The 222,817-nt window shown below is 41.8% G+C and overlaps 26 protein-coding genes across 67 annotated transcripts; 11 read left to right on the top strand and 15 right to left on the bottom strand.

Moving 5' to 3' along the window:
- Positions 1-7,594: 7,594 nt before the first annotated feature.
- LOC120805766 (transmembrane protein 150A-like) lies at positions 7,595-14,879 on the top strand. Of its 2 annotated transcripts, XM_040156309.1 has the most exons (8): positions 7,595-7,795; positions 7,956-8,003; positions 8,120-8,206; positions 8,733-8,800; positions 10,591-10,718; positions 10,840-11,070; positions 11,150-11,247; positions 11,888-11,957. In XM_040156309.1, exons 1-7 carry the CDS (start codon positions 7,731-7,733, stop codon positions 11,243-11,245), a joined length of 723 nt encoding a protein of 240 aa, XP_040012243.1. In that variant the 5' UTR covers positions 7,595-7,730; the 3' UTR covers positions 11,246-11,247; positions 11,888-11,957. The 2 variants fall into 2 exon arrangements, with proteins under 2 accessions (XP_040012243.1, XP_040012242.1); XM_040156308.1 differs by lacking the exon at positions 11,150-11,247 and having other exon boundaries at positions 7,603-7,795; positions 10,840-11,017; positions 11,888-14,879.
- Positions 14,880-15,740: 861 nt separating this feature from the next.
- rnf181 (ring finger protein 181) lies at positions 15,741-18,883 on the bottom strand. Of its 4 annotated transcripts, none has more exons than XM_040154424.1 (6): positions 18,780-18,883; positions 17,527-17,654; positions 17,299-17,435; positions 16,830-16,945; positions 16,634-16,708; positions 15,741-16,538 (listed from the first exon to the last, which is right to left on the bottom strand). In XM_040154424.1, the coding sequence occupies exons 2-6, from the start codon at positions 17,610-17,612 to the stop codon at positions 16,479-16,481; spliced, it is 474 nt and encodes a 157-aa protein (XP_040010358.1). In that variant the 5' UTR covers positions 17,613-17,654; positions 18,780-18,883; the 3' UTR covers positions 15,741-16,478. The 4 variants fall into 4 exon arrangements, with proteins under 4 accessions (XP_040010358.1, XP_040010359.1, XP_040010361.1 ...); XM_040154425.1 differs by lacking the exon at positions 18,780-18,883 and adding an exon at positions 18,744-18,767; XM_040154427.1 differs by lacking the exon at positions 18,780-18,883 and adding an exon at positions 18,631-18,726.
- Positions 18,884-19,963: 1,080 nt separating this feature from the next.
- Positions 19,964-39,112, bottom strand: LOC120805251 (paxillin-like). 4 transcript variants are annotated; one of them, XM_040155314.1, is made up of 12 exons: positions 27,810-27,921; positions 27,535-27,674; positions 27,275-27,458; positions 26,920-27,034; positions 25,507-26,787; positions 24,114-24,380; positions 23,580-23,984; positions 23,253-23,414; positions 22,967-23,140; positions 22,798-22,879; positions 22,523-22,671; positions 19,964-22,373 (listed from the first exon to the last, which is right to left on the bottom strand). In XM_040155314.1, exons 2-12 carry the CDS (start codon positions 27,629-27,631, stop codon positions 22,107-22,109), a joined length of 3,183 nt encoding a protein of 1,060 aa, XP_040011248.1. In that variant the 5' UTR covers positions 27,632-27,674; positions 27,810-27,921; the 3' UTR covers positions 19,964-22,106. The 4 variants fall into 4 exon arrangements, with proteins under 4 accessions (XP_040011248.1, XP_040011249.1, XP_040011250.1 ...); XM_040155315.1 differs by having other exon boundaries at positions 23,874-23,984; XM_040155316.1 differs by lacking the exon at positions 23,580-23,984.
- Positions 39,113-39,522: 410 nt separating this feature from the next.
- Positions 39,523-42,803, bottom strand: ctu1 (cytosolic thiouridylase subunit 1 homolog (S. pombe)). 2 transcript variants are annotated; one of them, XM_040154298.1, is made up of 3 exons: positions 42,741-42,803; positions 40,931-41,431; positions 39,523-40,777 (listed from the first exon to the last, which is right to left on the bottom strand). In XM_040154298.1, exons 2-3 carry the CDS (start codon positions 41,424-41,426, stop codon positions 40,242-40,244), a joined length of 1,032 nt encoding a protein of 343 aa, XP_040010232.1. In that variant the 5' UTR covers positions 41,427-41,431; positions 42,741-42,803; the 3' UTR covers positions 39,523-40,241. The 2 variants fall into 2 exon arrangements, with proteins under 2 accessions (XP_040010232.1, XP_040010231.1); XM_040154297.1 differs by lacking the exon at positions 42,741-42,803 and adding an exon at positions 42,579-42,734.
- Positions 42,804-43,147: 344 nt separating this feature from the next.
- On the bottom strand, positions 43,148-44,412 carry crybb2 (crystallin, beta B2). Its single transcript, XM_040155723.1, has 5 exons — positions 44,335-44,412; positions 44,020-44,138; positions 43,667-43,799; positions 43,424-43,566; positions 43,148-43,316 (listed from the first exon to the last, which is right to left on the bottom strand). The coding sequence occupies exons 1-5, from the start codon at positions 44,395-44,397 to the stop codon at positions 43,148-43,150; spliced, it is 627 nt and encodes a 208-aa protein (XP_040011657.1). The 5' UTR covers positions 44,398-44,412.
- Positions 44,413-48,643: 4,231 nt separating this feature from the next.
- On the bottom strand, positions 48,644-50,612 carry LOC120805469 (beta-crystallin B3-like). Of its 2 annotated transcripts, XM_040155716.1 has the most exons (6): positions 50,560-50,612; positions 50,066-50,163; positions 49,696-49,814; positions 49,408-49,540; positions 49,049-49,191; positions 48,644-48,917 (listed from the first exon to the last, which is right to left on the bottom strand). In XM_040155716.1, the coding sequence occupies exons 2-6, from the start codon at positions 50,138-50,140 to the stop codon at positions 48,644-48,646; spliced, it is 744 nt and encodes a 247-aa protein (XP_040011650.1). In that variant the 5' UTR covers positions 50,141-50,163; positions 50,560-50,612. The 2 variants fall into 2 exon arrangements, with proteins under 2 accessions (XP_040011650.1, XP_040011649.1); XM_040155715.1 differs by lacking the exon at positions 50,560-50,612 and having other exon boundaries at positions 50,066-50,172.
- Positions 50,613-52,036: 1,424 nt separating this feature from the next.
- On the bottom strand, positions 52,037-78,941 carry si:ch73-138n13.1 (calponin homology domain-containing protein DDB_G0272472). 8 transcript variants are annotated; one of them, XM_040155186.1, is made up of 14 exons: positions 78,626-78,941; positions 76,595-76,689; positions 75,060-75,123; positions 73,587-74,985; positions 73,388-73,478; positions 69,777-72,566; positions 68,894-69,019; positions 55,966-56,081; positions 54,546-54,717; positions 54,171-54,339; positions 53,798-53,931; positions 53,395-53,537; positions 53,201-53,283; positions 52,037-53,091 (listed from the first exon to the last, which is right to left on the bottom strand). In XM_040155186.1, the coding sequence occupies exons 4-13, from the start codon at positions 74,915-74,917 to the stop codon at positions 53,208-53,210; spliced, it is 5,148 nt and encodes a 1,715-aa protein (XP_040011120.1). In that variant the 5' UTR covers positions 74,918-74,985; positions 75,060-75,123; positions 76,595-76,689; positions 78,626-78,941; the 3' UTR covers positions 52,037-53,091; positions 53,201-53,207. The 8 variants fall into 8 exon arrangements, with proteins under 8 accessions (XP_040011120.1, XP_040011118.1, XP_040011119.1 ...); XM_040155184.1 differs by having other exon boundaries at positions 73,587-74,957; XM_040155185.1 differs by having other exon boundaries at positions 73,587-74,932.
- Positions 78,942-79,553: 612 nt separating this feature from the next.
- Positions 79,554-87,495, bottom strand: rnf10 (ring finger protein 10). Its single transcript, XM_040155950.1, has 17 exons — positions 86,921-87,495; positions 85,994-86,178; positions 85,618-85,823; positions 85,446-85,536; positions 85,146-85,330; positions 84,830-84,966; positions 84,395-84,549; positions 83,941-84,069; positions 83,557-83,785; positions 82,938-83,071; positions 82,590-82,707; positions 82,401-82,502; positions 82,155-82,292; positions 81,946-82,037; positions 81,748-81,805; positions 80,861-81,025; positions 79,554-80,739 (listed from the first exon to the last, which is right to left on the bottom strand). The coding sequence occupies exons 1-17, from the start codon at positions 87,081-87,083 to the stop codon at positions 80,666-80,668; spliced, it is 2,361 nt and encodes a 786-aa protein (XP_040011884.1). The 5' UTR covers positions 87,084-87,495; the 3' UTR covers positions 79,554-80,665.
- A 689-nt stretch (positions 87,496-88,184) lies between these two features.
- pop5 (POP5 homolog, ribonuclease P/MRP subunit) lies at positions 88,185-90,389 on the bottom strand. Its single transcript, XM_040154614.1, has 5 exons — positions 90,083-90,389; positions 89,857-89,999; positions 88,981-89,130; positions 88,804-88,887; positions 88,185-88,490 (listed from the first exon to the last, which is right to left on the bottom strand). The coding sequence occupies exons 1-5, from the start codon at positions 90,100-90,102 to the stop codon at positions 88,378-88,380; spliced, it is 510 nt and encodes a 169-aa protein (XP_040010548.1). The 5' UTR covers positions 90,103-90,389; the 3' UTR covers positions 88,185-88,377.
- Positions 90,390-90,502: 113 nt separating this feature from the next.
- On the top strand, positions 90,503-96,904 carry unc119.1 (unc-119 homolog 1). The gene is made up of 5 exons (XM_040154613.1): positions 90,503-90,856; positions 92,212-92,325; positions 93,066-93,174; positions 93,296-93,468; positions 93,575-96,904. The coding sequence occupies exons 1-5, from the start codon at positions 90,622-90,624 to the stop codon at positions 93,685-93,687; spliced, it is 744 nt and encodes a 247-aa protein (XP_040010547.1). The 5' UTR covers positions 90,503-90,621; the 3' UTR covers positions 93,688-96,904.
- Positions 96,905-96,995: 91 nt separating this feature from the next.
- On the top strand, positions 96,996-99,157 carry c19h12orf43 (chromosome 19 C12orf43 homolog). 2 transcript variants are annotated; one of them, XM_040154611.1, is made up of 6 exons: positions 96,996-97,280; positions 97,556-97,586; positions 97,877-97,975; positions 98,086-98,177; positions 98,264-98,351; positions 98,444-99,157. In XM_040154611.1, exons 1-6 carry the CDS (start codon positions 97,004-97,006, stop codon positions 98,802-98,804), a joined length of 948 nt encoding a protein of 315 aa, XP_040010545.1. In that variant the 5' UTR covers positions 96,996-97,003; the 3' UTR covers positions 98,805-99,157. The 2 variants fall into 2 exon arrangements, with proteins under 2 accessions (XP_040010545.1, XP_040010546.1); XM_040154612.1 differs by having other exon boundaries at positions 97,001-97,184.
- On the bottom strand, positions 99,107-105,413 carry hnf1a (HNF1 homeobox a). The gene is made up of 10 exons (XM_040154610.1): positions 104,913-105,413; positions 103,616-103,815; positions 103,168-103,348; positions 102,078-102,280; positions 101,777-101,919; positions 101,537-101,678; positions 101,259-101,447; positions 101,069-101,184; positions 100,862-100,946; positions 99,107-99,517 (listed from the first exon to the last, which is right to left on the bottom strand). Exons 1-10 carry the CDS (start codon positions 105,209-105,211, stop codon positions 99,387-99,389), a joined length of 1,689 nt encoding a protein of 562 aa, XP_040010544.1. The 5' UTR covers positions 105,212-105,413; the 3' UTR covers positions 99,107-99,386.
- A 5,539-nt stretch (positions 105,414-110,952) lies between these two features.
- Positions 110,953-132,145, top strand: msi1b (musashi RNA binding protein 1b). Its single transcript, XM_040154733.1, has 15 exons — positions 110,953-111,112; positions 111,431-111,471; positions 112,013-112,094; positions 112,247-112,342; positions 113,748-113,892; positions 121,715-121,807; positions 125,001-125,049; positions 125,524-125,606; positions 125,695-125,812; positions 127,203-127,283; positions 128,360-128,416; positions 128,807-128,869; positions 129,717-129,871; positions 130,714-130,759; positions 130,858-132,145. Exons 1-14 carry the CDS (start codon positions 111,054-111,056, stop codon positions 130,753-130,755), a joined length of 1,164 nt encoding a protein of 387 aa, XP_040010667.1. The 5' UTR covers positions 110,953-111,053; the 3' UTR covers positions 130,756-130,759; positions 130,858-132,145.
- Positions 132,146-133,441: 1,296 nt separating this feature from the next.
- LOC120804974 (transmembrane protein 233) lies at positions 133,442-134,887 on the top strand. Its single transcript, XM_040154731.1, has 2 exons — positions 133,442-133,600; positions 134,657-134,887. The coding sequence occupies exons 1-2, from the start codon at positions 133,442-133,444 to the stop codon at positions 134,885-134,887; spliced, it is 390 nt and encodes a 129-aa protein (XP_040010665.1).
- A 3,297-nt stretch (positions 134,888-138,184) lies between these two features.
- Positions 138,185-142,738, top strand: prkab1b (protein kinase, AMP-activated, beta 1 non-catalytic subunit, b). Of its 2 annotated transcripts, none has more exons than XM_040156143.1 (9): positions 138,185-138,267; positions 138,534-138,687; positions 138,913-139,076; positions 140,582-140,751; positions 140,847-140,940; positions 141,068-141,182; positions 141,295-141,428; positions 141,547-141,615; positions 142,019-142,738. In XM_040156143.1, the coding sequence occupies exons 3-9, from the start codon at positions 138,930-138,932 to the stop codon at positions 142,094-142,096; spliced, it is 807 nt and encodes a 268-aa protein (XP_040012077.1). In that variant the 5' UTR covers positions 138,185-138,267; positions 138,534-138,687; positions 138,913-138,929; the 3' UTR covers positions 142,097-142,738. The 2 variants fall into 2 exon arrangements, with proteins under 2 accessions (XP_040012077.1, XP_040012076.1); XM_040156142.1 differs by lacking the exon at positions 138,185-138,267 and adding an exon at positions 138,305-138,421.
- Positions 142,702-144,965, bottom strand: pla2g1b (phospholipase A2, group IB (pancreas)). 3 transcript variants are annotated; one of them, XM_040156145.1, is made up of 5 exons: positions 144,841-144,965; positions 144,187-144,228; positions 143,825-143,981; positions 143,597-143,724; positions 142,702-142,929 (listed from the first exon to the last, which is right to left on the bottom strand). In XM_040156145.1, the coding sequence occupies exons 2-5, from the start codon at positions 144,224-144,226 to the stop codon at positions 142,805-142,807; spliced, it is 450 nt and encodes a 149-aa protein (XP_040012079.1). In that variant the 5' UTR covers positions 144,227-144,228; positions 144,841-144,965; the 3' UTR covers positions 142,702-142,804. The 3 variants fall into 3 exon arrangements, with proteins under 3 accessions (XP_040012079.1, XP_040012078.1, XP_040012080.1); XM_040156144.1 differs by having other exon boundaries at positions 144,187-144,293; positions 144,841-144,964; XM_040156146.1 differs by lacking the exon at positions 144,187-144,228.
- A 2,182-nt stretch (positions 144,966-147,147) lies between these two features.
- On the bottom strand, positions 147,148-154,458 carry asgrl1 (asialoglycoprotein receptor-like 1). 5 transcript variants are annotated; one of them, XM_040156285.1, is made up of 10 exons: positions 150,692-150,827; positions 149,592-149,704; positions 149,218-149,287; positions 148,610-148,701; positions 148,440-148,523; positions 148,267-148,350; positions 148,121-148,171; positions 147,879-148,018; positions 147,595-147,710; positions 147,148-147,486 (listed from the first exon to the last, which is right to left on the bottom strand). In XM_040156285.1, exons 4-10 carry the CDS (start codon positions 148,686-148,688, stop codon positions 147,333-147,335), a joined length of 708 nt encoding a protein of 235 aa, XP_040012219.1. In that variant the 5' UTR covers positions 148,689-148,701; positions 149,218-149,287; positions 149,592-149,704; positions 150,692-150,827; the 3' UTR covers positions 147,148-147,332. The 5 variants fall into 5 exon arrangements, with proteins under 5 accessions (XP_040012219.1, XP_040012222.1, XP_040012220.1 ...); XM_040156288.1 differs by having other exon boundaries at positions 148,610-148,690; XM_040156286.1 differs by lacking the exon at positions 150,692-150,827 and adding an exon at positions 154,380-154,458 and having other exon boundaries at positions 148,610-149,287.
- On the top strand, positions 150,754-153,397 carry LOC120805752 (cytochrome c oxidase subunit 6A, mitochondrial). Its single transcript, XM_040156290.1, has 3 exons — positions 150,754-150,885; positions 152,848-152,990; positions 153,096-153,397. The coding sequence occupies exons 1-3, from the start codon at positions 150,783-150,785 to the stop codon at positions 153,183-153,185; spliced, it is 336 nt and encodes a 111-aa protein (XP_040012224.1). The 5' UTR covers positions 150,754-150,782; the 3' UTR covers positions 153,186-153,397.
- A 237-nt stretch (positions 154,459-154,695) lies between the features above and the next one.
- si:ch211-107p11.3 (GT1 domain-containing protein) lies at positions 154,696-157,040 on the top strand. Its single transcript, XM_040156283.1, has 7 exons — positions 154,696-154,817; positions 154,935-155,109; positions 155,246-155,316; positions 155,845-156,018; positions 156,099-156,196; positions 156,281-156,352; positions 156,440-157,040. Exons 1-7 carry the CDS (start codon positions 154,802-154,804, stop codon positions 156,581-156,583), a joined length of 750 nt encoding a protein of 249 aa, XP_040012217.1. The 5' UTR covers positions 154,696-154,801; the 3' UTR covers positions 156,584-157,040.
- Positions 157,041-159,053: 2,013 nt separating this feature from the next.
- On the top strand, positions 159,054-164,743 carry hps4 (HPS4 biogenesis of lysosomal organelles complex 3 subunit 2). Its single transcript, XM_040156445.1, has 12 exons — positions 159,054-159,313; positions 159,770-159,860; positions 160,034-160,177; positions 160,295-160,402; positions 160,500-160,616; positions 161,116-161,210; positions 161,306-161,378; positions 162,236-162,360; positions 162,498-163,158; positions 163,433-163,559; positions 163,865-163,976; positions 164,331-164,743. The coding sequence occupies exons 1-12, from the start codon at positions 159,294-159,296 to the stop codon at positions 164,500-164,502; spliced, it is 1,845 nt and encodes a 614-aa protein (XP_040012379.1). The 5' UTR covers positions 159,054-159,293; the 3' UTR covers positions 164,503-164,743.
- A 1,213-nt stretch (positions 164,744-165,956) lies between these two features.
- Positions 165,957-168,294, top strand: si:ch211-170d8.2 (uncharacterized protein LOC571755 homolog). Its single transcript, XM_040154730.1, has 3 exons — positions 165,957-166,335; positions 167,308-167,452; positions 167,619-168,294. Exons 1-3 carry the CDS (start codon positions 165,957-165,959, stop codon positions 167,962-167,964), a joined length of 870 nt encoding a protein of 289 aa, XP_040010664.1. The 3' UTR covers positions 167,965-168,294.
- Positions 168,295-171,740: 3,446 nt separating this feature from the next.
- On the bottom strand, positions 171,741-177,264 carry mlec (malectin). 2 transcript variants are annotated; one of them, XM_040155645.1, is made up of 6 exons: positions 177,071-177,264; positions 176,400-176,649; positions 175,801-175,979; positions 175,279-175,455; positions 173,064-173,121; positions 171,741-172,862 (listed from the first exon to the last, which is right to left on the bottom strand). In XM_040155645.1, the coding sequence occupies exons 2-6, from the start codon at positions 176,599-176,601 to the stop codon at positions 172,618-172,620; spliced, it is 861 nt and encodes a 286-aa protein (XP_040011579.1). In that variant the 5' UTR covers positions 176,602-176,649; positions 177,071-177,264; the 3' UTR covers positions 171,741-172,617. The 2 variants fall into 2 exon arrangements, with proteins under 2 accessions (XP_040011579.1, XP_040011580.1); XM_040155646.1 differs by having other exon boundaries at positions 176,400-176,620.
- Positions 177,265-179,368: 2,104 nt separating this feature from the next.
- Positions 179,369-187,696, bottom strand: cabp1a (calcium binding protein 1a). 9 transcript variants are annotated; one of them, XM_040156349.1, is made up of 8 exons: positions 186,792-187,696; positions 183,220-183,405; positions 181,763-181,793; positions 181,371-181,514; positions 181,162-181,271; positions 180,973-181,047; positions 180,806-180,878; positions 179,369-180,712 (listed from the first exon to the last, which is right to left on the bottom strand). In XM_040156349.1, exons 1-8 carry the CDS (start codon positions 187,521-187,523, stop codon positions 180,687-180,689), a joined length of 1,377 nt encoding a protein of 458 aa, XP_040012283.1. In that variant the 5' UTR covers positions 187,524-187,696; the 3' UTR covers positions 179,369-180,686. The 9 variants fall into 9 exon arrangements, with proteins under 9 accessions (XP_040012283.1, XP_040012286.1, XP_040012292.1 ...); XM_040156352.1 differs by lacking the exon at positions 186,792-187,696 and adding an exon at positions 184,413-184,655; XM_040156358.1 differs by lacking the exon at positions 186,792-187,696 and adding an exon at positions 182,755-182,875 and having other exon boundaries at positions 183,216-183,289.
- Positions 187,697-188,252: 556 nt separating this feature from the next.
- On the bottom strand, positions 188,253-196,462 carry asphd2 (aspartate beta-hydroxylase domain containing 2). 8 transcript variants are annotated; one of them, XM_040155164.1, is made up of 8 exons: positions 196,178-196,462; positions 195,758-195,895; positions 195,523-195,623; positions 193,810-195,021; positions 193,197-193,310; positions 192,764-192,890; positions 190,281-190,465; positions 188,893-188,965 (listed from the first exon to the last, which is right to left on the bottom strand). In XM_040155164.1, the coding sequence occupies exons 4-7, from the start codon at positions 194,672-194,674 to the stop codon at positions 190,318-190,320; spliced, it is 1,254 nt and encodes a 417-aa protein (XP_040011098.1). In that variant the 5' UTR covers positions 194,675-195,021; positions 195,523-195,623; positions 195,758-195,895; positions 196,178-196,462; the 3' UTR covers positions 188,893-188,965; positions 190,281-190,317. The 8 variants fall into 8 exon arrangements, with proteins under 8 accessions (XP_040011103.1, XP_040011098.1, XP_040011097.1 ...); XM_040155163.1 differs by lacking the exon at positions 188,893-188,965 and having other exon boundaries at positions 189,454-190,465; positions 196,178-196,252; positions 196,364-196,462; XM_040155165.1 differs by lacking the exon at positions 188,893-188,965 and having other exon boundaries at positions 189,454-190,465; positions 196,182-196,252; positions 196,364-196,462.
- ggt5a (gamma-glutamyltransferase 5a) lies at positions 196,165-206,029 on the top strand. Of its 2 annotated transcripts, none has more exons than XM_040155162.1 (12): positions 196,165-196,266; positions 199,255-199,382; positions 199,480-199,575; positions 200,817-201,003; positions 201,116-201,276; positions 201,514-201,660; positions 201,957-202,087; positions 203,027-203,211; positions 203,363-203,454; positions 204,645-204,751; positions 204,933-205,043; positions 205,131-206,029. In XM_040155162.1, the coding sequence occupies exons 1-12, from the start codon at positions 196,187-196,189 to the stop codon at positions 205,275-205,277; spliced, it is 1,572 nt and encodes a 523-aa protein (XP_040011096.1). In that variant the 5' UTR covers positions 196,165-196,186; the 3' UTR covers positions 205,278-206,029. The 2 variants fall into 2 exon arrangements, with proteins under 2 accessions (XP_040011096.1, XP_040011095.1); XM_040155161.1 differs by lacking the exon at positions 196,165-196,266 and adding an exon at positions 198,638-198,882.
- A 2,883-nt stretch (positions 206,030-208,912) lies between these two features.
- On the bottom strand, positions 208,913-220,269 carry lrrc75ba (leucine rich repeat containing 75Ba). The gene is made up of 4 exons (XM_040156007.1): positions 219,988-220,269; positions 216,928-217,056; positions 215,862-215,974; positions 208,913-209,519 (listed from the first exon to the last, which is right to left on the bottom strand). The coding sequence occupies exons 1-4, from the start codon at positions 220,267-220,269 to the stop codon at positions 208,913-208,915; spliced, it is 1,131 nt and encodes a 376-aa protein (XP_040011941.1).
- Positions 220,270-222,817: the final 2,548 nt, after the last annotated feature.

Raw genomic sequence — 222,817 nt, 5'->3', positions numbered from 1 at the left:
AATTCCTGTAATTGCTTCTTGTTGCCATTTAATATGGCATTCAATTCTGTCTGTGGCAGCAGGCGGCCTTGGCTTTCATGCCTCTTGCTGCTTTCCATGTACTACACAATGGCAGCCACCCCTGCACTTCAGTGGGCTCATATAAGTCTTACTTCAGTTCTTATTTGCAGGAGAAGGAGGAGAAAGAAGTCATTTACATTTTTAGTCAACATTTTTTTCCCCTTATAAATCCAGTAATAGCCCAGGAAGCAGTATTAGTAAAGCAAGCAGAAATATATATCGCCATACTTGCAATTCACTAGGATTAATATCATCTGCTGTCAAGGTCTACGGTTTCCTGTCAGCACTTATGGTCCGCAAGATCTACGGATCAAATTTGGTAGATTCCGTTCAAAGCTGCTTAGTAAAGCAAGAAAGAGGGTTTTAATCCCGCCTGCAGGTTTATAAAGCCTCCTGTCATATACATTCTCTATTATTTACAGCTAAAGATAGAATGTTCTGTAACAATAAATGCTTGCGTTTAACCTGAACTTTGCTGATGTGATTACACATATACAGGGTCTGCTCAAAATAAGGAGACACTGGGCATCCTTTTGTTTCGTTTTTTCAACTAAACTTATTTTCCGAAAAATCCTGTCAGCATCTTCAAAATTGCAAGTGCAAATGCCACAACAGTTTACACACCATAAAGACTCAAAATTGTGTCCCAATGTACACTTTTTTGACCACATACAGGTACGATGAGGTATAACAGGGAAGATCTGAATTTCGTGAATGCCAAGAAAAATTGTTGACACATTAGGCTTGCGATAGGAGTAATTTGCACCCTTGCAGTATTAATCTACCGGTACTGACTGTACAGGAGTTGCCTAGTTTGACAGCGTGTGCCATTGTGAATAAGATTCACCTTACAAGTACTGTCTGTATAAATATTTGATACTGTTACAGTGAGAGCGTTGAAGAGAAGCAGCAAGATTTGCTTATCTGAATATTGGGTTAACTGTTCACAGCTACATTTTCAGGTGTGGTAAACGTGGGTCATGACAGCGGTTTGTATGAAATCAGTGGAGTTATCTTTTGTAATGAACAAATGAATCCAGCAGATGGTGGTATCACAGTCAATCTAAACCTGTCACAATTAACAGTTTCTGTCTTTTTACTTTGGGACACTACAAAGATAGACAGATATTGTTTAGCCTGGATGAACAACTCATAAATGACTCAACTTTCTCCACACTAGAGCCTATTGGTTGTGAAATGTTAAAAATATGACTCAGGTGAGGCGGCGCTGAGTGTTTAATTCCAGTTTGCAGTAAGTCCCTATAGATTGTGCTATATGCCGTGTTTGCTATGCAGTCGGAGAAACTAAACCAACTGCTGAGCAAACAGTGAGTGATTTAAATAGAGTTAGGAGTGTTCTCAGCAAAATGGTTTAAAAGGCTTGTGATCTGAGATACAACTGTGGAAGCACAGGACTGGCTAGCAGTGATCAGCTACACCTGCTGATATACAGTGTTGTACTTATTTTAGCTTTTTCCGCCTAAGCCAAATAAATGTATCCTAATTCATGGCAGCTGGAGGCTCTATTGACAAAATACTTTCACGTGTTTATGCCAGCTGATATAAAAGCTAATGTTACTGTAAAAACTGTAAAACTTATTTTATAGAAAATTATTCATCGGGCCAGAACTAACCATTATTTTCATTGTAGATTAAGCTGTTGGTTATTTTCTCGATCAAATAATAGTTTTGTCCACACAATTTCAGAAAACAGTGAAAAAAGCCTTTTATAATTTCCCACAGCCCAATGTGTCAAAAACACAAATATATTCAGTTAACTGTGATATAAAACAGAGACAAATGCTCACATTTCTAATCCCATATTCGATTATCAAAATAGCGTATATGCAGATAAATTTTCTGTCAACTGACTAATCAATTAGTTGACTAATCGTTTCGGCTCTAACTCATATACACAAGTGTATGCTTTGAGTTTTACTATCAGACTTAAACTGTAATTGATAGGTTATCCACAGTGATTAAATGGTGACCTTCATTTATGGTTGAATGATAATACTGTTGTTATCCTTGCCTCAGAAACATTTTTTATCAACACACCATGTCTATTAGACTGCTACCTATTAGTGTTTGAGTAATAGACTGCTACCTATTAGTGTTTGAGTAACTAATCACTGATTATATTTGTTGTTACAAGGACAATTTCCTATTTGCATTGCTTCCTGCATAAGATTTCTGAAAAATAATGCAAAATATTTGATGCAAACTTGAAAGGAAACACTTCAACTTTCGTTAGGGGGCCAAATATTTTTATTGGAGGGCCCAAGGGCTGCCAGTTGCCCACCACTGGATTAGATTATCAGTGAAACTCAATTGGCCATAATCAAAATAAAAAATCTATTATTCTTGTTTGGCAACAATGGAGCCTGGAGAATGACACTGGAATAACAATGAATCAACCTTTACAGTGTATATTTTAAACTGGAAATACAAAACAAATTTTATAGGGGCTTTTAGAGTTTGCTTTTTGTTATTCCATTGAATTGCCTGTCATATTCCATCTCAGTTTTCATTTACTTTCTGTTAAATCACATGAAATGTAAGCCACAGAGTAGCAGCTTGCGCTCTGATTGGCCAGCTGTTATCCATTGGTTGGATTCCTGTGTATCAGAGCTAATTAATCTTATTCATTACACCAGTGCTTTTGCTGATATGACATGTGAACATTTTCTGCAATGAAAACTGCCTATGACAAATTAACAACCTTGCTTTGAAATCCACAGATGGATCTCTTTATTGTTTAGTTTAAAACCCCTGGAAATTCATGCAAATAAAAAAAATGTATTAATGAATTACTACTACTAAAATCTGTATTTTTTTTTTTTAAATGTAAAAAAATTCCTGACTGAATTCCATTTAGCTGCTTCACTTTCATGGTCCTGCTCACTGTCACGGTTTCATGGCTGACTGGTCAAAAGATGAAGACAATAATATTTCCAGGGTTAAATAAGGATTTGTACTGCTCCGCATTATAGATTATGTGTTGGGACAGTTTTTATAATGTCTGAGTTTGTCTGAGTTTGCCTGCCCACTCTGTAGTGGGGTTACTTATTTGCCTGGTTGTATCGGCAAGGTGTTTTCTGTACAGTGTCACCACACTTTATTAACCTTGGCCTTTTGTTTGGTACAGTAAAACGTTCCTAAATTTTGGAAACAAAACGCATGTATTCTTAAGAGTTTTTGTATAATTATACAGAGATGCATGTTCTATTAAAAAGTGTGTTACATTATTTTGAAATCCAGATTTGAAATTCCACATATTCAGTCCTACAAACATTTTGTGGACCATTATTTTTTTTAAACATTATTCTAAAATGGACAGTGTAATCGCATTCCTCTCATATATTTCAGGAGGCACATTACCGAACACATTTAAACTTCTCATTGTTCATCCTCACTAAGAGCCACGGACACAGAAGTGTTGCACAGCAGGGCCTGACAACAGTGGAAGCTGCGTCAAGTTAGTTACATAAAAATAAGACCAGAGAGTATGCGATGGTGCGAAAATAAAAGCGTCACATTTGTCTCCCTCTCAAATATGATAAGATCAAGCCAAGCCGCACTGAATGCGTAGTGAACCGGTTGAAAAAAAAAATTAAACTGACATGTGAGGTGATTTATTCTTACTAGCATCGATGGCAAAGGTATCTCTTTTATGGCCTGGGGGACTACCTCATGTGACTGGTATTCTGCCAAGGTATCTACTCTTTTGTTTTTGTGAACACGTTTTTATGAATGTTTTGCTAGCACCACAGAGTGTCGTCTATATTTATACACTTCTATTAAAAGAGTGCCATGAGAAGAATGAGTTTGTAGGAGCAAACCGAAATTTGTAATTTATAATTTCATAAAAGCCAGTCTTACAGTGACTCTCTCTTGATGTATTGCTTTGAAAAGCACAAGCGGAAGTTATTTATGCGGCTAGCCTCATCTGCTAAGAAAACGCTGTTTTTAAAGGGAAACCAAGGTTGTTGAGGTCTGTGGTGGGCATAGCGGGTTGAAGGTAGGTGTAGATTCACTGTCGTGTACTGACTGTCCCAGTAGTGTCGGTGTTGTTGTCCTCTATGTGCCTCTTGTTTAGTAGCTTTTCGCTTTGGTTAGCGGAAATCAAGATGCGGGCGAGTGTCAAGTCAAGACAACTGGTAAAGTGCAAGCTAACTAGCTAGCTGGGATGAAGCTAACAAGGCTAACGGTACCGTTACCCGGTTCACGAGAGGAGGCTGCCGAACGCAGTGATGCTGCTCCGTTTGTTTGGTTGCAGTAGTCGACTGTGGAGAAATAGATCAATATAACTGGGCGTTCAGTAAAATACATTGCCACAGTTGCATTGAGTCTTACAAGTGCAGTGGCGAATATTGCTTTTGAAAGGCTGCGGGGGTGGGGTGGAATGGCCCCCTGTACAGGTACACAAACACACTGACAATTTTGCTTTTGATTAACTCAGTGTCCTGCGTTTTACCTGCTCCTGAGAGCCTAGTTAAAGATGTTAAAAGAAATGTATAAGTATGTATTCTGTATATATCTTCCAGTCTTACAACTGCAGCCTGCTTGTGAACTTTCACTATGCATCACTTGACCTGCTGCTCTTTCTAAAGTCTTAACAAGTTTACATATTTTCTGCATGTGCGTGGTTGTCACTGTGAAGTTGAAGTTGAGATTCTTTCAAAAAAAACAATACACAAATTGTTTTCTGTGTCATGACACCTGGCCCGTTGCAGCAGGGTGTATTGGAACAGAATTTATAATTTAGAAAACCTAATAATCAGAAAATGATTATTTATTATGATACAATCTTGGAGGGACTATGTGTTGATTTGAAAAGTGTCTAGCAACCCTGAGCGGTAGCATCAAAACACCAATTCATGAGTCTTGTGCCTGCTGTGGGTCAACAATGTTATGTCATCCGCTGGTTTTCTTTAAATGTATGTCGTGCAGCTTGCATGTTGTTATAGTTTCCTTTTATGTCTTCTCCTCGGTGAGCTTTACTTGCTTCACGATCTGGTGAAAACACTGTAAAACAGCCACAACGTCCAGTGAATGTTTTGGCCTTTTCTCAAAGCTTTAAACGAAACACAATTTAACGCAATTTAAACGAAAATAATGAAATGGGAACAGAGCACAAAGAACAAAAGGCACCAGTAATATAACACTGTCGACTTGAGTTGCAGGTGATGGTTTATGGGGTAGAAGGGAGTGAACTTGGCCAAAAATGACAAATTTAGATTTGTTTTCTTATCTACTCTTATCTCATTCGTGAACCAAAAACAAAACAACAAATTCAAATTGAATAACCACTAAATGACAGAGAGTTTGTTTTTGTTTTTTTTATTTTTTATTAATGCAATAGTCAGATTTCTTCTTGGCTGAAGGTTTTATTTTGGAAAGCAAACAGTGTAACAAACAGAGCAACCTTGAAGACCCTATCAAACTTTACCTGTTTCAGAGAAAGTGGATGGAGAAGACTATAAAAGATTGAGAGATCAAATGTTAGGCCAGCAGGATACTTGCCTAACATGAATAACAAATGTTATTGAACTGCTCTCAAAAATGTGATGCTGAGAGCGAATGTCTGTATACTTACTGTGACTCAATGTCTGTTTGATTAATGATGTCCATGCAGATGGTGGAGCGTGCGTGGCAGATGGGGGGTAGTCTTTGGGGCGACTGAGTCATTGTCTTCTAGAGTATGGGCGTGTCAATAATAGGCATTCTATCACCACACCCTTCCCTTAAAAACCCATGTATACTGGGCCTAAGCTAAAGATATTCAGATTGCAACCATAGAAGACTAAGTAAACCAGAAAATACACATTTGAGAAGCTGGGAAAAGAGAATTTTGGCATTCTTTCTTAAAAAAAAGCCTCAAAATAATTAATAAATTATCAAAATAGTTGCCAATTAATATTCTGTCACAGTAGCTAGTTAACTGACTAATTGTTGCATCTCTAATACTGTAAAATCTAAATTTACTCCGGTACAGAGTTGAAAGGTAATGCATAAGAGAACATGTTGGAGTTTACCAGAACGCTCTTTTGATGGCTGGTTTTGCAGAAGAAAGAGGCTTCCCACTTTGTCTAGCCTTGGTTTTTCTGTGTCTGCACATTAATAGATACATATTTTTTTAAACCATGACATAAGATGTTTATGGCATCCGATAAGCTACCTGGTACCCTGTCACTAAGTGATTGATTTCCATTACTGTCTGAAAAACAGATTTTAAAATACCCTTTTCATAACAATATGGCATGCATTTAAAGCTGACACAATAAGAGTGGAAAAAGTTAAAAAAAAAAAAAAAAAAGCAGCAAAACACAGATCACAACACCACTAATTCAAATGAGAGCAAAGGTCAAATCCACGGCACAGTTAAAATTGTTGTGTCAAGGTTTCCTGCACTTCTACAATAATCATATTGGACCGATTGGGACAAATTTGTTTTAAAAAAAATCATTTCTAACATAGCCGTATTTGTGAGTTTGACCTTTCTTTGGGAACAGTAGCTGCTTCTTATTTGGATTTGTTTAAAAGAAGTTCATCTTTGTTCACTGTATATTCCCTCCGGGCAAAAGACACACTTGTACACTGTGTAAAATGATACAGCCTGTGTTGTCCCATGCTTCCCCCACCACTGAGCTGACCTTAGCTGAGTCCTCATTCTTACAAGGGTACACTTTGCCCTGAACATATCGTTTACAGCTTCATTTTGCCGTTCATTTCTCTTCAAGAGGTGCTTGTTTTTCTGTCTTATTGTACATGTGTATTCAGTGTTGGTGTCATTTCGGGAAAAGTCAACCTAATACATGGACATTGTTAATTGTCTTCCTGGGCCATTTCGATCTGAGGTCATTTTCAGATTTTTCTGCAGATATTTTCACAGTTAAGTTTGATGGCAAAATGTGTTTCAGTATTTACAGTAAACAGCAAGGGCTTCTCTCTACAAACACCATTTTACACTGATGTTCAACAATGATAGAGGGAGAAATTCATTCAAGAAGAGGCTAAGATTGCAGTTTGTCCACTAAGAGCAGTCGCACACTAGCCGTGACCTACAGTTTTTGTGTTGCGTCCACCACTGTTCGCTCTAGTTGGCTCCTGCCAGCGGCCCCAGGCCTCATTTAACATGTTGAACCTTGAACCAGCACCTGTTCAACAGTTTGCAGATTTTGTTACTTCAGACACATTGTCCGTTTGTATTCCAAGATTATGAGAAGACTGTTTGATCAGATTCACAGTAGTATGAAAACGTTTGATTACTTCTTTTTTTTTCATCTCTCTGCAATGTTATTAGGAGTACAACATAAAAAATCATTTAGTCATTACTTCCAGTCACACAGGGACACAATGTACATGCATGTCAGTATTTCAGCTGGCTGTCAACTGTAGTTTTGCGGTATTTTGTTTATACTGACAAAGCTTTTCCTTCTCTTCTTTCAGGTTGCTGCCGATTGCAGGGCCCTGTGGAGCAGAAGAGCTGTGCCATTCCCCCTTTTGTCCTCTCATGCCCCCCCCCCCCTCCTGTGTGTCCCCCTGTGTGTAAGTGACCCCACACCCCCTTCCGCCCCCCACCTGATCCCTCCTGTTGTGTCGCCACTCCATCCCAAAGCCCCCCTCTCACCCCATGCTTGGGACAAAGCCAGCTCACCGCCAGCCCAATGACTGCCTGGATCGTCCTGCCTGTCAGCCTGTCTGCCTTCTCCATCACAGGAATATGGATAGTGTGAGTTACATTAGAAAAAAAATCTTTCTGCTGAATGACCCTTTATCTTGAGACCAGTGTAATCTTGTTTCTTGATAATAGTTCTGTATCATCAGGGATCAGATGACTGTGACATTTGCCATTTCTTGCTTTAAATTATGTTGTGTTCTTTATCCTACAGGTATGCCATGGCTGTGATGAATCACCACGTTTGTCCTGTGGAGAACTGGTGAGTGATTTATTTCTGTTGTTCTGGCTTAAAACTCTTTATTGTTTCATACCTGGACAGTTGATTCCACAGCTATCAGAAGGGAAGGAACTGAACTCACTGTGTCCCTGCTACAGGTCTTACAATGTAACGTGCACAGAGGAGCTGCCCCGACCAGGCTTCCCCAAGACATGCTGCACCATCCAGGACATCCCCCTCATCAGGTCTCCTTTTCCACCTCTCCTCCTCTCTGCACATGAAGTCTTTGTTTCATCAGAATACAAAAGCGATTTTGTGTCAGGAAAGGCCCCGAGGCATGAATTAGCACCTTGTTATGTTGTGGCTCTATGATGGTGATTAACCCCACGCTTTGCATAAATTGAATTTGTTTGATCCGCAAATAAGCCTCTAACCACAGACTTGTAAAAAAGCACTTCTTGTAAAAAGGCATCATGGGACTCACAGGCGTTTTAGCAGTGTATGTAGAGGAAAGTCTTTTAAACCTCAGATTTACATCTAGATAATATCAGAGCAAAGTTGCTTCACCTTCTTTTACATTTTTGAATTAAGAAGTTTAGTTCACACATCTGTAGTCACAGACACTTTATTTGTTTCTGTACAATCTGACTGTGCATGGCTGTCTGTCTTGATAGAGAGCTGACACACAGTAACTGTGGCCTTGGATATAGTGACATATTTACATTTCCTCCCTCTAATACTGAGAGTTGTTCTTGTCTTCATGTCCTATAGTAAATGTGGCTCCTACCCTCCTGAGAGCTGCCTGTTCAGCCTGATTGGCAACGTTGGAGCTTTCATGGGTAAGGCCTCGTTCCAACTGAACTTAAAACCATACATGCACATTCATAGTCTGGTGGTTAAAAGACATTGTGTGAGCAAGAGTACTTCCTTAAAAGGAATAGTATGACATTTTGTGACATTTTTGGAAAATGCACTTATTTGCTTTCTTGCTGAGAGTTAGATGAGAAGATTGATACCTCTCTTATGTCTGTTCAGTAAATATGAAGCCATAACCAGGAGCTGGGTAGCTTAGCTTAGCATAAAGAATAGAAACAGGGGGAAAGGGCTAGTCTGGCTCAGTCCAAAGTTCGAAAATCTACCACCCTACCAGTACCTATAAAGCTCAGTAATAAATAATAGATGGTGTTAGGGTTCATGTGCTGGACTACTTCTTTGCTCATGGTCCTGACGTTTTCATGCCTCTACGAGGCTGCCAGGCAACCAGTGGATACTCCAGGAAGTGACTACATCCATAGAAGTGAAATAGTGTCAGCACACAACTCCCTGTAAAACCCAGAAAAGAAGCTACTGGTGTGTAAAAGGGGTATTAAAAGGTAGACAATTTCAATGTGTGTTGTTATTTAACTAATTAAACTAAACAGTATAATAATAAAATAAACAGTTTTCCACAAATATTTGGTGATGTACTGTGAAAATTCACTGTGAAATACTGATTATTCAATACGCAACAAAGTAAAATTTGGTTGAATCTTTAATTAGATCTGCGATTTACCCTTCAGTGAAAACAAGAGTGCTGCCTTCTGTTCTTTAATACAAACACAATTAAAGAGAATAGTCAAGGTGAGAATTGTTAAATGTCTGTCTCCTCTATCCATTCTGTGTGTTACATCAATCCTCTATGGTGCCCACGGACGTCAGCCACTCCCCTCAAAGAGATATGGAGGGTCTTGAAATAGCCTGTGCTCTCTAATCAATAATAAATGCGGCTTTCCTTCCACTTGCCCCCTCTGTCCTCTCCCCTGCACGAACCTTCTGTGGCCTGCCTCCATAACTCCTCCGCCTTCTATCTTGTTTTATTACCAGTCAGTTCTGGCCCAATTTCCCCCCTCTGCCCTTAATTGCATCTGTCTCCTGCTGTTTTCACTATCGCTTCATTATTCACATCTGCTTTCCTTCTCATATATATTTTATTTTATTTCCAGTCCACAGGATCTCCTTTTGTTTCCTTGCATTTTTCTTTCTTTCTGTCATTCTGTGTTTTTTCTCACCTCTCTGCTTTTCTCTCACTAGTGTATAAACTGTCTAGATGCTTCAATTCTGATCTTTGCCGTCCTTATTATTGGTAACTTGTAATGTAGTTGATCTGTGTTTTACTGCCTTGGTGGTATATACTGTGACAGACTGCAGGTTTATAGTTTTCAAACATTTCAAACTAAACCTGCCAAGAAAAGTGCCTCCTTATGCAACCAGAGATGTCAATAGTTGACGGGACACATCTGCTTTGAGACAGCAGTAAAACCAAATCGGATAGTCTAACATCAGCAGAGTGGGTCCAGTCACATGACCGCCCACCTCCTATAGATAATACTATAAGCAAGCAAGAGCATCATATTTAAACAAGCATTAATACGTATAAATTTCGAAGTTCAGCCTTCAGTATAAACAGAAAAAAATCAATTAATTTTCCATTTTTAATACCTTCAATAGTTGGACTAACTAAACCATGATTTGGTTTGAAGTTTCCAACGACCCACAGATTCAAATCCAAAGGCTTTTAGTGTGTAGTAGTATTAGATTTAACGTTATGGATGCAGTGTAAACGTGTGTCGTCTTCCATTGTGTCCTGCAGTGGTGATGGTGTGCCTTCTGCGCTACGCCCAGGTGGTCGAGCACAGCCACCGATGTTGGGTCAACACCAGCGCTCTGGTGTCCGGCTGCACCAACGCTGTGGGTCTGGTCATGGTGGGCAACTTTCAGGTGAACATCAACAGCCATGACATGAACACACTTAATTCAAATTTTGGTGACCTTTAGCTTCTCTTTTTGGATCTTAGATGAGCGCAAACTGTCACTGCGACTGCACGTTTCTGTTTGACAGGTTGATCATGCCAAATCTCTACACTATGTGGGTGCTGGTGTGGCGTTTCCGGCGGGGCTGCTGTTTGTGTGCCTGCAGTGTGTACTCACCTACAGGGTAGCTGTAACTGCCCTAGACTACTGGATGGCCCATTTCCGGGTGGCGCTGGCACTGGGAGCCATGGTCTCCCTGGTCCTCAGTATCCTTTACTTACTAGTGGAACGTCCCTCTTGCTGTTCACATATACGATATGTATGTTATATCTAAACACAGCTTTTGATACATGTGGTTTTAACTCCTCTAAGATACTTTTTTTTTTTTTAATGAAAAGAAGAACCGTCTCCCTTTTAGGTCACCCAGTTCAAGGGCCCTGATATTGTTCGTGCTCTCACACTGGAATTACTCTCTTGGAATGAGCCATCATTAAAGGTATTAGTTTCCCCTGTGCTTTTCCCTTTTATGTGCTCCAGACAAGTCAGAATGTTAGTCTTGAAAAAGGTGCTGTTAAGTTTATCAACTCAGCATTAGCCATTGATGTTCCTTAAAAAAATCTGCTAGTCAGTGATTCATATGGAAATATGAACTGTTGCTGTTTTTAATATCTGTTTGTCTCTTGGTCATGTGTTTAGTGATAGAACAGGCTTTTCTTTGTATCGGAAAGCATGTGGTGAAGATCACAGTGAAGGAATTGGTGTGCAACTGCTTGGTCTTTTTTGTATCGCTCTATTCATCCCGTCATGGCTCCACCTCGATTATCTGATAAATAATAGTAGTCTATCCTATGTGTATAAACTGCATTCACTGACTGGTATGTTATTTTTTAAACCTGTCTGGTTCACGGAGCTGCAAAGCCAATTGCAATTTAACTCTAATCATATTATGAATTCACATCTGGCACCCTGAGGCAAGGCTGCTTGTTATATCTCATCTCATTATATCATGGATGTGATTCAGGCTGTTGACATTTTTTCATTCTGTCCTTCCTGCGCCAACTGTAGAGTCAGTGAAATTTAATTTGCTCATGCATGTACCAGAGATGTCTGTCCTCCTTAACTCATCCTCCTCTCAGGCGGCATCTTCTTCATTCACGAGAGCTTCATCCTGCAGCATGCGGCAGCCATCTGCGAGTGGGTCTTCACCGTGGACATCCTGGTCTTCTACGGCACCTTCACCTACGAGTTCGGCACCGTCACCAGTGAGACCATGATGGCAGGCCTGCAGCGGAGTCACCACCACGGCTCAGGTGTTATCATGGGCCCCAGGGCCCGGGGCTCGACTTTAGGCGGGGCGACTAAGGGCCTCAAGTCCCCCGGGGGAAGCAGCACATCTACGCATCTCAACTGTACACCAGAGAGCATAGCCATGTTGTAGCTCTGCATCGCAGCCCAAAGGTGAGAAATGTCACTGCAGAGGCGCCTCATGGGCTCCCAGAGGAAGGCAAGATGACAGAGGCAGCGCGTGGAAAGAGAGAGGAAATTCTGATATCTTTAACCGTGGAACCCACACCAAGTTATCTGATCTGTAATACTATACTGTCCTTTTTCTGCTTTTTTTTTTTTTTTTTTCTTCCCCTCCCCCCAGCATTGTTGCAAGCCCCTGCAGTCAGATGTCCTGTCACATTTTTCTGTAGCAATGTTGAAAGGGGGGCCAAATGTGTGGAGCCAGTTTGAGTCCTGAAACCATGAATGTTTTCTAAAATGGTTGTTGATTTGGGCAGTTCTTCACTAGAGTATGTTGTCTTTCTGAAGGGGAGTTTCTTTTCTGTTTGTTTTGTTCGTTTGTTTTAAATAACTGAGTGTCTCTGGTATCATGATGGAAAAGTAAATGACCTACACCCACGGGGTTCTTCCTCCCTCCCCCAGACACTCCTTTATGAACTACCCAATGCTTTTGTGTGGCCCACCTGTTTTGGCCTTTTGCTTCTTATCTCTGTACGACACACTTTTTGAATGAGAGAATAAGAATTTTGCGTTTGCGTAGTAAGTAGAAGATACTGGATGTTTGACATGTGACTAGTTAACAGTTCCGTATGTTTTACAGGCTGTAAGCATATGGCCTTTTTAAATCAATCAAGCATAAATGATCCGTCAAATGATTTGGCAAAAATCATTCATTTCACCTGACAATTTGGTTTGATTGCACAGATGATTTGAATGCAAATTCTAATGGTATTTTTGAAATTATTTTACAAAGTATGTATATGTGTATCTTGACCCACTACCATTCTTGAGGTCATAATCCATTTCACTGACATGTGAGTGCAGGATGGCTGCTCTGCTGTAATGACTAGGACTGTGTGCATCTCATTCACTTTTAACTGAGAATCTGTGAAGTTTTCTCTCATGATGTCATTTCAGTATTGTCCCACAAGTTGCATGAGCTGATGATTTCTTTGTAACGTTTACTTTCATGCTACCTTTTATTTCACATACTGTTATGTCTGGTGCAATAATCACCATCAATCACCTGATAATTTACACTCCACTGGAGTGAATAATGCCTTTTTCAGTGTGTTGGAGTTGAACACAGGGCTCTTTTTGTTTATAAAAAAAAAAGAAAAAAAAGAAAAAAAAAGTGACACTAAGACATTTGAAGTGACCTACATCTTATAGTACAGTTATAATCCGACTAACACGTTGACAGAATAACATAGTTCTTGTCCACACACTGATTTGATTCCAGGCTGGACCTTTGGAAGCCTTATTTCAGTTTTGAGTATAGGTTTTCTGTTAATCATGAAATGTTTTGAAGCCTTCTCAGTCGCTACAGGGGAGGTTTTGTTAACTGAGAGGGGAATATGATGCTTGTAGACCTTGTGCCATAAACCTCATGGCATCACAATACAGTCTTACATCCAGATGATCCCATACAGGTTGTGGACTGAAGTGAAAGTTTGTCGTCATATTGAGGTTTTTGTATAATTTCCTGTTGCCAGTTCCTCTTAACTTAGATGTGTGAATTAGCTTTAACACCAGACTGCCACAAACAACCACTGCTCAAACTAAAGCTGGTGAATGCCACCAAGTTTAGGTTACACTCAGATTACCTTTATGTTTAAGTGAGGGAGCTATTTCTCCGTGAGCCGTTTGAGAAGTATGTTTCTTAACACAGAGATAAACACAGTATTCTGCCCTCTGCGTAGTGTTGATACATTTTAAACTGTCTAACCACTGGATGCCAGCAATACACATTTTTAAAAAGGTCACATCACCTACCTCTTACCTTTTGTGGGTTTGATGTTGTTTAAAGGGGGAAGCTACAGTTCCAACATGTTCTCTATCTCACAGATGTTTGAGGTTGAGAAAAGTGTTTCATATGATGGTGGCTCAGCAATCCACAAAGATCTGTCTTAACAAATGTTAGCGTTTGACAGGACAGTGGATCTGCTGGGACACAAGATGCGTAATCACGTGTCAGGGCAGTTTTCTTTACTTTTCGTGCAAATCATTGAACTTCCCATTCTTTCTGGAACTGCAGCAATCCTGTCTCGTTCTGCAATCTTGCCAAAAAAGACTGGAACACGCTGGAGTTTTGATCGGTTTTCTGTATGGCGGCAGTAGGTGTATGAATTGGTATGAGTGCACTGTTTTAGCCTTATCCCTCGTACTGTGCCAGGGGATCATGTTCAGATCTTATCTTGTGTTCAGCTGTAGCCTGTTTCACCTTACTGTAACCTAGTCACGAGGTGTGACTACAAATGGCAGCTTGTATGAGCCCTCACAGCAGGGTTGGATTTATTCTGTAATACCATCTTCCACAGGCCCAAATTTAAAGGTGGATTTACCAACCTTTTTTTTTCCCTGTCAAAATGTGCACTTCAGCAAGCTTTCATATGGTACGTTTGTTCCTGGGAGAATCCTGCATTACGAAAGGCTGCCTGACCTGTACATGTGTTGAACTCGGGCAACAGCAACACAGAAACTATAAAAATGTATTCGTCTCATTTCCTCAATTTGAAAACTATCTAAAAGAATGGTAATGGAGAAGTTGGATAAATCCCTCAAAAATTAGTATTTTTTTTTTTTTTTTATAAATTCTGTAAATATTTAATGATTTGTCTATCATTTAGGTATTTTCATTTGACAGAGATTTATATTCAAATAAGAAATAAAAATGATAAATTATTAGCAGTTGGTTTGCAGTGGTCTGTTCTTTAAACACCGAAAATTGCCTTTGTTTCTTTATAAACTGCAAAATTATCAAAAAGTTGCTTCTTAAAACACAGAGCAAAAATGACAGCGTTAGACAGTACTGTACATACTGCCGGTTTAAACTCACACTCAGGCTGAGCAGTGTCAGAGCAGGATTTCCGGTCCAGTATTGCATGCTAATACACATGCACCACCAGCAAACATGGGCTTTTTCCCCACATTTCGGGAAGTCCTGATGTAGAAGCATCGAAACCAATTCAGACCATATTGGTTTTCTGTGTGTTGGCCAGATGAGAGGCGATGCACCCTCAATCATCAAAAGAACATCATGGGACAAGTTAAAGAGGAACGCCACCAATTTTACACATGAAGTGCGGTTTACTTAGCATGTGAAGTACTACTCAGCTGGTGAAAACAGTTGTATCATGTCTTCTGTGGATCTAGAGGCACTTTGTCAATACTGAAAAAGTAATTCTCCACCTAGGCTTGTTTTTTGTTTTTTTTTAAAACAAGGCAGGGATGGTCTAACATAAAACACAAAATAAGTGTAGGATCGAGCATTTTAGGAGTTGGACCCATATGTTGGACTAATAGTCAGGATATCTCAACCTCTACTTCTTCGAGTTTGGCTTTTCTTCTTTTAATCTGTCTTTAATAAGGACCCAGAATTAACGGAAGTGCAGACTACTGATACTACATTGCTGGAGTGCAATTTATAATTAAAAATCCCTCAGATTTGGGCATTGTTTTTAGTGGAAAAACAAAAAGGAGTAACTGATGAATATATATAATTATTTAAATAGTTCATATTCATTAGACAAATACAGCAGAACAGGTTGTTTTTTTTGCATTTAAAGCTGATACATTTCTGTAAAAAAGGAACGAAGAGACTGAACTGAAACACTTCAGATTTCTTAATGTTGCTGTCAACAGCGTATTCGTCTCGATATTCATCCTAACTAATGAGGAAAGAGCATTTACCCAACTCAGAGAGAAGCATTTTCAACGACCTCATTGCTTATGCTGCAGTCACGCCATGTCTACTGAATGGAAAGAACAGGAAAACCCTCCGATACCCAAACGGGAGCGCTCTCACATTATTCCAACATGGCTACCCCCACTGCCAGCCTTATGGTCACAATGGATAAATGGAAATGTCTAAACTAGTTATTTTTATTGTGTTACATATTTGTAATATTGGATTTTGTTTAGGAGGAGCTGCCAGTGAAGTTGGCTCTGCAGCCATTTTGCCAACAAGTTCTTGATAGTACTTTTTGCCAACGGGGAGATATTGTCAAAGTCATTCGTTCCAGATATTTCTCATAATTACAAGAATCAGGCTGACATGGACGTTTTATCCCCCCCATTGCATTTTTATACTGACATTCTGTAACAAATGGCATAAATGCAGCATTATGTACTTCTTTTTTTTTTTTTCCATAATTCTCTGTAAAATGTCACTGTGCAACAGACTTGCATCACAGCACTCAGGGACGTGTACATGACGTGTCATGTGTACATGGATCCATGTAGGTCCTCCAGCCTGTGTTCCCTCTGTTTTCTTCTCTCCTACAGGACATTATAAAAAAACAGCAACTGTTCAGCCAGGGACTGATGCCATATTGAAAGCATGTTGGACCCCCCCAAGGCATATTTACACTCACCTTGTCTTTTTTAAACTCCTCATACTCTGGATTGTCAGTTGGTAACTCAAATCGGCAGAGCGGACAGGAGTTGGTCTACGATTTAAAACAAGAAACATCAAATCAGGACCAAAGAATTAGGGAATTTAACTAGCCACTCGCACATTTCCATTACCTATCTGGTGTAGAATCAGAATTATGAATTCACATGCTTTACCTTGCCCAGCCATGGCAGTATACATCCTGAGTGGAAAAGGTGTTTGCAAGGCATTTCTCGAACCGTTTCTTGTTCCTCGAACTCCAGCAAACAAACGGGACACTTGAGACCTTTGTCTGTGAGAAATAATCAAAGTTTGATTAAATCCATCTAATGTTTGAAAAAAATATGTTTGCTCTTTTCCTTCATCAGCATGTTTCATGCTCACACTAAGTCCCGTACTGCTGGCCAATGAGAGGTTTCACTGGAACAACTGAGGGGGAAAAAAAAATCTATTCACAGGTACTAACAATTTCAACAAATTAAGTCTGTCGTCCAACACCTTTCTCTCATCCTGCCTGTAAGCCTGATATCTCACTCTGCTATCACCAGTCTCTTCCGCTACGTACGCCGAGTTTCAGTGAAAAATGGCTAGTTGCAAATGTGAATGTAAAACACATTTTATTCTACTGGAGCAAATGTCTGTCACCTGCTTGCTCTGGAGAAATGATGACCACGGTGAGGGTCTGAACAGCCGTTTTGGCAGCCGGAGGCGGAAGACGTTGGTCCCAGTCCGACAAGTCAAACGTCCCTGAGTCAAGTAAGTCCAAGCCCTGCATTAAAGACCTATAAATAAAGACCATAAGTCAATCAGAGCACTGTACACTTTGCATCGATGTTGAGCATTACAGTGCATCTGAAATGTGTTTAGCCTCACCTGGCCAGTTCAAGTAGTGCATTCTGTCGATACTGTTCCTCAGGGTTGGTGGGCTCACAGTCGTGTTCATCAAAGTAGGAAGCCATTTTGGTCCAGCCAACGTTCGTATCTTCTTTGCATTAAGATACCTGGCAGACATAAGGATACTGAAGGTTTAGTAGTTTGTCAGAAAACATACAATCCGAGGCTGATATTTACAAGTACAGTTGAGGGTTTTTTGCAGAACCTTATAACTGAAGAGTGAATAACCATCATGAGGTTATTCATAGTAAATGGATTTACGGACATTTCAATCACAGTGCTGTACTTCCCAGCTGTACATAACAGCAATTCCAAGTGATTAATCTATTAACATGACCTGGGCACATGTATGAAACAGGCCTACAGGGCACAGGCCCAGGGGCCCGACGGGACACTTGTCTATTATGAGTCCATGAGATTCCTAACAACTGTGTCCCGACAGCGAAAAGTTAGAACCAATGTTACTGTGTGCAGCAGACAGGGAAAATATTCAAGACCCTTGTAAAGGAAATGTGAGACTTTTTAATACCTTCTGGGACATTTTTCTGAGGTAACTGAATTCATTGGGGTTTTGGGGGTTTTTTTAACAACTTTTCAAGCCCTGCAGACACCCTGTAAATTAAACAGTTAAAGCCCAGAGATCTCACGGTGCTGTAACGATCTGCTGTAGAATCTGTGTAAAAATCTACAGACACAAGGTGTGACCCCTCAACAATATCGACTTTAAATATTTATCAAGGGGCACCGCTATGCGGCTGAACACTTCAATTTTACCGCATAATTAATTCATCTAACACCAAATACAAGTGTTTATTACTATAAAGTTGCGATTGCTGCGCGTTATTGCCAAAAAATGTTTGTCTACCAAACTGCAAAGTTTAAGTAGCGAGCAACGGCGAGCCCAACCAGCCAATGTTACACTCAAAAAAAGTTCCCCAAATAAATTTACATTTCATAAACTTTAATAATGAACGTAGAATTGCAAACCCCTAAAAACAGGGGGGGGAAGCTAGGCTATTAGATCGTCCATTCTGTTGAACAAGGACACATTAATGTTAAGGTTATTTACTGAGTTTGGTATACTTGTAACAGAGGCCCCGCTGTGGCTCAACTGACGCTAGCAAAGCCTTACGAGTTTCTTCAACTTGTATACAAATAAACGTAACTTGCTGCAGAAAAGTAGAAATTGTTAATACATTCTTGGCCAGACTTTACTGAAGATCTCGACTTACCTTAAATTGTTAGTAACAATTAACATTTGTCATTCTTCCGGGTATGACGAGTTCACCCATGTGGTACTTTGTCCAATCACGGTAGGGACTCGCGCCCTCTTCCTTCTTCCTCTTCTTTTCCATGGCGGTTGGCAACCAACAATATCGCGCTACTGCCACCAATCGATACGAGGCGCGTACTGCTGTTAAAAATCCAGTGATTTTATGTAAAGCCTACTTTTCGACCAAACCATGTGGCTTACTATCGGAATGGCTTTACTGATGAACTTGAGTCTGAGTGAACAGTAACTCTCCGAGGTCTCTTGTCTTCAATCCACTGCCAGGTTAACATATAACTGTCACTGTTTCCCCGTTTAAAATGACATCGATTATTTTCCCAGTCTGAACGTTACTCGAACTACAAACGCAACATCAGCTTTCTTACTTGTATCTTTTGAAGTTTGAATGTTGTGGTAATGAATGTTGTACATGTTTCTTTTGATTATGCATTAAAAACAAACTCTTAATCTTCACTCCTCTTCTTTAATCTCTGTGTAGGAAGACAATGAAGGAGACATTGATGGATTACTGAACGGGCCACTGGACACAGGCCAAGGGACCCGGGTGATCAGGGGAACCATGGTCAAGAGCCTCTTTTTGTCGTGACTGTTAACATTTCCATGTTGTAAAGTCAATGGAATGACTACAAAGAGTCACAAAACAACAAAGACACACAAAACTACTTGTCAAACAGATGCAAAATAAATACAAAGACATGCAACAACAACAACAAAAAAAAACCCAGAGATGCAAAACAAGACACCATAAACGCCTTCAAAATGACTACAGACACAAATCGACAACAAATACATGCAGAACCACTGACAACTGACTAAAAAAAGAGATGGAAAATAACTGAAAACAGACACAAAACAACCGAAAAGTGGCGCAAAACAACCACAAATAACAAAGACACGCAAAGCACCTTCAGAATTACTAGTCACAAAACAACTACAAACAACACGGCCTTGTCGGCTTCCAGCCTGGGTATCTTGCTCCTATGTGGGAGGGGTGGGGGGGCCCTTTTACATGTCTAGTGTCTCAAAATCCGTCCATGGAAGCAGGTATTGTACCGTTGGACTAATATTTGTGTTTCAATCTTAAGTGCACCCGAGTGACAGTATATCACAAATGAAGCCTCTGGATAACATTTTGATACCAAAACAGAATTTATTTGCGTAATCAGACTAGAGGTGAGGAATCTCACTATTCATAACTATTGACATTCAAAGTGAAAAGAAAAGGAAAAAGTGAACAAACAAAAACAATTAAAAGAAGGTATGGCTTTGGTTAAATAACACTCTACTAAATTGATTTAAAAAGACAACTGTTACATGATCTTTTAAATAGAGTGAGAAAAGACTTAAGGCTCTAGAATTCCCTGAACAAGACAAAAGGCCCGATATATCTGCTGCATGTCCTGATTAACCATGTAAAGACCCAACCTGGTGGTCATACAGTAGATGCTACTCAGATGCTGAGGGAAAGGAGTCATCTTAGTCCTACGATTTATTCTAACAGACCAACAGGCTTTCATTTTGAAAGCCTACATTTTTCAGTGGACTCACAGACTAGTAACATGAAAACATAACTGTGGACTATTGACCTGTTATCAGTATTTTGCTGAATTTACCAGTGTTATTAGACATGGTACTGATACAATGGCACAGACAGACTGTAATGTAAGAAAGATGCTGAAATACAAAGCTGTTAATCCACAGTTGCATAGAGTTACTGGAGTATCACAGGCACATTTACATATTTTCTTGCATTATGTACTACTTATTTGAAAACAGTGAACATTCATCAGCTTCTCAATACAGTAATGACACCAAAAATATCAAAGTATCTTTTCTATGCCTTCTCACCAGCTCTCTCCTTCTTCGAATGAGTGGTTATTAAACACATGTACATGCTAAGCATCCCAGCGCTTTGCTTACAATGTAGCTGCATTGGATATTTACAAAAAAAAAAAAAAAAAAAACTTCTCATGATGTACTCAGAAACAGTAATGATAGTGTAAGAGTTGCACGATATTCTCCCAAGATCTTGTGAGGTTCCACTTCACTGTATGAGACAACTGCAAGAAATTGCAGTTGAACTGTTTTCTCTTTTCTTCAGTGAAAAAACAAGGAATGATTTGGCAGCGCAAAAAGGTGAGGTTTATTCAAACATGTAATTGAGGGTGAATTCTGCAGCTACTGGTGGATGGCTACATATTGCATATTTCTTTATTGACAATCACTGTAAAGTAGTCATCATGGTTTGATTTTGGCAAAAAAAAATAATAGGTGTGTTTGAGATTCTGATGTTAGAAACTTTAAAAGTGATTGATTCTCACCCCTTGATTCATTTATAATAAAAACTCAACATTGTAACACTCTGGTATCAACACTTAAAATCTTCATATAAGGGTGTTTTCATAGGCTGAATGAGTGAGTCTAAAGACACTACAATCAATTGCACACATACACAATTATTGTGAATGCTGACTCAGCCCATTTTTTTATCCATTTGCTCTGTCCGATTTTATGTTATGGGAAAAAAAAAAGTATCTAAAAGCTTTTTACCCTCATCAGTTGTATAAACAGGTTACATTGTAATGCTAAAAACAACAGGTCAGCCGTTCCCTGCTATAGTTTTCAGATTTTTACGTCTTTTTTTTATTGTTTCTAAATTGACACACTCAACCAGTGAGCAACAATGTCAAACACGCAGAGTATTTCTTGGATTTCTACAGTGTTCAGTATTATTTCACCACCTTCTATAAAGAAAAAAACTAAAAAGACTTGAAAACACATCAATGTGAGAGTTACAAAAAAAAGAAAAGAAAAAAAATGGCAGCCTGTGGAAAATGTCCAACACATCTAAGGAGACTGCGGGAAAAGTTTTCTGCACATCAGTGTTGATTTGAAAAAACTTTCTAATGCCACTTTTCAACGTCCTTTAAATATTGAGCATGTCTGCATCAAACCGAGCCCTATAGACCAACTCCAAACCCATAAAAGCTTCAAAAAAAAAAAAAAAAAAAAAATTGCTGTCGGTCTAAAAATGGGACGTTTTACCACATTTCTGAAGGACGTTAAAAGTATTTTAGTCTGGCAAAGAGAGTATGCTGCTTTAACCTCATGCACATACCCAATCCATAAACGCTTCGTACGTCATCATTAGAAAACACACAGCTTTCTTTGATACAAACACAATCCATTTTCACCCCTGCTGTGCTAAAGATGCTTTAGACACTTGTCTGAGCTCTGACCCATATGTCGTACTGTTAAAATTCTCTCCCTAACTGAACAGCTTGATGAAGCAGCCGTGGCAGTAGGGTTTGTCGTTTTGTTCTTTAAAGGTGCCTTTGTTGAGTTGTTTCAGGCAGAAGGCACAGACAAAGTGCTCCGGGTGGAACTTCTTTGACATGGCTGTGATGCAGCGGCCTGTGATGGGCTTCTGACAGCCGGAGCAGAGGGAGCCACGGCGCTCGTGGTAGTGCACTTCACAGTAGGGCTGACCATCGTGCTCAAAGAAGCTTCCATTCACAAACGGGGTGAAGCACTCCTGTAGACACAGACAGGGGAAGTTGCAGTTATTCTCATACTATTACTCTCATTACAATATGTAGTTGACTCACACAAGCTATTCAGTGTTAGGGAAACTCAGGTACATTAAATAAAAACAGCAGTTTGACAGAATTGTGTGATACATACCCTGCACACAAAACACTCAGGATGCCAAAGGCAGTTCAGTGCCGAGATGTAATTTTCCAGAATGGCCCTGGCACAGCCACCACATTTTGGTGCAAACATGTCAAAGTAATCGTTCCTGCAATAGGCTTTTCCATCCTTTTCATGAAAACCTTCACAGGAAAAACAGACAGACAGCAGATTTGATACAATCCATAATGTAAACAAGTTATAAATCAAATATGATAAGTACAATTTCCAGAATAATAAAGGTCATAGTAATTAAGAAATCACAGTACCCTCTGGGCCAAAGAAGGATCCACACTGAGCACAGAAGAAGTGTTCAGGATGCCATGTCCTATCCAGCGCCGTCACAACTTTCTGAACAGACATGACAACATTTATTGCTGGCTGACTGACTGTAAAATTCAATAGAGATGATCACACACGCAAACAGCAGTGACTCACATCCAGTATGGGCCCGTTGCAGTAGTAGCAGCGTGGGGAAAACAGGTTATGGTAATCTTTCTCACAGTAAGGCTGTCCTTCACGCTCAAAGAAGTTCCTGGAGCCGATCTCCTCTTGACAATGCGTGCACACAAAGTGTTCGGGGTGCCATGTGCGGCCCATGGCAGTCACCACCTAGACAAACAGAAAAGTGGCCTGTGTATCTAGTATGCAAACTCTAAAAGTGATTAGAAATAAAAATATGTATTTATATTCTAGATATATTACGTTAATAAAAGCATCTCACCTGTCCTACAATTGGCTTACAGCAGGCACCGCAAACTCCTTTAGCTACTGTCTGCACACCCAGTTTGTTGAGGTCAGACTGCAGGCTACCAAGCATATTGTCCAGCTTGTTGACCTGTGTTGGGGGCCCGCCAGGAACACCACCCTTACCTTGAGCCATAATCTGAAATGGTTCAATTATGAAAACAGTTATGTGTTGAAGATGAAGACAACAAAATGAGCTCAGTCTGCAAAATTCGAGTTTGAGGTTACTGAGATAAAAAAAATAATCACAGTATGCTTCTTATAAGAATGAAAAACAGAAGGGATAAGAGACAGGAGTTCATGCCTGCATTGGAGGGAAGATTGGGTCATACTCTGTTTGGCAGCCTACAGACACCAGGACTTTGGGTGCAACTGGTGTCACTGGCTCCACTGGTGGAGGATGTGTTGGGGTTTTAAGAACAGGAGGAGGAGGCTCTGGTTTAGGGGCAGGAGGTTCCTGAATTGGGGGTGGTGGTGGATGTGCAGCTTTTAAAATCTGCCGAAACGGGGTGGGAACTGGTTCATGGATGTGAGGAGGCTGTGGAGGGGGAGAGGGAGGTGGAGGAGGAGGTGGCGGTATAGGAAGGGGATACTGTACAGGAAGAGGTCGCTTAGTTTCTTCTACAGTAGGAGGGCGACGAGGGGCTGGGGGAGAGAGAGGTGGGGGCACCTTCCTCACAGGGACAGGCGACTCTGGGGGAATTATGATCTGAAGAAGAGGAGAGAAGAACAGAGAAAAGAAAGAAGACACATAGAGGAAAATGTGTAGAACACAGAAGGTGAATTAATTGGGGAAGAAAAAATATTTGGGAAAACTGTTGAGCACACTAAAGCCAACCTTGTCGACCTCACTGTCGGCACCATCAGGACGGAAACGCTGGGGTTTAGATGTGACGATGACACCCTCGGTCATCCAGTCATCAGACTGTTTACGGCGCCGCTCTGAGCGGCCGATCCCAAGCTTTCCCTGAAGCTCTTCAATGAGGCGATCCTGAGAACTGTTCTTGTTTACAATGACGGGTCCCATCTTCCTGCGCAGGTGACCATCTCGGTACATGGGATGTACGTTGGGAGTCTCCTTAGTGCGCCTAATCACTGATTTTATCTGAGGCGGAATGATGAGCAGTTTGTCATATGTCCACACCAATCATAAACCAGCTGAAGCAGTTAAAGCAGAGCTCTGTAGCAGCAGGTGAGTCACACAAATTATGATTTTCAAATCACTGACAGGCCGGGAAGCAGTGGTCAGTGGGCTTAGAGTCACACTTCGTGCACTTCTTGCATGCTTATGTCAGATGCTTTCAAAACTCTGCCACCCCCACCCAGGAACCCCCCCCTCCCAGCCTGCCCAGTCTTTTAAGCAACCACTCCAACTTGACAACACAGGTCAGAGGTCACATTCGGGTCCTTCACACAAAACTGGTGCCAACAGGCAAGGAGGACTGTGGTTTACATGTGCCAGAGGCTGAGTACTGATACTGCCATTCAGTGAGTTACTTGCAAGTGCAGTATCAAAACAAAAAATCCTAATTAGAAAGATCTACTCCGTTTTTAAGCAAGCTTCTATACCACACGCTTCTATCTGAAAATGTATTTTTTCAAAGAGGGTTTCTTTCATCTTTCTTTTTGCACATTTCAAACATAATTTTTTTTTTTTTTGGTCTAGTTTCTGCCCAGTTGAATGAATATCTAATACTGGGCTGGGCAGTAAAATGAGACCAACTTGTCACTCCTCGTGAGCCTTGAGAGCAAAGCTAGAGTTATATGATTGGCACATTCCCCCCCCCCAATCATCGTATTTTTTTTGGTAAATTGACCAAGTGACAGGGCGTCTAGTAGCCATTAGTGGCCTAGTGTTTAAGACAAATACCATATACCATGATTTCAACATCACTGATTTGATTCCGGCCATGGACCTTTGTTACATGTCATTCCCCCTCTCTGTCTCCTTGTTCCCAGTCACTTCACAACTGTCCACGAAATGCCCCAAAATACTCCTAAAACAAGACTAGCTTCTAAAATTGTACTAGTGAGTAAACTACTAAATTAATATTTTATATCACATTAACAGGTTTGCAAGAACACATGAAAGAAACCCTCTGAGCGGAGGCTGGCGGAGCAGACGCTAGAGCTTGTATATAAACATCGGTCTCACAAGCAAGAACAAAAAACAAAGGTAAATGTGAACAAAACAAGCCCTGCGTGTGTCGAGCAGGAGCGGCGATGCATACATGTCCAGATGCAGAGACTCTGTCTATACTAGGAGTCTGCAGCATTGGCAGGTCCAGGGCAACGTCAGGGGTCCCAGGGCACGTAGATGGGGTCATGGACTCATCCATCCAGCTGGCCTCTGTCAACGGGGTCATGCTGCCATCTGTGTATGGCCTCTCAGTGTAAGGTGTCATGGTTCCATCCAGTCCATCATGGAGGGACACAGAGAGCTCCTCATCAGCCCAGTCCAGATCTCCGTTTCCATCAGTGCCTCCGTCCACTGAGTCGTCTGTGATGGTGTTGGTGGCACTGGTGAAAGTGTCGGGCTGCACACTGTTTCTGTCCATGGGCAGGATTAGTTCCTCGAGCACCTCCCGCATTCCTGTGCCCAGACACTGCGCATCCATCTTCAGCTGTGCTTCCTCCACATGTGTTGTTGAGGGATTCTGTGCAAAACTCATTGCTAGCAGCTTGTCTAGTGCCTCATCCAGGGAAGGCTCCACCATGGGGGGTTGCTGCACAGCTGTTGATGCCAGCTCCAACGGCTGCCTACTGGGGCTGGTGAAGGCTGGTGGAGAGGGGACCGTCAATGGGGACACCAGTGATGGTGAGGATGTTTTTGAGGAAGCATGTGTGAAAGGTGGAGATATAGAGACAGCAACAGGGAGGGGTGAAGGAGTCTTCGGCACAGAGAGATAAGGGGTGAAGTTTATTGATGGAGGTGGAGTGGACAAATTCAAATCAAGTTCAGGAAAAGAAGCAGACCCCTTGCTCATGATCTCAGGAGCACAAGAGAATTTACCAATTGTATCTGAGGGTGAGGCCCTTTCTAGAGATGGACTGGGGCACTTGGAGGACTTGTGGTCCAGAACAGTGTTAACTGAAGTAAGTGAGGGGGTGGTGGTAGTATTGGAAGGACTTGGGCTATTTCCAATCAGGTTGGAGTTAGACGAAGCGGACTGAGAGAGGACTAGCAGAGACTTGGTTTGGGATGACAACATGGTGGCAGAAACATCTATGACAGAGTCCAGGTCTAGATCACTGGCTGCGGAAAGTGAGGATATAGGACTGTGGGGAGGGAGGCGGTTTGAATGGGGCATCGACATGCCTCGGTCTCCTCCGTCCTCATCTATGTGCAGCTCTAGACCAGCAGGCAAGGAGAAGAGGGGAGAGGCACAGGTGGACATGTGGGACAGACTAAGAAAAGGAGAAGCCACTGGGGTGACGGAAGAAGAGACTTGAGGATGAGGAGAGCTGGAAGATGCTCCTGCTGGGTCCAGCAGAGAGCCCAAAGAGCTGGGCTAGAGAACAGAGAAATGAGAGAGTAAGCAGAGGAAGAGGAGAGCGAAATCATGGGGAATAATGACGGATCTCCTAACTTGAGTTCGTTGATTAATTAAGCTCTTCCAGTATGTAATCGTAGTGCTTTTTACCTTGAAGTCAGACAAAGAGGCCATCAGCTCATCTAGCTCTCTTGTGGCACAGGAAGCAGACATTCTGGCTTGCTGTTGGGGGGGGGCGTCCAAATCGCTGTGACAAGCAGGGGGGCTGGAAAATACAAATTATAACATAATTTGCAATTACATGCATATTTTGTCATGCACGCGCACAAATTCACATTTTCTTTTGCTGATTTTCGGAGAACTCGGTCAAACTCTGCGATACGTTTTGGTGGACTGTATTGCAATGTATTATGACAGCAGACTTTATGCCCTCTACTGTGGTCGTTTTTCAGCTTAATAAGTGTCATAAGTTGGGGAGAAGTTGTAGGTTGTGGACTCTCTGTACCTGGGTGAAGGCACTGAGCCCTCCAGCTCGTCCAGCAGACTCTCAACGGTGGGTCGGGTTTCATCCACTCTCGTTCCATTCCTCTTGGGTTTCTCCTGAGACGGAGGGCTCACCATGATGTCAGGGCTGCCACCATTCTCGTAGTGGGTGATGCTACAGGAAGGTAAAGGTGGAGCTGCTTCCTCTGTGGACACATTAGCAGTACAACTTACTCTGCTCACCACAAACAAAACTGATAAAGCTGAGGGCTATGCGTCTACCTGTCGTGGGGAATGAAGGGGAGCTCTGTTGCACTGCATTAAGTTCCAGCAGCAGCCTGTCGAGCTCTGAGAGGTTACTGCCCAGGGCAGAGGTCATAGCTGCTGTTGATGAATCTGATGACTTCTGTTTGTTAGGAAAACTGAAGACGAGACATAAACAGATAACTTTCAATCACAACTCCTGGTAAAAAAAAAAAAACAACAAAAAAAAAAAACAATCACAGATGATAAACTCAAGGTCATACACGGAACATTTCAAGTGTGTGGCAGGCTACCTGTAGACGTGGTCCTCCTCAATGTGAGACAAGGGAGAGCTGCTACTGTCCCTGGACCATGATCTCTTCTTTGCGGAACCTAATGACTGCAGGGGATACTTCAGTCAGTTATACTGAAAAATCTGTTGAATTTTTTACTTGGCTTTCAATTTGATATTATCAGTTCAGATCACAAAAGACAATTCACATGCACAGATATACATGAGAAATGTGGCTTCAAATCTTATTTTAACCTTTTTTTTAAATATACATCTTTCATTAATTGACTACATCTAAAGTGCTATGTTGCTTTCCTGTAATTTCTCTTGCTTGGTTGACAAACAGTTGACAAATTAGTTTGTTGAAGGGCTTCATGGAAAATCATAGTTGAGTTTTGTACATGATCACACTACAGTGATCTAACATGACTTGCCTGCTGAGAGGAGTGGTGGGAATCTGGCTGATCTATCAGGGAACCATTCAGAGCCTCGGCGGAGGGTGGAGGAGGGACCGGAGGTGGAACTGACACATCTTGGTAGGAGTGTCCTCCCGTAGGGATGGAGTAGGGGGTCTCGTCAGGCAAGAATACAGGTCGCTTTGAGATGTGGGACGTAGTTGATTCCAGGTCCGCCAGCAATGCGTCTGAAAGATATGATGTTAAAATTCGATTGGTTTGGTTGTAAGTTGCATTAAAACCTGATAAGATTTCTTGTACCTACCAAAAGAAATCATACATAATGTACAAAACACAGTTGTGCTGTGTTTGCTTCTAGAGTTGATTAGCCTATGTCTTACTTTTATTTAAATACCAGTCTTAATCAACATAAGACATAATAATACATAAATTCCTGCATTGTTTTTACTTTGTGTTTCAACCTGCGGGCATGGTTGGGCTGGAGACCAGTAAATTCTTTACTGGGATTGTTGGGTGCTCTGAGGCAACAACTGACTGTGGTGTCAGGCTGTAAACAGACAAACAATGGTGGCCAGTCAGACCCAGTTTCTTATTCCAACATGTCACCAAAAAAAGATTTCTCCTCGGCATATATCATCCAGTAATAAGGTTAGGCCCAGTCACCATCACAGCATGGCAAAGTAAATCACTGAGCCCAACTGACATAACTAAACCCATTAAGCCTTTATAAAATATCCCTCTGAAATCCCCAACATACTTTTTCCATCAGTCCACACTATAAATACAACGCTACTGACAATGAGAGCTATCTATCAGTGAGTTTGATCTGTTATTTCAGTATGTTACCTCTGTGAGTAATCTATTCATGTCTTTGACTAGTCACTGTTTTATGAGAACAAGTGTAAACTTAACAAGACAGACTGATAGGAACAAAGAAGCAGATGGACAGAAAGTGTTCCTGTATCTTGTCCAGGGTGGAGGGGGCACAGTGTTACCCTGCTGAGTGTTCAGAGGAACGCAGGACCCTTACCCAAATAGACCCTTACATCACACAATCCATCCATCCTCAGCCTGTCCAGAATAGACCGCAATCACTGGCTGCATACTGTTACACTATAGAGGCTTGGACCCATAACAGTCTGTTTCAAGGAATCACTGCACATTTAAGATCGTAAAACCAAAAAAGCAAGTTGAGAAATTGTCCAAATAACCAAGAAGAAAAATATATAGGCAGGCTCCTGCCACTACTAAAATACAGTCTATGTAGTAGAAAGCGTGCCTTTAAATTTGGAATTTCATTATGGATGAAAACTTGTATTTCCTCTCCTACTTGGGAGTTATTTCAAGGAATAACATTAGTATACGAATGGAATAAAATATAACTATTTTTGCTTTGAAAAAAAGTCATACTAACTGTTTCTTTCGTCAACTAAATCTACTTCTCCAAATACTCCCCCACTGATTCAAACAAAGTTGCATCAAAGTCAATATTTAAACTTATAACTTAATCTAAAGTCTTAAGCTGATGTATACAGTACATACAAACTCACAAGGCCAACATACTGCTCAGTGAAAATGGCAGACACTGGCTCCACAAGAGTCACAATCAACTCACTATAAAAAGCAAATACACAAAATACCTGGAAAATAAGGTCAGGCCTGGAATAAGCTACATAGGTTTTCCTTTTGCCTGTGTCCACACTAAAAGATCAAACAACAAAGCCCTTACAATTTAACCTTATAATAAGATAATAATATACAATATATAATAATACTATATATACACACACACACACACACACACACACACACACACACACACACACAAAATATGATAGACAAAAAAGACATGTCAGAGTAATCCTGCCACAAAAATATTTAACTTTTAAATCATTAGAAAGTCCAGTGTCTGTACTCACATTATTTTTTTCCAACTGCTGTACCTCTAATATGCTCTAGCCTGGATAAAGTGTGTGTGTGTGTGTGTGTGTGTGTGTGCGCGCGCGTGTGTAAAGCAGTCAGCAGTACAGACGAAGATAGCATGAGCAACAAGTAGCGATAACATGGTGCCAGTCTACTGAGAGGAGAGGGGGAGTGGTTTGAGGGACAAAATTGGTTGACAGTATTCTGTCAACAACAGTGTCCCTTTAGTGTCCCTGTATCTAATAGCAAACACTGTAAATCTAAATCATTAGTGACTTCTTATCCACAAATTCCCATTTACAGAATGAATATGGCCAATAGGATTGTAACTTCACATGTGTCTGACTATTACATTAAATCTAAAGCAGATAACTTGGGACAAAAGTTTAAAATGTTTCACTCAGAAGAACTAGGATAAGTTTGAAGGTTAGGTGTTAGATGAACTGGAGTCTCAACCATCTCTACATTTTAAATTCCAATATATTCAGTCACGAGTCTTCATCATAGTCTTCCGTCCAAAGGGAGATCCTTCCCAGAAGGTAAATGTTTTAGTCGTGAAATTTGACATAAACCACATGGGAGCACATGCCTATTTAAAGCAGTAAGCTCAGTAAGTAGCCCATGTCTGTGCAAATGTGCTGAAATATCATGACCAGCTCAAAATAATCTGCACCTGGTGCTGACATGTTAAACAAGGTCTTACTGAAGTTGACTTTGACGCTCATAAAACAAAGGCTCCATATAGAAAAATACCACAACTGGTTTTGGGACAAAGGTGAGTCATCTAAAATGCAGTGTAGGATTTAGATTTAGATTCACATTTCTCTTGTAGCAGATCTTCAAAGCTGTCAATTTTTTACAAAATGCCCCAAAACTTACTAATTATTGTAATGTATTCCTAGAAAGTCCTTTGTGGCCTTGACAGAGAGGACAGCCGTACTGCCTTAAGTTTTTGAGACTCCTTCTATAAAAAGTGTCTTTGCACTCATTACCCCTCCGACCTGCTGATACTACACATCTGTGAGTAAGGCCCAGACCCATGAAGTCCAGAACAGATCTCCACAGGGGACGTCCATCACAGTTAGATTCTTGGTTAAAAGCAATTTATAATGGCTAATGCATTCAGCCTGTTTTCATTCCTTGGTGGGAAATACAGCTACAGTAGGTTTTAAAGCCCATTACAGTAGAATTTTTAATGTGACTATACCTAGTTTTCGTTTGTAGAAAAAAATATCAGTCCCATTGAAAACTGATAAAGTTTACATTTTACTTTCAGCCCTTCATTCTCAGTGTCCCTGTCCTACAAACAGCGGATTTAAAGAAGACACGGATTAGAGGTGAAACAATCAATTAATTAATTAGTCAATGGACAGAAAACTAATCAGCAACTATTTTAGTAATCAACTAATCGCCAAACATTCCCCAGTTCCTGCAGGAGGATTTGCTGATTTTCTTTATCTTATGTGATAGTGAACTGAAAATTTGAATAACAAAACAAATGATCTGAGGGTGTCATATTGGTCTTTAGGAAACTGAAAATTTGTGATTTTTCACTTTTTTTCACATGAAAATAGAAGAGAAAATAATCGATATTCAAAAAAAATTATCAGCTGCAACCCTAACATAGATGGCACTATAATCGCAGTGGGTGATACACCAGCATGGATTTTGCTATATCTATACCAGAATAAAGAAAGACTAAAACAGGCAGTAAGGAAAGATCTGTAACACAGTGGCACCTGTTTAAATTTAGCAGCAGAAAAGTATAATTACTAAATCCAAAATTTCCAGCTCACATCCTTTTTTAGCCTTTGAATAAGCAGCCTGCATTACACACACACCATTCTTGGCGACCACCAAATGCATCTCATCTGCATATCTATTACTGCAGATCATAAAAGGATAAAGACTGAAGATGCTACTGAAAATTTCTTGTTTCCCTCATTTCCCTGAGGAGGGCAGCATTGAATCTGGCATGAGGACAGACAACAGGCCCTCACCAGCCTCTGACAAGTTAGGTCCACCAAGAGTTAGAAGCATTAAGAATGCAAACATGCACTGTAAGCCAAGTAACAGGCTAATCTTTTCCATTCCAGACAGGGGGTAGCCACAGCGGACAAAGTCCAATTCTGCTCAAACAGCATCCTGACTCAATAGTCCATTGTGCAAGGTCTGGAGGAATAAAGTTGTGATCAACAAGGACATGACCGAGACTAATAATTCAAGATGAATTAATCAAATCTTAGTCAAACAACATACAGATTTCCTTTAACAGTAGCTCACTCTGTCATGGGATCCATCTGTGGTCACACTGTGGTAACTAATCTCCATTATGTTCAACAAACAACTCTGAAGTTATGTGGATACTGTACACATTCTTGTGGCAACGGGTACATGTACAGTCTTGCCTGTGCACACCCCCTCCGCAACCAAGCCCCTGCCACGATCCTGCAATGTTTATCAGATGGGAGCAAAGGTGCATGGGGAATTCCACACGTTCCTCTGTCCGCTTCGGGAATCAAAATGATGCTTTGTAATAAAATCTACTCAAGCAGAACACACATTCCTTCAATACCACAGGACTCTAGGTAGAGAGGCGTTGAGGAATGTGCTTGAATACAAAACACCATCTGTCAGTCCAGAAAATGAAAATAATGTGTTGACAATTACAGGACCCATTCCACTAACTACAGCATGCTTTGAATTCCAGGATAAGGGAGATGTCAATGTTTTCATTGCCCATTTCCCACAGACCATGGAGTACAGTGCAGACAGTCAGGCAAGGAAGGAACCGGGGCTGTCTAATCTTTTTCTATAAACATGTGGGCAACGGTGATGGGCCACTAGGGTCCACAGCTCACCTGTTTATAGCCAGGGAGTAAAAGAGCAGAACTGGCCACAGCCCCAAACCGAAACCCTACCCCATCAGGCCAACCCGACACGATATTTATATCAAACAAGACAGGCAGGGGCCAGGGAGAGGGGGTGTAGGGTGAGATGCCAGTAAGACAGGCAGGGAAGGCTGGATAGAAACTAGGGACAGAGAGACAGAGAATGTGAGCGAGAGAGAGAAAATGGACCAGCAGCAAACAGATTTAATGATGGACCAAGATAGAAATATTCAAATAAATGCCAGGCCTTACAGCTCACAAATGGCAAACTGCTTCTACAGTATAAGACACAGACCCATACAGACAAAGGCTGAATGAGTATAATAGTATACGATCAGAAAGACAGGAGCATCTTAGGGTGATTACTTCAAAATAAACATACCTAAATATACCCTGCCAAGCAGCCCCATATCCGAAAGATGACACCTCCCTGGAGAGAACGCTTGACCAAAATAAAGGCACTTCACCACAGAACAGTAAATCAGATGATAGGGGAAAGTATCAAGACTGATGTAACACCCAGTCACTGGGGACACATTCATAGCCATGTATGTGTGAGGACTGTATGTCAGTGAGTGGTCTTTTGTGCCGTAAGAGAGTGCAATTGGGTAGAATGAGGAAGACCCAAAAAGAAAGGCTGTCTTGTCTTTCTTGTACTAAAACGCTGACTGAAACACCCAGCCATGCTCCAGGCATGAAGACATCCTATAGAATAATAGCAAATTCATGATAGATATAGTTAGCCAAAAGTGATGTCTTAAAGCTGCTCATTTTCTTTGACTAACAGTTCAAAATACAAAGTGTCTTCTCATTTGAGAAACTGCAACAAGAAAATGTTTGGCATATTTTTTGTCACTATTTTTGCTTGAAAGGTGACTGAAATTATTAATCAAGTATCAAAATAGCAGCAGATTGTTTTTCTGTCGACTGACTAATTGTTTAAGATCTAATAAATTTTAAAATGGGAAAAATTATGGTTTAAATCAGAAACTGCCTGATCAAAGGTTCAGCAAAAAAATCTGAGCAAGCAGGCAATGCCAGCTTTTAGTACTTGACAGTTATTTTAGTGACATTGCCAAGTGTTACTAAAACGTAGGTATAAAACAAACTGTATGACAGCAGAGCTTTATTATTTAGAAAACAGAAGTGAGATTTCCTGCCCGGCTTAAAGACATGTCCTCGGGTATCCGCAACTTGGGTAATGTTAGAAAAATCCAGCAGTGACTCAGATTCCTACTACATTACCCAGACATGTCAGAATAATAATAAGCACTGTTCTCTGAGCCAAGTTACAAGGCCTGGAACAAGGAAGGTGTGGGAACAGCATGGCAAGAGGAAAAGAGTGAAGGCTGCTGTAACTGAAGCAACGATGGGGTAACACAGCATTTACTAGTGAAAATGCTGTTCTAGCAGCAGGATCACAGTTTGAAGGCCTACAGCTGCCCTTCTACCGGTGTTTGCTGGCCTCCAGCACTGACTCTGCTCATTGTTTTTCTCAGTTTTGTTTCCTCAGGATGTGGGGCAGGGTCTGTTGCCTAAGCGATGAGGTCAGCCATGTAGCTCTCTCTTCCCCAGACCCAGAACAGGATGGGTGTGTAGCTCGGGAACAAGAGTGATTTACAGTCTGGAGCTTCCCTCTAGCCTAGCAGGCGAGCCCACTGGCTAGGGGTGGTATGCACTAACCTTGCAGCTCTCATGGGGTGATGATAGCTAGTCTGGTAACACTAACTCTGTGCTGCCGACACACTGGGACACGGAAACCACTGAAGACCTTCTAAGATCTTTTGGTATGCTGTGCAAACGCTGTAAACATTCAAGACCATGCTGCTTCTACAACAGCCAACTCTCACTTCTGCCTGGAGAATATGCCCTTCCTCTACAAGGTGATCAACTGATACAGTTACAGTAAATCTAACAGGACTGTTGTGTGTTTACAAAAGGACTGTGCAGCAAGTGCTGCTGTTTCAGCCCACAAAGCCACCTCCTGTAGATACAAATGTGCCTCTATGTGGCTACAAAATAGAGCTGAGTGGCTCACACTGTTTTGAGGCCTGGCTGTGATACACAATACCTGTTCTCTGTGGTGTTTCTTCTTTTCCACATGATTGCATTGGCAGGTTACTGCAAAATACGTTGCCTTATTCTTTCTTTAATTCATTTCCTCTTCAACGTTTTACTTGCTGAGCCTCAACAGTGTATCAAATAATGCAATATTAGATTTTATTTGCTAAAGTACTGATTCGTTTTGTGTGTGTTGCTGCAATGCCAGTCTAAACAGATTACTTGAAATTTCTTGGTCACATTCTGAAAACAGACCTAAATAGACAGTGTTGATTTGATCTGGGCTGGATTAACGTGACTGATCCTGGGTTTGGTTAAAAAAAAACTTTAAATGCACAATTATTCAACAAAATGTACCATGTAAGTATAGTGGCAACTGAAATATTTAAGGGACTAAACCTTGATTTTGTAAGACAGAGCCTAAAGATTGGGCCTTTAGGTCATTAGAATTTCAGTTTATATTGTGATTTAATAGTGCATATTACTAAACAAATATGCAGTTAATCAAACTGCAACACAGTGAACCTGAGGCCCCCGGGGCAGTTGCCCACTTTTCCTGGTCAATAATGGATGGAATTTATAGATCAAAAGGAGTCTATCGTACTCAAGTGTTATTCTCCCTTTAGTCAAGACCCTCTAGCACAGTGTATGGCTGTAGTAAAGCATTTTTTTCAGTGTTAACCTGCAGACATGGAGTAGGGGGTCCTCAGCCCAGTGAGGTCAGTCTGCCTGAATCTCACACGATCCTGAGGAATTCACAGAGTTGTGTGGTAACTTCTTACCCCACAAACATCAAACACAAAAGCAGAACAGGCCAACGGACAGGACACTGTCATATGTGGTTATAGGGCCATACTGGATGAAGACCTGTCCACACTTGGCCACACTAGTAACGACAGTGAAGCCAGGTCTGGCTGCCACCTGGCCCGGACTGTAACTGATCGGAGAAAACCTCTAGAAAACTCTGACTCACGAGGTACAGACTGGAAGAGTGCTCACACTGTGCCGAGGGAATTCCCTTCCTCGAATGGTAACCAATGTGGGCAAATCAATATACACAGATTGAAAGAAGATGAAAAGAGCGTGAGAGAGTATGATTAGGTTTCCAAACAGCTCCATGTAGACCTGTCAGTCATCAGTGATCCTCAGGACAAGAACCTGTGGGGGCTTGTTAGCTGGGGCTTTACTGGAAGTGCAGTAAACCACAGTCATAAAGTATTTACAAATATTTAACATGGTTTGTATTTGCATATTTAGGGAGGACGTGGGAGGGGTTTGCTACATGATGTGTACAAAAATGTTTACATTTTCATAGCAAAGCAGTTGAAATCCATTTAAAATGATTGGTTGTGCAATTGTCAGGCTACCAGAACTGAAAGCTCAAAGAGCTTTTTAACAAACTCTTAAGTGTCTGCAATTACCAGGGGGAATTGTGTTTGAGGAAGAAAGACTGAAACTGACAGCCCTCCGTCTGTTGGCGCGGAGCTGAGAGTAGTGGTAGGAGGTGAGTCATGACCCAGAGAGTATCTGGCCTTGGACCCTGACACAGGGTGATGTTCGACATTCCTCAGCAGCCTCGCCCCCTATTTTAGCCTGCTGTTCAGCGAGACTGCTGGCTTCCTCTCAACCAACAATCAGCCCTTTCACTAGTCGCTAGAGCATCTAATGTGCCCTGGAGTTATTCTCACAGCAGGCCAAGCTCATTATGTGGCCCATCATCTCTCCACTTAAACAATTCACAAATCCATTTTACTGCCTGTCTACTTTGGGAGATCAGTACAATGGGAGAATTCCTACAGATACCTGCCAGGCAAAACAAGTGATTTATTCTGAATTAGCAAGGTAAATATAGCAAAATGACCAACTGGTGAGAACTATAACAACAAAATTAGAAGTTCAAAGGTACAGTGCCAAAGGTCAAGGGCCAATGAACCGAAGAGGTGACTGGTTAGAGAGGCACAAAAAAATAAAAAAATAGATGGAGCTGACAGACTGCATGGAATTACACAGTCAGGATACGGTATTGCTTGTAATAATGGTATTAGATATAGGGGTGATAAGACTATATTATAATAGAGCTGGCAGGATTAGTTAATTAATCAGTCAGTCGAGAAAAAAATAATGGTAACAATTTTGATTAATTTGATTATGACATTTTTTTCAAAAAATGCCAGACATCACTGCTTCAATGCGAGGATTTGCGGTTTTCCCCATTTTTTCTATCACTGATAATTGAATATCTTTGGGTGTTGGACTGTTGGTCATACAAATCACGTAGTTTGAAGATGTCACTCTGAGCTCCTACAACTTGTGAAGGGCATTTGCCACTATTTTATGACATTTTATCAACTATACAATTCATTGATAAATCCAAATATAATCAACATATTAGCTGATATCATAAGGTGCATTAGTATTAGTTAAGTAATAGGTCTTAATGAATGATAATTCTCCAAAATAGACACAGAAAACACAAGAAGTCTTACCAAATTGACTGACATCAATCAGCACAACACACATGTAAATGTAATGTAACTTTAACACTAAACTAACCATAAAAAACAGACACCATCAAAGAACTGGAAAAATTGTTTCTGGAGCCTAATAAGTTTATCTAATTTGACAGCGAATTTGGTAGATAACCAAACATGGTCAGAGGTCATGTTCTACTCACGAAATGTGACAATAATTAAAAATAAATAAATAAATAAAAATAAAAAAAATCAACTGGTAGTTGATCAAAAGGTAGTCTGTGTCTTGTAACCATAAGATATGAAGACACTTGTAACTAATTATTAATGTGAAATAATTAATCATTTAACCAAACAATTGTGCAGCATGAGGGGTTTGAATCCCCGGCAGCTCCACCTATTCAGGGTCGGTCATGCATTCCTGGCCAAAGACAGATACTGGCATGGCTACACCAATCTAATATATAAAACCTGTCCTGGAGAAGAAATCAACAGGATAACAGCACAAGGTCAGGAACCTACCACCTACTACTACTGTTTAAACCAGGGAGAAAGTGTTGTCAGCACCTTTGACAAAGTAGGATTCCGTGTTAGGTTTCTTTAGGGTATTTTTTTTTTCTCCTTTTGAATTTAACTAAGGCTCCCACATGTCTAATTACATACGGTATTTTACATGTCGTACAGTTTACAGTTTTTCTATTGTCCTAACCACACCTTTGTCTCCTGTATCAAGGCTTTCCATTGGAAAAAAGGGAGAAGAAAGTGGACTGTACGCTCAGTAATTAAGTATCATTAGCAATTAAGGCTGCTCCATCAGACTGGAGATACATTATGAGCCAGCCAAGCCAGGGCTGAGCTCACATTGTGCTGTACTGAGCAGTCTAAATGGGGAGGCCTGTCGACTCCACCACTTCAAAGCTGGAATGAATAGCCTGGGGGCAAAAGTTGAGGAGGTAATGTTAAAGCTCGATGTCAAAATGTCAGCCAAATATCTCCTCCCTCCGGCACACATACTGATCAGAACAGGGTGATTTAAAATGAGCAGGATACCGCGTTAATATCAGAAAACATTCACGCACTACAGAGGGGAGAGTTTAAAAGGAGAGGTGGTAAAGGCTAGCGATGTCCATCTGCTAAGTTACTACAATGCATATGTAAAGAACGAGGTGGGTAAAATGTAAAATGTGTCCAACATTCACCCAGCCACACTGTACTGTAACACGCTGATAGGAAATATCTAGCTTTTCCAGACCTATGTGACTACGCTGGGCCAGAAATGCTCTTTTCAACCTAAAATCTCGTCGTAACGTTAACTCCTCCACCCTGTTGTCCACTCCTCACTTAGTGCTGAGGGAAAACACGGAGCTTTTTAAAAGCGACTCCATAACTTACCTAAATCGTCCATAGTGGCTGCCTGGTTGTGTCCCGTGTCAGTTTGATTTTTGGTGAGCCCGTTGACTGTTTACGAAGTCTGATTTTTCCTCCCAGAACTTCACCGCTGCTGCCCCTGGAAGTTGGTCAGGGTAGCTCTCGGGAACGCGCTGCAATGTGTGCATGTGTACTTCGCCGGAGCGCGTGCTCGGACTGAGGCTCGGTGATGGGCGACATCTAGTGGCCACAGGCTGGAACTACGGTGAATATGTGTATACGCAGAAGACAGTGACCATTTTTACCGTCTGCTTAACGACGAATTTAAATTGAATGTGGTGACTATTAGTAGAGTGACAAACAGGGGTGGCTAGATTATTCTGCTACAGGTCCCCAGCAGCGATCGTATTTTCAAGGTAGGCCAAATTTGTGTTTATTATACAGTGGCACATTTACAATAGTAGCATGTGGCATTATACTGTACACTGAGCCTCTGCTGATACATCCTCAGCAGAATCAGGAAAAACAGGAGGAACAAGGAGACAACACTGAACATGTGGGACAATGCATTTATTAAACTACAGTTCATAAAACACCTTGGGATGTGACCATGAATGTCATCATATCCTCCCCAGAGGGTGGTACACGGGGACATATGACGTAGCATAAATTAAAGACATTAAAACATGCAGTCAGTGTGAGATTTCAGTGTAACAGAGCTATGCATAACCATCTCACTTTAAAAAAAAAAAAAAAAAAAAGTTCCAAGTCCATGTCTCTGCACCTCACATACCTATGGCAGGTGTACACTAGTTCGGTGGGTGTAAATATTTAGTCTTTGGAAATGATGCTGACTCCCAAAGCTTAATAACTCAACAATAAAACTGAAAACAGAATAATACACGCTGGGACAATACTGAATTCCATACCAAAACTTTCGAATAAACAGAAAATGTTCCACCTTTTCCCATCTCCGTGTGTGCTGTACAGATGGCCAAATAAACCCCCACCGGATACATGTACCATTCAGCTATTATTGAACAGCACCATAAGATTAAACACAAATTTGTGTCTACATAGTATTTCTGTAATCCAGGTTAGCAGCTGTAAAACAGCAGTGAATGGACCTTCTGTGCTGTGAAGATGCATCAGTGGTGTAAGAGGAATACAATAAATATTCAATTAATGATAATTGAAAGTAAATAAGATATTTGATTTCATAGACTAGTCTTTTTCCTCATATAAAATAAAACAAATGTGGTTTATTCTAAAATTTCAAATATATCTTTAGTCTAATAGTAAATAAAACAGGTGATGATAACTGTCAAAAGTTCACTGATTTCAGCTTCCTCTCCTCCTTCTCAGTAAGGGGCTGCTGGGAGAGGATCTTGTCATGTAGACGGTGGTGTTTGCCTATGCCCAGCTTCGGCAGGCCTCGGTTCAGCCCCTCCAGCAGCACACATGACTTGCACAGTGCCTGGCTGGAGATGTAGCCACAGCGGTTACACGTCCCCTGCACAGGCATCTTCACCCCCTCCCGCACAGACAAGTTCTCACCGGAGTGGATGATATCGATGATTGAGCTGGGCCTCACACTCTCCAGGTCCTTTAAAAAGGTTCTCGCATAGCCACGATAAGCATTGGGAGAGTAGATACATTCAGTGGAAAAGTAGTCTAACTTCTTAAAGTAAGCATACAGAACAATCTCTTTCTCATACGCATATTTGAGGGGCTTGCAGCGCGGCACGACTCCTTCGCCCTCGCTGGCTGTGGAGATGGCAGTGCAGCGACGCAGACGAGCTATGTCCCCTCGCAAGACGTTCATCAAAACCGTTTCAGCCACGTCGTCAGCATTGTGACCTGTACAAAAAAGAAAAGAAAAAAAATCCAGGTATTGAAACAAATTCTATCAAAATATGTATTCTTTGATATTAAGACTAAGGCTGCTATCACATTTCAAGGGCAAAAACCTTAAATTTATATTTTAATAATGTTATTTGGATCTGAAGTTACCAGTACATATCTTGTCCACTTTCAGCATGATGGCTCCTCTGTCTAGCGCCTGCCTTCTGAACACTCCACAGAAGGTGCAGTTATTTTTCAGTCCCACCTGCTTCACTATAGCGTCCATAGTCCAGCCATACAGCTCCTCATAAGACACAATCTTCAGTGGCAGCTCATACTGCTGCTGATTCCTCTTTACGGTCTCCAACGAGTCATCTCGGTAACCAGTGATTCCCTCATCCACTGATAGAAGCATAAGTTCAAGGCCATAGTTGTATCGCTCATTTAGGAGCTTCATTACATGTGCGAGCACTGTAGAGTCCTTCCCTCCTGAGGCAGCGATTCCTACTGTTTCCCCAGTTTTAAACAGCTTTGCTGCCACAATCGTCTGATGCACCTCCTCCTCAAAGGCCCAGAAGAAGCATTCCTTACACAACGAGTGACCTGTTTTTGGACGTTTCAGCACGGCTCGTTTCTCAGTACAGCTGCTGCACAGGACAGGCATCTTGACTGTTGGAGAAAGTTTGTTGAATTATCTTAAAAAATATCTTAACAAATGTTCCCAAATATTTTCATGTCAAAGTCCTATGAACAAATGAACACCAACCTACAAACCTCCATCTTTTTGTTACAGACGTTTTAGTACGGCTGACACACTGCGTTTACTGTAGATGGCTAGATCAGCGTGTCAAAGTCTTTGATGATCATTGACTGAGGTACTGAATCCCATCCTTTCACTATGCTCCCACTTAATATAAGTGATTTTGCAGTATTCATTTTCTAAAGTACCTCTGGAGTACCTTCATCTAGAACTCCAAAAATTCTCCATTGTTTAATAATACTGTCTGTGCTTTGGGAAAGCTCCTATCAGAAAAATCCATTATTTTTTCTAAAGAAAAGAGCATCACGCAAAACACTACACATCTGGCAATTGGACTACACGGTGATTCATTACAGGCAAACACTCCGATTCAGTACTACATAGTGATTCGACCAGGTTTCGGTTATACCGTATGATAAGCTGGAGAAGTGACAAAATTCGGTATATTCAATGCTCTTAAGTTACATACTGAATTAACTTGATTTTTTTAATATTCTGTTAACCGATGCTACTGTCCTACAATGCGCTGCACAACTAAAATGGAGGGCTATTTGCATCTGGACATTTCGGCTAACTCACCTACTACAACACACAGTCATCAAGAAGGAGGTAAGTAACCTATACAAAGCCACAGTAATATTAGCGTACAACTCTGTGTTTAAGGCACACCGAATTCAAGAGTTGAAAATGGCTCATAAAAAGTCTTTAATCGTTGCATAGCAGTAATGTACTTTGGATTATACGCACGGCTCTTTCAACTGCCAGTTTTGAAGGTGAAACTTAGCTAGTTAGGTTAGATGTTAGGATCTTTGTTCAAGAATCCAATAACAAAAACATGATATAAACGACAACTAAAACATTTCATAATACTGTTTGAAATGACTTAATATGAGTAAAGCACCAGGAATGGCAGTTAATTATCAGGTTTAGTCGCATGATAAAAAGTCCAATGGTGCCAAACTCAAAATCACCAGACGGTCAGCATTGAACGTGTTTCCAGGTCTCGCTAGCCAAGTTAAGCTAATAGTCAGATTTATGTTAGATAGCGTTTCATACCAAAGTTTCCGATGAACCGAGGTCTGAATTGAGAATGTGGGGAGGAAACACACCAGGAAATGTACTCGTAAAATATAACTTTTCCTACTTAAACAACGTAACTTTTACACGACTGAGTTATGTAGCATGTTTTTTCATCATGTGTTGTCAGCTCTACCTCACCGGAAAACAGAATGTGACGGCAGTCGTAAGGCTCTGCAGCACAACCTGTCGGTCGGAGTTGGACAATGCACATGAAACTGTACTACTCAGTCCTGAAATGCTTATATGGTACCTTCATAGACCATTTAAATAATTCAAGATTTCTGACATAACTTTAAATCCATTTGTGATGTCCCTTTAAGGTGTTGGTGAGAAGTCTGGCACAGATTTTAATCAGAGGTAAATCACACAACCAAGTCAAATGTGAGCAATAAGGATTTATTAATTTGCTTCAAAGAATGTCACTACTGCAACAGCTGCAATTGATATCAAAATGCTGTATGCTGTAAATGAAGGACAAAGGGGTTGCTGCTGGAGGGGAGTAAGGCAGCTGAGGTCAGGGTTCATGACAGGAAAGAGTCAGAAGCTTAGTTGACGGGGTGAAAAGCACCCCTCTGATGCCACTGCATGTCTCTGATGCGCCTCACTGACTGGATCTGAGGAATCTGGGCTCCGAACTCAGTGTTGTCCTTATACTCTCCCTTTTCAAACAGGTACTGATAGCCTCTGTAGCCAGGATACTGATAGCCCACCCAACTGGAGAACCAGGAGCACAGAGAGGGAAAACGGATAAGAGACAGTTAGAGGAGTGATAGGACAGTGATAAGAGTATCGTACAACATTTGCTTGCAAGATGGACTCACGTGCCACTCTGAACCCGGACAGAGGAGACCTTCTCCTGGTAGCCGTGTGCGTGAAAGCTTGGGACATCGTCATCTATGATTTCTATCTTCTTCCCTGCAAAGCTGGGGTTTTCGTAAAGCACAATCTTGTGCTCCTGGCTGTCCTGAAAAAGCAACAAAACAGTCCAATGGGTGATTTGTTAAGCCACTTATGGGATGACTAATGGGGGGTGGGGGGAATGATATCAAAGTCTAATGTCTTACCACTTTAATCGGGCGGAATGCAACAATGGTGTCACTACGCCTGCTGTTGGTCCAGGAATCCCAGCGAGGATACTCCCCCTTCTCAAACACATACTGTTCCCCCTTACAGTTGGCCTGCTCATATCCCACCCATCTGAGAGGACACAGGAGAAAGAAATGGAGAGTTGTGGTTGATGCAGGGGCAAATCAGGAGAAATTTCAGAGCTAGATAAATGTGTGTAGCACGCATCCATTTGTTTTTCTGTCCTTTTTTCTCCATGTCATCCCCCTACTTGTTCAAGAGCCAGTCCCTCTCTCTCCGACTGTTATAAAATCATTTTCTAGCTTTCTGTCTGTCTCTGAACCACACTCACGGTCCACACAGCACCAGTATGGAGCCCACTTTCTCCACGCCTGCTTCCTGGAGGTTGTTACAGGGGCCAGTCAGCTCATGGCAGCGTCCCTGGAAGTTTTCCTGCTCATAGATAACCAGCTGTGTACCAATGGGGGAAAAAAGAGCAGAATATGTGTTTTTAAAACACTGTGAGCGTTGTTGGGCTACTGGTCTCAAATTCAAGCAGTCTGCTAATCAGATGTTTGGAAGATACAAAGATCCAAATGGGAAGGAAGGAGGACGTTGTAAATTATGATTGAGTTGGTCTCTACTTGTCTGCTGAATTTCCTCTCACCTTAAATGCACTGGTGCCTGGCTGCTGCTGCTTGGATGCAGGGTTCTGGTGGTCTGTGGCCATAGTGAATGGATCGGCAAGGACGAAACTGAAAATAAACACAGTCAAAGTCATAATTTTATTGTTTCTGATAAATATCTATGGATTTCCACATGATTGAAAAAAATTTATATATTCAAATCTAAAACATGAGCAGGTCAAACTGCTGTTAATCTCTCTTTTATAGATTATGTTTTCTGTTATTTTTTAAAATTTCTAAGTCCCTATTCCTGTACTTCCACAATAAATTCACAGCCTTCTGAACATAGAATTACTGAAATGCAGCATGGGATACAGTTTTTAGACATTGAATCTAAAACCTAGAAAAGAGGATAACAAATACTGATTAAAAAAAAAGATAGACGTAAACTTAACAACATACAGCACAACGGCTGTAAACCTCTTACCAGTACCTGTCTGTGCCAGTGTGTTTGTGATGGCACGATGAGCTCAATATATATGGGACACCCAGGGGTGGAAACTCTGCCAACAGTACCCACAGTGTCCAAGCTGGCCTGCAGATCGGCCTGCCATAGGCCCAGCAGACTGAAATGAGGGGTCACCATGTAGCCCCCCCCCCCCTCTCCTCCACCCTGGGGTGTCACACACCCACAAAGTTATTTCATTAGTTGTCAGTTTTGTCCAGCCAGTCATTGTTCCATATCCACATGATTCAGCACAAACAGTGCCAAGAGTCCCACACCTACAATGAGAGGGGGAGAGAAAGAGAAGGATTGTAAGAGATAGGGTTTACTGTGCTGGAGAGATTCGGACTGAGCTGAATGACAGTCCAAATACTGCTGAATATTTCCACAAGTGTTGGTTTGTTTAGTATTTCATTTCTAGAAAAGAGTAGCATTGTTCAATGTGAAAATCCATTGCCACTGCTTTTTGCAAAGATAAAAGAAAGCAGCTCCTAAGGTTGGATTTAAGTTAAACCCATTGGCCACACATGCCAACTTTGTCATGTTAGCAGTAAAAAGGATCAGTGACAATCCAGTTTACTTAATGTAAGCAGTATGGTAGTCGCGTACAGTAAGTACGTTTACTGAAGCACTGTGCCAAAGTGCAATTCTGAGGTACTTTTTCCATTTCCATTTTTATGTCACTTCTTCTCCACTACAGTTCAGAGGGAAATGTTGTAGTTTTTACTCCAATATATTTATCTGAGTTCTACTAAAGAGTGAATTCCTCTCAGATGGTTTGAATTAAATAACTGTTTGAGGCCCAACAAGGTAAAATTATCCAATATTTGACAAAAATGCAAAGTCCCAAAAATCAATATAAAATTCTGTGCAGCAGTTTTTTCTTCTTTTTCTTCTTATCTACCACATGAATAACCTCACAGCCCTCATTTTTATCTTGTGACTGTATGTAAAGTAGATACAACTATCCTCACCTTTACTACAACAGTAAAGTGCAGCTAAAATGCACGGATGCATCATTATTAACATTCTAATAATGTCATATATAATATATCAGTCGCTTTGGCCATTTTTCTGGAGAACAAGTACTTTTACTTTTTATACTATTAGTAAATTTTGCTCATACTTCTGTACTGTTACTCAAGTCGGATTTTGAATGAATGCTTGTAATGGAGTATGTTTACATTGTTATATTGTATACTTTTATGTAAGTAAAGGATATAATTACTTCTTCCGCTACTAAAAAATTGTATATTTCCTCATTTAATTAGGGTTAATGACCTGGCATCTGCTTGCAACAGTCTCCCAAGGGGACAGAAGTGAAAATATATTTGCTTCTACTGAAGCAAAAATATATATTGTAAATACTGACAAAGGTCACTAAGATAAGTGTGAAGTTAGGCAGTTAACTAAAAAGTATAACTTAAATACAACTGGGTCAAAATGGCCATTTGTCACCTGTGAGGACAGATAAAATAAGGTGGAGGTTTTAGATCTGAGGTTCTGAGGCGTGGCAGGATGGTCTATTTCAATGGAAAGGCAGGGGTGTGACGAGAGAAACTGCTTTTACTGAACTATAATATTCTGGGCCATTTTTCTTTGCTCGTACTTTAAGTAGTTTGTACTTTTAAGTAGTTTTTGTGATACTTTAAATGTTTACTCCACTGCATTTAATAAGGTTCTTTTTACTTCATTACATTTATATAGTAGAGTCACTTGTTGCTTCAGATGTAAAACATCAGGTCATAAAATATGATGTGTATTATGGTGTAATTACAGCAGCTACAACACTAAAACACTGGTTAAACTACACTTTTCTCCTGCTCAGATGCAAGAGCATTAATAAACAGAGCATTTATATTGGTATAATGGTCTCTCTTGCAGAAGAGATCTTAATCTCAGTGACACTGCCTGATGAAATTTACTGTGAATACTTCTATGCATTTTGAATGCCACCCTGCCCACCACCTGTATAGCTCCAGGGGCGCAGACTGTTTCTAAAAAAATATTTTTTTTTAAAAACAAACAAAAAAATCCTACAGAAAAAAACACCAATATAGCTTTCTGAGGAGTCACATAATACAACTGTATGTTGTGTTATGTTATGTCATTTTATATGAAGTCTTGTTGTTGGGGACCTCAAAGACCTGACTGATAATATAACAGTATGTATGTATTGATAGAGTATAATGAACTGAACTGAATATAAGGAAAGCAGTGGAATGTGCTTTTATGAGACAGATGGTCAGTTTGAGGCACAATCATGATTTTTATGAATTTTTGTGATCAAACACACATGCTGCTGAAAATTGGTGGCAAATATTTTGTTTGGATATCTTGTGTTTTTTTCACTTCATTACACATCATTTCAGTTAAAGAGACACAGGAAAGACTGTTTAAAAGAGCGCTGGTTAATTATCTGTTTTTCCTGAGATTACGGACAAATTTGTGATCAGTATCTGGTTTTGCATTGCACTCCTCATTACAGAGGTAAGAGACCAGAGTAGAACTGAGCTGTTTGTGACAGTGCCATCGACATTTGCTGATTCAAAACACAGTCCTTTTGTCCACGTCTGAATAGGGGGTTAGAGCTCATGTCAAAAAGGCTTTATGCTACAGTGAAAACTGCAGACTGGGCTTTAGGGCTGAAAGGTACACTACAGCCCCAAAATAGTTCAAAAGACAACCTGAGCATTATTAGAATGTGTTAGAAATCCAAATAATCTTTATGTAGTGTGGACTAACTTGACCCCAAACTGAAAGCCTCTCAGAGCGCTTTCCCCTCTGGACTCAGTATGATAGATATTAGGATGCTACAGATGTGTTCTCTTAAGGCTCACAGCTGGCAGACTGTTTTTTTTTTTTTTTTTTGGCACATATTCATTACTGACGTGTTAGATAATCTAAAGCACAGGGGAGCACTGCAGGACACAGAGGGAGACATAGTTTTGTATATGTGTGTGTGTCACTCTATTCTCTGTTTTTCATGTATTTATGCTCTAAAGAGAAAAGTATAGACACATTCATGGCTCTTAATCATGTTATGAGGGTATTCATTTTCTATTTCTGAATATTACGTCAATATTACAACAAAATAATAACTTACACGTGCACTTTAATGTCATCATAAAAATTAATCATGTGTGCATGTGGAATCTATTTGGATTATGCAATGTTGTCAGAAGGCTACTATTAAATTTACAAATACTATACTAATAATTGAGAGATGATTTGACTATAATAATTAACATAGTTTGCTCCTAATGTTAATCTGGTGACCATTCATCCTGGGGATCATTAACTATCAAATGGACAATGATGACTGTGGAAGGGAATGCAGTGCACTCTGTTTTAATAGCAAGCATACATACTGTGTGACATCATTTCCTTTGCTTTTAAGCAGATGCGTGTCCACATATTCGCTGAATAAGTCATGTGCTCCTAATGAGCTGTCTGACTAAACTGGGGAAACACAGGCTGTAGAAGTGGTGCGCATGCCTCGGAAATAAATTCAGTTCAAAACACATCTGCAGTTTATCTTAAGGAAAAATATCTGCCAAATGTAGGCTACACTATTTCCACATTGATGTCATCCCTGATAATGTTTTTTCCAAATTTTTACTATCTCAGTTAAAACCATTTCCACCTTGACTTACAAATAGAAAATCACCAAAAAACAGGGCCGACTCCAGGTCAAACAACTTTTATTTGCCACTGAAACATACATGGCACTCCTCACTGGGCACAAGCAGCGTTTGCCATGGTTAGGTTAAGGCAGAGGGCAGGCACTGTTGGCAGCGTGGGGGAGGCTGTGAGAGGGTTTGGGAGGCAGATAAGAATCCTGCTCAGCTGGCTCCAGCTGTTGCAGGAGGGGCAGGAGGTGCTGGGGCAGGGTCGGGGTCGGGGCCGGGGGCGGGGGCGGGGGCGGGGGCAGGAGCGGGAGCGGGATCGGGGTCAGGGACGGTGAAACAGCCCCTCTTGTGCCACTGCATGTCCCGCACACGTCGGACAGACTGGATCTGGGGCGCAGGGGCCTCCCAGTCGTTCCAATGCTTGAAATCTCCTCGCTCAAAGATAAACTGGCGTCCTCTGTAGCCTGGGTACATGTAGCCAACCCATCTGGAGGAAGGAAAAACAAACTGTGATAGTTGCCACTGGAAATACTAGACTGTAATAACTTATAAGCTTGGAGTCTGATAGGTTAAACAGAAAAAAACAAACAAGAGAAAGGTACGTAGTGAGGATCTTACGTTCCATTAAGAGCCTTGACACTTGCTACACGATCCTGAAAACCGTGGCCCCACAAACTGGGCACATCATCATCAACAATCTCCATCTTTCTACCGGTAAATTCAGGATTCTCATACAGGTGTAGCTTGTGTTCAGCACTGTCCTATTGAGGAGAAAAAAGAAAGATGGATGCCTCCATGTTCTTCAAATGTCTCCAGGTGAATCAATGATGTATGTTGTGTAGGGAAGTCTAAATAAAGTGTGCGAAAGTGATGCGTGGGCAGCTCATATTGGAAACCCTGCATATGTTTGTGTGTGGAGAAATTTGTAAGGTCTTTAATGCTTCAGTGTCTTTTTTGTATTGAAAGTCGTCACCCACCACTTTGAGTGGCCTTAGAGACAAGAGGGTGTAGCTGCTCTGACTGTTGGTCCAGGTGTCCCAGCGTGGATACTCGCCCTTCTCCAGAATAAACTGCTCCCCTGTGAACCCATGTCGATCATAACCCACCCAGCTGAGAGGGGAGAGGAGAACAAAGATGGTAATGTGGGATAGTTAGTTTAACTGACACCAATTCAAACATGACAAGGTTAAAAACATATTTCCTCATGTATGAAGGAAGATCAGTATTTCACAAGCTACACTAACTGAAAGATGCACTTTACTTACGGTCCTGACTCAACTATGACAGATCCAACCTTCTCCAGTCCCTTCTCTGTCACATCTTTACACTCTGCAGAAAACTCCGCTTTGCAACCCTGGAAGTTCTCAAACTCAAACAGCACCACCTGCATCACAGAGAGAAACCTGCATGTTACCAGGCAGCATGGCTCCAACACAGGTTCACCTCATTTCCCACTGGGGAAGTTTGAGATTAAGACCTGAAGTGGAGATATATATATATATCTATTGTCCACTAACAATTCATATGGTAATGATATGGTACAGACAGGGTAAAAGAAGGAAAGTAAAAGAATAGAGAATGGAAAAATGAGGAATCCCTCCCTGATCTGACCAGCTTTTCATGTCTGGACAGTACCTTATACGTGGCTCCAGCTCCACCCTGGCTCTTCCCAGCAGCCAACTGCTCCGGGGCACTCTGCTGCTCCGACATCCTCCTGATCCACTGCTCCTCCACTTTTTGGCAGCAGCACACACACAGACAAAGCACCATCCATCATACATGTACACACGGGCACAGATACGCACACAGGAGGAAAGCTCAATGTCACAGTTGAGGTTTACAACTTACCCTTGAATAGGAGGATTGTATTCATTTTGGCCTAAAGTAAATTAGCAATCATTTGCATAGTATTCTGTTAACATTATATCAACTGAATATGAAACTAATACAAAAGATTACAGCCTAATTTGAAGTATACACTCATCAGTCCTGTATCAGGTTCAGTTACACTCCATATTATCAAAATCCTGCAAACTAGGCTCTTCACTGATGCAGCACCATCTAACTCCATTGCACTGGAATTAATACACCACTGCTATGGATTCCTGTGTCCAGAATGAGGCTTTTACCTGGGTATGCCTGTTAGGAAGTGGTAGTGTCCCTCTTTGTCAGTGCCACTTGGTGTTTGGTGGGGTTGAGCCATTAGAGGGCAGGGACGGGGGGGTATTTATGGTTTATTTCTGGCCACAACAGCAGAAAAGGGGGAGCTGTTGATGCAGCAAGTCTGTCGCTCACATTGTGTCCGTAACGCTGCCTCTCAATAGGCAGCTGTGTTGGCACACACTCCCCTGCCCCTCCGCCTGGCTGCCAGTGAGCACTGTGTGCGGGCACAGGGAGAGAGAGCCAAGAGGATTCAGCAAACAGCCCCGCTCAGCACAAACAGGCACACAAACACACACACACACATGCAGGTTTGTGCTTCTATCTCTGTGAGGACCCTCATTGACATAATGCATTCCCTAGCCCCTTAACCTAACCTTAACCATCACAACTAAACGTCTAACACCAACCCCGACCCTGACCCCGACCTAAACCTGATTCTAACGTGAGCCCTGAGCCCTAAAACCAAGGCTTAAACCCAGAAGAGCCCTTTAAAGGTGTGTCAGAAAGTGAGGACCGGTCAAAATGTCCCCACTCCAGTGGTTTAAAACTCAAACTGGTCCTCATCCTGTTTAGCCATACAAGTACTTACAGAGTACATATAAGTAAATAAACGCCAAGGACTACACGCAACATCAACTGCACCAGACTTCATCACACCTTTCTCGCAAATTTGGGTTGATATCATCAGCAAGATCAGATACTTCCATTCACAGGTTTGATAAATAAACCAGAGGGACGTCTATTTTGAGCAATGAGATGGTGATTCGATAGAAATTATTTTCAGTCACACAAACCTTGATTAAGTGTTTACAAGAAGTGCAAACAACACTCACTGATAACGGAAAAGGAAGACTAAACAGAGGCTTCAGCTAAAGTCAAGTAAATTTTATTAAGAATTTATTCGCTTCAGGACACTGGCCAGTACAACACAGTGCAATATACATCTTTACTTTCAAATAAAAAAGGACAAAGAAGGACATAAAAATACACCCTCACATTTTATGACAAAGTAAAACGTCCATGTACATAGAAACCAGGAACAATCACTCCACAGACTCAGTCAACACATTCACTTGCATTGCATGAGCACTCAGCAACAATAGAGGAGACAAAACATGGCCAACACGGGGGGGCAGAGGTCAGTGCTGTAGTGCATCAAGTGACAAAGTGCTTTACAGAAGCGCAGAGCGAGTGAGTGGGTGGCAAACATGAGGGGGAGGGTTACAGTTAAGCTATTAGGCAGGTGCAAATTGTCAAATTTGTTTGGAGTTATATAGCGGATCGAGTCATTTAAACAATGTAGTGAATCCCATCCCTCCACTGGAGTAGTGTAAGCCACCACCCTGACTCTGAGCCAGTCAGTTTGAGCAGAGCCGGATTTTTCAGTAAAGATTGTGCATGCACATTAATGGGGACAAAATAAGAGGGAAAATTGCACTTTCACTGGAAAAACATTGTCAAAACATGATCGAGTGTGCGCGGGCTACAAGGTCAATGTATGGCTTATAATGGATGCTGACAGCTACAATCATTCATTCTATTAAAGGAGGGAAGACAGGCTGATTAGAGTTTTCATAAAAGACCAAAAATTGTATTTGTGCTGTAAAGGAGTGTGCATGATTGACCGATGAAAAAATTACTTGGCCAAAAGTCCCCCATCAATCTTCCACAAAGACAAAAAGATGTTTAGACAAAAGATATACTGTACAGTATGCAGCAACTGTGACACTGTTAGGTTATGGGTTGTATCAAAGTAAAAGGCTGTGGAGCCTCTACTGTAGTGATGCATCTTAATGTTGTTCTCAAAACTAGTTCTCTGTCATTGTTAAACCATGATATTACAAATATAACATCTCCTGATTACACTTACTAATATATATAGATATACACTCCCAATGACAATCAAGTCAGAGATGACTTGTTCTGTATGTTCAAAATTCATTAGCGTCTGAAATGTTGTCCTATGGCAATGCTTGTGTGACTCCCACCAACAGCCTCCACAGATAACACATACACGGCCGACGCAGACAAAGCCAACTTGTACATATCAGTGAAGTAGGGAAACTAAATACAAACATCTCGCAGAGGATTGGTTGGATTGTCCTCCAGCATGTGATGAAGCACATCCAGGATAAAGAGGCGTCGTGGTCCCATAAGAACTGCCCCCCCCGCCTTTGGCCTGGTCCCTATTAAAGTGTTCATGTCCCTCCAGGTTCAGGAGAGCTTCCACAGGTTCAAACATGAAATGAATAAAGCAGAGCAGCCTGATGTTTTTTTTTTTTTTTTCTCCTTGCTTGTTTTTTCTTTTTCCATAAGACAGAGAGTCTCCATAAAAAAGGCACCATGCACATTTATCGACCCAGACGGGGAAAGAAAAAAAAAAGGAATGAAAAAAAAAAGAAAAAGGAAAAAAAGCAGCAGCTGTCGATTCACCTCTCCTGCTCTCTGGGTCAAACGTTAAGGCTTGTGTTTCATATAGATTCATCTGTTAAGGCAACCTTGAGGAGAGAATGAGATGACGACAGGTGTCAAAGGAGGAAATAATTATGAGCTTTTTCGATGTTTTTTTGAAAAGACACACACAGAACACTAGAAAAACTACCTCACCTCATTATTAGCACTCATTTTCATATTGACTCAAGCGCTTCTTGGACTTCAGCTCTTTCAACCACTGCGGTGAGCCCTCCTCGCTACAAAGATATGAAGAATACGGTATTATTAAGTGGAAAGTTAATGCGAAGAGCTGATAAGAAATCACTGTCTCCTGAGAACGTATCTTTTCTGCAAATGGTGTCTCTCACCCATTTTCCTTCCCACCAGGCGGGGGCAGTACACGCGCTGCCCGTGGAAGGAAGGGGGACTTAGGAGAGCGAGAAAGCTGGGAGGGAGAGGGAGTGGGTCCATCAGTTTGATTGTCAGAGTCACCCCTCTTCTTCAGCTGGGCCTGAGAACAGGAATGGGACATATTTCACAATTTTCAGGTGAGTTGAAAAACCCCCCAAAACATCAGTGCCAGTAGCAAATACATGTCAGGAGTGTGCAAAACAAAAAGGTATTCTTCAATATCACAACAGCTGTACATTAAGAAGTGATAAACAGAGTCAGTCTCCATTGGTTAGTACACATTTCATTTGGAGAATGCTCTCAGTGGATCAATTCTTCTACCCAGCTTTTTTCAACTCAAAAGCACAGGGAAAGGCTCACCTTTAAAGCTGAAGGGTCCATCCCAGGGAACAGGGCGATCCTCTGTGGCTGAGAGGCAACAGCAGGGGGGGCATCAGCTCCTCTGGCCTGCTCCTCAGAGTCCGAGTCATCGCCTTTATTCTCCACCTTTGCCTCTGTCATGGGGAAAACACAAATTGTGTGTACATGTCAGCATGTAGTTGTCAGGTAAAAAGGGATACGAGTTGGGTTGCAGTTAGTCACTCAAAAAAATTACATTTCTGAGTGCATCATTTTAACCATCTGTTTAGTGATCACCGAAGAGGGAGCTTATCTGATGGAATAGCATCTTATTGAGATTTTAGCCAGTTCTGTTTGGTGTAAAGACGAAAATAGTTGTGGCTGAAGTGCTAACCTGTGGAGTCTCTGTAAAGCCAGTCCTCAGTGGTTCCTCCCTCTCCCTCTGCCTCTGCCAGCGCAGCACTCTGACGGGCAGCTCTGGTGGGCCGTGTCCGCGGGGCTCGTTTCTTGCCCAGCTGGGCTCTGGAGCGGAGAGCGCTGGTGTCTAACAGAGTGGTGGGAGCCTGGACATCGAGACACAGAAAGAAAATACATGAGCCTCAATGTAAACGTAAAAATATAATCAAGGACACGAAAAGACCTAATTGCTGACATGAACACAAACATCTCACAGATAAAAACAAAACAACACCGTCAGACATTACAGACCAGTAAAGGCACATGTGGTGAGATCCAAAAAATTGAGCTGTGATTAACTCAGGTGACTTACATCAGGGAAAGAGAGTGGCTGGCTGTCAGAAGACGATGGGGGAAGGAGGCCGTCCAGAATGTCGATTTCAAACTGTGAGGCACCATCACCGGGCGTGTGTAGGGGAGTGGGCTTCCTCTCAGTTGGTGAAGGGCTGAGGTTGCTTTCTGAGCTTGGAGTGGCAGGAGTAAGGCTGAAATAGATTCAAAAAAGAAAAAAAAGTTGGGAGACACTTCTGAAATCAACTGTGTGGTTGCTACAGTTACAATCAAATAGAGTTTGAGTCATATCTTTCTTTTTGTTTCTGTGAAACACTGGAAGAAAAGATTTTAATGTTGTGATATTATTTTCTGGCCACAGGAGGTCAGTAATAGATTTCAATGTAATGCGATGTAACAAATGACAAAGAAGAGCAATCTGTCACACTCCAGCACTATCCTGTGTTACAGGGTGGTGCTGGAGTTATTTGAACTTTTTATCATAAGCAACAATCCCCCGAAAAGAGTAAAAACAAAAAGATGTATCAATTAATCCTGCTACAGCAATGGTTTTCTGCAGTGTAGAGCTACCAGCATCATCAGTTTGTGGCTACAAACAATGCTTGTTAGGAAGATTCAGGTTTGGATTTAGCCTTTTCAGGGGAATTGTTTTAAAAAGATAAAATAACATTGGTGTTATAATCTCAACAATTCCTGTGCACAAAGTTCTTTATCAGAGCATCCACAATAAAGGGAGATTGTCAGAATCTCAAACCTGATCCCTAATGATTTATGCTGCTCTGACATTTACTTTCAAACTAGGTTTTTCACTAATAAACAGTTTTACAATGAAGGCAGAAGCGCATCCACCCTCTTGGTTTCCTTTAAACTTAAATATCACACTTACACACGCACACACACACACACTTTTAATTTTTAAAAATGGTATGCTATATTTGGTAAATCTGTTGTGTTTTTGGGCATTTAGTGATCGTAAATTTAAAAAAAAAAAAAATCAAAATTGCATATAAGACCTAATAGTAGAGGTTGTTGCTAATGGCTTTGAACATTAAACATTTTATTCATTCTGCCTTATTAAGCAGACCGATTTCAGTGGAATCTAAATGGATTTTAGCCAATGCAATCTTTTCTGATGAGTATGAATCTGTCCCATGTTTAAATCTTTGTGTGCTCCAGTTCCTCTGAAGCTGCATGCCTTCAGCTACTGTATGTAGAGACAATAATCTGTACTGTGCTGGGTAAAAACCATCTTTCTTGTGCTGCTTTAACACTGGTGCTACTGGTGAGGCTGGTTAGGTAGTTGTGTGTGCATGCCTTTTTCCAACACAGTGGACAACTCTGATAGTTTGGGGACATTGACCTGTATTATATGCCTGTAAACACACTGAGCGCATATAAATCCCATCACAGCTCTGGATAGACGAAACAGAGTATGTGTTTACCTGTCAGTAGTGCGTAGTCCTGTCTCCCAGGTCCCATACTGACTGTCAGTCTCATGGACCGGAGTCTCTGAGTCATTCCCCTCCTCTTCACCACTGATACTTTGCTTTTGCTGCACCTGGAGGCAGAAGGGAGGGAGAGGAGAGACGGGGAGATTATCAATGAATGTGGAGGAAAGGCAGCTCTAAATTGACACTCAAAATCTGTAGGTGACAGCTAACAATCTGACCCCTAGGTAAAGTGGCAATCTGGAAGATTTCAGTACTGGTGAATTTGGCAACACCTGTAGTAAGTGGTGGTAACTGCAAATGTGGTTTAATATTACAGGTCACAGAATTCGGGGGGCAGCAAAAGAAACTATTGTCCTTCTAATGGAGAAGTATAGCAGCTGTGATCTGATTTTATGCTGCACGCAACACGAGTCGGCAATGAGATTGTCATTTGGCTGAGAAGTTTTAGGTTTGCAACCTGTCGCCTGCAGCCCTTCATCTAACAGCTCACTGTGGCTGCTCCTCCTTCTTCCATTACACCCTGGATTTTTAAAAATTGATCTGCTGTCCAAAAATGCCCAAAATAACCATAGTTTTGTTTTGTAGACACATTTTTTATGAACGATAGCGGTAAGTGCTAAGCTCACCCACAAACACAGTGCATTTCCTGTGACTACTTCATAATAAATGTCAACTCAAGTCTCGCCAGTTAAACGCCTGTTATGTGAAGCTGCAGTAGTAGAAAATGTTCGGTTTGCATTAGCAGTAAATTAATACAGCATTTTTTCCAGGAATGTCGCCAAAGACAACCAGTTCACCACAATGCAAATATATAAATATTGCATTACTTTCATCAGCGGGCCATAGGTTCAATCACCATTGTGTTACCTCATTCAGTGATAGACAGTGAATTAACAGACATTTATTTAAATGAAAAGCTTCAACGTTGCCACTTTAAGTTTGTTAAATATCCGCGAATAGTCCCTTTATTTTTTAATTGCTATGCCAAGCTGGAATGTCTCACCTGGTCAAAATTCTGTTTTTACTGATCAATAACACATTATTATGAATAATAAAGTGCAGTAGTTGGTTAATCTATGTCATCACTATTAACAGCAGTGTTTTTAATCGAGTTGCATCGTGTTGAGCTTCAGCAGCCAGGAGTGGTAAGATGCATAATGAAAGGTGAAGGGATGAGTTATTGGACACAGGACCAGAGCAGGGACAAAGATGGAGATGGGTGCCTGGGTGATGGAGTGTGTGTTTGCTGTCTACTGAACCGTGCCTCTTTTAATGAGGCCGGTACAGAGGACATACTGTCTCAAAACCACACAGAGCTCACAGAGGCACGCCTGCGCATGAACTGATAACCCTGGCCTATATAGAAAATAAACGAAAAAACAATGGAAAATCCCTCAGTCCTCAGATGTGGCCTGAGGGGTGGACAGAGAAATGTGATACACCTGGCGCTGTAATTGCCCAGGTTTCTAGACTACGCGAGCAGTTCACTTGCAATGTTTATATGACAGTGACTGAAGATCACAGCTCTCATCCTTAAAGCTTCATGAATGCTATCCTTGTTTTCTTTGTGCATGTGAGGGCAGAGATACAAGAGTACCGCAAAAAGACTACGAGAGAGACAATGAGATAGAAACAACACTTGAGGTGGAGTGTGACTGTGAAAAATTTCGATTAAGGAAGCAAAAAATAGCTAAAGAGAATGAGAAAAAAGAACAGCAGCGGAGGGTGGTCATTCATCAGCTAAGCCTTTCCTGACAGGAAAAAAGAAAACAGAGAACAGTGAGAATGGCATTCAGCCCTGATCATGCCATCTAAGAAAGCTCCTCTACTCAAGTTCATTCTTTTCTCAAGTATTTACAGCACTCACTTTTCGAGTTGACATCACAGGGTCACACCACTTAGCTTGAAATACACACACTTCTGAGTCCTGCTTCCACTGACAACAATGAACAAAACCCCTCGTTCAAATCAGACTGTAGGTTAAACATGTGGGAAAAGGAACCACATACTCAACTTGTCTACTGGTCTTGGGGTCCGTTAAACAGGGCAGCTAATTCAACCTGATCAGAAGGCCTCCCTCTAAGAATAGGCTACAAAGAGATGTAATGAACTATAGACACATTTCTAAGTGCCTAATTTACAGTGTGTTTCAAATAAAATGCGTATTAGATTGTCTAAGGGCAAGGTTTGCCTGAAAAGAACTAGTTTGTATGACATGTTGTCTGACTGCGTAGGAAGGCAAAAGTGTTCATAACGGTCCCAAATGGCCACATTCAAAGGTGGGGTAAAAAGCTGGTCCTTAAAGAGAGGAACTAGACACAATAATCAATAATATATGGATACGTGCCACCCTGACAACTTCCTTCCCGCTGCCCACTTAGCCAAGTGGATTAGCTTGGCGTATTGTTTGGTTTTTGTAATTTTCTTAGGCAGTCCAACAACCATGCCCATTTTACACCACAACCGGCCAGGTGTGTGGAGGTATGAAAAAGGGCAGGTTTTAACTTCTCTCTCAGGCCTTTTTTTTTTCGTCACACAGCTACTTCCGTCTTGATACTGTCCAAAGGTGTACGCTGTGTATGTTTCACACATCTTTATTTTATCATTATTTTTTTCATATTATTTTAATGGGACATTTTTGCTTAGACAGTACAGTCCAAGAGGCAGAGAGGATACAAGGGGAGAGAGATAGGGGCATGACAGGTCACAGGCTGAAATGGAACCGTAGATGTTGCAGTTATTTGGCATGTGAAGTAACTATGTGGCTAGTAGGGCGCTCCTCAGCTCCTCTTCATTACAGCAGGTTTTTTTGGCCTTGCTTCTAGTGAGGCCATTCAGAACAGTTATAAAGACTTTTGCCTTTAACACATTCAGACGACCCATAGTATAACCTAGTTTGCTTGGAGCATACTAAGACCATAAGTGTCTTTATAGGTGATATAAAGGAGATGTATGGGGCATCACTGTGAGCGTACCATTTAGTTGCGCCATCCTTGGTTCAGCTCTGGGTGGAGGCCTTGGTATTTTGTCATCCTTCTTTCTTCTACTTGTCTCTGTACGCTGCTATGACTGTTGCCAAAATGCCAAAAAAAATCTTAAACCTGCCCTAATAAAATTCCAGTGATAAATATTCCTTTCCTATGTGTGTTATGCAACCTCAACACTCCCAGAACACACCCTCACCTGATCAACATAGAGGAGGAACATTGCCTTTGCTGGAACATGTTGAAGAGAGGCGCCACTATACAGCAGCTCAAAGAAAAGACTGATGGCAGGCTGCTCGAAGCAGAATGAGCCTTTTAGAGGCTCATTCATAACCTCAGGCTATTTATTCAGTAAAACAAGAGCTTTTAAAAGCCTTGGTGCACAACTTCAACTTTCTGCTTTCTTTTTTGGTGCAGCCCTGTCTAACTGTTAGACAGGTTTATTGGCCAAACAATAAAAACAAAAAGCTTTTAAGCACTAAGATTGTTTAATTGCTCGGTTGAATGGACACTCGCGGGGTGTACGCTCTGCTATCAACCACAAATATGGAGAATATGGTTGATGACAGATGCCTTCTGAAAAACCAGGTCGAGTAGCGATGATTTATAGCTGTCAGAAGGAAGGCTGTTCCTTAATAACATTAGCAATAGTCAGCTTCCCCCAGACAGGAAGGGTGTGTCAGAGGAAACAACATAACAAAGAGCGGATGAATGGAAGGTTGAAGGAGAGAAGGGGCTGATCACTAAATAGGGTTAAACTGACAATCTTCTATACTTGATAATACACTGATCGCCACAAATAATCCACGACACACTCACATTGGACAGAGAACCAGTGGTTACGGATTGCTCCTACCTTACCAGTTAAATGGAAAGTGAGTGATTGCATTGCTGTTCCTTGAAAAGGGAATGGCTCGGCTGTAAAGCACCCAAACGATGCTTACCTCAGAGCGGAGAACAGAGAGCGAGCAGCTACTGTAGATATAATAAGTGTGTTTACATGAATACAGTATCCAGGACACAAGCTTACAACCCAGTTTATGGCACTGTAGAGGAATATGTGTGCATCTCAGGATCCCTAACAGTGCGGCAGTCTTTCAGGTCAAAATGGATAAGTGTTTTATCTCCGACCAGAGCTTGCAAACCATAAAAATCTCCATTACTTTAGCATTGCAGCTAAGACTGCGATAAGTGAGATGGATCATGATCAAGACATGAGCTTATCCAGGTTATTATAAATGGGATGTGACCACCTTGAATGCTGTGAAACAGCTAACAGCTATAAAAAAAACACCTTCAATCACAATATTAGGCCTGCAGTACGTCACCACTCTTCATTCTCTACTCATCTGGTCTAATCAATCTGGCTAGGGTGGATTGGGAAAATATGTTCTCTGTGCACACAGCAGTAATCAATATCAATATGCTACAGATATTCAAAAAAACTGCTCTCGTGAGCACTAATCTCATGTCGACAAATGGACATTCTAGCCGCATGTAAGAGGGCTTATATTAAGACAAACTCCGAAGGGCAAACTCAACAGTACTGTGTTATTCTTTCATTACATAAGTGGTATATACAGATAAGTGCACGATTCTGTACAAAGCATCTGGTAAGAACAGAGGGGAAGAATGTAAAAACCTGACTTGGCTTAGGAATTTAGCCCATAGAGAGCTGGACCTGACTTAAAGGATTATTCTCATTATTTTCAGTCTGGGGTTTGTTTTGCTGGTTTTTGCCTATATAACGACTGTATGAGATCAAATGTTTGTCACTTAACTGTACAGACTTTCTCCAATGTGTTGGAAGCGCTGTTGTTCAGTACACACTTACAGCACAAAACTAATAGCTGAACCCAAAGAAGCTATGCAGCTATACACTGCAGTTACATGTCTATACATAGTTATAATCGCATATACAGTTACCCCGACATTTTAGTTATAATATATCTGAAATTTTAATTTAGTTATAATATATCCGAAACTGGCGCTTCGCATATGTTTAATCCTTGTATTGTAATGTATCCACCACTCATGACAGTAGACAGGTGATTTCGAAGTCTGGTTGACGTGAACAGTTGGCAGTTTATATTTACACAACATCTGATATGACACAAATGCCATGACAGAATACTTAAATGGTAGAGATTTAGAAACCTGTCATCTTGGAAAGTCATCTGAGATTATGAATGACTACTGGCTAGCAGATGTCAATATCCAGCTTTATGTTCTAGTGCAGTCATTTGGGAAAATATCATGGAATGCCAATTCAACTATCCACAGTGAGATTCAGTAAGGCAACGATAAATTCCCAATTGAAAAAGCATTCACAATATTAAGAATTGAAAGTTCTCTGGTGGACTGGATATTGTCTGTTAGCATTACAGCTCTATCGGCTGAATCAATTTCAGCTGTCATACACACCTCAAGATTTCCATTTTCTGCTATAATGTCAGCCAAAGCTTTTTAAAGCAACCCCTTACCAGATACATGATTGTGTTCCCGCACATCAGTGCCAGAGGAAAGAGAGTTATGACAGAATAGAAAACTAAACCATCATCTGTAAATGTGGCAGACACGGTGCAGCCAGCAAGTCTCCATCTCTGGACTTTCAAACCTGTTTTAACAATTTTGGGCTCAGAAAGAAATGGATAGCCCCCCCCCCATTTACTGGCTGCCTGGCGGCTGTCCATTGCCCATCTCATTCAACCATTATTGACCTCTTACTTTCACTCATTCACTTACAACGGCCCAGTGGGGAAACAAGCCGCTCCCAAACACCACAATCACAGTTGGTGATGTCTAAGACTAACTAAGAAATGTCAACACAACTGACAGCCACACAGACGTCAAGAAAACACCTCTTATCTTTAGTTGTGACTCATGAGGTGTTGCACAGCACTTCAGCAAACAGGCGTAACCTAAAGATAGGAACAACTTCACTGCATTGTATCCATATCCTTACATGGATTTCTATATCTGTCCTTTACACAGAGCACAGAAAAAGGTTAGATGTCAGGGTGGAGGCAAGCGATAGGAAGCCAAGTAATCACAATGTTCCTCTCATCAAGAGTTTAGTCTTTGGGCAATACTAATATTAAATAGAAATTCCTAATAGGAATCAGACTTTCCTCTTTCAACCAGTCCTAGTGCCTTCTTTTATTACTTAAAAACACAAATGGTAGACGACTTAATGACCTGAAGAACCAGTATGACAACAGCTTTGCTAAACAAAGAGAGACAAACAAAGAAAGGTTTACACTGTACCAAGGACAATATAAGATGGAGAAGTGATAATAGCATAGACAAAGATATACGAGAAGCAGCGGGGGCTGTGCATAGCGAAGTAACTGGATAAGTTCTTGACGTGTTCGGCAAGAGACCAAATAGTTGATGAAGGTGCAGCTGTTAACGCAGTGACATTAAAAAACTGCATGGACATTGCTGCAATATGACTTGAATTCCACTTGTGCTTTATTTAACTCCAACTGCTGTTAAGGTGCTACTGCTGGTTACAGTAAAGACTGACTACTGGTCAGTCTATGTAATGAAGAACATTGGTGCTTGGCCAATACCTATGATTATTGTTTGTAACTGGGATCTGCAGTGGAAGCTGGAACCAATGTTTCCCTGCTGTGTGTTGTACTTTAAATGTGTGTGTTATCTTACAGCAGTGGGGGTGCTGGGTGCGGTGCGCCTGCGTAAGGACAGACGTTGCTGGCTCCGCAGTGAGAACCTGCGGATGGACTCCCTGCTGCGGGAGGCCAGGGAGCGCAGGGAGTTGGTTCTTTTGAAGTCCCCAGTCCCGTCCTCTCCCGTGCCTCCCCTCTCCACCGGGCTGGATAAAAAGCTGAGTGCCCCATGAAGGGAGCGACGGACATTTCCCACCCATCCAGACACCTGAGACTGAGCCACTGACAGCTTGTCCCCCAGATACTCCATCACATCCCACTACTGGCAAGACCTGGTGTGTTAGAACAGAGTCTCTGAACTGAGCTGTGACTCTTGTTATCACAGCGGCTACAAATCATTAGAATTTAGTTATGCTGGAGAGGTGGCAGTCCAGGGTCAATGTCCTAGGTATGCACGGATGTGTGTTGCGGGGTCAATACTGCAGCAGTGAGGAAGGCGACAGAGAGAACAACAACATAGCTCAGCTATTTTGATGTGATGATGTTGGTGGTGTCTGCTCCTTACAGCACTGCAGCACAGACGCCAGTCAGTCTCTGGCTGTTACAGGACAGCGCAGTCTAACTGGAGCCATCAGACCTCTGTTTCAACTCATTAACTTAAGGCTACAGGCTGTCGGTCTTAAGTTAATTGTGAAGCTTTCTAGTGTCAATTTCAAAGCACACACTACATGCTAGGTATAATATGTCTGGCACAACACCCAAGAGGGCATGCAAAGGTTATGTAAGGCCAGCACTCACTACTAGTTATGCAGGGCACTACTCTATGAGAGCCTAAAAAACTGCTACCCTCACTACGAGCAGGTTTTCTCAGCCATGTTTCTTTGGCTCGAAGTACACAAATTACAAACAACTATGAGCAATAATAACAGAATCACATCCTCAACATACCATTTATGTTTGGAACAGCATTCAGTTATCTATTACCATCATATGGGCAGACTGTGCTAATGATACTGAGTATGAGAATTGGATTTTTAACAACACTGAGTGACACCTCTGCCTCCAGGTGTGAGCTTCTCTGTCCTGATCCCAGCCTCAATCACTGCCTGCCTGACAGCTCTTCCAGATATGATGTTGAGGTCTTTCTTCCAAAATAAGGCCCAGGTTAAAAGTTGAGAAATCCATCCATCCAACAAGGCTACGTCCCCATGGTGCGTGGTACTGTGCTACCATCTGGCAAAAAGCTGTGAGGAGAAATGGTGCAGGACAGCTGTTGGCAAGACGAAAGCTGCTGTAGTCATTAGTATTCCACAAGGAAAGCCAAGGGGCAACCAACGCAGTGCCAAACAGAAGAAACAGGAGGGAGTACTGTGGTGGAGAAGTCCAATCCACAGGAGAAAAAAAGGAACAGAGAGATAATGTTTCTCTCCTCGCCTTTTTCTGCAGGTACAGGCAGGTAGGAGAAAATGCGTCAGCAGTGCTGCTCTCTGCACTCAGCGCTATAGGACTCACAGTCAAGGAGAAATTGGGTGGAGAGAGGCAACGGAGTCAGTGAGAGTGAGAGAGAGAATGGGAGGTCCCTGATTCAGAGCAGGAGGGAGAGGGAAGGGTGATATATGTTCTGCAGTACTCTGTCGTTCCAGCCTTACTCAGTTGCAGGGCAAGACAGAGAAGTGTCACGGCCAGAACAGAGAAGCAGTGTAAACAATTGTGGAAGGAAGGAAGAGAGATGCTGTTGCTGTTAAGTAGCCTTTTCATTCAAAACAGAAGGAGAAAGCTGGAGTGAAAGTGAGGATGATAAGTATGATATAATCAGATAGGAATGAGCAGAAGTGAGTGATCATGTTGAAGAGAAAACTTTAAATAGATTGATTGGACATGCATGAGAGAAAGATTGAAAAGACAGGTCTGACTCTACCAATGAAATGAGATTGTAATGTTGCTCATTAACCAGTTTGTCAGCAAATGTAGCCAAAAGCAAGAATCACAACAGTCAAGTGAATGTTGGTTTAAATTTCGCTCTGAGTCAGACTCATGCAAACAGCAATACATAATACCAACTTAATCAGGTCTCTGTTATACGGTGCCACTGAACTGGCACCCTAAATAAAGCCACAGTGGGCGGCTCAAGACACACCTCAGAGAGTTAACCTCAGAGAAAACTGGGACAGAGGGGCTCATAAAAGCTGGATCCCTTTACACATATGCCCCCTACAGGTAATTTGATTAACTCTTCTGTGAAATGCTGTGTTTAAGGCAAGTCTGCGGTGAGGTTATCAGTTTCTGACAGCACAGTAACAGACCTCTTTCACATACACCTCAGCCTGAAAATGGCTTCATCTTCCTGAGTAATCTGACCTTTAAAGACAAGCTAACTTTGCCTCAAAAAAGAGGAAACTATATTACTCATTTGATGAATATTTAACATCTGCTGGTTTGGGTGCTAAATCCGTTATAGGAATATTACTGTTTTCCTGTAACATGCGGTAGCTAAAAATCTAATATTATTTTATCAATTTTCCATCTCCTCTACTTAATTATCAAGTGATCAAAGACCTTAAAATTACTGCTGAAGCAATTAGTCGATTAATCGATTAGACAATCCATAAAAAAATTTTTATAATCAATTTAGTCATTTTAGAATCATTTAAGTCCTTTGTTCAGCTACATATTTGCTGGTTCTGGCTTCTCAAATGTGATGATTTGCTGCATTTCTCTATTTTATATCATTTTAAATTTAATACTTTTGAGTTTTGAACTGCTGCCAGGAGAAGACAAGCAATTAAAAAGATCACCGTGGCCCATTTGAAATAATAACATTTTATAGGAATCGACTTTTCCCAAAACAAACTGTCAGATTATTTAAAGAGGTACTGCACACTTACACGTATTTTGAGGTGTAAACTAAATGATATGACTGCACTATGGTGAAACACATCCATGCTGGTGTTGATATTGACCTTTCTAACCAAACTTATAAAATTTGGCATTTCATGGGTTGAAAACGGCTCATCCCACCATCTACTGTTTGAAATGTTGTTTTGTAGACGCATTTTTGATGAACAATAGCAGTATGTGCTAAGCTCACTGTCAAACACATTGCATTTCCCTTTGACAACTTCATAATAAAAGTCAATTTGTGTTTCGCCAGTTAAATGCTTGTAATGTGAAGCTGCAGCAGTAGAAATGTTCAGTTTGCATTAGCAGTAACTTAATACAGATTTTTTTTTTTTTTTTTTTTCAAATAATGTCGCCACAGACACCCAGTTCGTAAAACTGCAAATATATAAATATTGCAGTACTTTCATCAGTGGACCATAGAGTCAATCACCATTGTGTTACCTCATTGCTCATAGATAGTGACTTACCAGACATTTATTTAAATGAAACTCTTCGGGATTGCCACTTTAATTATGTAATTAATTGGTTAATTAGTTGCAGCCCTACTCAAAATAAATATTTTTTAAATCATCCAAATTTTATTTCCTACAAACATGTACACATTTATTTACACAATAATTTGTCCTAGATGAGAGCTGCCAAAAGAGTTAAATTTCCTTGGGTGGTAATATTCCCTCTATTTTAATAAAAGGTTTATAATTAGACTTTAACAGAAAGAAGAAAAGACAAAGCAAGAGGAAACATATTACTACTCCCTTATTTTCTTAATACCCCTCCTAATAAAACATCATCTACTGGAAGTGACTCATGGCTGCTCAACACTTCCCTTCTTCTTTAGACCTCATCCGGTTATGTGAAGCCCCAGCCACAAACCCGACCAGCATCCACGCATATGAGATGAAATAGGATGCAGCCTAAGTACATACAGTATACTGTACATGATAACTACCTACATTCAGTATAATGTAAGAGGATGTATACATCATACCGAGAAACATCTGTAATAAGAGAGTTGTGCTGTCACTTACCAAGAGGCAGTGTGGAGTCAGGCAGCATGACAACATGTACAACACAGCTCTCAGCCCAGTGCCCATCTCTGCTCTGCCCCACTCAGTAGCCTCAGACCCTCCGACTTAAACCAATGATGTCACCACACAACTATTACGTCATCTGAGTGAGTCTAAGGACGCACCCACCAGTAAATACAATGGTGGGAAATTAATCATATCTGATACCTTCCAGCACTGCCGTATTTTGATATTGAAAATAATATCTGTGATTACAGAAGCCAAATTCTCAACCAGATTTATAAGACAAACCCCCAGGATTTTGCTCATGGGTGCTTATTTACAATATCGACATCTAAAATAGCCATGTCACTGTTTTTTTTATTTGTGGTAGTGTTGTTCACGCTTTCTTAATACACTCACAACAATCTAATATTATCACATGAACCTAGGGGATATTTTGTCACCTGGTCCAAAATATCACATTTTGAGTACCTACTTCTAATAGACGTACCACTGTTGAGCTGAAAAAATGTATCTATTAGTAAATCAACAGAACATTAATCAGCAACTATTTTGATATTTGATTATTTGTTTAATTCATTGTTTTCTCAAAAAAAATATCATTAATCTGTTTCAGCTTTTCCCTTCTGAGAATTTGATGCCTTTGTCTTATGTGTCAATGAACTGAATATCTTTGGCTACCAGACCGTTAATGGTACAAAACAAGCATCTTGAAGATGGAATCTGAACTTCAAGAAATTATGACAAAATAATATGCATATTAATGGGTTATGGAAATTATGGTTAGTTGCATCTAACCCAATACCTTCTTTGATCTTAAATGAGAAAAAACATTTTTTTACACTGCAATTTATAGAGTTAGGTTAAAAAAAATCCATGTCGTGGTCAAATTCAGCAGTGACATGAGGGATGTATTTGAATTACAAATGTCTGTATCGGAAATAACTGTACTCACATTGTTCCTGCAGTCCAAGACGTGATCGCATACATGTAATTTAGAAGTAGGTAAAATGTGCTATTTACAGGGCCAAACGCAATTTTCAAACCAATGAGAATAAATGGTCATACAGTGTAATGCAAACTGTTCATTTTGTAAATTTGATGTTACAATGTTTAATTTCCCATTACATTATTTTATTGCTTCTTTAGTACTATTTTGCCACAATGCGAAAAACTCTCTAATCCAGTGGATCTTCTACCATGTGCAACGTTTTTGATTAAACTATTACAAGTAATTCCACAATTGCCAGCTTTTAAATCAGCACAGCAGTTTCAATGTCAGCCTGTAGGTGACTGTTACTCTGCTACTTTTTAAACCAAATAACACAAGCACTGTCAGCAGCAATGAGACAGTACCTGCAATGACACTAGGAAGAGTGACACGGACAAACTGAAACACAACCACTAGATGGTAGTAGTGACTTTAAACTCATGGTGACTTAATCTGAGCTCTGTATCACGGCACTGTGCAATTATGAGACATAATATACTGTACTTCTGGATTCACAGTGTAGGCCTTCAACCTTGGCCAACAATTTCAGTCTCAATGAGAACGAGCCAGCTCAACCCAACCCTGTGTAGCTGATAAACACTGATTTGATGTGCTTCAATGGAAATGATGTGTGTGTATGTGATGTCTATAGCTGCAAATATGCAGACTAATATTAGTTTACCAATTACAAAATATAATAAAGAGCAGACCTGAACTACAGGTTTACAAGCTAGGAATGACAGGTGTAACCAAGCAACACAGAGGAACACAGTCACAAAAATATTACGTGCCTGCTTGGCTGCAGGAGGCATGATCATTACGGGCCCATTTCGCTTCACAGGTTTCCCTGAGCCATGCTGAAAGGCTTCTGATAAATCAGCAGTGAGAACATCCACTCATTAACCATTTGTCTAATCCAATCCTGAATTACTGGCCTGAGAAGGTGTTTGGCTGCCACTTGCCTAGAACGTGACATGGGAGGGGTGGAGGTGAGTCTAGGAGGCCATGCCTTCGGCATTAGTCACTGACTCTTTACTACTTTAGCACAACAGAATTCACTTGTCAATGATCAGTCAACTAACTGCATTCCACTTCTACCTTCTGTCTGTCTTCAGTGCATGACACACACACAGACACACACATACATCCACACGCTCAAACACACACATCAAATTTCCCACACTCAAGTGCCCACAGACACTTCCCTCGCTGTCTCCACAGTGCCGTGGAAACAGTCCAAATGAAAAAAGTGACTAAGGGATCACAGCCAGTCATCAATCTAAAGGAACGATTTGAGCAGCAGTTTTAAATCTCACTGGGTTACAGCTTTCCTGGAACCCAGTATTAGTACTGCAGAGGCCGAGCTGCAGCCTAACTCACCCAGCTGTGGTGGTCCCGCTCTCTGTGGGCACTGCGACTCCTCATCCTGGAAAGGCTTCCCTCCACGGCACTGCTTGAAGGAGCTGATCTCCGTGACACACTGCGAGACCGCATCCTGTTCAACTCCTAACAACACAAAGGGATCAAAGTAAACTCCTCATCTGCTTCACCTAATATCATGCTATAGTGTAGTGTGAATCTGAGAGAGATATTTATATAACAAAGGATCATTTTGATTGACCCCACTCAGAACTACATTAAAGTTTTTTTTACTTTTTTTTCAGGTACTAGTTTGTTGCCGATGGGTTTATTTTCTCAACAATCTTGATACATAGTGTAACAGTAAGTTGGATGCCTAATTTTTAACTGGTGGAATATATATTACACATAATTATAGCAAAATAATCTGGAGCAACTGGAAGAGGTACAGTATGCGTGCACATGGTCACTCTTCTACTAGCTCTACAGACACACACACATATAGCACAGTCCTCAAAGGAACACCGGTACGGCTTAACTAACAATGAATAAGCATAGATTAATGGACTTTTCTTTTACAAAAATATTATGATTACTTACAACCTATTTGTATCAAACATGCTATGGCATATACAGTGCATAGCTTTTTATTACAGATATCTCTAGGCATTACTTAAGAGATATCTATAATAAATTGTTTGTGATATATTGTGTATCGTAAAGTAACCTGTAACTGTATGTCTGTATGTTGATTGTACTGTGTCATAATCTACCCTTTTGATTCCCCTCCCCTTTAAATTGTCAACTTGGTGGCTGATTTCTATTAAAAAAACAAACAAACTGATTTCAGCACACCATAACTCTTTAAAGTAGTATTAGTATTTCATGGATCACTCTGACTCACCTGGGATCCCTCTGATCTCCTGTGGCTCCAGACTTCAGCCCTGATGTCTTGAGGCTGTGGCTCTCTGGGGTACCAGACCTGCTCTGCAGGAGGGCTGCTGTAAACTCCACCAGGAGAGCTACTAGTTTTGGTGTCTGTGCCGGGAAAAGGGACCAAGTGAAGCGGCTCATCCAGCAGGGCAGACCAGTGCCTCTGTGGAGCCAGGAGTTGTTCCTCCTGCCTGAGGAGGAGTTGCTCTGGGTTGAGTTTGTTGGAATGTTTTCTGGATTCAGCCACAGGTTTGTCCACAGACATCTCAACAGGCTGCAGCTCCCATGGGTCCTGAGGAGACGTTGTCCATACTGGGCTTGAGAAGCCTACTAAAGTCTGTGGTGGCACCTTCCAGCTAACATCTCTCTCAGGTGTAGGCTGTAACCTAGACCCAAACCCGGCATCTACTCCCTGAATGCTAGAAACAGGAAAGAAGTCTTTACTGGGGGAGAGCTGGATTTGGGATGTGAAAGTGTCGATGTCAAGGATGGCAGGTTTGTAAGACTCTTCGGTTCTGGGAGATGGCTCCTTCCATCGTGTTGCAGGGTCACTGCGCTGAGAAGGAGCTTTGGAAAACGGGTCATTTCGGAGTACAGAGTCCAGATCCACCACTTTAGGCCTGAGAGGTGATGACTCTAACCTCGCCCTCTCCTGCTCCTCTTTCTTCAGCTTCTCTTTTAGTCGCTGCCTCTCTGCTTCCTGCTGTTTGGCTATCTGTCTCATTTTCTCTGCCTCCTCCCTTTCCATCTTCTCCCTAAGTCTGCGTTTCTCAAGCTCCAAAATTAGTTGTCTGTCCCTCTCTGCTTGCTTTTGCTTTTCAAACTCCAAGAGCAGTCTTCTCTCCATCTCTTTAAGTCTCTCTAACTCCTCCTTCCTCTGCCTTTCCTTCTCCAGTTCTCGTTGTCTCAGCCTCTGGTTTTCTAATTCCTGCCTCTCAATATCTAGTTGTCTCTGTCTCTCCAGCTCTCTCTGCTTTTCCCTCTCCATCTCTTTACGACGCTCCTTCTCCATCTCCTTTTGTCTTTCCCTTTCTTTATCAAGCTCTTTCAGTCTTAACATTTCCTGTTCTAGTGCCATCAGTTTTATTTTCTCTGCCTCCTCTCTCTCCATCTTCTCTCTAAGTCGCTGTTTCTCGAGTTCAATTACCTGCTGCCTCTCCTTTTCTTCCTGTTTCTGTTTTTGAAACTGTAAGAGCTGCTGTCTCTCCAACTCTTTAATTCTCTCCAACTCCTCCATTTTCCGTTTCTCCTTTTGGATTTCCAGCAGCTGTCTCTCCTTGTTCAGCTCTCTCTGCCTCTCTTCCTCCCTTTGTCTTTGCCTCTCCTGTTCACACTGTCTCTCCCTTTCCTGCTCTCGCAGTTTCTCCATTTCATTCTCTCTCTGTCTCTCCAATTCTCGTCGTTTTTCTTTCTCAAGTTGCCGTTGCCTTTCTCTTTCCATTTCTCTTTGTTTCTCTCTCTCCAATTCTTGCAGTTTCTGTTTTTCGAGTTCTATCTGTTTCTGCCTTTCCAGTGCACGCTGTTTCTTCTCAAACTCTTGTTTCTCCTTCTCAAAGGCTTTCTGTCTTTGCCTTTCAAATTCTCTTTGCAATTCTCTCTCCTTCATTCGTGCAAATTCTAAATGTGCTTGTTTCTGTATTTCAAGCTGTCTCTGTTTTTCTCTTTCAAAGTCTTTCATTTTTGCTTTGTGTTTTTCTGTCTCCTTTGTTAATTCTTTTTTCTTTTCAACCTCCATCATTTCCTCTGTTGTCTGTCCATCCGATGCTGATCTAATCTCCTTGTATGACATGTCTCTCCTCATCATCAGCTCCTCAACTTGATCTTGGGAGGTTTTTCCAAAAGCGTCGTCCAATGATGGATTCCTCCTAACTGGAAGAATCATCCCTTGAGAGCCCCCCAGTGCAGACCTCACAGAGAAATCAAAGGGCACAGCCATGTCCCCTATGTTTGCTCCTGCATCTACAGGAGAAACTGGCTCCTGTATTTGTCCGGTCAAAGCAAAGTAGGTTGCCCTGGCCCTCTGCTGTTCTTCTGGCTGCAGCATTTTCAAACGTTTAGGTGCTGCAGCCACTTCCTCCTGCTCTGCTACTCTAAGTCTGTCTTTATCCATGGCCACTTGTCCTTCCCTTTGCGATTCCTTCAACATCCCTTCCTCCATACCTGCGTCTTGGTTGAGGCCTGTGGTAGTCCACTTCTGCAAAGCTCCGACTCTCAGATATCGTGGCTGCTGTTCTGGTGTCCCTACCATAGCTGGCTCTGCTTGGGCTGAACCAGTCCTCTCTGCCACTGGCCTGCTCCCTTCTGAGTGCCTGGAGCGTAGTGTCATGGCCTTATCCTCCCACTGAGCTGATGGGACGTTCTCACTCACTGCCCTTTTCTCTTCGATTGCCTGCACTGTGTCAAAGGCATGCAACACTCGCAGAGGACTTGACGGAGATACAGGTTCTTTGTAGGTGGCAGTGACCAGAGTTCCCTCATCCTCACTGTTACCTCTCTTAAATGACGGGCTGCTGAGTGAATCCTTGGGCTTGTTTACAGGCTTGCCCTCGTCCACCATCAGCACACTGTGCCTCTCCACAACATTTTCAAACAAGGACGCTCGCACTGTCTGTACTTCGCTGCTGGGACCACTGGAAGTTGCACCAAATGTCTGTCCTGCCTCAGGCCCTTCAGGCGTGGGGGTGTTTTGGAGTTGCTCTTGTGAATCTTTTAAATCCACAAATGTCCTGTGGTCGCTGGGAGTGAGAGCTAACTCTTCATTCTGAGAAAATAAATATATATATATTGGGAATTGTTAAGTGATAACAACAAGCTTGTAACTTGTTGTCTATTTGGTCATTGAACAATTGTCTTTTTCTCTAAAACTTTTTCACCATTTAAACACTTTGTAACAATAAATATGGAGTCATCTGAAAGAAATAATAGCTTTAAAAACCAACTCTGAACTAGAACAGTTTTTACTACAAAACCAGACATCAGAGCAAATGTGACTTGACAACAAAACCGGATATAATACAGTACACAAGGGAGTTCAAGTGATTGAGGGAACAACTGACAGCGTAGAAACGATATCCCCTTGTTCTATGTTGGCCTCATAACATTGGGTGTGGTGCAGAGGTGGTAATCAAAGCCTCTCTGTGTTGACCTTTTCCCAGTGATCTCCTCTCCGTGTTTCATAACCTGCAGCCACAGGGGATGATTAATGTGCCGGCTCTCATAAGTTTCACAGCTTTGTACATGTGTGGCAGTGACAAATCTTTTTCCTGCAATGCCCCATTTCCTCTTAGGAAATTTTCCTCTCTATGCAGACAAGGATTCACAGCAAATGTAAACACTTTTTTTGCCAAAGGTGTATTTCAGAGTGCAAATACAGAGTTAAACTCATCCTATCAACTTCCCTCTAGTTCACACTGTATTGCTCAGATTTAAGACGCATGTAGCGATGCATTTTAATGCCTAGTGTGAACTGATGTACTTATAGCTGCCCACTTGTGATTGGATCACCCGAGACGCACATTAATGCCAGGCATGAACAGGGCCATAGAAGAAACCAGTTCCTAAAAAGCTTAGTCCCTCTCTTACCCTCATCTGAGGATCTTTGCTGATCTCATGGTGGTCTGTTGTCTCACTGAGGGAAACACTGCCAAGGTCAGGGGACCTCTTGGATGAAAACCTGATGAACATACATCACACAAGACAAAAGCCATGCATGACAATGGAACTCCTGGACAGAGACATGGGACAAAAGCAAACCGAGGAAGCATTAATAAACAGCTCCTACCTTTTAGTTAGGTCGAGTGGCAAGGGGCGGGGCTTCAGTGCCGGTTTCATGATGGGACTCTGAGTTGGTGTTGTATCCTCTGTCAGCTGCTTGATGAGCTGCTTAACACCCACCGGTGGTTCGTTTTGAGGGACCAGCTGCACTGGAGAGTTAAGATCTGACCCTTGGACTGTGGCACCTGTCCCAGGAGTGGAGGACAAATCTAGGAGGAGACTGATTCGTGACTTGATGCTAACCCTACGCTTATCCTCATCAATCTCTTTCACAGTCATTTCTTCTGTCTTTTGGTTGCTCTGTTCTGAGATGGCAGGCTTAGCTACGACATCAGTATTTTGTGGTGTGGTACTCTTAGGGGTTTTCTCTTGCTCTCTTTTCTGTGGCAGTGCTGTTTCCTCTGGTGTGTTCTCCTTAGTGTTTGCCTTAGGACTTTTACGGTGCAGTGACAGACCGATAGACTCAAACTTGGATGTGAGATCAGCTGAAAGCGGTCGTCTGCCAGCCCAGCGAGGGGCAGCAACTGGTGCCTCTGTCTTGGTTGGACTGTCAAGGAAAATGGCTGATAAAGGTCTGGGCCTAGAGCCTCTGGGCTTGGGTCTCAGTGGCACAGCTGGCTCAGGTTTAGCTTTTTCCTTTTCTTCTTCATCCTGCCCTACCTGAACTAGAAAACCCATGGACTTGGCTCTGGTAATGGAGACCTCACCTTCGTTGGCTGTCATGTTGTCCTTTTCGTCTTCATTTTTAGTGGTTCCAGACCACTCTGCAGCTGGGAGTTTTCTAAGGCTCTTGGAATAGCCCAAGCTTGATGCACCAGGCTTCTGCCTCTCCGCTAGCACAGGAGGACTGGATTTGCTGGGGTCTTCAGGTTCAAGAGGAGGGGCTGGTTTAAATGGCTGGACTACTGGCTTTGTTGTTTGTCCAGTGTTCAACATAGTAGATGTTTTAAAGGAGGTAGGAGCAGGACGGTTGGGATTGGTTGACACTGGCCTGGGTTTAACAGTGGCAACCGCTTGCTGTGGTTTTGGACTGCATAGAAGCTCTGGTTTGTATCCAGCAAGGCGAGTGGACTCTGGGCGGGGCTTGGTTTGGGGCTTTGGGGCAAGTATGGGCTTAATGGTGGGGTTTTTATCCACAGCAAAAGGTTTAGGAGTGAGCCGTGGCTTGGGTCCTGGGACAGGTTTGTTAGGTTCTGGAGTGATGATATGGGACTGGTTGATGGAAGGGATCTCAATGAGGCTCTTATTGCTGGAGTCAGTCAGGGGATTCAGGTGAAGTCGTCCTCCCGCCGCTGTCCTCCCTACCTCCCCAGTCTGAACCTCCACCTGGGCAGCCATCTTCTTCAAGGGCAGCTTGAAGTAAAAAGAAAAAGGTCTCCTATGAATAACAAAAAAAAAAAACAAAACTGATTTATGGTCATTTTTATTATTGTGGTACTAGACCACAAAACCAACTCATAATTAGCCTCGCAGCACTCACTCTATCTAGCCATTACTGTGGACTTTGTCTTGGGAGTGCCTTACCCTGCAGCAAAATTATACACCTGAGAGAGAAAGATATTTACACAAGGTTATTGATCACTCCAGCAGGTTAAAGCACACGTGTTGATAGCTAGGATGATACAATTATTCAATTACTCTTTTTTCATCACATTCACACTGATAGGCCTTTTTCATGGAAGACATTGTGATATGACATAGCAGGAAAAGCACATGTGTGAATAATAAATTTAATGATTAATAATAATTCAGTTTCAGGGTCCTGGTATTGTACATGCTGGCTCACTGTCATGGCTTGTCATCGTGGTCTGTACCGATTATGACGAGTTAATATATCTGCTGTGAAAAAGGCCTATTGTGTTTAAAAATGAAAACTGAAAATTTTTTTTGGGGTCACTGAAGCTGAGTTATCTTTCCCTAATTTGACCAAAATTCTGTGGATACAACACAGCATTCATTAAGCGTCCCCCAAAAGTCTTTTCTAATTGTTATCTTTCTTAATTAATGAAAAGAATTATAATTAGATATAAATAAGGTATTTTCTTCAGCAGACATTTTGACTCATCATAACAGACAAAGCACTTTCAGCAGTGCTGTTGGTGAACTCAAGTTACAATACATTTTTCACTGATCTGTTCAAATTTTATTTTTACATAAGCTATTTGTTTAACTACATATTTTGCGTACTCTTTTAGTAGATGTCTTAATGGCAGTTGCACTACAAGAAGAGGTGTTACAATATGGTGTTATAGCAAACCGACTATGCGGCTTCATTTTCAGAAAAAAATTTTCAGTATTTTTATAATGTGATATATATTTTAGCCTAATGAATATAATAAAAAATATTGCGGAAGCCCAGAGTCAGTACAATTATTGCCTCTGCTTGACTTACAATTTGGGGCATTGGAAAACAATTTATCTTAAAAATTATTAATTTTTAATTTGTTATAAATGATTTTAATCTATCAAATTACTGTGTGTAAAATGTGCACTACTAAGCTGAATTAATGGTGCATCAGTGATCAGGACTGTGTACCTTTAAGGTGGATCCTGAGACTCGGGAGGGGTTGGACAACTGTACAATGTACTTGTTTTCTTTTTCATGTTGTAACACAGGCAAATCAGGCTTTGACAGTGAATGGGGGATTCCACTGCAAAGTCACACCAGATTGCCATTAAAGATTCAGCTCCTCCCCTAAAGAACGTTCATATGTTTATCCTAAACTGACTCTTCAGTCTAAATGTGAGATAATCGGAGTTCATCTGTCTCAGTTCTTTTGACACACAATGATGATAATCAGATTGATCAAATGTTTCTATAATGAGAAAGAAGATAGTAAACATTACAACTCAAATACTTCCTTGTTAGCCCTTTAACAGGCTCCTTCTTCACATGTGATAATGCTTTCCACATGTTACTGTGTTGAGACACTTCGCAGTGCAGACCAGCAGCAATTCTTTTGGAAAAATGACATGCTGGAGGAAACTGCTGCAAATAATCCCAGCATATTTTACCTGACCAGATGTCAACCGTCTGCTGTACAGCTCAGGCTTTTGTTGAAACCAAGCAGCGATGTCATATCACAACAGGTGGAAGGAGTTGAAGGAGCCTAAGAGGAACACACTTTGTGTCAACAAAGCACACAAGCTTTTCACTCATCAAGACTGCTTTGCTTAAGGCTGTAGTAGACAAATCACTGCAGAGCTACTACGGGGCTGTCCTGGCGATTCTTCACTGCGGCGTTCTCACGCCACCGTACAGAAGCAAAGAGATGATAATGTTTACACTAACAGACTTGAGTAAACATAGTCACACCCATACATTGGAGCTGGTGGCATATGTCCAGACATAAAAATGCATGATGAAAATCATTAACTGAATGCTGCTATATGTTTATCTTTTGCTGTTGTTATATGTGTATTATGCTCTTGACCACTGCTTACCTGCCATCGCTCACATACTATGTGCCATATCTTCTGTAAATTCAATCTGAGAATATTGGAGCTATAAAAACTGTAAACACGGCGCTTTGCTGTCCTACTCTGTGTGAACCATGCTTTGACATTAGTACTCTTTTTCTGTGCATCTCATTATGTATATCAGCTGATGAGTTATACTGATAAATTCCAACTATTAAGCTGCGGATTCATGATTTTAATCCATAAATCTACAGTACAAATGTGGAAAATGGAAAGAAATGGAAACAGAATGATGCTGAGAAAACACAGGGACTTGTGCTCAGCTAACAGAGATTGAAAAGTTGAAAACTTGAACTTTAGATGTTGACAGGAAACGCCTTCGCCAAGATGGAATGCTAAACATTCGCTGTGATGGTGGGTCAAGCAGCACAGCAGGGATTTGGAAAGTGTCTGCCTTATCTAGCCTTAGTCATACGAGTATCCTACACAAAACTCATTACTGAGAGCCACAAATAACAACAGTGAAGAAGTATTTCTTCTAGCAGCATACATATATATGGTAAAGAGTCAAAACATTTGGTAGGAATCTCTAAGAAGTAAGTGTAGCAAAAGCCAGGCACATTTGATTTGATTTTTTAGCAGGAGGCACTTACAGAAGGAGAGTAGGGAATAGGGTAAGCCAGTTTGCTGTGTTTAGGCTCAGTGTCACTAGCAAAAGATATCAAGTCAGTAACCTGGTTCAGCCAGTTATACAAAGGAAACTTCCTAACATAGACAACAGACAACTTCACAACTGATATATGAACAACTGAAAGAAGTAGTATAGTTGTTTTCCTCAGGTGATTTTTCACATATCCTACCACAAACCTTTAAGTTACAATCCACAGTGTAACAGCACAATATCTAAAGCTACAACTTAGGTTGTCTGCTGTTATCCAAGAAGACTCTATGCAAAGCCTTGTTGAGTATCCTTAAACGTTATCAGTATTAATAAGAACATGATCGGATAGATTAAGGAAAGATTGGCTTTAAATGTGCCACAGTTAACCAGGAGGCTAGATTTAATGTGTACAAACGTATCCCCAAAAAGGAACATAAATACATTACGTGGACATAATCAGTTAAGGCATGTTAATACAGATCATTTGAAGTTATTCACCTAAATCTAAATAAGGTTACAACAGTGGCCAACTTTTATTAATTACCTACGCTTCATTAATTCGGTGATTTTCTAAAATAGCTATTCCCATTACATTAAGTCTGGTCCGATGTAGAATTGGCAACAAGTGTCATTTCTTCATCCTGTCCTGTCTGCTCACAACTACCTCGTATCGTGGACAGTACCCGGTCCAGTTTAGCGAAAGACAAGAGTTGGCCTGCTCAGAACGGGAGTGCATTTTGTGCACCAAAACTATGCAGAAGTATTGAATGAGAAAGATGCATTCAGAGCAAACGTATAGTGCAAGCTGTCTAACACCTGCGGAGACTTCAAATAAGATATGCGCATCAACAGCTTGCTGGCTAGCAAACGTAAGCTAACAACTCAAGAGGCTGAACTCGCAAAATGGAAACACTGGCTGAACCTGTCCTTTGGTGGCTGTTTGATCCGAACTGGAGACAACTTACCAAATGGGAAAGTCCGTTTTGCCTCCTCTCATGTAGAAACAACTTCGCACGCGAAATTTTTAGCCAACTTAGCAGAAGAATTACGAGTCGTGACAGTTGGTTCATACAAGGGCTAGCAGAGCGGCTAACTTAGCTGGTTTACTTAGCTAGCCAACTGGCTGGCTATCCCGTCTCAGGTTGCAGTGTTGTTGACAAGCTGGACTAGACAGCGCGGAACAAGCCGCCTGATGGGTTAGCCTGTACACCACCGTCAAGTGAGCCAGCACGACACGTTTATTCCGGTTAGTACTTTCAACATAAACTATAGCACAAACCTAAACTAAACTAATATCGGGGTCAAACTGCTATTTTGGAAAAGGGGCATACGTTGACGAAGGAGTCAGTTTTGACCTACTGGGCATTTCTTTGGAAAGCAGGCAACATAAGCCCTTGGTGCAGCTCATATATTTTATAGGCAAATCACCCTGACTTCCGGGCTGATGTCGGGCTGAATGTGTTGAGCTTGACACATCTTTAGCTTGATACTAGGCTGAAAATGGGATAAAGTGATTTATCCCATCCCATCTATATCGAATCAATTGGTCGTGTTCTAGGCGAAAATGAGAAAAAGACTCTGGCTAATGGCTGTCTGAATGAAGAGAGCTATTGCCATAACAAGGAAACCCACGTAATTCTTCTACATTCACAATTTTTATTCATTTAATTAACCAGGCAGTGAGTGGTTCAGTGGCTGAGATAACTTTATAATAAATGGATTGCACTATAGACCTCAATCTTATCACGACTGCCCTCATGTGGAAACAAGAAAATACTGCATCAATAATACAGCAACTGTCCTAATTTGATGACTTACAGAGTATGGTGTTACCAAACCTGATCCTTTAATGTCATTGGCATTAATTATTTGCAGAATAAATCAGTCACCTCCTTGATTGTGCATAATTGTTTATTCATTTCAACAGACTAGTTATGTTCACTAGCCCTATTAACTTGCCCAAACTTAAAGGTGAATATAGAACCCTCAAAACAAAACACATTTTCCATCCACTTTTCTTCAGGTCTCACAAGCATTCTTTAAATGCCAGCAAATCACTAACTCCACACATTTTCAACACTGAAATTAAACTTGGGGAGTGATGTTAAAAGTTATTAATTATTCTACAGAAGATGACAGAGGAGAAACTGAATGAGAAGAAAGTGTATTTATGGTTTAACCTGGCAGAATATACTGCAGATCTGTTCAAATAACAGATCTAATCTCTTTAATAATACAATACTGTGTTTTCACTTCCTCACAATGGTATTAAGATCATTATGTATTTGTGTTGTTGTTACAAAATAACAGGGCATAGATCTCAAAGCAGCAATCCTCAAAATGTATCCTCTTGAAGGCTGATGAAGTGCAGGCCCAAATTATTATGTGTGATACAAAACTGGGGGAAAAAATCTAAGTGTTTTTCTATTGTAAGGTGAAGGTCCAGATTTATAATGTCTGAGCACTGAGTATCCTGGAAAGATTCAAAGGTGCAACGTACCTGCAGCTGGCTGACTGCTACTGTAATATAAAGCACCCTAGAATTATCTTATCCATATTACTCGTGGGTCCCAGATGCAATGCTCAGGGTGATTTTCATGAAAGTTGTTCATACAGCAACTACTGTTATGCAAGTCAGGTGTCTGGAAGCCAAGAAAAGCCTGAAGCACACATAGTATGAGAGCCAGCAGCTTGTTATATTCCTTGCTTTGCTTAGCATCTGAACTAAATGTTACCCATATGGCTTTCAGTGTGGCAGGTTGTTACTGCAAAGCCCTGACCTAGTTGTACAACAAAAAAATTAATGCAAATCAAACTAATGGCATGACACCCGAACGGTGGATCAAGCCGATGTAACAATGACTAAAGCAGCATGAACTTTGGCAACATACTAAAACCTATTTCTATAGCTTATAGTTCCAAGAAAGATCTGCATGGAGGTAAAAACACAAGCAGTGGAAAGATCAACTCAAGAACCAATAAGATTAAATGAACTTCAGTGTTGTCTACTTTGTGTGAACCATGGATGTGCTGAACAAAAGTTTCTGCTTTTTCTTCTTCTTCTTTCCTCCTCTCTCATCTGAAAGAGAAGAAACGGATGAGTGCAAGTCCAAGAACACACACATTGACTTTAGACCCCCCCTGATAAAAAAAAAAAAAAAAAATTCAAACTTGATGCAGTTAATTTATAGATGCCAGACCTGGGTCAACCACAGGTTGTGGAGGAGAAGCTGGACCATTGTCCAGCTGCAGAAGTGCCTTCTCAAAGGCCTGGCTGAAGGAGTTCTGGAAGCTGGGCACGGGGACACGGTCCGACCCGTCACTCTCTCCATCACTGTCGGCTGCTGGGGGAGCTAGGTGCTTATCTACATGTCACAAGACACAATACTGACTTCAATAAGCCTTCAGGGAGTTACACTGGTTAACAGCCATAAAGAGAGATTTTACAGGAAATACACAATAATACACAAAGCTCCAATAATCTCCCCCACACACTTATCAGTAAATGCTACTTGTATCAACAGACACAAGTACACAAGCAATGCCAGTATATAGCGATCCATGAATATAGAAATGTTTGTAATAATAGCCGGTCTATGTAAGGTCTAGAAATGATAGTGACCTATTATTTGGCTCCTGGTTTAAGTAGTGTCAACCTGTTAAGCTGACACTGTTGCCGTTATTTTGATGGCTCCAGTGAATTTTCTTCTGACTGCTGCACCTATCAAAAGCCAGCCTCCAGTATTATGTATTAGTATGTATATTTCTACATTTTTTAAACTGTTTTTGTACATTAACCTAATTCATGCAGGTATTAGAATGTCAACATAAAATATCCACTCATTAGCTCTACAACTCCTTACTCTTTGACCCTTGACCTTTCGATTTTGAAATGAGGTGATGCTAGAATAAAATTTAAACTAACCATAAACATTTGTAATTACTGCGTATTTCCTAGTCCATACTAAATCTAGTCTTTTGCTGGGTGCATTATGATATCAAATTTCCAAGTTACTTTGTGAAAACCTCAAACTGTGTGATGCCTATCAGCACTTTACAAGCCACCACATTGGCAATCTTGCACTACCTTTCTTTGGAGTGATCCTGGGCCCAGCATCAACTCTGGCTTTCCCATCTCTTAGCATCTATACAGGACACAGTCAGGGTCACACCATGTCATGTATATTATGTGCTTACGACAGTAGCACTTCAATTATGTTAGGCATGACCTTTATGACAAGGGCAGTTTCAATCAATAATTAATGTGTGTGTTTGCCATACACACCTGTGCAAAGGACATGCAGTGGGAGTCGTCCTCCACACTACCCACAATGGGGGAAGGGCTTTGCCCATTGAGACTCGGGAATCTCATCCCATCTAAGACAGTGGAAGAAATGCTCAATTCATATCTCTCATCGTGAGCCATAAACAGCCGGCTTACGATGAGAGTGAAAATATGGCACAATAAATTGCGAAAGCAGCAGCTGCTCTTACCAGCGGAAGGACTGCTGCTGAGAGGTGAAGGAGGGGCAAAAGTGAAGTCAGGCTGGATCGGTGGACTGCTGTTGTGAGGTGGAGAGCCAAATGCTGGGAAATGCTGAAGGTTCTCTAGTCCGATATGCACCTCAGGATCTGAGGGGACACATAAGTGCAGGCATATTGTTAGGGAGAGGTGGATTTTTGTATATTTTTCTGAAAATCATTTTCAGCTGGTGTTGTGAACTGCTCAGTTGTACTTACATTTACCCTGCTTCTTGTTCTCCTCGATTTCAATTCGCCTCTCTCTGCGCTTCTCGTCCCTCGCTTTCTTCTGCCTCAGACGCTTTCTTTTCTCCAAGTCGTCTAAAAGTTTGGGGAAATATTTACTATAAAATCTCTCTTGCCGTAAAATGTAAATTCACATCCTGAAAACAGGAAAACTGTTCTAACCTGCAAATGTGTCCAGAGTTTCTTTGGAGAGGACTGGTGGCTGTAGGGCTAACTCACATATACTGAACTCACATGTGAGTGGCAGATGAGCCAGGTAGCGATGCCGACGACGGATCTCCTGCAACAAAAGCATACAGGAGAAATCTGTCAAAGAAATAATTGTGTGTTTGCTATTGTCGAAGAAGTTAAGTTTAGAATTTAGCAGTTTTGGAAATAAAAAATAACAACATAAAAAAGCTTAAGTTTAAACTACACTTATTAGTGTCAAAACCTATCAAGGTCTGTGCTATAATGGCTACACTAAAGCTGTCTTAACAGTATGTGATTTGTGTTTCCTTGTTTGCTGACCTCAGTGACTGTGTGTCCCACTATCTCCACTACTGTGGCAGTGATTGAGTCAGGACTGGCCTCCAAGCTGCCGTATTCACGCAACAGACAGCGTACATTCACAGGATGCAGGAACATCTGCTGGCAGTCGTCAGCTGGAGGGAGAAACATGAGGGATTTGAGTCAACACTGAAACATAAACGTGAGGGAAGAAGAAACAACAGCCCACAACAGCCAAGACAAACAGGCTTCCTGCACTTTGTAATGGTCAGACTCGAGGATGTCCTTCATTGTTTCTATGATGTGAACATATGTTCCAGCTGTGTTTAAAGTATGTTTATGTTACTCGATTCTAAGTAACATGAACATAAGAAAAGAAAAAAAAGGGGGAAAATAAGGGGGGAAAAAAGAAAAAAGAAAAAAAAAAAACCCCACACAAACAGGATCTGCCCCATGTCCTGTTTTAGTCAGATTCAACTACCAGTTGGTGCTTATGTAATAAGGAAGTTTGCAGTTTCGTCAAAGTAACATTTCCCTCACAGCAGCCAGGCTTGACCCAATTTGAAAATCAGCTTTAACAAGTTTTGCTGGGCATGGGAAACCTCACATGGATAAGGTCGGAGTGCAGAGAATTACCCACCTTGGTAGAAATAGTAGTAGGGTCCATGCACCACACTGGCTGAGGGACGGCCTGGCTGTACCTGCTCGGCTGGGCTCTCCTCCTCAAGCTGGGGCTCTTGGGCTGCATCCATTATAGCCTCAGGAGGCTCTTCCAGCACACTCTCCAGAATGCCTTCAGGGAACCCTGGCAGCTCTTCTGAGAGCTCCACCACCTCGTCATCAAATGCAGAGGAGTACTGCAGCACAGGCTAGGAAGGAAAAAAAAAAAGACAGGTATACCATATAAAAGTAAATGTTAGTATGGGGAAGAACAAGCAAGTAAAATAATTTGATCCCATCACCTATAGATACAATACAGACAAAAAAAAAAAGTGAGAAAAAAAAAGGTGCATTTTAGTCTCACCTTGGCACTGGTGACGTTAGTTACCACTTCCTCCACAGGAGGAGGAGGATCTTCAAGAGTCAGAGAGGACAAGTCAATGCTGTCTACTGCATTTGCCTTCTGCTGCTTCTGCAGCATTTCCTCTTGCTCCTAAAGCATACAGACACACAGTTAGACGGTTAAATGATCAGTCTACAGCAGTATATGGTTTTATTCTCTGTGATAAAGTGGGTTTCACTTGGAGACATGCAAGAAAAATACATTGATTTTACATTCATTGGCATTGCAAAAAGCCACTTGTCAGTGTTTCAGTACTTCTTTTCATGCACGCTTGATTTATGAATTTTGCATGTTCTCTTTTCATAGTGATTTTTTTTTGTTCACTATGCACTGCCTATTGCTTCACTTACTGTATGTCTACAGACATCATAATGTAATTATTAAGTGTCACAGACAGGCTTGTAGCTTTAGTTACCTGCAAAAGACAAAGAGCGCTCTGGATGAAACAGCCTTGGGCGTCCTCCTCCTGGCTAAGCTGAGCCTGCAGGACAGCCTTCTCTTCTGCCACCAGGCTCAGGACCTGCGCTGGGGAGGTCAGCAGCAGCTTGGAGTATGGGCTAAGAGACGCATCTAGAAAAAACACGTCAAACCATCCTGTCAACACATTTATTTGTCACTTGTTCAGTCCCTTGATACACACACGTATAACTCCTAAATAAGAGAAAGGGCCCTCTTCCTGTAATAAGGAGACGACAATGAAACTTTTTCTTACATAGACCAAATTGTTCTGGGATATAAAAAACACTGTGTAAAGATTGCTATTCAGTAGTATTGCTGTAAGCCATTCGTATGACAAAAACAATCGGAACAAATTAATCTCTTTCATAAACAAAGACACCCTGTTTCCCACCTTCAAAGCGAACAGGCTCCTCCACCTTCACCCACTGAGAGCTAGGCATTGCCACCAGAGCCCCTTTTTCCCTCCGCATCAGGCGCATGGTGATTATATCACCAACCGCATACTGCCTGGTCTCCATAGCAACCACACTGCAACGACATATAATTTGTTGGAAGCGTCAAGACAGCCCAGACCAAAATAAATATACCGAACTGCTTATGTGTGAAGGCTTCAGTGTTTTCCTCGTTTAGCCTTATTAAGAAATACTTCCTCCTCTCCTACTGCTGTCGTTTAATTCAGAGCTCATTTTTATTTATTTCTCATTTACCTCTTCAGGTCAGCGGTGTGCACAGCCTCATAGCAGATGGGGCACTTGGACCAGCTCTTGTCACTGAGAGAAAGGTAGTGCAGCATGCATGGCCAGCAGAAGATGTGTCCACACCGAGTGATGCGGGCTGCCAAAGGCGGGTAGAGGCAGATGGGGCAAGACGGCACCTCATGACTATAGATGCGCTGTGGACGTACACAAATATATTGTCATTATGAATATCAGTATGTAAATGAATGTGGGCTTTATTTCTTACACACTTATACTGGTAGCACAGCTCGACAGATGGCAATCACTCACCACTTGCTGTACGCAGTCCCAGTTGACCAAAGTGTCTGGATCAGTGAAGTGAGCCTTGTAGTCCTGATCATCAGTCACAACAAACTGGCAACTGAAACACACAAAGATGGGTTGACTCCCACATGTTCAGCCCCTCTATTTCATACTATTTACTGTCTGAGCAGCTGCTTACTTGGCCTGCAGAAAAAGCTCCTTGTTGAAGGGCTTGTGCTTGTGGCCCCACTTGTTTCGGCGGCCCCAGCAGGAGTGACCTCCATCTCCCACTCCACTGTTACCTCCGCGGGGTTCAAAGGTAAAGTTCAGCAGGTGGTTCAGGCTTATTTTTTTCGGTCCAGCAAACTGAGCCGGGCTAAACTCGGCCCGGCGCGTCTCTGCTACCTGGAGAGGCAGAGGTGGATAACAATCTGTAAAGTATGTTTTAACTTAAAGCTAACGCTGTGCTTCTTTTCAAAGTCTTTTGTAAACTTTAAGTTAAAAAAACTTAATTACTCACACTGATGAAATGTTTTAACAAATTAAATACAAGGCCACCCTTTAAAAATACCCACCTCCTCACGTCGTCCTCCACCTGTAACTCCATACTGTCGTCCTCCACCTCTCTGGGGGGGTCTCTTGTCAAAATTCTTGCTTTTCTGTGAATTGGTGCGGCGAGGGCCTGGGAAACTGTCGGTTTTTGGAAAGGAGGGTTCACGCTTGCGGCTGTAGCGCTTGGAGCCTCCATTATTTTTACCTTCTGAAATTGAAATAAAAATACACATTAAATAAATGAATACAAGTACTTTATATTTCAATCTAGCCTCCTGACTTTACTGATGTGTGATTTGGAGGTTGTTAACCAGAAACTGATGGAGGGCAAAAAGTAATATGAGTGACTCTGTAACCTGGGTTCCTGTAGGCATGTAAACATATCAGATCATTAGTGCTATGGGCAAAAATAAGCCGTTCTCTACAACTTCACTCCCGCTGGTGGAATGGATTTTCTTGTGAGCAAACAACATGGAAGTGGACTCCCATGTGAGAAGTAAGCTTACAGGGGACTTTTAAGATTACACATGAGGCTGAGAAATGAGATAAAATAAAACCTCGTGAGCAAATAAAGAGCTCGGTATGTAAATTAGATTGCTGTGTGAGATAGGCAGGTAAATTATACAACTTCATGGAGACAGAACTTTGTTTATGCAGAATTTGATTGTTGTGGTCTGTCACTGTGACTCTGCATCCATACATATGACAACTGTGGTGAGTAGCTGCAGGGCGAATGGCATTACAAATACTGCGTTGTGCGAGCATGTTAGCAACAGTTCTGACTGTTAGTGGGTCAAATGTTTTGACAGCAACGTCAGCCATACCAGATAAACAACCTCTGCGCTACTGCTAGGCCCCAGCAGGCCACGGCGCAATACGCGTGGTTAGCTGCAGACATGGTGTTTGACAACATCCAGTGACATTTATGTTGCTGACTGACAGCTTTTCACCTGTTTTGGGTTTAGATTCGCCCGGTGTTGGGCCTGTGGAGCTGGAACGGGGCGGAACCTTGGTGCTGGCGCTGCTGTTGGGGTTTTTCTCCATGTTTGTCTCCGTGCAGTGAGCGGTGCTGAGGACGAGCTCCGGGCAGAGAGCCGCCGAGCTCTCTAGCATCAAACAGAAAAACGGAGGAGGAAAGCGGGCTGCAGTGAGTGCGGGTCAGGCGGCGAAGGCCCTGAATCATTTCTGTCAAACGCGGAGACCCCATCACGGCGACATCTTGTCAATAAAACAAACCCGAGAAAAAAAAAGAGACACGATTTCGGCGTCTCAAGTTATGGAGGCTGTTGGAAGAGAGGACGAAAGCTCGCCACGCGGGGCCAAGACCCCCAAATTTTGGTTTTTTTTTTCGTTAAGGAAAACAATATGCCCTTTTCAAGGCGATAAATGTTTTCCAAAGGCTGGAAAACGTATAAATCGAAAGATTTTGATCAAAAAATATATCCGTTACAACGAGCTTGCACTAATGGCGACGGGTCGCCAGACAGGAACCTGAGAGACCCGGATGTTTCTTGTACTGCCTGCAAATCTGTTTAGTACTGACGGCCAGTTAAGCATTATGGGAAACGTAGTAACAGCTTTGTCAGCTATGTGGGTACAAACCAGGGTAAGTTTCAAGGTTCATGGTAATAAAATTGGTTTAGTAAAAATATTATTCTGTTAATTATTTGACTGTGGTGTTAAAGACATGTAATGGCACCATACAGACCCAATGCCAATATTGTTAAAGGTTATGCTGTATCAGCTGATATCAACAGAATGTAGATATTTGTGCATCTTCAATAAAATGTTTACCAAAAGTATACCAACAAATTTGTTAATGTTTGGATGGTCATCTTCGCATGAGTGTGTGCAGAAGTTAATTTTTTAGGGCACCACAGCAAAAAAGGATTTGAAAGTAGTGCTTTAATTTCAGCGCAAAATACAGATTAGCACAAAACACAGTATAAATACAAAATAAATTCATTAAAATATAAAAACTTTTTCTTCAGAATTAGACCATAGTCTTATTTTGCATTGTGATTGCAGTTTTATTTACGGTGAGCCTTATCCAAAACAACTAAGAGATGGTTATTCAGCATCAGCATTAGAAACAAATGTGGCCTTGCTGTGAAAGGACAATCACACTGACCATCAGGCCACCCTGCCAGCCCAAATGATTTATGTGACACAGTGTGACAAACAATGTAATGTGTCCCTCTGTGGAAGACAGGCTTACAGTCAGCCAGTTTTATTAAGCAACAAGTGCACTGAGCAGCAGCAGTAAACCATGTTTCCACACAGTTGGGTATGCATTTCTTCAAATTTCTTCACATCTTCCCTCCTATTAGTCCTGTTACAAACATAGTCAGAGCCAGACATCTAGGTAGAACAACGTGGCTGCCGCCTTTTACTGCTTATTGTGAAGTCACTCCTCTTCATCTTCTTCACTCTCTAATTCATCTTCATCTTCAAATGCTTCCTTTTTTCTTCCTGTTAGGCAGCAATTCAGAATTGCTTTGCGAACCTGTTGTTTTTCCTCTGTAAATGAAAAAAGAGAAGGAACCAGTCAAACTGTGTTTTTCTTTGTCATTCTTATATTTGGGGGTGTGTTGTGGTCTCCAGTAAACTAAAGGCTGCAATGAAAAATTCAAAATGGGTCTTAATTTAAGCTAAACGCATAAATCCGTCCTGTAAGAATCACATTCAAAACATTTAAAGTTAATATCAGGATTTTATCATTGAAGAGTATAAAAAAAACACAAGCAAAAAGATAAATAAATGGACCACTACTGAATGTAATTGCAGAGTCCAGTATAAATAATATTAGATAGGAGTCAATTAAATCCCTTACCTTCATTTTTACATTTCGGGAGCATTCGATGGAGCTGCTGAGTGTTGTATCGGATCAGAAACCTCTGACATGTTCTAATTGTTCCTGGAAAAAAAATAGTTAGTATTCAGTTAATATTTAGGATTGTTAAAAGGTATGTCTGATTCATTGTGAAACGTGTGTTGATGTTTTTCTTACCTCCCACGTGCAAACAGTTTAGAAAACATGGAATTTTCTGCCCACGAGTTTCAACACTAGTTATGAAAGGCAATGCAGACCAGAGGAGTCTGTAACACCTTCTGGGGAAGCGCAGAAATACTATTCCAGTATGAGCATTCAGATATTTCACTAAAAAGAAAGAAACAAGAAAGAAAGAAAAAAACAGATGACAAAGAGAGCTCAGTAAACACTGCAGTATCCTGAAAGTACAGTGTAATTAGTGGTTCATTTTTGGAGTCAAGACCAGTATCATCACCTAAAAGTTGAAGGGCTGGGGCAATCCTTAATATTCTCATGTTAGGGCCGACATCTAATGTGTTTGCAGGAAGCCTAGACAGAGTAATATTACTTCAGCACTAAAACTCTAGTAATTTCTCCTACAAGCAGCGGTGGACATTTACTGAAATAATGTACTTGTACACATATACTACCCCTACTTCACCAAATTTCACTAGCAAATATTACACATTTTAGTCAAATACATCTATTTCAAAGCTATTTTTGCTACATTTTCTTTACTTCGCTGATTAAAATTTTACATATAAAACATGATCAATATTAGTTTATAAATTATGTAAATTGTCGAGCGACAATTGACAACATACAAATGTCTTCGACACGTTAATGCAGCAGTGTCAATAATCCAATTCAGTAAAAAGTGAAAAACAATAGCACAGAGTTCAGGAGCATTCCGCTGCATGAGTAGTTTTGACAGTTTATGTACATTTTCTGATTATAAATGTGTACTTTCAATTTGAGTTCAGGATCTTTACATGGAAGGGGGTATTTTTTGGATTGTGATTTTTCTTTATTACCTTATAAAGGCATTTAAATACTCATTGCACCACTGCTTACCACAGAATCTGATGCTGCAGAGAGCTGCCCCATAGTCGCCGTGTGTGCGGGCCACAGCTGCCTTCACTGCCGCCGCAATAGCGCGGTCATCCAGCAGCAACAGACAGCTCCGGTCTGACACATTGATTTCGCACAGTAAATACCTGCCGAGAGAAGAGGTGCCATCAGAAGTTAGCCGTGACCACACAAAATGTGGGCAAATAGTACACGAGGAGCACATTTTTACCTGGACTTCACCCGCACCATCGCGGTCCCTCTCTTCTTCCGCTGGAACTTCCGCCAACAAAACTATCTGCTACCCGGAGAGTTGCAGTAGCGCCACACGCTGGACGTTAATAGCGACGCTTGATGCTTTGGACGCGATACACGAATTTGTAACGGTCTATTCTCCAACAGATCAAGACTGTTTTCTCAACGGCAAGCAAAAACACTGAAGGTTAATATCATCCCACAAACAGAAAGAATGGCTGATTAGAGAATGTAGAAAACGGTAAAATGGTCTGATTTGACGCACAGCATTCTTGTAACACATTGGAGGTAACACAATACGCCCAGTTGAAGAGGAAACGGGAAGGCCTGGGATTTAAACCATTCATACCCCTTCGGTAACTATGACAACGTCCATCGTTCTCAGCCAATCACAATCTTACTTTTCCGTCTCTCGTACACGTTTTACGCCATCTTGAAATTACACCCGCAGTTTGTCAAGTCGCTCCCGAATTGAAAAGCACAACAACTCTTTTCATTATTGCCACAGTGTCTGGTATGAACGGTTCTCGAAACAAACCGACACAGAAAGCCAACAGGGGACAGGTGGACGCAGACAGCCGCTCGGAGACGACCCACAGGGATCGAAAGACTGGTGGAGGAATGCTGAAGAAGCTGAAGTCGAGGCGCAGTCAAACGGATAAGTGGCCTGTGGTCACAGAGGATGAACTCCGGGCTCTGGGAAGAGATATTTCCCCGGACCATGTCCTGGGTCTCCGGGCTGTCACGGAGGGTAATTTATGTGAACGTTAACTTAGTTTTAATTTAACTCGGTAAAATCGCACCACTCAAAGGGCATCATTAATTTACCCAATGCTAATTATGGCTAAGCGTTTAGTTTTCAGACCCGTTGACCAATAAGTCCACTAGTTGTGGACCTACTGAGTAATGTTAAATTAGTGAACTACATAACGCTATATATCTGTGTTTTGAGTTGGGCATTCTCATTCTTTGGCGCTAACCAAAGAATAAGGATGTTCCCAGGGGCGCAGCTAGGAATTTGGGCCACCCAGAAGGAATATTGTTCAGGGCGTCCTGTCTTTAAAGCTGCATTAATTTGTCTTTGGCCATATGGGGGAAGCCAAGGAGTGGAAAACACAACACTGAAATATTATGATCTTATAAAGATCAGAAAGACAAAGACTTATTTGCAGATATTCTTATTTCCACCCGACGAATGTAGGGCTACTAACTAAACTTTTAGCCTTATTTTGGTCTCCAGCCTTTTGTGAAGGAAATATCTGGCTTCACCATGATCACCAACTAGTCCTGGTCTTTGTCTGTTTGCCGTTTGTTGCTGGCAGCGCTTATTCATCAAAACAGCTTCCTGCTGCTGCTGGAAACAAGGTTGATAAGAGCAGAGTTTTGGGCTGGATAACCAAAACAACAAGCTAAAAGATGCTAAAGCGCTCCGTGGAACTGAGGGAGACTGCAGAGGCGGATGATAATTCTTTGTGCATTTGTCGCTACTAGTGACTCCTTTTACGTTTCACACACAGTTGTTTGATCCATTGTTAATATAAAAAAAAAATGATTAGTGGAACTTGAAGTAGTCTAAAGGGGCATTTTTATACAACCTTTCTCTCAGGGCCCCTGAAATTCTCATCACCTTCCACCCCACTAGTAACTGCTCTACTTGAACCCTCTGACTCAAACCCCAGGGTCTGTCATCAGACACCCTGTCTACCACAGTTGCAGCTAATGCTTAATGCCTCCCATTGTTTTGGCTTTTTCACAGACCAGGCAACAATGCAATTGCTTTCCTTCTCTCTCACAACAATTTGTTGAAAAGCTGGAAGCCTGTGCTAAAGCATTACTCAACATTACGCAACTCGCAGGAGCCAGAAAACAGATACTGAAACCCTGATTGCTCATCAAGTGCTATCTCAGTTCTGTAAGTAAGGGTGAGCTCTGTGCTCCAAAGTATTTTGTGACTTGCCACAAAATTCATCATATAAGTACCAGTAGATCTAATTAAATATGAAAGACTAATTTTTAGTGAAGTTGGACTGTTTGCTGATGGGTGGTTGCTCACTTTCTACATATATTTTTCTTAACATGAACTCACACTTTTATTTCACATTCCAGACTATCTTTGCAAACCTGAAGACAATATCTACAACATTGACTTTACACGTTTCAAAATCAGAGATCTGGAGACAGGGACAGTCCTGTTTGAGATTGCCAAGCCTCCTAACAGTGGTAAGTGACGTATTAACGTTTGCCAATCCACCAAGCTCAGTATTCTTAAAATTTAGGATAGACAATGAAATGCACAAATTATGAGACAATTTATAGATGCAACTAATCATAAAGTTTACAGAGTTTTTCTCATGGAGATTTATTCCATGCGACATGCCACGTTTTCTTGTAAAGCCAACGTTCAGTAAAATAAGTAATTGTCAGCTTACACTTCACCTGTTGCTTCTGCCCTAGCCGGTTCTCCCACAGCAGCATGTTGGCTGCTGTCCTCCTCCTCCTCATCTCCTACATGTGTCTCTTCATTAGCTACAGCTATCCCTTTCTGACCCTCTCTTGTTGCTTCAGCTGCCACAGCAGCACTGGTCGAAGCCTGGAAATATTCAAAACAAATAAATATGTATGGGAAACACTGCATATGTATAACATATTCAGATTTTTTAAAAATTAGGAAACCTCAGTTTTTCCTCAACACCCAATTCATATGACATTGCTCCTTCTAACCATACTATGTCAATCAAATCAGTTTTATCACAGCCTTATGAAAATATCTGGTGAATGATAATTTGAATAATTCTTTGGAAAGAATTTTATGTTGAGCATTAACATGTAACAGATAATACGACATGTATCTTTCAAAAGATATAATTAACTATGTAGCTATCCATACTAACAATTATTATAATGTTTGCATATCCTGTCTATGTTGGATACCAGTTAGATGAACGTTTTTTCTGTATTAGGTCCTGTGGAGAGTGAAGAGGAGAGTGAAGATGTAGACACCAGCGCAGGGCGTTTTGTCAGATACCAGTTTACACCCGCCTTCCTAAAACTGCGCACTGTTGGTGCAACGTAAGTAAATGGACCATAACTTTCTGAATGAAAATAGCTAAGAGAATAATAATCAGTCCTTCTTCTTGTCAACCTCTTAACAGTCAATCATAAATTTTGTCTTTCTTGTTTCTGTTTACAGTGTGGAGTTCACAGTGGGTGACCGGCCAATTAACAGCTTTCGTATGATTGAGCGGCATTACTTCCAGGGGCGCCTTCTCAAGAATTTCGACTTCGACTTTGGCTTTTGCATTCCCAACAGCCGCAACACATGCGAACACATTTATGAGTTTCCACAGCTTCCAGACGACCTTAGTGAGTTCTTGTCTGTTTTGGTCAGCCATTAATGTTAATTCTATTGGGTCGATATTTTGCACATTAATCCATATATTAATGGTTGTTTGTCCTTCAACCCCTCTAGTTCGCCAAATGGTGGAGCACCCTTACGAGACCAGATCGGACAGTTTCTACTTTGTGGACAACAAACTCATCATGCACAACAAGGCAGACTATGCCTACAATGGCGGTCTGTAATACCTGAAGGAAAAAATGTGTGCAATACCTCCCAGGGGATTGATTTCTTGGATTGCAACCATCCAAAAGCTTCTTTTCGGTGGACAGAAGTATTCTCTCCTTTTTGGACATTCCAACGAACATGACATCATTCTTCAGAACCAACAGACCATATCTGCCTTGATATGAAATCATGGATCCATTCATCAATACCTCACAGAGCTCAGTTTCTGGGACTCCGAGGAATGTTCTCTTAAATATTTCTCAGTTAAATCTGACTGAAGCCTCTTTTTTTTTCCGTCTTTTGGTTTGTCACACAAGTATCATTTTACTGCTTGAACACTTTTGCCTTAAGTTTCTTGCCGTCTCTGCTGGAAAGGGACACTTTGAGTCACAGACCTCTCATGGCAAAGCCATGACTGTGTTGCTTATTACTTCATTTACCTAAATATATAGATGTAATCAGTTGAGGTTTATTTGAACTACCTTTTGCAAGTGACAGTTGTGTTCCCCGTAAGGAAAAGTGAGCATTACCTAGATGTTTTACAGTATTGTTAGTCCTAGATGATCGTGTAACACTAGTTGACATTGTTTGAGTTGTATTTTTCTTTAAATATCTACTAAAAGTTGTTAGTCATTGGAGCTGTTCACGACAGATATTTAAGCTCGGTGTCCATTTGATATGGTTGGTTGACTAATCTTTTCTTTAGTAGAACAACTTTTAATTCAACCACAGCAACAGCGCTCTTTCCATGACTTCAGGTTCTCATTTCATCTCTGACATTCATTATGACAAAAACCTTTACATCATTGGCTGTCAACTGGGAATCTAGTGTTTGTTCTACCAAACTCTGCGATGCACGGCTAGGAAAAGATAGCTGCAGAATCTAAGTTACTGGACTTGACACATCTTGCTTTATATCTTCGTCCATGTCTAAAACTGTTTGCTCTGCCCGTTTTACCCACTCCAGTGTATAATCACAGGGTCATTTATTCTCTTGAGGTCTGTTCTCGTGGTGTATTTGGCACAACAGCACTGTGAATCCCACTGTGTAGGAGCTGAGTTTGGTCAGTTGTGTGGTATACCCATTAAACTAGTTGCTGAGTGTATCTTCTGCTGTTCTGCACTCAGGTTCTCAGATTACCAATGAATTACCACCGTAGCAAACAGCATGACAGTACAGAGAGATGTAGCTTGGTAGTTGATTTAATGAGTTACTAGGATAAATACAGAAGTTGAGCTGTCTCTTTTTCTACTTTTGGAAGCTGTTTAAAGGACGCTACCGGTGATTTTTCACAATTTGTAGTAAATGGGCTTTGTTTACTACAAATTGTGTAATATTTTTATCATACACAAGTTTCCAGTCTCTTAGGTACACGTGTACAATCTAATGCAACTTTTCACTAGAGCCCTGCAATAGATCCAACCTTAGTTAATCCTATAATGCTCATGTTATTGACACTGTCAGAGAGGCGCTGATTAAAGTACGTGGTCATTCAGGAGGCAGTGATACTGTTAAATTATTTTGCATATACTGAAGGGTGTTCCTAAAGTCTGGAAACTGTGTGTAAAAGTTGCTGTTTGGCAGCAGAGTCTGAAGGTCAGATGTCGGATGTTCATATTCATTGAACGCACCAACAATGAGGAGTTTGAAAATAGTTCTTGCTTGCAACACCTTTTCCAGTCTAAATATCCACTGTGATTAGCTACTTCCATTTCACTGATTTTCATATTGTACAGAAATGAATGGAAATCAGCAGCTACCTGAAAGGTCAGAAATAATTCTAAAACCTTGTAAATGGTCAGAATTGCTGGATTAACGACATATGTAACTTGCAGTTAATCAGTTAGATCATGCATACCCCCCAGAACAGTCTGAAAAACTTTTTTTCCATACTCAAATGATCTGGGCTTCTCTTTCCTTTAATGAGTTATAATATCGATTCCATGTGCCTTGTGTCCAAGCGTTCAAAGTGTTATTTAATATCTGAGAACCTTGTGATTCATTCAGCTGTAAGGCAGACACTGCAGTTCGATGCTTCTCTCATCCAATAATCTGATGTGAAGAGAATTCTGCTCCTCACGTTACACTCTCTGATCAATATAATATTTTACAGCATCTCCCAGTACTGACATGTGTGAAACAGGGGATGTCGTACAGCCTGCGTTAAGACATTTCATATACTCATCATGTTTGTTCATATAAACCTTTACATTTTACAGTTGGAATAATCAGTGACAACTCATTGTGTAGCCCTTCAATAACACAGTCAAACAAGTGTGATATCAGGCACACACTTGGACAGCCGCAATCTTTGCTCAATGACCCCATACAAACCTCAACTGTTGGAGTCAATAGATGAATGTCAGTTGGACTGTTGGCTAGCAGCACTGTTGTTGTCGTAGCAGGGAACACTGTACATTGTTTTGCCATACAGTATGAGTCAGTGGTATTTTATTTTAAAATCTGATGATCTAAATCCCTTGAGAAGTGAGTGCGCTTTGTATATCTGCACAAAAACACTACATGACTGACCCAAAAAAGTAATAGATCCAATCTGTAACCCATTGCATGGATTCCTCTTTTTATATTGGCTGCTTTTACAAATGATACATTCTAGTCATATCAGATTTATTGTTAATAAAACTGGCCGACTGCAAAATGTGTTGATGTTGAAAACCTAGTGCTCTTTATAAATAAATTATCAGGGATTTTTGGGGACTTTTCTTTCTTCCAGCTGGCATCACAAATAGCATGTTAATTGAATGGTAAACAAAGCAGGTAATATGATAATTTGGCCTGTCAATAAAATTAAAACCTGGTTGTATGTACCGGTATGCATATTTACACTAAGTCAGCTATATTTGTAACTCACAAAAATGTAGCAAGTTCTGCAGCTAATATTTTTAAACCTGCCTGATTTTGGATAGTTGTTGAAAAAACTGAATATTCTCCCATTATTTTCTTTCCCCTTTTTATTATGACATTAATCAGGCACGTTGTTCATTTGTTTGTTTGTTTTTTTTTAATTCTGAACTCCACTGCTCTGTGTTGAAAATGTAAAATAACATAGATAGTTAGAGTCCAAGTCTTTTAGATTGGTTTTACTTTTCATGGAATGATGACATTTTTGCACAAACTCTTGTTTTTCAAGATCTTTGACTTCCTCTGTAATTACAATGAGGATTTTAATAAACATTCCCAGTCTTATTTTATTTTTACTCTGATTTGGTCTAGGCCAAATAATTTTTTTTTTCCAACTTGCATGAAGTCAGCGATGAATAAAAACACATATCTGATATAAAGGCCTATTTCTGTCTGTTCCCCTTTGACGAATGTACTGCATTACCCAGAATCCTCAGCTCAAAACAGACAACACCAACAGCACATGCTTTATCATGGCGGCCCCAGTTAAAAAGATGGTCGGTGTGTCTGACGACTCCAGTAGTAGTGACGACGAAGCACTGAAGAGATGTCAGGAAGCAGTTTGGGAGACACGAACTGACAAAGGGAAAGGTGAAAGTTGGTTCTTTTGGTTTTGTTTGTGGTGCGAGACGAAGTCAGCAGTGATGCACGGCAGACAGACCCCTGTAGAAATACGACATTACCCCGGTGAGGTCCACCCATAGTACTTCTGATTCATGCACAGTGGTGTTAGTTGTAATTAAACTTAAAGTTACATGCCTTTCAGAAATAGACATTTTCCTCGTGAGACTCAGGGCCCATTGCCTTCCTCTAACCTCTTGCAGTTTATGGGATTTAACTTCAAGCACCTAAGTTTTAGCGTAGCCCTGAGTATCATGCTAGTCTATGAAAACAGAGGTACAGTACTTCATTAAATACATGTTATCTCTGTGGATGACTGTTGCCATCTTTGTGTATTTTAGAAGGGGACAGCAATGTGAAACAGTCAAAACGGTATGTCTTTTCCTTAAAATAATCACTTATTGCACGGCCATTATGTAGAAAACAGTAGTGTAATGGAGGTTCTGTATCCCCACGTAGTATTTGTAGCCTGCATAATTAGCTTTTCAGTTACAGATACCACAGGAAGTGCGATAAACCTTGTTGTATGTATCCCTATCACAGCTATATTATAAAGAGATTTTTTTCATCTGCAGCTTGAAGCAGACCCAATGAAAATGAACTGTGAAATGGTTGAATAATTAAAAATGAATAAGCTTCAGTATTTTCTTACTGTGCACCAGTGTCATCGTTGCTGACCATGATCACGATGGCAACGAGCTCCAGGTCAGTCAAGGGTTTCGAACGCACGTTGCTAAAAAGTTGGGACATCTTCTTGACAGGTAATTTTTCTTTTTGCAGAGAAGTTTGGCGTGTCAAAGTGATTTTAATTTTGTAAGGGAAGAATGCACTCATTTTTACACCTCATCTATGCTATGTGTGTTACTGTAAGTTACATTACAGAAAAGCAGAACACAACTTCATCCTGTGTGGAATCAGCAAAATGTGGTGGTTGTGGTGACGATGATGATAATGATGATAAAGGTAACGTTTCTCTTTCTATTAACCCTTACTGCTTTTATGGGAATTTTGCTGCCTTCTCTTTAAGCATGGCTATCCACGTTTTTTAGGATTTCGTCTATTTTCTACATCGGTCCCGGGACAGACAGCTGAGGAGCCTCAAGCCCCTGTGAGGCGTCGGCCAGTTCCTAGCTCAAGGTTCTTATCCAGTACATTATTTTAAAACGTTGATTTTTTTTTTTTTTTTATACTTCTGAATGTAACATTATACATTTCTCTGTCTTTCATAGTGACAGCGACAGTGAGATGGAAACAAGGCTGAGAGAGGCAGCGGTGTCGGTCAAAGATCTCTTACCCTCTTCGTCACTGTCCTCTACACTCTCAATTCCCTCGACAGAGCCTCCCTGCTCAGGAAATATAAAGAAAAAGAAAAAAGTGGCAGAGGGAGAAGACAGCTATGTTTATAAGAAAAAGAAAAAGAGGAAACCGTATCAAGAGGAAAGTGCGCATGTGGACTGTGCAAGTTCTCCTCTTAAAGCTCAAAGTAACGGTGAGCCTGGGAACTCAGAAAAGGAACACATGCAAGTCAAAGTAAAACAGAAAAAGAAAAAGAAGCGAGAAGCAAACAAAGAGGAAGAAGCTTTGACCTGATCTTCTTATGGATCACCTTTTACTGTTCTAGTATGTTTGTCTATGTTCCACTCTGCCATATTCAGTCACAAGCTTGAAATGTTGAGATGGTGAGATATCATTCAAAGTATTTTGAGGATAGTTTTGGAAGCCATTTTTTCACTAAAAATTTTTTAATACCATTGCCATGGTTATTCTTGAAGTAGTTTTTACTTTGTCATGCAAGAGACTCATTAAAATGTGAAAAAAGCATTCTGAGGCAGTGAGTTAAAAAATAATGCCAGTAACATGCAGTGCACAAGTTTCAACTGAATTTACAATTTCTGAATATTAAAAAAAAACATTATTTTAATAAAAATGCATTTTGGTGTTGATTTTCAGTTGGTTCTCTGTTGCATGAAATCTTCTCCAATGTGGATCCTTATTCATATTCCAGTTGTATGGCATTTGAGTCATAGAGTCTTTGAAACATCAAAGCTGAATCGTCCCCGTGGCCCCTGACTCCAGGTCTCTCTGGAAACTTACACCGGGGGTAGCTGTCCATCACAAAACACTGTCAGAGTCCAGCTGATAATGAGGAGACACTACATTGCCAGAGTACTTCTACTGCGCAGTAGAAACCATTTGTGTAGGAATGTAGGAGCTGATGTCTGTTGTTGAGGGTGAGAGGAGGTGAGACTGATGGCTGTCTGTTGTCTGAGAGGCAGAATACAGCTCCAAGCTCTCAGAAGATGCTGTTGACAAAAAAATTAAAAATTAGCTTTGAATGTTTCTTTCCAGCACAGAGTTATAGGTGATACCTGGAGAATGCTAACAGCGCTATAATCATCTGCGTACTGTTCAGACTGCATAGCATAGGTTTGAGTGTTTTTTTTTTTTCTGAAGGGTTCCTGCCCTTTTAGGTCTGGAGGGCAATGAGGATGCCAAAATACTGGCCAAAAGGTCCCTAAAATCACAGCCAGTCGACATACTGGTCGCATTAAGTAAAGCTAAGGTCAAAAGTGTTATTAATTATCATATGAAAAGTTTAAAAGATTTGGCAAGAATACTGGGACTTCAATGCCACATTAAGACATCTGCAAAATATATTGTACAAGGGCTCAATCAAACACTTTTGGAAATGGGTAATCACCCAACTGGATTATGTACACACTCCGATCAACCAGAACTTGTTGAAAGTGTTTTTACTGAAATGTAAGCGATGATGTGGAGTAAAGAGAGCTTTTACCACCACTAAAGGAAGCAAAACATACTATTACATCAGAGAATCTAATGTTGTAGGGAAGGCATCGTGGAAAGTACATAGTCTTTTAACTAATTTAAAAGAAAAAGGTTTTGTAGAGACTTAGATAAGAAGAGCAATACTACTATGTAATTGGGGGAGCCAGTGACTGGTTAGCTTATATTAGCATCAAGACTTGAAACGGGGAAACTGATAACATCTGCCAACTACCAGCAGCTCTAAACCTCTGTAATTAACACGTTATATCTTCTTTGTTTAATCTGTACAAAAACCAGAATTTAAAAACGATGTTACGTGTCGGACTATTTCTTGACCAGAAGTAGTGATTTCCTGGAGTATTGCTGGGATTGCTGTCATCCCGGGGTTGCCAGGCAACAAGCGAAGCGATGCAAATCAGCTGCTGGCACCAGCTTCATATTGAATGAACAAATAGGAGAGTGGCACTAATCGTCTCATCTAATGTGTGGCAAGAAGACAAATGTATTTCCCAAAATGTTCCTTTAAAATCGTTGGGAGCACTTGGTGGAGTTTATGTGATAAAATGAATTAGTGAATGTCAATTCCAAAAACACATCAATCCAGAACGTTACAATTTCTCAAATTCATCTATCAGATTAATACCAGACAATTTTACCCACGCCACGGTTCACAGACTTTAGAGCAACATTTATGCATCCTGTACTGACTGTGTCATATTGAATGATAAACGTGGCTCTGAAATGGTCAAAGAAATATTCATAGGCAGGATATCAGCCATGAATTCAACCCAAAACTCTTTTAGTAGGATGTGGAGATGTAGATGTCCAGGAGTACACTTGTATGTACAGCTGTGTACCTGGCACAGGTGTGTGTGGCTGCAGGTGCAGAGAATCTTCCTGTAAAGGTTGGTCCGTCTGTTCCTCTGCATCTGCTGTTAGAATCTAAACCAAAAATAAAAAATCAAGGACATTTAACCAAATAATATAATGCCAAATATTGCTATGAAGCTTTTTTTTTTTTTTTCCTAAAATTCATAATAGACCAGCCCATCAGGTCCAGTTACCTGTCTGACAGCAGTGAGGCTGGTCAGAGTCCCCAGGCTGTTGCTGTCGGTGATGACCATGGCTTGTGACAACAGACTGGAGGAATGGCACTGGGGTGAATCCGACTTGTTGTACACTGAAATGAGGAACAGATGAATGAATCAATACCCAACATTTTAAACTCATTTCATTTTAATGCTGTAGCCTTACTGTGACATGGCAGCTGCGCCATGGTTGCCATGAACGGACTGGCACCCATGTGACTCTGAAGCTGCTGTGATATTGGCTGCTGCGGAGAGGCGTGAAGCTGCTGCTGGAATGAGAACGGCTGAAGCGTTGTGAAACCACCCCCTACATTGTTTATGACAGGTACGGACTGAGGCTGCGTGGAGGTTAAACCTGGGAATCAACAGGCAAAGACATGGTTCTCAGATTTTGCTTTTTTATTCTTACTTAGAAAAGAAAGGAAACTGGCAAGCAAATGTTACCAATGAGAAGTGAGGACTCCCCCAGGCTCATGACGCTGGGCAGTGAGGCCATGATGAGGCCCTGTGAGGAAGCAGGGGAGGCAGACAGACTGTGTAGGGAGGTCAGAGTGCTTACTGGGGGCAGTGGGCCACAGCTGGACACCTGAGACCAGAGAACAACATGATCATTATGGCAGCAGGAAATGCAGGTCGTCTACAATATACAGTAAACTAGTGAAGAACAATGACACATGTTCTTACCGGTTTGGGATTATGGGTCTCGAGGAGTGTGTGGCTCGGCTCCAGTTGAACAGGGCTGACCACAAGACGCCCCACTCTCTCTCCCCCGCTACCTCTGGCTGAGCTCAAAGTGTCACACAGGATTTGCTGGCTGTATTTCACATCTGGAAAACAACATCAGTCAGTCCCCAAAACGACAACATCTGGCCAAGGCAAGTCAAACTTTGTATTAACAGCACACTCACAGTGTTGAGTTCACTCTTATATTTCACTTGGTCTTTTTAACCTTTTCACGCTTGCCTGAAGGCAGTTAGAGTATTACCGTGCTCAGGACTCTGTGGAAGGTTTAGGTTAGAAGATGACGCAGATTGGTTGGTGAAAGGCGTGTCAAGGGCCAGTTTGTGACGGAAGGCCTCCTCTTTGCGGCGGTTGGCGAACCAGTTGTACACCCGAACCTCAGTAACCAGGTTGGACCCCAGTCCAGCAAGCTGAGAGGGGGACACTCCCCTCTGCAGACACTCTGCCCTGAGAGAGGAAGAGCATGCGGATACATGGCTTTACCTTTTAAAGGTATACGCTGTCTGCTTGAGGCTTCTGCTCATACGAATTTGACAAGATAGTATTAGAGATTTTCTCCAAACCTCTGTGAGTTTGACCAGTCGCCTACAGTCACTAAACATACTGTAGGTTTTAGCTTGTGCACCAGAAAAACCTACCAAGGCCACAAGTGTTTTTTCTACTATCATGTCTTCAGATATTGGGTAAATTAACCAGTGGTCCAGACTGTACAAAGTTTTTCTATAGAGGTACACTCTAAGACTTGTCACTCCAGTCAGTCTCCACATACTTAAAAGGTTCAGTAGTCTTGTGTAATATAATATTTAAATGCTAATTAAAATAGCTGACCGAAACAAGCCTAAAGGTCTAAAGCCAACTTAGTGGCTCTCTGAGACCTTACTTGGACACAGCAGTGCTTTGAGCTGAATGCTAGCACCAGCATGCTAACATGGCTTAGCAGGTAATATTTACCGGGTTCACCACCTTAGTTTAGCCTGTTAACATGCTAACATTTGTTAATTAGCGCTTAACACAAAATACAGCTGCAGTGGATCAGAATGTCATTAGTTTTGTAACAATTACGTCATAAACCAAAGAATTGGACACACTGAAATGTTGACTTGATGATGTTACTGGATGAAAAGTCACTAAATTCATTCAGCTTTCTGTAGAAACTTTCATGAGATATTTGCACAAAAATATAGTCATGAATATTTATGGTTATAGAGAAATGCATGGGTTCAGACACCAAGCTTTCAGGGGCTTTTTCAGTTCAGTTTCAGTTTTCAGCAAGGCTGTAAAAAATAGGTGGAAAAAAAACCCTGTTCCGTCTTGGTACTGTCACTATATCTCACCTGTTGCACTCCTCCACTAACCCCTCTCTCTCCTCTTTGCTGGGGTTCTTCTGTCGTTCGTAGGCATGGAAAAGGATCTGCAGGGATGCTGGACCCCACTTGAACCTGTTCCTCCGTCCTTTCCTTGTATCTTCTCCTTGCTCCTCCACTGATGTAAGGCCATGTTTGGCATTGGTAAATTCTGGAAGGAAGTGGTGGTGTGTTTTTCTCTTTTTTACATATTTCTGTAAGAACTTTCTGTGTCAGTCTCTTAGAGAACTGATATTTGAGGGGTGTGTGAAAATGTGTGCGTGTGTGTCTGTGTGCGTGTGTGTGTGCATGTGTGTGTGTGTGTGTGTGTGTGTGTGTGTGTGTGTGTGTGTGTGTGTGTGTGTGTGAGTGAAATGTGAACAGTGTGTGAAAGCAGAAACTCGGGTCTTTGCAGCTCCACGGCTACTTCAGTACTCACGCTGGCTGATCTCGCACTGCTTCTTGACGTACCAGCTGTACAGAGCAGCTCTCTTCTGGTTCTTCATGGGCGTGCCTTTGTTGAGGTGCTGGGAGAGGTGGGACTGGTTGAGTCCTGTGGACTCCACTACCTCTCTCTGAGGGAGGTTGTGCTGCTGCATGTAGCTTTTCACCATTTTTGCAACATGCCAGGGGTCCTCTCTATTAGAGAAAGACATCATTTTTGTGTGTATTTGCCCACTGCATCTTCTTGTGTATTTTTATGTTTCTCATGTTAATTTTTTGTGTATTATTTTTCTTTTCTGAGTATTTCTAGCTATTTCTAACAGCTGAACCCCCTCTAGAAAGGTGCTTAACAGGCACAGTTTGTTACAACATTGGACATAAGGCATGGCCACTGAGGGGGAAGTGGAGTGAGGCTTATTGACAGAGAGAGATAAGGGAAAGCACACTGGGGCAAAGTCCAACCCTTTCAAATCAATGGAGGGGAGAAACGTGTAAAAGGTTTATGAAGCCTAAGTTAACACTTTCTAACTGTCAAGCAGCAAAAAGACACAAAACTGCAAAAAATCCCTAACTTCAACAGATTCAAATTCACCCCACAAATAATTTTTAATAATAGTCTGTAATAAGATATTTTTGAACAGCTTGTCGAAGAGCATTTTAATTACTTTACTTTTTATTACTTAATGTATAATTTCATTACAAATTAAAATTTTACATCTCAATAGGTTGTTCAATAAATGCAGCGTGTATTCCAAATATGAAAAATCAGGTCTTCAAACTGAATGTAGAAATATCCCTCATGCGTTGTGTAAACATACCCTCACATGACCAGCCCTACTCCATTAATCTTCACCTATGCATGTAGCTTATTTATTAAGAAATGGCCAGAGAATAATGATGGGGGTGGGTAATTAGTAACTAGCAAAGGAGGAACCTCTTTAAATTCGCCTCAGAAGCCAGATTGCGGAGAGAGAGGGACACAGGCAGAGAAGCAGGAGAAGGAGGGAGGAATTGGTCAAGAGAGGGGAAGCAAGCTTAAGGAAAAGAGGGTTTAACAGGTAAACTGTTGTTTCAACTCTCAGGTGCTTAGATTTGAAGGTGCATGAGGTAAATGAGAGGAAGGGGTATCAAAAACAGCGCTGATGAAGTGGTAAAGGCATTTTCAAATTTTACTTGATCAAGTCCTATTGGGAGGCACAGACAAATTGTCGTTGAAAACAGCAGTTAGCGAGAGATTAAGGTGATTTTGCTGTTGCCATGGAGCTTCCCAAGAAGTGCTGGGACCTACTTACTGCAGTAGCTGGTCGACTGCATCCCTCAGTTTGGCCGCCTCCTCTGGGGTAAGCTTCTCAATCTCTCGGTATATAGGCGGTGGGAAATCCATTTCTCCCTCCTCGGAGCTCTCTCCATCCCCCCTCTCTCCCCTCTCGGCGCCAGCACTCGTCCTGTCCTGCTCCAGTTCCCCCATGGCTTGGACCAAGACGTCCCGGGACAATCCAGATCCCAGCAGGGCCCAGATCAGCTGCTCCTGAAGGGCAGTCAGACGGCTCGGCCTCGCCTTGGCCGCCCTGGCCGTCTCTTTTCCCTCCATTAGTCTGATGCCTTACCTCGCGACTGCCTCGCAAACAAACACTGCTCTCATGTGCACTACCACATTCAAATGACAGCCAGACAGCAGCATTGGGCCTTATTTCATTTGCAGTCCGTCTTCAGCTCCACAGAACGTAAACTTTCATTTTCCTCTGTGTTGAACTTCCTCCCGATGTGTCCTGAGCTGCCTGGTTTTAGCTCTCCACCTGCTGTTTTGCTTTCAAAGGTCAATTTTCTTTTTTTTTTAACCTTCCTCCTCTTCACCCCCTCCTCCTTACATGTGCCCTGTGAACTTTGTCCCCACTCCCTCAGTCCCCAACAGGGACCAAAGTGCAATTTAAAAACAATAAATAAAAGTAAGGGGATGTCACCGTTGCGAAAAAGAGCTGCAAAGGCAACCAGATCGCGTCTCAAAGCAGACATAGAAGACAAATTCAGATAACGTGACAGAAAAGTTGTGAGGTGCGTTTTTATGTACAGACATTTCTGATTTCACACTGAAACTGACTCAGGTAATCTCTTCTCACCCCTTTTTTTTGGAATTATGGACATTCTGAACCTTAATTTTGAAGCAATTATTTAAAATTGTCAATATTAGGCCCAGGTTTAACAGGATAAAGGCACAGACCAACATTAGATTAACCGAACAGAAACATGGCTTCACCTGTTCTATGTGCCACTTGAGAGTGCTGTTGCGTCATCTATACATCAGAACTGGCCAGTTTGCGGATGTATCTCTGTAAGTGACTTAATGTTGTGGGCTGTTATGTACACACAGTGTTTTCTCTGTTGAGTATTAGTTCCATCATTTAGTAGGAGACTAAGAGAGGAGTAAGAGGTGAGCATTGTGACAGCTTTTTAAAATCAGTCTCCTCTTTTAAAATCATTTCTGAAAATGTCTTTTTATCAAAAGATGTCCTCATAGCTATTTCATTTTGTTTTTTGTTTTTGTTTGTGTGTGTGTGTGTGTGTGTGTGTGTGTGTGTGTGTGTGTGTGTGTGTGTGTGTGTGTGTGTGTGTGTGTGTGTGTGTGTGTGTGTCTTTAAAGTATGCTTGTATGCATTTACATAAGCAAAGTACAGAAGTATTATCACAAAATGTATTTAAAGTATCAAAACTAAAACTGTGACTGGTATATTATTTTATATAATATTATTAGATTGTTAATACTGAAAATGAATGTTAAAATGACCTTGTATTCTTTCAGCTGGTTGAAGATGAGCTAATTTAGACTTCTTTATGTATAGTTGGGTACTTTAAAACAACATACCAACAAAGGGGTTTGGGGATCACAAATCTGTCTTCATTTTTTGGAGTATCTAAGACATTTTTACCTCTTTGGCCTCAAACAGTTATGAAAATGAAACCAGAGGGGAAATGTCCCTTTAGTGGAACTGCAAACAGCTCACACAACTAGACACTGATTCATTGTAAGGTCACACAAGCCACAATGGTTGGCAACACCTGGTTTGATATTTAATAATGTATTGTTTTTATAAGCTTATGTGTTTGCATGTAAAATCTTAATCTGAAAAATAAATGCTAACTATATCTGTCAAATAAATGTAGTGGAGTAAAAAGTACCGTATTTCTCTCTGAAATGTCGTGGAGTAGAGGTATTAAGTAGCATAAAATGGAAATACTGATTTTACTTTTAGTACAAGTACCTCAAAATTGCACGGTACTTGAGTAAATGTACCTAGCTACTTTCCACCCCTGGTAACATGTGATACATATGTATGACTTGATCTCAATTTTTATTGTTTACCACTCTCACTTTGTGTCTGAATATTACTTTGTATGTGTATTGTTACGTTTTATTTTCCCTGTAAGGCACTTGTAATGGCTGGTTTTGATAAGTCCTTCATGAATAACCTACGGTTGTAACCATTATGTTATTATTTGACGCTCCATTTGCTCGCCTGTCGATATTTTAACCATGTTCACCCCACTGTCTTATTTTTGTCTTCACTCATCGCAACAAAAACGTATCTTTCCTTTCGTGATTTCGAGTGAAGGGGCCGGTTGGCCTCAGTGTCACTGAATGCAAAAAGAATGTCCATTTTGTGGAATCGATTAAAAACTCGCTGACTTTTTTATATCAAAGAAAGCTGGCAGGAATGATAAGTTGGAAGCAGACTGGAAAGGAAAGAGGGCAAACTGAATGGGAGAAAATCTTTGAGAGTTAATGTAGTCCTTTATCTTTTCTCTCTCTCTTTCAGTGTAGAAGGCTCACTTTCTCTGCCTGGAACACCTTATACCATTCTCAGGTTCAGCCTATCAGCACCTTTTTTGTTTGGAGCTGGTGTTACCGCACCCCACCCTTGGGAAGATAGCATTCTACTGTATTTGGAAGGGTAACAGAGCTCCCTCTATCTCCCTGAGACATGCCACTGACCTGTAATTAAGTCCCATTGTACTATTCAGAGGAAACTCCTCACCAAACAGACAGAGGGCAGTGTGTGTGGATTTCCAACAGTTCAGATACCGCCGTGACTAATGCTCCACCACATAAGCTGGGTTTATCGAAAAGACCACATGCAGCACACATTGGAGCCTGCATTTTCCCTCTACAGAGAACTCAAAAGTTTTGTTGATTGGTAATGACATACAATCCACCGTCCATCTCTCATTAGTGAGCAATTGCTGGCGGCTTCTGTATGTGTTGTCCCCGCTAACTCTCTCTGCCTCAGCTTAGTGTGCCCCCCCCCCCCCAGCGATCCACCCGCCCATCCCCAACCCTGCCATTCCCAACCCCGCCATTCAACCCCATTGATCATGCATGCAGAAATTTAACACACCCCTTAATTCCTGTCCAAATAGCCCCTGTCCCACTTCCAGAGCTTCATCTGCTGGTCTGCAGAGGATAGAGTAGGCCTGTGTGCGGGCAGGACACTGGCTGCAGCACTCTATGAGGATAAACTGTGTTAGAGAGGACAATCACAAATCTAAATCTGTGCCCAGACATCCTGCGTTACACACTCTCAGTTTGTGGTGTTGCTCTGAGGTATAGATGCATTGTCCAGTCATAACCAGCAGTATTTATTTATTTATTTTTGGCTTGTTCTTATGCGTTTCAGTGTCAGCATGCACTCAAAACTACTAAACCCCCGACTTCACGCTCCAAACTTTGACACAAACTCTGAGCTGCGCGCAGGACACGATCCATTTTATCTTCGCAAGTCAAAGCCGCCATTGTCTTTTTTTGAATTGCTCAGGCTATTGATTGGCCTTAACATTGGTTACCAAGTCACATGTTGAGTCAGTGTTGAGAAGATTAGCCGGAGCTGGCTTTGGTTCTAATTAAATACTTAAACCCCAGCAATGAATGGGCACACAAACCTCCTTCTATACCACATTGCATAACCGCATTTGCATTATGGAAGGTGTATTAAGACAGACAATAACATGGCCAAAAGTGATATCTAGGGCTGCAAAGGGGAACACTGATACAAATCAACCCATCAAGTAATGAAAGTAGTCAGTAGATTAGTCACTATCACTGATACCTGTGTAGAGGATGGGAAATGTAACCGTATGTTGTTATTCAAGCCCCTCACGCACACTATTACAGGTATGTTAAAGGAGTAGTATGACATTATATTAGAGAAACATCTGCTCCATGTGTACTTAATATTATTTAAACAGGCTACTGGAGATGGGGACTGATAAGTAATTCCCTACGTCTGACTGTTGGCCAATAGCTGTGAAACGGATTCACTCTGCACTGTACGGACAACACAACATTTACAGAGCAGCCTGCCACACGGCCTACTGTGGCTGAAAGCTGTGTCTGTATTATTCCTTCGCAGATCAAATTAATGGCACATGATATTAATTTCCTGAAAAAAAAAACCAAAAAAAAAAAAAAAAAAACAATTTGTATTCACATGTATTCACATGTGGTGTGTCAGACTTTCACTGTAATGTTTCGCCCGCCACCGCCGATGCTCAAACACCTCGAAGAAATCCTTACAGATTAGTTACTGTAACCGTAAATTGTGCCTGTTGACACTTTATTTTAAACTAGAAAGTCGTCACGTTAGTCAAAACTAGCCAGAGCGTGACAGGAAGTTATGAGATTCCGCCTTCATAATAATAGCTTAATGTCTGTCACTTAGAAGAAGCAAATACAGAGGTTTAGTTGAAAACTAAAAGCTACGAGAATCAGTTTTGAATTACTTATGGTTTAGATTTTATGATGTTTTGTTCGCTTTTAAGATTTTCCTTGTTCTTTTTTTTTTTTTTTGCATAGTACGGTTGTTTTGCATGTATGAAGTTTCCTTTCAATTCAGTCAGGTCATGCTTTATACAATATGTTTTTGCTTTCACCTTTTAACATTATTAAAGTTAGCTTACTTTTTAAAATCATCATATTATAGTTAGAATATGTTGTTGATACGAAAAACATTGCACAATATATTTTAAAAATAATATACCTGTAAAAAGGTTGTGTGTTTTATGTTGTAAACTAAATTTATTGGATTTTTTTTTTTACCCTGAATATAAAATAATGGGACAACGCTTTGATTTTTCTTATTAATTTTTTATCATACGTGAAATCTCAGACAACAATGAATGACAAGGACTCTGAAAAAACGTAATCAATAAAACATGAGTGATGTTTTCTTGCATCTGATTCTGCAATTCACTTTAAGCTGCTCCTACCTCCCATTTTGACTTAAAATAATATGGAATTTGGTGCATTCCTTATTCTTTATGTCCACTCCAGTGGTTGTCAGACATTTTTATTCTTAAGGCACACAGCCAGAGTGCAGGACTCACAGTTTGTCCCTAGGAAAGACCCACAAGCCACAGGGCATTCAGAACATAAAATATAACACAAGTAAACAGTTACAAGTCTATTAATTAGAAATGTAGATCATAGAAATTGCAGTTTCTTTATATTTATTTACTGATTGACAGAGAGGGAATTGGCATTGTTTGGATACTTTATATTGTTTCATAACAGTTAGTTCATGTAAGCTAAATAATCAACAGTGAAATTTAAGGAAAAGCAATTCATAATGTAATTACGTTCAGATTATTTTGAAGTATTTTAGCAATAAAGAACAAAATTGCAAAATTCAGGACATTTTGGTACCACTTGTCCTGAAGTCCCCCTATTTAACATTTATAAGCAGCATATGAACGTTCAATAAATGGTTCATAACAAGCTCTAATTTAGATATAAGACGATTTAGGTGTTTATTAATGTATTTGTCAGTAACTATAATTCCTCCTGAGGATACCCATAACCGGAGGCTGATGTATAAACAGATCATTAATGACAATATACCAGAACACAGTTTTAATAACATAAAATTTGTTTTCATAGCGGAACGTATAACTACTGAAAAATACTGTATATTGATAAAAATGAATATAATGTCCTCATGTCCGCTTACAGCTATTCTATAACGTGTCAAAAGCCATTTATATGATGTTTATATATGCAAATACAGTTTATCCAGGGGGACTTTATATAAACTGTGACCGAAATTTTGAACTTGGCACATTGCTGCACGCATTTATGACATTCATGCCCATGCAGGCGCCATTAGGCCTTTATTTTGAAAGGCGGCAAAGGAAGCGGCGCGGTAGAGCACAGCAGCCTTGACGGCGGAGCCGCGTGCCCCGGTGGTGGGATGAGAGAGAGACAGCGGCGGGGACTGACTGGAGGAGGAGGTGGAGTCTGTCCCAGCCTGCATCTGGCCCGCTTCCCTCTCTGTCACCCCGGGCCAAACCCGCCCAGCTCCTCTCACTCACTCCCCGCCTGTTTTCCCGCACGGCTCGGCCCGGACACACACGGCACTCACTCACACACACAGCGAGGACACGGAATGGAGACGGAAGGGAGCCAGAGCAGCCTGTCCGCAGCGGACTCTCCACACGACCCCTGGTAACGAAAACTTTTTTTTTTTTTTTTTTTTTTTAATTCCCTCTTTAGTTCCTCTGCTCGTCCACCTCAGAAACAAACCTGGTATTCTGCGAGGGGACTCTGGTCCGCAACCAGACTCACACACCTCCACACTGGGAGCCTTCATGTAAAATCAGAGATGATAGACTCTTACACACACGTCTTTACCCCCAGGAGTACACTGTCAAAACCTCAATAACAACTTTGTCTTTGCTGTGTAACCCTATAAATATTAAACTCACGGAATGCTCCTTTAACGAATATGTAAATACAGATATTTTCTCTTTTTTTTTCCCACAGCAAAATGTTCATAGGTGGACTTAGCTGGCAAACAACACAAGGTAAATCTTTTTCCACCACTTGCTCTCATAAAATGCCACTTTGTCTTTAAAATCCTGGCATGGCTTAGATGGAACCAGTAGAAACGTATTTGAAAAGCTGTATTCTTTAATGTTTCTCTTTGCTTGCATTGAATTGGTTTATTTATTTTCTCTTTTTTTTTTTTTTTTTTTTTGAGTTTTACATATGAAACCTGCTCCAGAATAAATGAGCCCATTCAGAACTACCATAGAGTAAATTTCTGATTCTCTAAATCTCATTAAAAAGGTTGACATTAAATTATTTAGGTTTTAATGAGATGAGTAGTTTTTGGTCGGAATTATTGTGTAATTCAAAGTTTTCCGAGTCCTGATCATTTTGTGTTTGACACGTTTAATGGAAAAAATGTATGAACTTTGGTGAAGGAAATCTCAGCAGGGTGAAAAAGTTTGACCCTATAGGCCAAACTCCTTGTTAACTTTTTATTAAAAAGTTGTCATCCGTTCTTAACCTTTCCGATTCATCAATTTAAGTGTCCTCTTTCCACCGTGTTTTGTTTCCCAGAGGGTCTGAAGGAGTACTTCTGCAAGTACGGCGAGGTGAAGGAGTGTATGGTGATGCGAGATCCGGTTACTAAGCGCTCGAGGTGAGGGAGCCGTGAGCCCGGCTTCTCCGCCGGAGCTGAAAGTTTATCTGACCTCCGTGATTCCTCGCTGCTCATAACGTATCATTACATGTCAACATCGGTTTCTGTGTCATTAATACCCCCCTCCTCCCCTCCTCCCCTGATGTCTGCAGAGGGTTCGGATTCGTCACCTTTGTTGATCAGGCCGGCGTGGATAAAGTTTTGGCCCAAACCAGGCACGAGTTGGACTCCAAAACAGTGAGTTCTCTGTATTTACTTCCCACCACCAGCTAATCCCATTGCTCAGTGTTTGATTAGTGGATTTTCCAATAATCCGCTAGAGAGGTGTAACATTGCTCCATTTTAGTATGTTTACTAAGGTTCCACCATGCTGATGTTTTTCTCAAACCATGCTTGTGTCCGCTGCCAGACCTCAGATGTGAGCATGTTACATGATAAAGTCAGTAGTCGACGGTGGTGACACATGGGAGCCTGTGCTCTCCCTTTGCTCTTCAGCCAAACCGGCAAGAAAATGTCACCCAGTGTCAATTTCCATAAAAACAAGGGGGAACCGGGCAGGGTTGCATTCACTGCCAATCTCTGATTTGGTCCCTGGGAAGAGTGAACCAAAACTTTATTTCTGCTTTTTTTTTTTTTTTTTTTTGTCTGTCCCCAAGGGGTAGAATTGACCTCCAAAAAAGTTTCTCAATGGAACGAGTCAATGCAACCTGAAACCATCAAGGTGCCAAAAGCAGCAGCAAACAAACTCCTCACAGCTTCCTGTTGATCCTAATGATGATAAAGTCAACGTGACACATTCAGGCCCTTTCAGTTTTGTGAATTGTAACTTAAAATGTATTAATTGCCTGTGTTGCAGAGTGTGTGATTGTGTGTGTGTGTGTGTGTGTGTGTCTTTTTGTCAGTAATGAATGTGGGCCGGTCTGGGAACAATGTGGCCCGTTGGTCGCCATAGGGACCGATGCCCCCGCCTCTCTCCTTAGTGGGAGTGGTGATGGCTGCGGGTTAGTCACTGTATTGAAATGAGGGGAGTCTATATCTTCTTTTTTTCTTTTTGTGCTCTGAGCGATGCACCTTCTCCAGTCCTTGGAGGATAAGTGGAGCTGCTGAGGAAACAAATAGAGTAGGGAAAAAAAAAACGTCATTTGCTGTAGAAAGTTAGGAGGAAATGAGAAATTTTTGTTATTATGAATCTAATATTAGCAAGGTGGAAGTTGTTTGATAGAGAGGCCAAACTGAATTTAGTTTTTTTTATTATTTTTTTGGTTTCCCCCAATGCCCTCCGGCTATAATGTCACTCGCAGGCATGACAGCTATGACAAGTAGCGCTATCATGGTTGGACACCACTAACTCGCCATGGGGTTTGTTTCCATAGTGACCCCCCCCCCCTCCACAGTTGAAGAATGGCTCTGTCACAAAAGAGAAAAAGAGGACGATAACAATGCACATCATTTACAATCATTTCTTGGATACCAGAAATCAAGACAGCATAAACAGTTGCCGTCACAGGGAGAGGAGGTCATGATACTGACAGTTTATCCGCACGTCGCCTCTTTCGATAAGCAACTTTTTGAGTTTATTCATGGCAGGCTCCAGAGATGGCGATTCCCTCCTTTTAATTTGAGCTTTTCCCCCTCAACCTGTGTATGTGTTAGCTCCGCGCAGCCTCGTGGGCCGTGGCAGGGCCCCTTGTGGCTGGCAGTTGGGTGTGTCCGTGGTGTTTGGTGGGGGCCGTGGCAGCCTCAGAGAGCGTGTGTTTGGCGTGGAGAGGGCTCAGTGATCAGCCACAGGGGTTGGATGGTGAGTAGAGTAGGCCTTTTAGACTGCTCACCCTGCCCCCCTCTCCCCTCTCTCTCTCTCCCTCATGCAGACAGGTTATCCTGTTAGAGAGGGGAGAGAAAAGTTCTCCAGTGGCAACAGAAAGAATGTGCCATGCTGTGACCGACTGAACCGCTCCGGCACTGGAATTAACAGAGCTTTGCACAGCCGAGAGGCTAAAGAGCAAATACAGTGCTGCAGAGGAATTTATTGGTACTTATTGTGTTGAAGGACAGATGCGGCCCGGTTTTGACCAGTATAGTAGGGCAGGTTTTACTGTGATTTATGTAACTCCTGCTCTGTTAGTCGCCCCTCTGGGTGCCCCCCCAGTTTCCTGCTATCTGTAAAGTTAGTGACGGCCGATGCAAACTGTATCTTTGTGGGACAAAGTTTCCATTCAACTGCAGCTCTAAGGTGCCACAGTGGAGAGTTTTTCAACAAAGTCACACGGCTCTTTGCCAAGTTGCATCAGGCGCATTTGTGGCCCCCGTTAACCATTTCCATGCTGACCTGGGTGCCTTGTGTGTGTGTGTGTGTGTGTGTGTGTCTGTGGGGGGGGGGGGTAACCCCATCTGTGATTAGTAGGGCCCTCCTAACTAATAGGATTGGAGTCAACAAGCTGGAGTTGTTCCTCGGAGATGTTGAGCACTGCCCAATCGGCGCTCTGCGTTAAGTGTGTTCCCAGCTCAGGCTGTGACAGGCAGCTCGCTCAGCCAACTGTTGCATAGCTGGGATGTAGTTGGTCAAAGTGGATTGCCCTGATTTCATAAACCTCTCTTGGAATTACGTTCAGCTTCTTCCCTGTTCCCTTGCTGTGACAATGCCTCGAACACCTTAAAGTGACATTAAATAGGAGAAAGTGATGTTTGAAGTTCCTCTCCTTGGAACAACACTTTGTGTCGGCTACATCTTCTCCCTTGATGAAAAGCGCTGAATCTATGAGCATGCACCTGTGTTTTGTCTCAAAAGTTTAACTGCTGGACATAAAATGTCTCCGACTTCTATCTAAAAAAAAAAAAGAAGAAGCCCATTCCCAGTGTATGTGACCTGGAGGCTCCACATCACACTTGTGTAAGTAGCATATTGGATCACGATTGGCTGCCAAACCCGCTGTGATGTCACAAATCCTGCTTGTACGTCGTCTTACACTCAGATTCTAGTGAAGTGAAGTGTCAATAAGCAAAACAAATTTTGAAGCAGGGGGGGGGGGGCTCTACATACATCTTTGCTAGATCAACATTTTTTCCATGAAACAAACCGATTTCATTCATACAGCCACTTTATCTGTTTAATGTCCACAGTTTCCTCCCCACGAATGTTCCGTGTGCTGCCATGTGTTTGATTTTGTTTGTTTGTGTGTGTGTCTGTTTGTTTGTTTTTGAATGTGCACAGGAGTGTTGGACATCAGGAGGGTTGGTGACCGGAGGTGACTATCAGAGTAGTCTAGCCACCATAGAAACTAAACAGTAGACTCTGCATCTGATCCTCCAGTCTTAGCCTATAGTCTTCTCACTCTGCTCTCTAGAACAAAAGAAAAAGAAGAAAAAGGAAAAGAAAAAAAGAAAAAACTGGCGGTGATGTCGACTCTTATTAGAAAACAACACTGTTACCCTGACTCTGGTAAACGCATGTGGTTTACCATAGAGGCTCTAGCTCTCTACTGTAGTTCAACTCTACCCTCTCATGGTTACGGACTAATCTTAGCGCTGTACTGTCTCACCATCTGTTAGTGTAACAGCAGTACAGTGTGGAGTAGACTAGTTGTTCTCTAGCTCTATTAGACCAGCATAGACTAATATAGAGGTCTCAAATTCCAATTTTACAGCCTGTCTATGATTGCATTCTCATGGCATGGTGGGGTTCTCTCTCCAATCTCAACCTTGGTGACATTCAGCGGGCTCAATTCTGTTGTTTTTTTTGTAGTTGTAGTGCTAAGATTAATATCAAGAGAGTGATACTGCTAAAGAAAAGTTAAGCGTGTCCTTTCTCCTGGATGTAAGTGTAAGGGACTGCAGGGCACAGGACGATCCGGATCACCTGAAAGCGTACAGGATGATGATGAATGGTCCCTGTTGTTGTCATCACCTTCGTCCAAAGCTGAAGGGAGGCAAAAACAAACAAACACAAACAAACAAAATTGGGTGGATCTGCTGTCAGTGTGGTGTGATTGACAGCTCCCTCTCCTCCGTCCCGTCCTCCTCTCCCTCCGTGTCCCCCTCTCTCACTCTCTGTCTGACACACTTGTCCTCCCTCTCGGGCTCTCCTCGACGAAGTGAGGTGTGTTTGTGATTGTAGTGCCGGTGTGAGATTCCAGGAGATCACATGTCACATGGTAGTGAGGAGAGAGGCAGGGGTTCACTGGACATTCCCAGGCATTCCACCTGAGCACAACTGTGGGCACACACACGCACACACAACCACGCATAAGTACGTCAAAGGTACATGTGTGTACACCATTCACATATTGGAATATAAACACAAGCAAGCATACATACAAAAAACCTCACTCAAGAATGTAGAGCAGTAACTCACCCTAATTCAGTTTACACACCATTTTTCAACCAGTTTTCTCCTTGCTTTTATCCTAATTAGTGATAGAATGATTAGTTGATAAATTGATTGTTAAAATTAATTAACAAAAATTGGATAATGAATTAAATACCTAAGTATTTAATCCAATCCAATGTTTGGTGAACTGCCAAACATTCACCGGTTTCAGCTTCTCAAATATGAGAACATGCTGCTTCACAGTATATCATTATAAACTGACTGCTGGTCAAATAAAAGAAGCACTCAGACAGCGCTGGGAGCACTATGAAGGACCTCTTTTGCAGTTTTCTTACGTTTTATAGCCTCGCAATAAATTAGTTAATCGACAAATCATTTGAAAACATGAGAGATGATGAAGTGAGAGGAATTGATAATGAAGATGATGATTAGACGCAGCCATAAGTCTTTGTAATATAAGAGAAAAAAATAGAAATCTGTATAAGAATAAGATGTTTTACGGTAAAAGAAATTCTTTTTGTTGATCATTAGGACCACATATCATTTGAAATGTTCTGAGAACTGGATTTTGGCATTGATACCAAAATGGTCAATTTTTTTGGGAATATGTTACTGTGAGAAATATAATGTTCTCATACAAAAGCCCTTTTTCAAATGTTTAATTCTCGCTATACAGAAGCAACTGTACAAAAACTTTGCCTAAATAAAACACCATCTAAAATTGGCAAAATTATGGAATCGGGTCAGACATTGGACGCCAACTTTCGGTGCAACTTGTTATTCTGCTATGACCTCATTTCAGTCACTTCCAAAACAAACAAGGTTTGATCCCCAGCCCTAATGACAACCAACTACAGCAGACATCACCTGCTACTACATCACTGTAGGCGCAGGTTCATTCAAACTGACATTACTGAAAGGCACACTTATACGCACACACGTTGTGCGTAGTCGGCCTGCTGTCTGAAGCAGGTGGTAATGAGGAAACATCACCATCTTTTGATCTCAAAGTGCATTGATTTGAGAACATTCTGTACATTTGATGTCAACTTCATCTAGGTGGTGTCATTCTGTTTATTAGCACAGCGAATTGCGGGGACAATAAGCCTTAAAAAAACAGGTGTCTTTGACATCATTCCTTTGATTTAGGAGCGGTGAATACATTGTGCTAGGCCAAGAGGAGGATAACACGGATCTGTTACACCTTCATTGATGATTTATTAAGGTATGAAAGATGAAAGTGGAAGAAAGTGGAAGAAAGTGGAAGAAAGTGGAAGAAAGTGGAAGAAAGTGGAAGAAAGTGGAAGAAAGTGGAAGAAAGTGGAAGAAAGTGGAAGAAAGTGGAAGAAAGTGGAAGAAAGTGGAAGAAAGTGGAAGAAAGTGGAAGAAAGTGGAAGAAAGTGGAAGAAAGTGGAAGAAAGTGGAAGAAAGTGGAAGAAAGTGGAAGAAAGTGGAAGAAAGTGGAAGAAAGTGGAAGAAAGTGGAAGAAAGTGGAAGAAAGTGGAAGAAAGTGGAAGAAAGTGGAAGAAAGTGGAAGAAAGTGGAAGAAAGTGGAAGAAAGTGGAAGAAAGTGGAAGAAAGTGGAAGAAAGTGGAAGAAAGTGGAAGAAAGTGGAAGAAAGTGGAAGAAAGTGGAAGAAAGTGGAAGAAAGTGGAAGAAAGTGGAAGAAAGTGGAAGAAAGTGGAAGAAAGTGGAAGAAAGTGGAAGAAAGTGGAAGAAAGTGGAAGAAAGTGGAAGAAAGTGGAAGAAAGTGGAAGAAAGTGGAAGAAAGTGGAAGAAAGTGGAAGAAAGTGGAAGAAAGTGGAAGAAAGTGGAAGAAAGTGGAAGAAAGTGGAAGAAAGTGGAAGAAAGTGGAAGAAAGTGGAAGAAAGTGGAAGAAAGTGGAAGAAAGTGGAAGAAAGTGGAAGAAAGTGGAAGAAAGTGGAAGAAAGTGGAAGAAAGTGGAAGAAAGTGGAAGAAAGTGGAAGAAAGTGGAAGAAAGTGGAAGAAAGTGGAAGAAAGTGGAAGAAAGTGGAAGAAAGTGGAAGAAAGTGGAAGAAAGTGGAAGAAAGTGGAAGAAAGTGGAAGAAAGTGGAAGAAAGTGGAAGAAAGTGGAAGAAAGTGGAAGAAAGTGGAAGAAAGTGGAAGAAAGTGGAAGAAAGTGGAAGAAAGTGGAAGAAAGTGGAAGAAAGTGGAAGAAAGTGGAAGAAAGTGGAAGAAAGTGGAAGAAAGTGGAAGAAAGTGGAAGAAAGTGGAAGAAAGTGGAAGAAAGTGGAAGAAAGTGGAAGAAAGTGGAAGAAAGTGGAAGAAAGTGGAAGAAAGTGGAAGAAAGTGGAAGAAAGTGGAAGAAAGTGGAAGAAAGTGGAAGAAAGTGGAAGAAAGTGGAAGAAAGTGGAAGAAAGTGGAAGAAAGTGGAAGAAAGTGGAAGAAAGTGGAAGAAAGTGGAAGAAAGTGGAAGAAAGTGGAAGAAAGTGGAAGAAAGTGGAAGAAAGTGGAAGAAAGTGGAAGAAAGTGGAAGAAAGTGGAAGAAAGTGGAAGAAAGTGGAAGAAAGTGGAAGAAAGTGGAAGAAAGTGGAAGAAAGTGGAAGAAAGTGGAAGAAAGTGGAAGAAAGTGGAAGAAAGTGGAAGAAAGTGGAAGAAAGTGGAAGAAAGTGGAAGAAAGTGGAAGAAAGTGGAAGAAAGTGGAAGAAAGTGGAAGAAAGTGGAAGAAAGTGGAAGAAAGTGGAAGAAAGTGGAAGAAAGTGGAAGAAAGTGGAAGAAAGTGGAAGAAAGTGGAAGAAAGTGGAAGAAAGTGGAAGAAAGTGGAAGAAAGTGGAAGAAAGTGGAAGAAAGTGGAAGAAAGTGGAAGAAAGTGGAAGAAAGTGGAAGAAAGTGGAAGAAAGTGGAAGAAAGTGGAAGAAAGTGGAAGAAAGTGGAAGAAAGTGGAAGAAAGTGGAAGAAAGTGGAAGAAAGTGGAAGAAAGTGGAAGAAAGTGGAAGAAAGTGGAAGAAAGTGGAAGAAAGTGGAAGAAAGTGGAAGAAAGTGGAAGAAAGTGGAAGAAAGTGGAAGAAAGTGGAAGAAAGTGGAAGAAAGTGGAAGAAAGTGGAAGAAAGTGGAAGAAAGTGGAAGAAAGTGGAAGAAAGTGGAAGAAAGTGGAAGAAAGTGGAAGAAAGTGGAAGAAAGTGGAAGAAAGTGGAAGAAAGTGGAAGAAAGTGGAAGAAAGTGGAAGAAAGTGGAAGAAAGTGGAAGAAAGTGGAAGAAAGTGGAAGAAAGTGGAAGAAAGTGGAAGAAAGTGGAAGAAAGTGGAAGAAAGTGGAAGAAAGTGGAAGAAAGTGGAAGAAAGTGGAAGAAAGTGGAAGAAAGTGGAAGAAAGTGGAAGAAAGTGGAAGAAAGTGGAAGAAAGTGGAAGAAAGTGGAAGAAAGTGGAAGAAAGTGGAAGAAAGTGGAAGAAAGTGGAAGAAAGTGGAAGAAAGTGGAAGAAAGTGGAAGAAAGTGGAAGAAAGTGGAAGAAAGTGGAAGAAAGTGGAAGAAAGTGGAAGAAAGTGGAAGAAAGTGGAAGAAAGTGGAAGAAAGTGGAAGAAAGTGGAAGAAAGTGGAAGAAAGTGGAAGAAAGTGGAAGAAAGTGGAAGAAAGTGGAAGAAAGTGGAAGAAAGTGGAAGAAAGTGGAAGAAAGTGGAAGAAAGTGGAAGAAAGTGGAAGAAAGTGGAAGAAAGTGGAAGAAAGTGGAAGAAAGTGGAAGAAAGTGGAAGAAAGTGGAAGAAAGTGGAAGAAAGTGGAAGAAAGTGGAAGAAAGTGGAAGAAAGTGGAAGAAAGTGGAAGAAAGTGGAAGAAAGTGGAAGAAAGTGGAAGAAAGTGGAAGAAAGTGGAAGAAAGTGGAAGAAAGTGGAAGAAAGTGGAAGAAAGTGGAAGAAAGTGAAAGAAAGTGGAAGAAAGTGGAAGAAAGTGTCAGCTGCAGCCAGCGTTGGCTTTGTGTCCAGGAAATAGGGAATTGTTCAAAGATTTTGTGTACTTTAGGTCAGCAAACGTCACAGAAGAGATGCATGCGGGTAATATTAAGAAGAAAGGAGAGGTGCCATGTTTTGGCGCTGTCAGCCTGTTTGGGTCTCATAGGCTAGAGCCTGAACTGTGAACCCGACGTATGAAACAAAATTATATTAAAAATTATCATCTTGGTTATGTGCGTCTATATTCAACATAATTATGGTTTTTCACTAAAAGTTTTAATGTAATTCTTTTCATAGCCTGGCATGTTATCCTCTCCTAGGTTTTCCGTTTGCTCATCTGCTCAAAACAATACGTTGCTCATTGTATTTACCTATTTAAACACATACATTTTTAAATAATTGTTGAGAGCAGCAGTGCATGCAGACATCTGTTCTATGACTTTTCCTTTGCACCTCTCGAACAGATGGCCTCATCCCTCTGTACTAATGTTCAGAAAGTTGTGCATTTCTGTATCCCCTCCTGTGAATGACGAGACAGATATCTTTTGATCGTCCTTCTGCACAAAAGTGAAGTTTTCTGCTGTATTTCTTAGAGCTGCAGTGATCTGTAGATTAATCAATTAGTCCATCAATGCAGAATTTATCACCAACTATTCTGATAATCAACTGATCGTTTAAGTCATTTTAAGGTAAAAATTCTAAATTTTTTATGCTTCCAGGTTCTCAAACGTGAGGATTTGCTGCTTTTCTTGGTTTTAAAAGATAGTAAACTGAATATTTTGGGTTTTGGACTGTTGGTCGAGCAAAACATATAATGTTGAGACCTTTGCTCTAAGACATTGTGATAGACATTCTTCACTTTTTTCTGATGTTTTATAGACCAAACAATTTATTGATTAATGGAAAAAATAATCGGCAAAATAATCAATAATGAACATAATCATTAGTTGCAGCCCTAATATCTCATCTAAATTATTTTTTTAATCAGAGGTAATGACTATTTACTTGTGTTTTGGGGGGCAGTGTGAGAAGTTGTTTTGAACATGTAATTCTATTTATGTCATGATTTTTTTGGTTGGTTACTACCAGTTATAGCAACAGTAAAAAAGTAACTCTGATGTGTTACTGAATAACCTGCATGTGGCTACATTTGATACTAATAATACACTAGTTTTATTTCAAAGCACTGAAGTAGTACAGGGATAATAATTACAGGTGTTTGTAATTATTTAAACCTTTACAGCACCTTTCCGGACAAATATACACATTTTAAGTCAAGCACTGGTTAACTGATACCTAAACTGATATATTATTAAATAAAAACTGTACTTGAAGATAACAGAGAGAACAGTGGGTGTAAAAAAATGGTTCATCAGTCTTTCCTAATCTTACAGCTGGTGACTCGAACCAAGAAGATCTTTGTGGGAGGCCTGTCAGTGAACACAACTATCGAGGACGTCAAGCAGTACTTTGACCAGTTTGGGAAGGTGAGTGATTGTTAAGAGAGCGTTAAAGCTGTTGTGGTGTCAGATTGTGGTCAAAATGACATGACGAAAAAACAGCAAGGCGGGTCAGAGTCGAAATGAGGGTTACTTTGTCAGTTATAATGGGTTCCCATAAGTTTGTCTTGGTGGCATCAGCGCAGAAACGACCAAGCAGCTTAGAATAACGTGGTGCTGCATCCCACCAGCTCCGCCGAGTCTGATTCACAACAAATTCTCTGAGAAAAACTTCACTTGGCATCGAGCGGCTGCCTGGAAATGAAGGAGTTACTGCGCATTGGGGGGGGGGGGTTGGAGAGAAAAGGCTTGAAGAGGGTAGGAAGGGAAAAATAACGAGGCTGAGAGGCTCCGAGAGCAGCAGGCGAAGTTAGGGGGTCTAGAAGAGGGAGCGGAGAGAGAGAGGAGGAGGGAGAGGGAGGGGGGGAGAAAAGTTTTGTAGTGAGTGTGTGGTGATGGTGAGGAAGGAGGAGGGATTATCAGAATCTGAATTAATCTGATGTAACAGCTGCTCCTACCCACAACCCCCTCCTGGCCCGTTACCGTGGTGACCTGGCTTGCCCATTGTCCCCAAGTAATTCTGTGGGTAAGGGGGTTTTGTTCTGAAGGAGGAGGGATGAGGTGGTGTTCAGGGGTGTTAGCATGAGTGTGTGTGTTGGGTGGGGGTTAACTCAGGAGTTTAGTAACAATAAATACAAGTTGAGTAATGCTCAAAAACCTTAACTTTCACATCATGTCCTTCATGTGTTTGTGTCTTTTTAAATATGTTTCGACATAAGGTTTTGCCCAAGTTTCTTATATTCTGAGGTCTCGGGAAGGCATGTGGCAGAGAATAGATGATGGACTGACAAAAGCACCGACAAGGGAGGGGGGGGCCTGATTGAGAGAGGTTTGCAGAGGCATAAGAGAGGGAACTGGGGCAAAGATGGGGTGTGTGTGTGTGTGTGGGGGGGGGGGTTACGGGGCCATTATGCCTCTGTACAAAGCTAGACAAATATTTTGTTAGTTATCTGCATACTAGAAGTTTCTGGATTGTTCACACTCCTAAATGTGAAATCAACGATAAGTGTGGTTTAAGCGCCGTGTAACTTTTGATTCATCTTGCACAAAAACAAATTAGACCAAACAAAAAGGAAAAATTCATCCAAATTTTTTCAGCAAATTTCCGACTGACAGTGTGCGTTGCAGGCCCTTGAAACTTTTCAAAGTCAAACATGGGAAGATTCCGTTTTAGCAGTCGTGTTTCCGACTGCATGGCACTTAATTTTCAGTGCCAAAGGTTTGGCCTCAAGTTTCTCTGTGCTCCCTCCTCAATCATAACGTCTAGATGAATTTTTGCCGAGAGAGATATCGAGGGATGGACGGTGAAATGTAGGCTCCAGCCATCCATGGAAGTTCCTGATTAGACTGCCTCACTGGACCTTTTGTGTCCCGTCCTGGTGAGGACAAAGGAGCGCGGAGAGGGATGGGCAGGGGATAACAGGGAAGATGAGAGGTGGAAAAAAAAGGATAAGAGGGAATATTGTCCGGCGGTACGCCATTAAAATGCCCAGTGTTTGAAATATCGAGCAATGATGTGCAATCAACTCAGTCTGTGGTGTTTAACGGGAACCCTGGGCGTTGTTGTGATGTTTTGACAGCGTCCTCCAGGGCGACTGCGCAGTTTCAGTTCATGTTGGGATTGTAAAAATTTCTGTGTATTTGCCTGGTTAAATCTGTTTCTGTGGTGTCGGCTCAAATTTAGATCATAGCTCTCTAGCTTTAAAAAATGTGTCCTTGGTATCTTGACCTTACTCTTCATACAACTGACCGTTGCAAATTTTGGAAATCTGTGGACTTATCTACTTGGATAAAAGTGTCAGTTCAACGGCGAAAATCAAGACTGCTTTCGATCCAGAGATCCAGAGTTGAACACGTTGCGGACGTTGAGCAAATGTCAGGCTGGAAGGAACCAGTGACTTGAGAGGCATCAGAGAAACAGGTCCCCTTTCACGCTGACACTCCTCACTCACCTTTGACCTTTCTGTAGGCAAACTGCCCTTGGGGGTCCATGCACACACACACACTCACACACACACACACACACACGTTCACATAGTCTGTGCTAGTATGTGTGACTTTGTGACTATGACAAATTATTCAGTGGATCATATCCAGTAAACTTATTATAGAATGAGATCACAGATTAATTTACCAACTGTTTATTTGGACCTCTGTGTGCAGACTGGAGTATAAACATGTCAGAGAGGGAGAGAAAGAGTAGGTCAACTTTGACATAAGAAACTTGTGTGTGTGACTGTGTGTGTGTGTGTGTGTGTGTGTGTGTGTGTGTGTAGAATAGACACCTGTGTCTTTGCTCTATAAAGGGAGGCCGGGCTGGAGGGAGAGGTCAAAGGGAGAAGAGGAGGAGGAATTATGGCTGACTGTGCCAACAAACAAAGCCTCCAGGCCTCTTTGTTCTCCGTCTCCTTCTCCCTTTGTCTCTTCTTCCTCCTCCCTTTCCACTTTGACCCAATCCTTTTTTTCCCTCTCTCTCTTACAGGACTCTCTGTGCTCTCATTCACCATATCTCCACCTGTCGCTATTCCTCTCGCTATCAGCTCTCCCTTCTCATCGAGTCTCCACCTGCCCACAGGATTCACCTTTCTGCTTGTGACTGGCTAATTTCTTTTCTTGTGTGTGTGTGTTTGTGTGTGTGTGTGTTTGTCAGTGTTTCTCTCTTTGCGGGCCTCTTTGTCTCACTAGCACTCTCCCACAATTCATAAAGCATATTTGATGTTGGCTCGAGCTCTTTTATAAGGACTTTTTGTACAGTTGCCATGGGAATGTCAAACTTTGGAGGGGAGAAAGGGGGCGGATTATGTGTTCTCTGTGAGAAGGATTGTGACCGGGGCAGTTAAGCAGCAAACACAACTTCCAACTTTCCATGTCACCCATTATGTCTGTCTGCCGTGTGCAGTATTTCTTCATATTTTCCTGTCTTTGCTCCCTTGGTCTCCTCTTTGTAACCTGTCGCTTGTCTCCAGTCCCCTCCCTCCCTCTCGCCCTCTTCCCCCTCCTTTCTGTCCATCTGTTGCTGAGCCTCCCTGCAGAACTTGAGAAGGGCTGAGGTCAAGCAATATGCCGCGTGGCAAGAGAGAGAGCGCCGCGTTAAAAAACTGTGTTGTTTGTCTCCCCCCAGGTTGACGATGCCATGCTCATGTTTGACAAGACCACCAACAGACATAGAGGTGAGACGGACTGATTCTCTCTCTGTCCATTTATCCCCCTACATCTCTCCCTTTCCTCGCCTTCTCTTCCTCAGTTTATTACTATTCCTCCAGTCCTTCCTGGGTGTCTATTGATCCCCCCCCCCCATGGGCCTCCTTCCTGTGGGCTGAGCTGGAGGAGACGAACAGGGCTAGTCTAATTAGCCAGTCCGTTAATCGGGATCAGGATAAAGCCTCCTTAAGCACCTCCTCCCTACCCTAGGACTGATCGATTATGACAGCCTACCAGCTTTGCCCGGGCCTTCTGGCCAGGGGAGGGAAGAACGGATGAGTGCAGAATAGCAGCATGGGGGGGGGGCAAATGTGTTAAGCGGCTATTACAGCGCTGATTACTGGAGACAATTAGCTGTACTGCTGCACAGAGAGGCCTACCGTCTAAATCCACCACACTGTGTGAAATTTTTTCTGCTTACAAAATTGCCTTGTCCTCGCCAGGGTTTGGCTTTGTGACGTTTGAGAATGAGGATGTGGTGGAGAAAGTCTGCGAGATCCACTTCCACGAGATCAACAACAAAATGGTGGGCAGCTCTGTGTGTGACAGCACTCTGATATTGTAATTTTATTCAGGAACTAGAAAGTACTGATTTGTCGTTTGTCTGGAAACAGGTGGAGTGTAAGAAAGCTCAGCCCAAGGAGGTGATGTCCCCCACGGGCTCAGCCAGGGGGCGCTCTCGGGTGATGCCCTATGGGATGGACGCCTTCATGCTAGGCATTGGCATGCTTGGTAAGTTAGTATTGATCAGGACAGGAAGGATGTGGCTGTGCACCTGAGCCTGACAGTGACTATTCCTGTATTAAGGCCCCTGCTTCCTTAAAGGTCACATGGTGCGTCATGGGGAGAGAGCTGACCACTGAACTGGGCTGCCTACGTCAGCTTGTAACACTCCAGCATGCAGCCTCGTTAAATCTAGACCTTAGACTTTGGAAGTGACCAAAGAAATGGCAGTAATGAAAAAGAATTTACTGACTGAAAAACATTTCCAAACTGCCACCTAGCCGTATTCATTTCAGCTAAATATTAAAGATAATTGTGATAATGTTTGTTTCGCGCTTGTTTTATAATGTTCATATTTTATTAAAGTTTGAATTTTAAGGTTTGTAAAGTTTTAGTGTTGCACTTCCATGCAGTTATGAGACTCACAGGTGACAGATTAAAAATAGAGTGGTCAATATAGAAGCAACATAGGCAGACTGCATATACTGACATTAAGCCTTTTTGTCCAAGTTCCAAAAATGTCGGATCCTACATTTCCCACAATGCCGCCCATTAAAGTTCATACCTCCAGTTTGTACTGCAGGCTTTCTGTTAAAAGTTTCTTGATCTCATTTTAAAACTGTTCGCCTCAAGCTGCGTAGTACTCCTCACGACCAGTGAAATGTGTAAAATTATTGGAATGGCCCTTTAAAAGTTCCGCTATTCTCATTGCCTTGAGCATTGTTACTACATTACCACAATGGTGGGGCCAACGCATTGACAGAATTTCATTTTATTCACGATAGTTCAGGACCTGTTTGTGGGTCTGAAGCCAATGCCCATGCCACCACCTACTGCTCAGTCTGAGAATTGCACCTTTTTCTTCAGTATCTCTGTGCTTTCATTAGTACAGTGTAGATAAAGGGGTGTGCCCCCAAGTATTAAAAAAAATTTGAATAATAATAAGAAGAAATTAGTTGTGGTATCTTGTGGTAATAGAAAACATTATTTTTATCTCTCTGAATGTTGTCCTGAGGTCAGTTCTCCAGGTGGCAGGTTGTATACAAAGAAAATCACTGTGTAATGTTGACTGCTGAGAGTGAAACAGAAGACAAAGACAGTAAGCTCAGTCCTGTCCTAGTGAAGAAATCCAGACCGCAGGTGTAGAATATCACCCACCTGCATGTCACAGACATTACCAGGCTCCACTCCTAGGGGGCAGCACACAAACTCTCTCTCACACACACACACACACTCACACACACACACGTTACTCCATTTGTGTCAGGCATTTCCTTTAAATACAACACTGATACTGGTTTGCACTGTCTCTTAACCCTGCATATGGGCAGATATTTTTCTCATACTGCCGATGTTTTTTGGTGTAATCCAGATGTTGACAGTGATTCTGTTTCCACAGGTTATCCAGGCTTCCAGACAGCCACCTACACCAGCCGGAGCTACGCTGGCATCACTCCCGGATACACCTACCAGTTCCCTGGTAATCACAGCCCACTTTCTGCTCCTGATACACTCGGTCTGTCACATTAATTGAGAAATAAACACACAGCCATATTTAGTTAGTAAGTGCAAGTGTTCACCATTGTAGATGCATGGTTATGGGTGAGACATAAAAGGGAAACTTCTTAAGACTTTGGCTCCGTGGTTACTTCTAATGCAATTAAAGCACAGATATTAAACTCATCCTTAACCTCCCCTGTAGACTATACACACTTAAACATGAACCACATTTAGTGATTAAAGGGAATGAACAACATGGAAAGAAAGAAAATGGCAACTTGTGTTTAAAGGTACATCATTTTGAAGTCTTTTTAAACTCTTCGAGTTTTCTGCTGGGGAATTTGACACAAAGTATGGTGTTAAAATAACATATTCTTCTTTCCATAGGAAGTAATGTTGTGTGGTGAGCGACTGTACATCTAAAAATCCTTTCGCTCACTGAGCGGCAGATAAAAATGTGGTTGAATGGAGAGGAGTCCCGTATCGATGATTTATCAGGGAAAGAAGGATGACTGTATCTTATGCAAATACACAGTCAGTAGCTGGTGTAGTTTTATATTGAACTGACAGTAGACAAACTGTCACAAATACAAACATGTCTCCATAGAAGCATATGAAACACTGTGAGTGTAAATGGCTGCTTGTAAATATCAGGGAGTGGAATTTGCATTTACTTAGCTTGTGTGCGTGTGTGCGTGTGTGCGTGTGTGTGTTATTTCACTGGAGTGTGTATAGTTGATCTGATCTGAATTACAAAATTAGATGTACGCCAAAGAAAAATATAGTGAAATCAAAGTACTCTTGAATTGAAGTTACTGGTTTGTATGACACATATATTTTGTTCTATTTCACAATGAATACTGTGTATCATTTGTAACACCACTTTTTTTGCGCTTTGAAACATCCTTCCCTCCTTTAATTCCTGTTTGCATTCCTCAAACCCTGTGTGTGTATTTGCTCACCTCTGAGGGGTCTCCCCAGCCTGTATGCGTGTGTGTTCTCCTCGCCGGCGATGGTGGTGTGTGTCTCAACAGCACTCTGATGTTTCTGTTTTAGAGTTCCACTTAGAGAGGACTCCCCTTCTGACTTCACCCCACCCCCCTGAGCTCACAGGTCAGTCAGTCCCTCCTCTGGACTTTACAAGCAGCATGTTGTCAGTCTGCTACACGCCACGTTAGCATCAACACCCGATCACTCTTTGGTTTGCATGTTTGTGTTTGTCAGTCCTCCTCGGTCTCAAGCTGAAGGCAGGATTGCTGACAGTGAAGAGGAAGGTTTTGTTGTTTGCTTGAACGTCTTCCTCCACTGACCTCATAAAGCTGCCTGTTTCTGTATGATTAAATGATATACACTCATTGGCAATTTTTACTCCTGTTCCCTTGCACATCAGTACAGGACTCGGCTTTCTGAGGTCACCGGAGTGAGACTTGAAATGATGTGTTTTTAGTTATTGTTTAACATAAAAGGTTATTAACCTGGCTTTTATTTTTCTTCTCTTTTTAGCCATTCCTCTTACAGCGTACGGACCAATGGCAGCAGCAGCAGCAGCAGCAGCAGTAGTCAGAGGTGTGAAAAAGGAAAAAAAAAAAAGCCTTTCTGTTTTTCTTATGAGGGCCATAGTGAGCCCCAAGTCTAAATTTGACCGGATTTTTCATACACGTGAACATCTGAAATGATGGTGACGCATTTCACAATACACAGTCATCAGAAGTTTAATTCTTAATCAATAAATCTTTCAGCCAGTTTGCAGCTCCAAATCTTGCTTACTTTTCTTAACTGCTAATATAGTTATACATGTAGATGTTACTGCTACAGATTGTTTATAATTTAGTACCGCATTGGCACTCTTCACTATGCTGGTCCCCCCAAAAATAGTGAACCGATTCTGCTGTACTGTATACAGCAAGTAGCAAAGTAGGGCGCCAAACCTGTACTGCTTTGCCTTTGCCTTTAAGTGAAAGTAAAAAGAAGCTGAAGAAGAACTTTCTTAGAATAGTCTTTTAAAACAAGAGTAAGTGACGACAGCCATGCTAACAGCTCTGTGAGGCTGTACATGCTAACATGCTCGCAACAAAAATGCTAACATTCTCAAGTTCACCATCTTGATTTAGCGTGTCATCATGTTAGCTCTTGCGAATTACCACTAAACACTTAGTACAGCTGCGGTTGATGAGAATGTCATTAGTTTTCCGGGTGTTTGCTCATAAACCGAGCGCTGGACAGATTCATTCTATGACCAGATCATCGCGCTAGATGAAAAGTCAGGGGATCACTAGCGTTATTACAGTTCATCCTGAGGGGAACTTGATTGTCTGTACCAAATGTGATAGCAGTCCACACAATAGTTGTCAAGACATTTCACTCAGAACCACAAGTGTCCCAAAACTCACCTTGTTCTTATTTTTACTTTTAGGCTCTACCCCGTCTCGCTCAGCTGGATTTTTAGGCACGAGCAGCCCGGGGCCGATGGCAGACCTGTATGGAACGGCCAGCCAGGAGTCGGCTGTCAGCAGTTACCTCAGCGCTGCGAGCCCCGCCCCAAGCACTGGATTCAGCCATAGTTTGGGGGTGAGCTATCGTCGCTTCTGATTATGTATTTGAGTTCTGTATTTGAATAGTTTCTGTCCTTGCTCCTTAACATAACTAAAGCTGCCAGTCATGTGTCCGTTACATCCAGTCCAATGAAACTATAGGTCTATTTCCTTCTATAGTCCTTGTAAATTTTAAATTAATTTCAAAGCGAAGGCACATGATTAAGAAATCAAATCTCATATCTGGCCATTTAATGTAAGGCCAGTGCTGGCAGCCAGTTAGTCTAGCTTAGCAAAAAGACTGGCAACAGTTGGGAACAGCTGGCCCGGTTAAGTCCAAATGGAACAAAATCCGCTGTTTCCAGACTTTGTGCTAAACTAATCCAATGGTAGCTTCCTACTGAACGGACAGACGCAAGAGCTGTATCGATCTTCTCATCTAACTTTGGCAATAAAGCAAATTGGTGGATTCCTCAAAACTACTTCTTTAAAGCTGCTGGCATTGACACTGATGCTGTGAATAAAACAAGAAGAAGAAGAAGAAGCAGGTCCAGCACTGCCATCATTTATATGAAAAATTCTGTTTTCTTTTGCCAACATAACCAAAGGCAAAATCTTTTTTCTCATATTTTGCATTGTTTTTTTTTTTTTGTTGTTTTACGCTGTTGGTCAAGGTGCTAGATAGATGTTCAGTGTTTCTCAGCTGCGTGCCATCATGACTCTGGACATGTGCTTTTCATCCCAGTGAAACACAACAGCAGCTGAGTTCACTGATTAGCAATTTAAGCCTGAGGGGAAAAAAATCCAGACAGATTAAATCAAAGTCTGCATTTTGCTAACAAAGAAGTGAACTTAAAACTTGTATCCTTGCTCCCACAGGGCCCTTTGATCGCCACGGCCTTCACTAACGGATATCACTGAGAATGTGAGTCAGTCCTCTTCCCAGTCATCATCTTGTTAAAAGCCTAACATATAAAATCTTTTTGACCAACCTGTGAGTAATCCACATATTTTTTGTCTCAGTGCCGAGCTGTAGACTGAGAACTGGAAGGAGTTGAAGCTGCTTTGGAGCTGATCTGGCCTGTCTCTGTCCAGTCCACCTCTCCGGCTGGGGCGGCTGGACCCTCAATCCCCCCACCCCCTCAACCTGGTGTCAACCTGAACCCAGCCGACCCTACTGACACCTCACTAAACTCCACCTCCTGAGATAAAAAGAAGAAAAATTTCATAAAAGGAGTGAAAATGTTTATCACTACATGTAATAGCAACACATGCAGATGCTGAATTTTTAGTGTTTTTTTTTTTTTCTGTTGTTATGTTTCACTTTGCTGTTTTTTGTGATGGCTGCGTTGTTTCTTTTTCTGTTTTGGCTGTGTTTTATCGGGTTATTTGAACTTTGACCCTGATCTCTCTGAGATAAGAGGAGTTAAATCTCCTGGTGAAGCCTGTTTGAAGGTCAAGAGCTGTAATTTGTACTGGAAAACTGTATATTTGTCTAGCTGTCTATACTAGTTCATACTGAATTTTAACAAAACATTTGTGATTAATACTATTTCTTGAGATTGTGTCACAAAGTGTATATCTTGGTAGGTTTTTAACAAAGACTTGTTATACTAATAATGGTCAGATGACAAAGGTCAGTAGTCACAGTTACATAATATGTCTACATGAGCTGTACAATTTTGTAAAATATTGTAAATATGACTGGTTTCTGGTGGGCTTAGAGGGGGGGTCAGCTAATTTTGTGTCTGGGAGTTGGGAGGCTTTGGAGAAATGTGTTGGAAAGCTAGACTGTTACGTATGATAGTTTCCCATGGAGGTTAAGAACATTTCAGTTTGTCTGTCAACATAAGACCAGCCATCCACTGTACTTCTCTCCAGGCATTTATGAATGATGTGTCATTTGAGTCTGTTAGTGCATTCAGAAGCTGGGTCGGAGCTGAACCACTTTCAGCTTTGAGTCCAGCAGGAGAGAGGCTGAGTCTGGAACAACACTTTGCTTTTGGGGATATATGGGTGTGAAAACGCTCCTCTACCAGGAGAGGAAAAAAAAACACATGCTGTTTTCTTACTTTGTCATACTGTTGTTTTAACTGTGATTTTCAATATGTGATGAGTGTTTGTGGAGGAAAATGAAAGAACTAGTATGCAGGAGCAGTCATACACAGTTAACATGTTTATGACTGATTCACTGTGCAGGTTGTGTTGATGTTTGCGTGAGCATGTCAAATGGTTTTATACACATTGGTTTCCAATGTGCCATGTGCTGTTTTTTTTTTTTTTTGGGTGGGTGGTACCTCAGCAAATGTGAAATTTTAATCTGACTTTTTTATTATTACATTAACATCTATGTCAAAGTGTGGATGGTTAAACCTTTTAGAAAGTTGGCTTTTCCAACAGGAAAAGGACAGGTAAGGTCTTGTTTACCCGTCACCCCCCTCCCATCCATCACTGCGGATCCACTGGAGGTCACAGATTGTAGCAATGTGACTACTATACTTAGACCAAAACAATTATGTTCAGAGCTACTAGAATGTTGCACTGGCCGATCACGATAAATGTGTTTTCCTTCGAATGTTATCTTAAGAACAAAGCACTCTCGATCTACAAGATACCAGGTTTTACATTTTGATACACTTGCTCACACTGCTGCGGGCTACCATGGTAGTTCATGCTCTTTTCACTGAAAAATAACAATCTTGTCAACACTGTAACATTTTTTTGATTTTCTTCTCCTGTCATGTTTATTCCTTTGGAAAAAAAAAACTTTTTAAAATTCCTAATAAATTATTTTAAAACATTCCACTTTTGTGTCCTGTTTGACCTTTTTTTTTCTGTTTGTTTTTTGAATAAGAGATTAACAGAAATCCAAATGAAGTAAGAATATTTTTCACATTTGTGAAGCTATTTCTTTTCTCTCAAAGTTATGAGGGTTTATGATTTTTGGCATTATTCTTCATTGGCATCAGACGCTGCTGTTCAGTGGGGGCTTTCACACATTCTCGTGCTACATAGAAGAAACACAACAACATGAAGAAACCTCATTTAACAACTAATGAGGAAACCCTGTGATGGATTTTTGCTGTTTTCTGTAACTGTATAACCTTGTGTACACTGCAAAGAGAACAATAGCGGTGTTATTCAAATATATTCTCTAACTGTACTGAGATTTTACTAAATTACTACAAATTCTTTGCTAAATTACAAGTAAATTGAAATAAATTACTTTAAATTTTTTCTAAATGACTATAATAAATAACTATAAATGTGTAATAAATTACTATACATCAATTTGTAGTAAATGACTATGTATTCTCTTTCTGTCTTTCTTCTCTCCCTTCCATTTCCTGATATTGTTTCTAAGTAACAGCAGCATTCAGTCAGTGTGTCTGCTGGCCTGAGTCCTCAGTCTGCTCAGACCGGTCACCAGCCTGTCTCTGCGTCCGTCTCGTGTCTCTCTGCTGGCTGATTTCTCTCCTCTCTCATCATCACTGCTCTACTGCCCCCCCCCACCTCCACTTCCACTCTCCCAATTTCTCGGCGCTGTTGCCTCTTCGCTGTTGCTGCCTCTCTGCTTTATGTGTCTCGTGGGACGCTGCAGCCGGTCATGAACACCAAGCCCTCACTGCAAGGAAGGTCTGACCTTGTGAGGAACGGGGAGGCTCAGGAGATCCCCCCGCTGAGGAACTACCTCTGTCTCACTATGTTAACCTGTTTCTGCCCTGCATGGCCCATCAACATTGTGGCGCTGGTTTTTTCAGTGCTGGTGAGTTATGCAATACTGAAAGTTTGAGGCTCCTGCTTGCCTGCCTGGTTACTATTTATGAATAATTACAGTATAGGATACTTCAAGTGATGTTTGTATGAGGTTTGTATGAGTTACCTTCGGGCAGGGCATAGAGACCAGTCAACATGTGGCATGACATATGGATATGTAAATTAGGGGGGAGAGTGCTACTGTTGAGAAAAACACCAAAGACTGTGTGGGATGAAGGTTCATACATGTCAGATATGTCTGGATATAACATATTTAGTGAGTAATTTGTGTCTTTTTCATCAGCAAACATGTTTGTGTATAGTTACATATGTCAACCATAATGATCCAATTCAGATACAGAAATAGCCCCTTCACTTCTCTGAAAAACCTGGCTAAATATTAAACGAATGCCTCTGCTGATGTGTGCTAAGATAAAATGTACTCCCAGTTTATGGCCTATCTATGTGCCCAACCGTGTCCGTAACTGCTTGCATTCATTTTATCAGTGTTCAAAGCTGAAGAAGCCCAGCTTGTGGATATGGCTCTTCCTGTAGCTCTCTGGTTAACATTAATGTCCTGCCAGGATGAGCCAAAGTTTAAAGAAGTTGAAGCATTAGATAGGAGCAACACATTTAGATTTGCCTCAGGTCTTTGAGCTCCTTGAAGGGACAGAGTTGTTTTGTGTCGATGTGCCAACAGCAGCTGTTGCATCTTTGTAGCTGTGAGTAACAGGATGAGGCATTTAGGCAGAGCAGTCCTCTGTTTTTCATTGCTAATGAATTTATTTCAAATTTGAATTGGAGATAACAAGAAAGGCAAGTTCAAAGAGATAAATGTGGATCCAAAACAAGGCGGTGAATAATTTTTTTTTAAATGTTTGGAATAGATTTCCAGGAAAGACACATGCCTATGTCATGTGCAACTTGCTACTATGGGACTTGCTGTGTTATTGACAAGGAAGGTTGGACTCCAAAGCAACTTACACGAATGTACATCATCAGCACTGCTGCCTCCGTTGTGGTTAAATATCTTCAATTTGAATTTGACCTTTCACTCACCCCGTAGGCCCAAAACAGCTATGATGAACAGGACTATGATGGCTCCAAGCGGCTGGGTCGGAAAGCTCTCCATCTGGGAATCATTTCTTTTGTCATCGGTCTCATAATCATCACTGGATATATCATTGTGCACTTTACTATGGTACGGATAAACCACATATATGATGCAAAATTTAACAGAAGGATAGAAAGATTTCAAGTACCCTTTTCCTCCATAGCACGTGGTGTGATGTCTTGAGGAGGAAGAGGAGGTGGAAGTGGAGAAGAGGTGAACCTGTCATGGAGACATCAGCTCCATGGGATAAGGAGGAGCTGGTTCTTGGCTTCTATCATCAAGAGTTCCGCAGGTTTTTCAAGAGCTGAACACATCCCTGTCTCAGCTGCTGTGTGCATTATATTGCAATAAAACTTAGCAAGGTGACAGAAACGATGATACATAGGTCCCTATGAAAGAGGATCCTGCCAGTGCTTCCACTGATGAAAAACAAGACTAATGTGCTAATGTGCATTCTACTATGTTGTTCGAGTCTTGATATGGCACCATTGGCAATTCCAAGCAGAGGAATATTATGACTCATTGAAAAATAGCTCTGCTTCATTGTAAATGTCTTATGAAATAAAATGTTTTATTCTCACAAAACATGGTCTGGTAAACAAACCGGAACTGTAAACACAATCCAAAAAAAAAAAAAAGACTAAAAAAAGTTAGATATTATTGCTTTGAAAAAATGGTGAAATTAAAAAACTAGTTTTGAAATTCAGTTTTCATAACCTGAACTGACCATAGGTTGTTTTTTTTTTAACAATGGCACAATCCATATTTCTGAGGGGATCAACACAACCTATTGACCTTCAATATTGGTAGAAGCAATAGTATGACAAATACTGTGCAATATTCGCGGGTGTGCTTCCTGATACTGACTGGTCTCAGTTCACACCCATCTTTGACACCTGTTGCAATGTGTTAAGGCTGAGAGATTGTGTTACAAGGCTAAATTTAGAGCATATGAATATAATCTTTAAGCTGTGCAGTGATCCAGTTTATTAAATACAGAGAAAATAAAAGTTTAATCACCAACTTATCAGTGGGGAAGGTTTGCATAAATCTGCATAAAGCGTGTGTGAACCCTCTTTTCTTTTGTTTTTGACATTCTTTGTTTTTGACTTATTTTGAACTCAGCAAAAGTTCAGAAGATAGTTTATACGTTTAACTTGTACCAGGACACTTTGGGCCAAAGACTGATGAGTGACTTTGTAGTCATACTGTTGGAGCTGCAGCCATGTGTCTTGGACACTCATGTGAAAGGAGGAGCAGAGCTGTAAACTGATCGCCACCTGCTAGTGAGCAGGATGAGATGACCGGAAAAAAGCTGCTGGATGGCTGAGGGAAACCCAAATAATGTAGTGATGATGAGCTGGAAATATCAAAAAGAGTCCTCTACCTGTCTAATCACCAGGCTTCACCAGGTGAAATCTTCTTCATCATGTTAGGGAGTCTGAACGAACAATGTTCAAAGCCTCCTTTGCTGATGCGGCTGCTTGGAAAGGTCCCAGCTGAAGTGGGAGGTCTGTTTTGTTTGGTTAGGCCCTGGGGGCCCCATCTGGCAAACCCACGGACAACTCAAGCAGGGGAGTCAGGGCCCTGTTCTCTGTCAGGGCTGGAGCACTGCTGACCTTCACTGAGGACAGAGCAGTGGAGGGAATGGGTGAAGGAACTGCTGACCCATCCGACACACTCTCTCTCTCTCTGGAGTAGGCAGAGTTCAAGGACTGAGGGAAAGCCTTGTTCACCTCTCTAGAGGACCACCTGGTGGACCAGCTCTCTAATGTCAGGCAACATGGGACGGATCACGCACAACCAGTCTACATGCGTTTTGTAAACTTTGACACTTGAGGTTTTAGCTCCATGCATACCAGGAGCTGGACTGTGAAGCAGTTTTTAAAGAGAATCAGAATACACCAAGAACACACTACGCAGATCACATATTTGACCTGAGATCGCCTCACGATCCCCCAAGCGAGAGCTAGAGGAAGTGGCTAGGACTGGGACATTGACCTGGACCCAGATAAGTGGCAGAAAGCGAACGTATAGATGGACAAATTCTTATAAAGAGTTTAATATTTTTGTGATTTCAACGAAGGTTCCATGCAGCGTTACAAATGAATGCATGACAGGGTGAAGCAATAGAAAACTTTTCAATGGGCTCTTATGTGTCAGTTGTTGAACTACCTCCTGTTGCTGTTCTAGACATAAGCTGGATCTGAATGGGTCCTGTGTGTGCCTGGCACCAAGGGTCAACTATTCAGAGAGAATCCATGGGAATGTAGTAAAGCTCTGGAAAGAACTAATGACTTATTTTTATATCATGACCAATCACAGGTCAGTTTTCTGCAGAGACGTTGTCTAAAATGACATAATTGTGGTTGAGGAAATATGGTAAAGTTGGGGGAAAATTGAAAACAAACGTTCATGCGGTTGCTTTGGTGTTGAGGCTGACTGAACTGTCAAATTGCCAGTGATACCAGCTCACTGATAATCAGCTGAACTGTCTTTTGCACGTGAAGTTTAGCTGCAATTTGAATTCGCCGATAAGTTTCTTCTCTTTGTCTTTTAAGAGCTTAACCCAGTAGGAAGAAAATGCAAACAAAACCCATGTTACAAAATGTAATCTTATCAATTTCATTGTTATTATCGGATTATTATCAGTATTGTAAGGTAGCTAAACCAGCAGTCATTTTAAAGGTCTTCTAAAGTAAATAGTGCCATTAATATTAGGACTCTGATTGGATTGTAGACCCCAACGGTGTTTAGAATCCTGAGTACAATTTTCCAATAGCTTTAATCTTCCGTTTGTGGCTGCAGTTAAATAAAGTAGTGAAACACTGTAGTGTTATTAACTGGAATTAAATGATGACATGGCACTTATTGGGACAAAAAAAACAAAAACCAAACACCTAATCCGGCTGAAATGGTGATTCTGTGTACTCCAGCGCTCTCTAACCCTGAGAGGAAAAGGGTAACCTCACCTGACACTGGAATACCGATGACTCTCTGTTTTCTAGTTTGAGTGTTTACAGTTACAGGCTTTAGATACGTGAATTAGGTGGAACCTGATAGTCGTGAGAACGTCTCTGAGAAATCAGATGTGACATGGAACAAGGACACTCTTTTGCTGAGCTGCAGAAATCTTAAAGAGGCTTTCGTGGCTGTCTGCTTTTACAGGCTATAAGGACACAAAATACACTTCAAAATAAAATCACAAATCAATCAGCCGAAAAGACGTATTCATGTTCAAGATACATTTTGAAGTACCCCAGAAACATCCTGGCCACAAACGATTCAGAGAAAATGTCCTGTAGGTTTTGGCTTGTGGTGAATCAGTGTTTCCTAAACAGTTGCCAAGAAGTCAAAGTAATTATTTGAGTGGCTTTTAGAGGCCTGGAAATGTATTATGCAGCAAAAGGAAAAAAAAAAAAAAAAGGACCTTATTTTATTTTATGATGAGAGGTCGGACATTTTTGGTCGTTGCAACGCGTCGTTTACATGAAACCACGCAGTTGGCGACAAGCGGGTTAAACTTCAACTCGCCCTGAGCTCGAGGACGGGAGGCGGAAGAGGTGTGCTTTCTTTCTTCACTACACACACGCGCGCACACGCACACACACACACACACACATGCACACACACGCACACACAGACTGGAGTTTCAAACCAAAAGGCGAAAACGAACCTAGTACGTCTGGGCGCAGGGGATTACAGAAAGAAATAGAGGTAGGTCAGAGAAACAGGACATAAGTGGCCGCTCATCTGCTATGAAGCCGTGGGACGGTCAACGCTGCTCCGCCTCACGGTGGGTTTTTCTTTTTTCTTTTTTTCTTTTCAGTTCAAGAGGAAAACTCCAGTTCAAAGACGGAAACAACAACGACGCGGACTCCGGACGATTTCTACAGCCAGAAAGCACCAGCAGATGTAGATCGGACCAGAGAGCTCCGTGTGCTCAGACTGCAGCCACCCGAACCTCGTCGGAGAAGACTCAGGTTGGCATTGTGGTGTTGCTGTGGTGTGGTTGCATGCTCTTACCAGTGAACAACCCCCATTGTTTTCATTTACTCATTTTGCAAGGGGCCACCTCGTAGCACTACTTACAGAGGGGGCCTTTTTCGGTCAGTCCAGGGGCCACTGTGGGGCCCCTGGTGGTCTCTGCCCTGTATGGCCCCAGAACACGAAGAGGTGCCGACTTGAACTCGGTGTGTGTCTCGCAGTGGTTGATGCCAGCAGGATGGGGAACAGCAGCAGCGACAGGTCCAGCGGGGGTCAGGGTGAGAGGTCGTACAGAGATGGACAGCAAGGGGGGAAAGAGGCACGTCCCAACATCCTGATGGACAGCACAGAGGACGCAGATCTTTTCCAGAGGGACGATCCAAAGGTATAGTGAGAGGTTTATACCAGGGCTGGTGTCATACAGTCATACTGTAGACTTTATGTAATGAAATCAAATGGCCTTTTAATAATTTACAAATCCAATGTTTTGGACTATCCATTTAACATGAAACCCTTAAGGATGTATTTTCCTCAGTCCTCCTTTTTAGATTGATTTTCATGGGATAGGAAATCCCTCATGTTGAATATTTAATAAACCTGAACCAAAACATTTTTCTCAAAATAACATTTATTTGTTACATCAGCTAATGTGACTGATGGATTCAGGTGCTGGTGAGAACCTCTGCCATCTGAAACTGGAGAACCAGCTGCCCAAGGACATTGTGTTTGCATTCTGTACATCTTTGAGAAAATCAAATTTGTCAGAGAGCAAACATGGGTCTTACAAAGAGTATAATTTGGTTCTCATTAATTCCTTGCAATAAAAGGTTTGCTGTTCAAAAACCAACTTTAAAGTCCTGAAAGCATTACAGTAAAGTGTTAAGAAAACAGTCCCACCTTTGGTGTTTGTCAAAAAAAAAACTTTAAAGTCCTGAAAGCATTACAGTAAAGTGTTAAGAAAACAGTCCCACCTTTGTGCAGTGCACAACTACAATGTAACAGAAAATAAGGGCAACTAAATGTTCACACTGATGGATAACACATTTCAAGCAAGTTTGAAGTCACTGAAAATTGATTTTCACATTAAAAGGAAGGAAATAAACCAAAAAACATTTGGTACGCTTTGTAAAATGGTTGGCAGTAATATAAAATGGTTGCTAAAGGGCAAAAACATGCAAAAACACTGTCACAATCCATTCAAAACCCCCTTGGAAAAACGTAATAGTTGCAACAGGAAATACTGAAGAGATATAGCAAATAAAATTAAAATATTGAAGTATCAGATAATAAAATATTAATCCTTATTTTGCTATGACTTTAGTAGACTGTAGTCACCCAAACAAAATTTTGATGATTTTATACAATATGAAAACATACTTTATATATATACATTTGAAAAACAGTTATATGTAGTAGAAAGTAAGTGCAAATTTATTTTCACATGGTATATTGCTCTATGATGGTAAAGCTATAAATACATACATTTCAGATGGATGTGAGAATATGAACAAGAATACTAAATTACAGCATTTACTGTATGCAGGATGTTGAAAATATTTGGCATAAATTAAGACAAGGCCATATATTTGCATTTTGTATGTAAATCATACAGTCAAAAAAATATTCGTGTCATCTATCAATTATATTGAATTGGCAGGTTCAATTCTCATTGACTCATATGAAGAGGATGCACAAAACAAAATGTATCTCAGAGAGTTTGCATAAAACATACTGTACACTTTTCAAAAGCACACAAACGCATGAACCAGTCGACTCAATCCTCAGCTCCCTCCCAGCTGGTCATTCAGTCAGGAAGCGCTGTGTTGCGGTGCAGGGGCCGAGGGAGCTCTCGTTAACATGGCAACAATCGTTTGATATCACGCTGTCTAGGCTCCACAAGAAATACAGGAGTTTCTGGCCTGGCAGCAAGACATGGAGAGTGACAGCAAAAGCCCAACACAGGCCCGGCCGACCGTGTTCCGATGGTCGGGGGGCGCCAAAGAGGTCTTTGTGTCCGGCTCTTTTAACAACTGGGCCACCAAGATCCCACTCAACAGAAGGTAGTTTGACTCGCGCAGGGCACTTCACAAGATCGTGCCTCCTTTAGCTGTGGCCTTTGATGAAAGTGTGACACATGGCTGTCTCTCCAACCCAGTCAGAAAAATTTCGTGGCTCTAGTGGACCTGCCAGAGGGAGAGCACCAGTACAAGTTTTGTGTAGACGGTCAGTGGACTCTGGATCCGACTGGGGTGAGTGAAAACCTAAATTGTAGAGGTAAAAGTATCATTGATGTGCTCTTATTTTTCCCGCCACTACAGAAGCCTAGTCTATGCTCACAAGTGTCGGTATCAAATTTGTGTTTGCACTCTCTCCCAGGCTGTGATGACGTCTAAAACCGGAACAGTCAATAACGTTATCCAGGTGAAGAGAACCGACTTTGAAGTGTTTGATGCCCTCAGGATCGACTCAGAGGATTCTGCAGACATTTCAGGTACCGGAACCTGCATTAATTCATTAACAGCTACTTTCAGGTAATTTCGCGTGGCCCTATTTTCTGATGTAAAGCTGTACTGAAATGGTGTCATGTGATCCCTCTCTCCAAGACTTGTCCAGCTCCCCTCCCGGCCCCTACCAACAGGACGCATATGTGACCAAACCGGAAGAAAAGATCAGACACCCTCCTATTTTGCCCCCGCACCTGCTGCAAGTGCTGCTCAACAAGGACACAGGTGTCTGTGTAAGTACAGGTCCGATGCTGTAATACACACTTGTCTTAATGATTGGCACTGCTCTACAAAGCTTTTACGGCAGCGTACAGTTTAGTGAGATCCGCCCTCTCTCTGAATCTTCATCAGTGTGATCCGACGCTGCTCCCGGAGCCCAACCATGTGATGCTCAATCACCTGTACGCCCTCTCCATCAAGGTAACAAATCCTCGGCTCACATGTTTGCTTTGTTTTTAATGTTGTCCCTCACAGTGAAATCAGGTGAAAAGTTATGGATCCACCCCCTCCGTCTGTCAGACAAAATATCTAAATACCTAATGGATTCTGATCAAACTGTTGGACATACACGGGTGATTGGTTACCATAAAGGGACATAAGCATTATGTGCAACATCTCATGCACATGACATACAGTACGCATAAAATGCTGGACAACATATGATAATGCTGTGCCTCAAATTTGTACTGCCAATAATCACAATCATTTTAACACTTTTCCTATGTAATCTTGGAAAAAGTCAAACAATTTCGCCTTGAATGGTGTAAACATCTGCATTAAGCCTCATTTGTATCTAAATACTCTTCTTGTCATTGTGTTTTAGGATGGGGTGATGGTTCTCAGTGCAACACACCGATACAAAAAGAAGTATGTGACCACTCTTCTGTACAAACCAATATAATCCACAGAGCCATGATGCAGCCTCGTATATTGGAATCATGATACGTCCGGTTGTTTTACACAGCTGCTACTTGGACTGTTTTGTTAAAACTGAACCTAAATATCTTCCTGTTATCGATGAAAAAGATTTGTTTTGTTTTTTTACCATCCTGTAATCGCATATTTTGAAAATGTTGTGCATATTTTAGATGCTACACAGTGATTGTGCTTTATGATGAGGCCATAACTGAAACCTAAAGCTTCGCTCTTTATGATCAGTCAGTGTCAAACGGAAGCAAATAATTAGGACCGAAAAAGGGTCAAGGGAGACTTTCATTGTAACCTCACTCAGTCCAGATGTGTAAACAGATGATGTTGATGTTGGCTGAGCACACTTAACTAAAACTTAACTTAAAGTTTTGTTAAGTAAACTTAAAAAACTTAGACCAATCAGCCACAATATTAAAACAGTAATACGTGTGTGTGTGTGTGTGTGTATGTATGCATATGTATACATATATTCACATATACATATATATGTGTGTATGTGTGTATGTATGTATATACATACACATACATATATATATATATATATATATATATGCCTTTGTACAAACTTCTACAGACTTCTTTTACATCAGGTTTTATTTAAAAATTATAAAGAAATTAAAACTTTGAAAATATTGCAAATCCATCATTTCTCTTGTACTTTTTTGGGAAGTTGTATAACTCAGTTGGCACAGTGGACTTTGGAATCCAGGTTCTTGTTTTCAGGGTTGTATGTGGCCTGAGCAAAACAGTGAGCTGCCACCTGATCACACTCGCACACGGCAGCCTGGCACTTGCTGTTGGTAGCTGCAGAGACAGGTGACAGCAAAACGTGACGCACACTTTAAACACACAAACAGTCTGGTTACGTACTCTAAATGGCAGCGTGAAGGTTCTCCGCGGAGCCAGGAGAGCATTTGTCTGTAGTGGAGGCATTCTCAACTGGGAATCAAACCTCGATCCCTGGCTGTGTAATGCCTATACATAGCTGTTTAAATACAGTAATCCGTTACCTAAACACAGGGCAATAAATGCAGCCTTGTCTGATTTATTTTGTTTACAGTAAAGCTACAGAATACCTCCAGTGCTGTACTTTCAACCAACCAAAAATTGTGTGAAAGATCGTAGAACTTAGAAAAGTAATCAAAAAAAACTTGAATGCCTTTTTTACATTAAATTGTGGCAACTAAACATTTCAGTAAACCTCCTCCGACTACAGTACACAGCAAGTGTCCGAAGATCAGCACTTCATATCCTTAGGAAAATACTGGATATTTTTGTTGCTGCAGAGTCAGTTTTAAATTTAAAAACTGGACCTCTGTATTGTAAAACTTTGACCAGTGTCATCCAGGAACATTTCAAATGTAAGTCCTTGAATTTCAGTCAAGGAAGAGTTTGAAAGTCACTGACAACAGCATGAATTTGATGTCTAAATGATTGTGTCACTTTCAGTGAGTCCCAGTCACAGTCTTACCTGAGCAGGCCACTTGTTGTTTTGAGCAGGTGAAATCATAAACACGGATGTAGGGAAGGTCAGCAATGGCTGTGCATCCAGGAGTCTTTCGGCTTTTTTTATAGCATTTATCGTGAATTTTACAGCACCTGAGAATACAGGAGGAAAGGGTGCATGAGAAAATCAAACGTTTCTTTTCTTTTGAAGATGACGACTGAGAAACACAATTGGAGAATGACAGCGTCCTACAGGTCTACTTCGTCTCGAGGGGTTCCACTTCCCCCAAAGCCGCACCAGCAGCCGTAATTGTTGTAGTCCAGAGGGTTAACACCGGGCTGGACACACTGGATCATCTTCCCAAACTGCCATAAGGCCTTGGGCAGCAGAGCACCACTGGCCATACAAACTGTCAGAGAGATGTACGACAGACAAATACAAAAAAGGAGTATCCTAATACAAAAGATACAAATATGATTGACAGTCATAGTACTCTGGTAGAATAAAAAACATATTAAAGAGCATTTATATAGATGGACCCTTCACAATAAGTGTTAGAGTAAAGGACTGATAGATGTTGATTTTTTTTTTTTTTTTTTTTTTTCCAGTCTTACCAGTGAGAAGCAGCAGCAGCAGAGGAGCTGTCACGTTCATGGCTACAGACAAAACAATCAGAGATTTGGGGACAGCCTGCTCTTATAGGACAGGGGCTGTGAGAAAACTAGAGATATGAGGGAAACAAGGGGGTGGGAGCTTTAGATGAGGAGCTACTCGTCGAGGCTTTGTAATGTCGTCAGTGTGATCAGCCCGTAAGGCCTGTGCATTTTATTTTTACTTTTACTCCAGTGGTGGAGTGTAATCACATTCGCTCCATCACTGCACTTCAGCAGAAGACTGAGGTACTTGTACTTGTAGGAATTGTATTTCATGCTACATTACACTTGAACGCTACAAAAATTCAAGGGCAAATATTGTTCTTTTTACTTCTAAACATTTATCTGACAGCTCTAGTTACTATTTGCCTTACATATTACGATTTATTACGACATATGATTAGTTTAGAAAATATGATCCACTGTTATAGATTACACTGCCAAACAAAATATGAAATTGGTAAAAAAAAGAAATAGCTCCACCTCAGCAAACTAGCAGCAAAATGCTTCTTCCTCATTGATGCATGGATAGTATAACACTTACAGCGGCATTTTTCTGCATTATGAGTATTTTTACTTCTGATACCTGAAGTACATTTTGCTGATAATACTTACTTTTACTTAGTGGACACTTTCGAGGCAGGACTATCACTTGTAGTGGAGTATTTTTATATCGCAGCACTGCTACATTTACTCGAGTGTATCTCTGAGAAGAGGAAGTAAAAAGAAAACACGAACAAAGAGACTGACTTCGTATTTTTCATCCTCATTTACATGTAACTAATTCTGCGTCTCTTTAGCATGACTCCCAGGGAGCAAGGAGTGTCTTCCCATTTTCTCCGGTTGTACCCTAAATGTCAAGTGTCCTGGTCGAGTGGCTGTTTTACACCTGACCATCAGTGGTGAAGTGCGTCTGAGTCCTCTTAGAAAGAAGACGACGACTGCACAGTTTATTGTGCATTGGCATGTGGCTTGATGTTCATAGTATTGAAATAGAAAGGATAATGAGTTTCGAATATTTTGACGTAACTAAAATGATGACGACTCCTCAGGGTTGTGTTGAGCCCTGAGTGCTAAATAGCTCTGGTTAAATGAACGATCCCTTGTTCATCCTGTCAGTAGCTGAAGCTCTCAGTCAAATAGAGTCGGTTCCCACACACTGTAGGAGAAGGAATTTTCAAGGATATCCACAGGAAATACAACATATTTGTGATCTCAGTCAGTTTGTGTGCCTCCCACAAACCCTTCAAAACCCCACACACTGCACTCATTTCTTCTCCCCTCACAGGTTAGTCAGTATTGACATGTTTTTTCTTTGATCCCTAATCAAATGTTCCCTAATCTATGTGTACATGTTCACTCTGTACTCACTGGAGTTTGCTTTTTCCCTCTTTAGATGGAATTGAATTTAAAAGAACCTTCCAACACACAGCTGTGTAAATAGCTAGCCCTTGTCAGACTTCCCACGACTTTCCACTGCAGGTTGCTCAAGTTGATGTTTATGTTAAAACAAAAGGAAACAATGTATAGTACAACAAGACAAAAATAATGAACCATATATGTATATGAGGCATTTGTTTGTGTTTGTGTGTGCATATATTTGCATGCATAGTTTATGTGCATATGTAGGTGTCAGTACACACTATATGTGTGTATACGTTGCATACGCTGACTATGCCTGCTACAGTGGGCTCGGAGGCCGTGGCACACCTTTTGATGGGCTTGACAGGTAAGGACTTGGGTGCAGAAACACTCTTGGCTGTGCCGTTCTGGTTCATGTTCTGCGTTGCGCTTTTTTACGATGTGGTTCTTCAGCTCCATCATTCCTCTAGCCTTAGCGCAATCCAACTTCAGAGGTTAAATCACCCGCATCACAGTTTATAAAAAACAAAAAAAAAACAAAACGCAATTTCTGACTTTACCTCTAGTGGTGTCGTGGCACGCAGATTGTTTCCGTTTTATTTGCTCGGGTTTTGAGATACCTGCCTCCGAGACATTCCGCTGTCTGTCCTCCAAGACAATGGAGCTGAGAGGAATTTTGTTTGTGCTGCTCAAAGCACTGAAACACTTTGTGAAGTTTTCATAGGGAGTATTCAGCAGAAAAGCTGAAAAGCGGAAGCTGAAAAAATAAGTTGTTTGATCAATTAGTCAGGCAAGAAAAAATTAAACAGCAACAGTTCTGAAAATTAATAAATCATTTAACTAATTCAGTGGTTCCAGCTTCTTAAATGTGAACGTCATTGATTTCTTAGTACTATGCGACAGCTAATATCTTTTGGGTTTTGGACTGTTTTTCAGGCAACACTAAACATTTGAAGACATCACCTTGGATTCCGGGAAGTTGTGATGGGCACACAAATGAATTGGCAGAAAAGTAATCGTTAGTTGCAGCCCAATGTTAATTTAAAGCCTCCAAAAGATAATGAAATTAAACCCCAGCAGTTGGTGATGTTCCTCCAGCTTGAGATGTGGAGGGTGCTGTAATGACCTCTTCATGCTCTGTGTGTGTTGCGGGCGCTGTCAGGTCCACCACCAGTGCTACAATGATGCCAGGCAGCATGATGTGTGCTGGCATCTAAACACAGCAACTTTTATCTGCTATCTACTTGGTTTTTTGTGAATTATGGATAAAAAATTGTTCTGTTTTTTTCCCCTCTCCCTAACACTACTGTTGCTCTCTTCTGTCTTTGTCATTTACATGGCAACTAGCCCTGTGAGACGTTCATCTGTGAGTGTGACAGGAAAGCAGCCATGTGCTTTGCCAAGGCAGATTATAATGGAGGAAATGCCCACCTTCCCAGTGTCCGCTGCAGGGATACACAGTCAGGAGAAACACGCCGCCAATACTGAATATTGTGTCTTCATTAAAAATCAGTAAAAGAGAACAAGTGCTATTGTATTCATAGCCATTGTTTTATTGTCTAAGAAAAGCCAGACAGATGTGGTGTTTATTCAAATTTCATCTCTTTTTTTCATCTACACCCTCAATTATCAAGTGATATCGGGAAAATAATTTGCGTCAGTCTTAATTTGAACCATTTTCCCCCAACATATCAGGCCAGTGATGTTGGTGCGGGGTCAGCAGCTCAGAGAGGGTTCACTGTCTCTCATTCCCTCGTTTCACAGATGTACTGGTAGGGCAGGCTACAGTCCGCATCATTCCACCTCTTGCGTTTGCGTCTTTGAGAAGCGTGAAGCTGCCCGCAGTCCTCTCCGTTCTCTCTGTAGTCCCAGTTGTCAGGCTGACCATCATCCCAGAAACTGTACACAGATGAAAGAGGACGTATAATTATGTTACACATAGTGATGACTTCCCTTCCTAAGCATTTGTTAGTGCTTTTCATTTTTATAGCCTAGGGTTTCTCTTACGCTGGGGTTGAATTGAAGTCAGTCCCGTCCACCCAGCTCCAGTGTCCCTCATGTTCTCGCTCCACAAGTCCAATCCAGTAGCTGAATCTGAGTTCAGCAATTTTTGAAATGAAGTCCTAGAAAAAAAAGATAGCAACAACTTATTTTTAAGCCTTTCTTAAATCTCAGAACTGTTACGCTTCTAGAAGTGTAAAGTCCTTATCAGTGACCTGTGTTCAATCATAGGCAATTGACAGCTCCACTGAAACTATGTCAAACCAAACTGGAGTACACTTAGACCTCACCAGCTCCTCTACATTGTTCAGAACCAGCAGGTGTCCTCCGTGTGTTCGGCATTGCTGCTCTGCTTTGCTCCAGGTAACGGCAACGGTGGACAGTAGGTAGCAGCTTCTCTGGAAAGACGCCCACCCGTCCCGACATGTTCCTAGTTTGATGAAGATTAAGACAAGTCAGACAGTCTGACTGGGGGAAAAAAAAAAAACACTGAATTTTGATTTTTGTTGATATTAAAGTATCCAGTTTTAACCTCTAACAGGAGCAAGTTTCTGCAAGTAGACCTCACGCACCTCTGTTCCACCTGAAGTTTGGAAAGGCAAAAAACGACCAAAAAAAGTTGAATCATCAGTTATACAGCTGCGTCAACATATCCAGACCTGAAAACCATTTCTTCACCTGAACTGGATGATGTTTTTCCTCCATGGCTGATTCTCTCAAGGTGAAGTTTGACATCAGTGATTTCCTTGTTAAACTGGGAGACTTTGAGATAAGAAAATGTAACAATATATATGTATGACAATATATGAACGACCCAGCTTAATTTTAGTGCGATGCATTTAAAGTCGTACATTTTATCCCAGTGACCATCAGCAGAATTAACAGCAGCAGCACCAGGATGCCATAGAGGACAAAAGCCACTATCTTCTTCATACCTATAAACATTGACAGACATGCTCTCATGGTTTAAGGTGACATCTGAAAATATGAATTAAAGTCAGCTGACATGTACCTGTCTTACCTGGTAGTGCAGTTATTTTGTGCTCTCCATGGAAAGAGCTGTCGTCATGCGATCCAAACTGGTGAAACTGATAGTCCATTACTGAAAGAGATCTGATTCATTTGGATGAAACGATTTCTTTTTTTCAGACTCTTTAATGCTGGTAGTACGACAAATTATCCTTTCTAGCTGTAATACTGTCATTTTCAATCTGGAAAATCTTATAATTAATAATCAAGGCATTCAGTCAACAGACACATTGAGATTCTCGGAATGCAATGGCAAATAAGAGGTTGGCTAAATCTGCCTTGTTTGTTTTCAGGCCAAATATGTTAACTATTAACAGTTCAATAAATAGACTTCTGCCATTATATACTGTATAATACACTAACATAAGGTATGCAGCAAATTTTACTGAATGCTTTATTACATATAATTATGATCTAAAAGCATTGTCCTCGTTGATATCTATTCAGTTTATAATTCATGGTGTCATTTGAACATGCGTGACAGTGATTAATGCACATTTCTGCACGGTTATGAATTTCTATACATGTTGAAAATAACGATGAAAAAGACATTTCTAGAACAAAACGACTATGCTGCTAAATTGAACATTTATCACTCACCTCCATCAACCACAGTATCTCTGAATTTCTCTGGTTGGACTCTGACCAGGGGATCACAGAAAGTCCTGCCCTTTAAAGAAAAACACTACATTTCAATCAAAGGAAATGTTTTGGATCGGCCCAACATTAGTCAGTTATTTTTAATCATTAAATACTGCCCCATAATCAGACATAGGAGCTAAGAGTGTGTTTCATTCCCTGTAAAATGTGAGATGTTTACCTTACATGTGGCTAATTATGGGGGAGATGATGAGAAATTTTGGTGATATAACAACTGCAGCACAAAATCACACAAATTGATTTCCTTTTCATGATCATGATAAGTTTGAATTGCCACTGTATATGTCTATGAGTGAAAACAGACTAGTCCACACCTCAGAAGAGTGGTTCGCAACCTGTTTTGCTGCTCATCCAGGAGGTGTGTGCAGTTCATTCAAGGAGTTATTTTCCCTTCACGGTCTGTTTTATCTGGATATGTTTTAGAAGTCTGAAAAATATACAATGCCGTAGTTTGCAAGAAAATCAAGAAAAGATTAGAGAAACATCCCAAAAATAAACATGCTTGTGAGTGGCAGAGTTTTGTTTTTTTATTTTCTACACTGGTACTAGTCTTTTAACCCTTAGATTGACCTTGCAACCCCTTTAGTGGGACCCGACCCCCAGGTTGGGAACGACTGCCTGAGAATATGCAGTAAAAACGTCATACTTTTTATAGATACAGTTCATTCAGTACATCTCAGTTCAAGCACACATCTTATTTGCCGCATGTTAATTTGTTAATACTGGGGTTGCTTCAGGGTTTTTCACTGTTGATAGGCTATCAGACTCTTCAATCACCAGCGATCTCAGAGGACCAAAACAACTCCTGGACCATGTTTCAGTCACGTTGCCTACTGTAACTTCTTTGCATTATTCCGCTTTGCGTTATAAGCCACACACTTTACACGCTACCAGCTATCTGAGGACACAAGACACTTGGACCACCACCAAATTTCATTTCCTCAGGTGCAACTTTTGCATTTAATTTTTATTAGAACTTCCTTGTCTCCTCGATTTATTGTTGATTTTTTCTAACTAACTTTACAGTTCCTATTTATGTTGGTGTATATAGTATCTATGCTGCTGTTACACTTCAGTTATCTTCAGTGGTTTATAGCAACTAAGTATATTTACTCAAGTGCTGTTCTTAAGTACACATTTTTAAAGTACTTCACTTGAGTATTTCCATTCCACTTTTACTTGTAATTAAGTATTTTTACAATGCAGTATTGGTGCTTTTCCATAAAGAAAGGATTGTCTTATCCTTGAAAGCCAATAGTGACTACAATTTATACGTCACTTACATTGACAATCCTTACACCATATTTCCCTCTGGTATTGTTTTAGACGTTTCCAAATGTTCATGTAAAAGCCCCCATGACTGACAGAAACTTGAGCTGAGCTGGAATTTGAGCTCCGTAGTTCTCAGTCTCACCGCTGGGGGCATAGTAGAGGCGTCAAGCCTGACCTCCACGTGACACCTTTATAAAAACTCCTTCCGGCCCTTTCGTCTCTTAGAAAGGAAAATGGCGGCTCTCGGACGCGTCTCTCGGGTGTTGCTGAGGTCTTCTTTGACCCAGGCCCGGCGACAGCTTTCTGCTACTGCTGGAGATGGACACGGCGGGTTAGGTAACTGTAGCACCTCATTAAAACTCACTTGCTATATTTAATGGAATATATGTTTTTGAAAAACTTATGTTTTGTCGGTGACCTTGCTGGGCAAGCACTAGCTGTGCTAGCATTAGCAGTAGCTTAACACCCTTGACCGGACAGCGGGTTGAAGAAACTCCCCAAAAAATCAGCTTTCTAACTTGATATATTGTAATGTCAGCCTGTTGTCCCATCAAAGCATTAACACAGTCACTTATAAAGCGTAGTTAACTGTAGATCGATCTATAAATGGCTTGGAATTAGTGTCACGAACACATCCTGCTAGCTAAAGAGTAACAACAGCATCACATCACATCACATCATGTCAATGGATACTGTTATCTCGTAATCTGTGGTCCCAATTTTAATCACGTAACAAAATCAGTTTGCCGAACAAGAGATGGAAGGAAGAACAATTATTAAGGTAAAAAAAAAAATCCTGCACAAGATAAGAGCAGATGAGAGAGGAGAAAAGTAGTTTTAAAGGAACATGAGATAAGCAAAAATAGATACGATATTCACGAGCAGAATGTATGTGTGTGTAAAAAAGACATAAGATTTTAACATAAGTTTAAAAAAAAAAAAAAAAATTTAAAAAATTCCGGTTCATTTCTGATATATATTTGAGAAAGAAAATTATCAGAAGTAAATTGAAGAGGGGCGTTTGTTAGACTTTTCAAATGGGAAATGTAATGATTTTTACTCAGTTAAAGGCTCAAATTTATAATATCCAGCAAGTGACACGCTCTTAAATTCTAAAGGCAGACTAAAAAGCTAGGAGTTGAACGTCATCTAAGTTAACAGCATGCTCAGGTGGCATGATATCCTACAATATAAAAGTAGGAAGGGGTATTTAAGGGGTCTTGGTAAACAGGTAAAAAGTCTTGATCAGTTGTGTGTAGTGAGGGACTTTAGCATCAGCTGGAAAGAACACCTTGTTTAATGTCCCATGGCTGAATCACGCTCCTAATCTAGATGATCACCAAGCAGCACATGTATTGTATGACAGAATAATAAAAGCTTTTTTGATATAGACTTCCCAGTGCTGTGTATTTTGATGGAAATTATAGTTTGAACCGATGATGAACCAGTTCTGAAATTTATAAGAATTTGGCTTTTTGGAATTATACAGTGAAAACATTTTGCATCACACATAAACGCTGTTTCTTTGCAGTTAGAGATAATGGAAAGTGTACTGCATTCACATTTTCACTGTTAATCACTCTATCTATTAGGACTGTCCTTATGCGTGTGTCACAAAAATTACTAACCGGTTTGAAACTTTGATGGTTTTGCAGGCCCGAAGTTTATCTGGCGGGCAAGAGATTGAATGTTGGAACCCACCACCACAATACCATTTTCATCATCTTGACAGACAATCTTTTAAAGCCAAATCAGGCTCTCTGCTGTAAATTGTAGAGATTATTCCAAGCTCTCTCCTTTCCTCTTAGTACAGTTACGGATAGTAGCTTCCAGTAACGTAAGATGGCGGTGTCCCACCTTTTTACCCATGGTAAAGAGCACACACTGGGTAGTAGCATAAGGTCTCCTAACTTGATACTTAATTGGTGCAGATTCATAGAAACATAAATACACTTAAGTTTCTCATGTCCCAAGGTTGCATCTTATTATCTACAGAGCACTTGAATTCTCAGCAATCCCAGGCATTTGGATGTATAAATACTTAGTTTATTATTGGGCTGTAGTCAACCAAAGTAAATCTTGGTTGACTAAAATGTTACCTATTTTTCAACCAACTGATTGGTAACCCGTTTTCACAGGGTTAATAATCCTGGAAGGCTATTGATGTAGCGCTTTTCTCCTTATGAAAGTAACACCGACGATTGTTCGACCAATGAGAATTTAGTCAGACGAGCATATCAACTAGTCAACTGGGAGACTAGTTTATTAAAACTTATTATTATTGTCTTTCTTTTCCAGCTGAGAAATGGAGGATACTCAGTTTCCTGATTGCCATACCTGGTGTTGGGGTATGTATGTTGAACACATACCTGAAACACCAGCAGCATGGCCATGAACGGCCAGAGTTCATCCCTTACAGCCACCTTCGCATTCGCACCAAGGTCTGACTTTGTTCCTGACATATCAAAATGTGTGCCTTAAGTGCCACTTGTATCAGTGCTTTGACTTTATTATGCGTTGTCTTAATATTTTTTTTATTCTCACAGCCTTTCCCTTGGGGAGATGGCAAAAAAACCCTTTTCCACAACCCACATCTGAATGCCCTTCCTGACGGCTATGAGGATACTGATGAGTAAACACTCCCTCCGGATCTCATACCTGGGACCAGTCCCGCAGCGTTTGTTACTGGACCACACTCACATTCACAGTTTACTCTCTTAATTTTTGTTTTACCTCTGTGCTCTCAACATGGGGCCCCCAAACCAACAGCTTTCTTTGCTCTGGACCATTAAACAAAATGTCTGCTTAAACTGAATTAACATAAATAAAGTAACTATTATTACCTCAATTCATGTTTTATTTCTTCTGTCTTTTGATGTGATGTAGTTTGTATTCAAGGTTCTCAAATTATTTATATGAATAGTCCTTTTTCACAGAAGACAATTAGACATGTCACAGTAGGAAAAACACAATGTAAAACTAAATCGAATGATGTCTGAATTGTATTTAGTTGCTTCAGTTTCAGGAGCGTGGTATTGTGCATGCTGGCTCACTCTGACACTGGCACATACTGGAACACTTAAAATAGTGTAGCCATTGTTAATGTTATGATTAACACCTGTGCCTTCACTGCTCTGAAAAGTCGAAAAGTCAAAATGTCTGCTGTGAGAAAGGCCTATGCAATAGTGTGCGGGTTAACAAGTTCCCTTAGTATAACCAATCTCACCTTTACATATACCTGAATTTTACTGAATTTAATTGAAATTATTAAATATTAAATGGCACTGCACACTCTTGGCTCACCCACACAGGTGATTTCACATAATGCCTCTCTATGTGAACAGTGCATTTCCCATTATGATGCCTACTGTACCACATTGGGTATTGTAACCTTTATTTATTTTGTTTTGCTCATGATCATACAAAAAATACCCCTCATACAGGAAGAACACCACACTTGAAACCAAATAGGCCTTTTCCACAGCAGATATTTAAGCTTGACATAGAAGAAAAAGCATAGGTGTTATTAATAACACTACGGTTCAGTTCTATTCAAGTATCCCAGTAAGCCTGCATGCACAACACCAGGAGCCTAAAACTGAAGCAGCTAAATGGAATTCAGCCATCAGTCATTTCATTGTTTAAGCCTTTGCTTTTCCTTCTGTGACATGTCAAACTATCTTGTTTGAAAAAGACCTATTCACTTGTATTTTATAGTCACTAAAGTCTAGGCCAGGCTACTTGAACTGTCAAAGATGTGGCAGTGGGCCAAGCATTAATAATACAGCACGCTTATTTGTACTTTTTGAATTGTTTAGTTGTGTCCTTACCTGTTATTACACTTACTAACTTTGGTTATTGCATCTGCACCAAATTTCCCGGGTGGAACAATGATGTGTATTATCTGTTGTAATGCTACACGTGACCCGCGCTTTGTTACAGACTCCACCTCTTTTCACGTGAACGCGCCATAAACCGAATTAGAAAATCCTGGGTTAACAAAGCTCGCCGATATCCAGCTTCATGACACCGGTTATCTTTGCCCCGTTTTCCGTCTCTTAGGCAGTTACTGATTTTGTGTCGTGTGTCGTAACTAAGTGTCGCATCGACTAAGCTCGGGTTTATTTCGTTTCACGACCGTAGGTTACGATCTGTTTACTAAATCTAGCATTGAAACATCTCGGATAACTGCGCGCACCCGCTCCGCCATAAAGGGGATATCAATCGCACGCCGAAACACGGATCACAGTTAATGAACACAGACAGAGGTGAGGAGACCTTGTTCAAGATCTAATAACATAATAAACTATTCAAAACGAGCATCTTTCTGACTCATACATTTGCATTTACAGTTCCTTTATTTTATTTTTTTAATTTTTTTATAGATTTCCAGATGATGAAAAAACATGAGAGGGCACATTTTTTCAGCTCTAAAGAGCAGGAACTCATTTTGAAGTTGTATGAAGAAGAAAGAGAGATATTGACAGCCAAATCCAACACTACAAGCGCCTCTAAACTGAGAGAGGAAGCCTGGCAGAGAATTGCTGATAAAATCAATGCGTGAGAAGACTCAACTGTAGCAAGTTTATCTCAGTACACAATATTAGTCAGCCCCCAAGAATTTAACCGTTGCACTTTTGGGATAATGTAACTGTACTGACATATAATCATGGTATTATTTTTTCATGATTCACAGGGTATCGGACAGTGGCTACAAAAGGACATGGCAGCAAGTTAAAGTCAAACACAAAAACATAGTGCAAACAGGTATCATTGCAAACAGTTGTGCAAAGTGACATTTTCTCAAGTACTGTACTGTACATCTGCTACTGTATACTTTTGCTTCAATACATTTCATGAGCAAATATTGTTCTTTTGATTCCAGTATTTTTACCCAGCTAAACTCACTAGTTATTTTTGCAGAATAAGATTTTACCTGGAAAACACAAGTTTCTTAAAATATGATGCATTGTTATAAACTACCCAACAGTTAAAATTAATTCCACCTCAACTTAGTCATTAATCATTAAAATGCTGCTTACACGTTTAGGCACGTTTAGGATCCAATAACAGGTCTCACTCTGTTGCATTTAATACTTTGCGCACATTTTGCTCTAATACTTCTGTACTTGTACTTAAGTGAGTTTGTGAATGCAGGACTTTTACTTTTAATTGAGTATTTTCAATGTATGGTATTGGTACTTTTCCATAAATAAAAGATCTGGATACTTCTTCCACTGCTGACCGTCTGCAGTTCAGGAGAGCGCTTTACTTCACTGATCTATCCTCATGCAGCAAAAAGAAGAAGGGTCGAAGTGATGAGGAATGAGGGGGGGTCAGCAACCCCTTCGCTGACCTCTGCTGAGGAGGATGTGCTGCAGCACAAAGACCATAGGCTGAGAGTGGAGGTCCTCCCTGGGGGTGCCTGTATTGAGCCACTGACTGGATCCGACGGCTCTTTTATCAGTGGTAGGTGTAGTTCGCCTTTCATAAAAGTCCTTCTGGAATTTACCGCATAGAATAATTCAATGTTGGCCCCACCACTGCAGTGTCAGGCCACCCTGTCCTCCTCCTGCCTGTAACAAAGACTGAGCCAGAGAGCTTGAGCAGTGATGAGACAGATGTCAGTGATACACATTTTGAAGGGGTAAGTGCTTCTAAACGTGTTTTTTTTTTACCCATTTTTTTCTTTTAATGCTTAACATATGGATTTGATTTGATTTTTTTGTAGAATGTGCAAAGTAGCAGCTTCCAGGAAAGGTCCAACTCAGCACTTGCTACAACCGGGGGCAGAAGTGCAGAGGTGACGTTTATGTGTCAGTAGTGGTCGATGGTAATGGCCAAGAATAAGGACAATATGAGCACTAGTGTTCTGTAATTTCTTTTGCAGAGGCAGACAGACGACATAAGGGCCCTTTACTGCTGCTACCTCAAAAAGGAGATAGAGAACCGCGACCAACAGATGGCATACAGAGCACTTAAAATGAAGAAGCTGGAAAAAGAAATCTTATTACTTGATAAGCAGTTAAAGTGACTATGCAAAGAAATGATAGTGTTTATATCCTATCATTATGTTAAAGCAAACTTTGATTTACTTAGGTCAGACAACAGTAATAAATTGCTTCGGTTATATATATATATTATAATATGTCATATACAGACATATTTCGCCTTGCCTACAGCATACCTGGAGTGGTGTGTGTGGTCTCAGTCTAACTGAGCATGTACTAGATTTGGCACATGCTCAGCTAGATTGAGGTCAGATAGATTAGTCAAGACCTCTTTTTGGTTGCCTTGTCTGTTGTGGCCAACCCCACATCGCGTTGCTGAAACATTTGTAATAAGATGTGGAATCACCTAATGTGAAAAAACTCCGAGGTGTGACACTAGGCTACCTGTACATTTAGGCTGTGCAAAGTCTTTCTATATTCATCTCTCTCTTTAAATGACAAGCAAAAATGTCATTGGTTTACATTCATTTTTAAAATGTATTTATTTTATTTATTTTTCCCTTTTTTATTTTTTTTTTTTGCAAAGAAAGAGTTAAAAAGCACCCTGTTCCAAATCTTAGTTTAATTTTACCATCAAATCTAAAACCTGTATTCTTCTTTGGATCATTCCGAACCAGGCTTTCGTCATATTTAAAATCAATTTGGCATTGCTTAGAATTATTCTAATATATGTATGAATCAGTGCGGTTGTTGATTTTGTTTATTTATTTTTCTTTTTTTTTTCGTTCTTGTGTTTTACTATGTATTTATTAATTATTTTGTATGCAGCGTCTACAATACAGAATAGTTTGTGAAATGTAAACATAATGTATCTCAACGGTCTTACCGGAAACAATAAAAAAAAAAAAATGTTTTCTTTCTTCAGTATCTGCTATGTAACCTAGAAGGCGCCTAAAATCGTCTACAGTGGCAAACAACAGTACATGATATTAAAAACCTCTATGGGTAATTATGATGTTGGTTAAACGTGTTTTGGTAGATTTGAACAAGTCTGACTAAACTGCTGACTTGCTTTGTGTGTAGTAGACTCATCAAATTGTAACATACTTTTTTTCTCTGGCAAGATTGGTGTATTGCTAAGTATGTGTTATTTGATCAAGCCAGCTGTATAGTGAAATCCTAAAAAAAAAAAAAAGAACTGAATGAACTAAATCCCACGGCGGCCACTTCTCAGTTTTGGCGTCCTGGGTCTTCACCGGCAGCAGCGGCAGGTCACTGTTGCAGAGGTCCCGGACGTCCTCCAGCGGCTCCGCAGCGCGCAGCGGCCCCACACGGAGGTTTTGGACAAACTCAAAATGGCGGACTGGTTAGTGACCCCCCCCCGCCGATTAAAAGCCGCTGTGGGACGCGAACTTGGGCCCTGTCTTCGGAGAAGATGCGGCACATCCTCAAGCCTCTCTCCCGAGCAGCTGATTCCAACTTGAGCGAGCTTTAGAGCGGCCATTGGCTGACGGAGCCGTGCGCGTTCAACCCGTGAAGGCATCCCCAGTCGAGCATTGAAATCAGGATCCATCATGGTTCCGAAGGGAAAACGGGCACAGCCGAGCCTCGTGTCTTTACGCCGTCTGCTGCCCACTATTAGCGACACATAACAGTCAATGGGACACCCCATGAATTTTACGTGGTTTTTACAAGTGATATTTTGTTGTATTACTGTGTGCAGCCTGTTAATGGATGGCGTTGCTGATCATAGTCGAGACCCTCCACATACCTGTATGTCTAGGCTGTCGCGTTCAGGATTAGTATTTTATCTTCTTACCTGCCGCTGCAGGTGGAGCCTTTCCCTCCAGGACAGGGAGGAGAACGTCTCAGGTGTTTCAGAAGGATTTTCCAAAGTATCAAATAAATACAATTTCTGATTATTTGGTCTCAGTGCCGATTCTGTTGTAAGAAACTAATCCTTTGTTCACTACTACTACTAATAATAATCGCAGGTCATTTACTTAATAAGTACATGTACTCAAGTACTGTGGGATACATATAAATACAATTCACATTCATTTAAATGGAGTGTCTCCATCATATACTTTACTGTATTTCAGGAGCAAAATCAATACTCTTTTTTTTTACTCATTCATCTGACGGCTAAAGATCAAGAATGTATTTTCTCTAAGCAGAATCACTTAGATAAAATATGATCAATTACTCTGGATTGAACTACTCAAACTATTAAGTAGTTCATTTCAGCTTCAGTCAGCTACAAAACGCTGCTTCCGGCAATAATGTAATGCAACACTTTATAGCTGATTAAATCATGAATGCAGGACGTTCACTTGTAATGGACTGTATTTAGCGCGACTTTTACTGCAGTGGCACAATAACTTCAGCAATTACGTCCTCTTAAGGCGCCGTTGACTGTTTCTGACTAGCGCCCTAGTTTGTCCCAGGGGGCTCGCCGTACTCTCACATGACTTCCTCTGCGTGTGACTGACCCGCATTCCTCAGGTGGCACCAGCCCCGTCACCCTGATTCGTTTTAGGGGCCAGTGGGGCATAAACAGTGGGGCATAAACAGTGTCGCCGTCGGGCTCTAGTATGTGCTACTTGTGGGCTGCTAACTGCACCAAAGTGCTGGAAGTCTGCGGCGTGCTAGCGTGACACATCCGCCTCGGCGAAATATCCAGCTCTACTTTTTTGTCGGAGTGCATCTGCAGCCTGGTGGAGTCGGGGTGTGTGGAAGCGGGATGACGGACGACTGAGCAGCTCTTCGCTGGTTCTGGGCTTTGTGTCGGTGATGGCCGAGCTGATAAGACGGTGAGTTCAGCGGAGACCGAGTCCCGACTCAGTCTGCGTCCAGTCTAACCGCCGAAGGAAGCTGCTACCTGCTGGATGGACTGCAAACGGTCGCCTCTCTCTCATCACCCGTGTCTCTCTCTTTATGCTTGTTCTGTCTGTGAGATCCTCCAGCCCCTGAGCTGAGATGACACCCATTACTGATCTAAGCCAAACACGAATGCTTTGGCATGAATCCTGATTTTCACGTTTTAATAATAATGTGCTGGCTTTAGAGTCGATCCTGGCCGCAGGTTTCTCTGCCACACCTGGGACACCAAGTCTACTGGAGCACCACAGCAGCAACTTTAATACATCTTTGGCATCTGGCATTTCTCGTCAAGCATACGAATAAACTTTTAGTCTCCAGTTTTTGTCCAGGGAAAGCAAACTTACTTCTCAGGTTTTAAGCATTTATTTGAGTATTTATTCTTGCAGGTGTAGTTGCTTCTTCCTCTATGACGGATCCAAGGTCACAGGAGAGGGCGACCGCACAAGAGAGGGAATCTGCTACTTCTATCCTGAGGAGGTTCGACTCTAAAGAAACTGTTGCAAGTTATGCGCTTGGTTGTGTTGTGTGTGTGGGCGTATGTTGGGCATGAAAAGGGTTCCTCGATGCTTGTTTGTGTGTTTTATATTTTAATCCACAGATTATAGGTGCGTAACCTTAAAGGTAGTCATTTCCCTATGGATTTCTTTCAGACCCCTATAGATAAGCAGGAGCTGCTCTGTGGGCAGCTTGCCGGCGTGGGCCGTTGTGTCTCTGAGCTTTCCTCCTCTCCTGTACGCATACTGAGGCTACGCCGCAACAAGTATGCCATCCGCATGGAAAATGACTTCTTTTGGGTGAGTGCTCTCGCAGGTGGTCCGGCTGCAGCTTTTCAGGGTGACTTTGTTTTGACCTGAATATGAGTCTTTGATGATGATTGGTGGGGGATTTGTTTCTTTTTATTTTTCTCCCAGGCTCTGGGCTGCTCAGTGGAAGTCCCCACCGTCAGTGTCTGCGAGCTCCTGGATCAGCTAATAAACCTTTTTTGTTTCTACAGTGGCTCCGTCCGACTGAGCTACCAGGTGCAGTCTCCACTTCCCTAAATAGTTCAGCAGCAGAAACCAGAAATATTATGTCCGTCTCTGCAAGTTGTAATTTGAACTTGGTTTCGTGCTGCAGCTTAACAGTCAGGAGACTTTGGCTGCTCGGTGGGCGCAGTACCTCTCGCACCTGCAGTCAGGATCCTCAGAGCTTCATCGCACATTCAGCTGTTTAAAGACCATCGACTCAACCAATGTATGTACAAAATGTTGTTCTGCATTTAGCCTTCAATGGCTTTTCTAATGCTGCCGCTGCCCATAGATGTTTACAGAGAGGATATGAGTATGTCACAATGTCCTGTGGTGTTGTGTAAAGCCCTCAGTATGTCTTAACAAACATATTTATTGCATGGAGAGAATCGATTTTGACGTGTGCAGAGCCGGTACCAGTAAAACCTGGATATTTCTGGCCTGTTAGCCACGTTAAAGGTTCAGTTATTATGTATAAAATGTGCTACTTTAAAAGCACATTCTGTCAAATCCTGTTGTTGGCACAATTTTCATGCTTCTGTAAAAAACACATTCTGAGACAAGTCAAGTCACATGATAGACGGCATAACCGCTAAAATAATTAAATTCCAACATTCAAAGTAAGGCTCTTGCTGTAACAGTTGAACTGATAAAGTTATTATCTTATAACTTGTTATATACTTATGCACTTTTAGCTGGTGACTGACTGAATTTTTTGTTCTCAGGTTGATCCACTTCTGCTGCTCAAAGCTGCCCTCATTCTCCAGGCCTGTCAGCGCTGCCCTCTAGTGTTAGCAGGCTGTGTTCTGTTCAGAGGAAGGTAGGCTGACATCTTGGCATTATCCACCTCTCGGTGGGAAGGTTTTAGTAACTAACACGGCCTGTAACCCGACTTTCTCTGCCATTCTTCCTCAGAGTTGTAAGCACACAGATGTCTCCAGAGCTCACAATGAAGGTCATGGTTCATGAGAGTGAAACGTACACCAAGGTAGGATATGAAATTTAGTCCAGATGTTTTCCTAAATCTCTTCTCACCCAAACAGATCAACATTAGTGCAGTTGTGCATAAAGCTCTTAAAGTCAATTGGTCTGCCTGCTATATACCCCACTGGCAATGGGGGCATCTTGGCACTTCGAATTTGAATCCTGACCCTCCTCAGAAGACTAATAGTGGCCTTTAAACCCCCCTTAGTAACCGGTGATTTGGAAAGCACAACAGTTAGCTGAGAGGATTGATATCACCCTCACATCTGTACGCTAAATATGTAGCTGGAGCCACCAGCCGGTTAGCTTAGCGTAGCACAAAGACTGGAAAAGGAAAACCACTAGCCCACCAGCACATCTAAAGCTCAGTAATTGACACATCATATCTTATTTGTTTATTCTGTACACAAATCAAAGCGCAAAAACAAGATTTTACAGTTTTATGGGAGCGTTATGTCCCAGACCATTTCTTTGGATGTGTTGCTAGGCAGACTTTATTACTTCTGGACAGAGCCAGGCTAGCTGTATGTCCCTGCTTCCAGTCTTTGTGCTAAGCTAAGTGAACCGGCCGCCGGCTCCAGCTTCATACTCATTTAATTTTATTTCACTCAAATTCAACTCACTTAACAGCGACAGTGCCGAGAAACAAGAACTGGTGGTGTAATTCATTCACGTTTCCATCACCCAGCTTCATACTTAGTATCCATACATGAGAGCGGTATTGACCTCCTCATCGAACTTTCTGCCCCAGAAAAATGCTTATTTGGTCCACTAGACACCAAATAAGCATATTTCCCAAAATGTTGACCTATTCCTTTAACAGGAAAAATGAGATGCCGGTTTTTTTTAATTTTGATTTAGGCCCAGAGGCCCAATGGACCGAGCACTTCCAGCTCCTTTGGTGCTGCTGTCAGCTCCACTACAGTGTACCTGACCACGTCTGAACTCCAGTACCTGCAATCCGCTCCTGTCGACAAAGATTTCAGGTAGCGTCTTCCCTTCCTGAGTTTGACTTACTTTGTTTACCAAAAGTATTTGACTTATGCTAGCTGCTACAAACAGGAAGCCTGAATAGCAATTCCAGAAAATTCTGACTGTTTCAAACTGTTTTCCCACCCTCCAGTTCCCATTCTATCCCACACAAAGATGCTCCCCCAAAAAAGACCCGGCTGTCAAGAACTTTATCTGACACGGCCTCCACTGAGTCCGATTCATCTGGTCCAGGTCCCACCCAGTCTCCCAAGAAAGTGTCCGTCAGCCCTCGCTTGACAGAATCAGATAACTCCGCTCCATCACAGCCCGCCGCTGCTCCACTCAACCCCCCACCCCAGTCCCCCCAGCCTCCTTTCTCGAATGAAGCTGAGGAGGAAGTGCTGGAGGAATCGTATTATCAGAGTTTTCACAGCAACGGAGGCGGAGACAGCCAGATGCATAACAAAGGAGACGACTTGGTGTTTGAAGAAAACTCCCACATCAATGGAGGCGGAAGAGATGGAGACACAGCTTTTGGGACAGTGTTTGACTTCCGAGGGGTTGAGTCAGGCAATGAAGAATCCTGTGAAGATAAGGTGGTGGTGGTGGGAGACGGTGGAGTTGGCTGCGGGAGTGCACAAGGTCACAAGGCCGAGGTGCGAGATGCTCGTCCTTGCTCGGGTGCTTTTTACGACCCAGAGGAGAGTCCACTGACCCCCATGACGCTGTACCTGCACCGGGTGAAAGGCTTGGTGCTGGCCCTGCTGGTGGAGCCTCACTTCTTGAGCGACACTGCTTCTATGGAGGAAGTGGTGAGAAACAAAAGCCGCCCTGCTAATAACTGGGATTTCTCCTGCCTTTGTCACATTTCCATACTGAAACTCTGTGAGCACAAAACTGAACCTTCGTTCTTTTGACGAGTGGAACAAAAAGAAGCTTCATGACTCAGCTGATGTAATACATTACAATGTCTACCTCTGTCATCCACCAGCTGGGACTCAGTAGAATTTGAATTTTAGTGCACGAGTGAACTAATTTGCCTTTGTAATGCTAATATTTGGTTCCGCATTTATGGTTTGTATCCAGTATCACAGCAGCCTGGCGTCACTCAATGGCCTGGAGGCCCATCTGAGGACCATCTCTCCAGGGGCCCGGGGCACCCCAGGACCCTACATCTTTGCCCATTTTGACTGCATTCAGAGCACACTGACAAGTAAGGCTCCCATAATAATTTCACATATCTCTCTTTCTTTACTCTTTGACTTTTCCCGCACTTGTCTTTGCTCTGCATCTTTTTTCATTTTTGATCAATTTTGTCTCTTCCCAGTTTTCACTTTTCGGCTAGAGTGAGTATAAGACCTGGGATCTCTACCTGGCGACTGGGGTGGGGCTTGGGAGTTTATATTTGTCTTTGCATGAGCTAACGGCTAATTAGTAAGACTGTGATCAGCATTCGTTTGAGCAGCAGGCATGCGTGTCCAGGTTAATGTGCCACTGTTATTGTGTGTGTGTCTGCAGCCAACCTGTCTGGTCGACCAGGGGGAGCCCCGGAGCATCCTTTTGTCAGAGCCACATCACTTCTTCACTCGCATTTCTGTAACACTGAAACTCTGCAGGAGGCTATTATCAGGTCAGTATGGCAGTGACGTGCTGGTGGTAGAGGTGATGGTGGTTGGGGTGGGGTGGGGGGGGGTTGGGGGTGTGTGGGTTGGGGGGGGGTTCTCATGCCTTTCATGGCTCCTCAAATAGAAGTCGGGGGTTGGGGTTGGGCACTTCACAGCGTCTATCATCACATCCCACCAATCCCCGAATGTTCTTCCTTTACTTGCAGAAATCACACAGCAACAAGTCACATTTACTAGAAAAAGAAAGCCTTTCTATTGTTGCCCTGTGTGTCTCTTTACCATGCCACTCTGCGCTTTTCTGTTGCATGTCATCGTTCTACATGCTTGAAATTTCTCCTGCGGCGTCATTTTCACCGCAGGAGTGCCGGTGCTGCTGTGTACGGAACCCGCAGCGTGGCCCAGGAGACTTACTTCCAGCAGCACGGGGGATCGTTGAGGAACTCCGGCATCCCCAACCACCAGGACAGCGCGTTCTCGCTGCCCAGCAAGGCCCGACACAGACTGCTGAAACACGGGGTTAACCTGCTCTGACGTGCCAGCAATGTGACCTCTGCTCTGGGTGTTTGGAAGTTATTTAATGCAGAACTGTCCCTGTGAATAACTTTAAAATCAACACAGAAGACGTGAGGAAGCTGCTGTGGTTACCTTGATCCCACGACAGATTGTCTGATATTTGCATGTGATGTGTCATGAAACATTAAGGCACTCATATTCATAACGTAACTATTTCTTTTATATTTGTATCATAAATATAAAATTGCTATGAAAATTAGTTTGAAATACTTTCTTTCTCTCTGCACTTTATTTCTGTCCTGCTAAAAGACAATACCTTTTGTATCAACTACAATTTTTAAGCTTCTGGTCACACACTGCACACCTTTTTTTAACCTTTTCACTTTACAGATCTTTTCTGTCATGTCCCTAATGCACTAAATAATAATAAGTGAGCAAATAGTAATAATTCCTCATACTTGTATTTATTAATTTAAAGAGAAACTTGGACTAAGGCAAAATTAAATCTTTATACTGTTCAATATAGTGCATTTGTACAGAAGCATGCTTTTCCTTCCTGCAGATGCTGCAAAACTGTATTGGTTTATTACATCAATTCCTAACATAATCTAAAAGAAAAAAAAGCTTTTATACAAATGTCTATTTATTTCAAATCAACTCTTTGGTAACAAAAGTTTTATTTAACTATTCAGCTGCTAGATCTACTGTTTTTTTCCCCCCGCCCATTAAGGGTCATTTGTTTAAAACAAATGTCTGAATTCGAAAGTTTGTTGAGAGGAGATTCCCTGTGGTGCATTATTAGTGCAACTTAAATGAATATATGATCCTCTCAGTGTTGGATTTTGTGTGAGCTACTTTTGTAAATGCTTGTTTGAAACCACAATGGGCTACGCGGGCCCTATTAGGGCCATCGGCGGCCTGCATGTGACCCTAGCCCCCGTGGTTTTTCCACCTCGGGCTTAATGCCCCGTTTCAAAATGGTTGAGCCTGACCGAGGGGCGACGTGCGCAAGCCCAACACATGCTCCATAAAACGTTATTGTTCATGCTCGGTCCGAAAGGTTCTGTGCTACATGTGTTGCAAATGAGATCGTTCTTGATGATCCAAATGTGGAGTAATTAGAGTCATTAGCTGAGTAGCTGAATTTGAATGGACGGGGTCGGCGCTGTTAGGGGCGCCTCATTATGCAGGCGCATTAAAAGAAAGCAGTAGGGGGCAAATGGGTGGTTAAAGGTACGAACAAAAAAGAGGGGCAGGGACTGTGAGGAGGGTCAGGATTCAAATTCTAAGTGGTAAGATGTCCCCATTGTCAGTCCGGTATATAGCAGACAGACCAAGCCCGCCGGATGGAGAGCTGGCACCACAGAGAAGCTGTCTGTTATTCATCAGTGAAGATCCAAAGGTCAGGATTTAGAAATCCCACCATGGCCTCCTCGCACTGCATTTGGATTGCTCTATTTCTTCTCTCGGTGATGACAAGTGACACTGGAGTGTTTGGTCGCGCAGTGGACACGCTGGGATTCGTGTCACAGTCGCCCCGAACCCCCGATGGATCCTCCGGGGCGACCTTACGCACGGGCGGGTCGAGGCGGTTGAGGCGCGGGACCGAAGAGACGCACCGGGAGCGGTGTGCAGAGCTGGCTGCGCCTTGGCTCGAAAACACTCGGCAAGCTCCCGAGGATAATGCAACAGTGTTGCAACTCCGCGTTCGGCCTTTTTCCCCCGGAGCCTCCCCGGGCCTGGTCTTCCCAGGAAAGTCCCTTTTCAGCTTTGTCCGACGGGTTTACCACTGCTGCCAGGAAGGACTAAACTGCAGAAGCGTCAAAGGGATTCAAGGTCGCCTGAGAGGAGGTGAGTCAAAACAGATCCATGCCCTCTTCTGGTAAACTTTGTTCTTATACTGCAGATCTTAAATTAGTGGCTTGTGTTTGGGTTGGTCTGGAGTGATTTAAGAAGAGGCGCACAAGGGGGCCCCCGGTGGGCTGCGGAGCTCAGCCAGAGAAATGAAGGGCAAGTTTATTTCCGTCAGTTTATTCCACGAGATGTGGCTCAAAGCAACACTGAAACCCACACGCAGGCTGTAGTGCGAGACCACATCAACCAGTGCGGAGGGTTTAGAGAGCGCAAACCTTAGTGGGGAACGAGCCCTCCAGCTGCATCATAACACATCACTGCCATTTCTCACGTTTAGGCTAAAGCGATTCCCGTGGCCATGTGGCGTGCTCTTCAGATTCGGTATCAAGTACCTGCCTACAGCACACAAGGCTGTTCATTGAGAGCCCACTTTCCTCGTTAAAACTCCCGCGAGTCGCCCTTTTAGTCCAGAGATCGAAACCGCTCCGCGACCCCGGGAGCTGCGCGGACGACCCGCTCTCGCAAAAACTCCGAGGTTTTTCGCGGCCATGTTCAGATGAACAGCCACCGGGAGGATGGCAGATGCCGTCTACACCCAGCAAGGCGCGTCCGGCATGTGGCGCTGAAGGAGTGGCACCGCGCAGGAACGTCAGGAGCTGTGGACTTGAAGGCCGGTGTGCTCGAGGAGCGGTTTGGCTGACGTTAATAGCTTGATTAATACAGCTCTATAGGGGACTGTGTTCTCTGCATCCAAATGAGTCTTAGCTTAGGCTTAATGTCCCCTCCGCGAATTGTTGAGATGTCCCGCTGACAGATCAACAAAGGTATCAGGCGTGAGAACATTACCTCTGTGGCAGAGATCCCTTTTTTGATCCCTGGGATTTATGTGCTGCTCTGTGGCGTGAAATGCTTCCTCTCACACCGTACTGTGACAGACCCTTGACTTCCTCGCCTTCTCCTCCTCCCCAGATACAGATGTGGAGTTTCTGCTCACCAGGGAGATTTTATCACTGACAGTTACAAGAGCCGAGCTTCACCTTCAGCTCTCCAACGCACATCACCTGGATATCCATCCTGTGCTTCCATCCATGGCAAAACGCAGCCTTCCCACAAGGTACAGACTCTACTCTCAATATCATCTTTACTTTTGCCAATTCACTGTTTTACGCATATTTTTCATTTCAGCCATTAGTCTTAAGGCCTATATAGACAGCGTTGAGCTGATGGCCTCTGAGAGTCTGAGGCTTAGTTGAAACTCTGTTGTCTTTTGCTTCCTTTAGGTACAGTTTTTGGTCAAGGGGCAACACGGTGGAGCTGAGGGTGGACCTGCTGTTCCTTTTCCAGAGTCTGCTAGAGGCAGCGGGTGGTGCCGGAGGGGGTCCCAGCTTGGTGAACATGCGGCGGATGGTGTTTTCTTCCAGGGGGGATCCACCGGGAGAAAAGCCAGCTCCTCACGCTCTGCAGGACACTGATGGTGATGTGTGGGGGGATGGGGTTGCCAGCGCGCTGCCTGCTCTGGAGCTGGGCTTGATCCTGGGCTGCAGTCAGGCTGGAGTTGGGGTTTCCTGTGGTATTGGCGGTGTTCACCTCTCACACACACCTTTCATGGCTCTGTACTACAGATGAAGTCAAACTGAGACTGGACTGTGTTCTGCATGGAAACATTTTATCTGCTGAATTACTCTCTTTTAATTGAAAAGACATACAAGGAAATGATGCACTTCATTATCAAATCTATTAATTTATAAATGTTATGTTTTGAAAAAAAATATATATATACACAATTGTAAATAATGAATGATATACTCTAAGTTTATGGAGTCATTCTTTGGTTATTATTAAAACTTAATCTAACAATGCCTCTGGACTATAGCGTGTGGTCACCTCAGTTAGTGGATGTGGTTCTTTGACTTTGTTCAGCTGTGTTTGTCTTTTAAATATTCTGTTCCCAACAACCTTTAGATATGTGGTTCTATTTAAAGAAGTTTTCACAGTTGGTGGGGAAAGGTGGAGGAAAAAAAAAAAAAACAACACCTGGACAAACAAAGGGCCTGTACATTTTGCTGTGACCCCGCTGGACTTAGCTGTGGCTGCTCTGTTAATTTTTTTTTTCTTTTCAAAAAGAGTTTCGAGGTATTTAACCATTCACAAAGTTGCATAATTCCAAAATGCTTCACACTTTGGATATTGTGAATTCACAGGCACAGTACGTGTCATAAGACAAATTGACTTGAACACAAGACTGATGTTAAATACCAAATGACCTCACGAAGCACTCAGCGGCAATGCAGGGATGTTGAACTCGAGAAACAGCAGTGACAAATTCTGATAAAATAGCACATTTATTAAAAAGAGACAGCATGTATCAGCATTTCCCATTCTGCAGATGTATGCCACATCTGAGTAAAATCAGAGGTCTTGAATATCTTTTTCATTCCACCTGCTGCTGCCTACAGCCTTCAGAAGAGCAGTTCTTTATCCAACCCATGTATATCTATACAGTAGGACTCATATCTAATCACACACTCACTCGCACTGTGTGAGTGGTGGCAGACCTCGCCATTTGTGTATGTGGTCCGCTGCCTGGACAATAGCCGCAGTTGGCTGATCTTTTGCTGTTCAAATTTGTCTCAGTTTTAATTCATCTCACACGTTCAGCGGCTTTAAAAATAAAAAAAAGCAAAAAAAGAAAAAATAGCATCAAGCTGAAAGCGTTCATCTCAAAAACAACTTTACATTAATTACAGAACAATTACAATGACTCTTTTCAGATGAAAACTTCAAGAAGATTGATGTCATGGCAGGTGGATAATTAGTGGTGAGAAATCTGATGACAAGACTTATTCTCTGCTTCACCAGGCGAGAAAGAAAAGAGGATGAAGGAAAACAAGAACCCTTAGCGTCATGTTAGGACACCGTGTTGAAGAATTTGGATGGAAGGGCAGCAACTCTTTGGTTCTCGTGAAAAAACAAACACCGAGAGCAGATCTTCATTCCTCGCCAGTTCATTCAGTTGTGAAATGTATTGAGAACAGGTCTGAAAAAGGCTGAGAAGCTAAATACATTAGTGATAGGACTCTAGGAAACAAGTGCTGGACATTTACATTTCACACCGATCTCTCAAATTTTCTATTTATTTTTGACTGGTTCTGCTCCTAGAAAAGTTGAGGTTAACACCAGACTCAAAATATATTAATTCTACCCACAGGCGTCCTTTACTCTTAACAAGAGCTGTTTGTTCGGAATGAAAATCTAGCCCTGAAAAGTGCGTTTAACAGAAGAAACTAAAAGGGGCTAATTTGATATAAGCCAACAAAAGAGCAACCTCAAGGCGAATGATGGTAAAGCACGTTGTATTCAACAATTCAAGGCAACAAAGACAAACACACAAAAAAAATGATTTTAAAATACATGAGGCAGTGCAAAATGTCACACCAATAGAATATGACGTTTTAAAAACTCAAAAACAACAGATCCTGAGGAAAAAAATTCAAACATACAAATCCAAGCGTATTATAATGTATCTCCAGATCAGCCCCACTCTGATTTAAATTATATATAATAGAATGGAAGATCCCACATTTTCAGACATAATCTCATTTATTTGACTTTCCGACAGTCAGTTCATCTGGCTGTCCATTAAATTTTTTTATACTCTGTACCAACAACCATTCCTCCCCAGAAGAAAGGCCACAAATTCTTCCTCACGAGAAAAAAAATTTAAAAACCCTAACACCAGCTACAACACAAAAGTGATGAGATCAAAACTTGCATCACACAATAAAAAGTGTGATCTTGTACCTTATATACACACGCAACTGTGTAGACTTGCAGATGAACAACACGGTGACTTTGGTGCTGAATTAAATGATATTTTTGCATCTTTTCAGAGGAAAAAAAGGTGCTTATATGTCTTAAATAGTTTACAAAAAAAAAAAAGAAAAAAAAAAAGAAAAAAAACAAACAAACAAACAAACAAAACAAAAAACAGAAATACCAAACCCGCCAACAACTGACTGAATATTTTCTGGCACTAAGTTGTTGCCCACCATCAAGGGAAGGAGAATCAAGGAGTGAAGGAGGATCCGCAACACCAAAATTACTAATAACCGTTTTTCAAGTACTGCATATATGGCAACAGCAATACTGAATACTGGTGCGCGGAGGGGCATTTAAGACGCATTAGTGAAACAGGCAACATTACAAAATTGTCCTTGGAGTAGAGCTAAGCACTTAAGGGAATTAACTACAAACATAATTAGGAAGGTTCACAACAACTCCACTAAAAACGAAGAACAAAGCTGCTTTTCACTTCACACCGAAAAGGCTATCATTGTCCAAAGGCTGTGGCTAAAACACAGTAAAACTGGACTCTGATAATATGGCCATGTTGAAAAAACAAAAGGCTCAAAGATTAAGTTTTATCCCCAGTTTGTTCAATCAAATCAAGGACCAGAACAAGTAGCTTAATTGCACTGAAAGTTCAAACTGAATCAACAAAATGGTGCAGTCCACATGAAAAAGTTTTAAGACAACAGATCTGAAAAGGCTGAGTGAAGAATGTGGAAATATTGAACCCATGTTGATCTAGAACATCTGGTACAAATTTGATTTTCTACTCACACCAATGTTGAGCTTTCTGATCTCTTTCTGCAGTTGGATGAACTTGTGGTACACACAGAGCGACTTGGTACAAAATAAGTGCATTGACTGGCACAGATTCTCATGATTTATTACATTAACATCGGGCTCCAGTGGCTTGTTCTCTCAGCATCCGATAACAGGGACTGAAGTTCATGGCCCATCAGAGTCAACACTGTATTCCGTTTTAAATTGAAAACAAAAATTTGTGACGAAAAAAAAAAAAAAAAAAAAATTAGAACTCTCCCCTCGAATCTAGCCACTGATATAAAAAGTGGAAACACTCTGTTCCACTAAATCAACTGTTATCAATTTTATGTGCTAAGCATGCTGTATGCCCAGCTATTCCCAGTTAAACCGTTAGCCACAGAGACATCACAGATTGAAATTTGCAAGCTATTTCTCAAATTAAACAGGCCACCAAGTTTTCCTTTTCTAAAAAAAATTTAAAAAGACATTCTTTGGTGAAACAGAAAGGCAGGCATGCATAAATAATGAACGAACAGAAAAGGCAAAGATCACCTAAAATACAGCAATGTAATGATCAATCATGACTTGAACTTTAGCATTTCACAGCATAAACTTTGACTCTTACTGAATGCAAGTATGGCGTGTCTTATTGAAAGAAACTGTTGAAGGTTCAAAACATTCACACCTTGTAAAGTCTGAAGTTTAAAATGGATCAATCCTTGATGAAAAAAAAAAACAACAAAACAAACAAACATACAAAAAAAAAAAAAAAAAAAAGAATCCAACAAAGACTTTAAATTTGTGATCACTGATGAGGACACTTTTTATGGCCCTTAAATAACAAATTTTTGAAACCCAACCTATATTTATGTAAAGGCAAGCCGAGTTAGACAGAAGACAGCAAATAATTCCGCCAGCCACAGAGCTGGTTCAACACCAATTTCTTTCCTCTTTCAGCATGTTATGGCAAACAGATGATGGCACACCAATGCAGGACACAAAAATGCAACAAGCTGAGAAAAATGGGAGCCTCTCAAATGGCAGCTGTATTTCCACTAACCATCTGACTCATGGTTTCTATTCTATTTAACCAATATCTAAGCAGCACCATTTCCAATTTGAAGGTAACATGTCTGACCAGATGCTGAGCAGGAGTGTTAAACAGAGTGTGCTTCCTTCCCACACCTGGTACAAAACAAAGCTTTGTTTTTTCAGGTTAGAAAACGGGCCCAGACCAATCACTCCTGAGCATCACTTAGCTGCTGAGATGTGGCTTTAAACCGTGAAGACTGGCATCTGTAAATCCTGCCCAGTCTCTTGAGTGGAAATGACTAACATTGTTCAAAACGGTCAGCAGAGGTGGATGCGAAACACATTCTCAAAGAAGCCCACAGCATACACTTCCTACATCTCCTTCTGTTTCCTCAACGGTACAATTCACCAGCAGTGTTTGCTTCATCTTGCAGTGGCTTTCCGAAAAGTTATTGTCTCTTTTTGTTCCTTCCGTCGTCTTGATATTCTCTAAGCCTTCAGCTCTCTCCCGCATGTATGCTTTAACCTGTGCTGCTGTTGTCACCTTGACCCCCTCCCCCCCTTCACTCCCTCTCTCTCTTCATAGTCTCATGTCCGTCTTGTCCTCGTGACGTCTCCTCGACCGCTAGTTTTAGCTCACAGCCGACAGAGGCAGAACAGCGTGGGGATGAACACCCCAAACGCCACAAGGATGGGAAACATTAGGCTGCTGTTGTCAGCTGCGTATGGGTTTGGTGTTCGGGGGCCTGACTGGACCCTGTTCTTAGAACCTGTTGGGACTTTTTTCTTTCCACCTTCCTCGCCTCCTTCACTATCTTCCTCTTCCTCCTCCTCTTCTTCAGTCTTCTCCAAGCCAGGGTGAGGCTGAAGTTTTGGTACATCTGTCAAATAAAAAAGGTCGAACAGTAAGAATGGTACATAACAAGTATGGATATGTCTAAGCACTGGTATATAACTACTACTAAGTCTAAATCTGCCATACAAAAGTGCTTACATGAGCCAGACATCAGAAACTCCTCAGTATATTGAGTTTTTATGCAAAATGCTAAAGGTTACAGTATGTTTGCAGTCCCAGGACTCACCTTCTACTGTCCCCTTCATTACATAGAGTGCGCAGATTTTGGGGTTGTCATAATAACCCTGAAACAGAGAACAGATCAACACCCCAGGGTGGACAAAATAAAAAAAAAATAAAAATAAAAATTAGGTATTTAGGAACTAAAAACTGCAGTTTCAAAAGCACAGTGGAGTGGTGATTAAGTATAGCTGAATAAAATGGTACAACTTCAGGTAAAAAAAACAAAGAAAATACAGTTTCATTGGTCAATAATCACTTTCGCTTTCAAGAAACACGATTGGAGCACCCTTATATTACTATGATGCTCAGTTTGACACAAAAAAAAGAATTATTAAAAATGCCTTCCTTCTTTGATTTTAGTCTGTAAACGGAGCAGACAGCGTGTCCCACTTATATTTTTTTTAGAGAAAGAAAATACAAAGAGAACCAGTGATTTACAAATGATAAAATGAAGAAAGAGGTCACTGTGGAAAAACTTTTTTGATGTATCTCATCCTACAAATTTAGCCTACAGTCACGTGTTCTACAAACCCACTAGCATAATCCTTCCATTTGTTAGAACCCAGGGCTTAAAGGGAATACTAATCATGTCAGAAGAAATAGAACACATAATATTCCTACCGCCTGCAGCAACCTCATGAGTATTTGTGAGTATTTCCCAGACTTAAACAGAATCAAACGTAATCTCTCTAACTGTGATGTTTTGCTGTGTTGGAAGTAGTGTTGCAAATATGGGCCAAGTAAGAAAGTCATTCTGTGCCAGTATCTACAGTGAATAACACATTGTAGTTTGGAGCATCATAAAGTATTCCTATTAAAGTCTTGAGCATTTCTGCCAAGTTGTGCTTCAGGAGATTAAATTAAACCTATGCTGATACACAGCCATCCACTGTTTCAGTCAATACAAAGCCATGCCAATAGTAACAGAAGTGCAGTATCCTAGTATGAGATAGTGCTGTATTGATAACAAAGAGAACATAAAGCAAATGTAATACATGTCAGATTGTATGAAGTGACTAAAAAGTACAGATAGCATTGCTGTTGGATAATGTGAAGGGGAGACACAACCAAATTACCAACACCGCTGCTGCTGCATGTGGCAGGAGACAGTAGATGTATTACCGGAGAATAAAATGTGACAAGGAGAGATGTGAAACAATTACTAACCTCATCAGAGGCTGTTTTCAATGGCTGAGAATGATGGATTCATGGCCAGGCTACAGACTTCAAAGTCCTCCAGCTATTTCTTATTTATACAGTACTAACAACAGATTTTTGGATATTGTAATGTCCTTTCATAATCAAAGTAACTGGCAATCATATCTATGAAAAGGGGAAACAAAGACAAGGAAGCACTAACGTGAAGAAGAGGTGATAAGTGGAGAATTTGAAACTTGATTTACACAGAAGGGTAGTTCAGTGAGAACTAGGGAGCAAAGTTAAAAGCTGCAGTACATGACAAGTAAACAAATATGATAAAGGCCAACCAGATTGTGGTCTGTTGTCACTCATCTGCATGGCCCACACACTCCAACTGGCTGTCAACAGCCCCTTTCACACAAGGGAGTTCATTATGTAAATGTGCTGTCACTTTTATATGTCAGCCTCCTGTTTCAATAAGTGACAAGACTCACTTTTTCATAAAAGCCATGATGGCAGTTTTACTTGGTCGGACTAACACTTCCATAGAGCTCAAGTCTGAAACGAATGCAAGTTAGTATGCAGAGATATTAAGTGGGTGACTTATTCTGCTTTCTTCTGAGAACTATTTTCCTTCCTTCCACATAAAAAATTTGAAAAATATTTTTTAAATTAATATTAATATTTTAAAATGTGCATTGTTTACAACCATGTTTGCTTTAATAGTCGACCAGCAGAACCGGTGAAATCACTGGAAGGAATGTGTCACACCACCTTTGTATGTGTGTGAATGTGTGTCCTCACATGTGAGTATGATACAAACAAAATGGGGACCAACTCCTCATAAGCATTGCTCCATGGCACTACTAGTCACAACCTCCACAGAGCACCTTTAACTGATATTGCAGCAGCATACATTTATAGAGGCTCTTTTTCTACATTATGTCCTACCTGATCAACCTGTTTCAATGTCAAAATGCCATTGAAAAGTGTCACTGCAAAATAATCAAACTGACACTCTTTTTCACAGACAATGACATCAAGAAATTTCTCAAGTAATTTAAATAAAAACCGCTCACCTTTACGAATTCCACAGTGAGCTTGCCGTTGAAAGTGGACACCTCTCCTTGCACACTCAGCTTGCCACGTCGAATAGAGAAAGGCACTATCTCATCATGAGCGGTACTGTGACCTACTCGATCAAAGATATCCAGGTCCTTCACCACCACATGGCCGTTCAGACGGACGTCAAACACCTAGAAGAGCATATTTCCAAAATCAATAGTGATAAACAGCCAACATTCATGTTGTCATCAATAGAGTACACTTATGGGTATTCAAACAACTCCCCAAATCCTGTCTGAACACCAATGTGCAGTGACATGTATATTAAAACAAACAAGAATGGCATGCCTTTCGTTTTGGATATGAACTGGAGAAAGAAGTGTAAGTAAAGTATTAATTTTAAAAAATGTGCTCAAAAATGTGCTCATTGCATACATTGTCCACTCAAACTACCACTCTGCAGATGAAAATGACAACTTTATTAAATACACACACTACATTAGACTCGAATATCTCCGATATATCAATTGCCATACCTTTTGCTGCGACTGGGCAAAGTAAACTTCTGCATACTTCATAACCAGTATATAGTCTCCTTCCTCACGAATGGGAACATCATATCCAAAAGTGTCCTCGTTGTAGCGCTCTGTCTGATACAGAATCTGGTCCTCTGGACTGGAGCGCAGGATTGGCAGACGCACCCCATAATCGGAGGCTACAAAGGAGAACAGCGACCGGGTTCAGTAAAACTGATCGGGTCGGAAGTCAAGCAAAGCACCACATTAGGCGAGCCCCGACCTTTTCCTGCACTCAGGGAAATACAGTGCCCTTCACTCCAACTTTCAATTACAGCCTCTCTGTTCTTGTAAATGACTCTACAGTCAATTAGATCGCATCGTCACCTGCTTCCTCTATATGCTGAGAGGGGCGGAGCTGTAGCCCTCTATGCTGACTCCTCGTTAGATTGTAGTTACTTGCGGAAGCCGACCATAAAAAGGTTGTTGCTGGAAATTTCTCAAGCTCCGAGGAGCAGCATTTACCTTCACAATGTCACTCTTAGCAGCAACTTGCAGGTGATATCCCGCAAAACACGAAGACTGATATTAGCGGTCAACCGCCGCTAACATAAACTCACCTTTACCAATTTTCCCTTCCAACGGGTCCTTTTTGAAGTGAATACCGTGCAGGTCTACATGTGCTTCACCCCCGGCATTTACAGCCCAGATGACTCGTTCAGCGAGGCTGGGGCCCCCGCCTTCCGCCAAACACCCCTCTGCCAGCAGCGACAGCACCGCTGCGAACAGCCCGGCGACAAGCTGCGCCGTGACCCGCTGCATTGCCACACACAGCCTGGTCCTAGACACAGAGAAAGACGGCGCCGGTATCTGTTTGCATACAGCACAGACTTGGTTTCAGCATTAAAATAACCCTTCCACACGTAACAGTAACCACATACGGTTTGCTAGCGCCAGGAGCTAGCAAACTCGCCTTTGATGACATGCAACGTGATATCTTTAAGTTAGCCATTATGCTAACGTTAACAGTACCAATACCGGCAGTAGCATTAGCACACAGAGACCCGCAAAATGACAGTGAACTTACATACAAGTATTCTAGTTTAATTTTAACAGATTCATGACACAACGTTACCACCCCCGTGTTACTTAGTCAAAAACCGGAAGATAACGAGAAATCAGCAGCGAGTAACGTTGGTCAGTTAGGCTAGCTAGCTAGCCTACCTACCTGTCTAACCAGAAATATTTGGTCTATGAGAGCCCAGCTAACGTTCATGCAAATGTCTCTTACCTTCCCCCTTCACCAATGCCTCCAACCTATCTTTTGCCAATGTGTAAGCTCTTCTCTGCTGATACAGTCTCACCTGCTGCTTTATGGTCTAAACTGTAAGATTACTTGACTGTGTGCAGATATGCTCAGAGTCCACAGCCTGCTACACCGACTTTCATTCAATGCGTGTATCGAAACTAACATTTGGTCTCAGTGTGCAGGAGGCGGAACAGCGCTACCTAACCTTAGATTTCGCATGGCCAATGACTGACAGATACTCGGTCGAATCACATTCTCCTGTCAAGATTTCCTGAAACCGTTTAAGACCATTTCGTATCACAGACCAATCACATCCTACTTTGTTATCACTATGTACAAGTAGCGACTCAGATTGTGTTCATCAAGAATATCAAAAGTCACAAGTTTTGAGGGTTGTAAACAATTTTTGCCCATATTCTGACCTTGACTGACAGAAACGTATAGAAGAAGCCCTGTGTCTTTTTTACACGTCAAGTGATGCGCTGAGAATGTGTGCCCTGAGTTTAGCCTCTCAGGCAGAATTCTCAGTTTGTGTCCAAACCTTCATATTTAGATTGAATGGTAGGCCAAACGTTGAGCATCCATCACCTAAAACTAAAGCTTGCCGATTACACGGTGAACTTAAGTCTACTTAAGTTTGAAGTTTAAAAAAGTGAGAGCGGAAAACTCGCTGAATTTCAATGAAGGTTAGCGTTAAGATACCAAGGCCCTGGGGCAGATTCTGTGAAAAGTGAAACCCCCATTATTTTACCATTACTTGCCTTATATTGTTGTTATAACGTGGTTTCCTTTGCTTTAATCAACAATAAGTCCATATATATATATATATATATATATATATATATATATACATATATATATATATATATATATATACATACATACATACATACACATACACATACATACATACATACACACACACACACACACACACACACACACACACACACACACACACACACACACACACACACGTGTGTCGTGTTCTTTGCTCCTTCCGGTCTGACATCCAATCAGGAGAGTCCAACGCAGCGCGCATACGGTGCACTCGACAGATGACCAGAAGGGAAGGAATAGAGATAGTTGCCAAGGCAACAGCATTACCTCTAGCGGTGACACATGTTTAGTGATTGATTTTTACCTAATACAGCGTTGGTAAACATACGGCAAAATGCCCTCTGTTCTTCAAATAAAGCAAACATACAGCTTTGTATGGTTAAATGGTTTGTTACAGTTGGTTTTGTAAATTTATCGTCAGTATTTGCAATACATTATCAGTGAACGCCCACAACTTCAAGTGCAAACTTTTGTTGCTGTTGGCTTGGTGCTGCTGCTTGCAACCCTGTTTCTCCAGGAGTGGCCCAGAGGCAGTATGTTCTAATGCAGTTTTGTCATGGATGTTGCTGTGCCTGCGGCAATCTCCTCTATTTTTTCCAGATGAAAACTGACTCTCGCACTGAACATTTTAGTGTGAATATTACTGGGTTCATTTTAACCTGTTACCAGACACTCCTGTTTTTTTTGGAAAAGCCTGAAAATAATGTACCCTAAAATAAAAAGTTTACTGTTCTTCAAACCTTGTGATTACAGTCATAACCCTTGTCTCCTTTGAAAGGACCAACAACCAAAAACTCAGATTGAGTATAAGAGATACTGACCCAAAGTTAGAGAGGCACAAACATGGCTTTCAAACAATGTATAATTTACCAAGGTTGTGTGTTAAGATTGAGTCTGGTACAGACTGAAACACACTTAAAGTAGCACTACCAAGGCCAAGGCATCCCACGGGCGGGGTGGTATATTTTAAAAGGTTAACTGTTTTTAATTCTTTTACAGTGGTTCGCAGTGTTACCAAATAGTTTTAGCTGGAGAATAACAGTGAAATAAACTGCACTTGCTTCTAAATACTCTCTGTCACTGCTGCCCAAATAGAGCATCTCTTTATGGCACAATTTATGCATACCGTGTCACTACGTAATATGTCTTTTATAATATGTGTAATATGTTTGTAGTATAACAAATCTTTCATCAAAGCTAAATTAGTCAAAGGTCACACAGGGACACAGCATAGTTATTTACAGTCATTTTCATTTGATGACTTGGACAGTGATGGTTCACTCTTTCTACAGGGAAAATGTACCCAATATGCAGGCTTACCAGAGACACGTATGAATAATAGATATTATGAGGAGGTTTGTCCTCAAGACATGCAGTGACAGCACACAGTGCTATACTGATATGCTGATAATGACACTTTAACAGGAATTATCGACACGCAGTAAAGGTAAAGAGGTAGTTTGAAACTTAAGGTCCATAACAAAACAAGCTGTTGTCAGTACGTTTGAGTATGTAGGCTACAGTATATTTTCATTTGATGTCTAAATAACAGACTCAAAACCATTTTCTACTATATTGGTCCTGCATTTTCTTCACAATTTCTCCACAGGTAAAGGGGCTCAAATGTAAACACCTTTTATTTCTCCACAATTAACTTGGCGAAATATTTTGTTTACTTTATTAGACAAAAATGCAAATGTGCAAACTGAATTTAATAAATTTCTCTCTTTGGCATGCATAAAAATTGCTTCGACAACACAGATGTGTGGAACGTTACCACAACTACAATCATATTGACACTGAAAGACAGTACAGGTACAACATGATCACATTATGTTCACATATGTCGTTCCCACTGTATGTTCTCAGACAAAGCAATATGGATTTTCAAAAACAGACTAGGTTAAAGACTCCAGGAATTCAAATCTGTGAGTATTAAAAGACAGTCTGGAGAGTGTGCACACCACAGCAGGCTAGTTTCAGTGGGCACTTTGGTTGTCTGGATTGAAGCTTTGAAAGAGAGCTGTGCATCTTTGTAAATAGTGTTTCAACTGCCCTTGATCTCAGACCATGGAGAAAAACATACAGTATATGAAATGCTTTCAGAGCTCTGTCTCTCATTATCAGACATCTGCTTCTTTGTTGTTTGTAGTTGTCAGACAGTGATGCTTTTATCAGACTGGACTAGCACAGTGAAAAATCACAGATGGTCACACATTTACAATACAGGTGTGATATTGCCACATGGGTTCCTTGGTGGAGCACCAATGTCACGCAAAGGACATTCCACTTACAATTTCTAGTATAACACATACTGTGTGAAAATGTAATGAAACAGTGCACTGATCTTTTTATATCTTTTCTACAGGCGTTCACTCTCTCTTCCTCAGTTTGTTGTACATCAGAGGCGACATTCCGCCAGTCACTTATTTTGAACCATGTAGGGGATGAGACAAGACACCAGCAATCTAGCCACACAGGAAGTTATTTAGTGAGAATTAAAGTGCAAAAACATAAGTTGAACAATCATCAGCTAGGCTACAGCAAATTTTGCCTCACTCGAACTGGAGACTTTTCAGGAAGAACACTTATTGATTGAAAGTGTGAGGTGACTCCTTGCTCCTTAACATTCAGGAGTTTTAATTCCAGTGTCATTCAGATTTGGATGGCTCAGAAGATCTTAGCAGGTGTTCTGTTGTACTTGGTCAAGTATAGAGAAGAACACAGCTTCACATTCAGGACCGATCATTTTATGATCTTAGCGAGACATCATTCGTACAAACTCTGTGAAAAGAGAGGGGGAGGATGACAAAATGCAGCAGTTGCTCCACACTCTACTGTACTCCTGAAATAAGTAGTTTGTGAAAGCTGCTTTACCTTCAAAGTCAACAAGCCCATCACCATTCAAGTCAACATCCCTTAGGATATCTTCTACTTCCTTTAGACCCACCTGGAAAAAAACAGGTTGGCAGAAGTAAGTGGAGCACCAAGCTCATAGAAAAATGGATTCGATACTCTCAGTTAAACTACGATCCAAGTCTTACTTGTTGGCCCAACAGCTTTCTCATTGCGTCTCGGAGCTCCGATGTGCTTATGGCCCCGTCACCATTAGTGTCAAACTAAGAACCAAAAGCAGAGGAACATCATTAAAAATGGAAAAGCTACTAGTAAAAATCAACATGATAAGAGCTATGATAAAACAGTTACCAAAATCTGAATCTAGACACTTTTACCTCTCTAAACGCGTCTTTTAACTCTTTTATTCCAATCATGTCTGCAGTTTCGGCGAGGAGTTTTGGGCCCATCAACTCTACAAAATCCTCAAAATCAACATGACCTCCCACTAAAGAAAAAGAGATTTTGGCACAGAATTTCAAACCACAATACACATAAAGGATCAAATTAAATGTGTGACATATAAATGCACAAGACAAGTCCTTACAGTTCATGTTTATCTGTTGGCTCAGTTCAATCAGCTCCATTTCAGTGGGCATGTATCCCATGGTTCTCATACAGTTTCCTAGATCTTTACAGCTGATGAAACCGTCCTTGTCCTTGTCAAACTCTTTAAAAGCATCCCGCAACTCTGTTGAGAAAGAACAGAAAACTTAATATTAACTGAACTGTATGGCTGTCATTTTTCCTACATGTTGTTTTGCGCATGTAAATACATATTTTTGCACCACACGTTAAAACTTGTCTCCCTTTTCGTTTAATTTTACTTTTACGTTTGTTCTGTGAAGCGCTTTGACAAACCTGTGTCGTGGAATCATTTTACATTAGATTATGACTGCTTAACGTCGGTGAGAAAACACTAAAGAAAGAGAAACTTACCATCCATTTCTTCAGGCCGCAGCTCTCTGTCCTATTAAGAAATAACATGTAATAATTGGTCGGTAGAAAAACAAATTCACAACACATGAATAAAAACAGTCATCATGATCACACATCATAACAAACACATTCTTCTGTGTATGAGGTACATGAAAACGTACCGCTGACGATGCTGTGACTCGAGTGATGCCGAAACCTAAATCAGCAACCTTTTCCATCACAATCCTCAGCTGTTTAGTCAACCTCAACTTAAGGACGCCCAACAATAGAAGAAGTTAAAAGTCGACTGGAACTATCGCACATCTTGATGACAATACCCCAAAGTATAACTAGGTCACTTTCTATCAAGCATGACTGGGAGGCGTAAACCTCAAGTTCACAGAAGAATGTGGCTGTTTCTACTTTTTCAGAGCCTTTAAAGGGCAGAGAGAGACAGAGAGAGGGAGGCAGACATATCCCAGAGCCTTCAGGGGTTAACAGCAGGAGCAGTGAGAAGTCTAAACACAACAGTGAGTACTGACGTCAGGCCCGAAGAACTGCCTGACCGGAACCTCTGAGATAGAAAACACAGAAGGCACATGAGGCCAAAGAAGCACAACCAGCCAATCCAACATGCATGCATGCTCAGCACCATCTGCACCTTTCTCCGCTCACCACTGCCAGTTCATCATCCATCATCACTTACACTGACATGACGTTTGGGGAAATGTGCTTATTCGCTTTATTGAGAGTTAGATGAGAGGACTGAGACCACTCTCCTGTCTGCCTGCTAGAAATGAAGCTACAGTACAGCCAACAGCTGGCTAGCTTAGCTTATAGCGTAAACACTGTCAACAGGGGGGGGACGGCTAGCCTCTGGACAGAGCCAGGCTACATGTTAACCTTGAAGACATGAGAGTGGTTTTGATCCTCTCATCTAACTCTTGGTAAGATAGCGAATAAGTGTATTTCCCAAAATGTCAAACAATTTATTTAGTACTTTGTGCACTTACTGTACAGTAATACAGATATGCGTATCTGTGAGAGGCAACCAGTGGGACAAAGCATTGGTGCATCTGCATGGCTACACCTGTTTGACCCTTGACCTGTTTCAGCCTAAAAGGTTGGAAAACACTGATGTAATGTGAGTAACAAATGTAATAAATGTTGTAGCATTCATGTGCACTACACGTATTCACAAGTTCCTTAACACCCATGTAGTTATTTGTGAGCTTCCAGGCTCAGTCACTTTCCAAACCTGTGTGTTCCCTACCAGCAGATGGCAGAACACCAGTCAAAGGCCGCAAGGGTGGAAATAGTAAGAAATGATGATGGAAAGTAAGAGTCTCTGTAACCCAGTGGTGAAAGTTGTTACTGCAGCTTGTTTGGTAATAATGGAAATCCTGTCCAGGTAAGCTCTACTGATATGAATAGAGACAGGAGTAGATAAAAAAGGGTGTTTGTCCAGACTTACGTACAGCCTGCCTGCACTTGGCCATGCCTTTGCTCAGGAAGACACAGGTTTGTCCCAGTATGTTGCTCACGAGTACGCAGTTTTGTGTCATGGAAACAATGGACTCCTGATAAGGCCCAAGATACCCTGCCTGGCCCATCTCCTCAGAGGACAGCACACCTCTGAGTCTCCTCTCAGCATCCTGGAACATCTTTCCAGAGGGGTGCAGAGACAGAGTTAGAGATCCTTAGAGGCTTCAGAGCAGAATGGAATAAAGGTACAAACCAAGGGGGGGTGTGTATGATAGTCAGTGTAGACTCTACATTCTGGAAAACAGGCACTAGAATAAATGGGACTGTACTTCTCTGTAAAAGTATTATGTGTGTGCGTGCGTGCGTGTATATGAAACAATGTTGAAAATATGAAAACAAGGCAGAAATTTAAACACATAAATAAAGCAGCATGTTGCCAACTTTCCACTCATTGTTCATAACTGTTTACGTACCAGCGTTGTACGGACTGGCAGCTCACTCCTATACACTGTCATTGGAACAGTAAACATACTCAGAAGCACAGAGAGGGCAAGCTAAGGCACCAGGGAACAGGCTACATGTGTTATCACATGAAAAACATTATTCTGTGAAGACATATTTTCTCCTGTGGGCCATACAGTGCTTTTCAGAAAACAGTGCCTGTTGCACACCAAAGGTCTGCCAAAGTCTGAAGCCATTAATCTGACACGAGGTCAACAAAATACACACCAGAGCCATTTACAAGCAGTGCAGTGGCAGAATAAGTTTCAGTTCACGATAAAGTTACTTTCATTACAAACCACCAACATTAAACAGTGTGGATATTAAAACTCCATTATTCTAAACCTAAACTGAGTCTAGTATAACTATGGCACATGTCGATTTTGACCGTTTTTGTAAAGGCAAAGACACAGTGTGCAGATATCATCAAAAGCACACATACAGATAGAAATGTTGTTAATCTTCTATTGTGTTTTTGCAGTATGATGACTGACTTCATCAACATCCATGCGAGTTTGAACAGAAAGAACAAAAACAGTTGCACACAACCCTGCAAAATTCTAAACAAAATTTCCATGAATGCCACACTACTGTCACATTTCATTTAGAAGGTTCGGTTTAGAGTGCACCACAAAATCCCCCCAAATCCACCGAACAAACTGCATCACAATGAAAACAATCTTACCGTTCTCAGAGGCCAGGCTAAGCAGTTTCCCATACCAAAAGAGAAAAGAGACACTAAAAAGGACCATGAGGACTTTTTCTCCTTTAAGTTTGCAGTTTGGGTTTTGAGAGTAGTGCAAACTCTGGTTTCAGCAATACCCATGAAGCCTGGGGTGCTAACCTACAGTTGACAGAAAAAACTGTGAGCTGCACTGTACTGCACTATCTGGCATAAATGAAAGGAGCCAAGTAGCGCCAGTGACACGGTGGGAGAGAGAGAGAGAGGGGGAGAAGAAATACGAGTGAGGGTAAGAAACTAAATGAGCGAGGGAAGTGGACCAAGGAGGGAAAGAGAAGTATGCCTATGAAAGGAGAAGAGGATGAGTGTCTGTTAGATATTTCACCCAGCTGTCACACTGACCAAACTGTTGTAGTTATTCCGTGAACAACACAGACGGTTCAACACAGCATCACAGGCACCAAACATGAGAATAAACAAGAGAAATGTGATAAGCTGGGTCATCCTTCCTACTGGAAATATATACAAAGCTGCACCAGACGGGTAACCTTCTACTCCGACGTGACACACATATTTCAAACGTGTCAAAATCTGTGCCAGGCAAATTTACAAGAACACTCTGTGTAAGGATCTATTTCCAGTCTTGCTGTCCTTCTTACCTGAAGTCTCACTCTCAAGAGCTAGACTAATTTGTCAATTTGCATCGTTGAGATTGCATTATGAAGTCCTATATTTGAATTTCATATTTTCGCATGTGCCCTTGTTTTTCCGGCCTCACGCCCCCACACCACACACATCCTCCTGTGCCCTCTGCAGGCAAAACAAGGTCACTCCGACCTCCAGCAGCCACATGGCAGACTGGGAGAGGCAGGAATGCAGTTACTGTATGGTCCCCCTGTTACCGTGAAATTTGTATCTACATGTGTGTGTACATTTGCAAGAGGAATACTGTCAGAATCAGGTTAAGGTATTTGTACACCGTCTGTTCACATGTATTTCCATTTTGGCAAGTCAAAGGACTACCTGTAGCCAGAGCAATGAAAATCTTGTTTACTTTGAATGCAGGGTTCAGGCAAAATGCCGAAGGCAGCGTGTGCATCTCTCAAACCACGCGCTGCATTTCGGCCCCTCATTGAACTCCTCTCCACCTAGCTGTCTCATCAAAGACCTTTTTCAGGTCACGCTAATGTTTTCACAGAGCTGCTTGCAGACTGACTCACTGCTTATTTGTAGAATAGGCTTTCATACTATAAGTAGCTTATTAGAAGATTTTTGTCTTGAACCCACAATGGATGCTCACCGTGTTCCCATAAGGAGCTTGTTTTACGGCTAAGAGCTTTTCCTAATTCTGACATGCATGAATCCCCTCCGGATTCATGATCAGATTAAAAATAAATGCCATGCATGGAAACAAATAAACTCTGACTTCGGTGGAAGAGACCGGGGAAATGTCCTCAGTAAACAACATGTTATCCAGAGTTTAAGCAGCAAGGTGGAGCTTTGTGAGGACTTGTGATGTAAAACTAAAACTGGTCGCAAAACCACATCTCTGATAAGAATCCAAGCATAATAAAATGAACTCATTTCCTTCGTATAAATAGATCTGTGGCTCAAAATAGAGCCTCCATCCCCAACAGGAACATCAAAGTGTTCCTGATAGAATGATGCAGGAACATGAATATATAGCTCTGTCTTTGACCAAATACACATTAGCACATCAGAGATTTCCACCTCTCTGATACCAGAGCAATTGATCTGCCCCAGCACGTCCACTTCAATAAGAAAGGGCTGCCTGACTGAGAAAGTCTGTAGGAGGTAGTACTGTATCTACAAATTACGTAAGAAATGAATGTGTAGAAGAAGCTTTTGCCCTCCATAGTCTGCCCAGTAAGAACAGTGTTTGCAGACTGCATCACCGAGCACATTAGCCTATTGATTGGAAAGAGGACGTCAGTGGAGCCAGAGGCCGCGGTTAACCATTTCTGTGGAAATTCTAGTAACAAAGTGCTATTTTCAGCCTCAGTGACCTTAATGCATTTATGAGTTTTTTTTAGATTAAGCCTACTAGAGACACTGGTGTCATCCATTCGAATTTGGTTTACAAAACCTAACGTTCACTTGGTAAACCTTGTATTAGTCCAAGCCATAGAATAGGCTGTTCCAATTATGTTCTACATAAATTGGGGTTTGGGGGGGTCACTGTAACAGCTTGTCAGAGGCCACAAAATTTCCAGGAACATTCCTGCCCTCCCTGCACTTCACACACTAAAACTCTTCAAATGAATTTAACCAACTGACCAGTTGTGGGGGGGGTTTCATTCACACAAAACTATGTTAGGCAACCTACAGGTAAATTCATTTCCCTATATTTCAGAGCCTTACCTGCCCAAAAAGTGAATTGAGGATGGTGCGCAAATTGATATCGGATGCAGAGGAAGCAGCACTCGACCTCCGGGAGCGACGAGATGACCTGCTCGACAGCGGGGCCAGGGAGCATGAGGACGGGGAGAGACTGCTGACCTGACCGCCGCTATCGGCCGAGCTGCCCCCCTTATGGTCCCTCGGCTCACAGAGAGGAGCCCTGTCGTCGTTGCTGTCCGACAGCGAGGGCACCCTGGGCACCGGGCGGGAGTGAGTGTGACAGCGACGGGGGCGCTCAGGTTGAGGTGCTCCTGCCGCCGGTGGACAGTCCTCCCGGTTGTGCTTCCTGCGGTGGTGGTGCCGGTGCGCTGGCTTGGATGACCTGCAGCGTTCCCTCACACCTCGGCCCGCCTCGCCGTTTGGCTCTGGCGGGTCGGGAACTTGGCTGGGAGGGGCATGCGACTTGCACTTGTCCCGAGTGGCTGCGTTATTACTACTGTCCTGGCTGCCGATAAGGGAGGGGTGGCACAGGGGTCTCCTGGCACTGATGTCGCACTCGGCCGACCAGAAGGACTCCTCGGCTTTGCTGCTGCTCTGGAGGGCGGTGGGACGGTGGTGATGCTGGTGCTGATGCTGATGGTGATGCTGACTTCTCCGGCTTTCTGCTGTACGGAGGTGTGCCGGTCTCCTCGCCGCCGAGGACGGTTTCAGCAAGGAGGTCGTGGATTCAGATTTTGGAAAGGATGAGCTCATAGCTGCGGATCTGGTCCAGCCCGTTCCGGTGGGTTGATCCTCGATATCATTTGCCGTCTTCTCCCCATTGTCGACCCATATTCTCACGCAGAGCCCGGCCGCGGTAAGTTAGGCTACATTTCACCACCGGATCGCGGTGCGGCAGCGCAGCCGGAGCGCGCACAGACAGCGCAACCGCGGGGCACACACGTCGCTGCAGAGCGCGTCACCTTTTCATTGATGTGAATGCTTGTCTCAGGCAGCGTGGCAATGACGTGGGTGTGGACGGTAGTAATATCGTCCACACCACGTCATGTACCAGTGGTGGGCTAAACTTTTCCATGACAGAGACACACCGGATAGATACACATTGCATCGCGGAGCCCCCGTGAGATGAAAAAACTCTCCCCGTTGCCTCAGACATGTATTTTGCCACAAAACTGAGATTTGTCATGATCCTCTGCAAGCAGAAAAATCTAATCTTAATGGTCGAGACACAAAATCCCTAAAAAAATAATGGACATCAATACAGGCCATCACCTGCGATAATATCCCGTCCCTGATGCTGATGCTGAATTTTTACAGTTAATTCTACTGTAACTCTCATCTACTGTAATTTTTGTGGCCACATAAAGCGATGTGGCACGAGAGACTGTCTAATATTTTAAGTGTTTGTATATATATATTTTTTTGTCCTCCCAGTGGACAAAATATCAGAAACACCAGTTACTGTAACCGTTTTATTCCATTGCATTAAACTGTAACAATTATAAGGCAATAAAAATGTCACCATACAGTATGTTCAAAAGTCAAGTCCTCTGTGTTACAACATCCGAACTATTGGATTTCACAGATGTTCATGCAGTTGTGTCTCTTGGCATGAGAATGAAGATGGTATTAAACAATTGTTCACTCTATCAGGGGCCCGAAGGACCCCATCAGCTACACCTAGAGGTCTCTGGATCCCACTACAGCTAATCCGCCCACACAGATCTATTTTATGAGGGACACATTTTATTACATTGATCATTTATTATTATTTATGACTATTTTAAATTCAATGAGTTAGTCATGTGAATGCAGATTGCTGAAAGGATAATCCTTGTGCATACATATCTTTGTCTGAGCTTTAAATCGGCCCTCCCTCCCACCATGATCCAGTATAAAGAGCTTCACTCACACATCTGGATACAGGGCAGTAATGTAACAATAACTACTATAGTCTCCTTTAGAGCTGTGAAACTGTAACAAAAAACAATTCTGTGCCCACAAAACATGCAGTCTATAGACACCAAAACTACAGACTCTCTACATGAGTTAGGTGTTATTAGTGGTGATTATTGGCATCAGCCTCACATCAACATGTGCCTCCATCCGTCGAAGTTGTAGACGGCACCTTTGGAGAATCCACTGGTGATACCCAGTGAAGGATGCTGATTTGTGTTGGGAACTCCTTTCCTTGACTGTGGAGATAGATGTAGCACCAAATATTAACCTGTATGTATGTTCTTCAGGAAACCATGAACCCAAGTCTTACAAGTAACGATGACACTGCTGTTTTTATTTATTGTTGCCTCAGCATTTTAGTGCTTCTGGCTTCATTTCATGACTTCACAGAGGCAATACAGGTCTGATAGGATATAACTGCTGTTATAAAGAGGAAACAGAGCAATGACAACATCATTGCATACCTACGCCTCCCTGTGGCACTGCTATAAAACTTCATCTGACTGAGAAGAGGCAACATTATTTAGTTTGTCCACTTGCTTTATATTGTAAAGTGTATCATCAATACCAGAGTTGCATTTCTCAGAGGACTTTTTCTTTTTCTGAAATGGTTCATTCCGAATGTACCAGAGTTAAAATCATACAGTGTGAGGTGATCTCAGGTCTTGGCTGTAATTCAGGTCTGTGTTATCTGTGTAAAAGTGACACTTTTGACAACAGCTGGTTAAATAAGATACTTGACCATTTATTAAATGTACAGAAATACTGTTCAAAATCCACACAAGAATGTGGTAAAGGACAAATCCATAATCCAAATGTAAACAAAATGGTTGCCCCATCATATACTGTAGAATTAAAGCAAATGCTTTGGAAATGACAGTTTTCATACTCTAAAGTGGATTAACATCGCTCTTGATTTTAAATCTAATTATGAACAGCTCAATGTGAGTGTCAGTGTCGTCCAATGTTGTAAACAGCTTGTAAAATGATTGTACTTTTGTAAACATCAGAATTGAACAGATGGAAGCTGCTGAAGATTAATTTTCATTACCTTTTATACTGTGCACAGTGTATCTCCATGAAGTGCTGTTGAACAATTAAAGGGGCAATGTGTAAGAATTGGCCAATGTCGAAGTCATACTCCAAACAAACAAGGGGCAGCATGTTACCAGAAAGTTGGGGTGTCCAACCCCATTGTAAGAAATAAGGAAATGCACTCTTTGGTCTCTCCTCCCTGCTCCCCTTCCCCTGTGCCATAGTCGGACTGGCCATTGGGCCAGTGGACCTCAAAAAATCTGTAATTTTTCTTTTAACTGCCCTGTCTGCCTCTTTACTGGCCCACTCCGTGTACCTGTCATTCAGGGTGCGCATGAGAGCGTGCCGCGTGTGTTCCAGGACTGTGCTCACTGGCCAATCACAACCAAGTTTCAACCCTCACCCTCACTTTGAGCTAACGTTAGCTTGAATAAATCTAACCTCAGCGTAGGGCAGCTGTTGACATGTTGCCGAACCTGAGTGGATCGGGGAATAATGTTTTCCACACAGGTTTACCTTGCAATTTAATTATGTAACTGGCTTTTTTCTTCGGTTACTGATGATGACGATTTTGCACCCAGTCTCCCCAGTCAGAGAGACAGGGAAGCTGTAGTGGCAGCAGGAGTGGAGGACGAGCCACGAGAGGTAGAGGAACGCCAGGGAGAGGGAGAGCAGCTGGAGCAGCAGCATCAATAGCTGAGCTGGAGGAAAGAGTGGAAGAATGTCACTGAGAGAGGAAGGATGGCTGCCACACAGATTTGTAGCTTACTACTTCATCCTCTCACGTTGGACTGAGGGGCAGACTGGACGCTACAGTGACTCACTGTTGCCTCTTGAGGTACAAATGGCTATTATGAGACGGGACGGGCCGAGGCTAGCTGGTTAGCATGCTAACTTCAGTAGATATCCCTGCAACACAATACATAGACGTCTTTGAGATTACGTCAAAACTGTTGTTTCTTCGCATTCTGTTGATAATCTTACTAAAGTTTGGAATGTTTTAAACTAAAATACTTACATATTGCCCCTTCAAGGATTGTGGCTTTAATAATGGACACCATATGGTGCTGCAAAATTACAGAATGATAAAATAAAAACATCAAAGAACAACAGAGATAATACTGCATAAACATTTTACAGAATCTACAAATTTAATCTATCAAAATGATTTCCGGAGAATGAAATGCAATCACTTTAGTTGTAAATCAAGACAACACAATAGTCATAGCATTGAAGACAATCATTTCAAAACATCTCAGACTGGTCAGTTTTTTACCTCAACCTTATTTACAGAAATACAAACCGGATATCAAATACAACCAAATTACAAGAGTTTAGTAAATTTACCAAAAACACTTCATCTCCAGTGTTACAGCACAGGCCGACTCACACAATTTGACCTAAAAATGTGCTTCTCTAACCATGTCTTGTGAAAGCAGGACTGATTTTCAGAGGGGAGCACAGTAAACTACCACACCAGAAGTCATGACAGAGACATCAGCTGCGTTTGTAAACATTTATGTCATGATTGACATTGGACCTCAGTTATCAAACCACATATGGATGAATCTTGTTCGCCTCAATAATGCTTAACACACGAACACGTCATTGTAACTGTTACAACACTGTCATAGCACTTTGCCAATAGCAGTTGCCAGTTTAGTCAAGATGTCATAAAATCCCAGCTGTGCAAACCTGTAACTAACCAACTTCAGAATTCGATTTAAAGAAATATCCTACATTGGCCTATTTAATCATTCTGTACCATTCTGTCAATGACTTTTGGTTAATGTGTCTATTAGAACCTTTTCCACAGAAAACCGTCCAGTGCTCTAGCAATGGTTCCTTAGCTAGCATGACTTTTTCTGTGTCTTTACATAAATCATGATTAATGCTACAATCCCGGAAAATGTGACAACATTTGGCAAGCAGGAGAGTGTCCAATCATTCATCAAAATTTAAACGGTTGAAAGTTTGTCGTGCATTTGAAAGTGGGTGCCCCTGAAAGGAAAAATGCGCAAACCCACTGACAGTCGTGTCTTGGTTAGAATCAAAATTTTTATTTGAAGTGGGACTGGATATATTGAGTAATATAAAAAGCTGAGTGATCACATTTCTTAGCCCTTGTGGAAATGTATGCAGGCGTTACAATAAATATAAAAGAATTAGTCATATGTATTAGATGCTAGGTGTAAAGTAATGTGTCGTGTTGTTTTGAGACACAAAACAACGACAAGAGTTTGGGGCCCATAAATGCTCACTCAATGACTCCAGTTCATGTATAGTTAGATAGAACAGGTTGGCCTCTGGACCCATTTACGCTGTCAAGCATAACAGCAAGATTGTGACACATTTTTGTTTGGCTCGCTAAGAGTCATTTATCAAATCTGTAGCATCTCTAGCACTCTATCGTCAAATTGTTGAACTGTTTCAAGCAACAACCAAACGAAAACTGATATGAACTGTACATAGAATCTTCCCTAAAAATACATTTGCTCCAGAACTGGCCCAAAGTTGGAGGGAAGTGGAAATGTGAAAACATATATTTGGTGGAAACTGACCACTGGGCAAAAGTTTTACTGTTCAGTTAAAACATTCATCTACATATATGCAAATTCACGGAACAATTAATTATTTAAAATAAAATGACGACAACATATAACCTAAAATGTCATTGCCATGGTTTTAATAAGAACTAATAAAATGGCTGCATGAACAATCGTGCACCTGCTAAGTTTTGGAAAATGTAGCAAGTACTTTTGAGTGTGGCTGTCTTTTACTAAACAGGCAAATAGATGAACATGATTGATAAAAGAGGCCCAATGTTTGGTTCATATGCTAGGGAGAGTTATGAGAGATACTGTATGAATCAGCGAATATGTACACAGTGAATGTGAGAGCTGGTCTGGAGGCAGAAAAGAGTTGCTCCCCAATCCTACAGACAATTGCCTAAAGGCCATCTGTCTCTCGCTTGGACATGGTTTCTCACTCACACCTACTTCCCTTCCTTGTCCTCTAAACGGCCTGGAGTAAAAATGTAGTCCAAGGCTTGTCTCTCGGCAGCGGCCACGTTGGGGTGCCAGAGGTCGACCATGAAGACCACCCTGGGGCCATCCTCTGCGCCGCCTACAAACACACACACACACACACACACACACACACACACACACACACACACACACACACACACACACACACACACACACACACACACACAGATACATAGCAGCAGAAAAACGAAAAACCAGATTTTGTCATGGTCTTGAACTGAAACCCATAACAAACTCGTATTAAATAAGCTCTCCATTTTCTTTAATGATATTGGATTATACTGCTTTTGGGTCAATCCTCCTTCAAGGAATAAACAGAAGGGGCAGACTGCAATAAAAAGATTCCATTTCAATTTTCAATGCCGTTTTAATCCCTTCTTACCCTCATGAAAGGCCCTGTGGAGAAAGGAGTCGTCAAAAAGCAGACAGCTGCCCTCAGACCAGCACTGTGGCTCTCCACCAACTACAAGCTCACAGGAAGAGGGCACTCTGAGGCCTGCCGGAGGAAAAAAAACAACATCCACGGGACTTACTAAATACAAGGCATTTTGAAACATTTTGTGTTGCTAACCAACCTCCCAGGTGACATATCCCACACAAAATGTTCTGTTCTTAAAGCATCCTTTATCGTTATAGTATGCTGTTTTAAAGCATCCCACAAAAGATCCTGCCTACACAACAATAAACAGTACTATTTATATCCGTCTTACAGAGTACAGACGGAAATAGAATCAAAGCTCAGGTGCTGTGAAAACAATACTTTTTTTTTTTTAGCATAAGCGACTTAATTTCAGCCATGTGCCTCCATGACTCAAGAGGATTCAGGATTTTAGTCTAAACAATACAGCAGCGGATTCACTGGGTAGCTCCTCTTCCCTAGTTAAACATGCCTACTGTTGAAATCATCTGCTGTTGTGCTGAGTTCTACACCAAATGAGGCTCACACATCCCATGGTTGAATCAATTGCAGCTCACTAAACACTTCGCTCTCTTACCCAGGTGGCAGCGCAGCCTGACATTTGTTGGACCGTAATGCTCAGTGATCAGAGCTCCAGGCGTCAGCACAGAGAAGCAGGCATTGCCGAACACGTTGTTGGCGATGAAGGTGCGCAGCTGTCCCAGCACCCTCCATGCCCGCGGACATCTCCTGACATTAAGAACCAGAGGGGTGCCTTGATTGACCAGGTAGTAGGTCCACCACTGCCCACGAGGAGTGCTGTTGGCTTTCCAACCCGGCGGGAGGGAGGACCCGCTGCGGGCCGGAGGCTGGTGGTAAATGCTCTCAAACTCGGCCAGAAGGGCGGGGAAGCTCTGCTCCAGCAGCTCCACGTCGTGTCTCTGGACCTCCCTGGAGAAGAAAGGGGCTGACGGTAGGTCGGGGAGAAAGAAGACCTCCGGTCTCTGGATGGTTGGTCGGCTGTTAAGGTATCGGCCTTGATCACGGACCCCTTTATGCACCCTGCCCATACCTGACCACGTGTAGCGCTTTGCGTAATCCTGCAGGCTGTGATAGAGCCTCTGGTTCAGACTTTCTCCAGCGCTGGTACAGCGGAAACACTCCGACGACTGGCAGAAAGCGAAGCCGTTCTGCTCCTCTAGCATTGATCCATGTTTCCCTTTCCCCCTGCCACGACAGTCTGAGCTCATGAAGCCCCCCACCACCCCTCCAATCCGGCCAGGCCCTGCCAGATACCTCCCACGCAAGGGGCTGGAACCATGCTCCCGGCCCACCCTGTAACAATACCACATAAACAGCAGCAGCACACACATGGCTATGGCAAAAGCACAGATCTCACACTCCCTTATAGACTGCATCCCTCCGGCCACCATCTCCCTCACGCTCTCTAGGGACCACTCCATCTCGGCTCGTTTCTGGATTGCTGAATCTGACGGGGAAAAAAAGGTGCTGATGAAGATGAGTTAACGCGTCTTGTCTTGGTTTTCTTGGCCGTGACTGACAGGGGCCCTAAACCACACGCAGGGTGCTAGTGAATCTAGTGTCAAGCAGCTCTTATCGCACCCCCTAATGTAAATAGTCTGCTGATTTGATCGGACACACTCTTTCTTCAGTCCTAACATTTCAGCACTCTGCAGCGAGGGGAGGTTTCTCCTTGCATGATGTCTGGCTGTGCGGTATTTGTGCTGCTCCCTCTCTTGTTCTCTCAGACAAATGCAGACAGACACCGCGCCTTAGGGTTATCTGTTCTCTGAAAAACAAAGACAGAAGGAGAGAAGAGAGGGATATGAGGAAAAGAGGATGCTGTAGTTGACATTGCTTAGATGTCATACAATGCTCCAAACTCTGTCTAATGTGAATGAATGACTTCATCTGATGCATTGCTTTTTGTCTGTGAACCATATCTTCCTCAGAGTTTGACAGCAAATTCCCATCCTGTATCCACCACATGTAAAACATACCTTCTGAAACTCACCCACACACCGTGGACTTCAAAATGACTGCATCCCGGCACACACACACACACACACACACACACACACACACACACACACACACATTTTGGAGACAATTTGGATTTCAGCCTTCCACACACACCCCTGTACTGCACTGTTTAAAACCATGAGTCATGGGCACAGTGCAGCATTTAACACAAATGCCTCCCTTTTGTATATTTTGGCGCAACACACTCACATGCACGCGCACAAAAGAGTGAATTATGTAAACGTAAACAGCGTTGATATCCACCTACATTTATAATTGGCATTCATAGGTTGCTCAGCAGGAGCTGCATAAATGGATCCTCGCGGGCAGGGAGGGGGGCGAGGTGTAGTCTATGTAATCGTTCGCTGCCTAAGTAAGAAAAAAAAAAAGGGAAAAAAGACTGGATTACATGTGTATGATTATATAATGATAATGGACAGGCAGCCAAAACGCGCGGAGTGCAATGCGTCAACTGTGATCAGAATTCCACGATGCGCTCTCACCAAAAATGGTCGGGTAATCCTGCTCCGATAGACCCTCCCCTACGTCCTGTCTGACAGCAGCAAGACGCCCCCACATCCCCCACGACACTCCGGCTGCTTTTAGGACAGACTGACCACTAAAGCCGACCCTGAAGCCATCTAAAGAAAAAAAAAAAACACACACACACACACACACATATAAATACACGCCAAGCCTTGTTCCTCCAACATTGCCGCGTTTCCACGTAAACTGGCCAACAGAACTACTGCCGCTAGGGCCACGGTGCCGCACGGACTGATGACCAAAACACTGACGAGCTGTAAGGCTCACTAAGCCACGGTAAACAAGCAGACGGCGGTAACCGAGCCCGCGTCTCCCTCACTTGGGGGCTACGTGGACGTTTGGTGAGCCGACTGGCGCACACAGGTTTGCATCCATACCTACTCAACATGCATGACTGTGGCCGGCGGAGAGGAGAGGCGCACAGGTGCTCCTTCGGGCGAAGCTGCGCACCACTGCAGTGCACAAGGTAGAACGGTATCACTTGCCAACATTATAGGAAAATGAAGAAAAAGAGGTCCTAACTAAACTGAGAAGAAAAAAAAAAAAGACGAGAGCTGTCCTACCGACGGCCCGACTCCCTGGCTGCCTGTCCGCGGTGGCCAGCGGCGTCGGACAGGCTTCCGATCATTTGGTTGTAAATACTCGAGCCCCACCAGGGGAAGCCACCCAGCGTCAAGCCGCCAGAGGGATACCCAACACTATTTCCGGTCGCACATTTCAAAATAAACTTCACGGGGCCAGAACTCCGACCTCCTTCCTATCTCCGTACAAAGCTGTGGCGCAACAGCTTCCACTTAAAAGTCAATATATTTTCTAACACGGTACGTCTCCACAGCCACAAAAGGAATTCTCCAGAAATTTAGCAATTCATGTCCGTGTAATCGGGGGGACTTGCAAGAGACAGACTCTAAAAAAAAAAAAAAAAGGTCAAAATCAAACCAGAGGAGGCAAAGACTTCCAGTCCCTGGTATTGCTTAAGTTTCAAACACACTTAATCCTACTAATCCCATAATGCATTTTGGTAGCAGCTTCCATTAGACTATCTCTGCCATATGATATACCCCAATCCGTCAAACCCCATCCCCCCAGTTTATAATGCAGCTTTTCTGTCAAATGCAAGTAGTTCTATTAAAATCTCAAAATAGCCCTTGTGATATTATCAGGGTTAAAAAAAAAAGCTCTCTCCACAGCCACAGAGGATATTATACACCTGTTTTCCCAGGCTGGGTAGTATTCTCCATAACATGTAAACTGACCTGTGAGATAATGGTGGAGGGTCCCTTTAAATATCCAACATCCATTTTACCAACTGTGTCACTGGGAGAATGTCTTTGGCAAACATTTGTCCACGCTTGTGCCTCCTCAACGTTTTACGCCACTAAGGATTCACCTCCAACTTTATCCATCATTAGCGTTGGGGGTGAATTCAACTTTCATGGCTAGGACGTTCAAATTTGAATCAGGCCAGCGCTCTTGTGTTTTCGGGCTTTTGCAAGAGCCTAGTCTAAATGACTGCACTGTAGTTATCCCACTGAGAATGTTTAAAACAATATTTATTTTGTTTTATTTTGTTTTTTATCAATTTTTATTTCCCCCTGTACCTGGATGCTACACCTGAAATGCTTGGCTGATTAATCGATTCGTCGACAACTTTGATAACTGAGTCTTTATTTCAGTAATTTTTCAAGCAAACTCCACTGCGTCCAGCCTCTCAAATGTAAGGATTTGATCTTTTTTTTTTTAATTTTTGGTCAAATATGATAATAAAGTGAACATCTCTGGGATTTAGACTGATGGTTGGATAGAACAAACCATCTGAATATGTTTACTTGGGCTCTGGGCATTTTCCACAATTTTCTGACAATTTATAGACAAAACATTAATCGATGAATTAAGAAAATAACTGGCAGATTAACCGACAATGACAATCGTATGCTCCTAAAACTCATAAAAGCATAGAGATTCTGTTTTCCGAACGAACGCTGGTCTATTCTTTTACTTCGAAGGCAAAATGACCTTGTATCCGGTATTGCATTGGATATCTTTGGGCGGCTTGACTCGGCTGAAAAAAGCCTCCCTCTTCCGTATGTCTCACGGCTCGCCCGGCGACTACAGTTCGATACAACTGCAGACAGCATTTCCCAGGATGCATCGCGGCGTGCCTGGAATTCGCCCCGCAGCGATCGTAGCGCGGCAGTGTGATGGTGATAGTCCGTGACCCTCGTATCTGGCTTTATGTGGAGCGTGGAGACTCATAGAAATAGGCACAGCGACTCCATGTTAGAACTCATGTTCTAGAAGAAGCTGGCAGGAAAGCCAGAAGCTGGCTTTTAACGGACTTAAATGTGGAACATGAAAATAATGTAAAAATCAGTTTTCCCCCGCCGAGTCACCCGGATGATTCGGTGCGTGTTTACCTCTCAGTGCGTTGACTTCTTAGTTGTTTGCATTTGTCATCAGGTTCAAAGACCTGGCACCAGTCCAGGTGGGGGCTGCCTTTCTGTTTTCCTTTTGGATCTCCTATTGTGCATTTAGACTTTATCTGAGCCGCGGGGTGTGTCTACGGGTTACACCTGCCATCTGTTACCAGGGTGACGTCCATCAACTGGACACTCGCGCCCCAAAAGTACAGCTACGCGCGCGCTCGGAGCAGCGTCGGTGCGCAACAAGCGCACACCTCCGACCCGGGGAGCCAGAGCATGTTTTGAGGCTGAAACTACTCAGGCGTGACTCAACAGACTTGCCTCCGCCCTCCGCTGCTCCAGGCGGAGGGCGGAGCCACACCTTCCAGTGAACGCCCCTTCTGCTGAAGCGAGCCGGTCAGTCAGTCAGTGAGGCTGTAATGTTTCAGAGGAGATCACCTATAAAAGAGAGATGAGACCGCATCCCGGCGGAGCCGTCTGGTAGTATCATCCATGGCGAGGTCAAAGGCGAGAGTGTACACTTGTCGCGCACTGACGCTGCTCTGCGTGGTTACTATAATCGTGTGTATTGTTCTGCTTTTGAGGCGCAAGTGTCCCGTTGATACTTTCTCAAGTGCTGCAGTGGCTGCAGACTCAGGGAAATGTTCAGAGATTGGACGGTGAGTGACACTTTTCTTATGGCTACTCAGATAACTCCATTCCTACTGGTCAGTGGTTATGAATTACGCACAAATTACGCACAGTAAACAAGCTCTGTTTCTAGGGAGCCAACTTCTTATTAAGATCAACTTTACCTACCAGTTAAAAACGTAATAAATTACCAGTTTATATTGTTGCTTCTCTGCACTTACAAAACTATCAGAAGACTGTTATATTGTATAACAAGGAAGCGGGATGTGCTCTACATAACAAAAGGCCTATGCGAAACATAAAGACAACTTTGCCTCACTTGGCAGGTACATGCAGCCTGACTAAAAACAGGGCCTACATGTACACTGACATGGGTAGTAATGAGCGTGAAATCCCTCCAGGGACATCCTTCAAAGAGGGGGCTCAGCGATAGATGGCGCCATCGCCGCGCTGCTCTGCACCTCCGTCATGAACCCGCAGAGCATGGGCATCGGAGGGGGGTCCATATTCACGGTGATGGACCGCTCTGGTAACAGACACGTTCATTCATCCCTCTAACACCGCAGAACTAACGACTGCCCTGCCGCGGTGCCAGAGTTAATTGCCAATATCTCCTCTGTCCAAAGGGAAAGTGAAAATCATCAACTCCAGAGAGACTGTACCTCAGAAGTTTAAATCTGACCTGCTGAAGACATGTCCCAAGACCTTCCAGCTGGTGTCAGGTACTGCTCTGACAGAAAGACGTCTAATTGTTTTCTTTTCCTAATCCCTTTGTGGGCGACCTTGCTCGTTTTTCTTGCTCAGGCAGCTGTGCTAGATATTAGGTTACTGGGTTACTGGGCTCCCGCATTATCATTCTGGAGGAATGGGATGGGCATAAACATTTTCCTCTTTTCAAACTCTTTTTCTTTTGTGGAATTCAGCATGGTTCACATCTAGAGACCTGTATATACCACATTAGGGCACAAAGTTGAAAGATATATTTCAGGTCAAGGGCTGAAGATACTATCAGTCCTTTCTTGGACATGCAACCGTCTGTTTCTTCTTTGGCTCGGAGCCAAGACCACACACGCACACACAGTGGAACAGCAGTCCTCATAGTTGTTTATCTTGCTGTAACTTGTACTTCTGCTTGTAAGCCTATTTAAGTTGATCTCTAACTGATACAAGGAGAACATTAGTAGACTGTACAAGTGTTTAATAATGTTTAGTGTACAATATCAGTAAGTTAAGAACTAAAAACAATATGGACGTTATCTCTCTTTCTGCTGTACCTATTGACCCACCATTTGATTAAAGGTGGCCAGGCCCACGCTGTCCGGTTCTTCAGTGGTAGAACTCAGTATCCTCTTTAAATCTCTTCTTAAAACTCACTTTTATCTTATGGCTTTTTCTTAACTGGTGGTATTTGTTGTAATTGTTTAAATTCTTTTTCTTTTTAATTTTGATTTACTTTATTTTATTTTATTTTACAGTAAACACACACTTGCCGACAAATGTACCCCAGTTGAATAAGGTTATGAAAAAGGCTTATCAAAAAAATACATTTTTGGAAACAATATAGAAGGAGGTAAAGCATGTTACAGCTGTAGCTGGTTGAGGTGGAGGTAGTTTTTGATACTTTATATACAGTTTGATTTAGTCCACTGGTTCCCAACCTAGGGGTCAGGTTCCTCGGGGTCATGAGAGGATTAATGTGGTTGGTAAAAAGAAAAAAATGAAGTTCTTGTACACAAAATTCCATTGTTTTTTGTTTTTTTACTTTAAAATCTTCATCTGAAAAGTAACAAGCAACATTAGCTGTTAGATCAGTATAGTGGAGTAAAGATACCTCAAAACTGTGAAACAACAGAACTTGATTAAATGTATGTAGTAACCTTCTACCACTGACCTACCTACCTATCCATCCATCCATCCATCCATCCATCCATCCATCCATCCATCCATCCATCCATCCATCCAGGAAGCCAGTGGATTGGGGTCCCAGGGGAAATTCGAGGTTATGAACTGGCACACAGGCTTTATGGGAAGTTACCGTGGGCCACCCTCTTCCAGCCGGCCATCCAACTGGCCAGAGAAGGGTTTCCTATTCCTCCAGTCCAAGGTCGATACATCCAATACATTGATACGAACCAGACCCAGTCACTACGGTATGAAAAACACCCACGGAACCGTTAGCCAAAAAATATGGTGACCAAAAAAATGAACATTTCACCTTTCTTCATTTGAGTGACGTTTTCTCTCATTGTGTTTGTCCTTTAGGAAGTTATATTCAGATAAGGATGGGAACTTGCTGAAGACTGGTGATGTAGTGAAGTTTGAGAAACTGGCTGACACGTTTGAGATGATTGCAAATCACGGGGCAGATGTCTTCTACAATGGAAGTATAGCAGAGGATTTAATCCGTGACATAGAGGAGGCAGGTATTGTGAGACGGGTTTCATCATACTCTCTTTTTCCTGCTATTTTCTATCTCTGCCTGGCACAGTGATCTAATTACAAATGAACAAATCAATCGAGTCTGTAAAGCACTGCAGCGATCACTCACGGACTGCAGTGTGAGCTGCCTGGATCCATTAAAAGTCTAGATTATGTGGAGGTCAGATGCGTTTTCTTCAGTTTCGCTTAGCAAAGCCATTTGTTTCAATGTTTTTCCTCAGGAGGAACGCTCACGGTGCAGGACTTGGATTTGTATAAAGTGACAGTGACTGATGCGTGGACTGTTTCTTTGGGAGAGTACCAGATGTACATACCTCCACCCCCTGCAGGCGGCATCCTCCTCAGCCTCATCCTTAACATTATGAAAGGTTCCTGCTCTACACAGACTGTAGAGCTGCTGCTCATCCACACTTTCACATCACATAATGAAGCCTGGTAGCTACAGTATGTTCATGCGTTGAACAGATCCAGCCAAATTAACGCTCTTATTGGTTGTTGCATATACGAGTTGTTTACTCATATAAGGAGACTGAATGCTGAATTTGTGTGTCTTTGTTTCACGCATGAAAAGGATCGAGCCCATTCTCTGGAAGTTGTATTCACTTAAATTAAATAAAAAATCAAACAACAAAACAAAAAAACCCCAATTTGTGTTTATTCACAGGATATGGCCTGAATTCAGCATCTCTGACAGGTGAACAAAAGACTCTGGCTTATCACCGCTATGTTGAAGCTTTTAAGTTTGCTAATGGATTGAAGAAATACATCCGGGATCCACAGTTCAACTCAGAAGAAGTAAGAATCGCAAAATGCTCCTGTGAACATTTGTGCACAAAGTTACACATGCTATTGCTGGAAACATCACCATTACATTTAAGTAGTGAAGTTTAGTTATGGCTTATAACCAGTGTTGGAAAATGTATTTAGATCCTTTACTTAAGTAAAAGTAGCAGTACTCCAGTGTAAAAGTCCTGCTTTCAAATATTACCTAAGCAAAAGTCTAGAAGTCTTATCTGCAAAATGTGCTTAAAAGATCAAAAGTAAATCTACTTATTTGACAGAACAGCTGGAGCTGGAGCTCATTTCAACGGCTTTATGCACTGTTAAGTCTGATCTATAAGAAAGCGCGATATTTTATTTGTTCATCATGTGCTTTGTATAAAACAAAAATCTGAAAATGATAAATCTGAATCTGCAAAGTAACTAATGGTCTCAAAGAAATGTAGTTAAATGTACAGTGTCTCCCTCTGAAATATAGTACAGTAAAAGTATAAAGCGTAAAATGGAAAGACTCAAGGGGAGTACAAGGGTGCAGCACTTGAGTAAATGCATTTACTTACTTCCCACCATTGCTACTAATAATCCAAGAACTATTCAGTCTTTAATCCTCAACCCCAGTGAAGCAGGCCTTCCTCCCACTTTAAAGTGAGGCTTATAGTATGAGAGCATATCACCAGTCCTTATGAGCTAAATGAGCTAACACATTTGGTTGTAACCCCTCCATGTGTTGTTATGGTGATCCAAGAAATGTTGCGTTTTGTTTGTCACTCTCTTGAAGTGGGGGAAGCTACGGGTGGGGGAAGCTACGGGTGTTGACCCCTATTAGAATTCGAAGCCCGCTCCTACTACTCATCTGTCCTCTTAATTTTTCTAGACTGAAATACAGTCATAACTTTACATTTAAAATTTGTGTTTGCAAGGCATGTTTTTTAAAATGCTCTGTACTTCTTGCAGATGGCAAGGAAATTCACAGAGGACAGCTTTGCCGACCAGATACGGAGCCTGATCATCACCGACAGGACCCATGATCCCGAGTACTACAACACGGGCCCGTATCCGGACAGCATGGGCACCACGCATGTGTCTGTGCTGGCTGAGGATGGCTCTGCTGTGTCTGTCACCAGCACCATCAACCACATGTCAGCATCTGAATAGTGTTATTTCACAGTGAGAAACCAACCATCAAATATTACTGCTGGTTTGAGAGGAGAGGATTAATGAGATTTAAAAGTGTGTGTCACAAGTGTCACAGTCTCACTAACCAGTTCGTTTAATGTATTTTCTTCACAGATTTGGCTCCAAGGTCTTCTCTCCGCGCACTGGAGTCATCCTCAACAATGAGCTGTCCGACTTCTGTGGAAGAGTCGATCACATCTCTCCTGGTAATCATATCAGCATGATTTTCATTTAACCATCATGCAAGTAATACAGGTACAGGTATGGTTTTTTTCTTATTCATAGAGTAACTTTCTGTCCCTTGTTAAACATGGATTGCTGAGGATGGAACACAAAATATACGTACAAACTCTCAATCCCAGGGGTCTTGCAATGTTATCCAATGAGCAGCTCCAGGAGCTTGGGCAGAGTTAAATGTCTTGATTAGATGGAGGGGACAGTACCTATTTTACTGTATCTGAGATTGTTTTATCTTCTTGATACTCAGTGACTTTTTCTATTATCAGATTTGCTTCTCAATTTTATTTTGAGCTTCATTTCAACCTGTTTGGGGTCTCAGCGACGCCAGCTGTAAATCCTGGTTAAAAACAATGGATTTTCATGTGCTCCATATCTTTGATCAGTGTTGAAAGTACCTCTTAGGCAGCACTGCCCACCCGAACCCAAAATAAGTCCGTCTGGATGGCTGTGGATGCCTAACAAGGAGTAACACCTCTTTATAGTCTGACTGACCTCACACATAAGCAACATCACAATGCAGGATAACATACTGTACATTTCTTTTGAAAAACAAAAGGAATATAAGTGTTCATGAATAGCCCTCGCAACATGAAACATTTCCTTACTTGAAGTAGTAACAACAGTGCTTAATGGTAATTTCTATGTTTTGTATTTTATTTTGGGCTTTAACAAGGTCAGAAGAGTAAGATTAGTTGATTTTAGAAATATTCATAATTTGTTTGACAGTTCAGGTTTCCACCTCAATTGCTCAAAAATGACAAAAAGAAAACCACTGAATTAATATTGCTATATTGTAGAAACACAATCTATATAAAATAAACACTCTTAGTAGCGTATTCTTGATTTTCACTTGTTTGTTTTGGAAGTTTATTGAGATGTTTTATTAAACGTATGGAGCATATTCAAAAGAAGTGATGATTTTTATAGAGAGGATGAAACATCCTTGTAGCCTGATGTCAGCTGTTGAACAAAGGTAAAGTCACATGTGAGGGTTGAATAAATGCCCTTCACCCTCGGATGTACGTCCGTGATTCCCAGCCTTCAAAGGCACTTGACTGATTACATTTATGATTATTGTCTTCTCGTCCTTCTCACATTGATGAGTCTGAATTGTAGCCGTCTGTCCTGTCAGTCAAGGCTTTTGTTGCGTTGGCAGGGGAGCAGCCTCCCTCCTCCATGGCCCCCGCTGTGCTGAAGTCTGAGTCGAAGACGCTGGTGATTGGATCGACTGGCGGGAGTATGATCACGACAGGGATCGCCTCGGTACGTGTCCATGGCAATCACGCTGAGTGCCATTAAGATAAATTGCTGCAGACTAATGCCCCTCACTGTTGTCATAGTAAGAGCTGCCTTCACGAGTGTCTTCACCGTGTCCATAATCCGTTCTGTAATCATCACTTTCCCATCTGGCAGATTACAATGTACTGTTGTGCCTCTCCTCCAGACACTCATGAACCACCTTTGGTTTGGAAAGAGCCTGAAGGAGGCGATCGCTGCTCCAGTTGTTTTTGTCGACTCTCAAAATGCTTTGAAGTTTGAGCCCAAATTTGACATGGTAATACATTCAATGCCTTTATTTGATAAAGTAACACATCATCCTGTTTTTGTTCTATCTAAGCCTCCTCTACTCTTTTCCCTTCAGGAGGTAATCGAGGCTCTAAAAGCTTTGGGACACAATCAAGAAACAGCAAACCATTTCTACAATGTGGTCAACGCTGTGGAGAAGGAGGACGGCTGTATCTGTGCAGTGTCTGATGCCAGGAAACTGGGCCAAGCAGCTGGTTACTGAGACCGGGAGTCAGTGGCATTGGTTATGCAGGATGGCCTAAAGGTTACAGAGACGTTCCTGCTGCCACAAACCCACAAAAGCCGCAACAGATGGTATTTGTCCTGCTGGAAAATCATTGTACAAGGCGCTGAAGGCGCTACAGGCGTCTTCAGCTGAACGCTAACAGTAGCCTGTAGCAGTTAAACATGTGGCCTCTGACTGTAACACTGACATGATGGATTTTACTGTGCAAGAAGAAACCACTGCTCTTACTTGTGATAGTGTCTGGTCAGATACTATCATAAAATAAGAGCAGGAGGTCTCCTGTGACTCTTCTGTTCAGACTGTCTGTACACATTTTTATCTCTCGTGCCTTTTCTGACATGTTTCTGTTGTAAAGTAGGGGACAGTACTGATCATTGTTCATTCATTGCATTTTTCACTTCATACAAGTGACTTGATAGTACATTCATGTTAATATTTGAGGCATAAAATACATAGCTATACTGTACTGTGAAATAGCTACATAGCTGCTATTTTAGACTGTCTCATCAACTTGTTCATTGCTGTTATTATGTATTCACACTCTCAGTACAGGAGAACTGAGCTTACCTCCGTCATATACTATAATGAATACTATGCTAAAACATCCTAAAACCTGATTTTCAGTATAACATCCTGCAAGAATTTTGTGTTAGCCATCCATACTTTGAAGGGTAGTTATCACAAACTGACTAAAACTTTTTTTTTTTTTTAAATATTACTCAAATACATTTTATAGACACACATGGATGTCTGCGTCATTCTTAAACTGAGTCCAACACAGTTAGAAAAAGTGCTTGAGATGGACTGCATATGCTTTTCACTGTAAAGGAGTTTAGTCGCATGGAGTGGGTGCAAAACTAAGAAAACAGAATAAGTGGATGAAGAGTTAAATCCATAACAAGATTTCAAAAACTTATAATTAATGAGAGGACAAAAAATAAATAAATCCTGGTTGCAATTTATGGCAAACAACTAATAATGGCAAGTGCTTTTTTTTGATGCACCAAAGCGGCCCTCAGCTGGCTGGTCAGTCCCTTTGACCTGAAGTCACCGCTATTGAAATCGGCTCTGTAAATCCATTTCTTTGTGCCGTAATGAATTCTGAACAATCTGCATGGCTTCCCTGTGCTGTTTTTTTCATAAATGATTTTTCATTTTTGGGAAGCTGCATGCTGCCGCTGGGGAAAGATAATCAGATCACATAGTGACTCACACACACAGGAGACCAGTTTCAGAGAAAGTTTGTGAAGAAATATGATGCACTTTCCACGTCTGTCCAAATGCCTGCGTGAGCCATATTTTCAATTCACAGAATAAATAAAAGAAATTGTTTTTTTGTTATTTTTCATCAAAGGGGAAATAAATCAATCCGGACAGGAAAAGGTCAGATAATAAGATCCTGGTGATTTTCGGGGTTGGCTCCGTTGCCCTGTCACATGGTATTTGGGCCTCGGGGGGGTGTGACAGTCACACTGTGCCCTGACCTTATAGGAGCCACCTGTTGCAAATGCCACATTACCATGTCTGGCAGCAGGAACAAAAGGTTGCCAGGAGAGGATCATGGGTAGGGCCTCATGCCATGACCACCCTGCCTTTCCCTGGTGAACGGTGGCAGCTCAGGCGTTTCCCTGACAGCACACAGCGGCACAGATGATCTGCTGGCTCGGAAACAAGTCCAGCCACAGCCAATCCCAACAGCATGGTTGGATTTGATTTCTTTTATTGCCCTATATGCAGACTAATCTGCATAAATAAATCCTCTGTTTGTTTCTGTGAGCGTCTGCAGGTTGTGCTTGTGACCCAGATGTTGCAACCACTCGATACACTCTTTTCTTCTAATGTGGAGACCTTCAAATAAAACAAATCACTTCTCAGTTTGGATCGGTTCTTTTATTGGCAGTTAGTGTTTGGCATGAGACAAATACACACAGGCTACAACAAGGAAGAGTTTGACACACGTAACATAAACTACAACCCAAGTTGACAGTGCTCTCCATTATTCAGACTAAACATTTAACATAAAAGTTGTAAAAGATTATAATTTACATTGACTGGACTAATTTCTGTTTTGCGGTGAAATCCCATCGGCCACGTCCCTTTCTGTTTACTGTTCAAGCCTACAGCAGGAGGTCACTGGGCTCAGTTTCATAGTCATTAGAGTCCTTATTATAATTACAGACCCGGACAAAAGACAAAACACCAAAACAATAACACAAATAATTACAGCAGTAATCAGACATTTTACTGTTACAAACACATATAACACACACTTTCACATTTATTATATATCCGGTGATTTTTGTTTTTAATGATCCTTCTAACAATCATGAGCCATTTGGTCATCATTTCACCTCAAAGAGGTACGCTTTCAGCTTCTGCTTTGTAAATATCTCTAGTTATAAACAATGTACACAGAGTATTTGCTATGGAGAAAACTGAAATATAAAAAGAATAGTGCCTTAAAGTGCATTGCAGTGTTTTGGTCAGTCTAACTGAATCATTATGTGCTACTATAAATAGACTATAACCAATAGATAACAGTCATGACTGTGTCTCATAACGAACACAGGGCCACTGAATTTCAATAAATGGAAATGACAACATATTTGTAGAGACAAACGGCAGTAGGAAGGGCAGTTTGGGCACGGCACAGACTCAGTGGCCCATATTACAGTTGGCTGTAGTGTCATAAATGTACTGAAACACTGTGGTGATGACTACAACAGTTCCATAATTACAAAGAGGTGAATATCAGCATTTAGGCAAGTACAAAAACAATCAGTGACAGCTATCCATTGTTGAGTCCTACCTGTTGTCTTCTAAGATTGCTTTGTTCACCAAAAGTGCACAAAAATAGCCTGTGGAAACACAACAGAGCCATGTTTTGTGTCCTCATTTACATCTACACAAGGGCTGCGTGGGTATTCACAAGTGGACATTTGGAAAGGGGGGGAAAACGCAAAAAGTCTTGACCTAGCAGTTTTGCCAGCATCACGTGACAGGTCGTCGGCTGTATAGTCTGTTGAACTTGTGTCATAGCTTTTGTTGAGAGATTAACAGAGAACACACAATGTGGAGCTAGGCCCTGCCTGCCAGAGAGAGTCTCAGTCCCGGTGGAGAACCCAGAGGGACCCACTGTTTCCAAACTAACCCGGGTTCCACTTCAGCTACCGCAGGGATGCTGCTCCTCCATCCAACCAACTGATCTAAATCTCCTTGGGATTGGCTCCTCAGCTGCCACTGTCACAGAGAGAGAGAGGGAGATAGAGAGAGAGATAGAGGGGGAGAGAGAGACAGCGAGCACCGGTTCATTAACTCTTCCAGCCCCCCTCCAATGAAACCGCACCTTGTTCCCAAGAGCACCATCCACCAACACAGTAAGTCCGCCGTTGTGACTGTCACTATCTTGTGTGGGTTAACTCAGAGATGGTTAGGAATAGTTAGATAGCTGTGTCGGGACGAGAAGTTCACAATGTGGGCACTGGTCTCCCTCGTGCCTCGAAGGGTGACTGAGCTCGTGGTGTGAGGGCGAGAGGGCGAAGGAAGTAACGGAGTGCTGTGGGACGACATTTCATCCACAGTTGAAAGAGCCTCAGAGACAAAATAACCCATCACCTCTCACAGTAGTGAAGGGTGAAGTCTTTGGAGAGCTGCTTCTCCCCTAAACCCCACGGCTCCAGCTCGAATTTGTTCCCCATGTCATCCTCGTCATCCTCCGCCTCTTCCTCCTCCTCCTCCTCCTCCTCGTAGTGGCTGGGCTCCTCGATGGAAGTCTCCAGGTGGTAGCAGTAGGGTTGGCCCTCTGTGTACTCGTAGATGGTGGGTAAACTGCTCTTCAGGCTACAGCGCCGACGCAACGCGACTAGCAGCGGCTGAGGCATGGTGAAAATGTCCACGTTGTTGCCCAGGTCGATCCAGGCCAGGCTGGAGAACTTCTTGGGGTCTTTGAGCATCTCAGTGAGGTCTTTGAGGATAGCCAGGGTGAGGCGGTTACCATTGAGAGCCAGGGTGCTGAGTTTGGGCAGCGAGGCGAGAAGAGGCAGGAGAAGCCTCAAGTTCTCGTCCTGGAGTTCGGTGAAGCTGATGTCCACAGCAACCACACTGTCTCTGTTGTTTTGGAGGTAAAAGGCCACTTGACGGACATCACGAGTGGACAGAGGGATGCCGGACAAATCGACAGTGTCACTGGACAGCTTTTTCTGTAGGGTTGTCTTGAGACTGTTTGGGAACATGAAGAGAAAGAGAGCGGGTTTACTCTGATGACTCTTAGACACAAAAAAAGCACATAACAGTTCAAGTTTTAGCTCAGGGCCTAAAAGGATCTTAGAATGATTCCCCTATCTGTGACTTGGGAACAAGGCCCTGGTTTTATGTTGTGTTTCCTGTGTTGTATAAAGGAAGGGGTGACTGTGACGGCTTGGAGCAGAAGGCTGACACAGAGACTCCAGCATGGGGATTTACTAGTGTAAACAGAGGAGCCAAAACATCTGAGTACGCCAGCTGCTTGAGCTTAAAGCTCTGAGGGACAAGAGGACAGAGCTCTTATATAGCACAGATTCAGAACAGTAAAAGATAAATCTTAAACAGGAGCTGCTCGACCACTACACTTTTAGGACAGGAACGAAAAAAAAGATGCATTTGTGGAAATGCTACAGTACCAGTGAAATACAGCAGAAGATGCTACAGATAACTCCATGTTATTATCTCCACCAAAGAAGTCATGGTGTATGACTTGCTTCATTGTTAGAAAGCAAGATGTCTCTGACAGATTTCAGAGAAACTTGGTAAAAGATTAGGCCAAGAAACACAGATCCAGGATTCCCTAACATTGCTAAATAGTTCATCTTTAAACATTTTCACTGTTGTGAAACAGTTCTCATGAACTACTGCACTCGCTTGACTGAAATAATCTAATCCAGATGTATGATCATCGGTAGCACTTTATAACACTGGTGCCAAACATATGTTTAAGTAAAGCATAAGTTACACGGTCCCCTAAATGTGTTATTTTTATAATGGAGCATGGTTCTAAATTTTCAGTCTGCTTGAAAATACACATTGAAAGACAATCAGGTAAATCTTTGGCACAAAACATTTGCTGAAGTAATGCATGACTAATACTTTTTATTACAATGATGATGAATTAATGTAATGTATCATGTAATGTAATGATGTAATGTGATGTAATGATGAAATGTGGGATGTATCTTGAACTATCCTGTTGCTTCCCATTAATAAATGATCAAGTCACTTTGACTCCATGTGATTAGTTCACACTTAATGGGTCATCAATTAAGGACTGTTAAATCACAGTTACTTCATACATTAATTTATAGCATATTCCATCAAGTTAGCTGAATCCTATTACATAGAAAAGTGCATTTCAGACTCACACATTGAATTAACCCTAATTTGGTGGCATCTAAATGAATGTATGAAGTAACAGTCAGTAACTGATGATCCATTAGAGATCACATAAACTCATACCGACTCGATCATTTGAGCATATGTTTTTACCCTTATTTAGATGTGTTACTTGATCGTCTATCAGTGGGTATGTTAATGCGGATAAAAAAATTTAGAAAACATTTCCCATTATTAAAATAACACATTTAGAGGATTGCGTGAGTGTGGCTGAGGTATGCACGCTACTTATATCTGAGTGATTTTTTTTTTTGTGTTAGAGACAGTATACTGATTTATAAAATGAATGTGAGTCACTGAAGGAAGCTTTATTGATGTATGAGTAAGGAGAGTTAGGATATCTGTGTTTTTTTGGTGCATACAATCACAGCACAAGCCTTTGAAAACCATAAAGCTCTTTTAGGATAATTTGTAATACAAGCCGGATCTGAGGCTGAATCTGAATATAAGTGATACTCTGATACTTTTCTGTAGCATTAGCAGTTGCTTTACACTGCAGATATAAATATTCTTGCATTATTTACACACTCCCTTGCCCTTTTCCGTTTCCAGTAAGTCCCATTTACTGGAGCCCATTTTCCCCTGTGAGGATGCGGTGTGTTTAACTTGAGCTGTGACTGAAGTGGCCTGTAATGCTGAATCGGTGTCAGAGTGAATTATAACATCCTCCGGCGTCCAGTGACTTACTGTGACATCCACTGCAGTACCTGTCACTTGTGATGCTTTTGAAGTGTTTTTTGGTCACACTGAAGATGGATATACCCTCAGCAGCATTTACCGCTTCATTTTAAAAGCAGGTGATGGGCTGGTGAACAGAAACGTTTGTACTAATTGCAAAAAACACAAAACGGAAGCATAAAACCTGCTCATGAAATCAGGCTAAAGAGGCGTTTAATCAGCTTTTGAGCACAGAATCTGTCACATAAAGACATTTGTCAAGGCTACTGTATCTTTATCAACGTCTAGTGAGCCACAATCCTCCCGCTCTCTATTGTTTGGCCCTGGAAGCCTTTTATATGACAGAAACCTCATCTTCAACACAGGCACAAAAGTCCCAATAGCCACAGCCTTGCAGAGGCCACCCTGCAGGTGTGAATGGGTTTTGATCACACAACTCCCTCCTTTTCAGCCAGACTCGTCCTTTTGAGCTCAGCAAGCAAAAAAATGGATGTCTGAGGCGTCTTCACAGGAAGCCTCTTTCATTCTTCCTCCAGATTAATTTGATACCAGATAACAAGAGTGTCGCTGATAACTTCGAGAGGATGGCTTTTTGTCATCTTTACATCCACGAGAACACTGACAACAGGGCTCGGTCAAAACTAGTTTATAGGTAAGCGATTGAAAAAAATTTAAAAAGAAATGGTGCAGAGGTGTGGTGTTCTATTAATGAAAATCACATTTGATACATGTCACTATGTAGAGCAGACAGAGAGAAAATAATCCCTCCCTGCGCAAACATTGAATAGAAGCCAGTAATAGCACATGACATCAACATTTTAGTAATAGCGCTTACCAAACTACATTCACAATTACAAAATCTAACTAGAAAATGTGCTCAGTAGGGCGCAGACCTCAGACAAGGCCAATGTCAAAAAACATACACCAGACTTCAGAGGGAAAATATCCAAATCATAGTAAGTGGAGCGGATTTGCCCCAAAATGTAACGGGTTCTTCCCTGGCCCCTGCCCCATCCCTCCGCCAAGTTTGATGCGAATCAGTTCAGTGCTTTTTGTGTAATCCTGCTCAAAAATAAACAATCAAACCAACAGATAATATTCATATTCAAAAATATTCATTACATAATTAAGTAATCAATTAAATTTACATTGTATAATAAAGCTGCCTACTAAGTATTCCCACTTATATACTGAGGAAGCAGAGTGCATCTCCTGTCTTCACATGTGGCGTATCAGTCTCTGTGTGTCGGTGATTTAATACAATGTGGCAGCATCTGAATTCAGTCGGCGTAAATCAAACCACTCTTATCATTTATAAATGTTCATATCTGGAGCCGATGCTAACTGAGATGAGGTGAAATGCTATTTAAACAAATAAGAATACTTTTTGAAACAGTTAAATTGCACATGTTCACGAGTGGGTGGATAACAACAGAAGTCATAAAAATCCCATTTTATTTCAACTTTAAATAAGTATTTTCCAGGAGTTCATTTGCTCTTTAGCTCTCCCCTGGGCTATTATTGCATTGCTCACGCCTTTTGTTTTTTTGCAGAGTCATTTACGTTCAAGCTTTGCTTTATTATTCATTTCAGTCCCATGAAACTGAACAAGAGAGACACGAGATGAGCAGTCTAACCACATCTGCTCCCTGTTATTTCACTTATATTTTCAGTTCATTTTCTGCTGTATTATATACAGAAGACTGTGCAGAGGAGAGTGTGAGAGTGCAAATTGTGGATAGGAATCACACGCACACTCACACTTCTGCATTGTCCTTCATGCTACAGGGAATCCAACCTCACAGTTCACAGCTCATATCAATAAAGACAGTTCCTGCACGCAAATATCACTTCAATATCTTTTCATGGGGTGGATGTTCTGGTCACAAACTCGACCTGGCCAGCTGTTCTGACCTATTTGTATTTTCCTGGCATGGGACTTGAAGCTGAAACGACCATAAAAACGGTATGCCACTATACACAATATAATGTAAATTACTGAATTTGAGAACAGGCGAGAAAACATCAGATTTATTATGCAGTCGCTGAAGATGAGTAATTTGGAAACTAAAAGGACAGTATCCAATAAATGGTTATTTTGTATTTCTTTCTTCTGAGCATTCAGGTGACAAAGGAAAAAGATAATTATGAAGTCTAATAAGGCTGATAGAAATGGAAGACAGTGGTGTGAAAATTTAAGAGAAAAAAGGTCACAAAAATTCTGGCAATTTTTACACCAACATCAAATAACCCTTAAGGTGGGAGTGCCTCGGCAGCATTTCTGGGTCACCGCCTCCATTAAACCTATTGTATAGCTCTTTCAGTAAATGTGACAAAAACAAAACAAAACAAAAACAAGAAACATTTCTAGCAAAAACCAAATAAACTAATTAGACAGATTAACTGGATTAGCGAGATTCAGACTTTAATTCAATGTGGCATTTTAGTCAGAAATGTGTGAACAGTATTTAGAGCGACTGGTGTGCAGTGCTAAAGCTGGATAATGAGGGGATGAACAAGCCAGTGGCATTAAAAAGGACTGAGCTGTTACTGTTTCTTCTGAGTACAGTGAAAACTTCACAGGGGTGAGATTGTTGCATTTTTGCACAAATGAGGGCAGTTCGCCTGCAGCTGAACAAAGATGGAGGTTAAAGGGAGGTCAAATCCACCTTCAATTGGACAGGTAAATCTTTATTTGATAAAGGAATTGTTCAACATTTGGGAAAGTACACTTGAGTATTTCTTTTTCAGAGAGTTAGACTGATACCACTCTCATTTTTGTACACTAAGTATGATGCTACAGTTGGTAGGCAGTTAGCTTACCTTAGCATAACGACTGGAAATAGGGGAGAACAGCTAGCCTGGCTCTGTCCGAAAGTAGGAAATCTGCCTACCAGCACCTCTAAAGCTCACTAGTGTTATATCCTGTTTTTTAATCATTACAAAAATTAAGGTGTTAAAACACCAAGATGCAGTTTTACAAGACAAAAAATAGCCTAGCACCAAACTCCCTGTAAAAACTTGTCATTTTTACACCTTTGTTTCTGTGCAGAGCCAGGTGGGCTATTTCCTCCTGTTTCCAGTCTTTGTGCTAAGCTAAGCTAACCATCTGGTGGCTGTAGCTTCATATTTTCACGTACAGAAATGAGAGTGGTATCGATCCCCTCATTTAACTTTTGACAAGAAGTTGAGTTAGTGTATTTCCCAAAACACTTACACTAGGAACCTCTGAACCTTCCCCAACCCCCAGGACAGCACTACAATGCAATACACTACAACTTGAGCTGAGCTGCTTTCTTTGATAACAATAAATGGAAAAAGTAACTGCACCCACAGGGAATTATCACATGGTTGCTTTTATAAAAGTGTTAAACCAGATAAAGTACAGTATCTGTCAGTGGCAGACTGGCCAGGTCTCGTCTCTTTCTAGCTTTGACAGGTTCATGAACACAACGGCAGGCGAAGCTGTCAGAGCCTACACCATCAACTGTATTAATAATCTCTTTTAGGATGGATTTTTGTTTTAATGATTCATGTTGCTCCTGCTTTCTCAGCTGGTTTCAGACCGTCTCTCCCTGTGCAGGTGTATGAAGCCGACAACATGACTAAGTAAAATCAAAAAAACAAAAAACAAACAAACAAAAAAAAACTATAGGAGTTTAGGAGTCGTATATATCTGCAAATTTTCATAGATGCTGTCAGTGTCAGTTAAGAACTGTGTCTTTCCTGTTCCGGGCTGAATTAAACGTCCAACAAAGCTCTGCTTATGCAGCTTGATAGCGAGGACTCTGATCCTGCCAGATCTCTGTGAATACATCTATGCTCTTCCTCAGATTCTGTTCGATGATACCTCCTACTGACTCATAATGAACCTCCCTCATCTCACTGTGTTCGCATTGTCTCCCCCTCAATCCTGAGATTATTTTCATGTCCAGAAAATGACTGCATTATGTGCGGCGTCAAGCCAGCCGTAGAATAAGCAGTTACATGAAAAAGAATTATGATAGCCTGTTTCTGTTCATGAATAGGATTACCGGGCAACACCTAGGCACACAAAAAACCCTTTTGTACACAAGCTAATTTTTTAGTCATCATTTGCACATCAAAAGAAATTCAGTCTTTCATCACGACGAGTACAATTATATTCTAACACTACCCTTCCAGCTTTTCCTCAGCAAACAGATGGACAAATTTGCTGCTGTGCCACTTTGGAAGAGAGAAAGGCCAGTGGCAACGCACATCCACTGCACGGACCTGACCACTTAAAAAGAGAAGATGATTGACAGCTGTGGTTACCATGGCGTTCCGGTCAGGTCAGCCCGTGGCCAGCGCTGCCCTAGTTCAATGTCAGCTACAAAGATGGACATTTCTACAGCTCGACATGGAGCAGAGCCCCGTTCCCTGTTGTGCAGAGCTGCAGATTTATTACAGACTGGATGTCTGGGCACAAGGGCTTACCAGGCCTGGGATTTCCGTCTGGACATGCTCTGCCTCAGCCACTTTGAGTGCGGGGTCAGGTGGTAGATGAGCTGTCTGCAGATCTTATCCGAAGACTTTATGGTGTCTGCATCCTGTAGAGGAGAGCAGAAAGAGTGTTCAGAATAGCACATGGAACAAAGAGACTAACAGTAGTGAAGTAGCAGCTTTCAAAATGAGATTTACTGCTTGTGTACGCAAGAGAAAACCTCTTAACAATTAATTATTTCACACCATGTAGGCTTCAAATCCGGCAAAGTTTCCAACACTTTTCTAAAAACTTAATCAACCAGTAACCGTAACATCTATCACATGAACAGAAAAAAAACCCACAAAAGAAGTTTGTCATAATTCGAGATACCTTGAGCTTCTCCTGAACAAAACACAATTTAGCTTCCTTCCTGGAGCAGGAAAATCTAATCACATGAATTGAGGAGGCAAACAGGGGAAGTACAGAGGAGAGGTGAGATTCAAGACAGCTACTGGTACGCACTGGTAATTTCAGTTCATTACCAATGTTGCGGCTGCTGGTGGTCATTGCCTCCATCAGAATAACTCAATATTCACTGTTTGAGGTTGAGACTTACTGAGTTATGAATTTAACTCTGTGCACAAAACAACCATTTTTTTAACTTAAACATGCCAGTTGAGTTGATTCCTTGAGGGTTATTGCTTGTAATTTTCTGGATATTTACAGGTTACTCCAGTTTTATCAGTTTTCAGGTATGAGATTCCGGGAGGAAGAGCAATTCAACAAACTGCATTAAACACAGTTTTACAGGATTCACACTGAACAGCTATTCCTATTTCTAGCTCCTCAAAAGTAACACGTGTCTGCAGAATTTCTTTCAACCATCCGTCTGCAGAAATGTAAGTCGATAACATCCTCAGATTGGATTTTCATTGATCTTGATTACTTAACAAAAGGAAACCATCAGGGGAATATTTTTAGGCGAACGCTTTCTTTTGCAGAATACCAACATCAAACTTGATTTTTTTCTGGATACTCCGTGAGTGTTATGGGAAGGAGAACACAGTAAAAGCCGACCTTCTTAGGACACTGCATCTCTCGAGCCAGGCTGAGCAGCAGCTCGTGTGAGATCGGGTCCACTAGGTTGAGGAAGGCTGCGTTTTTGTACAAGATGTCGTTGAGCGAGGTGCCTTCCAAACCCAGATCCTTCCAAAAGAGAGAAAAATGAGAAGAATCGACATTACAGCCAGATGAAAAAGTAAAACATCCTGTAATGATTACAATTAAACAGTGTGTCTTTGGACCTGAGATAAACAAATGCATTAGTGATGAAAATGGGGCCTCTGCTCTGTCAGGGGCAATGTGACTTGAAATGGAAAGATAAAAGAAATGTTTAGTTTAAAATATTCATTAAAGGAGACAGGAGCTTTTTCATCTACAGTGGGAGAGTGAAATCTAGAGGGAGTCACAAGGAACTTTGCGTTTTGGCATTTATAATCACACCTCCATTGCACCGAGCCACAGTGCCCATCCCAACATGCCACAAGCACACACTATTTGCATGAACAAAACCACTCCTGAATCGAAAAGTCTCCCACTTTAAGAACTATGCATGCTCTACTATACTTTATCATTCAAAACCCTCCTGGAAAAACTCAAAAATGTATTTAATCCCTTAGCTGCGTGGAATTTTCAATGCATATTTATATTTCTAACCACATTTAAGGTATTTTTTCTCGGTGTATCGTTCTTTTCACTTCATAAAAAGATGAAAGTGGCAATTCAAAATGATCTTGAGTAAAAGTGATTTAAAAATTTGAGCAGGACATAAATACATTTCCAAAGAGTTCAAAGCTGACAGTTGAGCTCACACTGTCAGCTTTGACCTCTACGAGTAAGCTCATAATAATGAGGTTACTCATAAATATGGCGAATACAAAAGCATCTGCCATTAAAATCAAATCAACTCAACTAAAAAGAGCAGATTTCAGATGATCAGTTGAGTGTGATAAGACAAGCAACAGTCAGCAGTGCAGCTGTGTGTACTGAACAGTACAATCTGCCTTCATCAACACGTCTATCCTCAAGGTCCTGAGGAGGCAAACCACGATGACAAGCACTTGTGCAGCCCATGCAGCTTTAATGAGAGAGGCAAGCCTCTGAGACATACAGTATGCACACACCTGCGCACACAGTTCTTTCTCTCTCGAACACAATCGGCATTGATTATAATAGACAGCTTGAGTGGGAGGTTGGCAGCTCCACATCACTGGCTCCCCTTTTAACAAGGGCAACAGTAAACACAGACTGAACCCAAGGCGGGAGAGAAGCTGCTTCTGCCCTTCTGAGAAACAAGGTATAAAAATATCTCCCCATCTGAGTTTAGACACGATCAATTGTCATGTGCAGGCGTGGCATGAAGCCACGAATCCTTCCCATATCTGCAGCAAAGCTCAGATCTTTTTCATATTTGGAGCAGAGCTCCCTTCTACACACCAATTAATTCTGCCACAAACTCCTTTTAAATTCAAAGAACAGAGTCTTTCTGACATCTGCCTGCTTGCAGTGCTGCAAGTAAAGCTGAAGTAAGGCTTATTTAATAAAAGTTGAGCTCGTTCAGAGGAAGCGAGCCCATGTCCCCTGTGATGCGGCTGTCATGGAGCCTGGGCTAGCCAGTTTATCTCATCGGCTTGATTAAGAATGTTCCACTCTCTCCCGTGTCAAGGCTTCAGAGTAATTAATGCTGGATTGGCCGACAGCTAAAAGACAGAGGAGGGCCCGAGGGCAAGCAAACAAATGAGATCACCAAGGCTGCTGTCACATCTTTAATGCACCTACCTGTTCTTTTACACACGTTTTAATGCTACCTATTCCACAGCAGGTGAGAAATAGGCTTTGAAAACAAACCTCTGATTAACATCCAACATTATTTACTCAGTCTAGTGGGGTTGGACATATTCTAGGTCACGACTACAACACCTTATAAATATTGTCATGGTCAAGTGAAAATTGCATCAAATGTACAGCAACGAATGTCAGGTTTTTTTTGTTCTTTTGTTTTTTTTTAAACAATAAAACCAGCTTGATGACAGTGCATTTTTGAGTTGATGTCCGGTTGGTTTTAAAGATTTTCATCAGCCACAGAGGCTATAAAATGTCTCAGCTCGTGAAAAAAACAAGTAATCTTCTGCGAAAAACAGGTGCAGCAACAGCAACCTGCACAACAAAGTATGACAAAGCCACTATTGAAACAATGACAGCAGCCTAGATTTTCAATTCTGTGACCTTCTGTCTCGGAGTTAGAGTTAATAAAACCTTTGGCAGTAGGATAATATTTTGTATTGTGGAACACAGGACTCCAGGGCTTACACTGTTGCAACTGGACCATAGGCCATTACAGAGAGAGAGAGAGAGAGAAAAACATTAGGCGTGGAGAGGGATGGAGGGGGCAGGTCGGTCTAATGGGAGCATTAGAACAGCCTAAGGAGAGGTGAGACTCTGGCCACAGTGGAGGAAACAAGGAGAGATGCAGAGGGAATGGTGCGGTGTACCTGTCCATGGCAATAGCTAAATCCCGTCTAAAGACAATGAATTTTGGGGGAAAGCGGTAACACACAGCGTACAGTTTGACCATTGCCTCGTTTAGAGCGCAGGACATCCTTTCAAATCAAATGTCAACACGGAGCACGTCTGCTCACAGTGAGAGTGGACACTGTGTTGAGTCACACGCTGTGTCTGCCACTGAAACAATGTGTCACAGGTACACTGTTCTGCCCGTGGCCTACTTTCTATCAAAACAAATGCTTTCCGGAGGAAGCGGCAGAAGCAGTGGGACCATGCAGTGCAGAGTCACCTCAAGGGGGGGAAAAACATGGGGCAGGTGGGCTGGGGTCAGGGATCAGAGAGCAGGGTCAGGGCTGGACTGAGCCACCTGTGGACCTGCGGGACATACCCAGCTGCATTCACACACACATGAGCAGCTCCGGCTTGTTCTCCCATCTGTTGCTCGGGGTTATGCTGAGGATGTGCGTATGGCTGCATCAGCATCAAAGCAGGCTTAAAGCAGTAGCACACAGTGCATGTAAACAGGTCTGACTTTGCCGTGCTCGGGCCGAGCTGAGTGCAGGCTCTCCTTACCTTCCTCAGTAATTTCAGCACGTCGGTTGCCTGCTCTATCCTGCGGTCGCGGAGCAGCTTCTGTATCTCTTTGATCCACGCCACTCGCCTCATGTACGGGCTGTGGTTGGTCCTCCGCAGCATCCCCGGCAGTTTGTCTGATTTGAGCATCAGTGCAAACAGAAAGTCCCCGCCGCCCCGACTGCCCCTGTCGCTCTCTCCAGTGCTATCTAGAAGCTTGCGTCGCTTTTTGGAGAAATTCTCATTGTCCAGGCTGCTCTGCCTGCTCAGTCTGGAACCCATTGTGTTATATATATATATATATTTTTTTTTTTTTTTTTTTTTTCTACAGATGCAGGCGGCGTTTGTGTTGCAGCTCAGACAATATTACCAAAAGAAAAAACCCATGGTCAGCTCCGGTTTTTTTTTTTTTTTTTGCCAGCAGATGCTCCTCAGAGGATGGTGGAAAACAGAGCCGTGCTGTCTGGCGCTGCGTTGCTGCCTGGCTGTCAAGCGGACCGATCCGGCGCGGAAAGCACACAATATCCCACTCCGGTCTAATTCACCACCATCCTCTCATGCACCGCTCACGCGTTGCTATACTGACTCTCTCACCCACCGCCGCGATACGTGCGCCGGGCTCGGATGGTAAGGACGCTCCGGCTGCTTCATCCTCCGGTCGTCCCTGCTTTACGCTGCTGTTTAGTTTAGTGCAACGTGGAGCGTCCGACCAATCCCAGCATCTGGTGCCTGCTGCGCGTCTCTCTTCCAAGGCTTCACCCCCTCCCGCCCCCCCCACCCCCGTGTAGCCACAAGGGAGAATTAAAGAGTCAGGGGTGTCAGCGTTGTTCTTAGGCAACCATGCTACCAATGCACAGTCGGATAAACCATGCAGAAGTCTTCTAAATAACTAGAAATTTATGTTTGTTGTGGAGCCTGGGGGAGGTTTCAAATCTATCCTTCAGAAGTGCAAACATAGAGTTTGTCCTTTTTTTTCTTTCCAGTTGCCCAAAATACATGCTTTGCCACTGGCCCTAGATAAATATGAATTTCTCTTCTGGGAACCTTGTTGTCAGACAGCCATTGCAGGAGCTGTCAGATCCCATTTGCATCTGTCACAACTCCACTAAATCATTGTCATTCTTTGAAGAACATCCATGTGCCAGCGTACCTTTCTGTCATGTGCATCGGTAGCTTGCTCAGAGACCCACAGGGGTCACTGAGGGGGGACTCTTGGGTGCATTCAGCTACATGAGAGACAGCTCTCAATTAAGATGTTTCACAGCCTCCGCCCCACACTTGCACTATAGGAAATGAAATGACCGTAAACGTAACTGTAGTGATGTAATGTGTATCTATTTGTAGGTCCCATCATTGTTGGTTTAGAGACTCTGATCCTGTTTTGACCTTGTTTTCTGGTATGGCCTTCTGGTTCAGGCTTAGTCTTGGTTAATGGAGCTGGACAGTCGTTATGCTCTCTAATAACTATTACCCCTGGCTGCACTACACTCTCCCTGGACCCAGCCTCCTGCACGTTTTACTCGAGGTTGTAATTATGACTGATTTGTGCCCCTAATTTATTGCATCATCCCCATGCTACTCCTCTGTTTTGTCAGAGCTTTGACTCTACAAGCAATGCTGTTGAAATAACCCATTTTTACATCATGTGCTAAACATAGCCTAACTGTCTTTCCAGCTTGCGGGTTGTTAGATATTGAAATCTGTATAAAGGGAAATGTTCTTCAGAAAAAGGGAAAAATCAAACGGAGAAACAAACAAAAGGGTTGGGATCCACTGAGGGGGTCACAAGGTCTGGAGGGGTCTGAGAGGTTGTGAGATGATTAAAGGGGCGCACCAGTTTTCACGGAGGAAGTTCAATTTGCTCACCATGAAGATCACCACCAAAAACAGCTGTATAATATCTTCTAGGGAGATTTCTACATTTTGAAAAAGTAACCCTGATGATGTCATCGGGTTAATCTGAGTTTGGACTTGAGACTTATCGTTTTTAAAAGAAAGCCGATACAAACTGGAGCTGTGGGATTTGAAAGACGTGAGCATTCGAGAGGCAGAGAGAGTCTAATGAAAGACATTCCTGAGTGTCATTATGGGAATTGAATGATCTTAGGGGTTTGACCAACAGTAGGGACTAAGAGTCAGGATATCTCAGATGCTGTCATTCTGACAATTATTTTTTAAATATGTCTCATCCCAATTTTGGATTACCCCATTAACAGAACAGAAAGACAGAAAAATACCTTTTAAAATTACACTTATTTTTATTTAAAAATAAATCTTTTATAAAAAAAATCTTTGTGCCTCTTAAAACTCTTCAAATAAAAAAATTAATATTCTCATATTCTTTATTTACAATGACAACTCACATTGATATGTTAATGTGTCAGTGTTAGCCAGCTAGTTAATTTTCAACTGCAGTCCCTTAGCAAGATGTTCTAAAACCAATGAAGGGGCAGGTTAAGAAGTAGTAATACAGGGGAGTAAGATACTGAAATGACAACCATAGAAACAAAATCAACATTCTAAAGATAGCACACAAATCATGCCGAGCGACAGAAAGCAGCAAAACATTGATGCAACTGGTGTGCCCATATAGCCCATGTAACTTATCCCCAACCAAGTCTGGTTGGGGATCTTTGTTGCATCTCTTGATTGTTGACTATCAAATAAAGGCAAAAATGCCCCAAAAATTCTTAAAAAAAACATTATTGCAATAAATTGTGGTCTGATCATAACACAAAAACAGTTTGGGAACCTCTGGGATCGAGGACATGTGTCTATCTGTTTTTCATCTGCCGACCAGCCTTATATACTATATATGCTTCTACAGTAA

This window comes from Xiphias gladius, chromosome 19 (assembly GCF_016859285.1).
Source record: "Xiphias gladius isolate SHS-SW01 ecotype Sanya breed wild chromosome 19, ASM1685928v1, whole genome shotgun sequence".
Lineage (NCBI taxonomy): Eukaryota > Metazoa > Chordata > Actinopteri > Istiophoriformes > Xiphiidae > Xiphias > Xiphias gladius.
The sequence above is the reverse complement of the archived record's forward strand: the minus strand, read 5'-3'. Positions and strand labels throughout refer to the sequence as shown.

Coding starts and splice junctions, on each gene's coding strand:
- LOC120805766 (XM_040156308.1), top strand. CDS start 7,731: ATGACTGCCTGGATCGTCCTGCCTGTCAGCCTGTCTGCCTTCTCCATC. Junction 7,796..7,955: donor ATCACAGGAATATGGATAGT/GTGAGTTACATT, acceptor TTTATCCTACAG/GTATGCCATGGCTGTGATGA. Junction 8,004..8,119: donor GTTTGTCCTGTGGAGAACTG/GTGAGTGATTTA, acceptor TCCCTGCTACAG/GTCTTACAATGTAACGTGCA.
- rnf181 (XM_040154424.1), bottom strand. CDS start 17,612: ATGGCTTCCTACTTTGATGAACACGACTGTGAGCCCACCAACCCTGAG. Junction 17,436..17,526: donor GCACTACTTGAACTGGCCAG/GTGAGGCTAAAC, acceptor CTTTATTTATAG/GTCTTTAATGCAGGGCTTGG. Junction 16,946..17,298: donor CATTTCTCCAGAGCAAGCAG/GTGACAGACATT, acceptor TATTTCTCACAG/ACAAAGGTCTCAAGTGTCCC.
- LOC120805251 (XM_040155314.1), bottom strand. CDS start 27,631: ATGACCTCTGCCCTGGGCAGTAACCTCTCAGAGCTCGACAGGCTGCTG. Junction 27,459..27,534: donor CCCTTCATTCCCCACGACAG/GTAGACGCATAG, acceptor ATGTGTCCACAG/AGGAAGCAGCTCCACCTTTA. Junction 22,880..22,966: donor GCAACGGGCCCATACTGGAT/GTGAGTCACTGC, acceptor ATGTCTGTTCAG/AAAGTTGTGACGGCGCTGGA.
- ctu1 (XM_040154298.1), bottom strand. CDS start 41,426: ATGCCTGTCCTGTGCAGCAGCTGTACTGAGAAACGAGCCGTGCTGAAA. Junction 40,778..40,930: donor AGTGGACAAGATATGTACTG/GTAACTTCAGAT, acceptor TTTTTTGTACAG/GTCACAATGCTGACGACGTG.
- crybb2 (XM_040155723.1), bottom strand. CDS start 44,397: ATGGCCACAGACCACCAGAACCCTGCATCCAAGCAGCAGCAGCCAGGC. Junction 43,567..43,666: donor CATTCCGCCCGATTAAAGTG/GTAAGACATTAG, acceptor TTGCTTTTTCAG/GACAGCCAGGAGCACAAGAT. Junction 43,317..43,423: donor GTCCGGGTTCAGAGTGGCAC/GTGAGTCCATCT, acceptor CTGGTTCTCCAG/TTGGGTGGGCTATCAGTATC.
- LOC120805469 (XM_040155716.1), bottom strand. CDS start 50,140: ATGTCGGAGCAGCAGAGTGCCCCGGAGCAGTTGGCTGCTGGGAAGAGC. Junction 49,541..49,695: donor GTCATAGTTGAGTCAGGACC/GTAAGTAAAGTG, acceptor CTCCCCTCTCAG/CTGGGTGGGTTATGATCGAC. Junction 49,192..49,407: donor CTCTAAGGCCACTCAAAGTG/GTGGGTGACGAC, acceptor TCTCCTCAATAG/GACAGTGCTGAACACAAGCT.
- si:ch73-138n13.1 (XM_040155182.1), bottom strand. CDS start 78,730: ATGAACCAACTGTCACGACTCGTAATTCTTCTGCTAAGTTGGCTAAAA. Junction 56,082..68,893: donor AGCGGGACCACCACAGCTGG/GTGAGTTAGGCT, acceptor TTCTGCCTCCAG/GTGCAGCAAAAGCAAAGTAT. Junction 53,538..53,797: donor TGGACCCTTCAGCTTTAAAG/GTGAGCCTTTCC, acceptor TCCTGTTCTCAG/GCCCAGCTGAAGAAGAGGGG.
- rnf10 (XM_040155950.1), bottom strand. CDS start 87,083: ATGCTAGAGAGCTCGGCGGCTCTCTGCCCGGAGCTCGTCCTCAGCACC. Junction 82,708..82,937: donor TGGGACACACAGTCACTGAG/GTCAGCAAACAA, acceptor CTTTTGTTGCAG/GAGATCCGTCGTCGGCATCG. Junction 82,293..82,400: donor GAACAAGAAGCAGGGTAAAT/GTAAGTACAACT, acceptor GTGTCCCCTCAG/ATCCTGAGGTGCATATCGGA.
- pop5 (XM_040154614.1), bottom strand. CDS start 90,102: ATGGTGCGGGTGAAGTCCAG. Junction 90,000..90,082: donor ATGGTGCGGGTGAAGTCCAG/GTAAAAATGTGC, acceptor TTCTCTCGGCAG/GTATTTACTGTGCGAAATCA. Junction 89,131..89,856: donor CTGCAGCATCAGATTCTGTG/GTAAGCAGTGGT, acceptor CTTTCTTTTTAG/TGAAATATCTGAATGCTCAT.
- unc119.1 (XM_040154613.1), top strand. CDS start 90,622: ATGAACGGTTCTCGAAACAAACCGACACAGAAAGCCAACAGGGGACAG. Junction 93,175..93,295: donor CTGCGCACTGTTGGTGCAAC/GTAAGTAAATGG, acceptor TTCTGTTTACAG/TGTGGAGTTCACAGTGGGTG. Junction 93,469..93,574: donor ACAGCTTCCAGACGACCTTA/GTGAGTTCTTGT, acceptor CAACCCCTCTAG/TTCGCCAAATGGTGGAGCAC.
- c19h12orf43 (XM_040154611.1), top strand. CDS start 97,004: ATGTACTGCATTACCCAGAATCCTCAGCTCAAAACAGACAACACCAAC. Junction 97,281..97,555: donor AGAAATACGACATTACCCCG/GTGAGGTCCACC, acceptor TGTGTATTTTAG/AAGGGGACAGCAATGTGAAA. Junction 98,352..98,443: donor CGGCCAGTTCCTAGCTCAAG/GTTCTTATCCAG, acceptor TGTCTTTCATAG/TGACAGCGACAGTGAGATGG.
- hnf1a (XM_040154610.1), bottom strand. CDS start 105,211: ATGGAGGGAAAAGAGACGGCCAGGGCGGCCAAGGCGAGGCCGAGCCGT. Junction 103,349..103,615: donor GCAGTGCGAGATCAGCCAGC/GTGAGTACTGAA, acceptor ACTTCCTTCCAG/AATTTACCAATGCCAAACAT. Junction 102,281..103,167: donor TTAGTGGAGGAGTGCAACAG/GTGAGATATAGT, acceptor TTCCTCTCTCAG/GGCAGAGTGTCTGCAGAGGG.
- msi1b (XM_040154733.1), top strand. CDS start 111,054: ATGGAGACGGAAGGGAGCCAGAGCAGCCTGTCCGCAGCGGACTCTCCA. Junction 112,095..112,246: donor CCGGTTACTAAGCGCTCGAG/GTGAGGGAGCCG, acceptor TGATGTCTGCAG/AGGGTTCGGATTCGTCACCT. Junction 129,872..130,713: donor GATTCAGCCATAGTTTGGGG/GTGAGCTATCGT, acceptor TTGCTCCCACAG/GGCCCTTTGATCGCCACGGC.
- LOC120804974 (XM_040154731.1), top strand. CDS start 133,442: ATGAACACCAAGCCCTCACTGCAAGGAAGGTCTGACCTTGTGAGGAAC. Junction 133,601..134,656: donor CGCTGGTTTTTTCAGTGCTG/GTGAGTTATGCA, acceptor CTCACCCCGTAG/GCCCAAAACAGCTATGATGA.
- prkab1b (XM_040156143.1), top strand. CDS start 138,930: ATGGGGAACAGCAGCAGCGACAGGTCCAGCGGGGGTCAGGGTGAGAGG. Junction 139,077..140,581: donor TCCAGAGGGACGATCCAAAG/GTATAGTGAGAG, acceptor CACGCTGTCTAG/GCTCCACAAGAAATACAGGA. Junction 141,429..141,546: donor ACAAGGACACAGGTGTCTGT/GTAAGTACAGGT, acceptor AATCTTCATCAG/TGTGATCCGACGCTGCTCCC.
- pla2g1b (XM_040156145.1), bottom strand. CDS start 144,226: ATGAACGTGACAGCTCCTCTGCTGCTGCTGCTTCTCACTG. Junction 143,982..144,186: donor GCTGCTGCTGCTTCTCACTG/GTAAGACTGGAA, acceptor TCTCTCTGACAG/TTTGTATGGCCAGTGGTGCT. Junction 143,725..143,824: donor CCTCGAGACGAAGTAGACCT/GTAGGACGCTGT, acceptor CTGTATTCTCAG/GTGCTGTAAAATTCACGATA.
- asgrl1 (XM_040156286.1), bottom strand. CDS start 148,688: ATGGACTATCAGTTTCACCAGTTTGGATCGCATGACGACAGCTCTTTC. Junction 148,019..148,120: donor GAAACTTGCTCCTGTTAGAG/GTTAAAACTGGA, acceptor TCATCAAACTAG/GAACATGTCGGGACGGGTGG. Junction 147,487..147,594: donor GACTTCAATTCAACCCCAGC/GTAAGAGAAACC, acceptor ATCTGTGTACAG/TTTCTGGGATGATGGTCAGC.
- LOC120805752 (XM_040156290.1), top strand. CDS start 150,783: ATGGCGGCTCTCGGACGCGTCTCTCGGGTGTTGCTGAGGTCTTCTTTG. Junction 150,886..152,847: donor AGATGGACACGGCGGGTTAG/GTAACTGTAGCA, acceptor TTTCTTTTCCAG/CTGAGAAATGGAGGATACTC. Junction 152,991..153,095: donor ACCTTCGCATTCGCACCAAG/GTCTGACTTTGT, acceptor TTATTCTCACAG/CCTTTCCCTTGGGGAGATGG.
- si:ch211-107p11.3 (XM_040156283.1), top strand. Junction 156,019..156,098: donor CGACGGCTCTTTTATCAGTG/GTAGGTGTAGTT, acceptor CCACCACTGCAG/TGTCAGGCCACCCTGTCCTC. Junction 156,197..156,280: donor GTGATACACATTTTGAAGGG/GTAAGTGCTTCT, acceptor ATTTTTTTGTAG/AATGTGCAAAGTAGCAGCTT.
- hps4 (XM_040156445.1), top strand. CDS start 159,294: ATGGCCGAGCTGATAAGACG. Junction 159,861..160,033: donor GCTACTTCTATCCTGAGGAG/GTTCGACTCTAA, acceptor GATTTCTTTCAG/ACCCCTATAGATAAGCAGGA. Junction 163,977..164,330: donor CTGCAGGAGGCTATTATCAG/GTCAGTATGGCA, acceptor TTTTCACCGCAG/GAGTGCCGGTGCTGCTGTGT.
- si:ch211-170d8.2 (XM_040154730.1), top strand. CDS start 165,957: ATGACAAGTGACACTGGAGTGTTTGGTCGCGCAGTGGACACGCTGGGA. Junction 166,336..167,307: donor TCAAGGTCGCCTGAGAGGAG/GTGAGTCAAAAC, acceptor CCTCCTCCCCAG/ATACAGATGTGGAGTTTCTG. Junction 167,453..167,618: donor AAACGCAGCCTTCCCACAAG/GTACAGACTCTA, acceptor TGCTTCCTTTAG/GTACAGTTTTTGGTCAAGGG.
- mlec (XM_040155645.1), bottom strand. CDS start 176,601: ATGCAGCGGGTCACGGCGCAGCTTGTCGCCGGGCTGTTCGCAGCGGTG. Junction 175,980..176,399: donor GGAAGGGAAAATTGGTAAAG/GTGAGTTTATGT, acceptor TCTCCTTTGTAG/CCTCCGATTATGGGGTGCGT. Junction 173,122..175,278: donor TCACTGTGGAATTCGTAAAG/GTGAGCGGTTTT, acceptor TCTCTGTTTCAG/GGTTATTATGACAACCCCAA.
- cabp1a (XM_040156349.1), bottom strand. CDS start 187,523: ATGAGCTCATCCTTTCCAAAATCTGAATCCACGACCTCCTTGCTGAAA. Junction 181,794..183,219: donor TGGCCAAGTGCAGGCAGGCT/GTACGTAAGTCT, acceptor ATTTCTTAATAG/GACAGAGAGCTGCGGCCTGA. Junction 181,048..181,161: donor TAAAAGACGCGTTTAGAGAG/GTAAAAGTGTCT, acceptor TTTGGTTCTTAG/TTTGACACTAATGGTGACGG.
- asphd2 (XM_040155164.1), bottom strand. CDS start 194,674: ATGGAGTGGTCCCTAGAGAGCGTGAGGGAGATGGTGGCCGGAGGGATG. Junction 193,311..193,809: donor CAGGCTGCGCTGCCACCTGG/GTAAGAGAGCGA, acceptor TTCCTCCGGCAG/GCCTCAGAGTGCCCTCTTCC. Junction 190,466..192,763: donor TTAGAGGACAAGGAAGGGAA/GTAGGTGTGAGT, acceptor TCTTTCCTCCAG/CTCAGCTATTGATGCTGCTG.
- ggt5a (XM_040155161.1), top strand. CDS start 198,716: ATGGCGAGGTCAAAGGCGAGAGTGTACACTTGTCGCGCACTGACGCTG. Junction 201,277..201,513: donor CCGTGACATAGAGGAGGCAG/GTATTGTGAGAC, acceptor GTTTTTCCTCAG/GAGGAACGCTCACGGTGCAG. Junction 205,044..205,130: donor TTGAGCCCAAATTTGACATG/GTAATACATTCA, acceptor TTTTCCCTTCAG/GAGGTAATCGAGGCTCTAAA.
- lrrc75ba (XM_040156007.1), bottom strand. CDS start 220,269: ATGGGTTCCAGACTGAGCAGGCAGAGCAGCCTGGACAATGAGAATTTC. Junction 217,057..219,987: donor TGCTGAAATTACTGAGGAAG/GTAAGGAGAGCC, acceptor CTCTTTTGGAAG/GATCTGGGTTTGGAAGGCAC. Junction 215,975..216,927: donor AGATGCAGTGTCCTAAGAAG/GTCGGCTTTTAC, acceptor TCTCCTCTACAG/GATGCAGACACCATAAAGTC.